At 43.9% G+C, this 243,793-nt stretch overlaps 4 protein-coding genes across 13 annotated transcripts in view; 2 read left to right on the top strand and 2 right to left on the bottom strand.

Annotated features, from left to right (window-relative positions):
* Nucleotides 1-9,482: 9,482 nt before the first annotated feature.
* Nucleotides 9,483-181,115, bottom strand: LOC118388456 (rap1 GTPase-activating protein 1-like). 8 transcript variants are annotated; one of them, XM_052526763.1, is made up of 24 exons: nucleotides 116,644-116,796; nucleotides 109,723-109,758; nucleotides 89,551-89,644; nucleotides 64,036-64,083; nucleotides 63,637-63,675; nucleotides 63,259-63,444; nucleotides 62,364-62,467; nucleotides 60,953-61,031; nucleotides 60,745-60,798; nucleotides 60,420-60,503; nucleotides 60,042-60,142; nucleotides 59,567-59,696; nucleotides 51,406-51,561; nucleotides 50,705-50,776; nucleotides 50,516-50,602; nucleotides 50,066-50,206; nucleotides 48,957-49,076; nucleotides 46,303-46,412; nucleotides 40,813-40,929; nucleotides 40,454-40,589; nucleotides 40,198-40,309; nucleotides 40,001-40,101; nucleotides 39,716-39,763; nucleotides 36,866-39,584 (listed from the first exon to the last, which is right to left on the bottom strand). In XM_052526763.1, exons 1-23 carry the CDS (start codon nucleotides 116,685-116,687, stop codon nucleotides 39,755-39,757), a joined length of 2,160 nt encoding a protein of 719 aa, XP_052382723.1. In that variant the 5' UTR covers nucleotides 116,688-116,796; the 3' UTR covers nucleotides 36,866-39,584; nucleotides 39,716-39,754. The 8 variants fall into 8 exon arrangements, with proteins under 8 accessions (XP_052382728.1, XP_052382723.1, XP_052382726.1 ...); XM_052526766.1 differs by lacking the exons at nucleotides 39,716-39,763; nucleotides 116,644-116,796 and adding an exon at nucleotides 180,837-181,115; XM_052526762.1 differs by lacking the exon at nucleotides 39,716-39,763 and having other exon boundaries at nucleotides 40,454-40,571; nucleotides 116,644-116,797.
* On the top strand, nucleotides 19,344-37,398 carry LOC118388455 (protein-arginine deiminase type-2-like). Of its 2 annotated transcripts, none has more exons than XM_052526769.1 (16): nucleotides 19,344-19,553; nucleotides 24,243-24,411; nucleotides 25,077-25,146; nucleotides 25,316-25,377; nucleotides 25,781-25,898; nucleotides 26,324-26,476; nucleotides 26,632-26,822; nucleotides 26,930-27,033; nucleotides 27,148-27,259; nucleotides 27,499-27,606; nucleotides 27,713-27,864; nucleotides 28,056-28,203; nucleotides 28,451-28,544; nucleotides 35,977-36,056; nucleotides 36,166-36,294; nucleotides 36,524-37,398. In XM_052526769.1, exons 1-16 carry the CDS (start codon nucleotides 19,375-19,377, stop codon nucleotides 36,755-36,757), a joined length of 2,103 nt encoding a protein of 700 aa, XP_052382729.1. In that variant the 5' UTR covers nucleotides 19,344-19,374; the 3' UTR covers nucleotides 36,758-37,398. The 2 variants fall into 2 exon arrangements, with proteins under 2 accessions (XP_052382729.1, XP_052382730.1); XM_052526770.1 differs by lacking the exon at nucleotides 19,344-19,553 and adding an exon at nucleotides 23,408-24,142.
* A 33,704-nt stretch (nucleotides 181,116-214,819) lies between the features above and the next one.
* LOC118388453 (solute carrier family 2, facilitated glucose transporter member 1-like) overlaps nucleotides 214,820-243,793 on the bottom strand; it is a 74,731-nt gene continuing 45,757 nt past the window's right edge. The window contains exons 1-10 of one of the 2 annotated variants that reach the window (XM_035777558.2): nucleotides 233,916-234,334; nucleotides 226,252-226,347; nucleotides 220,803-220,963; nucleotides 220,257-220,497; nucleotides 219,963-220,125; nucleotides 219,539-219,726; nucleotides 219,023-219,127; nucleotides 218,824-218,925; nucleotides 218,460-218,663; nucleotides 214,820-217,607 (exon numbers count right to left, since the gene is read on the bottom strand). In XM_035777558.2, coding sequence (XP_035633451.1) covers nucleotides 217,407-217,607; nucleotides 218,460-218,663; nucleotides 218,824-218,925; nucleotides 219,023-219,127; nucleotides 219,539-219,726; nucleotides 219,963-220,125; nucleotides 220,257-220,497; nucleotides 220,803-220,963; nucleotides 226,252-226,347; nucleotides 233,916-233,933 — 1,479 coding nt within the window. In that variant the 5' untranslated portion in view covers nucleotides 233,934-234,334 and the 3' untranslated portion in view covers nucleotides 214,820-217,406. Of the gene's footprint in view, nucleotides 217,608-218,459; nucleotides 218,664-218,823; nucleotides 218,926-219,022; nucleotides 219,128-219,538; nucleotides 219,727-219,962; nucleotides 220,126-220,256; nucleotides 220,498-220,802; nucleotides 220,964-226,251; nucleotides 226,348-233,915; nucleotides 234,335-243,793 lie in introns of those variants that run through there. The other variant, XM_035777557.2, reaches the window with a different exon arrangement.
* Nucleotides 233,565-243,793, top strand: part of LOC118388452 (polyhomeotic-like protein 2) — a 95,221-nt gene continuing 84,992 nt past the window's right edge. The window contains exon 1 of the mRNA XM_035777555.2: nucleotides 233,565-233,622. The gene's annotated coding sequence lies outside the window, so the exon portion shown is untranslated. The remainder of the gene's footprint in view (nucleotides 233,623-243,793) is intronic.

Below are 243,793 nucleotides of genomic sequence, written 5' to 3'. Positions count from 1 at the left end.
TTCTTGCCACAGCTCACATTGATGTGCCATCCTGGATGAGCTGCACTACCTGAGCCACTTGTGTGGGTTGTAGACTCCGTCTCATGCTATCACTAGAGTGAAAGCACCGCCAGCATTCAAAAGTGACCAAAACACTAGCCAGGAAGCATAGGAACTGAGAAGTGGTCTGTGACCTGCAGAACCACTCCTTTATTGGGGGTGTCTTGCTAATTGCCTATAATTTCCACCTGTTGTCTATTCCATTTGCACAACAGCATGTGGAATTTATTTTCAAGCAGTGTTGCTTCCTAAGTGGACAGTTTGATTTCACAGAAGTGTGATTGACTTGTAGTTACATTATGTTGTTTAAGTGTTCCCTTTATTTTTTTGAGCAGTGTATATAGTCGTCGGCTATATCAGCCACGACTTACTGTTCTTTGTGCAGCTTCAAATGTCGAACAAAGTTGGAAATTGTTGCGCCTCCGTCTGTAACTTTCTTCCCGCATGTTTGCAAATTACAATCCATTTTTTGTTGATACATCATCTTTCCAAAGGCTCCATCTGAATTTACCCGCTGACGTTCCTCTGCACTGCCACGCACAACATTTTCTCAGCTGGTACAATTTGATTGGCTGCTGTCCGATTCAAACTGTAATCCATTAAATGAAGAGTTGATGAGCTGCACACTTTTTTAAATAGCATCCTTTTTCATATTTGGGATGGGGAGGTTTATATCAAGTCAGGTCGAGTCATAAGGCTGAAGTCCAAGTCAAGTCACGAGTCATTGGTGTTAAAGTCAAGTTGCAAGTCATCATATTTGTGACTCGAGTCTGACTCACCTCTGACAGGGAGTACACTGTAAGAACGGCCCATGTTCTGAATTCTGTCGCTGTACATTTCAAAAGTGCTGAACAAATAGTTATTGACTACGTCCATCGTCGCTCGCTCATTAATGTCTTAATCGAAATGATAGATTTCCTCTTATACGCTTGTCGTCCCCTTATGCCATAGTTTGTACATCTCAACTGTCAGTAGAAACCACAGTTGTTTAAGCAAGTCAGCCATATCAGCTATGTTTTTTAAAGGCAGTAAATGAGGCTGAATTAACTGTTTCGCTAACAGACAAGGCTCCGCTGATAGCCAGGTGTAGCTGTGGTACGGTGCAGGGACTGCTGTTGGGACTCTGCTGTTGGGACAGCTTTATGTAGGCCCGAACAGTTTGTGGCCACCGTTTGTCACCGTAATAGTGCATTAATGTATCGTTTAGTATTGTGTTGTGTATTGGCTTTGCTGGCATGCATCCCACTTTTTTATTTTGCCCCACCAAGATCTACATGCTAAAATCGCCACTGCTGTATGTAAGCAGAATGAAATCTGTCTTCCAATGTACACAGCTAGTACAGTGAACGAGCAGAGATGTTACAGAGGATCTGATTATTAAATTAGTAAAACCGATCTCAACGATGATGACTTATCCTGTGACCGCTCTGTCTTGTCTCGGCTCTCCGCCTCTTTGAGCGCTAGCCCTTTGCACCCCTCAGGCTCCTGGGGCCGTGCAGGTGCTGTCAGGGGGGGTAGACAATGGGCCATCATAACAAACAAACTCAACTTTTGGTATTTTAAGACATTGTGTCAAGCCCTGATCTGTTTCACCTGTTCCTGTTCCTGTTCCTGTGATTGTCTCCACCCCCTCCAGGTGTCGCTGATTTTCCCCAGGTTGTGTTTCCTGTCTCTCTGTGCCAGTTCGTCTTGTAAGTCAACCAGCGTTTTTCCTGTTCTCCTGCTTTTTGCTATTCTCCTTTTTCTAGTCCTCCCGGTTTTGACCCTTGCCTGTTTCTGGACTCTGTACCCGCCTGCCTGACCATTCTGCCTGCCTTGACCACGAGCCTGTCTGCCACTCTGTACCTCCTGGACTCTGATCTGGTTTTGACCTTTTGCTGTCCACGACCATTCCCTTGCCTACTCCTTTTGGATTAATAAACATTGTAAGACTCCAACCATCTGCCTCCTCTGTCTGCATCTGGGTCTCCCCTTGTGTCATGATAGTACCAACTGGCCATGACAGACCCAGCAGACTTGGACCAGCTCCGCCACACTGTCTCCCTGCAGGGAGCCACCAATGGGAGACATGAGGAGTTGTTACAGGGTCTTTTGGAAGGGCTCAGTTCCTTGATGGAACGCCACGACCATGGGTTAACTTCTTCGGGCTAGGGGGCAGTATTCAGAGGTTTGGATGAATGAGGTGCCCAAAGTATACTGCCTGTTACTCAGGCCCACAAGCTAGGCTATTGAATAGAATACACTCTAAAGTTTCCAAAACTGTTAAAATAATGAGTATAACAGAACTGATATAGCTGGCAAAGACCCGAGGAGAATCCAACCATTTTTTTTGGGGGGGGAGGTGACACCATTTAAAATGCCTGTCTATGGGGAAATCAATGGAGTACCTCCCAGATTGCAGTTCCTAGGGCTTCCAGTAGATGTCAACAGTCTTTAGAAAGAGTTTCAGGATTGTTTTTTGAAAAATGAGCTAGAATTTGTAGCTTTTCTAAGTGGCTCCCATTTTGGCTGTAGTTTTGTGGCGCGCGTGGATGAGGTGGTGCACTTCGTTATTTATCTCCGGTAATGAGCATACTATTCTCTGTCTTAAATTTGATCATTTATTTACATATTAGGGTACCTGAGGATTGATTAGAATCTCTGTTTGACTTGTTTGGACGAAGTTTATTGGTAACCTTTGGGGTTCATTCGTATGCACTTTGAACGAGGAAAACCGGTGGATTACGGAGTCAAGCGTGCCAAATTGGGGATATAAAGAAGGACTTTATAAAACAAAATTACCATTTGTGATGTAGCTGGGACCCTTTGGATTGCAAACAGAGGAAGATCTTGAAATGTAAGTAATTTATTTTATTGCTATTTCTGACTTTCGTGATGCCTCTGCTTGCTTGAAAATGTTTGTTATGCTTTTGTATGCGGGGCGTTGTCCTCAGATAATCACATGGTATGCTTTCACCGTAACTACACCACCTTGGGGTCGGTTCTATTCTCTGTCCGGACCAAAGACAAAAACTATGGAGGAGTACATAGAGGAGTCTCTGGCCACTGGGGCCGTCCGTCCGTCTGCATCTCCTGCCGGCGCAGGGTTTTTCTTTGTGGAAAAGAAGGACAAGACCCTGCGTCCTTGCATTGACTACCGGGAACATAATGACATTACTTTAAAAAATAGTTATCCCCTACCTCTCCTCTCCTCGGCGTTTGAACTCCTCCATGGAGCCACCATGTTGGACCTTCGGAATGCCTACCACCTGGTTCGGATTTGCGAGGGGGATGAGTGGAAGACAGCCTTCAACACAGCCAGTGGACATTATGAGTACCAGGTCATGCCATTTGGCCTCACAAACGACCCCGCTGTTTTCCAGGCTTAGGTCAATGATTCTTAGAGAAAGGCTAAACCAGTTAGTGTTCGTGTACCTTGACAATATCCGGTTCTTTTCCCAATCTGCACAGGAACATGTTCTTCATGTCAGACAGGTCCTTCAGTGCCTCTTGGAGAACAAACTTTTCACGAAAGCCCAGAAGTATGAGTTCCACCATTCTACAATCACCTTTCTGGGATCTGGGGGCAATGTTCAGATGGATCCTCGAAAGGTGAAAGCAGTGGTGGATTGGCCTCAACCAACGTCCAGGGTACAGTTGCAATGGTTTCTTGGTTTTGCAAACTTATACCGCCTTTTCATTCGGGACTACAACACCCTGGCGGCCCCCTTCTCGGCACTCACCTCGCCCAAGGTACTGTTCAAATGGTCTCCAGCTGTCGACAAAGCCTTTGTGGACCTGAAGCATCGGTTCACAACAGCTCCCATTCTCATCCATCCGGACCCCTCGCGTCAATTTGTGGTGGAAGTTGATGCTTCGGATGTTGGAGTGGGAGCCATCCTGTCCCAGCGATCTGCCCAGAACCAAAAGCTTCGTCCCTGTGCCTTCCTGTCCCATCGTCTCAATCCTGCAGTGAGGAACTATGATGTAGGCAATCAAGAACTCCTGGCAGTTAAGATGGCGTTGGAAGAGTGGAGACACTGGCTGCAAGGAGCAGAACAGCCATTCTTAGTCTGGACCGACCATAAAAACTTGGAATATCTCTGTACAGCCAAGCGCCTCAACTCCAGGCAAGCCCAGTGGGTCCTCTTGTTTACTAGATTCAACTTCACCATTTCCTACCGACCAGGATAAAAAAATGTGAAACCTGACGCTCTCTCCCGCCTATACAGTTCCTTTGCCATACCCTCGACCTCCAAAACCATTCACCCTACCTCATGCCTTGCTGCCACTGTGGATTGGGGTATTGAGAACCTGGTTTGCGAGGTGCAATGTCCCTAACCCATTCTGGTCCTGGGTCCTGGAATGGGCTCATTCCTCCAGGCTGACCTGTCATCCAGGGTCCCGTCGTACACTAGCCTTCCTCCGACAATGTTTCTGGTGGCCCACAATGTTTCCTGTCATCCCTGCCTTCGTCGCCGCATGCACAGTGTGTTCTCAGAAAAAGACTCTACGGCAAGCTCCTTCTGGCCTCCTTCAGCCAGTCCCTCATCGTCCCTGGTCTCACAAATCTCTGGTCTTTGTCACTGGGCTCCCTCTGTCTGATGGCAACACTGTCATTCTGAAGGTAGTCGATTGGTTCTCCAAGGCCACCTATTTCATCCCTCTCCCCAAACTAGCTTCTGCCCAGCTTATGAGGCAGCATGTCTTCCGGATCGATGGGCTCCCGGTAGACATGGTCTCCAATCGGGGTCCTCAGTTCTCGTCTCAGTTCTGGAAGGCATTCTGCACCCTTATGGGGTCGTCGGAGAGCCTGTCATCTGGATTCCATCCCCAAACCAATGGTCAGTCGGAGCGAACCAACCAAGATCTGGAAACCACCTTGAGATGCCTGGTCTCAACCAACCCCACTACCTGGAGCCGTCAACTGGTCTGGGTGGAGTATGCTTGGAACACCCTTCCCTGTTCTGCCACGGGACTCTCCTCTTTCGAGTGCTCCATGGGGTATCAGCCTCCACTCTTCCCTGAACAAGAGCAGGAGGTCAGCGTACCCTCAGCCCAGATGTTTGTCCGCCGCTGTCGACGTACCTGGAGAGGAGCCAGGGCGACTATTCTCAAGACCAACTCCAGGTATCGCCGACAAGCGGACCGTTGCAGGACCTCAGCTCCCCACTATCGCATTGGGCAGAGGGTATGGCTTTCCACTCGGGACCTGTCCCTGCGGTTAGAGTCCCATAAACTGTCTCCCAGGTTCATTGGTCCTTTTTCCATCTCCAGAGTCCTGAGTTCCACTGCTGTCAGTCTTGGGTTACTCCGTACCTTCCGTATCCGCTCAACTTTCCATTTGTCCAGAATTAAGCCTGTGTCTCACTGTCCTTTGTCTTCTGTTTCCAGCCCCCCGAGTAATTAGCCAGGCAGCGTATACAGTGAGATGCCTCCTGAAGGTTCGACCACGGGGCAGGGGTTTCCAGTACCCAGTTGACTGGGAGGTTTTTGACCCGGAGGAGAGGTGCTGGGTTCCTGCTAAAGACATCTTGGACACGGCCCTCATCGCCGATTTCCACCGCCGACACCCCGGTCAACCAGGTATGTGCCCAGATACGATGCCAGGTGGCGTCCCGGGGTGGGGTACTGTCACGCTCTGATCTGTTTCACCTGTTCCTGTGATTGTCTCCATCCCTTCCAGGTGTCACTGATTTTCCCCAGTGTATTTATCCCTGTGTTTCTTGTCTCTCTGTGACTGTTTGTCTTGTATGTTTTTTCCAAGTCAACCAGCATTTTTATTGAAACAACTCACATGGAGAGCTGATTTGGCGGGTGGCACTAGTACTGCTCACACTATCCTCTACCCAAGAGACGTACGCAAATGAGTCCCTCTTGTGTGGTGTTCCAGAAAAGGACAGGCTCTCCTGTAACAAACAAAAACACAACAGAAATGGTCAGGATCTTTAGCTTTTTGTTCATGTGATGGTGTGTTGTATGCTAGTGATTGAGGGTCAAAAAAGAGGGGTACCAGTCCTGTGTCGTACTCCTTGATGCCCTTGTTATTGTGTTCCTCCACCACGCCGGCGAAGCTGCTGCCATTGGACAAGGAGCGGGACAGGTCCTGGGCCTCAGGGATAGACAGGGCCCTGCAACACATGGCCAAGCTAGACACCTGGGTCACTCTGAAGAGGGCACGACAAAGCCTATACCCCTCAGGAAACTAAAAAGATTTGGCATGGGTCCTGAGATCCTCAGAAGATTCTACAGCTGCAACATCGAGAGCATAATGACTGGTTGCATCACTGCCTGGTACGGCAATTGCTCAGCCTCTGACATCAAGACCCTACAGAGGGCAGTGCGTACGGCCCAGTACATCACTAAGCTAAGCTGCCTGCCATCCAGGGCCTCTACACCAGGTGGTGTCAGAGAAAGGCCCTAAAAGTTGTCAATGACCCCAGCCACCCCAGTCATAGACTGTTCTCTCTACTACCGCATGGCAAGCGGTACCGGAGTGCCAAGTCTAGGACAAAAAAGGCTTCTCAACAGTTTTTACCCCCAAGCCATAAGGCTCCTGAACAGGTAATCAAATGGCTACCCGGACTATTTGCATTGTGTGCCCCCCCAACCCTTCTTTTTACGCTGCTGCTACTCTGTTTATCATATACGCATAGTCACTTTAACTATACATTCATGTACATACTACCTCAATTGGGCCGACCAACCAGTGCTCCCGCACATTGGCTAACCGGGCTATCTGCATTGTGTCCCACCCACCACCCGCCAACCCCTCCTTTACGCTACTGCTACTCTCTGTTCATCATATATGCAAAGTCACTTTATCTACATGTACATACTACCTCAAGCAGCCTGACTAACCGGTGTCTGTATGTAGCTTCGCTCATTTTATAGCCTCGCTACTGTATATCTTAAAACACACTGTTTTGCAATGGAGATTTACAGTAGCCTCAATAGCACTCTGTAAGGTAGCACTATGGTGTAGCCGGAGGACTGATAGCTTCCGTCCTCCTCTTGGTACACTGTCTTCGATACAAAACCTAGGAGGCTCTTCATTCTCAGCCCCTTCCATAGACTTACACAGTAATTATGACAACTTCCAGAGCACGTCCTCCAACCTATCAGAGCTCTTGCAGCATGATATGATGACATGTTGTCCAACCAATCAAAGGATCAGACAATCAGACAATCAGATCAATCTAGTACTGAAAGCAAAATCTAAAGCTAGCTACCACTGCAGTGCATAAAATGTGGTGAGTAGTTGACTCAAAAAAACAGAAAGACAATAGTTGAGCAGTTTTGAACAAATTCATTTAGTCAAAAATGAAGAAGAAGCAAGAGAAAGAGAGAGAGAGATTTAGCTTTTTTCCAATTTCAGTTTTACTTACTTAGCTCGCAAATGCAGCTGGCTAGTTTAGTTACTCAAACAACAGGCTCAAACAAAGGGATGCTATGCTAGCTAGCTGGCTATCATTATCCAACACAACACTGGAACTCTTCCAAGTCAAGGTAGGCTTTTGGTTTTATTAATTTATTGCCACTGGGGCCCGCTGGTGTAACTGCTTAATGACTATACACTGTAACGTTACTGCATGATTGTAGCAGGTTTACTAACGCATTTGTTCTATTTGCTATTTTGACTATGACGTTACTTTGGGTAATATGGGGACAATGATGTAGACTGTGTAGCTGTAATGACATGGTTTGGCTTGGAAAGTTTGTTTTCGCATGGTCACATACAGCTGATGTGTTGTTCATTGAAGTCCACAAACAAAGGGAAAAACTGAGACGAGGAGAGTGCATAGAGCGGAGGAGGAATATACTGTGGCTGCTATGTAAGTAAACTTTTCTATGTGTGATCAGGGGTGTATTTTAAGTCTTTACTGAAGACTCATCTCTTCAGTGGGTCATATGATTGAGTGTAGTCTGGCCCAGGAGTGTGAAGGTGAACGGAAAGGCTCTGGAGCAACGAACCTCCCTTGCTGTCTCTGCCTAGCCGGTTCCCCTCTTTCCATTGGGATTCTCTGCCTCTAACCCTATTACAGGGGCTGAGTCACTGGCTTACTAGGGCTCTTTCATATCGTCCCTAGGACTGGTGCGTCACTTGAGTGGGTTGAGTCACTGATGTGATCTTCCTGTCTGGGTTGGCGCCCCCCCCTTGGGTTGTGCCGTGGCGGAGATCTTTGTGGGCTATACTCGGCCTTGTCTCAGGATGGTAAGTTGGTATTTGAGGATAGCCCTCTAGTGGTGTGGGGGCAGTGCTTTGGCAAAGTGGGTGGGGTTATATCCTTCCTGTTTGGCCCTGTCCGGGGGTGTCATCGGATGGGGCCACAGTGTCTCCTGACCCCTCCTGTCTCAGCCTCCAGTATTTATGCTGCAGTAGTTTGTGTCGGGGGGCTAGGGTCAGTTTGTTATATCTGGAGTACTTCTCCTGTCCTATCCGGTGTCCTGTGTGAATTTTAAGTATGCTTTCTCTAATTTTCTCTTTCTCTCTTTCTTTCTCTCTCTCGGAGGACCTGAGCCCTCGGACCATGCCTCAGGACTACCTGAAATGATGACTCCTTACTGTCTCCAGTCCACCTGGCCGTGCTGCTGCTCCAGTTTCAACTGTTCTGCCTGTGATTATTATTACTTGACCATGCTGGTCATTTATGAACATTTGAACATCTTGGCCATGTTCTGTTATAATCTCCACCCAGCACAGCCAGAAGAGGACTGGCCACCCCACATAGCCTGGTTCCTCTCTAGGTTTCTTCCTAGGTTTTGCCCTTTCTAGGGAGTTTTTCCTAGCCACCGTGCTTCTACACCTGCATTGCTTGCTGTTTGGGGTTTTAGGCTGGGTTTCTGTACAGCACTTTGAGATATCAGCTGGTGTACAAAGGGCTATATAAATACATTTGATTTGATTTGATTCATTCCACCGATTCTGTTGAAAAACGTTTCTTAAACGGAACCAAATGAAACAGGGATAAAAATACCTGAATTTGTCCAACATGAACTCTTGTTTGCAAATGTTGGACTAATGATTACACCCTAGATAAGCTAGATGCAGGCAAGAGTGTGCAAGGTGGTATTGAATGTGTCAATGTCTGTCCATGTGTCACCACATTCACAAGCTAGGTTGCAGCAACCTCATGATGGATATAGGGGAAATTAGAGTCAGTGACAACTTAGGCGTCTTAGCTAATAACCAACTTTAGCTAAACACAACAATGCGTTTTGCAATTACTTTATCATGTTAGCTAGCCATACTCTAACCCTAACCTTAACATATCCCTAACCCTTAACCTATCCCTAACCTTAAACTACCCCTAACCCTAACCTTATCCTACTAGCTAACATTAGCCACTAATGTTAATGCAACAGCGACACTTCTGTAAAACGCAATGAGGTGACAGTTGACCGCCATGCAGAGTGACTTGTGGTATTGGACCATACTTCTGGTATGTTTCATTTCTCCATCTCTTTCTATGCTTTCTCTCTGACACCCCATTTTCCTCTTTCTTCTCCATGTATTCCTCCTCTCACCTCCTCTCCTGCACCTCCTGGATGTTCTCAATCCCGATGGCGCTGCTCCGTCTGGCACTGAAGGGCCCAGACTTCTTCCTGGTGGGGCTCTTCCCAGGAATGATCAGAGACTGGGGAGGAGTGGCAAGGTTAGTCAGCCACAATACTATATTCCTCTAGCATGACTTATATAGTAAAAGACAGAGGCTACTGTAGGGCTATAACACACGACTCGGTTTGTTTTACATTCAGTGAAAACGTGAACTCCATTCAAATAGGCATTTGTTGAATGGCATTTGTTGAATGTCATTGAGATTCTGCAGCACAATGACTCAAATGCCTTCCGTATTTGATACTTGCTATCTACAACAGATGAGAAACATTATGGGGGAACTAAAATGAAGTGAAAGTGGCTTGTTGGTGAAAAACTATTTGAGCATGTTGTATGAGTGAAAGAGAGGAATTGAGACACAAAGGAAGGTAATAAACCAGTAATTATTCTCACAGACGTGTCTATTTTTGTGACGGATACTCTTCATAAAATCTTTTTAAATAAATTATAGCTTTCTTACAACCCAGTGGTTTTACACCGCACTTGACGGGTAGAAAATGATTGCATTATAAATGGCTATAAAAATATTGGTTTCAGCAAAAAGCAACGGTAATTGAATCTTACAAAGAAACTTAGAACCACAAAGTAAGCAAAGGAAATAGCTGAAGAAATAGCACATTTGAAGGGAGATTTGATACATTAACTTCTTCTGCTGTTCCTATCCCTAGGCACTGCTGCGACACCTACTGGGATTTTCCCTGGGACAAGTAATGACTGAACCACACAGGGGAGGGGGAAGCAGAGAAAGAGAAAGGGATACAGAGAAAGAGGATGAGAGTAGAAGATACAATAATACACCATTTAAATACACCATTTAAATAGCAAGGTACAAATTAGAATGTGAGTACACCATACAGAAGACAGGAGACATATTGAGCACATATTTAAAGGCCATTCACATTGAAAGCTGGACTAAAGTTAGAGACCACAGAGTGCGGAAGGAAATTTAATAAGATGTAGCATATGGGCAGAATAGCCCGTGTAGCTTGGTCTCACTCTTCTTTCCTTGTAATGACAATGAACAAACACAAGGAGGAGTTTGTCAAATCACAAAGTGGACCTGTTTAAATAGGTAGATGAGAAGTAGAGAGATGGAGAGGAGGGACTTGCACAATCCAAAGAGTTAGCATGTGAGAATGTAGGAAAAGGTCATTAGTAAACCAACAGTGAACCCACAGCTGTTTCTTTGGATTGCATGCCAGAGTACTTGCAACCTGTAAAATGACACAAAGTGGAGAAAGATGCATGCATTCACTTCTTATCTCGACAACTGCCTGCCATGTACAGCTCCATGCCAGACTGGCTTCCTGCAGCGCCCATTTAACACACATGACAGCACGGTAACAAGGGAGGGCAAGGTAACACTCATGACAGCAAGGTAACAGGGGAGTCATGACATGAAAATAAACACTACTGTAAAATAAACAGTGGTTCATTTGAAAATGGCATGGAAAAACTCATGGAAAATGGTAAACTATCTCTCACTGTCACAAGGAGGAAGAGAGGTATAATGTATCCAAATGACAACAGTCCATATGCCATCACTAAATTACATAACACTGACTAGCCTCTATAAATATTTATGAGGCAGGTAATAGGCAGGAACAAGCAGGACAGTTAGTTCCAGTCAGTTACTGATTGATATCTAATAAGGAATATGCAGGTTGCCTTGGGCCGAGTCTCTATGTATTGAAATAGGACGATTGAACAGGTTTATAGACTGTGAGGAGTCCAACTATCCCTCGCCTAACAGTAACTTGTATGTGACGTTGTCTGAGCAGGCATTCTCCACCTGCACCACCACATAGGCATGCAGGAAGTTGGAGGCTATCATGTCTGGCACAAAGGGTGTGTTTTCCTCCTGAAACAAGATGGCAACGATGTTGTTGCCTATGTGCCTCTTCCTCTGCAGCTGCAAACACAAGAGCACAAACAACATTGTCACCATTACGGACATAAACTTTAACACTACATTTAGGTCAGCCAAGAATACCAATATACACTGAACAAAAATATAAACGCAACATGTAAAGTGTTGGTCCCATGTTTGATGAGCTGAAATAAAAGATCTCAGAAATGTTCCATATGCACAAAAAGCTTATTTCTCTCTAAACTTGAGCATACATTTATTTTTCGGCCTATATCAAGATAATCCATCCACCTGACAGGTGTGGGATATCAAGAAGCTGATTAAACAGCATGATCATTACACAGGTGCATCATGTGCTGTGGACAATAAAAGGCCACTCTAAAATGTGCAGTTTTGTCACATAACAGAATGCCTCAGAAGTTTTGAGGGAGCGTGCAATTGGCTTGCTGACTGCAGGAATGTCCACCAGATTTGTTGCCAGATAATTTAGTGTTTGTTTCTCTACCATAAGTTGTCTCCAACATTGTTTTAGAGGATTTGTCAGTACGTCCAAACGGCCTCACAACCACGGACCACGTTTATGGCGTTGTGTGGGTGAGCGGTTTGCTGATGTCAATGTTGTGAACACAGTGCCCCATAGTGGCAGTGGGGTTATTGTTTGGGCAGGCATAAGCTACACATACACATCAAGGTGTACGAAAGTGTGTTCCAGTTCCCTTCAATATCCAGGAACTTCGCACAGCCATTGCAGAGGAGAGGGGCACAATTCCACAGGCCACAATCAACAGCCTGGTCAACTCTATGTGAAGGAAATGTGTTACGCTGCATGATGCATATGGTGATCACACCAGATACTGACTGATTTTCTGATCAACGCTCCTACATGTTTGTTTTTGTTTTTCTACCAACAGATGCGTATCTGTATTCCCAGGCATGCAAAATCGATAGATTAGGGTCTAATGAATTTATTTAAATGTACAGATTTTCTTATGAACTGTAACTCAGTAAAGTCTTTGAAAATGTACCATGTTGCATCTCTATTTTTGTTCAGTAGAGATGTATTAATTAGGCCAATACTCCACTAAATGCATAGTTTACTACAGAAATTATTTGTGATTACTAATTGTAAATATGAAACATCTCTCGACAAGCACGTTTCATAAAACAGTGGCAGTCATGTGATGCATATTGAAAGGCATAGGGTGGCCTATAACCCATTCAGTGATTGGAGACTGAAAAAGACAGGACCTTTTTCCCTGTACTGTGATTATAGACCTCTGCAGCTTAGCTTCCTGCTCCCTAACATGTGTTGACTCACTGATCAGTCACCAGTTTCCATGTTATTCTGCACACCATTGTCAACATGGGGAATTATTCTACACAGCAGGACCACATGACACCTGTCGATGAATGACATTTACTGCAGGGCAAAGTACTGTCATAAAATAGCACAGATCATATTGATTGTATGAATAAAACATTAAGGCAAATATTTATTTTCAGGACATGGATATTTCTTCTCTTATTAGATGCTGAATTGCTTTATAGTCTGTCACGCCCTGATCTGTTTCACCTGGCTTTGTGATTGTCTCCACGCCCCTCCAGGTGACGCCCATCTTCCCCATTATCCCCTGTGTATTTATACCTGTGTTCTCTGTTTGTCTGTTGCCAGTTCGTCTTGTTTGTCAAGCTTACCAGCGTTTGTCCTGTCAACCCCTGTCTTTTCCCAGCCTCTCTTTTTCTCACCTTCCTGGTTTTTGACCCTTGCCTGTCCTGAACCCGCCCTCCTGACCACTCCACCTGCTCCTGACCCTGCCTGCCATCCTGTACCTTTGCCCCTATCTGGATTTCCGACCTCTGCCTGACCTGACCCCAAACCTGCCTGCCGTCCTGTACCTTTGCCTCTGTTGTTGTAATAAACATTGTGACTTCGACACGGTCTGCATCTGGGTCTTACCTTATCCTGATATAGTCATGTATTTTGGAGTTTTACACATGATAACAATAAACCATTTGTTTCAAGCTCTGAAGAAATAAGGAAGAGTTGTTATTGTCATAGAGGCTTTATCTATTTAATAATCTCATAAAAAAATTAAGTGAGAGACTCTGGACTGATCACCTTACAAGGCATATGTAAGGCTCAAACAAGCATTTTTTATACAGTGGTAGAATTATGCTGAGCAGCGTTCTTGTGTTGCATGGTTGGTCTGGCTCATGGGCCAGTAGGCGCTCTTGATGTTGACATTCAATAATGAACTCAACACAGGCTCAATGCCAGGTCAGCCTCAGCTTTAGACTGCAAGTTGTTTTCCTTCCTCTTCCTCTCAACACATTGTGTCCATTCATCTTTGCCTTTATGTTGTTGGTGTCACAGTGAATCTCTGATCGTCTTAGCCTACAAGGGTATCTCCTGTGTCTTTACGTGTGTCTGTCTGTCCACGTAGCTCAGATCTTCTGCTCATTCATCTCTTGAGAATAAGAGTCTCATTGGGATGGTTCCCCCAGTGGGGCAGGTGAGGTAGCTGAGGTCATTCAAAGCAGCAGGAGAAAGCATCAAGCCACCAAACTGTGTCCTCAAATGAGAAACTACATGTTGTTGCAACTTGTCATGAGAAATATCCCTTTTAGGTCAAAGCAGACAGGTTCACTGAGCACACCAACAGGAGAAAAGAATAACAGTGAAAATAATAACAGTTTTGTTCATGGTGGCTAGCCCTTGGGGATTTTCCCCCTCAGATTTTACAAACCGGTACTGATTATACAGTGATGTTTCTTGATTGAAAGGAAGTAGATATACTATACATCCAAACTAGCTACTGACAGACATAATGACAGACAGGACAGAGCCTGACTGAGCTAGTCACCTGCTGGGAGTCTCCCTCTGTGTATGGCAGCTTGGTGGACACGTGGAACATGATCTCCTTGTTGTGAAAGTTAGTGTGGACAGACTCTGTTCCTGTCTGGTCGTGGGTGACGTCCAGTCCTCCTCTGATCCTGTAGAACCAGAGTGTGAACCAGACCGTTACATCACCAACAGCAGTAGCCCAGGTCGTCTCAGACTCAGTGCAACCAGCCAGCACATCCACACCACTCTGTCTCATCCATCATAGAGTGAATGCCAAGGGCAGTTATCCCCTTCCACTCAATCATGATGTCCATATCACTCAGAATATTATATTGCTCTAAATCGAGAGAATCAGAGCAGATCTACCATAATAAACAAGGCTTTATACTTCTGAAGTGTCATCATTCAGGGAGTCATGTCAAAGTCAATTGTAATCGAGAGACATGACCAGTGTTTCATCTGCCATGTCAATACCATTCTAAGGCCACGCTTACCCTTTAAAGTAATGGAGCTCAATCTTGTCCCCCAGAAACTCCAAGAACTCCACAAAAGCAGGACTCTCAAGCTATTTGGGAACAGCGACCTCTTCAGTGGTCTGCAGGGAGAAATACAAAGCCGTGGAGAGGAAGTATTACATCGAATCTCAAAAGGAAATCAATCGGGCCTCCACTGATTTCCACAGGAGGAAGCAAAGCAAATCCTCTTTGTTAGGGAAGGAGGGAGAAGCTCACACACCTAAACACTGTGAATGGCTAAACTGGCTAAACTCTGAGAATGGCTAAGCTGGAGTCATATGATGACCAGGAAGTAGCACAGTCATAATAATACTCCAAATATGGGAATAACCAACTGTTATAAATGTATATGACTTTATATGATTTTACCACCACAGGCTATATACCACTCACCTGGCCAAACTTCTGATAAATGACTCCAAGCTTGAAATTGATGCTGATGACATGCTCATCAACGGTAACAATGAGTCTTTAGGCCTTTACCAAATATAGGACAAAACACACATCACGACAAGAGTGACACCACAACAGTAGTTGTGAGAGAGTATTAGTTAAAGAGAGACCTAAGACAACAACACAGCATGATAGCAATACCACATGACAACAACATGGTAGCAACACACAACATGGTACAACCATTATTGGGCACTGACAACAGCACAAAGGCCTTCTTAGGGCTAGGCCCCTTTTTTCTCCACTTCCTGCCTGAATGATGTGCCCAAAGTAAACTTCCTGTAGCTCAGGCCCTGAAGTCAGGATATACATATAATTGGTATGATTGGAAAGAAAAAACTTTGACGTTTGTAGAAATGTTAAAATAATGTAGGAGAATATAACACAATAGATATGGTAGGAGAAAATCCAAAGAAAAAACAACCATCCTCTTAGAAATGCAAGAGAAAGATCATATTGAAAATCGGATGCAATTCCTATGGCTTCCACCGGGTGTCAGCAATCTATGTTCAAGGTTTCCGGCTTGTAACTTTAAAAACGAATAAGAAATAACAGTTTTAGTAGAGGGACAGTCTTGTGTTTGCACTTGCCATGAAGACATTACGCACCTGCTAAAATCGGTTTCCTATTGAACATACTTTTTCCGAAAGAAATATAAAAGTTTTGTTACATTTTAGGGCATCTGAGGAGTCAATGGAAACGTATTTTGACTTGTTGAAACAAACTTTAGGGGTAGATTTTCAAATTCCTTTCTCTGCAAGTTGAACGAGTGGATTAATCAAAATTGATGGTGCCAACTAAACTGACTTTTTGGGATATTAAAGAATGATTTTATCATGGCACTAAATGTTATAGCTGGGACCCTTTGGATGACAAATCAGAGGATGATTTTCAAAAAGTAAATGAATATTTAATCGTTATATGTGAATGTATGAAACCTGTACAGGTGGAAAAATATGTTGATGTGGGGCACTGCCCTCAAACAATCGCATTGCATGTTTTTCGTTGTAATAGCTACTGTAAATCGGACAGTGCAGTTAGATTAACAAGAATTTAATCTTTCATCTGATACAAGACACTTATACGTACCTAAATGTTTAAAATCCATAATTGTTATGATTATTTATATTGCACACCCTCCAGTTTCACTGGATGTTGTCCCGCTAGTGTGACACAGATACATTTTGATTTACCTTTATTTCACTAGGCATGTCAGTTAACAACAAATTCTTATTTTCAATGACGGCCTAGGAACTGTGGGTTAACTGCCTGTTCAGGGGCAGAACGACAGATTTGTACCTTGTCAGCTCGGGGGGTTGAACCTGCAACCTTCTGCTTACTTGTCCAACACCCTAACCACTAGGCTACCCTGCCGCCCCTTAAGAAGAGACAACAATACATCACACGAAGCAGCCACAACTGTCAGTCAGAGTGTCAATGATTGAGTCTTGAATGAAGAGGTGGAGATAAAAACTGTCCAGTTTGTGTGTTTTTTGCAGCTTGTTGCAGTCGCTAGCTGCAGTGAACTGAAAAGAGAAGTGACCCAGGGATGTGTGTACTTTGGGGACCTTTAACTGAATTTGACTGGAGGTACGAATGTTGTATGTGGAGGATGAGGGCTGCAGTAGGTATATCAGGTAGGGGGGAGTGAGGCCTACGAGGGTTTTATAAATAAGCATCAACCAGTGGGTCTTGCGATGGGTATACAGAGATGACCAGTTTACAGAGGAGTATAGAACGCAGTGATGTGTCCTATGAGGAGCATTGGTGGCAAATCTGATGGCCGAATGGTAAAGAACATCTAGCCACTTCAAGAGCACCCTTACCTGACGATCTATAAATCACGTCTCCATAATATAGCATGGGTCGGCTGGTCATCTGAATCAGATTTTGGCAGCTGGGGTGAAATAGGAACGATTACGATAGAGGAAACCAATTCTAGATTTAACCTTAGCCTGCAGCTTTTATATGTGCTGAGAGAAGGACCATTTAGCCTTACTCCCAAGTACTTGTATGAGGTCACTACCTCAAGCTATAAACCTTCAGAGGTAGTAATCACACCGGTGGCGAGAGGGGCATTCTTCTTACCAAACCACATGCCATTTGTTTGGAGGTGTTCAGAACAAGGTTATAAGGGCAGAGAAATCTTGTTGGACACTAAGAAAGCTTTGTTGTAGAGCGTTTAGCACAAAATCCGGAGAGGGTCCAGTTTATAAGACTGTATCATCAGCATATAAATGGATGAGAGCGCTTCCTATTGCCTGAGCTATGTTGTTGATGTAAATAGAGAAGAGCTTGGGGCCTAGGATCGAGCCATGGGGTACTCCCTTGGTGACAGGCAGTGGCTGAGACAGCAGATGTTCTGACTTTATACACTGCGCTTTTTGAGAGAGGTAGTTAGCAAACCAGGTCAAAGACCCCTCAGAGACGCCAATACTCCTCAGCCGGCCCACAAGAATGGAATGGTCTACCTTATCAAAAACTTTGGCCTAGTCAGTGAAAGTAGCAGCACAACATTGCTTAGAATCAAGGGCAATGGTGACGTCATTTAGGACCTTTAAGGTTGCAGTGACACATCGATAACCTGAGCCAAAACCAGATTGCATACCAGAGAGAATATTATAGACATCAAGAAAGCAGATTATTGACAACACTTTTGATAAACAGGGCAAAATAGAAATGGGCCTATAACAGTTAAGATCAGCTTGATCCTTTAAATAAAGGATGCACCATGCCAAGCAATGGGACCCTCCCTAGAGGGAGGTCATAATTGGGTATTGTGTAAAAAGGTCAGAGATAGGCTTGGCAATGATAGGGGGTGCAACCTTAAAAAAGAAAGGATCCCAAATGTTTTTTTTTGGGGTCAATTGAAGGACCTCCTTTAGCACCTCAGACTCAGTGACTACCTGCATGGAGAAACTTTGTAGCGGGCAGGGGGAAAAGAGGCAGGAGCATTGGGGCTAGAGGCATTAGAAGGGGTGGGAGATGAGGAAATGTTGGACGGGCAATGAGGCATGGCTGACTTAATGAAGTGGTGATTAAAGAGCTCTGCCATGTGCTCTTTATCAGTAACAACCACATCATCTAGATTAAGGGACATGGGCAGCTGTGAGGAGGAGGTTTTATTCTCCAGGTCTTAAACCATTTCCCAGAACATCTTGGGGTTAGACCCACAGAGAGAGATCTGCTCCTTAAAGTAACTAACTTTGGCCTTCTGGATAGAATGAGTGCACTTATTTCTCATTTGCCTGAATGAGAGCCAGTCAGCCTGAGTATGCATGTGCCGAGCCTTTCGCCAAATGAGGCATGAGGCAGGAAAATTATGTGGATATATTGAAGCAACATCTCAAGACATCAGTCAGGAATTTAAAGCTTGGTCGCAGATGGGTTTTCCAAATGGACAATGACTCCAAGCATACTTCCAAAGTTGTGGAAAAATGGCTTAGGGACAACAAAGTCAAGCTATTGGAGTGGCCATCACATTTGTGGGCAGAACTGAAAAAGCATGTGCGAGCAAGTTTGACCCATGTTAAACAATTTAATACCAAATACTAATTGAGTGTATGTAAACTTCTGACCCACTGGGAATGTGATGAAAGATGTAAAAGCTGAAATAAATAATTCTCTCCGCTATTATTCTGACATTTCACATTTTTAAAATAAAGTGGAGATCCTAACTGAGCTAAGAAAGGGAATGTTTACTAGGATAAAATGTCAGGAATTGTGAAAACCTGAGTTTAAATGTATTTAATTACGGTGGATGTAAACTTCCGACATCAACTGTTTTTATGTGATTCAAATATGGCCTTCAACATGACAATCAGTGTGACAACAAAATGTATACTGCAGGCTTAGTTTAGGCCTATGCCTACATTATCCTGTTGCTATTCAAGTGCTGACGGCAATGCAAGTTGGCACATGTTTGGTTTGCTGGGTAATTGCAGCCTCTTCTGCCTCAGGAACACACCGCAGGAACACACCCCCTTAACAATAGGGCCTACCCTCCACCGCCATATCTCATTTCATCTGCTCCTCTGCAATATACTGTATCACCATGGATGTTTCACAGGAACAAGTTTCTATGACCAGGCACCCTAATCTTCTTCAGCACCTTAATAAGAGAAAAGCAACCGACATGCCAATACCGTATCAACAGACATTTCGTCTCGACATTGAGAAAACTTTGAGGGCTCTTTATGTTGTTGGCACGGTGTTGAAAGTGAACCTAAACAGGTGAGTGTGTGTATCTGTGCTAGGCTACTGCACCAATAGATGTCTCCAGGTGGTAGTAAACTGTTGTTGGCTACATTGTCGCCTAAAACACGGTAAAGTGTATGGCAATGTATAGTTTCACCAGTTATATACTGCTATATAAACTATTTGAGGATTATCGCTCAGTAGCCTACCCAAATTTTGCCTGTTCTGCGAACATACATTTTTAGGTTGTAGGGAGGTTCAGAGAATGTTTTTCTATGGTTCCCTAAATGTTTTTCTGCAAGGTTTTATTAACATTCAGATAACTGAAATTCTAGGTTAATTGAAGGTATTAAATAAGTTATGATAACATGTTTCAATAAAACTGCTATCTTAATTTGGGTTAACTGTTTTGAACTACGAGCACAGATAGCTCCAAAGCTGTTCATTTTAGTCTATTCAAACAGACCCTAATTTCAAAGAAAACGAGCACTTATTAAGATCAGGTGTGGCCAATTAGTGGGCATGGCCAACACACCTGAACACACTTAACAATATAGAGGATATATATTGTCTTGTTGATGCTGAGTGTATATGTTTTAAATCAAATTCTTACAACATTCTTTATACGTCAATGTTTTCTGGTGTTTTTTATGGAAAGTTGTCTTAATGTTCTGAGAAGATTACTTTAAATAAAACAATGAGGAAACATGCAGAAAAACCTATGCTGAAGTACTGGAAGTCCCACAGAAAAATGTTATTTCTTGATGTCCTCTGATCAAGTTGAGAACATTACTTTAAATAGAACCATGAGGAAAGCTGTAGGAAATGTTATGGGAAGGTTGTATCCAAAATAACCATAGGACAACCACGCTCTGACCAAGCTCTAAGAAACATGCGGCAAGATGACAAGATGGAGCCGACAGAGGGTCGCCTTGCTTCTAGTCCTTAGGAACCTATGCAGTATTTTGTTTATTTATGTATTATTTCTTACATTGTTAGGCCAGAAAATTTGAAGTGTTATTACATACAGCCGGGAAGAACTATTGGATGTCAGAGCAATGTCAACTTACCAACCTCACGACCAGGAATACAACTTTCCCGAAGTGGATCCTTTGTTCGCATCACCACCCAGGGCATATGATCTGATCCCAGATGCCGACCAAAAACAATGTCGCCTCCAGAAGAGGTAGCCGGAGCAGCCTCATGGTCAGACTTCGTTGTGCACACCACCCACTGCTTCCGAGTATATTACTCGCCAATATCCAGTCTCTAGATAACAAGGTAGACTAAATTAGGGCAAGAGTTGCTTTCCAGAGAGACATATGGAATTGTAACATACTCTGTTTCACGGAAACATGGCTCTCCCGGGATATGTTGTCAAAGTCAGTACAGCCATCAGGATTCTTTATGTGTAGCGCCGACAGAAATATCTCTCTGGGAAGAGGAATGGCGAGAGTGTAGTTTTCATGATTAACGACTCATGATGTAATCATAATAACATACAGGAACTCAAGTCATTTTGTTCACCTGATCTAGAATTCCTCACAATCAAATGCTGACCATATTATTTCCCAAGAGAATTCTTGTTGGTTATTGTCACCCCCCTCAAGCCGATACCAGGATGGCCCTCAAGGAACTTCACTGGACTCTATGCAAACTGGAAACCATATATCCTGAGGCTGCATGTATTGTAGCTGGGGATTATAACAAAGCAAATTTGAGAACAAGGCTACCTAAACTCTATCAGCATATTGATTGTTGCACTCGTGCGGGCAATACACTTGATCACGGCTACTCTAACTTCCGCAATGCATACAAGGCCCCCCTCCCTCCCTCCCTTCAGCAAATCTGACCACGACTCCATTTAGCTCCTCCCATCCTATAGGTAGAAACAGGATGTACCCGTGACGAGAACTATTCAACGCTGGTTTGGCCAATCGGAATCCACGCTTCAAGATTGTTCTGATCATGCAGACTGGGAAATGTTCCCAGGAAGCCTCAGAGAATAATATTGATTTATAAGCTGATTCTGTGAGTGAGTTTATAAGGAAGTGCATTGGAGATCTTGTACCCACTATGACTATTAAAACCTACCCTAACCAGAAACTGTGGGTAGATAGCAGCATTAGCACAAAACTGAAAGAGCGAACCACAGCATTTAACCATGGAAAGATGACTGTGAATATGGCCGAATACAAACAGTGTAGTTATTCCCTCCGCAAGGCAATCTAACAGGCGTCTTCGATGGCTCAGACACGAGACTTATGTGACAGGGTCTACACGCAATCCTGGACTACAAATAGAATACCAGCTAAGTCACGGACACCGACGTCTTTCTTCCAGACAAACTAAACACCTTCTTTGCCTGCTTTGAGGATAATACAGTGCCACCGACGTGGCCCCCTACCAAGGACTGCAGGCCCTCCCTCGTCTTCTCCATGGCCGACATGAGTAAGACGTTTAAACGTGTTCACCTTCGCAAGACTGCCGGCCCAGATGACATCCCTAGCTGCGTCCTCCGAGCATGCGCAGACCAGCTGGCTGGTATGTTTACTGACATATTCCATCTCTCCCTATCCCAGTCCGCTTTCCCCACATGCTTCAAGATGGCCACCATTGTTCCTGTACCCAAGAAGTTAAATGTAACTGAACTAAATGACTATCGCCCCATAGCACTCACTTCTGTCATCATGAAATGCTTTTAGAGATTAGTCAAGGATCATATCACCTCCACCTTACCTGCCAGCCTAGACCAACTTCAATTTGCATACCGCCCCAATAGGTCCACAGACAATGCAATTGCCATCACACTGCACACTGCCCTATCCCATCTGAACAAGAGGAATACCTATGTAAGAATGCTATTCATTGACTACAGCTCAGCATTCAACACCATAATAACCTCCAAGCTCATTAATAAACTTGAGGCCCTAGGTCTCAACCTCGCCCTGTGCAATTGGATCCTGGACTTCCTGGTGGGCCGCCCCCAGGCGGTGAAGGTAGGAAACAACATCTCCACTTCGCTGATTGTTAGATTACGTGTTAGATATTACTGCACCGTCGGAACTAGAAGCACAAGTATTTCGCTACACTCGCGATAACATCTGCTAACCATGTGCATGTGACCAATAACATTTATTTTATTTTGATTTGAACATGTGGTTCTCAGAATATTATGCGCTAGCTGGATAGTTTGTCCCAGGTTTGGAGGCGCACAGTACTGAATTGCTTTATTTCTTTAAGTGAATTGATTATAATAATTGAATAGCTTTATAATCTTATTCCACTTGTAGTTCCTGCAGTGATAATATGTTTTTAAAAGACGGATTACATCCACTGACTATTTTGTTGTCATTTTACTTCTTGGATATTCCAACTGCAGAAGGATTTGGATGATCATGCCCCAAAATTGGGCTGAAATAACTGTGTGAATGGCATTTGTATTCAGAGGAGGAGTCAGACCTCATGTTCTCAGACTCTCATTTTTATCATTAAAAGCTGTCAATTCATATTACTTCATTGCAACTGAATTCAATGGGTTATAAGCAGTTATTATGGCCTATGATTTCCAAGTTAACATGATACAAAAAAGTGGTAAGCCCAACACAAAATCGCCAACCTGAAGAATTAAACATATTGTGGGACTATCTTGACTACGACTGCAGTTAGTTTATCAGACTCTCCACATGGTATGATTGCACAGCAGATACAGATGGTTTCACAGCATTGGTGTGTAACAACTTCCACTTCTTGTTAACTTCCACCTCTTTTTGCTATTGTTTAGAGTAGCCTAGGCTCTGTTGTTCGGGCGAATACTATCCCTCCCCCACAAACCTAATGTTCCTTTGGTGTGAACCACCTCCTGGGCTCTGTCATGGATCCCCCCTACTGCTGCTCATTCCGTTCACCAGCTCCGGAAGTCTACGTCACCGGCTTTCTAGGCGTCACTGAATTGGATTCATCACCACAAACCCCGGACTGTCTTGTCTCATTACGCACACCTGGTTCCCATTCCCCCTGATTAGTATGTTATATATGTGCCCTCTGTTCCCCATTGTCCTGGTTGATTATTGTCCCATATCCGTTCGTCTTGTGCTCTGCTGTATCCGCTTTCATGCCACGTGTTTTTGTGCAGTTGTTATTACGGGTCTCGTCCCGTGTATTATTTACAGGTTTGCACCTCATTCTATTGTTTGGGTTAAATCCCTGTGTTAGATATACGTTTGTTTCGGGCTTCGTCCCCGTCATTTTCATGACGTAAAAAACCCTATTACGTATTCCTGCGCCTGTCTCCTATCATTATACAGCCTGACAGGCTCAGTCTGGACTCCAGGTGTTAGGTTTTACAGCTAAGCCTAATGTTTAGAAACAAGTGTCATACTGAGTGTAACAACTCGGGATGTTGGTTGATACTTAGACATATATGTACAATCCTTTTTGCCAGTATTCTTGTGTAGGTTGATAGTCCAGTATTTCTCCCTCTTTGGTACTTTACTCATGTAGAAGACATCATACCTCTACCATTACTATAGCGATGTAGCTTTAGAACTAGCACTGCCACCTCTTGCTTCTGGAAATAGGGGATAATGAACTCCACTCACTGCTGGTGCTCCACTGCACTATAGGTACGTCCTCTTGTGTTTTCTCTGTTATTGCTATAGATTTGTATAAGAAAAGTATCAGGATGTGATGTGTAACTGTCACATGTATTTATTGTTCCCCAAGGAGTGCCCCTCCTACCTCCAAGTACTTCTCTGTGCAATGCAGTCCCAGAGTGCAGTACAGGATCACCCCACCCCCACCAGAGAGTGGGACCCTCCCCACCTCTCTCAATGGTAATACAATGCTTCTTATCACCATGGACACTGCCAGCGAAGTGGGAAATGATAGCAAGGTAAATAAAGTAGGCCACTCCCACAGCCATGATAGCTATACTCTTAGCACCTTTTTTCTATCTAAAACCTAAAGGGGCTATTTGGCTGTCCCCGAAGGGGAACCCTTTGAAAAGCCATTTTTGGTTCAAGGTAGAACCTTATTGGATTCCATTTAGAACCCTTTCCCCAGAGTTCTACATGGAACCCAAAAGAGTTCTACCTTGAAACAAAAGGGTTCTCATAAGGTGACCCTGGAACCCTTTTTTCTAAGAGTGTACCCTGATCTTATTCATCGAATCCTGAGGTGAATATTTCCACTTGGGACTTAACACGCTACAGTGAATTATGTTAATAAGAAAAACAAATCAAGTATTTGCTGCTCCTACGCCTCTTAAGAGTGGCATGCAAACCACACTGAAATAATGCAAATGTGGCCCTCTCAACCTGATACCAGAGAGATGTCAAACAGTGGAAAGTGATGTGGTTAATCACAGTGCCAGTTCTATTGATAAGGAATTGAAGGACACCTTTTGTCAGTTCCAAAATGGGCCAGTTGTTTAGAAATTATGTACTGTACATATCTGGACATGAATATATCATAGAAGACCCCATCAAAACACAACCACTGCTTAGTCACCAGTGTTCTAGATGTTTAACTTTGTAAACGTTGTCCTTTGTTGTGCAGCTATCAGTCATGTATTATGGAGAGAAGACGGAGGTGTTAGGGAAAGCTGTCGTTCACCTCACCGCTGTTGGTATGTTGTGTTATGCTTAGGACAGGAGAGCACACCCATATAAACTAACACCCTCCCCCACCTTCAAAGCATACCTTTGTGAATGTCATTTGTACATTTTGATATTTCACTTGAGACCCCAAAGCAGCTCATGAGCTTCAGTGACACCCAGGGCCTCTCTGTCTTGTAGAGATTTCTCTGGATGTAGATGCTGATCGAGATGGCCAGGTGGAGAGGAACAACCCCAACAAGGTGGGTTATGTCTGCTGGGTCCGTCCAGGCAGGTCTCTTTCAGCTGAGAGGTCACTATCTTTGTTTCTTAACACAGCAGGGTACATAAGGAGACGTTCTAACATGAATAGGCATTTCAGAAGACTAGTGTCCATGCTGTTTTCCAAAACACAAAGGAAGATTGCCAAGGCACTTCTAGCTAATTCTGTCAACTAACACAGGGCACAGCCTTCCACTGATATTAATAGGTACATCAAAATACTGTTCATACTATATCCCTGGAAGTGGGAACATTTTTTGAAGGTTGTGTTTTTCAGCTGTAAATCTAATCTAATCTAACCTCATGGAAACACATTGGGAAAAGCTCATTCGGGAGGGCAGTGTTAGTTCTTGTTTTTGAAAGACAGTGTTTATCTCTCTGCAGGGATCGTGGATGTGGGGGCCTAATGGCCATGGTGCCATCCTACTGGTCAACTGTGACTCAGAACACACCTATGGGAAGAGGCGGGACAGTGAGCGTGCTGAGGTCAGCAGGGTCTCAGGTATATAACAGCCAAGTCATCCTGACCCACTGAGCTGACTGGCTGACAGGGCTGCAGGCATTGCAATAAATCAACATTTTAAAGGCTGCAGGTCTGTGTTTTGTGTGTAGTCAGCAGAGGGGAGCAGTAGGGATGTGTGTATTTGTGTTAGCTAAACACAAACTGCCTGAGCTAGGGGTGTGTCTGGTGTGGTTTGATGGTTCCTTCACGACCACTATCCTTCTAGGATAAGTAGTTGTATTACACACTGTCATACCTATGTGTTTTTTAACCTTTATATAACTAGGCAAATCAGTTAAGAACATATTTTTATCTACAATGATGGTCTACCAAATCCTGGGAGCCACATTGAGATGAGGTCACATTGATTATGACATTGATGGGTTGACACTTGATGAACAATGTCAGTATTTGTGAAATGTCAGATCTGAAAGACATGTCCCCAATGGTGCTGCGGACCAGTGGCCCTGCCAAGCTCCCAGAGGGCTACAAGCTGACCATGCACATCTCACAGGGGGATGCAGAGAGTGTCAGGGTCTTCAGAACCAGCTCCACTGCAGGCATGCACCAAACACTGAGTGAGTCAAGGACATTTTGTCCAGTCAGATCTTTTATGTGTTCTTGTGGCTGTCCATGCATGTATAATGTGTATACAATAGGGTTTTAATGCTGCGTATGCATATAAATGGAGATACATTTGATCCTCATTATAAAACATGATTTACTGCTGCAGAAAACCTGTTCTACAAGAGCTTTGTGAAGGACTACCCACTGGTGCTGGGCAGTGAGGATTTGTCCAAGGAGGTCCCGTACCTCGGGGGAAACGCTGAGATTAATTTCTACGTCGAGGGCCTGAGATTCCCTGACAAAGACTTTGAGGGCCTCATCAGCATCAGCCTCAGCCTGCTGGAGCCCAGCTCTCAGGTACATTGTAACTATTTCACTGTTCCTAGTTTAAAACTTCAAAGGGTATATACTGTACCTCTGTCGTGGAATCTATCATTCATGTTTTTGTTCTGTTATTTTGCCAGGGCTTCCCTGAGACGCCCATATTTACAGACAGGGTGGTGTTCCGTGTGGCTCCCTGGATCATGACACCCAACACACTCAACCCTCTGGAGGTCTTTGTCTGCAGGTGAGAGATGATGATGATTGATGTTTGTTGTTGGAAATTGATGTTGATGGAAGAAATGATGGCGCTGTCTGTAAACTTATTCCGACAACTGTTTCTGTGCATTTGGTTACCCAGCACATCTGATAACTACCAGTTCCTAAAGGGAATGAGGAGGCTGGTGGAGAACAGTGGGTATAAGCTGAAGGTTTGTCATGAGTACATGAACAGAGGAGACCGCTGGATGCAGGTAAGCAGTGAGATTCAGCTCCTAGCCTATCATGCACTTTTGTGCATTTGAACTTTTTTCAATTCCAACCTTTTTTAAACACCATTTATTTCACATCCTTTTACATCAATGTAAATCATTGTCAGTCTTGTCTCTCGGTTTCAGCTAAAAGAAATCAGAACATAGACCAGTGTCTTTGTTTCTAACTGCATGAAAAATATAGAAATATAATAGACATGTAAAGAAGGTTTCTCTCTCAGGATGAGATAGAGTTTGGCTACATTGACTCTCCTCACCAACGTTTCCCTGTTGTGCTGGACTCCCCCCGAGACGGAGAACTACAGGATTTCCCTTATGATGTGCTACTGGTAAGAAAAGGCATTCACCACACCTGCTGTTAAAATGTTCTTATTTCCATACTGTGAGGGATGTGGTGGAACTCTTTCTCAACCTCTCTCTGCCTGGTGCCCTCAGGGCCCAGACTTTGGCTATGTGACAAGGACAGCATATAATGTGGAAGTGAGCAGCCTGGACTCGTTTGGTAACCTGGAAGTTAGCCCTCCAGTTATTGTAAATGGAAAAATCTACCCTCTGGGCAGGATCATAATTGGAGTGGCTTTCCCCACGTGAGTGTAACTTGCTTCAGTGGAAGAGTCTGGTTTTTAGATACCAATATTTGCCTTTATTCCAAAGTTGATTGACTTATTAAATAAAGTTGATGCTTCTTCCTTCTTTAAATCTCTTGCTAATGATTTATGAATATTTACAACAAAGAAATGGCTGTGAGCAGTGGTGATAAGGCTGTTTAACTTTTCAGGGCAACCAAGGGCCGCAACATGACCAAAGTAGTGCAAGACTTCCTTTGGGCACAGAAAGTCCAGGAGCCCATTGCACTGTTCTCTGATTGGCTTCTGGTTGGGCATGTGGATGAATTCATGACTTTTGTCCCAGCTCCTGACAAAAAGGTAAAACAATATTGTCAAGGAAAGTATAGTTGCCCGCTCCATTAGAACATGTGAGTAAATACACTGTTCTTTGATATAGAGTAGAAATGACGGCGAGCAAAGAATTGTTAATGCTGTCCATTTGCACAAAGTATTTAGACATGACGCAGGCTGTGGCTGCCATGTGGTTTATGTGATAATGTAAAGCTGTCAGGAAGTCAAATGAAGCGCACAGCCAATGTTGTCTTTGTCCTCCGTTTCTGTGTAGGGATTCCGACTGCTGCTCGCCAGCCCCGACGCAGGCTACAAACTATTCAGAGGCTTACAGAACGACGGGCATGGACAAGCCAAAATGTTTGACGGTAGGATTTCAGTTAAGGGTCTAATTTCAGTGTGTATCACCATAGTTACAACTGTATCAGTGGAGGCTCTTCAGAAGATGGTGTAGCGGTATTTATTAGAGAGGGGTAAAGAATGATTTTGTTCGGGCGCCAGGCAGGTATTAACCATGCCGAAAGGAAAAGAGTAGAATAGAGAGAGTACCAGACCCACACACATCAGCAGAAGAGACTGCCTAGAGTGTAGACTGTTTACCAGATAGCCAGTGGAGAGAAAAAAAGAATACACACAATATAAAACCCACATCACAGCACAGGGGTAACCCCAACAAGAATACTAATAATAATAATAATAATACTAATAATGGCAGAGCAATTTAACAGCAACTTCATACAAGAAAGAACCCAGTCATCAACAGGATTTGCAATATGTATTATCGTCCAGTGGAGGAGTGCAGAGGGTATGAATGTGGGGGGTGTTCATAGACACAACAAAGGCCTTAAAAATGTCCACAATCTTCTCGGCCACATGTCATTAGTACACCTCAATACAGTTCACATAACAATGCATAACTTGCAAGCAACCTCCCTTTTAACTAAAATGTCCACCCAAATACTTCTGGCAGGGCAAGAATAGTCCAGCTCTAATGAACTTCAATGGGAAGTGCATTGGAAAAATAGTCTGTTGCAGGTAAAGCACTGGAACGATGGAGGGAAGAGAAAAAGAGAAAGAACAAGAGAGATCTTAGCTGTGGTCTTCAGGTGTGCCAGTGTGCTGTCTGACTGTCTGATGGTTTGTATGTTAAAGCTTCGCAACAATGTTGCTACAAATACATGCGATTCATAACGGGCGAGGTCCCAAACGAAAACAACCACGACCTAGAGCGATTACACTGATGATTGAGTTAAATACTTTCTAAAATACACACTCTGAAAACAAACAAAACTTCTGCAGCACAGCCCACACAATCAAACTGTCGCGCCACCCAAGAGCTCCTCCCCAAAGAGCTGAATGAGCTCTCTTTATTTCCTCCTTCCTTACTGCTCATGCGCTCTTAAAGTGGCAGTGCACGGTGAAGGCACCGTGCAAATTTCGCCACAATTCCTCCCCCCATGAAAAAACAAGGCCTGTAGAAACAGAGAGGATGCAGGCTTTGACAGGTTCATGTTCCTGCTACACAAAACCAGGTAAGTTCTCACCCCAGTAGGTACAGAGCTCTTTGTAGATTCCTGATATGAACTGCGGACCTCTGTCAAGAGAGGATTTGGTCTGGAATCCCAAATCTGGTAAAGACCTCCCTTCTCAGAATTAGAGCAATGGCTGATGCAGTGGCTTTGCGGAGGGGAAACAACTCCACCCAGTGTGTGTAGTAGTCCACTACCACCAACAAAAATGTATTCCGTGTCCCCCTGGCTGGGAGGAAAAGGTCCCATGAGGTCAATTCCCAACATTTCAATTGGATGGTTCACCACGGTCTGCTGCATTTTCCCGGCAGGTCTGCCAATGTCGGGTTTGTATTTCTGGCAGACTTCACACTGCTGTACAAACTTCCGGGTATCAACCCACATGCCTGGCCAGTAAACCACCTCTTATAGTCTTCGATAAGTTTCCAAGATGGCCACTCATGGGATTTGCATACGCTTGGATTATCTGGTCACTCAATGTAGAGGGAATGAAGACGCCATAATGGGTACTGTGTATTCCATCTCCTCTTGGAGTATTTCGATACACTTTATCCTGAATTATGCTATACGTATCATTGAAGCGACTCTTGGAGTCTTCTTCAGACAGACTCTTGTGGATCGCCATGATGGCAGCATCCTTCTGCTGTGCTCTCCATACACTTTCATCATCCAGAGGAAAATAATCATCCAGACATTTAGCGGTAGTATAAGTACTGCACAAGGGAGGACAAACATTGGCAGTCTCTGTAATCCGAGAAAGGGCATCTGGTACAACGTTCAGTTTTCCTTTGCGATACTCAATGATGAAGTCAAACTTCTGCAGTCTGATAGACCAGTGAATGAGACAGCTGTTGGTCTTGCTTGATGCCAGAACCCACTGCAGAGCAGCATGGTCTGTGACAACGGTGAAGATCTTTGCCTCCAAGTAGTAGCTCCATTTCTCCAAAGCCCAGACCACAGCGAGGCACTCCCTTTCAGTAATTGAATAATTCCTCTCAGCAGAATTAAGGGTGCGACTTGCATAGGCAAGAACTTCTTCTGTTCCAAGTCCTGTTTGTTGAGCCATGACTGCTCCAAGTGCTGTTTGACTTGCATCCGTGTACACAATGAAATGAGCATTCAGGTTAGGATGTTCAAGCACTGGAGGAGTAATTAGACTGTTTGAGTGCTTTGGCATGCAGGGGTCCATTGGAATTTCACCTCTTAAGGTGGTTGAGGGGTTCGGCTACCTTTGAAAAGTCAGGCACAAACCTGTGGTACCATCCAGCCATACCCAGAAACCGCTGAACAGCCTCGAGGGATGTGGGAATTGGGAATTCCTGCACGGCTGCAACTTTGGCTGGATCTGCATGGATACCTTCAGCATTAACCACATGACCAAGGAACTTGAGTTCTGGCAGACAGAAACGACACTTCAAGTTCAAGGTCAAACCTGCAGCCTTTAGTCTGTCGAATACGGACTGCATGTCTTGCAGATAATCCGCGACAGAGGAGGAGTAGATTATGATGTCATCCAGATACACAAGACAATTTATACCCCTCAGATCTCCCAGGACAGTCTCCATCAACCTTTGGAAGGTTGCTGGAGCATTCTTCAAACCAAAAGACATGACTTTGAAGGAGTACAAACCAGCAAGGTTGACAAAGGCAGTCTTATCCTGACTAGCAGGATCCATTGACACCTGCCAATAGCCACTGTTCAGATCCAGATTACTAAAGATGGATGCTCCTGCCAGAGATTCCAGTATGTCATTTATGTTTGGTAGAGGGTAGGCATCACTTTCTGTTATGGCATTTGGCTTCCTGTAGTCCACACAGAATCGATATCCACCATCTTTCTTAGGAATCAGGACAACCGGAGAAGCCCATCCGGAAAAAGAAGGTTCCACAATTCCATTCTCCAACATGCCTTTGAGCTGTTCATTGAGAATTGGAAGTTTGGCGGGGGACAGCCTGTAGGGACGCTGCTTAATGGGGACCTCATGCTGGGTATAGATGTTGTGTTTGAAGACGGTTGTACGGCCGAGTGTAAGAGTACAGACCTCACTGTTCACGTCCAACATCTGGGAGAGCTGCCACCTTTCATCATCCGACAGACATGCCTGTTCCACTGCTTGTTTGATGTAGAAATTCGCATCAGGTTTGTTTTTGATCTCGGATAGAAGGGGGGTACGGCAGTAATCAGGGTAATAGTTGGGTTCTCAGACTTCACTGGTGGAACATGTTTTTGTCTTTGTCTCTTTATATTTTCTCTGACTTGACCTTGTCCGGACTCTGCATAATGTAGCAGGCTCAAGCCTGAAATCAGTGCATTATTAGGTTGAAATGGATGAGGCTGAGAATAGTCAGAGTGCAGCCGATAGGAGGGTTCGGACATCGAGATGGTCAGTCCACTGAAGAACAGGAAGTCTAGGCCAAGGACTACAGCAAATGTAAGGCTTGAATCTGCAAGAATAGCCACAGGAAGGTTAGTCTCACCATGCAGTTTTATTATTATGCTAATCCAGGCCATGGGGGTGGTAGGTTCTCCATTGGCCAAGTACAGTGGTCCCTCCTCCCATGTTCATAGCTCCTCATGAGGTAATGCCATGTTCTGCCACAGGGCCTCTTGTATCAGGGTGTAAGATGCCCCTGTGTCGATTATGGCCTTCCCTCTCCAGTTCTTAACAGTCAGAGGAACCAATAGTTGTTGTGGAATAGGAATAAGACCGCTAGCTGTGCTGTCTAAAGGCTTCATGGTGGGCTTTAAGGCAGACCCAATTGTATGCAAGCCACCACGTCTGTCTTGACTTTCAGTCTTCGGTCCTTTCTGACCTTTTCCTGAATCCTGACGCTGGACATAGAGCGGGCAAGAATCTGGAGGATGTTGGACTTTACACCTCCAACACATAACTGGACTTTTGTCCTGGATCTTGGGTACAAATATCTGAGACGGTTTAGCCCCAGGAGAGTTATGTGTATACTGGGATGAGGGAACAGGGTTTTTAGTTTGGAGGTGGTGCTTCCAGTCCTTCTCTAACTGAGTCCCAAGACGCACCAGATCATCCACGTTCTGCACACGTTCTCGAATTTGAATAGCAAGGCGGGGAACCATGTTCTTAAGGAGTTTGACCATCTCCTGCTCAGTAATGTCAGCCTTCCATCTCCTACATAGAACTCGATAAGAGAAGGCAAAGTCCCGTATTGGCTCTGCTTCACCCTGGACTCTGTAAATATTTCTGTCTCTGAACAATTTGTTGTTGGTTTTCCTCCATTTGACAGGCAAGGTAATCCAACCTCCTCTGCACATCTGTCTGATGAGCCTCCACACATTCACTGAGTTTGCGAATGGCATTCTCCTGCATTGTCAAACTATGATTGGTGTGTGTCCATTGATCCATTTGTCCAGTGATCAGAGAGACCTCTCCCAGTCTCTCTGGACAGGGTAACAGGAAGAGGTTGAGGGGAGGGTAATGGTGGAGATGTTATAGGTGAGCCAGAAGCCTGGGGATTAGGGGCAGTGCTATCCAACTCCATTAGTTCATAGAGTCCTTCCACAATGAAAGAATCCCGAACATGATTACCATCAGGTGTGTATGGGATTCCAACAAAATACATGATTCAACCTTGTGTGGATGGTGTCATGAGTGTTTCTCTTCAAGTCCCTGTTTGGGTGCCAATTCTGTAGCGGTATTTATTAGAGAGGGGTAAAGAATGATTTTGTTCGGGCGCCAGGCAGGTATTAACCATGCTGAAAGGAAAAGAGTAGAATAGAGAGAGTACCACTACCAGACCCACACACATCAGCAGAAGAGACTGCCTAGAGTGTAGCCTGTTTACCAGATAGCCAGTGGAGAGAAAAAAGAATACACACCATATAAAACCCACATCACAGCACAGGGGTAACCCCAACAAGAATACCTCATACAATAATAATAATACTAATAATGGCAGAGCAATTTAACAGCAACTTCATACAAGAAAGAAGCCAGTCATCAACAGAGGATTTGCAATATGTATTATCGTCCAGTGGAGGAGTGCAGAGGGTATGAATGTGGGGGGTGTTCATAGACACAACAAAGGCCTTAAAAATGTCCACAATCTTCTCGGCCACATGTCATTAGTACACCTCAATACAGTTCATATAACAATGCATAACTTGCAAGCAACCTCCCTTTTAACTAAAATGTCCACCCAAATACTTCTGGCAGGGAATAATAGTCCAGCTCTAATGAACTTGAAAATAGAGTCTGTTGCAGGGTAAAGCACTGGAACGATGGAGGGAAGAGAAAAAGAGAATGAGAACAAAAGAGATCTTAGCTGTGGTCTTCAGGTGTGCCAGTGTGCTGTCTGACTGTCCGATGGTTTGTTGGTTTGTATGTTAAAGCTTCAACAATGTTGCTACTAATCCATGCGATCCATAACGGGTGCGGTCCCAAACGAAAACAACCACGACCTAGAGCGATTACACTGATGATTGAGTTAAATACTTTCTAATCTACACACGCTGAAAACAAACAAAATCTCTGCAGCACAGCCCACACAATCAAACTGTCGCGCCACCCAAGAGCACCTCCCCAAAGAGCTGAATGAGCTCTCTTTATTTCCTCCTTCCTTACTGCTCATGCGCTCTTAAAGTGGCAGTGCACGGTGAAGGCTCCGTACAGATTTCACCACAATGGAGGACTATCCTCAGTGAATTTCATAAAAATGAAATTAATGAGAGCGAGAAGTAATTATAGCAATTAAAGGGATCATGCTGTTTGAATGTGGCTGCTCTGGAAAGTGAACTGTGCCTATAGAAAGTGAACTATGCTTAACGACATAGATTAGGAATCACTGGCCACTTTAAGGAAATGAAACACTAGCCACTTTAATAATGTCTCCTTATCTTGCATTACTCATCTCATGTGTAAACTGTACTCTCTCTATATTATTCTACGGTATCTTAGTCACTTTAGTTGTTTGTAAACATTGCATCACCCATCTCATATGTATATACTGTACTCTATACTATGCCACTGTAGGGGCGGCAGGTAGCCTAGTGGTTAGAACGTTGGACTAGTAACCGAAAGGTTACAAGATTGAATCCCTGAGCTGACAAGGTAAAAATCTGTCATTCTGCCCCTGAACAAGGCATCAGCATTTGGGTTTGATTATAGGCTCCAGATACTCTACTAGTCTGAAGAAGGCCAGTTGTATTGCTTCTTCAATCAGAACAACAGTTTTCAGCTGTGCTAACATAATTGCAAAATGGTTTTCTAATGATCAGTTGGCCTTTTAAAATGATCAACTTTGATTAGCTAACACAACGTGCCATTGGAACACAGGAGTGATGGTTGCTGATAATGGACCTCTGTACGCCTATATAGCTATTCCATAAAGAAATCGGCCGTTTCCAAGTACAATAGTAATTTACAACAATGTCTACACCATATTTCTGATCAATTTGATGTTATTTTAATGGACAAAAAAAAATGCTTTTCCTTCAAAAACAAGGACATTTCTAAGTGACCCCACACATTTGAACAGAGGTGTATATATTGTCTTAAACCATTCTTTACTTAGATTTATCTGTATTTTGGGTATATGTTATGAAACTGTTAGATATTACTGCGCTGTCGGAGCTAGAAGCACAAGTATTTCACTACACCCGCAATAACATCTGCTAAACAAATGTATGTGACCAATACAATATTTAGGCAAGTCAGTTAAGAACAAATTCTTACATTCAAAGACAACCTACCCCAGCCAAACCCTGACAATGCTGGGCCAATTGTGCACCGCCCTATGGGACTCCCAATCACAGCCAGATGTGATGAAGCCTGGATTTGAGCCAGGGACTGCAGTGATACCTCTTGCACTTAGATGCAGTGCCTTAGACCGCAGCTCCACTCGGGAACCCAAAATTTGATTTGATTTGTATGTGATCAGAGGTGTATTCATTCTGTTGAAAAGCTTTACTGAAACGGAATGAAATGGGGATAAACATGCCTGAATTTGTCTAATATAAACTCTTGTTTGCAACTGTTGGACTAATGATTACACCCTAGATCAGCTAGATACTGGCAGTATTGAATGTGCCAATGTCTGTCACCTTGATTACTCACAAAATTCTCTTTACCTGTGCATCTACGTTCATAGGCAAAGTTGTAACAACCTCGTTGGGTATAGGGAACGTTTGAGTATCAAGTAGCCTTAACCGATCAATGTTACATTGAGCTGGGTGAATGGAATACATAATACTGTGTGTGTTACTAATTAACACCCACTTCCTTCTCGATCCTAACAGGTCTTGGAGCAGAAGAAGAGATTACAGTAGATGAGATATTGAGTGATGACAAACTCAGAGCAGAAAACAACTATGTCCAGGTGAGGAAAACTAAACGCCAGATGAACTAGTTACTCAGAGAGGCTAGCAGAGCATTGCAGTGCTTGGTGAAATAACCATGTAGACGTTGTGACTGCTGTCGTCCCACAGAGCTGTATAGACTGGAACAGGGATGTCCTTAAGAGGGAGCTGGGTTTAGACGACGATGATATCATTGATCTGCCCATCCTTTTCCATGTGATGGAGGAGAACAGGGCAGTGGCCTATTACCCAGACATGGTGAGCAGACGCAAATTCTACACTAGAACACCTCCAAACCAAAAGTACTTCCTATTTTATTTGTTATACATTTTACATTACATAATGGCAAAACTCAAAAATGCTGCCAAATCATTTTAGACATTTTGTGATGATTTTCTACATGTGATTAGGAAGTATGCTAAAATCATCTACTACCCAAGTAGCGCAAGAAGCAAATCCTAATTGAGGCATATGTCTCTACCTCCAGGTGAACATGGTTGTGTTGGGGAAGAACCTGGGCATCCCTAAACCATTTGGGCCCAAGGTGGATGGCCGCTGTGCCCTGGAGGCAGAGATGACCTCCCTCATGGAGGGCCTGGGACTCCGCTGCACATACATTGATGACTTTGCCTCCTACCACAAACTGCTGGGAGAGGTTCACTGTGGCTCTAACGTTCGCAGGGAACCCTTCTCCTTCAAGTGGTGGAACCTGGAGATGTGAGGGATTTGGGGCAAGGAATGGTTGTAGTTAGAGGGAATAAGGCTTGACGTAAACAGCAGCAACATTCGCCAGCAGCAGTCATCTTCAAACAACAACAGTAGTCCTTCGTACTGTATTACCCCTTTGTCTTTATTAAACATGTATTTGCCTTTTTTTACAAAAGGATGAAAAGCTATATTTATATACAAGACTTTACAACGTATACAAGGGCTTAAGGAGATTATCAACGAGAACAGAAATACAATCATCTGAATTAAGCACATTGTAGGCTGAATCTGTTTGGATTGGCTGGGTGCTCAATCTAAGTGTCTTGCATTTACATGTACAAACACAGGTACAGATGAACAGGACCACAGATAAATGTGTATAATCTGAAGCCACCCGAGGGTGTGATCCAACTATTCAAGCATTTCTGAAGACTTGTGAGTTTTAATACATTTATTTTAAGCTTTGAGATGAAAATTGTGTTTGATATATTTTGAGTTTCAGTGCCTGGAATACACACTGACTCCAAAGGCTCTCTTAAGCTGATGAAAGGTTACTTTCTCATCTTTCCAATCACATTTCAATTACCGGTAATAGTTTTTTGTTGAATCATAATCTTCAGAATGGTGTTTAATAATAAATACATGTCAAACTAACTGTATTTTGATGTAGTGTTCCTTACCTACAGAGATCCTTTAGATTCAACTGAAAGATTTCCAAAGGAGTCTAAAAGGTTTATGCATTAATGCCACAACTGACAAAGTGCAACTAAATTCAACTGACAAAGTGCAACTAAATTCAACTGACAAAGTGCAACTTCATTCATTTAATTGAAATAAAAAGTAATGGAAACTATGCCTTCATACCAGGTCTTTTCATTATATAAATCTGAGATGAGGGAAAATCTCTAATCAGGAAATGTAAAACAATACACAAGATACCCAGGTTCCATTCATTGAGAGCAGATGTCTACAAATGAATACATGTATCTGTTTAGTTTTACATTCAAACCAGTTGGTGATAGATTCCAGTAGGCGATATCCACCATGGGATAGATTCCATATATGAAGGGGGATACCCTCCTACAAAGCAGCTTACTTAACAATCATTTAAAAGGCAACTTCAAGACTTGTCACAAGTCAGATTTTCAAATGATCAGCAATTAATTGAAAATGTAGTGCCGGTTTCCACATTACACTTGTATCGCCATATTTCTCTATCGAAACCGATTTGAAGAAATAATGACTCTTTATCTGTCTGCTTCTCTAGAGAAGTTGGACTGGTTTTTAAGAAACAATCTATTTCCTGCGTGGTACTGTACAGTTGACATGGTTTTGCAAGCAGATTTACACCATTCACCATGCATACACATCCAAACACATACTTTAAATCAAACTTTAGGTTTTAAAAAATAAACTGAAGACAGTAGTCACTGGACAATAGCTTGGCTTTGGAGGCTGTGTGCTTTGGTTAGGTCACCTTGGAGGAATGTCTGACTGTGTGGTACTATCTACAGTATGGGACAGTGATGAAGACTGCTGAGTAATTTAGTTTGGACACCAGACCTTATTGGTAATTCAATACTTCATGTTTTTGTCTCAGTTTATAGGGGCAATCTATTTTTTTACATTTCAATTAATTATATATACCCATTGATTCTTGAATATTACTTATAAATGCTTCATGCGCTTAGTTCAACTGTCGTACCCCATCAAAACCCCAAACATAAGCGTGTTTTACTCATTAGTTAGTAAACAAGGTAACTGTAAACAAACACTATAGCCTCAACATGGTTAAAAGTATAATTTTGCTATCATGGATGGTCAGTCCTTGCATCCATAGCTCTGTCTAGGAATTTTAGAGTGGTTACTTTTCGCCAACCCCATCACTCAGCTGGTTATCGATACAGTGGCGGGGTAAAGACTTTGTTATTGTTTGAACTGCAGATTACCCCTTTAAATGGCCTGAAATACATTGACTATAATTATGGGGTCAGTAAAATATTGTCCATTCAACATAAACTGTGAACTGCAATTGTACAGTTTGTCAGGGGAAATGAATAATGGAATCAAAACCAGCAGCAGCATGATGATAAAAGTACCTTCTATCAAAAACATGTAACATTTACTAAAAATCTCTAGTCAACATCCCCCATTACACTCTTAATTGACCATTAATAAAACACAAGGCTTGGTGTGACATCAAAGGATCCGGGACACCAAGAATAACAAATGTACAGCATCATGGTGGGATGTGAGGTTGATGGGAGCAATAATGTCAGTTCTTCCAACAATGACAACAGGACAACACCCTCTTATCGTCCTCATGCATTTCTCTTTAGCCTAATAGAAAACTTCCCCTAATGCATGATCAACGGATCTCCTGCAACACCAATCTGTCTAATGCTTAAGATCCTCCCCTCACTCCACCTTCAAACCAAAACAAAAACAATGCCATAGAGAGGACAAGGGAGAGTATACTATGAGTTACCACATGAACAGATTTAGGCTTCACAGAGCTCATGGAGCAGAAATATAAGCAGGCTAAGCGAGCCAACAGACAACAGCCGGAAGCGATACTGTCTGAGTGGCACTCATTTTGGGAATGGGTGCGGGCTGATCCTCTCCTTCACCCCTCTAGGCATGCTGGGAGTCAGCCACAAAGAGTTGGGATGAGGGAAGGCTGTAAGTGCATGTCCATGGACCTGGCTGTTCAGACTGGACTAGTTTACACCAGGTCTAGCTGTCTGTCCCAGCGACTAGCTCTGCTCCTCCTCTGCATCTGTGGTGGAACACACGTGCGCTTGCTTCATCTCCTGCAGGGGGTGCCTCTTATGGGAATGCTGTGGGAGGAGGAGGGACTGGGGTCAGATACCATCTTTACTACTACAGATCACACACAAACATCCAAATACAGACAGGGGTAACACATGGTCAGTAAGCTACATCTACTGAGTTGAGCAACTTCAGGTACCTGCTAATGGACATCCATGTACTGATCAATGGGGAGAGGCTAACAGTTCTGGACACAGACACAGAAAGAGAATGACAAGGTTAACAAATACCACAATTACTGAACAACAATGAAGAGGAAAAGTTTAGGGCATTTATACATTTATAAGCAGATTTATAAATGGTTATATATACCTGTATGTAAGCGGAATGAAATCTGTCTTCCAATGTACACAGCTAGTACAGTGAACGAGCAGAGATGTTACAGAGGATCTTATTATTATTAAATTAGTAAAACCGATCTCACCGATGATGACTTATCCTGTGACCGCTCTGTCTTGTCTCGGCTCTCCGCCTTCTTGAGCTCTTCCCCTTTGCCCCCCTCAGGCTGCTGGGACCGTGCAAGTGCTGTCAGGAAGGGGTAGACAATGGGCCATCATGACAAACAAACTCAACTTTTGGTACCTTATGGCAGTATTGAAAAGAATTCATGAAACAACTCACCTGGAGAGCTGCCCTGGCTGGTGGCACTAGTACTGCTCACACTATCCTCTACCCAGGAGACGTACGCAAATGAGTCTCTCTTGTGTGGTGTTCCAGAAAAGGACAGGCTCTCCTGCAACAAACAAAAGCACAACAGAAATTGTCAGGATCTTTAGCTTTTCGTTCATTTTGAGTGTGTCATTATTATATTGACATGACCTCTATGTGATGTGTGCTGTATGCTAGGGATTGATGGTCGAAAAAGAGGGGCACCTACCAGTCCTGTGTCATACTCTTCGATGCCCTCGTTATCGTGTTCCTCCACCACGCTGGCGAAGCTGCTGGCGTTGGACGAGGAGCGGGACAGATCTTGGGCCTCAGGGATAGAAGGGGCCCTGCAACACATGGCCAAACTACACACCAGGGTTACTCTGACGACTCTAGCACGCACGCACGCACGCACGCACACACACACACACACACACACACACACACACACACACACACACACACACACACACACACACACACACACACACACACACACACACACACACACACACACACACACACACACACACACACACACGTTCTTCAGCATGGGCTTGACAGCACTATTAAGTACTGTCTATTCACCTGTTCTTTGTTGTGGGCATCTCTGGTGAGCTCTGATTAGATGAGTTCTCTGATTTGGGGTCCTGGGAGATGTGTCCACTGTCTGGAGTCCTCTGTGTGCTGGGGGACACTTCCCGACTGAGATTGGAGGGTATAGAGAGGTATCAGTATGGGCTCATAGACATTACTGCTAATCAGTGGAGGCTCCTCAGAGGAGGAAGTGGAGGACCATCCTCTTCTATGTATTTCATAAAAGTAAAAATGATAAAACACTGAAAAGTTATGCTTTTTAGATTAAACTACACTACATATATTCATATCACCAAATAATTGATTAAAACACAATGTTTTGCAATGAAGGCTTACAGTACTGTGTAAGGTAGTAAGTACCATGGTGTAGCCATACGACAACTAGCTTCCGTCATCCTCTTGGTACATTGATTTCAATAGAACACCTAGGAAGGAGGCTCTTGGTTCTCACCCCCTTCCATAGACTTACACAGTAATTAGGACTACCTCCAACCTATCATAGCTCTTGCAGCATGAACTGACATGTTGTCCAACCAATCAAAGGATCAGACAAGGAATCTAGTACTGAAAGCATAAGCTACAGCTAGCTAGCACTGCAGTACATAAAATGTGGTGTGTAGTTGACTCAAAGAGAGAGAAAGACAATAGTTTAACCATTTTGAACAAATGCATTTCTTCAAAAATGAAGGAGAAGCAAGAGAGAGAGAGAGACTTTTTTTTCACTTTCACTTACTTCGCTAGCAAATGCCTGTGGCCAGTTTAGTTACTCAAACACCCGGCTCAAACAAAGGGATGCTATGCTAGCTAGCTGGCTATGACTATCCAACACAACACTTGAACTCTTCCAAGTCAAGGTAAGGTTGTCAAGGTTTTATTCAAGGTTTTATTCATTTATTGCCACCGGGGCCTGATGGTGTAACTGCTTACTGACTATACACTAACATTACTGCATGATTGTAGCAGGTTTACTAATGCACTAGTTCTATTAGCTATGTTGACTAGGATGTTACTTTAGCTAATATGGGGACAACAATGTAGTATGTGTGTAGTGGTTATGAAATGGTTTGGCTTGGAAAGGTTTTTCCGCCTGGTCACATACAGCTGATGTGTTGTTCATTGAAGTCCACACACAGAATGAAAAGGTGAGACGAGGAGAGTGCATAGAGGCAAGAAGGAATACAACGAGGCTGCTATGAAAGTGAACTGTGTTTATGCGTGATCAGGGGTGAATTCATTCTGCCGATTCTGTTGAAAAACGTTTATTTTAAATGGGGGATAAAAATACCTATCAGAGCCCTTGCACCATGAAGTGACATGTTGTCCAACCAATCAAAGAGAATCAGTCTAGTACTGAAAGCATAAGCTTCAGCTAGCTAGCAGTGCAGGGCAAAAAATGTGGTGAGTATTTGTCTGGGTTATGATATGAAGGTTTGGCTTGGTATTATTTTTTTGCCCGGTCACAGACAGCTGATGTGTTGTGCACTGAAGTCCACAAGCTAAGGGAAAATGTGAGATGAGGAGAGTGCGTAGCTGCGAGAAGAAATTAGACATTGATCAAAAGGATCATGCTGTTTCTATGTGGCTGCTAGGAAAGTGAACTGTGTTTGTGTGTGATCAGGGGTGTATTCATTCTGTCGAACAACTTTACTTAAACGGGATAAACATTCCTGAATAATTCTAATAGAAAAACTTGTTTGCAACTGTTGGACTAATGATTACACCCTAGATAAGCTAGATGCAGACAAGAGTGTGCAAGGCGGTATTGAATGTGTCACTGTCTGTCCGTCCATGTGTCACTGTCTGTCATCTCACTTTTTCTTCCGACCTGTGTTTTAAACGTTCATTCATGTAGCAACCTCATGATTGATTTTGGGAAAATTAGAGTATCATGTGGTAGCCTAAACCTATCGATGTTACTGTCACGCCCTAACCGTAGAGATCCTTTTATTCTCTATGTTTGTTTGGTTAGGGTGTGACTCGGGTGGGAAAGTCAACAACCCACTACAAACGGACCAAGCAGCGTGGCCAGGAGGAGCAGACAGAGTGGACAATGGAAGACATTCTGGAAGGAAAGGGATCTTTGGTGTGGGAGGAGATCCTGGCTGGAAATAATCGCCTGCTTGGAAGCAGGTGGAAGCAGCGAGGAAGGCAGAGGCAGCTAGTAAAGGGGCCCAGTGTTACACAGGGTCACGGGCTGGCAAGGAAGACCCCAAGGCCACTCCAAAAAAATGTGTGGGGGGGGCACGCGGTGAGGTTGGCCGAGCTAACTCCCCGTGCTCACGGTAGGTAGGATGGTACTGGTCAGGCACCATGTTATGCGGTGAAGCGCATGGTGTCTACAGTGCGCATTCACAGCCCGGTGCTGTAATATTCCAGCTCCTCGCATTGGCCGGGCTAGAGTGGGCATCCAGCCAGGACGGTTGGTGCCGGATGAGCACTCCTGGCCTCCAGTATGTCTCTTCGGCCCAGGATATCCTGCGTCGGCTCTGCGCACTGTGTCTCCAGTTCGTCTGCACAGCCCAGTGCGTCCTGTGTTAGCACCCCACATTTGCCGGGCGAAAGTAACCATCCAGCCAGGACTGGTTGTGCCGGCTCTACACTTGAGACCTCCAGTGCGCCTCCACGGCCCAGTGTATCCGGTGCCTGCTCCACGCACCAGGCTTCCAGTGCATCTCCCCAGTCTGGTGAGACCTGTTCCGGTTCCACATACCAGGCCTCCAGTATGTCTCCCCAGCCTGGTTTTTTTATTTTTTTATTTTTTTATTTCACCTTTATTTAACCAGGTAGGCTAGTTGAGAACAAGTTCTCATTTGCAACTGCGACCTGGCCAAGATAAAGCATAGCAGTGTGAACAGACAACACAGAGTTACACATGGAGTAAACAATTAGCAAGTCAATAACACAGTAGAAAAAAATGGGCAGTCTATATACAATGTGTGCAAAAGGCATGAGGAGGTAGGCGAATAATACAATTTTGCAGATTAACACTGGAGTGATAAATGATCAGATGGGCATGTACAGGTAGAGATATTGGTGTGCAAAAGAGCAGAAAAGTAAATAAATAAAAACTGTATAAAAACAGTATGGGAATGAGGTAGGTGAAAAAGGGTGAGCTATTTACCTATAGACTATGTACAGCTGCAGCGATCGGTTAGCTGCTCGGATAGCTGATGTTTGAAGTTGGAGAGGGAGATAAAAGTCTCCAACTTCAGCGATTTTTGCAATTCGTTCCAGTCACAGGCAGCAGAGTACTGGAACGAAAGGCGGCCAAATGAGGTGTTGGCTTTAGGGATGATCAGTGAGATACACCTGCTGGAGCGCGTGCTACGGATGGGTGTTGCCATCGTGACCAGTGAACTGAGATAAGGCGGAGCTTTACCTAGCATGGACTTGTAGATGACCTGGAGCCAGTGGGTCTGGCGACGAATATGTAGTGAGGGCCAGCCGACTAGAGCATACAAGTCGCAGTGGTGGGTGGTATAAGGTGCTTTAGTGACAAAACGGATGGCACTGTGGTAGACTGCATCCAGTTTGCTGAGTAGAGTGTTGGAAGCCATTTTGTAGATGACATCGCCGAAGTCGAGGATCGGTAGGATAGTCAGTTTTACTAGGGTAAGCTTGGCAGCGTGAGTGAAGGAGGCTTTGTTGCGGAATAGAAAGCCGACTCTGGATTTGATTTTTGATTGGAGATGTTTGATGTGAGTCTGGAAGGAGAGTTTGCAGTCTAGCCAGACACCTAGGTACTTATAGATGTCCACATATTCAAGGTTGGAACCATCCAGGGTGGTGATGCTAGTCGGGCATGCGGGTGCAGGCAGCGATCGGTTGAAAAGCATGCATTTGGTTTTACTCGCGTTTAAGAGCAGTTGGAGGCCACGGAAGGAGTGCTGTATGGCATTGAAGCTCGTTTGGAGGTTGGATAGCACAGTGTCCAATGACGGGCCGAAAGTATATAGAATGGTGTCGTCTGCGTAGAGGTGGATCAGGGAATCGCCCGCAGCAAGAGCAACATCATGGTAAGCCCTGTGGCAGCTCCAAGCACCAGGCTTCCAGTACGTCTCCTCAGTCCGGTGAGACCTGTTCCGGCTCCACATTCGAAGCCTCCAGTGATTAACCATGGCACGAAGCCTCCAGTGATCCATGGCACAAAGCCTCCAGTGATGATCCACGGCACGAAGCCTCCAGTGATGATCCATTGCACAAAGCCTCCAGTGATGATCCATGGCACGGAGCCTCCAGTGATGATCCATGGCACAGAGCCTCCAGTGATGATCCATGGCACAGAGCCTCCATTGATGATCCATGGCCCAGAGCCTGCAGTGAGGATTCATGGCACGAAGCCTCCAGTGAGGATCCATGGCACGAAGCCTCCAGCGTTGATCTGTGGTCCGGAGCCTCCAGCGACGATCCCCGGTCCGGAGCCTCCAGCGACCGTCCCCAGTCCAGGGCCTGCGGCGAGGGTCCCCAGTCCGGGGTCGGAGCCGCCACCAAATATAGATGCCCACCAGGACCCTCCCCTATAGTGTCAGGTTTACGGCCGGAGTCCGCACCTTTGGGGGATAGGGTACTGTCACGCCCCTGACCGTAGAGATCATTATATTGTCTATGTTTGTTTGGTCAGGGTGTGACTGGGGTGGGAAAGTCTAAGCTTCCTGGTTCTTTGTTTTTCGCCGGGTATGATTCTCAATCAGGGACAGCTGTCTATCGTTGTCTCTGATTGGGAATCATAATTAGGCAGCCTTTTTTCCTTTTCTCTTTTCTCATTGGTGGTTGTTTTCTTTGTTAGTGGCAGGTATAGCCTTACAGAGCTTCACGTTCGTTTTGTTGTTTATTGTTTTGTTGGCGACATTTAAAAATAAAAGAATGTACGCTTACCATGCTGCACCTTGGTCAGGTAATTTCCTTGATGACGATCTTGACAGTTACATTGAACTGGGTGAATGGAATATGAATGACAGTCACCTAAACATGCTGTAATAGAAATAAGCCGTGCTCATAAACGACACTGACCGCCACTGCCGCTATAATGCATATCAGTTTATCGATGGGAAGAGTCAAACACCAACATGTCTCTCCAGTCACCTGGCATATCTTTGAATGCCTCATCTCTTTACCCCAAAGGTTGTGTGTTCGAATTGCGTCGGTGACAACTTTAGCGTCTTAGCTAATAACCAACTTTAGCTAAACACAACAATGCATTTTGCAAGTACTTTAGCATGTTAGCTAGCCATACTCTAACCCTAACCTTAACATATCCCTAACCCTTAACCTATCCCTAACCTTAATCTACAATTAACCTGCTGGCTAACATTAGTATGTGTCGCCATGTTATTAACACAATGGCGACACAGTTGACCACCATTCAGAGTGACTTGGGGCATTGGACCGTACTTCTGGTATGTTTCATTTCTCCATCTCTTTCTATGCTTTCTCTCTGACACCCCATTTTCCTCTTTCTTCTCCATGTATTCCTCCTCTCACCTCCTCTCCTGCACCTCCTGGATGTTCTCAATCCCGATGGCGCTGCTCCGTCTGGCACTGAAGGGCCCAGACTTCTTCCTGGTGGGGCTCTTCCCAGGAATGATCAGAGACTGGGGAGGTGTGGCAAGGTTAGTCAGCCACAATACTATATTCCTCTAGCATGACTTATATAGTAAAAGACAGAGGCTACTGTAGGGCTATAACACACGACTCGGTTTGTTTTACATTCAGTGAAAATGTGAACTCCATTCAAATAGGCATTTGTTGAATGGCATTTGTTGAATGTCATTGAGATTCTACAGCACAATGACTCAAATGCCTTCAGTATTTGATACTTGCTATCTACAACACATGAGAACTAAAATGAAGTGACAGTGACTTGTTGGTGAAAGACTATTTGAGCTACTCCATCATGTTGTATGAGTGAAAGAGAGGAATTTATATACAAAGGTAATAAACCAGTAATTATTTTCACAGACCTTTCCACTTTTGTGACGGATACTCTTCATAAAATCTTATTACTTAAATTTGAGCTTTCTTTACAACCCAGTGGTTTTACCCCACACTTGAGATATAGAAAAGGCTTGCTTTATAAATGGCTATAAAAATATTGGTTTCAGCAGAAAGCAACAGTAATTGAGTCATGCAAAGAGACATAGAACTACACAAGTAAGCGAAGAAAAGAGCAGAGAAATAGCACATTAGAAGGGAGATTTATACATGAACCTCTTCTATTGTTCCTATCCCTATGGCACTGCCGCGACGTCCATGATATCTACTGGGACTTTTCCCTGGGACAAGTAATGACTGAACCACACAGGGGAGGAGGAAGCAGAGAAAGAGAAAGGGATAAAGAGAAAGAGAAAGAGGATGAGAGTAGAAGATACAATAATACCCCACAACATTTCATGCAGCAGGTACCATTTGAACAGCAAGGTGCAAATTAGAATGTGAGCTCACAGTACACCATAAGACACAGAAGACAGGAGACATATTTAGAATGTGAGCTCACAGTACACCATAAGACACAGAAGACAATAGACATATTTAGAATGTGAGCTCACAGTACACCATAAGACACAGAAGACAGGAGACATATTTAGAATGTGAGCTCACAGTACACCATAAGACACAGAAGACAGGAGACATATTTAGAATGTGAGCTCACAGTACACCATAAGACACAGAAGACAATAGACATATTTAGAATGTGAGCTCACAGTACACCATAAGACACAGAAGACAGGAGACATATTTAGAATGTGAGCTCACAGTACACCATAAGACACAGAAGACAGGAGACATATTTAGAATGTGAGCTCACAGTACACCATAAGACACAGAAGACAGGAGACATATTTAGCACATATTGAAAGGCCATTCATATTGAAAGGCCATTCACATTGAAAGACCGTTCATATTGAAAGGCCATTCACATTGAAAAGCCATTCACATTGAAAGCTGGACTAAAGTTAGAGACCACAGAGTGCGGAAGGAAATTTAATAAGATGTAGCATATGGGCAGAATAGCCCGTGTAGCTTGGTCTCACTCTTCTTTCCTTGTAATGACAATGAACAAACACAAGGAGGAGTTTGTCAAATCACAAAGTGGACCTGTTTAAATAGGTAGATGAGAAGTAGAGAGATGGAAAGAAGGGACTGGCACAATCCAAAGGGCAGATTTACTTTTTGGAATGTAGGAAAAAGTCATTAGTAAATCCAATAGTGAATCCACAGCTGTTTCTTTGAATTGCATGCCAGAGTACTTGCAACCTGTAAAGTGACACAAAGTGGGAAAAGATGCATGCATACACTTCTTATCTCGACAACTGCCTGCCATGTACAGCTCCATGCCAGACTGGCTTCCTGCAGCGCCCATTTAACACACATGACAGCATGGTAACAAGGGAGGGCAAGGTAACACTCATGACACCAAGGTAACAAGGGAGGGACTCTGGGTAGTCTGACAGCTAAACTCATCTCTTCGCAAATGACTCTCAGGTTGCCAGAGAAAGCAAATCAAGCCTCACAATCTTATGAGACGCAAAAGTCCACAAAGTCTATGAAGTGGCACAAAGGGTTAAAGGTTCTTTGAGATCATTCACATAAAATCAACTTCCCAAAAAGCACACCACCACCTTCTTATAGCCTCAACAGATCTGTGAGCAGATTATACCATCATACCAAGTCCAGTTACATCTAACATCTCTGATCATCTAACAACTGGATTTAACTATATGAAATGAATATGATTTATGGTGGAGCATGGCTTTGTATGACATGGAAGACACATTTCAGATGAATGTATTCAGTTGTACAACTGACTAGGTATCCCCCTTTCCCATTCTCATGACATGAAAATAAACACTACTGTAAAAGAAACAGTGGTTCATTTGAAAATGCCATGGAATAAGTTATGGAAAAAGGCAAACTATGGTGATGACTGATATGAGGGTACCATATATGAAACACTGTGTTTAATCAAGGGATTTGAGCACAGGTAAGTGCAGGTGGCCAATGACTATCCCACAGTGGAGAGAGGATAGTGTATGTAGTAGTTATTGGGTGTTGTTAGAGGAGGGTCCGTGTCTACTACAGGGGAGTCAGTAGACAGGCCCACGTGGGCCTCTGGTAATACCAAAAGGGTTACTTACTATCCCTGGGGTTTTGGGGGTCTCGGTAAAGCTGCTACTGAGACTAGTGGAGACAGTGTGTGGCTTCTTGTTACTGAGGCCCATGGCATCCATAGACTGGCTTCTGCTGCGGATCACCCGCTACAGAGTACAGAGAGAGATGAGGAGACACGATCGGTGAGTGTGTATGGACCCTAAACCTCACCTCAACCACACTAACCCTGAATTCTAATGATAACCTGTGATTGAGATTGTGCAGGACCGTATGTGAACACTTGAGAGCAGTGTAGATCAGTGAGAGGGAAAGAGTCTAAAAGAGAGAACATGTCTTTTAGTGGAAGAGAGGAGACAGTTCCAGTACTTCACACTGACAGGTAGGTTTGAATGAAGTCTGAGGGTGGGTATTCAGAGGAGAGTGCATAATAATCCTGTAATGTCTTTCAAGTGTTCAGTAGACTCATCCATGAATGATGTGCAGGGCTGGAGAGAGACTGACAGAGAGTAAGAGAGATGCAGAGAAAGAAAGAGAGTGGAAAAGACACAGGGAGAGAGAGAGTGAGACAGAGAATAAGAGAGAGGCACAGACAGAAAGAAAGTGGGAGGGACAGAGAGAGACAGAGAAAAGAGAGCAAGAAAAGAGAGAGAGAGAGAGAGAGATAGACAAGACAGAGCCAGAGAGGAAGAGAGCAGAGTGGCAAATGGGGAGCCATGCGGGCAGCCTCATCCGCTCCCTAATGAGAGGCCATTACAGTGTTCGTCAGAGACACACAATCACAGCTCCTCCACTGCCATGGCTCACTGCCCTGCCCAAGCTCCACCACCCTAATGGTCATTGATGGAGGACTTAGAGTCAGAGTGCTGGATGCACATTGACAGAGACGCTCCCAACTCTCTGATCCTCCTCTGGTCACGTGACACAGTGGGATACGATATGGCAATACCCAATCTTCAACAGCATCAGCGCACTTCCAGAGAGCAAAAACGCTTCCTTTTCTGTGCCTTATTTTTCATGCATGAATACCCAGAATCCCTTCCAGGAAATAAAGAAAGCATTTATTTTTCAATATTCAACCTCTCTCATGCAGGTCAAGTGCCCGATTAAGCTTGCACCTCGCATAGTAGGGGGTTACCTTAAAGGACTCAAAGAAGCCCCCTCCCCCCCCGGCCCCATTCTCCAGTTTGTCCTCGTCCCCTCCCAGGCCCATCATGGACTGGCTGTTGATGTGTAGCTCCTCATACAGGGTCTCCAACAGGGCCGACCGCGTGCGCTCCTGACAACAACACACACTCATCAGTCAGAGGATAGTGTCCTCAATAAAAATCAACACTCGTGCAGACAATTCTGCAGGCATTCAGTGTACAATACAGTTCAACACATGAATGCACACACAGAGACACAAACATGTGCCTTTACAGAGATACAAACAAAGGAACATGAGGAACGGCCATGATCCAGTCATTCCCCCTCACATACAACATCCACACAAACACAGACAGACGGTACGGTAAATGGTGCAGCGAGAGCAGCGTGACTCCGCCCCCACACTGCATAGCATGCCGTGGCACGCTCCTGCTCTCACCTCCAGTTTTGCAAACTTCTCAGCCTTGTAACAGGCATATTCCGCATTGATCAGCTTAGTGAACAGGAACTCATGGAACTCATGCCCCTAGAGAAGAAAGGGAGGGAGGAGGAAAGTCTGAATGAATATATGTTGTCCCTCTCATGGGCTCACCTAGTTTATCCATTATTTAGATTCATGACTTCTCACCTTTCTAAAGATGGCCGGGTCCGGTAGAGCGGGTCCAAAGAAAGGCACATCATCTCTCGCTGTCACAGACACCTGGAGGGGTAGAAGAGAGGTAGAATGTACCCAAATGACAACAGTCCATATGACACCACTAAATCTGTCACGCCCTGACCTTAGAGAGCTTTTTATGTCTCTATTTTGGTTTGGTCAGGGTGTGATTGTGGGTAGGCATTCTATGTTCTTTTTTCTATGTTTTGTATTTCTTTGTTATGGCCGGGTATGGTTCTCAATCAGGGACAGCTGACTATCGTTGTCTCTGATTGGGAACCATACAAAAAAGGTAGCTTTTTCCCACCTATGTTTTGTGGGTAGTTGTTTTCTGTTTTAGTGTTCTGCACCTGACAGGACTGTTTCAATTTCGTTTTGCACTGTATTATTTTTGCTTCAGTGTTCAGTTCAATAAAATCATGAACACTTACCACGCAGCGCTGTGGTCCGGTTTTTCCTCATCAGACGACGATGACCGTTACAAAATCACATAACACTGACTAGCCTCTATAAACATTTATGAGGCAGGTAATAGGCAGGAACAAGCAGGACAGTTAGTTCCAGTCAGTTACTGATTGATATCTAATAAGGAATATGCAGGTTGCCTTGGGCCGAGGACGATTGAACAGGTTTATAGACTGTGAGGAGTCCAACTATCCCTCGGCTAACAGTACCTTGTATGTGACATTGTCTGAGCAGGCATTCTCCACCTGCACCACCACATAGGCATGCAGGAAGTTGGAGGCTATCATGTCTGGCACAAAGGGTGTGTTTTCCTCCTGAAACAAGATGGCCACGATGTCGTTGCCTATGTGCCTCTTCCTCTGCAACTGCAAACACAACATTGTCACCATTATGGATATAAACTTTACCACTACATTTAAGTCAGCCAAGAACACTTATGTAGATTAATTAAATAGGTAAATACTTCACTAAATGCATAGTCTACTACAGAAACAATTTGTGATTACTAATTGTAAGTATGAAACATCTCTCGACAAGCACGTTTCATAAAACAGTGGCAGTCATGTGATGCATATTGAAAGGCATAGGGCGGCCTATAACCCATTCAGTGATTGGAGACTGAAAAAGACAGGACCTTTTTCCCTGTACTGTGATTATAGACCTCTGCAGCTTAGCTTCCTGCTCCCTAACATGTGTTGACTCACTGATCAGTCACCAGTTTCCATGTTATTCTGCACACCATTGTCAACATGGGGAATTATTCTACACAGCAGGACCACATGACACCTGTTGATGAATGACATTTACTGCAGGGCAAAGTACTGTCAAAAATTAGCACAGAGCATATTGATTGTATGAATAAAACATTAAGGCAAATATTTATTTTCAGGGCTTTGTGGATATTTACTCTCTTGTTAGCTGCTGAATTGCTTTATAGTTGTGTATTTTGCCACTGTGTTTTACACATGAAAACAATCCACCATTTTTTTCAAGCACTGAAGAAATAAGTAAGAGTTGTTATTGTCATAGAGGCTTTATCTATTTAATAATCTCCTAAAAAACTAAAGTGAGAGACTCAGGACTGATCACCTGACAAGGTCAAAGGCAGATGCACGGCTCAAACAAGCCATCTTATACAGTAGTATGATTATGTTGAGCAGGGTTCTTGTGTTGCTTGGATGGTCAGTGGGCAGTCTGAGGCCTGTTGTTGATGTTTGCACACACACACACACACACACACACACACACACACACACACACACACACACACACACACACACACACACACACACACACACACACACACACACACACACACACACACACACACACACACACACACACACACACACACACACACACACACACACGCGTGCGTTAGGGGCCAGATGGTACCAGAACATCCACTATGCATGAGAGCAGATGGACAGCGAGTGAGTAAAAGCTGCCATGTATAACCATGGTGAAACACAGACATTCTATAATGAACTCAACACAGGCTCAATGCCAGGTCAGCCTCAGCTTTAGACTGCTAGTTGTTTTCCTTCCTCTTCCTCTCAACACATTGTGTCCATTCATCTTTGCCTTTATGTCGTTGGTGTCACAGTGAATCTCTGATCGTCTTAGCCTACAAGGGTATCTTCTGTGTCTTTACGTGTGTCTGTCTCTCCAGCTCAGATCTCTCTCCAGCTCTCTAGCTCAGATCTTCTGCTCATTCATCTCTTGAGAATAAGAGTCTCATTGGGATGGTTCTCTCAGGGGGGCAGGTGAGGCTGCTGAGTTCATCGAAAGCAGCAGGAGAAAGCATGAAGCCAACAAACTGTGTTCTCAAATGAGAAACTACATGTTTCCCCATGTTTATCTTCATGTCATGGAAGTGGCAACTCGTCATGAGAAATATCCCCTTCAGGTCAAAGCAGACAGGTTCACTGAGCACACCAACAGGAGAAAATAATAACAGGTCTGTTCATGGTGGCGAACACTTGTGGATTTTTTACAAACCGGTACTGATTACCAGTGATGTTTAAAAAATATATATATATATTTTATTTATGAATTTTCAGTTTTACAAACAGACAGATAATGACAGCAAACAATACATTGAGAATACCCCCCACCCCTCAACTGAAAATAAATAAATACCAAAACTACAGAACACAACATTACTCTTAAGGAATTGGCACCCTGCTTCATTGATATTTGTACAGTATAAGGACAATGCTCGGCATTAGTGGATCAGGGCTGGTTGCAGGTTGTATGTTGTGTTTCCCATCATCATGTGAAAGATACGCGATAAAGGGCTGCCATATCTTAACACATGTATTAGATCTGCCAGAGATATCATGTTGAATCCTTTCTACCTGCAGCAAGCTGGTGACTTCAGCTAACCACGTTTTAAAAACAGGTACAGTCTCCTTATTCCAAATGTTTCTTTTTACAATAACCATGGCATATTGTAAAGTTTTTTGTTCCCCGTGGGTTGAAGTCGTTAGGTGCTGTGACCTGCCTAAAACAGCAGTATCAGGGACTGGTATGAGGTTGCAGCTGTATACTTCTGAGAAGAAAATATCCTGCCAGAATGTGTGTAGTTTGGTGCATGACCAAAAGAGATGACCCAGGGTACCCTCTGCAGATTTGCACTTAGGGCATATCGGAGAGGCCAAGGGGTAGAATGAGTGTAATTTGGTACAGGAATAGTGTAGTCTGTGAATCACTTTATATTGAACAAGTTGGTGTCAGGAGTTTATCGAGCACAAGTGAATATCTCAAAGGCAATCAGCCCAACAGTCGTCAGTAATTTCCAAACCAAGGTCTTCCTCCCAGGTCTCCTTCAAATGTTGTGTGGATACAGAGTAATGTGCTGTAAAGTGATCTTCAAATCTGGAGATCAAGCTCTTGTGCTTCTACACCTGCATTGCTTGCTGTTTAGGGTTTTAGGCTGGGTTTCTGTACAGCACTTTGAGATATCAGCTGATGTACGAAGGGCTATATAAATAAATTTAATTTGATTTGATTTGATTTGGAGCCAGGGGCGAGGTTCATGAAAATATACAGTTCGTGGGCAGGTGGAATTGCCTCAAAATGTGGTATATTTATGCAAACGCAGTTTCTTATCTGAAGATATCAGAACAAGTTCGATGAGGGGAGATTGTACATTTCCCTCAACTGTGCGAATGTAGCAAAAAATATGATTGATGTAAAGGTCTATAATAGTAGAAGTGCCCTTTCTCTTCCAGAATAAAACGTGTTGTCAGTTAGTGAGGGGGGGAAAGCATGGTCATGGCAAATAGGGGTACAGACAGAGGTCTCCGGGAGACCAAATGTTTTCCTTATTTGATACCAACTTTTTTTTGCAAAAAGTTATTGCCAGTAATACCTGTAGGGGATTTAGTTGATGAAAAGAGAAGTGCTGGAAGAGAGGTGTTGTGTATATCTTGCTCAATAGCGAGCCATGAAGGGGTGGAGGGATCTACCATGCCAGGGTATGCATCCTGCCAATAAACCAGTGCTCTAGCATTTGCTGCCCAGTAATAATGCTGAAAATTTGGCAGGCTCAGGCCACCTAATAATTTGGGCTTGATTATATGTTTTTTAGAGATATGGTGTACTCTGTATCCCCACACAAAAGGCAAGATAATCGAATCCAAGGATTTGAAAAAAGCTTTACTTAAAAATATAGGCAGATTCTGAAAGAGAAAGGAATCTGGGGAGTGTAACCATTTTAATAGCATTAACACGGCCCATCATAGATAGAGGCAACACTCTCCAGATCTCAATGTTGCGCTTCAACTTCTCTATCATGTCGAGTTAGTTCATTTCATAAATCAATTTTAAGGGTCCTTGGGGATGACAGCCCCTAAATATTACATTTTGTGCCCTGTGATTTTAACATGTATATTTTTAAGGAGGTCTGGGTTTAAGTCACCTTTAAGAGGCATGGATTCGCTTTTATCACAGCTTATAGTGTACCCAGAGAGTTCTCCAAGTGAAATGTTTGCGGTATCTGCAGTGGTCTTTGAGGGGTAGAGGTCTTGATAAAACTTTGTGAAACATGCATTAATTTATTTTGGGTCCGTAGTAACAGCTCCTGTACTAGATTTAATTATATGAATAGTTCTATTGGCTTGTATACCTCTCAGCTGCACGCCAGTAGTTTATCCGGTTAGTCACCCAACTCAAAGTGTTTTTGTTTCATCTTTAATAGCATTGTGTTTACTTGGTTAGAGAGAATAGTATTGTATTCATATTTGAGTTTTATGATGTCATTCAACTTGGAAGATAAGGGCGCTTCCATATAGTCTCTCTCAAGCACCGGGAGCTAGTCCTCAATTTCTAATAATCTTCTCTGCCTACATTTTTTCATGCTAGCCTCATATGGTATTATATGCCCACGAATAACAGCCTTAAGTGGAGTCGGATACATCTGCAGTATCATTCTGGGACATATAGTCCGTAATTAAATTGGCTGTTTGTTGGTGAAATGGTTCATCATTGAGTAATGTTAGATTAAAGCACCAACTGAATTGAGGCTTTGTTCTGCTGAAATCCATTTGTAATAAAACGAGACTGTGATCGGAAATTATTATATTATTCTACTTGGTAGAGGTGACGTTAGATGTCAATTTAGAGTTTGTTCAAAACTAGTCAATTATTGTGTATGATTTATGCACATGTGAGAAGAAAGAATCATCCTTATCCGTAGGCTGCTGTAATCTCCACATATCGACGAGGTTCATTGTTCTAATTAAATTATTCAAGACAGTAGTGGAATTCAGTGAAGTGGTAGGACGAGCGGAAGCCTATCCATATAAGGGTCCAAAATGCAGTTAAAATCTCCACCTGTAATTAAATGTGTGGTTGATACATCTGGTAAGAGATTGAAGACATTCCGAAAGAACCCTGGTTTCGGTGCATAAAGATTTACAAATGTTACATGTTGTGATAGAATGTGGCCATAATACTAGGGGTCGCTTATAGTTGAAATGTGTTTGAATGGGATAGTTTTTCGAAATAATATCGCTACACCTCTAGCCTTGGATTAAAAAGTTGATTGATAAATACCCAACTACATTTTAATCTCCATTGTTCTGTATGTTTTAAGTGAGTTTCTTGCAGAAACATAATATCCCCAGATAAAGATTTCAAATGGGAAAAAACCTCCTCTTTACAATTTTGTTGTCAAACCTCGTACATTTCACGAAAGAAGGCTAATGTCGCCACATCATGGAGAAGTAGTAGAGTTATCCGTAGCCATAAGAAATATTTATTTGGTCCTCAAATACATTAGAATTGTAGCAGTAGGGTTGGCGCAACACATAAAGAGCAAAGGACAAATGAAAAACACAAAAAAACATTCTTCACCTCCCTCCCCCATAAACACTGTGGAACTGTTGGACACTACAGGGGGACATACAGTTGAAGTCGGAAGTTTACATACACTTAGGTTGGAGTCATTAAAACTAGTTTTTCAACCACTCCACAAATTTGTTGTGAACAAACTATAGTTTTGGCAAGTCGGTTAGGACATGTACTTTGTGCATGACACAAGTCATTTTTCCAACAATGGTTTCCAGACAGATTATTGCACTTGTATTTCACTGTGTCACAATTCCAGTGGGTCAGAAGTTTACATACACTAAGTTGACTGTGCCTTTAAACAGCTTGGAAAATTCCAGAAAATTATGTCATGGCTTTAGAAGCTTCTGAAAGGCTAATTGACATCATTTGAGTCAATTGGAGGTGTCCTGCGGATCTATTTCAAGGCCTACCTTCAAACTCAGTGCCTCTTTGCTTGACTTCATGGGAAAATCAAAAGAAATCAGGCAAGACCTCAGGGAAAAAAATTGTAGACCTCCACTAGTGTGGTTCATCCTTTCCATACGCCTGAAGGTACCACATTCATCTGTACAAACAATAGTACGCAAGTATAAACACCATGGGACCAAGCAGCCGACATACCGCTCAGGAAGGAGACGCGTTCTGTCTCCTAGAGATGAACATACTTTGGTGTGAAAAGTGCAAATCAATCCCAGAACAACAGCAAAGGACCTTGTGAAGATGCTGGAGGAATCAGTTACAAAAGTACCTATATCCACAGTAAAACTAGTCCTATATCAACATATTTATTTTTCCTTTATTTAACTAGGCAAGTCAGTTAACAACAAATTCTTATTTTCAATGACAGCCTAGGAATAGTGTGTTAACTGCCTGTTCAGGGGTAGAACGACAGATTTGTACCTTGTGAGCTCGGGGATTTGAACTTGCAAACTTCTGGTTACTAGTCCAATGCTCTAAACACTAGGCTACCCTGTCACCCCTGAAAGACTGCCCAGCAAGGAAGAAGCCACTGCTCCAAAACCGCCATAAAAAAGCCAGGCTATGGTTTGCAACTGCACATGGGGACAAAGATCGTACTTTTTGGAGAAATGTCCTCTCGTCTGATGAAACAGAAATAGAACTGTTTGGCCATAATGACCATCATTATGTTTGGAGGAAAAAGGGGGATTCTTGCAAGCTGAAGAACACCATCACAAAAGTGAAGCACAGAGGTGGCAGCATCATGTTACAGTTCACAAAATAGATGGCATCATGAGACAGGACAATTATGTGGATATATTGAAGCAATATCTCAAGACATCAGCCAGGAAGTTAAAGCTTGGTCGCAAATGGGTCTTCCAAATGGACAACGACCCCAAGCATACTACCAAAGTTGTGGCAAAACAGCTTAAGGACAACAAAGTCAAGGTATTGGAGTGGCAATCACAAAGCCCTGACCTCAATCCCATAGAAAATTTGTGGGCAGAACTGAAAAAGTGTGTGCGAGCAAGGAGGCCTACAAACCTGCCTCAGTTACACCAGCCGTCAGGAGGAATGGGCCAAAATTCACCCAACTTATTGAGGAAGCATGTGGAAGGCTACCAGAAATATTTGACCCAAATTAAACAAGTTGAAGGCAATGCTACCAAATACTAATTGAGTGTATGTAAACTTCTGACTCACTGGGAATGTGATGAAATAAATCAATCATTCTCTCTACTATTATTCTGTCATTTCACATTCTTAAAATAAAGTGGTGATCCTAACTGAACTAAGACAGGGAATTTTTACTATGATTAAATGTAAGGAATTGTGAAAAACTGAGTTTAAATGCATTTGGCTAAGGTGTATGTAAACTTCCGACTTCAACTGTAGGCTTGCTAACCAATTCATAATGAAACTAAATTAGCCTTCCTTCAGGTGGTCCGACTGGCACCCCTTACCCTGAGGTCTATAACAATTGCTCTTATAAAATAACTGAATTGAGCAAAACAATATCGTCAATATGTCCCTACTGGAACAGGGAAATCAGTTTTACTATCACAACGCTGTCATATCTGAAAACAGTGGGGTAATCAGCCCTACCGATCACGGTGAACAACGTTGGTGGCTATAGTAGTAATCCTGTCAAGGAAAGACTGCATCCTGTGGTTTTTCGAACACCTTCTCTACCGTACCATGGGTAAGAATCAGCCGAGCAGGAAAGAGGAGGCCGTGTCTGATTCCCGCATCTCTGAGTTTCTTCCTAGCTCCATGAAAGTCCTGGCGCTGGTTACCTCAGCAGTGTAGTCTGGATATATGCTAACCCGAGCTCCGTTGAAGGACAGGGGGAATTGCTGGCGGGACAGGCACCGAATATTTTCCTTCTCGGGGTCGTTGTGTATTTTGGCAATCATGACACGGGGCCGTGTAGCGGAGAGCAAACCGATGCGGTATAAATTCTGCCACGAACTGTGTTGGTCTGCCTTTCTCAATTTTTTCTTCCAAGCCTGTGATTTTGATATTCAAACGTCTTGAACGTCCTTCAAGGTCAATTAGCTTGAGTTTCATAGTTTTGTTTGCTGTTAGTAGCTCTTCATACTGTCCCTCGAGGGTGGCAATGTGTTTCTTGTGGTCACCTGCGCTTCCTTCCAGATCAATAATGCGGGTTGTATGTTCAGCCAGGGAGGCTTGCACCGATTGCAAGGATGAGTTGAGATGATTAAATTGAGTGTTCATGTCCTCTTCCATTTTTTTGATAGCTCCTAATATAATAGTCGGTGAGGGCTCTGAGTCAGGGTTAGCCATGCATTAGTTTCCCTTTGGCCGCGTTTCTCATGGAGTTGCTCATTGTAGCTGTTTGGTCGGGCAAAAGTAATAGCTTTGTGTATATTTGAAATTTAAGCAAAAGTGAGGATGAGGTAGTCAGAGAAGCGTCTACTCCATGTGGTGCTCACTAGTGCCCCCTGTTCCCCAGTGATGTTTCTTGATTGAAAGGAAGTAGATATACTATACATCCAAACTAGCTACTGACAGACATAATGACAGACAGGACAGAGCCTGACAGCTAGTTACCTGCTGAGAGTCTCCCTCTGTATATGGCAGCTTGGTGGACACGTGGAACATGATCTCCTTGTTGTGAAAGTTAGTGTAGACAGACTCTGTTCCTGTCTGGCCGTGGGTGACGTCCAGTCCTCCTCTGAACCTGCAGAACCAGAGCGTGAACCAGACCGTTACATCACCAACAGCAGTAGCCCAGGTCGTCTCAGACTCAGTGCAACCAGCCAGTGCATCCACACCACTCTGTCTCATCCATCATAGAGTGAATGCCAAGGGCAGTTATCCCCTTCCACTCAATCATGATTTCCATATCACTCAGAATATTATATTGCTCTAAATCGAGAGAATCAGAGCAGATCTACCATAATAAACAAGGCTTTAGACTTCTGAAGTGTCATCATTCAGGGAGTCATGTCAAAGTCAATTGTAATCGAGCGACATGACCAGTCTTTCATCTGCCATGTCAATACCATTCTAAGGCCACGCTTACCCTTTAAAGTCATGGAGCTCAATCTTGTCCCCCAGAAACTCCAAGAACTCCACAAAAGCAGAACTCTCGTCGCTGTTCCCAAATAGCTCCTCTTCAGTGGTCTGCAGGGAGAAATACAAGGCTGTGAAGAAGTATTACATCTGAGCTCAACAGGAAATCAGTCAGGCCTCCTTTGGAGGAAGGACAGCAAATCCTCTTAGTTTGGGAAGGAGGGAGAAGCTCACACACCTAAACTCTCCTGAGAATGGCTAAACTGGAGACTTATGATGACCAGGAAGTAGCACAGTCATAATAATACTCCAAATATGGGAATAACCAACTGTTATAAATGTATATGACTTTATATGATTTTACCACCACAGGCTATATACCACTCACCTGGCCAAACTTCTGATAAATGACTCCAAACTTGAAATTGTTGCTGATGACATGCTCATCAAAGGTGACAATGAGCCTTGAAGCCTGGGAAAAATGAGAATTGTACATTCAGCAGAGTCAAGGTGAAGGGGACTTGCAATGTAAAGCGGTGAGGGGGAACATAAACACACTGTAGTTGAGAAATAAAACATTAAAACAGCAATAAATGCTCCTTGTTGGACCATACTATTATTGTATTGTAAAATAGTTATAGTTAGCTACTCCATTGTAAATGTACAGAGCTGACCAGGTAACTAAATAATTTCAAGATGAATACAGAGCCTACCTTTGGGTAGAGGACTGGGTAAAATCTGTCCACATTTACCTCTTCAAACACCAGCTGCAAAATAAAAAAGTACTTTAAACTTTTCCTCCCGCCATTGCAACTTTATACAATAACTTCATTTCAACTTCACATCCAGTAAATCCCTTTCCAACCATTCTCCACCGGGCTGGAGCATTAACATCTCCTTCTGGACTGTCCGTCATCCTACCTTGGCCATCTGGACCACGTTGGGGAACTCAGTCAGGCAGGAGATAGGAATCACATCATGGTGAGTTTTTAATTTGGTCCTAAAAGACAAATTGATGGAACAGTCACATATATATTCACCATTCTTTCTTTAGAGATAGGATTCTCATGTCAACACTTTGGTTCCATTTTTTAAAAAATCCTTCCCGTTTTGTTGACATCCCTGTTGATGCAAATGTGATGCAAAACCAATGTGGATAATCTTTCTAAGGATGCTGCGGAGACACAATAGTGATTTGCATAGCCAGCCTTGCCACAGTCAACTATGAGCAACACAACCTGTTCACACCTGCTGTCTTTTCAGTGACAGCACAGCAGGCACATGAACCGACATACCTAGGTACTCTCTGGCATACACCCCCTTCAAACTGAGCACACTAACTAACAAAACAACCACTACAGCTGGAGTGCACTCTCTAGGGTTGTAAAATTCATTCACAGCTTTTATGGAATGTTACTACTCTATCATTAGTGTTATAACGTGGTGGAATTGATAATTTCACAGTGAGCGAGCATGTTGGGTAGAGGTGCGTGTGTTTGTGTTAGCACAGTGCACAGGTGGGCCTGGCCATTGTTTAAGGCTAGAGTGCTGCCATGCTGAGCTAAATGAACCTCTCCCTGAACACATACTGTAGTAGGGGATAGAAATGTGGACACGACTGCTTAACAAACACTATTAGAGGCTGAAGCAGACATATGTCCTCTGCTCTGGGTCAGGTGTTATTGAAAAGCGCCTGCAGTCCTTTAATGGCTGTATTGTCCTGGAACAGTGTGAAGAGCGCCTGAGAGGAGGCCACAATGAAAGAAGAGAGAGGGAGAGAGAGAGAGAACAATGAGAGAGAGAGAGAGAGAGAGAGAGAGAGAGAGAGAGAGAGAGATAGAACAATGAGAGAGAGAGAGAGATAGAGAGAACAATGAGAGAGAGAGATAGAGATAGAGAGAGAGAGAGAGAGAGAGAGATAGAACAATGAGAGAGAGAGAGAGATAGAGAGAACAATGAGAGAGAGAGAGAGAGATAGAGAGAGAGAGAGAGAGAGAGAGAGAGAGGGGGGCACGTGGGGAGAGAGATAGAGAGAGTGGTGAAGACAGAAGAGAATGGGGGAGAAGGGCAGTGGGAAATAGAGAAATTAAATTAGAGAAGAGACAAATAGTGTGTAGCACAGAAGGCTGGTGATGGAGGACTTCTCATAATTATCCCTGGAATAGTGTGTGCAAGGAATGTATCAAAATGTTTTTTTTTTTAACCAGTCCATCTATTATTTTCCATGCATTACTATGAGCCTGTCCTCCCCCAATTAAGGTGCCACCAGCCACCTGTGGTGTGTAGAGAGAAAGAGGAGGCAGGGGAGAGATAAAGATAATATGAATGGTACCTTAGCAGCAAGCAGAGATGCTCCTGGTCCCCGATGACATCATACTTCATGGAGAAGACCAGGTGGCCCAGGCCGATGTCCATGGAGTAGTAATTAAAGTGTTCCTATAGAGACATCACCAGAAGGTACACTCAGATAACAAATAATCCACACTTCAGGCAATGTTCATTATTCCTCTTACTGGCCCAGTCCCCCTCAGCCTAGTCCCCCTCAGCCTAGTCCCCCTCAGCCTAGTCCCCCTCAGCCTAGTTCCCCTCAGCCTAGTTCCCCTCAGCCTAGTTCCCCTCAGCCTAGTCCCCCTCAGCCTAGTCCCCCTCAGCCTAGTTCCCCTCAGCCTAGTCCCCCTCAGCCTAGTTCCCCTCAGCCTAGTCCCCCTCAGCCTAGTTCCCCTCAGCCTAGTTCCCCTCAGCCTAGTTCCCCTCAGCCTAGTCCCCCTCAGCCTAGTTCCCCTCAGCCTAGTCCCCCTCAGCCTAGTTCCCCTCAGCCTAGTCCCCCTCAGCCTAGTCCCCCTCAGCCTAGTTCCCCTCAGCCTAGTCCCCCTCAGCCTAGTCCCCCTCAGACAAGTTCCCCTCAGCCTAGTCCCCCTCAGCCTAGTTCCCCTCAGCCTAGTCCCCCTCAGCTCGACTGCTCAAAGAGAAAAGCTCCTCCAGCTAACTCAACAGTGGTACATACAGACAATACTTTCATTTGTTATAAACACAGTCCCCTGCCAGGAGAATGAATGGACTGAGCCTCAGCCTGTGATGTAAGCCTGTGATGTAAGCATTTTGAGGGACTCTCAGCTAGCAAAGAAATATACTATTCTATTCTATTTCAATCTACTTCAATTTCAGCTGGAATGAAATCTCCAGAAAAAATGTAGGGAGCAGAATGGTGCTTATCAGATTATGCTCACCTTGCCCATGAACTGTTTCCTGTAGATCTTGGCCATGCTGTTGGTCTCCAGCTTGATGTGGGAGGAAGCACAGGACTTCTGCTCAGGCTCAGGTGTGGCACTGGGTTTGTGATTGGTCCCCTCGATCCAGTAGCCCCCGAACTGAGGCAGCAGGATTAGGGGGAAGGGGCTCCTACGACCCAGGACCTGATTCCAACCAAGATGATGAAGTTAATAAAGTTAAATGAAAATAAACACAATTACATGGGATTCCATTCAATAGCAGATAAAGGGCAACCACACTTTGGGTTCATTCAGATTGTTTATGATGTATCAAAGAGCTCTTTGGTTTTTATCATACACAGCTATGTATGTGAGTCAGTTTTAGATTGTTTGTACCTCGTGAACGCTGGGGTAAGGGATATAGTCCTCCTCTGTCTGCAAGAAAACCACATGTCATAATAATGCACAACATTTTTTGTAGTGACCACCACAATAAACACAACAATGTATTCACATCCTTATTGTCCACTAATTGTGACACTCAGAGCTTTGGCGAGCATCCCTTTAAACGGACACAGACTGCCGACCCGCCGAGGATATGCTACACAATCCAGCGTTCCAACACTGCAGTAGTCTGGCTGTGTGATAAGATTGATGAGGTTGGGGTTCTAATTTGAGCGGTGTGTGTCTGAAAGCCTGTCTGACGGGAGACAAGGAGAGGTTCAAGGCTCTGCCATAATGGAGCCTTTGTCCACAGGGAGTCTGTGGAGAAATGTGAGGATGGACTAGACTCACTTTGAGGGGTGGAGGGAAGGTGCATCTCTGCTCGTCCATTCTGCTGCCCTGTGGAGGGAAATAGAGGCATGCCAGGGGCCAGGTGATATACACAGCACACACACACACTCACACAGCTGCACAGAAATAACATAGACTTCAAAACAATAATAATATTCAAGAGCATAATGTTTTAAATGTTTCTCTAAACCAATCTTGGCATTACAGGTACATAGGAAAAGAGAAAAATAGGAAGATTTCAGATTAAGGACAATACATTGCTTCAACATATCAACTAAACATAGCATGATGATATAGCAAAGGGAGAGAGAATTCAAATGTCAGTGGAAGAAAAAAGATAGGGTAGTAACTGAAGCAGAGGAGTGAGTGTGTGAGAGACAGAGGACAGCAGAGAAGGCGTCACCAACAACCAGGCCCAGACCACACACATCATTGAGTCAATCAGAGGGAGTAAACCCACTGAAACAGAACAGTTTACACCATCGTCATTAGGCATGGGAGTCCGAGGCTTCATCCCTGGATGTTTTTGGTCCAGCCTGAAACCTTTATTTTAAATTTCAGTCTGATATGAGTTTCCATAACCACATATCACTTTCACTATGCGGTATTAAAAAATAAATAAATACAGACATTTTAATGACAAAAATAAACAATGCAATATACAGTGCCTTGCGAAAGTATTCGGCCCCCTTCAACTTTGCGACCTTTTGCCACATTTCAGGCTTCAAACATAAAGATATAAAACTGTATTTTTTTGTGAAGAATCAACAACAAGTGGGACACAATCATGAAGTGGAACGACATTTATTGGATATTTCAAACTTTTTTAACAAATCAAAAACTGAAACATTGGGCGTGCAAAATTATTCAACCCCCTTACGTTAATACTTTGTAGCGCCACCTTTTGCTGCGATTACAGCTGTAAGTCGCTTGGGGTATGTCTCTATCAGTTTTGCACATCGAGAGACTGAAATGTTTTCCATTCCTCCTTGCAAAACAGCTCGAGCTCAGTGAGGTTGGATGGAGAGCATTTGTGAACAGCAGTTTTCAGTTCTTTCCACAGATTCTCGATTGGATTCAGGTCTGGACTTTGACTTGGCCATTCTAACACCTGGATATGTTTATTTTTGAACCATTCCATTGTAGATTTTGCTTTATGTTTTGGATCATTGTCTTGTTGGAAGACAAATCTCCGTCCCAGTCTCAGGTCTTTTGCAGACTCAATCAGGTTTTGTTCCAGAATGGTCCTGTATTTGGCTCCATCCATCTTCCCATCAATTTTAACCATCTTCCCTGTCCCTGCTGAAGAAAAGCAGGCCCAAACCATGATGCTGCCACCACCATGTTTGACAGTGGGGATGGTGTGTTCAGGGTGATGAGCTGTGTTGCTTTTACGCCAAACATAACGTTTTGCATTGTTGCCAAAAATTAAATTTTGGTTTCATCTGACCAGAGCACCTTCTTCCACATGTTTGGTGTGTCTCCCAGGTGGCTTGTGGCAAACTTTAAACAACACTTTTTATGTATATCTTTAAGAAATGGCTTTCTTCTTGCCACTCTTCCATAAAGGCCAGATTTGTGCAATATACGACTGATTGTTGTCCTATGGACAGAGTGTCCCACCTCAGCTGTAGATCTCTGCAGTTCATCCAGAGTGATCATGGGCCTCTTGGCTGCATCTCTGATCAGTCTTCTCCTTGTATGAGCTGAAAGTTTAGAGGGACGGCCAGGTCTTGGTAGATTTGCAGTGGTCTGATACTCCTTCCATTTCAATATTATCGCTTGCACAGTGCTCCTTGGGATGTTTAAAGCTTGGGAAATCTTTTTGTATCCAAATCCGGCTTTAAACTTCTTCACAACAGTATCTCGGACCTGCCTGGTGTGTTCCTTGTTCTTCATGATGCTCTCTGCGCTTTTAACGGACCTCTGAGACTATCACAGTGCAGGTGCATTTATACGGAGACTTGATTACACACAGGTGGATTGTATTTATCATCATTAGTCATTTAGGTCAACATTGGATCATTTAGAGATCCTCACTGAACTTCTGGAGAGAGTTTGCTGCACTGAAAGTAAAGGGGCTGAATAAATTTGCACGCCCAACTTTTCAGTTTTTATTTGTTAAAAAAGATTGAAATATCCAATAAATGTCGTTCCACTTCATGATTGTGTCCCACTTGTTGTTGATTCTTCACATAAAAATACAGTTTTATATCTTTCTGTTTGAAGCCTGAAATGTGGCAAAAGGTCGCAAAGTTCAAGGGGGCCGAATACTTTCGCAAGGCACTGTAGATGTGCAAGGCAGTAGCAGGCACTGCAAGAAGTCCCTGGAGTGATGCGGTGACTGCTGTGATTGGTAGAGATTTCACAACTTTACTACAACATTATATTTAACCCAGTTTAAAAATAGCAACGTTGAGGAAGTAGAATTGACCAAATGAATTGAATTATAGAGGTCTAATGATCTATTCCATTCAACATGCTTGGCTCATGTCTGTTATTTCCAATATATTTGTAGGTTATGTAACTATTTGTAAGAAAAATGGCCAATTATTAAATAGGTGACATTATTTAATTGAGCTTTTATTTTTATTGCAATTTCTATTCACTTAGCTACTTACTTTTTCTAATGTTGAAGCTTTGTCAAGAGGTTAACTTGCAGGTCAGAATTTCATTGCACTGTGTTCTTTATTAATTAATTATTTATTTCAGCTTATATTTCTTTCATCACATTCCCAGTGGGTCAGAAGTTTACATACACTCAATTAGTATTTGGTAGCATTGCCTTTAAATTGTTTAACTTGGGTCAAACGTAGCCTTCCACAAGCTTCCCACAATATGTTTGGTGAATTTGGCCCATTCCTCCTAACAGAGGAGGCTTCCTTGATCGCACACACCTTTTCAGTTCTGCCCACAAATGTTCTATAGGATTGAGGTCAAGGCTTTGTGATGGCCATTCCAATACCTTGGCTTTGTTGTCCTTTTGCCACAACCTTGGAAATATGCTTGGTGTCATTGTCCATTTGGAAGACCCATTTGTGACCAAGCTTTAACTTCCTGACTGATGTCTTGAGATGTTGCTTCAATATATCCATAAAATTTTCCTGCCATCTACTTTGTAAAGTGCACCAGTCCATCCTGCAGCCACGCACGCACACAACATGATGCTGACACCCCCGTGCTTCACTTTTGGGATTGTTCTTCAGCTTGCAAGCTTCCCCCTTTTTCCTCCAAACATAACGATGGTCATTATGGCCAAACAGTTCTATTTTTGTTTCATCAGACCAGAGGACATTTCTCCAAAAAGTACGATCTTGGTTCCCATGTGCAGTTGCAAACCGTAGTCTGGATTTTTTACGGCGGTTTTGGAGCAGTGGCTTCTTTCTTGCTCAGCAGCCTTTCAGGTTATGTCGATATAGGACTCGTTTTACTGTGGATATAGATACTTTTGTAACTGTTTCCTCCAGCATCTTCACAAGGTCCTTTGCTGTTGTTCCCCTGATGTCAAGCAAAGAGGCACTGAGTTTGAAGGTAGGCCTTGAAATAGATCCACAGGTACACCTCCAATTGATTTATGTCAATTAGCCTTTCAGAAGCTTCTAAAGCCATGACATAATTTTCTGGAATTGTCCAAGCTGTTTAAAGGCACAGTCAACTTAGTGTATGTAAACTTCTGACCCACTGGAATTGTGATACAGTGAAATACAAGTGCAATAATCTGTCTGGAAATAATTGTTGGAAAAATGACTTGTGTCATGCACAAAGTACATGTCCTAACCGACTTGCCAAAACTATAGTTTGTTAACAAGAAATTTGTGAAGTGGTTGAATAACTAGTTTTAATGACTCCAACCTAAGTGTATGTAAATTTCCGACTTCAACTGTACATCATGTGTATATGACAAATAAACGAACTGGGACTTAGAAGGGAAGGGGGAGGGCAGCCATAAAGAGAGGGGCCAGCTTTGTGGTTATTTGTGATTGTAGGTGAACAAAACATTGAAACTACATCGGCCCTTAAGTTATGTGTCCACAAATGTTATGTCATCTAAATATCTCACATTAGGTGGTAGAAACTGACAAAGGACTACAGGACAATTTTTCGGGCTCGTGTCTCTTAATATTCATGTAGCCTAGGGGCTATGTAGCTCCTTATATGTTTGTGGACACATTTTTCTTTACAGTTTAGTTGCCCTGGTCGTGTCAGTATACAGTAACTTTCAAAAAGCGGCTGCCCCTAAAAACCAACTTGTCATTTAGAAAACAGCCAATGTGGCACCAATATGAGTCAGAAACCTTTATTCTACTGTCAATATTTACTTCAAAAAGTCAGTCTCATCCAAAACGGAGTTTTGTGAGACTTGTGATCGTGATTGCATCACAACATAAATAAAGGTTGGGTTTGTTTCAATCCTGCCCACATGCCCACAGCTGGCAGCACACAAGTAATCATACATTTGAAGTGCAGCTGCACGCGACCCGATCGTAATGCCTGTTGTAAATTTGAGTTGACTTCGGATATCCCGATGGGCTAGTTAGGGACCATTGGTAAATTACGAAATGTACATGGGACATTATGTTACAATTCCAATAGCTCCAAATTTTTATGACTTAAACCCTCAAACCAACCATAAATTGTTGAAATGCATATACAAATATTGAAACATTTAATAAGAAAGCTAAAAGGTGTGCAACATGAAAATGGTATAATTTACATTGTGTAAATGTATTGACGGTGTCTATCTAGCCCCGGAGATAGGCTATCCTAAGCCTGAGTCAAATTCAGGTTGCACATCAGCTGGCTCAAGCTAATTGGCTAAATTATTTGGCTAACTCTTCCCAACAGCGAACACACACATCAAACCACACCACGAAACAAACATTTGAATTCAGTCATGGCCGCTAGCATTTCTTAATTAACCAAATCTAAAAAAGGCCAAATCAGGAAGTGTAGTCACCCTTAAAAACTAACTAAAGACATGTTGCACCTTTACCTTGCTACATTTCAGATGAGCCATGGAGGAAGACAGATAAGAACCACAGGCCAGTGGAGCACTTAGAACAGTAGCAGCCAGGGGCAAATGGTAGGAAAGAGGATAATTTAAGTGACTCGGACACAGGCACAAAACAAGTTAAGCTACCCCAGTATCCCCTTGAATATTTTGAATTGCAAAACTAAGGAGACACACCAGACAAGACAGATACAGCAACAGAAGTGTAGGATATGATGGAGAGAGACACACCAGACAAGACACAGAGACAGCAACAGAAGTGTAGGATATGATGGAGAGAGACACACCAGACAAGACAGAGACAGCAACAGAAGTGTAGGATATGATGGAGAGAGACACCAGACAAGACACAGAGACAGCAACAGAAGTGTAGGATATGATGGAGAGAGACACCAGACAAGACACAGAGACAGCAACAGAAGAATAGGTGTTGGAGAGAGACACCGGAAGAACAGAACAGGCCATAACAGAAGAGGATAGACACAGGAGACAGTAACAAACAAGAACCTGAGACAGCAACATACAAGACACAGACACCAACAGACAAGAAGCAGAGAAGGTGACAGAAGAGGGCAGATGGAGAGAGAACAAGGTAGGTTGAGCACACGTAAGAATGTATCACTTGAAGTTGCTCTATAGATTTTATTTAGTTTGATTTATTTACAGGAATAATAACAGGTGAAATGCAGACAGTGAAAAGTTAAACATGGTTTACAAAGAATTTGCAGGTGAGGTGAAAAAGCCTGTGAAATTACTATTAAAACAATTATTTACTTTCACACTTTTTACAACTGGGACAGGACGAGAGAGGAGGGTAGACAAGAGAAAGCAACATAGAATACTAAGAGACAGCAACATAAGAGAGCAACAAGAGAGACAGCAACAGACGACACAGGAAAGGCTATGGAGAGGAGGGGTGAGCACACAGTAGACTGTATCACTTAAAGCTGCTCTATGGATTCTAATTACTAAACAGTGTGTGTGTTTAAACATTTGACCAACTGGGGGACATTTTGTTAGTCCTCACAAGGTCAAATGTTATTTCTAGGGGGTTTATGGTTAGAATTAGTGTTAGAATTAGATTTAGGGTTAGGGTTAGGAGCTAGGGTTCATTTTATTGTTAGGAGCTAGGGTTAGGTTTAGGGTTAAGGTTAGGTTTTTGGGTTAGGGTTAAGGTATGGGTTAGGGTTAGGGTTTAGGGAAAATAGGGTGTGTGTGTGTGTGTGTGTGTGTGTGTGTGTGTGTGTGTGTGTGTGTGTGTGTGTGTGTGTGTGTGTGTGTGGACATGCTTAACCAGAAGTACCCACAAGAATAGTAAACAGAAAACTAATTGAAACTACAAAGAAGACAAAGCAGTGAGTAAAGTATACAGCAGAGATCTCAGACAACTTACAGTACCTGCATCCTCTCGATCATTGCAAATAGGTCTGATGTCTGAGGGAGAGAGAGACAGATCGAAGAAGGAGAGCGGTTTACTGGTTGGTGAAATATGCTGGGCTCTACAGTCTTCTTCACATGAGATTTTTATTGTGTTCATCCCAACACATTTGTGGAAGTGGAGCTGGGAGTGTAGTTGATCCAAGCCCTCTTTACATTACAACCAGCCTCTGACTGCTTGCTCCTTGGCATCAATGTGTTGTGCTTCTTTCCCAGGCCAGTCACACCCCCCGAGCACACCATCACCCTCACTGAGGCTCCATTTACGACTCACTGAATCGCTCCTAACGAAAACAATTGCCTGGAAACAATGATATTCTCCTCTGAAGGAGCAGGCAGGGTGAAGCCCAGTGCCTCTAAAGGCGGAGAGGGAATATTAAGGTTGCAAACAGCCACTAACCACCTTAACACACAGTCTCAGGCAGAGAGCTAACTCTGTACACTCAGGATGTATTGATGCGTGACTGTAACACACTTAGCCCATTAGATCAACACAGAATGGGGAGAGGAGATATTAGTCTGAAAATGAAAACAAATGAGATGCATGGGTTTACAAACTGGTTCTAATAGTACCCTCCATCTGTCATCTCTGTTGATTTCTAATCAATAGTAGTCTACTGTAATATATGCCATTTAGCAGACGCTTTTATCCAAAGCGACTTACAGTCATGTGTGCATACATTCTACGTATGGGTGGTCCCGGGAGTCGAACCCACTACCCTGGCGTTACAAGCGCCATGCTCTACCAACTGTGCTACTGTACAAGTCCTACAGGAAGTGAGCCAAAGATACATAACTTCCATACTCCTTTAACCAAAAATCAACACAAGTGCTGTAGCCTCATTACAAACTCCATTCACTATCAGCTCCCATTAACGGCATAATCAATTTTATCCCAGATAAAGTAGTGGCAGCCTAGCGGTTGAGACTATTGGACCAGTAACTGAAAGATCGCTGGTTCAAATCCCTGAGCTGACTCGGTGAAAAATATGTCATTGTGCCGTTGAGCAAGGCACTTAACCCTACTAATATCTCTGGATAAGAGCATCTGCTAAATGACTCAAATGTAAAAATATGAGAACTCATGAAGAGAAAGGATACCCGCTGTCAAGCAGTTGAACTCTACTGAGGCCTGAGGATCTACTCTATTCAAGACACTCACTCATATAAAGTAAGAGAAGGAATACCCACAGCCAGGCAGCTGTTCTCCACAATGCCCGCTATCCTGATGCTGGGCAGTTCCATCCTGACCACAACGCATGGACTAGGGAAGTTAGCAATTAAAGACTCTGTGCTATTGGGTGAGATAGCCAATGACAGCCCAGTGAGGCACTCTCTGTACCATGTAACACAAGTGGACTGGGGTGTCAAGCTAATGTTTCCACATGACAACATGAATTTACTACGGGTACACCGAAATCTACTGTTTGGGCACATTCACACATACTGACCAACACTGGCTTGTTTTAATAACCCATGGTTCACCGTGTGAACAAACAGTGTCATATGATACGCTGGCCGATCCTGCTGCTGCCTTGAAAGCAAACGAGTGCAAACTAACACGGTCAGTGAGGATCAGAACCAAAAACAGAAATATTACTGTTTTCCAAACACAAATATTCACCTCACCAACTCCTTTATCAAAAATGTGAGTGCAGTAGTAACCTACACATGTGGGGTGACTGAACTCTCTGCCAGAGACAAATTGAGGGGTACCATTGAGAGGTACTGCCATGGTAACGAGTAAAAGTGATGGGACTGGAAACAGCGGTAAAGACTGACCCTGATCTAATGATCTCCTTTCCTAGACTCTCCACTGTCACTGTGGCTACTGGAAACAGAGTCCTACCAAAACCAATCTCTGTCCACTTGAGAAATTACACATTAATATAGGTGATAAGACTAACAGTAAGAGACACAGCTCTGCCTTCAAGTAACGTACAGCTGTTCTGACTGCAACAGAGTAATGGTGAACAGATGTGGATTTACAACACTACACTGTAAGATACCTAAGATCACAGTTATCTGCACTACATTATATCTTACTCATATACAACAGTAAGAATGAATACTTACATCACTGTGTCCTCTCCTCTGGCCCCATGTAATAACCGAAGGACTGAGGAACACATGGCCACTCTTAGTCATCCTGAAGTCACTCATAACTCCAAAACTCCGACTCCAAAAACAGAGTATGGGTATATTTGTTTCTGTGTGTATATTGACCAGAGGAGTGTCAGAGGTCTAACTACTACTGTCACGTTACACTCTGTATTCTACTGCCCCTAAATACAAGACAAGAACTGCTGCGTCTCAGGTCTCTTAACAGGTCTGCATGCCCATTAGAATGCATGGGTTTGTATAGGTCTGTATGTAGTATATCTGTGTGAGCATGTGCCTGACTGTAAAGATCCTCATCCCTCCCTTCCTCTTCTCACACACTCTGTCTGTTTTCAAGGAAGAGCGTTTCTCCACCTCCTCTCTCGCTTTGTGGACTTCTCTTTTTTACCCTTTCATATGGTAAGCATATTGTTCTCTCCCTCTCTCTCTCTCTCTCTCTCTCTCTCTCTCTCTCTCTCTCTCTCTCTCTCTCTCTCTCTCTCTCTCTCTCTCTCTCTCTCTCTTTTCTCTCTCTCTCTTTATCTCTCTCTCTCTCTCTCTCTCTCTCTCTCTCTCTCTCTCTCTCTCTCTCTCTCTCTCTCTCTCTCTCTCTCTCTCTCTCTCTCTCTCTCTCTCTCTCTCTCTCTCTCTCTCTCTCTCTCTCTCTCTCTCTCTCTCTCTCTCTCTCTCTCTCTCTCTCTCTCTCTCTCTCTCTCTCTCTCTCTCTCTCAGAGTAGTCTGTGCTCAAAGCCTTTACACTGCAGAAGTAAAGTAAGTCAACCTTTAAGTCTGAATAACGTGTATAAACTGCTCTGTAAAGACCTTGATGTTACAGGAAGACCCTCCTTGTTCCTTTATTGACACAGCACATCTCTTCAGGGGCCTTTATTGACCCTGTGAAAGTTTTCATGGGCCGGGTCTGAGAGGAGTCAGCAGGCTGCAGGAGCCCAGAGAGGGTCTGCTGACAAAGCCAGGTCCAGGGTCTGAGATCAGGGTCTCATCATCTCATCTTTTCAACTTTCAGAACAGAAAGAAGGGTAGTCATTGTGTAGTATGTTGGATGACATGTTTTAATAAGAGGAAGAGAAGAAAGAGTGAGAGGGAGGATAGGGGAAGAGTAGTTGTATTATTATGTAAAGTGTACACTGTGGAACTCCTCATCTCGGAGGTACTCTCCCACTATCACATGTCCAACCAATACTGCCCTATTTCATACCACAGGGAAACACATTTCAGGAACCTCTTAATGAAAACAGATTGGACTCATTTTATAATGGTCTTCATTTATACAATGAGAAACACTTATCAGTTCTTCCACCAAAATTGATTTCAGCAGAGAGAAATCAATGGGCAAAACACTCGAGCAGGGAGAGATCTGAGGTTCTGTGATGAGGAGGCTACACAGTGCCTTCGGAAATTATTCAGACTCATTTACTTTTTCCACAGTTACAGCCTTATTCTCAAATGGATCAAATAAAATTGTCCGCAATCTACACACAATACCCCATCATGACAAAGCAAAAACAGATTTTTAGAAATGTATTCAGACCATTGCAGTGAGACTCAAAATTGACCTCAGGTGCATCCTGTTTCCATTGATCATCCTTGAGATGTTTATACAACTTGATTAGAGTCCACCTGTGGTAAATTCAATGGATTGGATATGATTTGGAAAGGCATACACCTGTCTATATAAAGTTCTCACAGTTGACAGTGCATGTATACTCAAGATGGCGTAGCTGTCACACGTCTTTGTCCTCGTCTTGTCGTGTCCCATGTATATATCTTTTAATATATTTCTAAACCTCAACTTCAAAATACTCTCCTGCAACCCGCCTCACCCAATGTGGTGTGGATCTGCATTTTCTAAAGTATTTTTCTTTACTTCTGAACCGGAACCCCAACAGAAGCTAGCCAGCTAACTAGCTACTAGCTAGTAGTCAGCTAACCACTGCTAGCGGTCATCAGCTAACCTTTAGCTAGGAAAACTCTCGCCAGTTTGCACAACACAATTCAAACCTGAACATACCGGACTTATTTTCTCTCCATATCACCGGATTCCAACCGCAAGTTCTGAACCTTTTCACCTGGATCATCGCAGCTAGCTATCTGCCTATCCTGGAGCTAGCCCATGCTAGGGCCATCTCCCAGCTAGCTGAAGAGGTCCATCAGCCACTCCTGGATAACATTAAATATTTAACCAATTGACCTGGACCCCTTTTCCTGCCGGTCTGGAGACCTGCCGATCCTTCACGACTGGACTACCGACGTAATCCGCCCGAGGGGGTTCTTCACCTGGCTACTACATTGCGACGACCCCTGAATGCCCATCTAGAGCATATCAGACTGTTAGCTGAATAGGTCCATCGGCCAATTTCTTGGGCCACTATAACTATTTTGCCAATTGGCCTGGACCCCTTTTACTACACGGAGCACTGCTTATTCATCACGACTGGACTACCAACGTAACAGCACGGGGAGGTTCCGCATGAGGAGGCTATAACAGACTTCCTCCGTCATGACGTCCCTCTTAAGGCCCTTCTGCTAGCTTGCATGCCCCGGCCCGCGAGCTGTCTGAATCACTGTGTCTCTAGCCAGCCTAACTACACACTGGACTCCTATATATATGCCATTTAGCAGACGCTTTTATCCAAAGCGACTTACAGTCATGTGTGCATACATTCTACGTATGGGTGGTCCCGGGAACCGAACCCACTACCCTGGCGTTACAAGCGCCATGCTCTACCAACTGAGCTACAGAACCACTATGATCACTCGGCTACGCATGCCTCTCACTAATGTCAATATGCCTTGTCCATTGCTGTTCTGGTTAGTGATTATTGTATTATTTCACTGTAGAGCCTCTAGCCCTGCTCAATATGCCTTAGCTAACCCTTTAGTTCCACCTCCACACATGCGGTGACATCACCTGGTTTAAATGATGTTTCTAGAGACAATATCTCTTTCATCATCACTCAATGCCTAGGTTTACCTCCACTGTATTCACATCCTACCATACCTTCGTCTGTACATTATGCCTTGAATCTATTCTATCGCGCCCAGAAACCTGCTCCTTCTACTCCCTGTTCCGAACCCTACTAGACGGCCAGTTCTTATAGCCTTTAGCCATACCCTTATCCTACTCCTCCGTTCCTCTGGTGATGTAGAGGTTAATCCAGGCCCTGCAATATTTAGCTCCACTCCCATTCCCCAGGCGCTCTCATTTGTTGACTTATGTAACCATATATGCCTTGGTTTCATGCATGTTAATATTAGAAGCATCCTCCCTAAGTTTGTTTTAGTCACTGCTTTAGCACACTCTGCCAACCAGGATGTCCTAGCCATGTCTGAATCCTGGCTTAGGAAGACAAAAACCCTGAAATTTCCATCCTAACTTTAACATTTTCCGACAAGATAGAACTGCCAAAGGGGGCTGAGTTGAAATCTACTGCAGAGATAGCCTGCAGAGTTCTGTCTTACTATCCAGGTCTGTACCCAAACAATTCGAGCTTCTACTTTTAAAAATCCACCTTTCCAGAAACAAGTCTCTCACCGTTGCCGCTTGCTATAGACCCCCCTCATCCCCCAGCTGTGCCCTGGACACCAAATATGAATTGATTGCCCCCCATCTATCTTCAGAGCTTGTGCTGCTAGGTGACCTAAACTGGGATATGCTTAACACTCCGGCCATCCTACAATCTAAGTTTGTTGCTGCCCTCAATCTCACACAAATTATCAATAAACCTACCAGGTACAACCCAAAATCCGTAAACACGGGCACCCTCATAGATATCATCCTAACCAACTTGCCCTCCAAATATACCTCTGCTGTCTTCAACCAAGATCTCAGCGATCACTGCCTCATTGCCTTCGTCCGTAATGGGTCTGCGGTCAAACGACCACCCCTCATCACTGTCAAACGCTTCCTAAAACACTTCACCGAGCAGGCCTTTCTAATCGACCTTGCCCGGGTATCATGGAAGGATATTGACCTCATCCCGTCAGTAGAGAATGCCTCGTTATTCTTTAAAAGTGCCTTCCTCACCATCTAAAATAAGCATGCCCCATTCAAAAAATGTAGAACCGGGAACAGATATAGCCCTTGGTTCTCTCCAGATCTGACTGCCCTTGACCAGCACAAAAACATCCTGTGGCGTTCTGCATTAGCATCGAATAGCCCCCTTTTCAGGGAAGTTAGAAACCAATATACACAGGCAGTTAGGAAAGCTAAGGCTAGCTTTTTCAAGCAGGAATTTGCATCCTGTAGCACAAACTCAAAAATGTCCTGGGACACTGTAGTCCTTGGAGAATAAGAGCACCTCCTCCCAGCTGCCCACTGCTCTGAGGCTAGGAAACACTGTCACCACCAATAAATCCATAACATTTTTGAGAATTTCAATAAGCATTTCTCTACGGCTGGCCATGCTTTCCACCTGGCTACCCCTACCCCGGTCAACAGTCCTACACCCCCCACACCAACTCGCCCAAGCCTCCCCCATTTCGCCTTCACCCAAATCCAGATAGCTGATGTTCTGAAAGAGCTGCAAAATCTAGACCCCTACAAATCAGCTGGGCTAGACAATCTGGACCCTCTCTTTCTAAAAATGATCTGCTGAAATTGTTGCAACCCCTATTACTAGCCTGTTCAACCTCTTTTTCATATCGTCTGCGATTCCCAAAGATTGGAAAGCAGCCGCGGTCATCCCCCTCTTCAAAGGGGGAGACACACTAGACCCAAACTGTTACAGACTATCCTATCCTGCCTTTCTAAGGTCTTCGAAAGCCAAGTTAACAAACAGATTACTGACCATTTTGGATCCCACCGTACCTTCTCCGCTATGCAATCTGGTTTCTCGCCTGGTTCACCAACTACTTCTCTGATAGAGTTCAGTGTGTCAAATCGGAGGGCCTGTTGTCCGGACCTCTGGCAGTCTCTATGGGGGTGCAACAGGGTTCAATTCTCGGGCCGACTCTCTACTTTGTATACGTCAATGATGTCGCTCTTGCTGCTGGTGATTCTCTGATCCTCCTCTACGCAGACGACACCATTCTGTATACTTCTGGCCCTTCTTTGGACACTGTGTTAACTAACCTCCAGACGAGCTTCAATGCCATACAACTCCCATTCCGTGGCCTCCAGCTGCTCTTAAATGCTAGTGAAACTAAATGCATGCTCTTCAACTGATCGCTGCCCACACCTGCCCGCCCGTCCAGCATCACAACTCTGGATGGTTCTGACTTAGAATATGTGGACAAATATGTGGACAATTAGACTGTAAACTCTCCTTCCAGACTCACATTAAGCATCTCCAATCCAAAATGAAATCTAGAATTGGCTTCCTATTTTGCAACAAAGCATCCTTCACTCATGCTGCCAAACATACCCTTGTAAAACTGACCATCCTACCGATCCTCGACTTCGGCGATGTCATTTACAAAATAGCCTCCAACACTCTACTCAACAAATTGGATGCAGTCTATCACAGTGCCATCCGTTTTGTCACCAAAGCCCCATATACTACCGACCACTGCGACATGTATGTTCTCGTTGGCTGGCCCTCGCTTCATACTCATCGCCAAACCCACTGGCTGGAGTGATTGACGTGCAGAAGATGAATGTGCCTGAAGGTCATCTACAAGCCTCTGCTAGGTAAAGCCCCGCCTTATCTCAGCTCAATGGTCACCAAAAAAGCACTCACCCGTAGCATGCGCTTCAGAAGGTATATTTCACTGGTCACCCCCAAAGTCAATTCCTCAGTTTGGCTGCCTTTCCTTCCAGTTCTCTGCTGCCAATGACTGGAACAAACTGCAAAAATCAATGAAGCTGGAGACTCATATCTCCCTCACTAACTTTAAGCACCAGCTGTCAGAGCAGCTCACATATCACTGCACCTGTACATAGCCCATCTGTAAATAGCCCATCCAACTACCTCATCCCCATACTGTATTTATTTATTTATCTTGCGCCTTTGCACCCCAGTATCTCTACTTGCACATTCATCTTCTGCACGTCAATCACTCCAGTGTTTAACAGCTATATTGTAATTAATTTGCCACCATGGCCTATTTATTGCCTTACCTACCTTATCTAACCTCATTTGCACACAATGTATATATATTTTTTTTGACTATATTATTGACTGTATGTTTGTTTATTCCATGTGTAACTCAGTGTTGTCTTACGTGTCGAACTGCTTTGCTTTATCTTGGCCAGGTCGCAGTTGTAAATGAGAACTTGTTTTCAACTAGCCTACCTGGTTAAATAAAGATGAAATAAATAAATAAAGGAAACCTGGCACCATCCCTACGGTGAAGCATGATGGTGGCAGCATCATGCTGTGGGGATGTTTTTCAGAGGGAGGGACTGGGAGATTAGTCAAGATCGAGGCAAAGATGAACAGAGCAAAGTACAGAGAGATCCTTGATGAAAACCTTCTCCAGACCTCTCAGGACCTCAGACTGTGGCAAAAGTTTACCTTCCAACAGGACAACAACCCTAAGCACACAGCCAAGACAATGCAGGAGTGGCTTTTGGAAAATTCTCTGAATGTCCTTGAGTGGCCCAGCCAGATTCCGGACTTGAACCCGATCTAACATCTCTGGAGAGACATGAAAATAGCTGTGCAACAAAGATTCCCATCCAGCCTGACACCTTGAGAGGATCTGCAGAGAAGAATGTGAGAAACTCCCCAAATACAGGTGTGCCAATCTTGTAGCGTCATACCCAAGAAGACTCGATGCTGTAATCGCTGACAAATGAGGTCTGAATACTTTAAGGCACTGTATTTATGCCACTTTAAACTTATAATACAGATTGATGTCCTTTGTTAAATAAAATGGAGGCTTTACTGTAAAGGAACTTCTGTTGTGTGAAGAGCTTTGAGTGAAGTGTACATTTACAAAAATGGCAGCAGACTAAGTTGGATTTTGTAGGAGAACACACATAACCAAACCTTTGTTCAGCATCAATATCCTAAAGAAGGTCAATCCTGTTGATATTGCAATGATGTGTACAAATGTTTGAGGTGTTGGGAAACAGCAAAGGCTACAGGGTGACATACAGCAAACATTTGATATTGAAACACACTGAGACAACAAATCTGTATTACCATTTAAAGTAGCCTACACACAAACGCAATGACATGGGTAGACTGAGTCATGCTAGCTATGTGGTCAAAGCCATGCTTCCCATTGACATCCATGCACAATGTGAAAATTTGACCTAAGATTAAGTTACGATTCTCCACACTCCACTGTGTTGGGAAGTGAAATACCCTGCATAGGTAATGTTAAAATGAAGTAGAAACTACTCAAATCTCAGCTCGCTGTCTGTCTACTGCACAATGTAGCTTAAAATGGAAACCATGTATTCACAGAGAGAAGGGATTTGGGCAAATTAATAATAGAGAAGTAATAACCAGACAGCATAGTGAACAGATCACAGCACTCTTTCTCAAGCCCCACCATCATATTGAGACTCCAAGTACACGTTACCTTAATTTCCTTTTACGAGTCCTTTAATTTAAACACTCCAGGTTAGTGCTCTAGAATAGATGCAATAACGAGCCTCTCTCCCACTGAATCATTTTTGCTGCCTCCCTGGCCTGGGGGCCCAAAGCTATGCATATTTTATATGTATTAATTACCAGATCTGGTCTGTTTGAGTGGCATGACACTCCCCAGACCCTAAATAAAACAGCTTGGTGGAGCTCAGTGAGAAGGTGCCTCACGGTCCAAGGCCTAGATTAATTGGGTTAAGGTTTGAATCAGGGTTATGGGAAGGGTTAAATCAAAATTCTACAGTTGTCCCCGACATGACTCAAACGCACAACCTTTGGATTGCTAGACGGTCGCAGTATACGCCTAAACATCCTCTGCGACCAACCTCACTACTTTTCTTTCTGTCTAAAGTAACTAGAATATTAGTAGGTATCATATGTCTTGGAGGTGCTTAGAAATATGTACAATACCAGGCTGGAGGGAGAGACAGTCGCTGAGGCTTATCTGATATCAATTAATTATCGAGCACTGTCGTGTCTGACTATGATTAAATTATATGACATGCTATTTTATGAAATCGATTAATTGATTACGTGATTGAATGAAACCATGCAACAATTATACAATTAATAACCTGGGGCACCACGGAAGCATTCATTTATATAGAGCGGTTATCTCCCGAATCCACTCTCTTAAAGATCTGAAGATCTTTTATATCAAAAGCAGTCAATTATTAATCGTCACCTCGATCGGTCTCATTCTGATTGTCGTAAGTACTTGGTTATCTTTATTTTTATTTTTTTTCACCTTTATTTAACCAGGTAGGCTAGTTGAGAACAAGTTCTCATGTGCAACTGCGACCTGGCCATGATAAAGCATAGCAGTGTGAACAGACACATGGAGTAAACAATTAACAAGTCAATAACACAGTAGAAAAAAAGGGGAGTCTATATACAATGTGTGCAAAAGGCATGAGGAGGTAGGCGAATAATTACAATTTTGCAGATTAACACTGGAGTGATAAATGATCAGATGGTCATGTACAGGTAGAGATATTGGTGTGCAAAAGAGCAGAAAAGTAAATAAATAAAAACAGTGTGGGGATGAGGTAGGTGAAAATGGGTGGTCTATTTACCAATAGACTATGTACAGCTGCAGCGATCGGTTAGCTGCTCAGATAGCTGTTTGAAGTTGGTGAGGGAGATAAAAGTCTCCAACTTCAGCGATTTTTGCAATTCGTTCCAGTCACAGGCAGCAGAGTACTGGAACGAAAGGCGGCCAAATGAGGTGTTGGCTTTAGGGATGATCAGTGAGATACACCTGCTGGAGCGCGTGCTACGGATGGGTGTTGCCATCGTGACCAGTGAACTGAGATAAGGCGGAGCTTTACCTAGCATGGACTTGTAGATGACCTGGAGCCAGTGGGTCTGGCGACGAATATGTAGCGAATGCCAGCCGACTAGAGCATACAAGTGGTGGGTGGTATAAGGTGCTTTAGTGACAAAACGGATGGTACTGTGATAAACTGCATCCAGTTTGCTGAGTAGAGTGTTGGAAGCAATTTTGTAGATGACATCGCCGAAGTCGAGGATCGGTAGGATAGTCAGTTTTACTAGGGTAAGCTTGGCGGCGTGAGTGAAGGAGGCTTTGTTGCGGAATAGAAAGCCGACTCTTGATTTGATTTTCGATTGGAGATGTTTGATATCCTGTTAAGTCTACCCCCAACTTTTTCAAACATTCTGTTAAAAATCGCGCAACATTTCAGCGCCCTGCTACTCATGCCAGGAATATAGTATATGCATATGATTAGTATGTGTGGATAGCAAACACTCAGACGTTTCTAAAACTGGTTAAATAACGGCTGTGACTATAACATAACGTGCGTTTCATCGAAAAGCGCAGGAAAATCTGATCACTGAAAACTGGAAAATATATCAATGCGCCACTTGAATGTATTGTTGAACAGAAACCAAATTACCTGGAGCCGAGGTTGTAATACGTACAGCTTCCACACGATGTCAACAGTCTTGTCATTTGCCTAGGATTTTTTTCTTGGTCAAATGGACAAGAGACAGCTCATTTCTTCCGGTCTCCGACCGGATATTTTGGTTGAGATTTACCCGGACATTATTTCAAGACGTACAGCTATAGAATATACATCGCCTCGTGATCAATTTGATCGATTATTAACGTTTACTAATACCTAAAGTTGCATTACAAAATTATTTCGAAGTGTTTTGTGAAAGTTTATCGTCAACTTTTTTAATTTAAAAAAATGACATTGCGTTATAAAACAGTGTTTTTTTCCTTGATCACACAGTCTTCATAGATCGATATCTAGGCTATATATGGACCGATTTAATTAAAAAAAAGACCCAATAGTGATGTTTATGGGACATCTAGGAGTGCCAACAAAGACGATGGTCAAAGATAATGAATGTTTTATATTTTATTTCTGCATTTTGTGTAGCGCCGACTATGCTAATTATTTTGTTTACGTCCCCTGCGGGTCTTTAGGGGTGTTGCATGCTATCAGATAATAGCTTCTCATGCTTTCGCCGAAAATCATGTTAAAAATCTGACTTGTTGGCTGGATTCACAACGAGTGCAGCTTTAATTCAGTACCCCAAATGTGTGTTTTAATGAACGTTTGAGTTTTAACGAGTGCTATTAGCATTTAGCGTAGTGCATTTGCATTTCCAGATGTCTAGATGGGACGCATGCGTCCGGGGTCGACTCAAGAGGATATGAGTCTGGAAGGAGAGTTTGCAGTCTAGCCAGACACCTAGGTACTTCTAGATGTCCACATATTCAAGGTCGGAACCATCCAGGGTGGTGATGCTAGTCGGGCATGCGGGTGCAGGCAGCGATCGGTTGAAAAGCATGCATTTGGTTTTACTAGCGTTTAAGAGCAGTTGGAGGCCACGGAAGGAGTGTTGTATGGCATTGAAGCTCATTTGGAGGTTAGATAGCACAGTGTCCAATGACGGGCCGAAAGTATATAGAATGGTGTCGCCTGCGTAGAGGTGGATCAGGGAATCGCCCGCAGCAAGAGCAACATCATTGATATATACAGAGAAAAGAGTCGGCCCGAGAATTGAACCCTGTGGCACCCCCATAGAGACTGCCAGAGGACCGGAGAGAATGCCCTCCGATTTGACACACTGAATTCTGTCTGCAAAGTAATTGGTGAACTAGGCAAGACAGTCATCTGAAAAACCGAGGCTACTGAGTCTGCCGATAAGAATATGGTGATTGACAGAGTAGAAAGCCTTGGCAAGGTCGATGAAGACAGCTGCACAGTACTGTCTTTTATCGATGGCGGTTATGATATCGTTTAGTACCTTGAGTGTGGCTGAGGTGCACCCGTGACCGGCTCGGACACCAGATTGCACAGCGGAGAAGGTACGGTGGGATTCGAGATGGTCAGTGACCAGTTTGTTGACTTGGCTTTCGAAGACCTTAGATAGGCAGGGCAGGATGTATATAGGTCTGTAACAGTTTGGGTCCAGGGTGTCTCCCCCTTTGAAGAGGGGGATGACTGCGGCAGCTTTCCAATCCTTGGGGATCTCAGATGATATGAAAGAGAGGTTGAACAGGCTGGTAATAGGGGTTGCGACAATGGCGGCGGATAGTTTCAGAAATAGAGGGTGCAGATTGTCAAGCCCAGCTGATTTATACGGGTCCAGGTTTTGCAGCTCTTTCAGAACTTCTGCTATCTGGATTTGGGTAAAGGAGAACCTGGAGAGGCTTGGGCGAGGAGCTGCGGGGGGGGGGCGGAGCTGTTGGTCGAGATTCGAGTAGCCAGGCGGAAGGCATGGCCAGCCGTTGAGAAATGCTTGTTGAAGTTTTCGATAATCATGGATTTATCGGTGGTGACCGTGTTACCTAGCCTCAGTGCAGTGGGCAGCTGGGAGGAGGTGCTCTTGTTCTCCATGGACTTCACAGTGTCCCAGAACTTTTTGGAGTTGGAGCTACAGGATGCAAACTTCTGCCTGAAGAAGCTGGCCTTAGCTTTCCTGACTGACTGCGTGTATTGGTTCCTGACTTCCCTGAAAAGTTGCATATCGCGGGGACTATTCGATGCTATTGCAGTCCGCCACAGGATGTTTTTGTGCTGGTCGAGGGCAGTCAGGTCTGGAGTGAACCAAGGGCTGTATCTGTTCTTAGTTCTGCATTTTTTGAACGGAGCATGCTTATCTAAAATGGTGAGGAAGTTACTTTTAAAGAATGACCAGGCATCCTCAACTGACGGGATGAGGTCAATCTCCTTCCAGGATACCCGGGCCAGGTCGATTAGAAAGGCCTGCTCACAGAAGTGTTTTGGGAGCGTTTGACAGTGATGAGGGGTGGTCGTTTGACTGCGGCTCCGTAGCGGATACAGGCAATGGGGCAGTGATCGCTGAGATCCTGGTTGAAGACAGCGGAGGTGTATTTGGAGGGCCAGTTGGTCAGGATGACGTCTATGAGGGTGCCCTTGCTTACAGAGTTAGGGACCTGGTGGGTTCCTTGATGATTTGTGTGAGATTGAGGGCATCTCGCTTAGATTGTAGGACTGCCGGGGTGTTAAGCATATCCCAGTTTAGGTCACCTAACAGAACAAACTCTGAAGCTAGATGGGGGGCGATCAATTCACAAATGGTGTCCAGGGCCCTGCTGGGAGCTGAGGGGGGTCGGTAGCAGGTGGCAACAGTGAGAGACTTATTTCTGGAGAGAGTAATTTTCAAAATTAGTAGTTCGAACTGTTTGGGTATGGACCTGGAAAGTATGACATTACTTTGCAGGCTATCTCTGCAGTAGACTGCAACTCCTCCCCCTTTGGCAGTTCTATCTTGACATGGATGTTATAGTTGGGTATGGAAATCTCTGGATTTTTGGTGGCCTTCCTGAGCCAGGATTCAGACACGGCAAGGACATCAGGGTTAGCAGAGTGTGCTAAAGCAGTGAGTAAAACAAACTTAGGGAGGAGGCTTCTGATGTTGACATGCATGAAACCAAGGCTTTTTCGATCACAGAAGTCAACAAATGAGGATGCCTGGGGACATGCAGGGCCTGGGTTTACCTCCACATCACCCGCGGAACAGAGTAGGAGTAGTATGAGGGTGCGGCTAAAGGCTATCAAAACTGGTCGCCGAGAGCGTTGGGGACAGAGAATAAGAGGAGCAGGTTTCTGGGCATGGTAGAATATATTCAGGGCATAATGCGCAGACAGGGGTATGGTGGGGTGCGGGTACAGCGGAGGTAAGCCCAGGCACTGGGTGATGATGAGAGAGGTTGTATCTCTGGACATGCTGGTTGTAATGGGTGAGGTCACCGCATGTGTGGGAGGTGGGACAAAGAAGGTATCAGGGGTATGAAGAGTGGAACTAGGGGCTCCATTGTGAACTAAAACAATGATAACTAACCTGAGCAACAGTATACAAGGCATATTGACATTTGAGAGAGACATACAGCGAGGCATACAGTAATCACAGGTGTTGAATTGGGAAAGCTAGCTAAAACAGTAGGTGAGACAACAACAGCTAATCAGCTAGCACAACAACAGCAGGTAAAATGGCGTTGACTAGGCAACGGGGCCGACAGATAAAACAAACAAGCAGAATGGAGTACCGTGATTAATGGACAGTCCAGCGTGCATCAGCTATGTAGCCAAGTGATCAGTGTCAAGGGGGCAGCGGTGGATGGGGCAGGGAAGCTGGACTGGTGAGTGTTATCCAGGGTAAAAAACTAACAATGACTAAATAGCTTGTAGCTAGTTAGCTGGTTAGCTTCTGCGGGTTCTTGAGTGTGTTCTAAAAATTAAAAATAATAGCGATTCCATATCACATTGGGTGAGGCAGGTTTCCGGAAGGTATAAACAAATAAAAAATCGGAAAGAGATAGAAAGTACATATGGGTCCAGTGAGTGTTTGGGACGCGGTGATGCAGACGGTTAGCAGGCCTGTGCTAACAAGCTAACAGTTAGCAGGCCGGGGTAAACAAGGTAGCAGTTAGCGGACCAGGGCTAAACAAGCTAGCAGTTAGCAGGCCGAATTAGCAAGCAAGGAGATAGCAAGGGCTAGAGAGTTAGCCTTTGGGGGACGTCGCGATGGGGTGAGTCTGTTTATTCCTCTTCATGCGGTGACATAGATAGACCGGTCGTGGGCCCGGGTATTGTAGCCCAGGAGTATGCTACGGTGGTAAGCACAGGTGCTCTGGCCTAGCTGGGCTAGCTTCAAGCTAAGTGAGTGGAAACGCTAGCCCGGAGTAATCATCCGGGGTTGCGGTTTAGCTAGATAGCTAGTTGTGAAGATCCAGCTGAAAAATGTTCCGTTTGCGGTGGGAATCCGGGGATAAAAAATAAATAGGTCCGTTATGCTCTGGTTAGCGTTGCGTTGTTCGAACTGGCGAGAGCTTTCCTAGCTAAAGGTTAGCTGATGACCGGTTAGCTGAAGACCGCTAGCATAGCTGGTGGTTAGCTGGCTAGCTTCAGTTGAGGGGTTCCGGTTCCGAAGTAAATATAAATTTTTTAGGAAAAAGTAGCTACATTGGGTGAGGTGGGTTGCAGGAGAGTATTTGGAAGCTTAGGTTTAGCAAAATGTTTTAAAGATATGCGAAGAAAAATATGTAAAAACGAAAAAGAAACGATATATACAAGGGACACGATACGACAGGACGACTTACTGCTACGCCATCTTGGATTTCTGCACGAACCCTTGCTAATAGGTTAAATCAGCAATACACAAATTGTCTTATTTATTTACAAATACCTAAATAATCACACAGAATTACATATATATTTATATGCACAGGATAGATCACACATCAATTACTAATCATGTCATGAAAAGCCCCTAGCGGGCTAACCCGATATGACGGCTGGTTACACAAAGGAAGGGGGTTGGGTTTGAATGAAAGAGCGGGAAGACTGAGGGACAAAGGGATTGAATCTCTATCGGACCTTGAGAAGCTATGCTACAGTAAATACAGAGTCTTACGCATTCTAATAACCACCCATTCGGAAGAGGAAAATGCAAGATATATATATATTTACTCTGAGCTGCGCCTTGATAGATGGGTCAAAGATGGAAGACTGGTTTACACAGCAGAGATCGCCATTGTCCTTTGAAGAATCTTTCTGGTCGTTGTGTTGTAGAGCGGATAAGTTAAAATACCCTGTCGTTCTTCTGAGATTGTCTGTCCTTTTCTAGGCCACGTATGTTTACAGCTGCAGCTGATAACTCAACGTCTAGAAGGTATCACTTCTTCTTTAGTGAATAAACGTTCAAAGATCATACCAAGTTGCCTTAATCAGCTCGCGCTGTACTCTAGTCGAAATTCACCATTCCAGTGTGGTGATCGTCACCTCCATGTTGAAATTCACACTTTTAAAGCTTAGGGCAGCAGTCTTAACATTTATGGAACTAATTGTTCATTTTGTTCGGTTGTAGTTGAAATGAGCCCTTTTAAACGTATGGACACCAGTCCTCACATCATCGGTAACAAGGTTTGACTTGCGTCACTGGGCTTTTGTACTGGGGGGAGAAGGGCATGTTTCATAGTTCTCAACCAATGTCTGTTCACTTGGGCATGGCCACTGAGTGGGCCTACGTTTTACTATGAAACAATTATCTTATTTAGGGGGCTAAAATTACATTTAATCTTTTCACAAATAGTTTGATATTTAAACATTTAAATTGCACAACAATTCCATGTGAATCTGATAACTAGAATGTATAGACTTTCCAAGATACAATTTATGTCATCCTATCATCAGATAAAGACAGACAACAACTGATCAGACATCATATTCTTTAAGTACCAACGGACATTTTCAACTGGTTGAGAAAGGGAAATATTGTTCTTTCCTCAACCTTTTGATGGTGCCATACTTTCACTGAGGTAACACAGGGCTTTCCAAGAGTCCATTCTGTAGAGTGAAGAGAAAAGGGGGGAAGGTATTTATGGGATGGTCATAAATCTCACCCAACAGGGCAACTTTATGACAGCACTTACTCTGACCCTATTGACCACAAATCAATGACTACGATCACTATAAGGCTGTTGCATAAAAGGACTTGACACTTTCAGCTATTCCAAACTATTTCAGACGATTTCAAACCCATAGTATAATGGAAGGGACCTGACAAACTGGGCTGAGGAAGATGGACCTGATTCCCTGGTCTATTCCATCACCACTATAACTCATAGCCCCCATCACAGCTTTCATCTCGCCCCACCACTCCAACACCAGATACCTGAATTTCCCATCCTCTACCTGTGGTGAGACCTGCCAATGTTTTGGCCACACCAACCTACCGTCCACTCCTCTCCAATTATGTCCTCTGAGAAAATCCATCATTCATCATGGCCGTCAGCGTCAGGCTCCTGCATGACCTTCCTCTGGCCAGCAGTGGTAGAGCACAACATTTACACTACAGCATCTGCTCTGGTATGGTCTGCTCTGCTCTCCACACACCCTTTCATCAGAGGGATTGACTGATGCAGTGGGCAGCCGTGTCTCCAGGACCACCACCACCACCACCACCAGAGAAAAATCTGCAGGCTGAGGTACTAAGGCACTAAGCCACAGCACGCAGCAGTGAAAATATGCCTAGATACTACAGCAATACAGTCTGGACCAAAGGTATTTATTTACCTGATACAGCTACATTGATGAAGAACTCCATGATTTATAGTCTGCTGAATTTGTTCATATATTACAAGATAATGCATAATGCATTATATCATTGACAGCTTCTTGACAAGGACATTCACCTATAAATGTGTGCATTAGTGCAGATTTAATCATTGAATATTCCTCATGTCCAAACGAATCACATCACCTGGGTTCGTAGATCAGCATAAATGAATTCCCATGAGCCAAAACCACAGAGAGTGATTCAGTCATCTGAGTGAGTGACAGCAGGTTTACAGAGGTTGAGGATGGACCACCAGTGTCTAGACCACTGAATCTCTCTTTGCCTCACTCTAACACTCCAATTCCCCCGAGTTCCATAATGTAAGGGGTAGATGTGGGTTTTTGAGACACAGATATTCTTTAGGAGACCCTATGTACCTGTGATGAGCTGGGACCCAAGAATCAAAACAATTTGCTAAATATTATTAGGTTGTTCTATATATTATTTTATCTAAAAGTAGTAGATCATAGGCCCTTGATAATTACTTTGATTTTGCCTTGCTCAAGGGTACATCGACAGATTTTCTTTTCACCTTGTTGGATGGGGGATTAGAACTAGCAACCTTCCAGTAACAAACGCTCTAACCGCTAGGCTACCTGCCACCCCTGTCTGATTGGTGACGCCATTCACCTGCACACAGAGTAGGGCAATAGAACAACACAGGGAGGAGTGGGGCTGAATAGAAAAGAGGAAAGAAAAAGACAGCAAGAGAGAGACTTGTGAAAATAGTTGAGAGGTCAAGATTGAGCTGACAGGGTGCAGTTGGGGCTTGGACCCCGCTCCTACCTTTGATAACGAGCGAGCGCGATATGGAGGATGGGAGTGTGACAGCAAGGGCTCTAGTGTGTCAGAGATACGAGATATCCTTCCATCCTGTTTGCTGTGAATCACAAAGAAAAAGTTTGAGTTATTGACATATATTATGACATTATGGGTTACTGTTAGGGTTAGGGTCGATTACATTGGAAAAACCATGTTTGGTTGGTTTTGAGTTGAACATCTCCGGTAGAGATCAGAGAAACGGTAGTGTAAATTCTGGCAATCACGGAGGTGCGAGATTGGACCTCACAACATTAAAGAGAGGAGCACACTGTAGATGATGTGACTGAGCTGACTGTCTTTCCAGTCTGTCCCCAGTAAATACTTGGGATTAACCCATAATTGTCTTTCTGTCATGCTCGACTGGCCTAGAGTGTTGTCTCCTGAGCCTGTGAAGTGGTGAGGACAGGCTATAACTAGGGCTGTCAGGCAACTGGAATGTCTGAACCATTGAAATAGAATTTGAAATTACTGGGTTGTTCTTTGGTTTGAACAACACAGAGTGAAAAGGGACATGATCCCTCCCTCCCTCTGTCTGATCATGTTTTCTCTGGTGACAAGATCTTATTAGCAGCCTGGGCAGAGCTGTATGATTGAGTCAAAACATGTTACTTCACACAACATCTCACAAAGCAGTCAACTGCTGGATCGACTGGCAGTCAGGCTTTTAACGGCCCATATTAAATAAATGGAAGAGCCTTCTACACACAGAACCTTGAACAGAGGGCACCACGCTGAGGCTTGAAGCAGGAGGCATTCTATTAAGGAGTAAGGCTTGGCACAACAACCTGGCTGGCAGGGAAGGTGAGCTGCTGAGAATATGTAAATCTCTCTCTCTCACATACGCACACACAGGTATGCACGCACACATACACATGCATACTTTCAATCACATGGCACAGGGGGTGGTTTGTAGCTCTACTCAGCTGACGGCTTCCCTCCCCATTAACCCTTCAGAAACCGTCAGTGCACACCACTGAACATCACTGACAACACACTGTTGACCTGGAGCAGACACTCCTTTAACAGCATTATTTCATATCTTCTATATGAAAACATTGCACAATCATGTCGGAGAGCTCAATTCAAATGCTTTTCTTAACCAAAGCATGGCACATCATAATATTGACCCACTACAAAGCAGGGCCCTGCAGTGCTTATTCCATCCTACAACAGTACGACACATTGGCATCTGGTAGTAGGCTGGTTTAGATGGCGGCTGGGTAAAGCAGGCACTACACAGGGAGGGATCAGAAGGTTCAGCCTGACAACTGGTCACCTCACCCCAGGAACACACACAGCCTGCTTAATGGATCGGATTACGGAGGCAGAATGTGTGTGTGTGTGTGTGTCTGTGTGTGTGTGTGTGTGTGTGTGTGTGTGTGTGTGTGTGTGTGTGTGTGTGTGTGTGTGTGTGTGTGTGTGTGTGTGTGTGTGTGTGTGTGTGTGTGTGTGTGTGTGTGTGTGTGTGTGTGTTTGGGTGTCCCACACCGTGGAAACTTCTAGTCAAGGAGAACATTTTAAACCTGAAAAGCCTTCCTCCACACAGTACTGCTGGGTCATGGGCTCTGATAAGATGATGCAAATGAGCTCTCTCTACTCCTCTGATGGGTGTGTATACCTGGAAATACAAATGAGCTGGACTGGTTTGCATATATTGCAACAAAATGGAATGACAAATGCATTTCTCTAGTCCCTGAGCGGCAAAGAAAGAGTGAGAGAGTGAGAGAGTAAGAGAGCATGTTTGCACCAAGACAATAGCTCAATATCCTCAGTAAGGTGTTCCCTGTTTGGTATAATCCATACCAGTCCAAATGTATCAACACATCCCCTGCAGAAGATTGAAAGGGTTGCAATGTGGAGGGCAAACATTCACTAATTATTGGTGCAATCAACAGATCGATACTATGGTTCAAGATGCAGTAAAAATCCAATTTGATCTAGTGTTTAACTTCAGCAGCAAACCAAGTCTGTTGAGGAGGGCTTATATTATACAGTATCATATCAACATGTACTTAATGAGGTATAGTATCAATGCAGGGGTCTGGGACATAGTCCCTAATAAAGCTTCATGAAGACATTGAGTATTTAATGCGTCACTGACTGTTATCTCATCAGGACTGCACAACAAAATCTCCAAAGAAAACACCATATCTGGCCATAACTGCAGCAACAGAGATATGGCATGGCTGGCCCTTTTAATTAGGGCAAGTGGGGCCGTAAATTATGGCTTGTGGGGCTGTCTGTGGTGCAGTCTGCAGATTATGGAGTGTGTTGCCATTTTAATTATGGCATATTTTTCAGTATGTTAACTGACATATGTCAGCTGTCAGTGAATCCAAAACTAACCTTGACAGTTAAGTTTTGGTATAATTTCTGAGTGGTTAAGCTGAATGTTTGGGATAGGGTTAACCTTGACGATTAAGTTTAGGTATCCATTGGTTAAGGTTTGGGTTAAGGGTTAAAACAGAAAATAAAGATGACAAAACACGTACCTAGTGCTGGGATTGAACTTGCGATCCTCTGAGCCGTAGCTCACGGTTTGAGCCCGTCCTCAACCCCACCCAGAACACCCTAGCTCGTCGTGAACCTACTGGATGGCCATAGGCGCTTGCGTTGCCTGTAATGACGGTAGGAAATTGCAATGGAAATAAAATGACACCCCATGCCGTTATTTCAATATGCCTAAATACGTCATAATCCACCAGAGTTTGGCCTGGGATTGCAAACATAGCCAAGAGACATAAAACCATGAATCCAAGCACTATCAGATTCCTGGATCAACATCAAGTATACAAACACCCCTCTATTACACCAACATACTCAGTAATCACCTGTATTCTTATAGCTAACATCTAGCATAATGGTCCCGTCTTTCTATTCCACTGCCCAAACCCACCTGTCCTCTACCCACACACACTGATAGTTACCGGAGCTTAACCGGCCAGTCCAGCCAGACAGAACACAGACAGACAGCAGGCTATCTAATCAACCACAGCAGCTAATGCACAATAAAAGCAGAGTTACTTACTCTAGGCACCAGTGTGAGCAGAGCGAGTGGAGTGCAGAGGCAGGTCCAGCATGGGATGCAGAGATCAGTGGACGATCAGCACTGCTCTATGCAGCAGAACCTAGCCAGGAAAGTGCTGGATACAACTATGTTCTCTCCCTCTCGCTGTCTCCGTCTCTCACAGGATCTTAGTTTCTACCTCTCCTCTCATTTTACTTAATTGCTTCAGAGTGGTCTTTTGCTATCGCTCACCTCCAAATGTCTTCCCCTCTTTCTCTCTTTCCTTCTCTCCCTCTACTTCTCTGTCTGATTCAGTGTTAGAGCTCTAACACCTGCTGTTAGATCGCAGCCTCTCCTGTCAGATGATGCTATGGAAAGCTCCCCTCTCTCCCCCTCCCTTCCTCATTACTCTCTCTCCCTCTCCCTCTCCCTCTCTCTCCTTCTCTCACATGTACACACACACACACACCGCATGGACATGAGTGAGCAGAGTGCAGTGGGCGTATGGACATGAGTGAGATTCATGATGCGAAGTGCTAAGAAGGACATTATCTACCATACAAGATATCAAATCACTCATTCCCCATTATCTACCTCATCCCTCTGACAATAATTATCCCATCCAGCACATGCTCCATTTGACTCTGTAGCGGACAGCTGAAAAGCGCAAAAAAATATCTAATCTCTAACATAGATTATGGATTCACATATGGAGATTAAAATAGCATAATAGGCCAGAAGACCCTGTCAGCTATTAACCATTGATTCTGCTGAGATTCTGTCTTTCATAGAGGACAATTAAAATAAAACACAGTCAAATGCATCTGTAAATAACATAATCTTCAAACGATGTCTACCAGAACCAGAAGTCTATCTCATTCCCCATTGAGCCAGACTTCAGTCTCTTTCCACCTCCCCTATGAGTATTTACCAGATATGCTGCACCTTATGGAGGATTGTGTCAGAGAAGCTCCCTCTCCTGGTTCCAAGGCCCATGCTACCTGCTCCTGTCCTCCTGCTCTGAGGCATGTTCTCTGGCTGCTGCCTGCTTGCAGCTCTACACTGGAAGAGGGTTCCACCTGGACCTACCTGGACCGCGCAGGCTCAGCTAGACAAAGGACCAGGGTGGATGCCCATTGGTGAGGAAACTAAAGGCCATTGCTTCCTCCCGGTCCACACCCAGCTCAGAGTTTAGTGGTCCACACCCAGCTCAGAGTTTAGTCTTACAGGCCTGCCCAGAGCTCCCTAAAGCACATTGTTTGGGTGTGGTTCCACACCAGTCTCAATAGACACACAAAACCATTTTGTCTTAGTTTTTCACAGCCAGTAGTTTCCCCCTGTCTATCTCCCAGGTGAACTACTTTGGAACTCACACAGGGAAGATCATTTTACCTCTGATAACCTTTCCCCTCATGAGAGGGCAACCAGACCGAGATCCAGGCAGCCTGGAAGGGTCTGATGAGGTGCGTGGCATGTGAGGCTAGAAATATATCTCAATCTGGGCCTCTCCAATTGGCAAAGCTGACAATAGGATGAGCAGGGTATCATTGTTCCCAAACAGAGTGAGAATGAGGGAGTCAAACCAGGTCATAGGGAGTCAGTATCCTAAATCACTCTCATTGTCAGCCCAGACAAAGATCAATGTATTTGAGAAATACTTGGAAAAAGAATGCTCTTTGGCCTGTGCTAATTAAAGGGATCCTCCATAATCTCTCTCACACTTCCTCCCCATTCATTCATTCATTCACTCCCTCTCTCTCTCTCTCTCTCCCTCCCCATTCACTCCCTCTCTCACTGTCTTTTCAGCCCCTGCAGTCATCTGTGGAGCCAGCTAGGCTAAATTTCACATTTACACACTGTCATACTGCAGATACTTCACTCCGTGCTGAGAGACTAGCAATCCCTATGTGGGAGGAGGCACAGATACTATATTGAGTGTGTGTGTGACAGAGAGAGGTAAGGAGAGGGGCAATGGCCTCCTCACTGAGTGTGACTGAAGGAGTAACTTTATCACTTTTTTATTAGTAAGTAACTCCTGTCTGGTCTGTCCTGGGGCTGTGGGATTCATCGTTCCCTCTGAGTCTGCTGAGACTAGGAGGACTACACATGGCTGGACACACATCAAATGAGAACCCTGTCAACCCTGCTTTCCACCTCTGCTTCTCATAATTCAATTGTGTTTGGAACTCTAACTCCATTGATTTTGTTAGTCCTGTGCTGGAAACAGTGTGGTGTGAGACAACACGGCAGCCCGGCAGACAGACAGGCAAGGCCATGGCCCCTGTCCCCAGTCCCCTGAAGCCCAACCTGATGATGGAATACAGGCAGGCAGCAGCCTCGTAGTTCATTCCCAGTGTCAGCACCAGTCACCCTGACCACTGGGGATGGAGGTTAGCTCCTCTGCTCCCTAATGAGCTCCGGCCCAACCCAGGTCATCCTTTGTCCCTGTGCTTCAGTGTACTGTACTGCTCTGGTCATGGTCCGATGGGAGCCCAGCACAGCTGTGGCTTTTGCTCTGCTGACAAGGTGACTAATTAGGTGATTACAGTCATTAAGAGGATGGCCAGTGATCTCAGCATGTGCTCCAGGTGGACATCAGTGGCTGACTGAAGTGCATTCAACTCCAAAAGCAACAAAAAGCAAAGCGAGCCATACTCAAGGCTAGCCATGACAATACCACCAGTTGAAAGCAGCAGAGTTAAATATAGAAATTGTGTTCAAAACAAATGTTAGAGATGTATCTGAACCACTCAGGTATTGTTATGCTGATGCATCTAGCCACACAATCCCCAAAGCACTGTGATCACATACACGTTTAGCAGATGTTATTGTGGGTGTAACGAAATGCTTGTGTTTCTAGTGCAGTAATATCTAACAATTTCACAACAATACACACAGATCTAAGTAAAGGAATGGGATTAAGACTATAGAAATATATGGACGAGCAATGTCAGAGTGGCTTAGACTAAGATACAGTAGAATAGAATACAGTATATACATATGAGATGAGTAATGCAAAATATGTACACATTATTAAAGTGACTAGTGTTTAATTTATTAAAGTGGCAAGTGATTTCAAGTCTGCCTGTTCACCCCGCTATCATCCAGAAGGCGAGGTCAGTACAGGTGCATCAAAGCTGGAACCAAGAGACTGAAAACAGCTTCTACCTCAATGCCATCAGACTGTTAAACACCCATCACTAACATTGAGTGGCTGCTGCCAACATACTGACTCAAATCTCTAGCCACTTTACTAATTAAAAATTGGATGTAATAAATGTATCACTAGCCAGTCACTTTAAACAACGCCACTTTAAATAATGTTTACATACCCTACATTACTCATCTAATATGTATATACTATACTCTATGCGATCTATTGCATCTTGCCTATGCCGCACGGCCATCGCTCATCCATATATTTATATGTACATATTATTATTCATTCCTTTACACTTGTGTGTATAAGGTAGTTGTTGTGAAATTGTTACATGACTTGTTAGATATTACTGCACGGTCGGAACTAGAAGCACAAGCATTTCGCTACACTCCATTAACATCTGCTAGCCATGTGTATCTGACTAATAAAATGGTATTTTATTTAATTTGACCATGACAGTTTACAATCTAGTGTTACTCCAAGCAGTTTAGTAATCTCAACTTGCTCAATTTCCACATTATTTATTACAAGATTTAGTTTAGGGTTCAGTGAGTGTTTTGTTCCAAATACAACACTTTAAGTTTTAGAAGTATTTCGGGCTAATGTATTCCTTGCCACCCACTCTGAAACTAACTGCAGCTCTTTGTTGAGTGTTGCAGTCATTTCAGTCGCTGTAATAGCTGGCGTGTATAGTGTTGAGTCATACGCATACATAAAAACTCTGGCTTTACTCAAAGTAAAGCAAGCATGTCGATAGTAAAAATTTAAAAAATCAAGGGGCCTAAACAGCTACCCTGGGGAATTCCTGATTCTAACTGGATTATATTTGATAAGCTTCCATTAAAGAACACCCTCTGTGTTCTGTTAGACAAGTAACTCTTTATCCACATTATAGCAAGAGCTGTAAAGCCATAACATATAAGTTTTTCCAGCAGCAGACAATGATCAATAATGTCAAAAGCTGCACTGAATTCTAACAAGACAGCCCCCACAATCATTTGATCATCAATTTCTCTCAGCCAATCATCAGTCATTTGTGTAAGTGCTGTGCTTGTTGAGTGTCCTTCCCTGTAAGAATACTGAAATTCTGTTGTCAATTTGTTTACTGTAAAATAGCATTGTATCTGATCAAACACATTTTTTTCCCAGAGGTTTAGGTTAGCTTTACTATTCTTAGGTAGCAGAATTACTTTAGCTTCCCTCCAGGCCTGAGGGCACACGCTCTCTATGTCACGACTCCTACCGAAGGTGGCTCCCCTTCCCGTTCGGGTGGCGCTCGGCGGTCGTCGTCACCGACCTACTAGCTGCCACTGATTCTTTCCTCCCCCTCCTTGTCTGTTTATTGGTTACACCTGTTGTTAATTTGGTTATTAGTTGGGCTTTATTAGCCAACCGGCCCGCCTGCTCTTTGTGCGGGATTGTTCTATGTGTACTTGTCGTGCCCGCATGTATGTCACGGCTGTTTCGTGTACGTGAGCTGTTTTTTGGATACAGTTTAGTTTCCCTGTGGTTTTGGGTATTTGTGTTGAGTGGCATCTGCTTTTTCACTTGGTCGGTGTATTAAAGACGTGCCTACTCTGAACTCTCCGTCTCCTGCGTCTGACTCCTTCCTCCACTACACCCCCGGACATTACACTCTAGTAGGCTTAAATTGAAGATGTGGCAAATAGGAGTGGCAATATTGTCTGCTATTATCCTCAGTAAGTTTCCATCTAGATTGTCAGACCCTGGTGGCTTGTCATTGTTGATAGACAACAATAATTTTTTCACCTCTTCCACACTGACTTCACGGAATTCAAATGTACAATTCTTGTCTTTCATAATTTGGTCCGATATACTTGGATGTGTAGTGACAGCGTTTGTTACTGGCATGTCATCCCTAAGTTTGCTTATCTTGCCAATGAAAAAGTCACTAAAGTAGTTTGCAATATCAGTGGGCTTTGTGATGAATGAGCCCTCTGATTCAATAAATGAAGGAGCCGAGTTGGCTTTTTAAAAAAAAAATTAAATTAAGGTGCCCCAAAGTTTTTTACTATCATTCTTATATAATACATTTTTGTTTCATAGTGTGTATTATTTAGTTTAGTCACATGGTTTCTTAAATTGTAGTAGGTTTGCCAATCAGTTGGGCTGCCAGACTTAATTGCCATACTTTTGCCTCATCCCTCTCAATCATATTTTTTTTTATTCCTCATCAATTCAAGGGGTTTTAACAGTTTTTACATTCATTTTCTTAATGGCTGCATGCTTATTAGTAACAGGAATAAGTTTCATAAATGTGTCAAGTGCAGCGTCTGGTTGCTCTGCATTACACACCACAGACCAGCAAATATTAATTACATCATCAACATATGAATCACTACACAACTTATTGTATGACCTCTTATACACTATATTAGGCCCAGCCTTTGGAACTTTGGTTTTCCTAGATATTGCTATTATATTGTGATCACTGCATCCTATGGATTTGGATACTGCTTTAAAGCAAATATCTGCAGCATGAGTAAAAATGTGATCAATACATGTTGATGGTTTAATTCCTGGGCTGTTTGTAACTACCCTGGTAGGTTGACTGACAACCTGATCCAGGTTGCAGGCACTGGTTACAGTTTGAAGTTTTTGCCTGAGTGGGCAGCTTGATGAAAGCCAGTCAATATTTAAATCACCCAGAAAATATACTTCCCTGTTGATATCACATACATTAGCATGTCACGCCCTGACCATGTCACGCCCTAACCATAGAGAGCCCTCTGGGTTCTAGGGGGTGTTCTAGTCTTTAATTTCTATGTTGGTGTGAGTATAGTTCCCAATTGGAGGCAGCTGATGATCGTTGCCTCGAATTGGGGATCATACTTGGTGTAGCCCTTTCCCACCTGCGTGGTGGGATATTGTTTTGTTTTGGATTAGTGCTATGTGCGCTACGAACTGCACGTTTATTTATTCTTTGTTGTTTTTTTGAAGGGTCACTTTAATAAATATGACGAACTCTACTCACGCTGCGCCTTGGTCCGCTCATTATGTATACGACGAACGTGACAGAATATCCCACCACTACAGGACCAAGCAGCGTGCCATGGAGGAAAAGGAGAGCTGGACATGTGAGGAAATAATGAGTGGATGCGAGACCCTTATAGGAGTATAGGAGAACAGCGTTGACGCCGGGGTCCGCGGCCACAGAAACCCCAAGATCTTTTTTGGGGGGGGCACAAGGGGCGGTCGGTTGAGCCGAGGAGAGAGCCAGAGACCGTCGGGGAGTCGATGGAGCTGTTGGAGGAGGGAGATCGGAGATGTTGGTTAGGTAGGTGTATTCTGCAACACATTCGGCCTGAAGAGCACCTCCTCAGCCCAGTACGTCCTGTGCCGGCTCCCTGCACTCGCCCTGAAGAGCGTGTCATCAGTCCGGTGAAACCTGTGCCGGCTCCACGCACCAGGACTCCGGTGCGCCTTCCCAGCCAGGTACGTCCTGGGCTGGCTCCCCGCACTTGCCCTGAAGAGTGTGTCACCAGCCCTGACTCCTCTGCGCCGGTGCCCAGTCCAGACACGGCGTCCAGTCCCGCTCCATGGCCGGAGCCTTCCTCTGCGCTGGTGCCCAGTCCAGGCACAGCGTCCTGCTCCAGGGCCTGAGCCTTCCTCTGTGCTAGTGCTCAGTCCAGGCTCAGCATCCAGTCCCACTCCAGGGTCTGAGCCTTCCTCTCTCCTTCCTCTTCAGCCCAGCCTCATGGCTGGATCCGCGGTCTGAGCGGGTGCTACGTCCCGCACCAGCGCTGTCACTGACGCTAGTTTCCCACCCTAGTTTCCCACCCCACCCTTCCCCATCCAGGTTCAGGTTTTGCCGTTGGGGTCAGGGTGTGACTAGGGAGTGTTCTAGTCTTTAATTTCTATGTTGGTGTGACTATGGTTCCCAATTGGAGGCAGCTGATGATCGTTGCCTGTAATTGGGGATCATACTTGGTGTGGCCCTCTCCCACGTGTGTGGTGGGATATTGTTTTGTTTTGGATTAGTGCTATGTGCGCTACGGACTGCACGTTCGTTTATTCTTTGTTGTTTTTTTGAAGGTTCACTTTAATACATATGTGGAACTCTACTCACGCTGTGCCTTGGTCCGCTTATTATGTATACGACAAATGTGACATAGCAAGCATTTCACACATGCTATCCAGATACTGACTGTTAGCACTTGGTGGTCTATAGCAGCTTCCCACAAGAATGGGCTTTAGGTGAGGCAGATGAACCTGTAGCCATATTACTTCAACAGTATTTAACATTAGATCGTCTCTAAGCTTTACAGGAATGTGGTTCTGAATATAGACAGCAACACCGCCTCCGTTGGCATTTCTGTCTTTTCGGTAGATGTTTTAACCATGTATTGCTACCACTGTATTATCTTTACATGAATGTGGTTCTTCCTCTGCGCCAATGCCCAGTCCGGTGCCCAGTGAGTTTCAGAGATAGTCAGAATATGAATGTCATCTGTTACAAGCAAGTTATTGACTTCATGGACCATGTTATTAGGCTACATATATTAATATGGGCTATTGTTCTTGATTGTTTTTAATGCTTCACTGGGAAGCTTATCAGAGGTAGACTTACTCATGTTAATTACATTGGAGCTGATAGGGCAGGGTGAGCTGCATAACGTGGTCTTCCTACTATTGCACACCGCCTCAGTGCTAACAGTGTAACTCTGGTTTATAGGCTCATGATTACTGCTTACAGCTGTAGGATAAACAGATGTATTCGGTGCAATTAGGGGTACATAAATTCATTTAATTACATTGTGTTTGCCAATGCCCCTAAGATCATGTACATTTGATGCAGCATTGTCCTTGATGATCTTTTTGGCCTTCCTGTGACATCGGGTGCTGTAGGTGTCCTGGAAGCCAGGTAGTTTGCCCCAGGTGATGTGTTGGGCAGACCGCACCACCCTCTGGAGAGCCCTGTGTTTGCAGGCGGTGGAGTTGCCATACTAGGCGGTCATACAGCCCGACAGGATGCTCTCAATTGTGCATCTGTAAAAGTTTGTGAGGGTTTTAGGTGCCAAGCCAAATTTCTTCAGCCTCCTGAGGGTGGACCATTTCAGCTTGTCAGTGATGTGTACGCCGAGGAACTTGAAGCATTCCACCTTCTCCACTGCGGTCTCATCAATGTGGATAGGGGAGTGCTCCCTCTGCTGTTTCCTAAAGTCCACGATCATCTCCTTTTTGTTGATGCTGAGTGAGAGGTCATTTTCTTGGCACAACACTCCCAGAGCCCTCATCTCCTCCTTGGAGGCTGTCTCGTCATTGTTGGTAATCAAGCCTACTACTGTTGTGTCATCTGCAAACTTGATGGAGTTGGAGGTGTGTGTGGCCACGCAGTCATGGGTGAACAGTGAGTACAGGAGGGGGCTGAGCATGCACCCTTGTGGGGCCCCAGTGTTAAGGATTAGTGAAGTGGAGGTGTTGTTTCCTACCTTCACCACCTGGAGGCGGCCCATCAGGAAGTCCAGGACCCAGTTGCACAGGGCGGGGTTCAGACCCAGGGCCTCGAGCTTAATGATGAGCTTGGAGGGTACTATGGTATTGAATGCTGAGCTATCGTCAATGAACAACATTTTACATAGGTATATTCCTCTTGTCCAGATGGGATAGGGCAGTGTGCAGTGAGATGGCGATTGCATCGTCTATAGATCTATTTGGCGGTAAGCAAATTGAAGTGGGTCTAGGTTGTTAGGTAAGGTACAGGTGATATGATCTTTGACTAGCCTCTCAAAGCACTTCATGATGACAGAAGTGAGTGCTACGGGGCGATAGTCATTTAGCTCAGTAACCTCTGCTTTCTTGTGTACAGGAACAATTGTGGCCACCTTGAAGCATGTGGGGACTGCAGACTGGGATAGGGAGAGATTGAAAATGACCAGCCAGCTGGTCTGCGTATGCTCTGAGGACGTGGATAGGGATGTCGTATGGGCCGGCACCCTTGCTAGGGTTAACACGCTTAAATGTCTTACTCACGTCGGCTATGGAGAAAGAGAGTCCAGGGTCCTTGGAATCAGGCCAGTCACCTTGGTTAAATGTGATGGTTTGCGCTTTCAGTTTTGCGTGAACCCTGCCAAATACCCACGGTTTCTGGTTAGGGTAGGTTTTAATAGTCACAGTGGGTACAACATCTACTATACACTTCCTGATAAACTCAGTCACCGTATCAGTATATTCGTCAATGTTATTCTCAGAGTCTATGCCAGTCCGAGTGATCAAAACAATATTGAAGTGTGGATTCCGATTGGTCAGACCTGCGTTGAATAGTCCTTAGCACAGGTACTTCCTGTTTGAGTTTCTGCCTATAGGAAGGGAGGAGCAAAATGGAGTTGTGATCAGATTTGCCGAAGGGAGGGCGGGGGAGGGCCTTGTAGGCATCCCACAAGTTGGAGTAGCAGTGGTCGAGTGTTTTACTGTAGCAGCGCGAGTACTGCAGTCAATATGTTGATAGGACTTTGGTAGCATTTTCCTCAAATTTGCTTTGTTAAAATCCCCAACTACAATAATTGCAGCCTCAGGATATGTGGTTTCCAGTTTGGGGCCATCGTGGTATCGGCTTGAGGGGGAATATACATGGCTGTGACTATAACCGAAGATAAATCTCTTGGGAGGTAACACGGTCGGCATTTGATTGTGAGGTATTCTAGGTCGGGTGAACAAAAATGACTTGAGTCCCTGTATGTTATCACAATAACACCATGAGTAGTTAATCATGAAACATACACCCCCTTGCTTCTTCTTCTCAGAGAGATATGTCTGCGCGATAAACTGAGAAACCAACTGGCTGTATGGACTCAGACAGTATATCCCGAGAGAGCCATGTTTCCGTGAAACAGTATGTTACAATCCCTGATGTCTCTCAGGAAGGAAATTCTCGCCCTCAGCTCTTCAACTTTATTATCCAGAGACTGAACATTAGCGAGTAATATACTCGGATGTGGTGGGTGTTGTGCGCACCTCCCGGGTGGGACTAGAAGTCCATTATGAGCACCTCTTCTCCGCCGGCGATGTTTTGGGTCAGCCTCTGGAATCAGTTCAATTGTCCTGGGTGGTACGAACAAAGGAAAGTTGTATTCCTGGTCGTAATGCTGGTAATGCTGATGAGTTACCGCCCCTTTGATATCCAAAGTTCTTTCCGGGCTGTATGTAATAACACAAAAACATTTCTGGCCTAATAATGTAAGAAATATTACATAAAAAAACGAAATACTGCAAAGTTGCTTAGGTGCTAGAGGCTCGTATGCCCTCTCTATCGACGCCAGATCCTTGACAATACCAGACCAGATCCATGACATTCTCCTTGTATCGTCACTGAGGCAGCCTACTGTCATGACATTGGCCTGGGGGTAGGTTTATGACAGTCATAAATACCTCTTCCTCCCTTTTTCCTCTCTCAACCCGACTGCTGTTACATTTGCAAAACCCTTGGTTAACATAGTGATTCTGGGAACATCAGAAGGTGGGGGGAAATTAACTATATAAATTGAACATATGCGGTGGTACTTAATGAATATGATGTCAGTTCGGTTGTCATCTGAGACATTCTCATCAATGAAGATGACATAAACTCTACAGTGGAAAGTCTACACATCAGAGTTATCGGATTCACATGGAATTGTTGTTCAATTTAAATGTTTGAATATGAAATTATTTGTGATGGGATGAAATGTGATTTTAGCTTCTAAAATGTGAGATTTGGGTTTTCATAAGGTAGGGCTCTGCTCAATCAGTGGCCCACCCCTGTGAAGGGACATGGGCTATAAAACTTTTCAAACACGCCCTCCTCTAACCTTCCTATATAAAGCCTTGACGACAATATAACCATCTGTTCCAAGGATGTGAGGACAACGGTCTGATGTCAGAATGGTTCAGTTAATAACTACAGAACGAAGCCAACATCAGCGTGAGCTTTGGTTGCGAATGGTATGAACTTTGAACTCTTATTCACTTCAGAAGTGATACCTCCTAGCCGTTGAGTTAGCAACAGCAGCTGCAAATGCAGGTTAGGAAGGAACAGACAGAGTATCCCATCTACCACACAACAACGTTTCTACAACGTATCCAATTGACCACCAGAGACATTCTTCAAAGGACAAAGGACTTGGTTTGGCAACACGGCTTTCCATCTACCACCAACCTACTGAAGCGCAGCTCAGAGTAAATATTTATTGCATTTTCCTTTTCCAAATGGGCGGTAATTTAGAATGCATAAGATACTGTATTTACGATAGCACAGCTTCGCCCTTTGTTCCTCAGTCTTCACGCTCTTTCACTCAAACCCAGCACCTTTTCTTTTGTGTAACCAGCTGTCATATCTGTTCCGCCCGCTAGGGACGTTTTCCTTTATGACGTAATTTGTAATCAAATGATGATGTAATTATGTGTATGTGTATGTGTAATTCTGTGTGATTAGTTAGGTATTTAGAAAATAAATAATTAAACCCAATGTTGTATTGCTGATTCAAATTGTTAGCCAGGGTTCGTGCAGATAACCAGGAATTTACAACTTTCAGATGAGACTGAATTAAGATGACGATTAATATTGACTGCGATTGATGTAAAATATTAATATCTCTTTAAGAGTTTATTCTATAAACTCTTAAAGACAGAGTTAACTCTATAAATATTATTTCGTGGTGCCCCGACTCTCTAGTTAATTACATTTACATGATTAGCTCAATCAGGTCATATTAATTACGGAGAAATTATTTTATAGAATAGCATGTCATATCACTTAATCCGGCATAGCCAAAGACACTACACTACACACTTGAATTCACCCGGCGGACGCTACTCTGGCCAATTCCCTGTGCTCATACTTAACCAATTCTATCGACCCTTGATTAGATGAGAATTACCTCCAGACTATAGGGAAGGCCTACAACTGCAAGGGACATTACTCCCTCAATGAGTCTCATCTTATTGATTAATAGCATGAATATATGGACCCTGAGTGGAGACCCTCTTGACAGATGAACTAGATCACAGTTTAGTGAATGCACTCTCAAATGCAAATGCAGAAAGCTAGATGCTGCAAATCAGCAAGCCTCTATGGCGGGAGTGATGGGAGAGGAAGGAAGGGGTAGAAGGGAGTGAGGGAGGGATGGGGTGAAGAGGACAGGACACACTGAGGCGCGAAAGAGTTTCCTCTTCAATCCACTCAACTAGACGCTCAAGGGAGGCATTTGTTAGTGCTATGTGTTGTCGCTGAGAAGCATTAACCTACATGATTAGATGGTATTCACAGCCCCATGCATTATCATGTCATCAGATATGAGGGGAAACTGGAGAGGGAATGTGATGAATTGGCATTGAGTCATTAAAAAGAATGGGAAGGGAAAGTGCACATCGCTTTAGACCGCTCCCTCCCTATGTCATTCTTCAACACATAATCTTCCTAAATGATGATGATGCACGTAGATGATGATTTAAAGGTAAGTGTTCTGGTGGAGACAAATGATCCTTGACTAGTAATGTGGGTGCTGGTGATTGGGGAGTTTCTCCCTATGGTATCTACAGTAACCTATATAACTATAACAGGGCCCATTGGGGAAATCAAGTTGGTCATATTTTATTTAAAACCTGCAGCTGTCCGGTATTGTGGGGATGGGATTGGCACACCAGTTGAACAGGGCACGATTGGTGCGATTATCAAAAGGGGCGGATGTGTGTGTGTGTGCCTCCCCCTCCAGCTGCCTGCTGTCTAGCATGCATTAAACAGAACAGGTGCTTAGACAAGAAGTGTAAAGACTTCTGCTGAACAAATTTTGTTCATTGTTGCGTTAGAGGTCTGTATTTTCTACAACCTCCACCAGAGTCACCTCGTGGTAATGGAGGTCATACAATCAAATGGGGTTTATCTAACTAGCCTAGACACCACTCTGTCTGGGTCACCACTCAAACTGAATGCTCAGTGAATACTCAGCTTTCTCGACTGTCCTCATGAGGCCTAAGAGTACATGCTCAGTGATTTACAGTACCCCCAAAATAACCAGACCCCATTCCGATGTATAATCCGAAACACTCAAGTAATCAGGATCTTAAGCACTCCCAATAGCAATTGAATACGTGAGTTCCACCCTCACCTTCTTTCTGTGTCATTAGAGATGACAAGAGGACGACAAGGACCAGTTTGAAAGGTAAGACACACTGACACTGGTGCCCAGATCCACAATTGTTCTCTCTGGGTTCAGCTTTCCCCTCAAGACCTGCTGCCTGCATTCTTGCATTTGGGCGGATGGCAGCCATTACAGAGGAACTCAGGAGTAAGACATCCTGGTAATGAGGTCCTACTTCAGCTCCCCCTCCTCATCACTCACCATCATTTATGACTTCATGACACAGCGCTCTGGGGCCTGAACGGGAACAGGGCGTCGGCAGCAGTCAGAGGAGATACCCATGGGGTTCACTGACTCGCACACACACACACGCATACATGCATACTCACACACACATGCCCACACCACCTCATGAACACTCTCTAACCCTCACACAATCAAATTGTTATACACACACAAACGGGGTACTTTACCATGGTTTATATCTGAGTTATGTCCTTGGGGAATTGTTATTTCCAAAAGCAAGAAAAAAATGACTAACACAAAAAAATGTAATTCAGAAGAGTCTGTATGGTTATATATTCAGCATGGCAGTGAAGAAGATGTACAACTATTTCACTGCAAGAAGAACATTATGTTCATGATTGATCATTAACCAATAGAGGGCACTTGGCAGACATACGCTGAGGGATAAAAAAACAACACAACCTACATGGACGGAGTTTACTATGTAGTGTGTGTCAAGTTACCATTATCACTGCTAACCATAAGAGGAAAAACAGCACACACACACACACACACACACACACACACACACACACACACACACACACACACACACACACACACACACACACACACACACACACACACACACACACACACACACACACACACACACACACACTGCCGGCTGCTGAGAGAAAGGATGACTGAGGCTCTGATGGATTTAAGAGGGATGCGACAGCATACTGTGTCTGTTTTAAACCTGCTCTGGTAAATCTGAGTATCAAGTTGCTATTCTTATTCAGTGACAACTTTCAGTCCTTTATAATGGACATGGAGTCAGTCTGGGACATCCTTCCTATGACTTCTTAGTAAGTCATACATGGCCAGCCTTCCTAAATGATTTATAGCAGTGATGAATGCATTTAATAAATACAGAAGAATGTTTGTCTTATTTCTCAAAAATACAACTTTCTCACATACAAACCCAAAAAGGGCTTTTCATGACTATGGGTTTCTTATCTGCCTGCGGGTAGAGGCTGATATAATCAAACATAATGAGTGAGTTCAGCGAGAGCACTGTTCAGAGCAGCACTGTTCAGAGCAGAACTGTTCAGAGCAGGACTGTTCAGAGCGGCACTGTTCAGAGCGGCACTGTTCAGAGCGGGACTGCTCAGAGCAGGACTGTTCAGAGCAGGACTGTTCAGAGCGGCACTGTTCAGAGCGGCACTGTTCAGAGCGGCACTGTTCAGAGCAGCACTGTTCAGAGCAGGACTGTTCAGAGCGGCACTGTTCAGAGCAGCACTGTTCAGAGCAGGACTGTTCAGAGCGGCACTGTTCAGAGCGGCACTGTTCAGAGCAGGACTGTTCAGAGCAGGACTGTTCAGAGCGGGACTGTTCAGAGCGGCACTGTTCAGAGCGGGACTGTTCAGAGCGGCACTGTTCAGAGCGGCACTGTTCAGAGCGGGACTGTTCAGAGCGGCACTGTTCAGAGCGGGACTGTTCAGAGCGGCACTGTTCAGAGCGGGACTGTTCAGAGCGGCACTGTTCAGAGCGGGACTGTTCAGAGCGGCACTGTTCAGAGCGGCACTGTTCAGAGCGGGACTGTTCAGAGCGGCACTGTTCAGAGCGGCACTGTTCAGAGCAGGACTGTTCAGAGCAGGACTGTTCAGAGCAGGACTGTTCAGAGCGGCACTGTTCAGAGCGGCACTGTTCAGAGCGGCACTGTTCAGAGCAGGACTGTTCAGAGCGGCACTGTTCAGAGCGGCACTGTTCAGAGCGGGAATGTTCAGAGCAGCACTGTTCAGAGCAGGACTGTTCAGAGCAGCACTGTTCAGAGCAGCACTGTTCAGAGCAGGACTGTTCAGAGCGGCACTGTTCAGAGCAGCACTGTTCAGAGCAGGACTGTTCAGAGCAGGACTGTTCAGAGCAGGACTGTTCAGAGCGGCACTGTTCAGAGCGGCACTGTTCAGAGCGGCACTGTTCAGAGCAGGACTGTTCAGAGCGGCACTGTTCAGAGCGGCACTGTTCAGAGCGGGAATGTTCAGAGCAGCACTGTTCAGAGCAGGACTGTTCAGAGCAGCACTGTTCAGAGCAGCACTGTTCAGAGCAGGACTGTTCAGAGCAGGACTGTTCAGAGCGGCACTGTTCAGAGCAGCACTGTTCAGAGCAGGACTGTTCAGAGCGGCACTGTTCAGAGCAGCACTGTTCAGAGCAGGACTGTTCAGAGCGGCACTGTTCAGAGCGGCACTGTTCAGAGCAGCACTGTTCAGAGCAGGACTGTTCAGAGCGGCACTGTTCAGAGCGGCACTGTTCAGAGCGGCACTGTTCAGAGCGGCACTGTTCAGAGCGGCACTGTTCAGAGCGGCACTGTTCAGAGCAGGACTGTTCAGAGCAGGACTGTTCAGAGCGGCACTGTTCAGAGCGGCACTGTTCAGAGCGGCACTGTTCAGAGCAGCACTGTTCAGAGCAGGACTGTTCAGAGCAGGACTGTTCAGAGCAGCACTGTTCAGAGCAGGACTGTTCAGAGCGGGACTGTTCAGAGCGGGACTGTTCAGAGCGGGACTGTTCAGAGCGGCACTGTTCAGAGCGGCACTGTTCAGAGCGGGACTGTTCAGAGCGGGACTGTTCAGAGCGGCACTGTTCAGAGCGGGACTGTTCAGAGCGGCACTGTTCAGAGCGGCACTGTTCGGAGCGGGACTGTTCAGAGCGGCACTGTTCAGAGCGGCACTGTTCAGAGCGGCACTGTTCAGAGGCTAGAAGCCATTCCCTTCCTTTGGTGTCCCGCTATATTAGCATGCGCTACAGACATGTTTGGAACACAGTGCAGAATGATCCCCCACATCCCCTCTTAATTAAATTCAGCAGCAATACGGACCCAATGTTACCCTCTGATGGTCTTTCATCCTGCACCTCTATTGACCCTGGTCACATCCCCCCATCTTCACCCCTCTCCCTCTCTCTTTTCAGCGTATTATAAGCCCTTTCCAAAGCTCTTATAAGATTGCTTTACACAGAGATATTACATTTCAGATTATAATGTGCTGTGTCAAAGGTAATCTATTTCATGCTTAAACACTGCTTGGCCAAAAACTGTACAGACAGTGGTAGAGTGGCCTAGATACATTAGGGTCCGGTGACACAATAAGCACTCCCAATCTCTTACTACTCTCTAGTACTATGTTAAATCACTCATGTTTCACCCTGTGGCAGTGGTAAAATAAGAATTTATCTGTAATCAGACTGGGTTGTGAGTGTGTCTGTTTGTACCTGTGAAAAGGACATGTTTGAGACACACACACAGCTCCTTGCCCGCCCTACGCCACCCTGGCAAAAGGAAAGATGTCTGATAAGTGCAGGCCTTCTTTCCAAACGCTCCATTTCTCTAGCACCCTCTCCATCTGTTACCTTGCCTGTATTTACAGGGAACACATCTTTCTCTCATGCTGCCAAGGATGGAATATTACATTGCCCTCCTCAATATTAATTATGTTACCAGATGGCCTGATCCACAGCCATGACATTAGGCTTCCTCAGTGCCATATATGTTACTGCCTGGTGTAGCAGTTTACTGAAGGAATCCCAATTGTGGCTACAACAGCAGTATGGCACATTGAGCATAGACATAATTGGGGGGGAATAAACTCACGGGACTGTTCAGAACTCACCATAGACTTCTGGTCCTGGAGAAGGTCTTGTCGACACTAGACAGAGAAAGAACAAAGAGAGATATCAGATCAGGCTTCTTGTCTCCCACCATCTTCACTGGTCTGGTTTAATCAATGGGTTCCACTGAGTGTCAAGTCATACCAGACTAAGGAAGAGTCTAGAACAATGCCATAACCATATGACTGACTCAGTTGGTAGAGCGTGGCGCTTGCAATGCCAGGATTGTGGGTTCCATTCCCATGTGGGACTAGTATGAAGATGTATGCACTCACTACTACACTCTGGTTAAGAGCATCTGCTAAATGACTCAAATGTAAACAGAGTTTCATCTAAAAAGGTGAAAGCATCAGGGATTTTGGCTGAGGACTAATTTGGCTGAAAATAATATCTACGACATTCACATGCCTGTAAAAATCATAATTTAGAACGAGAATTTAATCGTAGTCTGTATTTAAAACAGCATCAACCTCCATGAACCCATGGCACCAGATTAATGGGTCAATAATTTCATCTCCCTCTGCCTGACTACCAGCCGATGGGCACACTCTCAGGTTGAGGCTGGCACCATCTCCTAGGTGAGTAGGCAGTCTGGCTGAGGTGCCAGTCAGACAGTCAGAAACCATTGTCGTGCCCAAGATATGAGAAAAGCCACAGCGGATAGGATGACGAGAATCATAGAATTAGAAAATAGAATACTAGAATGGACATGAACCTTCTTATGATAGGATAAAGGTCAGCCATTTTGGTCAGGTGGTGGATCAACCATGGTTTTCCTGTGCTGTGATAAGATATTGTGTAAATCAATGAGTTTGAAGAATTTATCTGCACTGCATGTTTGCTAGCTAACTAGCCAGCCAGTTTTAGAGGAATTATTCAAATTAAATGCCAATATGCCAACAGAAAATGCAGTCAATCCACAGCCATACACTGGCTGAAATCAATTGATGATGGGACTTAGACAAGATTTAAATGCAACTAGTACTGATATTGTATCATATAATAGCACTCACATCTTTCCAAGAAAACATTGAGACATGCATGCCTAGCTTCCAATATGTTTTTTTTTACAATTCTGGTCTGTTTACATGTATTTTAGAGGCTATTCATACAGAAAATGTGTATAAACTGTATTTATAATGATATGACAATATTTTAGGTTGACAATAATTATATTACACAATTTCTGATATATCACATGCTTTTTATTTTCCTGCATAGGTAAAATCAGGATTTTGTCTCTACGGCCATTCATTCCAATTAGACTAGTTTGGATTTCTCCCTGGCCACAATGGCTGTCACCAACCCATTCTGAAACTTAAAGGGTATATGACATAGCCCCTCTAGTAATTTAATAGGATCTCTATGGATGAGATAGATAGAGAAACAGCCCATTTTATTCTCTTGGCCATTTTCCATGGAATTGTTTTTGGTGTTTGCACAGAGAGAGATTGTGGTTCAAATTCTGACTACATTTACCATGCTGCATACAAATCAAACCGGGCAAACGCTCTGCCTGGATCAATCACAGGAGCCGTCATGGAGTAAATGCTGAATAAATGCTTAATACGGTCAATCAATCAACTGCTAATCACCACTTATCCCTGCCCCCCTGAATCCTAAGCCAATCAAACAAATGTCTGTCATTCATAGGAAATCAAACTCAAACAAAAGCCATCCATCAGAAAGTATCAGAGAGAGAGAGAGAGAGATGAAATAAAAGGTACATGTAGCCTTCACACACCCCATCAACAGGAGATTAGTCTTTAGAACACAACAGGTATTCTAGGTTAATATAGGATGGCACAGCAGATTGAATATGCTTTTGTACCGAAGTCATACAATCTGCTGGGCATAACTAGCATACTGCTGCAGACCTCATCAATGCTGACTAGGTGACATTGGATGGATGACATTCATCTACCCTACCTTTCTCCCTCTCTTTTCATACAGGCCCTATCAGGTTGATGAATGAGACAAGCGACGGCCCCTGAAGCAGTTCAGATTTTCCAATGCATAGCCAGTGACCCAACGTGCATCCTAATAGCATACTTTAAGCTCAGCATGGTTTAATATTATCTCCCTTATCTAATCTATTCTGAGGGCATTTTCTACAATTTAAAGTGATCCATTCATGCCTTGTTTGACTTCTAGGGGATATTAGCAGCAGAGATTAGATGAATCCCTGTCCTGAGGACAGGACAGTGCAAAGGGATCACTGACGTTACTACTCCAACCAAGGAGCATGAATTGAGGAGCAAACTGAAGTCGACAGGATATTCATCAACACTTGGAGGACAATGAAATTAAATAAAAAGGCATCTTTATTGTTAAAAGTAGAACCAACACATTTTGGCTTCTGGCCTTCTTAAGGCTTTTAGGACAGGTCAGGCAGGAGGAGTGGTGAAACATGCTTTAGATGTATGGGTGCATCTTGCAGTAGAATGGCTGTGCCACTGGATGGCTCAGTAGAGCTGAAGGTTCAGTCTGGAACAGGAGTTTTTTTGCACATTAATTGGGGAGGATGGGCTCATAGTAATGGCTGGAACGGAATAAATTGAATGGTATCAAATACATCAACAACATGGTTTCTATGTGGTTGATACCATTCCATTCCAGCCATTATTATGAGCCGTCCTCCCCTCAGCAGCCTCCTGTGGTCTGTAGAGAAGAGTGATAGGTTCCCTCAGGACCTCCTCTTTGTCTCTACATGGCTGAAGATACAGTATGAGGAACTACAGCTAAGGAGATGAGGAACTACCTATAGACCGACTACCTGTTTTATAAGATAGGTAACGTGAAAAATGCAACATTTTGCTTAACAATCCAAAAACCAGAACCAACTGTTAAACTCTCTCGCAAGATGAATTTATAGTTGTGTTTATACAAACAAGTAGTCCCACCTCATTGTTACAGTATGACATTCTGCACAACTTGAAAGCTGTTGTAAGACAACAGGAAACGGCCATTCACGTTCTGCTTGTGTTTGACTGTTAGCAATAACAAATATCAGGCTGTCACTCAGGAGTCGCTCTCTGCTCCTCTTTCTGCTGACTGAGGGGAAATCTCTGTTTTGGTGTTAACGGTACACAGTGGAAAACACTCCTGCACAAAAACAATGTCACAACCAGGCGGCCAGCATAACAATAATAATAATAATAATAATAATACAGATCATGGTATCAAACCAACCATAAGAATATAAAACATGTATTTTTATCTTATCAAATAAATGTCAGTAACATAATTAGGAAGTTATATCTAAAGACTACTGAATCTAGGGGTTTGTCAAGGGAATCATACTGTCTTGCATGACGCCTTTATCTTTCGCCGTGGACCTATAGGCTATGTGTGTGTGTGTGTGTGTGTGTGTGTGTGTGTGTGTGTGTGTGTGTGTGTGTGTGTGTGTGTGTGTGTGTGTGTGTGTGTGTGTGTGTGTGTGTGTGTGTGTGTGTGTGTGTGTGTGTGTGTGTGTGAGTGCGTGCGTGCGTGCGTGCGTGTCAATATGCACTCTCATGTCTGACTGCTATATACACGGAAAAATATAAACACAACATACTATATTGTACAATGTTACAATAACACACACTTTTTGGGGGGGTTTCCTCTTAGAATGTACAATATTTATAAATTGCTTATATGGAAATAAAAAGTAGAAGGAAAATACATTTTTAGGTACAGTAACACAAAGATAGGAGCATTTCTGTCATTTAATATATGATAGTCAGCTATGCATACAAAAAGGACAATGTCACCTTTACCCTCTTTATGTTGGGATAGGGAGAGGAAAAGAAAAATCAAAAGATAATGAGACCCCCCCAACTCCTTCCCTCCTAGGGTTGTACTACTCCCTCCCTACCTATCTCCGTAGCTCCCTTATGTCCCAGGGTTGTACTACCCCATCTCCCTCCCTCTCTTCCTACCTACCTCCCTCCCTACCTGCCTCCCTTCCTCCCAGGGATGCACTACTCCAGGGTTGTTCTAGCTCATGGCTAAACTGAAGGTTGAAATGTCCTTTGTTACATTTTCAGGGCCTTCTTCCTCTCAAGAATTTCTCTTGATACTAAAAGCTAATGTTCCTTTTGAAAAATGAACAAATAAATGCATACAGTCAAAGAAAACTAATAGAAAACCATGTCCAGCCTGAACACTCAAGTATGTACAGTGTACAGTGCATTCGGAAAGTATTCAGACCCCTTGACTTTTTCCACATTTTGTTACGTTACAGCCTTATTCTAAAATGGATTAAATTGATTTTTTCCCTCATCAATCTGCAGCCCTCCACCAATCAGGCCTTTACGGTAGTGTGGCCAGACGAAGCCCCTCAGTAAAAAGCACATGACAGCCCGCTTGAGTTTACCAAAAGGCACCTAAAGGACTCTCAGACCATGAGAAACAAGATTCTCTGGTCTGATGAAACCAAGATTGTACTATTTGGCCTGAATACCAAGCGACATATCTGGAGGAAACCTGGCACCATCCCAACGGTGAAGCATGGCGGTGGCAGCATCATGCTATGCAGTTGTTTTTCAGCAGCAGGGACTGGGAGATTAGTCACGATCGAGGGAAAGATTAATGGAGAAATGTACAGAGAGATCCTTGATGAAAACCTGCTCCAGAGCGCTCAGGACTTCAGACTGGGGTGAAGGTTCACCTTCCAACAGGACAACGACCCTAAGCACACAGCCAAGACAACGCAGGAGTGGCTTCGGGACAAGTCTCTGAATGTCTTGAGTAGCCCAGCCAGAGCCCGATCGAACATCTCTGGAGACGCCAGTTTACACTGCATCACGCACTCCTGCATCACGCACTCCTGCCATCCATCACGCACACCTGCCTTCCCTCGTCACACGCATCAACATTATTGGACTCACCTGGACTCACTTATCTCCTTTTTATTTCCCTCCTATATTTGTCAGTTCCCTTCTCTGTTCCCCACTGCTGGATTAATAGTTTTTTGTCAGTATTACTTTTGCTGATGCTGTTCCTGTCTGGTGCCATGTCCGTTATTATTAAATGTTTTACTCCCCGTACCTGCTTCGTCTCTCCAGCGTCATCCATGTGACAAAACTCAAGGGGTCCGAATACTTTCCGAATGCACTGTACAGTAATGTCAGCATGGCTTTTCACCATGCCTTCTATACAGTATTCCTTATTCTTCCCTGAGGCCCACACCTTCTATAAGGTGCAGTATAGTATTTTGAACCACGTGACTGATCTGAACAGTGTTGTTGTGTTTTATTTCTTCATATGGACAAAGGCTCTATGTATTAGTGTTCTCGCCCTATGTATTATTCTCCCCCAATGTCCTGAGTACCTCTTGGCACAGTTTGATTTACATGCTCAGGGAGGCTGTGTATGGAAAGATGCATGCGGTTATAAAGATGTGACAAAAAAACAAATTCAAGGAATAAAATCTCCATTAACAGGGGGACAAGCTCCATTTCTCAGAGTGCAGATGGCGGTCAGTGGGACTATCTAATGTGCTCCACTACTCAGAGCTGTATGTGTGTGTGTGCGTGTCTCTGTGTGTGTGTACACATGCATGTGAATGGTGGTTCCTCCCCCACTTCTATAGCCGCGTAAACCTGACGCACAAAAATATATAAGAATCTCACTCTATCCATGGAATTCACTTCAGTGCCAACCACAGCATTTAGAGCCTGAACAATCGGTTGATGCTTGGCTGGAGGGTGGGCGATTGTGTTAAACTTTGAATCAAACTGTGTCCATGGAACTCCACACACACTGTACTGTACTATTCACACAGGGCCTAAGGGTCAGCCAAAGGCTTAGTTTGTACTCTGAGTCTCATGAGTGAAATGTTTTCCTGCATGTAGCTGTCAGTGCCCAGGGCCAGGGCAACATAATGATGGAAGTTAAGAGTTATTTCAGTGCCAAGGGGTTTCGATGCAGCTAGTCTACACAACATCATACATCCTTGAATGCACATCATTTCTGTGCTAAAGTGTGTAATTCACAGTAAAAACTCACTAACCAACATTCATACCATTATAATGCATTGATGTAAGCCACATCTAGCTAAACTCTTCATATGCCACCCACCGACCACAAAAACACAATTAATTGTAACAGATCTGTCAATGTGTCTTTTACACAGAGACCGTACACTATATAGAGATTATTATTTATTTATTTTTATATATTTTTGGGGTACTTTTTTTACCCCTTCTCCCCAATTGGTAGTTAGTCTTGTCTTGAATGAGATGCAATGGCTTAGACCGCAGCGCCACTCGGGAGGCCCCATATAGACTGGTTTAACAACATCCCTTGAACTCTTGTCCTCATCAATGCAACACATTCCCAGCAGTATCTAATAGTACCCTGAATCAAACCTAAAACCTATGGTGAACCTATGTCTCGCAGGCACACAAATAAACATACACACACCCACTATGCCGAACTTTCCGGTGCTGAGAATAAAAACAATAAAACTCACTGGTTGGTCATAAATGAACGACATTACTCTCCAACACACATTACTATTGTAATTTAAGAGGTAATGATCACAGTGGTAAATGTGTGTTGGAGAATATTTCATCATTGCCCCTCTATTTCTATCTCCAACTCAACTCCTGTTTCATTGAGCTCATTATGAAATCACTTCAGTAACTTTCAGAGCTAATCATAGATGTTAACGAGCTGTAGTTCAGAGCAGACACTGTTGTCTGACCTTGGTATCTTTCTCTCAACTGCTAGTCTGCTCAATATCTAAAGCATTATACCCCAGGTGATCTCATTAGATCTCAGGCCTAATTCTTCAGTGATGGAGTTAATTCCATACCAGGTATTGCTATCTATAACACCTCCCCATTACTATCCCCCACCAAGGCTATTTCTAGCCTGCCGAGCGACACACATAAGTAAATGTTATCTGTTGTCCGAATGGCTTTCATCCTTACCCTCCATATGCTCCGAAAGTGAAGCTCCTCTTTCTCTGTGACATCCTACTTGCTTGGGCTGCTGATGCTTTCTGGGGAGAATGTCCACATCAGTGGAGTTCACAGCAAGTGAGCAATGGGAGCACTCATACCTCTCCCCTCCCTCCTTCCCTCGCTCTCCCTCCCTCCCTCCTTACCTCCTCTCTGTTATACTCTTTAAACTCTCTAGGCTGACAGAGGCTGTGTGTTCTACAAGACTACATTTCTGTCAATAAGCATCACTGCCTGCCACCTCCCTCTCTCCTTTCTTCCTTTCACCCTCACTTTTCTCCTCCGCTCCCTCAGTAAGTCATATCTCCCTCAGACTAAGAGAAAGGTGCGTCCAACCATTCCGTTGCCCTGGTAACGAGCAGGTGCCCCTCTCTCCCTCACTTAGACTAAATTCATTTCTATGCACTCACATGTCCTCAATTCCCATCCTCATCCTAAAAAGAGGTGAATTCTTGTTTCATCTTAAAACCTCAGTCATATTATCACTAGAATAGAATATGCAATATGTTCAATAGAATATGCCCTTTACTCAAGTAGTCTTAATATTGTACAAGGGAAAACATGTGTATTCATTAGTAGCAGCAGCCAGATTCAAGGCTCTGACAGGTTGAATAGTGGAAGAAAATGACTTGCACTGAACTTGTGGTAATCAGCTCACCCCTACTGGAAATTGGAATCCCATTAATTTTTCCTACCCAACAGTCAAGTTAGACAAGTCTACATAAAAAATAACCCAGCAAACTAAACGGTTAAGGAGGTCAAACCCAAACAAATAGCATTGCATCTCACATAGAAATGTGGATTGTATAGAAAGCTGGCTACGGGTGTGGTGCAGGTGGAGTATCTGCTGACAAGAGTGGGTCCTAAGCCTGTCCTAAGGTCAACCAAGGATAAAGGGATGGATCACCCCACAGATTCCTCTTCTCCCTTCCTCTGCTCTGCCCTCTATATAAGTAGATTCCCCTCTAGCCTGCCTGCTGTCCTGTGGTCAGAGCATATTTTCCAGGAGTGTCCTGTCCAGGAGTACAGAGCAACCTCTGTTCTCCTTCCATCAGCTGTGGTGTTGGGGTGCCCTGGTGCCCATTGAACCTCCTCTTATTCAACTAGGCCAGAATGGACGGTGGCCAGATGTTGGCTCTTAATCAAATCACAAACACGCACAGCATAGGACTGTTCTGCCCGCACCTGTCTGCTCCCCTCCACTCCCATCCGCTCGCCTGCCTGACCCTTGTTTGCTCTCGCCATTGAGTGGAGATTGGTCAGACAACCTCCACAGCAGATATGTCTGTAGGATGTGCCTTCGCATCTGTTAGGCCACAGAAGAATGGGATGTGGACTCCACTTTCATACTTCAGTCATCTCTATATAAAGTGGGCTGAGGTCATAAATGAAGAAAACCCAGGCTCTCTGTGGGATTAAAGTTAGCGATGTTAGAACCTCTTTCATTTGGCAACTGATTATCCAGCGTAATGGTTTATGGATCATATTTTCAAGATGAATGATAAAGATCCCATGATGTTCCTCTGGGGGAATATGTTTCATGTCTACTCTTGAACAAGCAATGAGCGATACTGTATACTGAGTCAAACCAGGTGAAATCTTAAGGACAAGCCTGCACTTTGTTCCAGCTAACCAACTACAGTGTGCTGTCTGGGCGCTGTGTGTGATAGCCATAGCAACTGAAATGTAATTTCTCCAACAGAATGAAAGCAGGATCCTCTGGATCTGTACTGCAGTCTCCTAACTCCTCGTCAATGTTACAAGGTAATGCACTTTGAAGAGTTATTTTGACTATTGCTTTTCTCCTCCAGAGATGACCAATGCCCCTCTCCAAAAACAATTACCCAGAGTAATGTGTGTGGGGCAGGTGAAAAGGGACGGGTACGTTAGCATAATTAGTCTGTCCACCAGTCTCAAAATGCCACGGTGCTGCTTGTGCTCCTATTAAAATGGGTCAGACGCAACTTTGAGATGGTCTCAGACGGCAACAAGTGCAGCACAGTAATGAGCGACTGCCCTCAGAGATGGGGTTGAGTACACCCTGAGACGCCACTCTGTTTTTTTACTGTTTTTTTGTAAGGGTTGGTAGGCCTATACAATAACATGTTTCTCTACCATCTGACAGAGGTGACTTACAGAACCATTAACTATAAAAAAAAATAAAGAGTCCCACACGCCATATATAAACTCCCAGTAATTTATTGGGGAAATCACCAACCCTTCAGCATCACCGTACCCTCTTCAGGGTGATGTCACCCTACTTGAACCAGGTTATGTGCGACTCTATTTTTATAGTTTATTCGCCGTTAGTCAGCACCTCCACACAAAATCCTTTTTCTGGGTGTGTGCCCGCTCATGTTTGTTTGTTTTACTTTCAGAACCATAACATCACATATAAATATTACTGTATAGACAGTCACTAAGAATTTATCTCAGCACTATTTCTTCAAAATGAAAAAGTATGCCTCGTCTAATAGAGGTCCGCAGGGCTAACAACCCATTACATGAATGTCATGTCAACTTTGTGTTCTCCACCCTCTCCACCACTGATTGACATATCACAGTTCCACACTGTTGTTTTGTGGCCCAGTATACCTTGTGCCGCACACCATCCCATCCCACCTGATAAATCAGTCAGAAGCCTTCAGCACCAATTAAATGAGGAAAAATTGGAAGAGGAAGAGACATAGAGACACAGACAGGGAGATAGCAGGAGTGTGAGAGCACCTTTCCTTGGAAGAAAAAGGGATGAATGAATTTGGGTTGGGTCAAAAATACTGTTAACCAACCATGTGTATTGTATGGTATATTGCACTTTTTTTCTATTTGGTCTAAATCAGAATTCATACAATGTGTACCCTGTACTATTATAGTCCTTTACTTTAAGTGTCACGATCGTCGTGGTAATAATACTCGGACGCAGCGTACGTAGAATTCCACATGTTTATTAATTGAAAGTCACAAAAACAATAAAGAGCAACGAAATGTGACGTTCTGTAGCGCTCACAGGCATCAACACAAAAACAAGATCCCACAAAAACCAGTGGGGAAATTGACTGCCTAAATATGATCCCCAATCAGAGACAACGATAAACAGCTGCCTCTGATTGGGAACCATACCAGGCCAACATAGAAATAAATGCACTAGATCACCCACCCTAGTCACACCCCAACCTAACCAAAATAGAGAATAAAAAGACTCTCTATGGTCAGGGCGTGATATTAAGTTTAATACTACTACTAAATCACAATGAATTGAAAAGTAATAACAGTCAAGGAGTAGCGGACTAATGCAGTCCTCTTAGAGCACCCCCCCCTGATCAGAAGAGGAACTACTTTCCATTTCAGTTGTGCAATGGAGTGGATCGTATCAGGGGCTATTTGCAAAGCTGTGTGAGCCAGATAAGTTTGAATTTCATGCATGATGTGATGCGTCATTTGCAAACTACAGTTCTTTGTTTGAGTATGAGCAAAAGGATCTTTCGAGAAATTCCAAGACCGCAATTTCTTTAGGAGGATTTGCAGATGCTACAGTATCAGAGGCCCCTATACACCCAGAATATATCAACAGAGGGGAATTAGAATAACAAGGAGAGGAAAGACCTCTCCAGAAACCTTTCCCATTCATTATCTGACCAAGCCAGAGATTAAAATGATATTAAAATAATATATTTTTTATTCCAGCCAGGACCTGTACACTCATTAGAGGAGTATTATAATTATGGAAGGATGCAGCGAAAGCCAGTGTTCCATAAATTAATGAAACAAATGAGATTCTGCCTGCCTCAAATTGCAAAACACAGATAAATATACAGACATTTTGTAACCCAGTCATCAAACAGACTGCTTTTTTAATAAGGCTATTATTGTCCAGCCTCGCCTAGTCCACTGAATGTCGTGAATTCCACAAATGTCTTCTCTGGGACTGCTAGAGAAAAGTATGTATGCATATTACAACATAAATCATTGGGTTGGTGAGAACAGAGAGAGAGGTGGAGCGAGAGAGCGAAAGAAAGAATGAGCGAAAGAGAAAGTGAGAGAGGGGAGAGGGGAGATGAAAAGAGAGAGAGAGAGATAAAAGGGTTGGTACTGTATGTAATTAGATGGTAGAGGGATTTAAAAAATGAGGTTACTGCTGGATAGAGAAGGACATTCTTGACTTTGCCGTGTGAGGAGAAAAAAAGGATGAGGAAGGGGTTCAGGCTCAGTGTATGAGAGAGTTGAATATCACATGAGCGGCAGGTAGCCTAGCGGTTAAGAGCGTTGGGCCAGTAACCCGAAAGGTCGCTAGTTTGAATCCCTGAACCGAATAGGTGAACAATCTGTCAATGTGCCCCTGAGCAAGGTACTTAATCCTAATTGCTACAGGTACTTAACCCTAATTGCTACAGGGTCACCGTTAATGGCTAGCCGTGGCCACACTCTCCAAGCGTGTTTCAGGGGGAGTGGGATATGCAAAAAAACGAATTTCCAATTCACACACTTGTACATGTGTGAAATAGGACAAATGTAAGTGCCCACCTAATTATTGTTACATAGGCACAATTCAAGCCTGGAAAATGTGGTTGGAAATAAGGATCCATTCACCTTTATTCTCCACACCTACATTGATCAGATTTACAACTGTGAGGTGGGAGGCAGATGAGAGGAGATAAAGAAGATATATGAAGACACAAATCCTGTGGAACTGGAAGTATGGCAACACTACTGAGAGACATGGAGAAAATCCCTGCCTGCCTGTGTGTCTCAACTGGACCAACCCACATACTGTACACACTACAGGACAACACATCTACACCACATGCAACACATTTTCAGAGGGGAATACTGAGAGGCAGAGGCCTCTAGGAGAAACAAAAGAGAGGTGGAGAAGGAGGGATAGAAAAGACCAAAGCTGAACAATCTTTCAGCTCAACTAGAAGGAGAGCACCCACAGACCAAAGGCATGGGTTAATGACTCTGCAGACACATACTGGGAGGGACATAGATTTGAGACCTACTTTGATTTATCCAGAGGAGAGGGACAGACACAGAGAGGGACAGACAGAGTGGGGATGTCTCATCACACTACTTTATTAAAATAACACAGGCCTGCCTACTAGCTCTCACCACCATTAATAAATCAAATATATTTTTACAACCTTGAGTTGGTCATAGCTACTGTAACAGCATCATATACATTTTGAAAATCATAATGAAAAAGCAATCAAAAACAGAACTTCCACAAAATCCCAACTGAATCCCTGGATACTAGCAATAGTGGCAATCAGACCACATGGAAAAGGAGAGGTTGAAAATACTACTGCTTCAAAAGGACTGATCTCACTGGGAGCTTTTGGAAGAATGCCAGGTGCGGTTTCCCGGCAACAAGCCACTCTGGGGTTTACTCAACAATGGGCTCTATTGTTTCTTCGGCTCGAGTGTTTCAGCACCATGGACAGCAGCAGGAGCTTGGAAAGGGGCCAGAGTAGAGTAAAGGAAACATACAGTACACATACACTCTTTAATTCACAAACACAAGCAATTTCAAATAAGCACAAATTAGTGGGAGGAAATATCTGAGTATTTTCCAGATCATGAACCTGATGCTTTTCAATGCCAGCTGTATTGCTGAGGGTATGGACAGTACTGTAAAGGAATGGCCCCTGTGTGCAGTGTGATCCCTGTATCCCCCCCCCCATCCATAAAACATGGGCAATGACTGCATTAAGCCTGAAAACATACAATATTTATTTAACTAGGCAAGTCAGTTAAGAACAAATTCTTATTTACAATGACAGTCTAAGAACAGTGAGTTAACTGCCTTGTTTAGGGGAAGAATGACAGATTTGTACCTTGACAGCTCGGGGATTTGATCTAACAACCTTTCAGTTAATGGCCCAACGCTCTAACCACTATGCTACCTGCCGCCCCTCCATTACTCTGACTGCAGTCTTCTTTTCAGTATACAGTACGGTATGTACAAACATCCCTGATAGTATCATGAACCACTGCGTTTCAGACCACATTCTCTGAATATTCAACAAGTGAGTCCTGGCGATGAGAGAGAGAGATCATCAAACTCATTTGAAAATGCAAAGACGAGTTGGCATAAAATGTCAGAAAAACATGCACCATCCATACGAAATGTAATACAGCACAATTCCATTTCGGGCCCAGAAAGCTGACTTCATAAACATTTTTCTTTGTGCTTATTTCCAAAAAAATAATCACACACATTCCATTACTCTGACAGCAGTTTTCCTTTCACTATACGGTACAGTACATACAGTGGCTTGCAAAAGTATTCACCCCTTGGCATTTTTCCTATTTTGTTGACTGACAACCTGGATTTAAAATGTATTTTTGGGGGGTTTGTATCATTTGATTTACACAACATGCCTATCACTTTGAAGATGCAAAATATGTTTTATTTTGAAACAAACAAGAAATAAGACAAAAAAATGGAAAAACTTGAGCTTGCATAACAGCTGCAAGTCTCTTGGGGTATGTCTCTATTGTCACGGCCGTTGAAAGAAGTGGACCAAGGGGCAGCGTGGTGAGCGTACATTTTCCTTTTATTTTAAAAATGACGCCAACAAAACAACAAACGAAAAAAAAACAACCGTGAAGCTTACAGGACAAAATGCCACAAACAAAGTTAACTACCCACCACGAAAGGAGGGAAAAGGGCTACCTAAGTATGGGTCCCAATCAGAGACAACGATAGACAGCTGTCCCTGTTTGAGAACCATACCCGGCCAAAACATAGAATGCCCACCCGAAATCACACCCTGACCAAACCAAATAGAGACATAAAAAGTCTCTCTAAGGTCAGGGCGTGACATCTATAAGCTTGGCACATGTAGCCACTTGGATTTTTGCCCATCCTTTAAGGCAAAACTGCTCCAGCTCCTTCAAGTTGGAAGGGTTCCACTGGTGTACAGCAATCTTTAAGTCATACCACAGATTCTCAATTGGATTGAGGTCTGGGCTTTGACTAGGCAATTCATACACATTTAAATATTTCCCCTTAAACCACTCAAGTGTTGCTTTAGCAGTATGCTTAGGGTCATTGTCCTGCTGGAAGGTGAACCTCTGTCTTAGTCTCAAATCTCTGGAAGACTGAAACAGGTTTCCCTCAAGAATTTCCCTGTATTTAGTGTCATCCATCATTCCTTCAATCCTGACCAGTTTCCCAGTCCCTGCCGATGAAAAACATCTCCACAGCATGATGCTGCCACCACCACGCTTCACTGTGGGAATGGTGTTCTCTGGGTGATGTGAGGTGTTGGGTTTGCGCCAGACATAGCGTTTTCCTTGATGGCCAAAAAGCTCAATTTTTGTCTCATCTGACCAGAGAACCTTCTTCCATATGTTTGGAGAGTCTCCCACATAACTTTTTGCAAACACCAAATGTGTTTGCTTATTTTTTTCTTTAAGCAATGGCTTTTGTTCTTTAAGCAATGGCTTTTGTTCTGGCTTACTCTTCCGTATAGCCCAGCTCTGTGGAGTGCACAGCTTAAAGTGGTGCTATAGACAGATACTCCAATCTCCGCTATGGAGGTTTGCTGCTCCTTCAGGGTTATCTTTGGTCTCTTTGTTGCCTCTCTGATTAAAGGTCTCCTTGCCTGGTCAGTGAGTTTTGGTGGGCGGCCCTCTCTTGGCAGGTTTGTTGTGGTGCCATATTCTTACCATTGTTAATAATGGATTTAATGGTGCTCTGTGGAATGTTCAAAGTTTCTGATATTTTTCCATAACCCAATCCTGATCTACACTTCTCCACAACTTTGTCCCTGACCTGTTTGGAGAGCTCCTTGGTATTCATGGTGCCGCTTGCTTGGCGTTGCAGACTCTGGGGGCTTTCAGATCATGTGAGAGATCATGTGACACTTAGATTGCACACAGGTGGACTTTATTTAACTAATTATGTTACTTCTGAAGGCAATTGTTTGCGCCAGAACTTATTTAGGGGCTTCATAGCAAAGGGTGTGAATACATATGCAAGCAAAACCTTTCCGGTTTTTATTTTTTATAATTTTTTAAAATAAGTATTTTTTTTTATTTCACTTCACCAATTTAGACTATTTTGTGTACGTCCATTACATGAAATCAAAATACAAATCCATTTAAATTACAGGTTGTAATTCAACAAAATAGGAAAAACGCCAAAGGGGATGAATACTTTTGCAAGGCACTGAAGTACTGTATAATCCATTAGGGAATGGGTTGGAGAACAGTGTCTGTGAAAGCTATAAATAGTTTTGGAGAATGAGGGGGCGACTAAAGCAGAGTGACAGAGGTGTGGGTGAACAGCAACATCCCATTTAAACATAATAGTATTCTGCTCAGGGATGGAAAACTGCCTCTCCCCCAGTCCACACCAAACCAAACCCAATCACCATGGGTGTGTTGGGAATGATGGATGACCTGAGGCGCTGGGAGATGCTGAGGGTAAAATACGAGTTTGTATTTGACTCCATGGCATCTAAGCTTGTAGAAATCCAACTCATCCACACAGTGATTTGGCCCCTTGATAATTGAGCGGTATTTCTACCACGGTCTAATGAAAACTAAAAAGCAAAGTGTTTTTTGAATGGAGCTTGATGTTTTAATGCAGTGTAAAGTAGTGACTTGAGACTTGAACACTTTTCTAAGACCCATTAAAGCTGTAGTAAATGTTGTTGTTTTTTAAATCACACAGCAGTGCTGGTTTTACAACCAGCTGGATACGACAAACTAAACCGTAGCATTGGAAATAAAATTCCCTATTCCTTTAGTATGGTAGAAAAGAGCTACATAATGGTGAATAATCACATTGAATCAATTCATAAGTCCACTGTCTAAAACTGCTTTTTACATGCCTTAAAGAGGAATTGGAATGGAATTTTAATATGTTGCTTTAGAAACTGCATTATTAGTGTTGTCTTGTATGATTGATTTAATAAACCATATTCTGTAGCGATATTTTCTGATGGAAATCCGGCTAGTTGCTATTAGGTCCATGATTTGGAATCTTGGTCCTAGGTTGGTTATACCCAGAGCCATATACATGGTCAGGGAGTTGGTCAACCATGGTTTGCCAGTGTTGTGATAAGATAGTGTAAAATAATTCATTAAAATAATTTATCTGCACTGTATGTTTTTTGTGGGTTTTTTAAAATATCTGAAACATACAATATACTTGCAGTGAAGCCGCTCAACAACTACATCATACCAGTCATCCAACAGACTCCCAATCAGAGTGACACACAGAAGCATTCAGGGTCAATGTCCTGCTCAAGGGCACGTTGACAGATCTCCCACCAGGCCAAAAAAAGTGAACCCGAACCCTCCCCCCACAGTTCCCCAATAGCTGTCCCTCAACAATTCGAGACTCCTCCCACAGTCCCCCCAAGAAGAAAATAAATAAATAAAAGAATACAGTTCATTCCATTCCCCCAAGAACCCCCCCAATGCAACAACCAAGAGAATGAACTAAAGAGAAAAAGAAAAAGACAGAAGAAAACATTAAACAACAATGCAACATTTTTTTTACAAAAATAATAATACATTTAAAACAAAGGACATAAAGGGCAACTAAAATCATATCAGCAATGCCAACTGTATACAGTTGAAGTTGGAAGTTTACATACACTTGGGTTGGAGTCATTAAAACTCGTCTTTCAACCACTACAAAAATATCTTGTTAACAAACTATAGTTTTGGCAAGTTGGTTAGGACATCTACTTTGTGCATGACACACGTCATTTTTCCAACAATTGTTTACAGACAGATTATTTCACTTCTAACTAATTGTATTACAATTCCAGTGGGTCAGAAGTTGACATACACTAAGTTGACTGTGCCTTTAAACAGCTTGGAAAATTCCAGAAAATGATGTCATGGCTTTAGAAGCTTCTCATTTGAGTCAATTGGAGGTGTACCTGTGGATGTATTTCAAGGCCTACCTTCAAACGCAGTGCCTCTTTGCTTGACATCATGGGAAAATCAAAAGAAATCAGCCAAGACCTCAGAAAAAAAATTGTAGACCTCCACAAGTCTGGTTCATCCTTGGGAGCAATTTCCAAACGCCTGATGGTACCACGTTCATCTGTACAAACAATAGTACGCATGTATAAACACCATGAGACCACGCAGCTGACATACCGCTCAGGAATGAGACAAGCTCTGTATCTTAGAGATGAATGTACTTCGGTGCGAAAAGTGCAAATCAATCCCAGAACAACAGCAAAGAACCTTGTGAAGATGTTGGAGGAAACAGGTACAAAAGTATCTATATCCACAGTAAAACGAGTCCTATATCGACATAACCTGAAAGGCCGCTCAGCAAGGAAGAAGCCTCTGCTCCAAAACCGCCATAAAAAAAGTCAGACTACGGTTTACAACTGTACATGAGGACAAAGATCGTACTTTTAGAGTCAATTGTAGGGTCAATTTTAGATCAACGCTATGCATATTCAGACATTCCTGAACCTGAGACCAGAAACAGGTTACCTGAGGGCAATACCAAAATAAATGGTCTATTGATTCTGTATCCTCACAAAAAAATCTGCAGAGCTTCGATGATTTTATGCCCCAAATATTCAACATTTTGTTGGTGGCAAGAATTCTATATAATAATTTTAGTTGAAAAGCACGAAGTCTTGAATCTTGCGTTGTTTTATATATCAACTCATACACCTGTTCCATGGAATCTGTACATCAAAAACCTCTTCCCAACTATTTTGCAATCTGTATGGCACAGTTGTCAACATCCTGGTCCTCAAATTAAACTGGTATACTTTCCTATTTATGCTATTTTTATTTCTCCTCCAGTTTTGATCCTTTTTTATTTCTCCTGCCTCCTCCAGTTTTGATCCTTTATATTGGGCAGACAGACCAGTTCCCTGCCACCTCCTCCCCAGTTTTGATCCTGGGCAGACAGACCAGCCACCTGCCTCCTCCAGTTTTGATCCTTTATATTGGGCAGACAGACCAGTTCCCTACCTCCTCCCGCTGCCACCTGCCTCCTCCAGTTTTGATCCTTTATATTGGGCAGACAGACCAGTTCCCTACCTCCTCCCGCTGCCACCTGCCTCCTCCAGTTTTGATCCTTTATATTGGGCAGACAGACCAGTTCCCTACCTCCTCCCGCTGCCACCTGCCTCCTCCAGTTTTGATCCTTTATATTGGGCAGACAGACCAGTTCCCTACCTCCTCCCGCTGCCACCTGCCTCCTACATTGTTGGGGTAATGCTGTAATCAATTGGTTATAGTCTTGGAATGAGCAGACCTTCTCGTACAATTCTGATAACACCATGAAGGACATAACTCATAACATAACTCTAAGAACAAAATACCTTTTTCAAAAATCTTTCCTATAAATACAGGTATTTCATCAACCAGCACATTTGAGTTCAGCCATAATATTTGTTCTATCTTTTCAGGGGGATGGAATTGAAATTGTAGCCAGCTCTGCAATACTTGTTTGAAAAAGAGAGATACTTCAATTAATTGAAAATGAGACATGGCAATCTGCACAAAGGCAAAGAGGATAAAGGCAAACAATGCTTTTCTTAGTAATCTACTTGAGAACCATTTAGGGTTCAAATTAAACTTTTGAATAAGTGAAGATTTTAGAGAGAGGCTTAGTGCTTTTATATTTGATCTCATCCCACTCAATTCATATTCATAATATACATAGGCATGTTTTATTTTGTCTGGTTTAGTGTCCCAGATAAAGCTAAATATTTTGCTCATATCAGGTGTAGGCCACGCCATAAGTAAGTGAGTAAACTGAGATATGACTAAGGAGTTAATCAGGGCAATTGTTTTTCTTTTTTTCTCTCCCAAAAATACACAGGTATTTATCTCTCCATGGTTGCAGGATCTGGTCTATTTTTACAAGTTTTCTGATCAAATTCATTGTGGTGAGCTTATTTATATATGTTGTGATATGAATACCAAGTATGTCTACTTCACCATCAGCCCATTTTCTAGGTAAACTGCAGGGTAATGTTAAAGTTGTATTTTTCAATAAGGCGTCCCGCTAGCGGAACAACTTCGGGTGACGCTGAAGGACGCGACCGAGAGGTCAGTGGGGTGACGCACAGTTGGCCTAGCATGGTCCGGGTTAGGGAGGGCTTGGCCGGTAGTGATATCCTTGTCTCATCGCACACTAGTGACTCCTGTGGCGGGCCGGGCTCAGTGCACACTAACCAGGTCGCTAGGTGCACAGTGTTTCCTCCGACACATTGGTGCGGCTGGCTTCCGGGTTGGATGCGCACTGTGTTAAGAAGCAGTGCGGCTTGGTTGGGTGTGTTTCGGAGGATGCATGGCTTTCGACCTTCGTCTCTCCCGAACCCGTATGGGAGTTGTAGCGATGAGACAAGATAGTAACTACTAAAAATTGAATACCACGAAAAGGGGGTAAAATTTAAAAAAAAATAATAATAATAATTAAAAGCAGAGTGTGTGTGTGTTCCTAACCTTGCAAACAGACAAAAAAAGCTGTAAATGGATCAAGGGTTCACCAATTACGGCCTTGGCGGGCTTGGCAACTGTAACAGGGCGTGATGTGTAATGCAATGTCCCATGAAACGTGTCCAGAACATATTGTATATTGTGAGATCATGGCAACCGTAAGAGAATGTTCTAACTGGTCCTTCTGTAGCTCAGTTGGTAGAGCATGGCGCTTGTAACGCCAGAGTAGTGGGTTTGATTCCCGGGACCACCCATACGTAGAATGTATGCACACATGACTGTAAGTCGCTTTGGATAAAGCATCTGCGAAATGGCATATATTATATTATTATTTAACTTTAACACCAAAATATACTAAAAAAGTTTTTTTGCTAACATAGATAGAATGTTCATTCCCCTAACTAATGGAAAACTCGACGCTCAAACATTACGGGTAACATTGTAAAAATGCTATCTCTTCCCTAGAGTTTTTAGCTGGGCAGGGAAACGGAAGACCTATTGCTCCTATAAATAGAACAATCATACAGCCTGGTTGGAGTTCTGAGTATAGCCCATTCTCTGAAACTCCTGAGAAGACAGGCATGGCAGGTCAGTGTACTCATTGCAGTTGAAAATACAGGAGGCCTTATAGTACTATAGAACATCACACAGGCAAAGCTCCTGCTGCCTCTGGGCAGATGAAACACTCACATCAAAACACAACTATCCATCCCTCTCCAAATGGATTCAGTACTGAGATGCGTGACAGACAGCAGGGACTAAAGCCATGCATACTCCTCTTGCTGCTGCCTCCATGCTGGGGCAATAATCTGAGCCCATGGAGTCACCAGACTGGCCAGCCCCATTTCAAACGCCACAGGACATAACCTTGAGCCGTCCTCACTGCTGCTTCTGCCGCTCACATCAAGAGCAGGAAATAGAGCAGCAAGTGTGCCTGTTCCTGGCCAACAGACAAAGCTGACAAACTTTTAAATCACAAAGAAAACGTAAACATCTTAATAAACACCTTACTGTGATGGGCCCATTTCAGGATTTGGTGTATTCCACTATCAGCATCATCAGTGTCGGAATAATTTTATCTTGCCTAAAATAATTGGTTGACTACACACTAAACAGCATAGTGCTTTTAATGTTTCTACACAAGTAAACTGAATTGAACTGTCAGCTGTTTGCATCATGAAAATCAATTATTCCTAAAGTGCTAGGCAAATTAGCAGGTGGTTTCATTGTGTGTGTTAATGGGAATGCACATGGTCAGTTAACATCACAGGTTAATGCCAGAGCAAAGCCACAATGACAATTCTCACGTTGGGCCCGGATACTTGATATGGAAGGTAACAACATAAATAGTTACAACATAAATAGTAAAAAACACACTGTGCATGAAAATCTGTACATAATTAATATACTGTAGCATGAAAACAAAACTATATGTACATTATATAGGCTACATTGTGTGTATCTGCATAGGCTCTGGAGTGATGTACAAGCCAACCCATGAAAACTAGTATGCCTTTCAATCTCTGGAGCCTCTGAAGATTCTAATTCTTAAAAAAATGTGATTCCCATCCATATAGTATCAGGGGCTCCTGAGGTCTGTTTCACACCTGTGAGAAAGAATTATAGATACTGTATGCAGTCTGTAAATTGAGCTGTACTTCGATAATGCAGACACAGTTGAGACTAGTCAAATCTAAATCAGGTAAAAGAAGGATTTTTGAGACAATTGAGGCATTTTTTAAAACCTTTATATTATCAGGAAGTCATAATGATACCAATGTCTCTTTTACAGTTGAGCCCTGAATTACATAAATTACAGAAAATACACAAATAAAAATACAAAATGCAAGAAAGAAAAACATGGTCATAAAAAACAAACAAGTTCATCAGTAATGAGGTTATCAATTATATACATGTGTTCTCTGTTTGTCTGTTTCCAGTTTGTCTTGCCTAGCCTACCAGTGGGTACTCTTGTTTTTCCTCTAGTCCCTGATTTTGACCATTCTGCCTGCCCTGAGTCTGCCTGCAGTTCTGTACCTTGTGACACTTACCTGGACTACTGAACTCTGGCTGCCTGCCGTTCTGTACCTTTCGGACTCTGCTATGGATTACTGACCTCTGCCTGCCCTTGACCTGTCATTTGCCTGCCCCCTGTTTTTGTAAACGTTTGTTACTTCGAACTGTCTGCATCTCGGTCTTCTCCTAAGCCTTGATCATTTTGAAGATTGTTCCACAAACAAGGTGCAAGAAAAGTAAAAGCTGATTTATCTAACTTAGAGACAAAAGGAATTTCCAGAGTTAGCCATCCCTGAGACCGGTCATGGTAACTCATTTGTCTAGTTTAGTAAAGATGTTAGGTATAGTGGGACTTTTTGTGCAAGGGCTTTATAAATTAAAATAAGGCGATGTTTGTTTATTTATTTTTATTTCACCTTTATTTAACCAGGTGGGGCAGTTGAGAACAAGTTCTCATTTACAACTGCGACCTGGCCAAGATAAAGCAAAGCAGTGCGACAAAAACAACACAGAGTTACACATACACAAAAGTACAGTCAATAACACAATAGAAAATATATGTACAGTGTGTGCAAATGTAGAAGATTAGGGAGGTAAGGGAATAAATAGGCCACAGGCCATGGAGGCGAAATAATTACAATTTAGCATTAACACTGGAGTGATAGATGTGCAGATGATGATGTGCAAGTGGAGATACTGGGGTGCAAAAGAGCAAAAAGATAACAATATGGGGATGAGGTAGTTGGGTGTGCTATTTACAGATTGGCTGCGTACAGGTATAGTGATCTGTAGGCTGCTGTCATGATCGTTTTATGGAATGTACCAAGGTGCAGCGTGGTGAGCATACGTTTTTCTTTATTTACAAATGTCGCTAACAAAACAATAGCGTTAGCTCCGCCAACCTCCCCGTGTGCTCCCCCCCAAGAAAAATATTTGGGGAGTGGCTTCTCGGGCTTCCGTCAATGACTTGCCTCCTCATATCGTCGCCCTTCCTCCTTCGCTGCCTTTATCTCCCCCTTTGGACGGTGATATTCTCCAGCCTGCCTCCAGGGTCCTTTACCATCCAGGATCTCCTCCCATGTCCATGAGTCCCTTTCTCCATGCTGCTTGGTCCTTTGGTGGTGGGTAGTTCTGTCACGATCGTCGTATGGAATGGAGCAAGGTGCAGCGTGGTGAGCGTACATTTTTCTTAATTTGCAAATGTCGCCAACAAAACAATATACAACAAAAACTAACGTGAAGCTCCGTAAGGCTATACATGCACAAACAAAGACAACTACCCACAACTACCAAAAGGAAAAAAGGCTGCCTAAGTATGATTCCCAATCAGAGACAATAATAGACAGCTGTCCCTAATTGAGAACCATACCTGGCCAAAACATGGAAAAAAACAACATAGAATGCCCACCCCAAATCACACACTGACCAAACCAAATAGAGAAATAAAACGGCTCTCTAAGGTCAGGGCGTGACAGCTGATGCTTAAAGTTAGAGAGGGATTTGTTCCGGTCATTGGCAATAGAGAACTGGAAGGAAAGGCGGCCAAAGGAAGTGTTGGCTTTGGGATGACCAGTGAAATATACCTGCTGGAGCGCGTGCGAGGGGTAGGTGTTGCTATGGTGACCAGTGAGCTGGTCACCATAGCAACGAATATGGCGACGAATATGTAGCGAGGGCCAGCAAACGAGAGCATACAGGTCGCAGTGATAGGTGGTATATGGGGCTTTGGTGACGAAATGGATGGCACTGTGATAGACTACATCCAGATTACTGAGTAGAGTGTTGGAGGCTATTTGGTAAATGACATCGCCGAGGTGAAGGATTGGTAGGATAGTCCATTTTACAAGGGGATGTTTGGCAGCATGAGTGAAGGAGGCTTTGTTGCGAAATAGGAAGCTGAGAAAAAAAAGAAAAAAAAGAGTCGGCCCAAGAATTGAACCCTATGGCACCCCCATAGAGACTGGCAGAGGTCCGGACAACAGGCCCTCCGATTTGACACACTGAACTCTATCTGAGAAGTAGTTGGTGAACCAGGCGAGGCAGTCATTTGAGAAACCAAGGCTATTGAGTCTGCCGATAAGAATGATGATTGATTGATGAGTGATTGACAGAGTCGAAAGCCTTGGCCAGGTCGATGAAGACGGCTGCACAGTACTGTCTTTTATCAATGACAGTTATGATATCGTTTAGGACCTTGAGCGTGGCTGAGGTGCATCCATGACCAGCTCGGAAACCAGATTGCATAGCGGAGAAGGTACGGTGGGATTCAAAATGGTCGGTGATCTGTTTGTTAACTTGGCTTTCGAAGATTTTAGAAAGGCAGGGCAGGATGGATATAGGTCTATAAGAGTTTGGGTCTAGGGATGACCGCGGCAGCTTTCCAATCTTTGGGGATCTCAGACGATACGAAAGAGAGGTTGAACAGGCTAGTAATAGGGGTTACAACAATTTCGGCAGATAGTTTTAGAAAGAGAAAGAGATTTGCAGCTCTTTCAGAACATCAGCTGTCTGGATTTGAGTGAAGGAGAAGCGGGTGGGGCTTGGGTAGCTTTGCTGCAGGGGTGCAGAGCTGTTGGCCAGGGTAGGGGTAGCCAGGTGGAAAGCATGGTCAGCCATAGAAAAATGCTTATTGAAATGATCGATTATCGTAGATTTATCGGTAGTGACAATGTTTCCTAGCCTCGGTGCAGTGGGCAGCTAGGAGGAGGCGCTCTTATTCTCCATGAACTTTACAGTGTCCCACAACTTTTTGGAATTAGTGCTACAGGATGCCGTGTATCAACCTACGTAACATCAAAGAGGGCCAACCAACTTTCTGGTAGAGAAGGCAGTGATGAAGGCAGTGATGAAGGCAGTGATGAGTACTAAAATTGTTGCCTGTAATAAAGTGCGGTGCATCCAACGGCTTAAATGAATTGGCATCTGCATTCATATAGATGATGTCGCCATAGTCTAGGACCGGTAGGAATGTCGACTGAATAATCTGCTTTCTACTATTTAGCGAGAGGCAGGACCTATTTATTTCCATAGAATAAGCCATTTTTTTCTCAGCTTCTTAACTCATCAATATGCTTTTTAAAGGACAACTCTTCATCGATCCAGATGCCAAGATATTTGTAAGCAGGGACACAATCAATATGGACACAATCCAAATGACATATGCTTAAAATCATCAGAGTTATTTTTATGCACTCTAGAGACAACATATACATAATTTTAACTGCATTCAATACTCATTTCAGGTCAACATTTTTCTGTAATACAATGAAGGCAGGTTGTAGTTCAGATGGAGCCTGGTCAACTGTGGGAGCAATATCATATACAACATCATCATCGGCATACAAGTGCAGATAAACAAATTACAGTCGATATTGTTAACGTCAACAGTAAAAAGTACAGGACTCAGAATCAACCCCGGCGGGACACCTTTCATAATATCCAGGAAATTGAATTTAACACCATCAGTAGACACACATTTAGTTCTATCTGTCAAATAATTTTTACCAGTGTAACCAGTTACATGCAGCCTGTTCTATGCCAATTGAGGAAAGACTCAATTGGTCAAAAGCCTTTGACAGGTCAATGAAGAGTGCAGCACAATGTTGCCTTTTATCCATAAAGTTAACCACATGATTCATAAATAGGGATGCAGCAGCGATTATGCTATGACCTGATCTAACACCCGACTGATTTAGAATACCTTTCAAAGATAAGATCTTAACTGAGAATTAATCAAGGATTCAAATATTTGAGCTAGGCAAGAAATGTAGAAATAGGGCGATAATTATTTAGGTAACCACCTTTGTGAAGTAGGAGTACATGGGCTGCCTTCCTTATGGGTTAATGTTTCAGCAAATCAGGGGGCCAGAGAGCTGGATCCAGCATATCAGCCCCAGTGATTTTTTAAAACATAAATCTTAAGCAAGGCATCTAGCACATCACATATAGTAAATTGTTGAAATTAAAACATAGATTCAATAGAAGTTGACAGGTTAACCGTCGAGTCAGCTAGAGGCTTTCACATGGTAGAGCAGTCAATTGACTGACCAGGGTCAAGTAAACCACAGTTTCACTTGAATAAAAAGCCTGCCGAGATAAAATGATGACTAAAAGCATCACTTATCCCATTCTTCTCAGTTATGATGCCAGAGCCCGACAGAACTTTCTTGTGCAGGGAAGAAGAGGAAATTGTACACTTCAGTGCATTTACTGTTTTCCAACATGTAGAAGGATCATCAGTCAGAGATAGCACTTAATGTAGCTTGATTTAGCTTCCTTAATCGAGATAGTACATCTGTTTCTCATGGATGGATGGACATTGTGTGTGTGTGCCTTTCCGAGGGTGAATGGGCAAGACAAAAGATTTAAGTGCCTTTAAACAGGGTATGGTAGCAGGAGCCAGGCGCACCGGTTTGAATGTGTCAAGAACTGCAATGCTGCTAGGTTTTTCACCCTCAACAGTTTCCATGTGTATCAAGAATGGTCCACCACGCAAAGGACATTCAGCCAACTTGACACAACTGTGGGAAGCATTGGAGTCAAGATGGGCCAGCATCCCTGTGGAACGCTTTCAACACCTTGTAGTCCATGCCCCGATGAATTGAGGCTGTTCCGAGGGCAAAGGGGGGTGCAACTCAATATTAGGAAGGTGTTCCCAATGTTTTGTACCCTCAGTATATTTTCTGCAGAGATGAGTTTATTGAATCTTATTATTCTGTATTTAAAACAGACAGTCACGTGTTGAACAAGTAATAAACAATGTACTCAGACCACTATTATTATGAATAGACCACCATCATCAGTCATCCTGTAATCTGTCAGCCTACATGTAATTAGTGGGAAATAATGTAGGTAATTAGTTTGTCTCTTATCAGGATGGAGGTCTGGGCTAGCTGCACTCATTTACTCCTAGGCAATGAGGAGCTGGAGGGGGAGACCAAGGACAATCACAAAATCGATTAAGTCAAGGGTGATGGGGGAAAAATGTGGAGAACTTTGAATGTCATAATGGGTAGGATGCCTCTTTTGTTAAATCAGAGGGTATTTTTATTATGAAACCACGTGACATTGCAAATTACTTAAATCAATATTTTGACGTGCTAAGTGGACAAATTGAGAAATGCCATGAGTCCAACTGATGGCTCTCTGTCATATACACTTATAAAAGGCTGAATAATGAATGAGAGGCATTGCAAGTTAGAATTTTAACAAGTAGAAAAAGAAGAGGTTGAAAGGATGCTGTTGTCTCTTTCCGATGATAAGTTACCAGAAACAGATCATCTTGATGGCAAACTGCTTAGAGCTACAGCCAACCACATATCCACCCCAATTTGTCATATTTTTTATTCAGTATGGGCCATTCTACTGCCAATGTTTGTCTATGGAGATTGCAAGTCTGTGTGGTCAATTTGTAAACAACTGTTAGCAACAGGTGTGGCTGAAATAGCCGAATCCACTCATTTGAAGGGGTGTCCACATACTATTGGCCATGCAGTGTAGGTTCTTGATGTGTGGCCTGTGCCCAAAAGTCTGGAACGAGTTAAAGGCTATTCCACTCATTTGTAACCTGATATCACCAAGCCAATAGATGGTGGTGCTGTTATGTGTATCTGAGTGTGATACTATATTGTACCAGCGAGCAAAGTTACACATTACTTACTATGCACTGAATGGAGCTGTATGCATGTTACCAAGTGATGCTTAAGCAAAGACTTTCTAATTAACATTACCTTGGTCTTGTATAGAACTAATAGCACTCAAAACATGGTGTCAGAAGTCAGAACCAAATAGGTTCCGGACAAAAAGGAAGCAAAAGTCTGCATTGCAGCTCTGCTAACTGTGATGGGAAAGGAATGTCATCCGGCATTTGTATATGCCAGAAGCAGAGAGAACAGAGAGAACTGACCCGGTAAAAATGATAGAGGCGCTACAGAAACACTTTGAGCCTTCCAGGAACGTGATCTAGGAGAGGTATATGTTTAATGCTTGTCAACAAAGTCAATGTGAACCACAGAGCAGTACATTGCAAATCTGAGAAAGCTAGCAGACACGTGAATATGGCGCATTACGAGAGGAACTAGTCCGTGACAGGCTTGTCATAGGCACTAAAGATATAGCTGCGCGAGCGTGCTTGCTCAGAGAACCGAACCTCACTGAACTAAGCTGTTGACATGTGTCGTTCAAGTGAACAAGCACAAAGGCATATCAGGAAAATTGATGGAGGTGAACCAGAGACTGTACATTATACCTCCCGATGAGCAACGTTCAGAATCAAAACGACAATATGGTCGTAAACAGAGCGTTTACAGGGGATAATAACAAACATAGAATGCTAAACGAAGTACCCAGTCATTACTACGGTTCAGTACATGCCAAAGCCAAATGCCCAGCATACGGTGTCACCTGTAAAGCATGTGGGAAATGAAACCACTTTGCCAAAGTTTATAAACAAGCACAACACAAACCTCAACTCAATCTAGTAGAGGAAGAGAATGAGTCAGATGACCAAACAACAGATGCAATGTGGTACATCTCAAAGGTTCATTCTGTGGAAAGTAAAGCAAAGAAATGGTTGATTAACCTTAAGCTAACTCCACTCAGTGATGAGCCATTGACATATGACCCCAGCCATACAATTAAATGTCAGCTAGACACAGGATTAACAGTGAATGTCATAAACTATGGGGACCTACAGCAAGTCATGTAAGACAGCAATCCAGTTCTCCTACCCAGCAAAGCTCCACTCAAGCTATATGACGGCACACTGATAAAGCCAACAGGAGAATGCAATCTCAAAGCAGATCATGATGGAAAAATTTTTCATATCAAATTTCAGGTCATGGAGACATCCCAGGTTTCTTTGCTGTCAGCTGACAAATGTGAAAGACTCAGCCTACTACATGAGAAATGCAGCCATGTGTTACATTACGTTGACACCCCAAGCACCACATCCACTGAGGTCATCATGACAACTGAGGAGATCATCTCCAAGTAGAAGGACGTGTTCGATGGGCTCGGCTGCCTTCCTGGAGAACTACACCTTGAAGTAGACAATGCAGCCCGGCCTGTGCAGCAGCTACCAAGACAGATACCTATTTCACTGAAGGAAAGCATCACCAAGGCCATACATTCAATGGACAATGCAGACATTATCACAAGCCTACACCGGGGATCAGCAACATGGTTGTCATTGAAAAACCTGATAAGCTAAGAATATGCATGGACTCCAGTGTACTCAACAAAGCCTTACTGAGATCGCACTTCCAGATGCCCACAATAGAAGTGATTCTACCAGAGATATCCAACGCAAAGATATTCTCAGTACTCGATGCCAAAGATGGATATTGGCAAGTCAAACTTGATTACGTGAGCAGCTATCTAACAACTTTCCGTAGGCAGATATAGATGGCCGAGAATGCCATTTCGAATCAAGCCAGCAGCTGAAGTATACCAGCGCAGAAACTGAGAAGCACTACAGGGACTAAAAGGAGTGAGTGTGATCGCGGATGACATTCTATTCTATGGATGTGGTGACACACACGAAAAGGTGATGGTAGATCATGACAGAAAACTTACAGCTCTCCTGCAGAGAGCAAGAGATGTCAACAGACTGACTGACAAGGACATTGACTGGACATGGCTACCACAGCATGACGCAGCAGTTGAGACTATCAATCAGTTAGTCACACAACACCCAGTGCTCAAATACTACGACTTGAATGAAGAAGTCACACTGCAGTGTGATGCCAGAGAGACAGATTTGGGCACAGCCCTGCTACAGAAAGGACAACCTGTTGCATTTGCCTCCAGAACATTGACTCAGACAGAGCAAAGATATTCACAGATTGAGAAAGAATGTCTCTCCATTGTTTTTTCATGTGACAAGTTAGACCAGTATCTGCATGACAGAGAGTTAATCACAATACACTGCTACCACAAACAGCTTAAGATGATCTTCAAGAAATCCCTACTCACAGCGCCCAAGCGACTGCAGAGAATGTTGATAAGGCTAAAAAGATACCAACTCCATGTGTAATACAAACAAGGCAAAGAACTACATGTAGCTGACTTCCTGTCCAGAACAGCTCAATCAACCACAGAGCACAGACAAATGCAAACACCAGCCACGGTCTACGCTATGTGTCTAGCCACAACTGACCTGGAACAGATGGATCACAGCAGTGATGACAAGATCTCAACTAAGACAATGGAGTCAAACAAAGCACAATGTTCCCAGGACGCACTGTTTCAGGCTCTGTACGCACAAATCAACAACGGCTGGCCTGGAACCAAACAGGCTGTGAGTCACGCACTGAAAGATTTATGGACGTACGAAGAGGAGCTCACCACAGAAAATGAACTGATATTTACAGGTTCTTCATCCTGGACATGTTACACGCTGAGACTTTCTACACAAAATATACTCTGGCCACTCAGGCATAGAGGCCTGTCTCAGAAAGGCATGTGATGCTGTTTTCTGGCCGAGGATTACAGAGGATGTAAAGATCTTTATCAGCAAATATGCCACCTGTAACTCCATCCAGAAGAGACAACAAAAGCAGACACTCATCCCCCACTAAATCCCTCCCCTCCCATCCCATGGTCCAAGATCCGGATGGACTTACTCACAGTCAACAAAAGCAACTACCTCATCTTGGTCGATTATTACTCAGACTACTGGGAGCTCACTAGCTGAATGACACCACATCAGACACCATCATTGAATGCTGCAAAAAGCAGTTCAGCAGACATAGCGTTGCCACACTGTTGTTTCTGATAATGGCCTCCCCTCCTGGAATGGACTTTCAAAAATGTGCTGATGAGTGCGATCTTAAACATGTGACGTCATCACCGTATCACAGCCAAAGAAATGGAAAAGCAGAATCAGAGCTGAAAATTTGTGAAAATCATGTCCAGACGCACACGCATGATCCTACCCACCATGAAAAAAACTCTAACCCCAAGTGGTACAAAATGTCATTCCAAGAAAACAAGCAAAAGGGCTGACAGCAAAACACCACTGACACACATGCCTGTGACATGCCCAACATCATTCACTAACAGTAAGGGTTATTTTCCACCCCAACAACTCAGCCAGCAATTGGACGCTGGGAATATGCACTTATGAACTCAGTGACCAGTCGTGTGAGGTACTTGCGAATGGTACAAAGTACAGCAGAAACAGAAAAGACATTTGTGCAGTGACTGAACAACTCAGGATCCTCCCGAACGACCAATAAACATACACGGATGAGGATGACTGGGGACCATGGAATGAACCTGCCATCCAAGCAGGTGGTGAACAACAGGCTGCTGATATGGAAGCAGCCCCACTTCCTGAAAATATAACTCCGAGACACACCAGAACCAGGGCAAATATCAGGCCGCCCGTGAGATACTCCAGAGACTATTTAATCTTAAAGGTTGTAAATTGTTGGTATTTGTTTTGTAAGTGGGAAGAGGGTAGTCTGCTTATTGACTTTAAAGGCGATGCTCATTGAAGGTACTTGAATAAGAACACAGTTATGTGTTTTTTGGTAACATTGTAATGTTTTCACTGGCAAGGGTCTAACCCCAGTTCTCCTGTTTGAGTCAAGGAGCAGTAATCTTCAAAAGCTGAAAAATTGGGCGTGCAAAATTATTCAGCCCATTTACTTTCAGTGCAGCAAACACGCCCAATTTTTCAGTTTTTGATTTGTTAAAAAAGTTTGAAATATCCAATAAATGTCGTTCCACTTCATGATTGTGTCCCACTTGTTGTTGATTCTTCACAAAAAAATACAGTTTTATATCTTTATGTTTGAAGCCTGAAATGTGGCAAAAGGTCGCAAAGTTCAAGGGGGCCGAATACTTTCGCAAGGCACTGTATGTTGTTTAAAGGAAGGTGATACAAGATGTCGCCAAAGCCAATAGATGCCGCTGCTGTTATCTGTATCTGAGTGTGATACTATATAGTACTAGCAAGCCAAGTTAGGCATTACTTACTGTGCACTGAATGGAGCTGTATGCATGTTACCGAGGGATGCTGAAGTAAAGCCTTTCTCATCAAACTTACCTTGGTCTTGTATAGAACAAATAGCACACAAAACATAATTCAAGACAAAAGATTCCGCCTTCACTAGTTCTAATAGTTGTCCTATACTGCCTGTGTTAAAGAAATTATTCAAAAAAATTGTATCTGTAGAAATCCAGGATTTAAAAAAAAAATGTAATGATCCAGCATTAACACCCTTTGTTTTCTTTATTGTTTTGGTTAGGTGAGGGTGTGACATGGGTGATGTATGTGTTTTTGTACTGTCTAGGGGTTTTGTAGGTTTATGGGGTTGGTTATCATCTAGGTGTTTATATATGTCTATGGTTGCCTAGATTGGTTCTCAATTAGAGGCAGGTGTTTATTGTTGTCTCTGATTGGGAACCATATTTAGGCAGCCATCTTCTTTGGATATTTCGTGGGTTAATGTTTATGTCGAGCTGTCTGTGTATGCACATTTATACTGTAGTATAGCTTCACGTTCGTTTTGTTGTTTTGCAGTTTGTTTAGTGTCCGTCTTTATTAAAATATATAACATGTAGTCTAATCACGCTGCGCTTTGGTCTCATCTTTACGACGAACGTGACAGAATAAGCCACCATAAAAGGACCAAGCAGCGTGATAAGGAGGAACAACGCTTTGTGGAATCGAGGACTCGGGATGAAATACTGGACGGTAAAACATCCTGGACCTGGGAGGAGGTAATGGCAGGGGACAAGACCCTGCCATGGAAGCAGGTGGAGAGAGCACAGGAGGAACGGTGACGGTATATGGGTACAAGGCTAGTACGGAAGCCGAGAGGCAGCCCAATAATTTTTTGGGAGGAGGCACACGAGAAGTTTGGCTAAGTCAGGTAGGAGACCTGAGCCAACTCCTCGTGCTTACCACGGCGGGCGTCGTACTGGTCAGGAACCGTGTTATGCGGTGGAGCGCACGGTGTCCCCAGTACGCGTGCTTAGCCCGGTGCGCTACATCCCAGCTCCCCGCATCTGCCGGGCTAGGGTGAGGATCCAGCCAGGGCGGATGGTGCCAGCTCTGCTCTCCAGACAGCCAGTGTGTCTCCTTGGGCCAGGATATCCTGCGCAGACGTGCCGTGCTAGAGTCACCATCCAGCGTCTTCACAGTCCGGTGTATCCAGTACCACCAGTGCCAACACCACTCACCAGAGTGGAGCTGGAGCTGCCAGAGCCGTCAGTCAACCAGGAGCTGCCAGAGCCGTCAGTCAACCAGGAGCTGCCAGAGCCGTCAGTCAACCAGGAGCTGCCAGAGCCGTCAGTCAACCACGAGCTGACAGAGCCGTCAGTCGGCCAGGACCCGCCAGAGCCGTCAGCCGGCCAGGAGCCGCCAGAGCCGTCAGCCGGCCAGGACCCGCCAGAGCCGTCAGCCGGCCAGGACCCGCCAGAGCCGTCAGCCGTCCAGGAGCCGCCAGAGCCGCCAGTCGGCCAGGAGCCGCCAGAGCCGCCAGTCGGCCAGGAGCCGTCAGCCGGCCAGGAGCCGCCAGAGCCGTCAGCCGGCCAGGACCTGCCAGAGCCGTCAGCCGGCCAGGAGCCGCCAGAGCCGGCAGCCGGCCAGGACCTGCCAGAGACGTCAGCCGGCCAGGACCTGCCAGAGCCGTCAGCCAGCCAGGAGCTGCCAGAGCCGTCAGCCAGTCCGGAGCTGCCCCTCAGTCCGGAGCTGCCCCTCAGTCCGGAGCTGCCCCTCAGTCCGGAGCTGCCCCTCAGTCCGGAGCTGCCCCTCAGTCCGGAGCTGCCCCTTAGTCCGGAGCTGCTCCTCAGTCCGAAGCTGCCCCTCAGTCCTGCTCCTCAGACCAGTGGCGCCCTCTACGATGATCTTCTGTCCGGGGCCCGCTCCTGAGGCGCCACCTACGTGGGCCAAGACTGAGATAGAGCGGGGTCGACATCCCGCACCCGAGCCGCCGCGGTGAAAGAGGCCCACCCGGACCCTCCCCTTTAGATTAGGTTTCTGTGGGAGGGGTACTGTCACGCCCTGACCTGAGTATTCTTTGTTTTCTTTATATATTTTGGTTAGGTCAGGGTGTGATGAGGGTGGTATGTGTGTTTTTGTCCCATCTAGGGTGTTCACTGTCTAGGGGTTTTGTAGATTTATGGGGTTTGTTTACCATCTAGGTGTTTATGTAGGTCTATGGATGCCTAGATTGGTTCTCAATTAGAGGCAGGTATTTATCGTTGTCTCTGATTGGGAACCATATTTAGGCAGCCATATTCTTTGGGTATTTTGTGGGTTATTGTCTATGTCTAGTTGCCTGTGTTTGCACTTTTGTATCTTAGCGTCACGTTCGTTTTGTTATTTTGTATATTTTATTTGCTGTCTATCTTTATTAAAAGTATTATGTATTCTAACCACGCTGCGCTTTGGTCTACTCCATACGACGATCGTGACATCATGAGATAGGAGTTACATAGTTCAGAATACACAAGATCAAGCACACACAGAACAACCGTTTTTACATTTTTTTTATTTTGAAAGTCATCTTTCATTGACAAGATATAAGTGAATTATTGATTCCCAGAGCTGGAAACACATCAGATGGCTTCAACAAAGTGAATTATATCAGAAAAAAATGGTATTGATAGACCTAACAACTCAAAATGGGCAGCAGTTTTAGTAAGTGGTGTCAGGTGTGGTCACGGGACGTTTCCTGGCCAGGCAGCAATAGTTTGTATTATAAAAGGTTCTAGGCCTTGTTTTGTCCCACTCAGGTCAACTGCATATCCCTGGAAAACTTATCTAATTGGCTGCAAGACTGTCAAGGTGCCATAGTAGCCAATCTCCTGTGTAATGGATGCCTACAGAGCGTGAAATAGTCACTCGGTGGACATTCGATGTTGCTATTAAGTCACCAGATAATAACTAAGACCCAGACGCAGGTTTGAAGGTAAGACCCAGATGCAGACTGTGTCGAAGTAACAATGTTTATTATAGCAGCAGGGCAGGCAAACGACAGGTCAAGGCAGGCAGGGGTCGATAATCCATAGTAGTGGGGAAAAGGTACAAGACGGCAGGCAGCTCAGGCAGGCGGGCTCAGAGACAGGACAAGTGAGGGTCAAAGCCAGGAGGGCTAAAAAAAGAGAGACTGGGGAAAAGCAGGAGCTGAGACAAAACACTGGTTGACTTGACAACAAGACGAACTGGCAACAGACAAACAGAAAACACATATGTATAAATACACAGGGGATAATTGGGAAGATGGGTGACACCTGAAGGGTGGTGGAGACAATCACAAAGACAGGTGAAACCGATCAGGGTGTGAATGATACCCCCCATGTAGCTATAGCTCAAATGACCAAATTGAAGCTTACTTTGCTTTTTGGTGAAAATGTAAAATGTATAATAAACATTTTAACTCTTGGAGCTGGTGATCAATAACGGTAGGTCACAGGCAGACAAATAAGATATCCTCATAATCTCTGGAGTTCCAGCTTTCTGTGTGTATCAAAATATTCCGTGTTTAATTTGTTTATGCTTCACAACGCTAACCGGAATGTAGGTAGCAGCCATCTTGAAATGAGGTCATCGGCTCAGCCTGCCTTTATTTATTAGTATGCCCATATATGGTAGTAAGTCACACAAAAGATTTGCAGGCACCAATCAACAGCCAAGATACTCAGGTTTCCGCAGACACCCAGCTTTTACAGATAGGGGATACCATTCTCATACCAGACTGAATTAAAACATTAAAACATCTAATATTACATTTAAAACCTGTTTGGGATAGGGGGCAGCATTTTCATGTTTGGATGAAAAGCGTGCCCAGAGTAAACTACCTGCTACTCAGGTATGCATATTATTAGTAGATTTGAATAGAAAACACTCTGAAGATGTCTGTGAGGATAACAGAACTCATATGGCAGGCGAAAACTTGAGAAAAATCCAACCAGGAAGTGGGAAATCTGAGGTTTGTAGTTTTTCAACTCATTGCCTATCCAATATACAGTGTCTATGGAATCAAAATACATTTCCTAAGGCTTCCACTAGATGTCAACAGTCTTTAGAACCTTGTTTGATGCTTCTACTGTGAAGGAGGGGAGAATGGGAGCTGAATGAGTCGGAGGACTGCCAGAGTGGCATGAGCTGATCACGCATTCACGTGAGAGTTAGCTTGCGTTCCATTGCAATTCTACAGACAAAGGAGTTGGAACATTATTGAAGATTTATGATAAAAACATCCTAAAGATTGATTCTATACTTCGTTTGACATGTTTCTACGAACGGTAATATGACTTTTCTTCTGAACTTTTGCCTGGACTTGCCTGCGCTTGGTGAGTTTGGATTTGTGACAAACTAACAAAAGGAGATATTTGGACATAAATGATGGACTTTATCGAACAAATCAAACATTTATTGTGGAACTGGGATTCCTGGAAGTGCATTCTGATGAAGATCATCAAAGTTAAGTGAATATTTATAATGCTATTTCTGACTTCTGTTGACTCCAACATCGCGGATATCTGTATGGCTTGTTTTGTTATCTGAGCATTGTACTCAGATTATTACATGGCTTGCTCTTTTGTTAAATGTTTTTGAAATCTGACACAGCGGTTGCATTAAGGAGAGGTATATCTCTAATTCTGTGCATAACACTTGTATCTTATATTAATGAGTGTCATCTGATGAAGATCATCAAAAGTTAGTGATTCATTTTATCTCTATTTCTGCTTTTTGTGACTCCTCTCTTTTGCTGGAAAATGGATGTATGTGTTTTTGTAACTAGGCTCTGACCTAACATAATCATATGTTGTGCTTTTGCTGTAAAGCCTTTTTGAAATCGGACACGATGGGTAGATTAACAAGAACTTAAGATTTAATTTGGTGTATTGCACTTGTGAATGTATGAAAGTTATATATTTATAAAAAAATATTTTTAAATTTTGCGCGCTGCCTTTTCAGAAGAATGTTGTCGAGGGGTTCCGCTAGCCATAAAAGAGGTTTAAGCAGACTAACTTTCTCTGCTTATCTTCCATCATGATCAGACATCATTTTCCATGGTGTAGTTTGAGAGGACGTGTTCATATTAAGAATTGGTCTGCCAATGTATCTGCACCTCTCCACACAGTTTCAGCAGCACATAACTAGCCCACTTCCTCGGGATGCTAAATTACATGGCAGTATTGGATTTCTTTCTAAGCCAGAGGCAAGAGAAATGGCAGTGAAATACAGGGTTTACAGAGGCTGACAATGACTTTTCCTTTTAGAAATCTATACATCAGCAACCTCATATAATACACTGCCAAAGGATACAGAGATAAGAATGAATACCCTTATACTGTGGTAAAGAAAACAGGGATTGGGAGAGTCGGACAGAATTATTCACACGATCAAAAGCATGGAGGTTGTAGTTGTGTGCCAATAGAAAGGCCACAGCAAACTGACCCTCATTCTAGCTGAAGTTCCGAAAAAGCAGAGAACAAAGACAAGCTGGGAAAGATGCTCAAACTTCAAGGCAGCCTCACATCTCAGAGTACATGTTCACCGCCAGATGTCTTTGTATAATACCATGACACATTCCACAAAAATAATTCCACAAAAATAGTTGATTATAAAACCTCACCTACACAAAACTCCTTGGACAACAGAACCCACACACATCCATGTGATGATGAGAGCTGTGATCCTACATCTGCAGGCTACAGAGAAATATCTTCAAGCTGAGAAGAGGAGGAGAACATTACTGTTATCTCACATCCAACAAACTCCACAGAGACTGGGATGAGTGTGAAATGATGTGAACAGATTAACTGATATATGCTGAGAGCATGGGCAATTTTACAGTGTTATCCTAACTGTGGTAAAATACATGATAGGACTTGACATTACATGTGCGGTAAACATTGTTCCAATAAACTGGTTTTGGCTGCTCAGAAACTATTTTTATACTCAATTAGTAAATATGAAACTGTTAAAAGTGAATGGGTAGAACTATCTAGATTCTTCAGAATGGTAGCATACATAATTGTGTACTCAATCTCCAATGGATGAGTATTCCCATATTTGAATAATTCAACCTGTTCAGTTGAGACATGAATCTAATAATGCTTTGTAAGGAATCTCTAATGATACGCTTCGGCAGAATCTCCCCAAGGACTGACACAAATACAAAGTAAAATACAAAAGCAGACAGATGGAATTGAGAATAGCAAGGGCAGATGCCCCTGTGAGCTGCAGGCATTGGAGACATTTGGAAAAAGAGAGGCAGAAACAAAGCGAGAAATGCCAGGGAAGACACAAACATGGATATGTTGGGAGTACATTGCAGTAGCTAGTAAAGAATGGAACAAATTTTAAATATTCAGCAAGAAACACCACAGGGTGCCAATGAATATAATGATAGTGCAGGCAAAAACATACTGTATACTGAACAAAAATATAAACGCAACATGCAACATTTCCAAAGATTTTACTGGGTTACAGTCAGGAAATCAGTTACTTGAAATAAATTCATTAGGCCCTAATCTATGGATTTCACATGACTGGGAATACAGATATGCATCTGTTAAAAAATGTAGGGGTGTGGATCAGAAAACCAGTCAGTCTCTGGTGTGACCACTATTTTCCTCATGCAGCACCACACATCTCCTTCGCATAGACATTGGAAGCAACTTATGGTAGAGAAATTAACATTCAGTTCTCTGACAACAGCTCTGGTGGACATTCCTGCAGTCAGCATGCCAGTTGCAGGCTCCCACAAAACTTGGGACATCTGTGGCATGGTGATGTGTAACAAAACTGCAAATTGTGGGGTGGCCTTTTATTGTCCCCAGCACAAGGTGCACCTGTGTAGTGATCATACTGTTTAATCAGCTTATTGATATGCCACACCTGTCAGGTGGATCAATTATTTTTGCAAATGCTCAATGACAGGGAGTAAACAAATTTGTGTACAAAATTTGATGGGAATGAGCTTTTTGTGCATATGGAACATTTCTGAGATCTTTTATTTCAGCTCATGAAACATAGGACCAACACTTTACACGTTGCGTTAATATTTTTCTTCAGTGTAAAACATACAGATAATTATTATCGCGTAGTCAGATTTTCCCAGCGGAGCTCTAGGGAATGCACGGTAAGCAGATGAGATTTAACTATAGCTGTGATCCAGAATTGTATCTTCTCTTGTGGGGCATATCACCAGTTGTTCATAGTTAGGTAACTCGTGGGACAAATTGGAGTGGTTAAAATCTCCCAGCACGATTGTTGTGGGTTCGGGGTGAGATCTTTCCACTGTGGAAATGTGATGTGCTAGTTCGCCGATGACATTGCTGGCATTAGCTTGTGGTGGGATGTAAACACCAGTTAGCACAATTGAAGCAAATTCCCTTGGGAGAGATAATGGCTTACAAATTATAGTTAGGGGAAGCATAATTGATGTAGTATTTTGTGTAGTTGGTACACTAGCGCTGATTAATCATGAAGCAGATACCACCACCTTCTGATTTTAGAGACAACTGGATTGACCTGTCGGCTCGGTGGATGGTAAAATCCGGGGGGGATACGGCAGTCTGGAACAGATTGGTCCAGCCATGTCTCAGTAAGGCATTCCCCTTCATTTCTCTTAGTTCAGATCAAATGCAGGAGTCAAACATTTTATTCCTAAGTGATTGGATGTTCGATATTAACAAGCCAGCGAGAGGGGGCCAGTAGGGCCGTCTCCTGAACCTCGACAGTATGCAAGCTCGCCTTCCATGTCCGGCTGTATTCCCACATGTAGACGGTGACTGCCCACGTTGTTAGTCAGTAATTCCATACGATTTCTCCCTGATGTTTAGAAGTTCCAAATTACTATATTTGTGTAAACATGTAGACCTTCGGATGAATAACACTGACAAGAGAATGAAAAAATCCAACACAAGAACTCATATGGGTCAACATGAAACTACAGCCTGGCCTGAAGTCAAAACAAGTAATGTACATGGTAAAGACAAGAAACAACAATACAAGAAACTCAGTAGCCTGCCTGGAGTCTTTACCATGTAAAAATAGATTGAGTCAAAACAGAGAGAAAACAAAACTTTTCTAGTCGTAAAGAGCACGAAGAGGCCTACTACTGTGGTCAAACATAGGGGTGTGTCTGTGTGTAAGTACGTACAGTACATGGTTGAGAAGTGAGCCTGCCCTCTGTGAGTAGTGTTGGAATGAGCTTGCATTCTGTGCGTAGTGTTGTAGTGAGCCTGCAGTGCAGACAGCACTAACCCATCATTAAGGTAATTGTATCCTGCACTCCTTGCTCCCTGGGGAGCTGCAAAACAATTTAGATTATCTCCTTGACATTTCACTTCAACATGTGCTCTGCATGTGCTGTGTGCATGCCTCCCAATGTGCCAGTGTAGCAGGATCTTCTCTCTCTCTCTGTGTGTGTGTGTGTGTGTGTGTGTGTGTGTGTGTGTGTGTGTGTGTGTGTGTGTGTGTGTGTGTGTGTGTGTGTGTGTGTGTGTGTGTGTGTGTGTGTGTGTGTGTGTGTGTGTGTGTGTGTGTGTGTGTGTGTGTGTGTGTGTGTGTGTGTGTGCGTACTGGGAGTGTGTCAGGATAAAAGTGCATTTCAAACACCGGAGTGTTCAGACCGTTACGTAATGACCAATGTCACAGCAGCAAGCAGTATGAAAGAGAAACAGGGGAAGCCGAGATGTGTTTGACATTTGATGGCGTGGAATGCAGACAAACAGGTCATCATCTGTTCGTCACAAGAGTGACTCATTGCAGAGAGCTCCACCTAACCTTTCCTCTTCCTCCTGACGTCGTCATCATGCTGAAGGCAAGCTTCACAGGAGTGTCTAGTCCATAGAGATAGGTAGAGAACTCTAGTTCCCAAAATCCTGTTTTAGCACAGGCAGTGACATTTAGGACATTCACCATTTTGAAATATTCAACTGGGTGGGACTTCCTGTGGGTTAAGGAAGGATCACATAATTCCACCCAGGTCACCAGGAGGAATAAACCAATAAATTATACTTATACAAACGTTCCATAACTGCAGATGGCAGTAAATTGCCAACCTTGTCTTTATGCTTGTTCAAAGAACACACTCCTGGTGGCAGTATGCACCCTTTCAGTTTGTTTGCCATTTAGTAGACTGAATATACTACTTTAAAATGGAGAAGTCCTCAATGGCACTGCCCGTGCTCTCACAGACGCCATAATGGGACAGATACAATGATATGATGTCTATGGTCTTGACCTTGACGGCACTCTGCAGTATCCACAACCTTATTCCACTCCAACCAATAGGCCACGGATACACAACTGTGACATTTAGAGGAAATGACATTTACACCACTGAGATCTTCAACTTACTTTGCTGATTGACTGATTTGACTGTCCAATAATCACTCTTCTGTCCATAAGACTAGTAGATTACAGAAAGCACAGAGTGGTGCCTTGCTGGGCCCTCAATTTGCTATAAGTGCTCACACATACAAAACAGTGATGTTGAATTGGAAAAGATCATGTTGCAGGGAAGCACCCCAAGAAACCAACCATTAGCTCTCTAAGTCTTCCTGGCCTTTAAGTGATTTGTGATAGGGTGTTGGTGATAAATCCATCTGTGGTCTAGATAATGAAAGAGGTGGCAGTACCAGCCAAGGTACCCATGTATACTGTCTAAGTAATGGTGGAGGTGGCACTGCCAAGATGCCCACTGGGACCTGGGGCAGATAATGACTCTTATACTGGGCTCATCCTTCCTTCCTGACCTTTCAGAGTTACCATCTGTCTTCCAATACCCTTTCTCCAAGAGGTAAACACAAGGCTAGTCTATCCAGATGACTAAATCTCCTGATCCATCACAGAGGACTTAACTTATTAAACCCTAGTCACTGGTACATGTTGAAGATCATGACATCAAAAGAAAGTACTGTACACCAGGACAACCTGCCACTGAGTGGTTCTAGTTATTGCGCAAAAGGGGTGGGTCAATAGAGCAAAGCGGTCCAATTTCACCCTCAAATGATATGGCATTGGTTGATCCATCTTCAGATTAGTGAAGCAAAGCCATAGTACAGGACTTCCAACCATACACACTTAACAGGACAGACCACTAGACGACTGTATTCACTAGACTACTGTATTGAGCCCTACATGGTAGAGCGAACATGTTGAACCATGTACAGTTGTGGGTGGTGGCTTCCTCCTCCCCAGCAAAAAGCACCATGCTCCTACTGTTGGTCATGTTATAATTTAAATTCACCCTCAGCACCACATACTGTACCTCCCTTTCAGATGTTCTATGCACATTTGAATGGGGAGAAAAATGTATCACTCAGGGACACTGTATAGAACATAAATGGGAGGTAATTATCATCAAACACATCTGTCATTCCCCATCTTACACACCCTAGCATGCAATCAGTATACATTAAATGTGGATAGTTGGATGTGATTTAAAATACTGAAATCGGAGTCAAGTGTTCACCATCCTTGTTATCTATTGAGCACACACATCCATACTATACTAAAGGGAATCCCTGCTAGGACACAAAATAGTAGATATTTGTAGATAGAGGGTGCTCTTTGGTAAAGGTGTTATTTGTTCATAAAAAAAACAAGGTGGGGGCCTCCTGGGTGGCGCAGTGGTCTAGGGCACTGCATCACAGCGCTAGCTGTGCCACCAGAGACCCTGGGTTTGCGCCCAGGCCCTGTCGCAACCAGCTGCAACCAGGAGGCTTGTGGGGCGAAGCACAATTGGCCTAGCGCTGTCCGGGTTAGGGAGGGCTTGGCCGGTAGGGATATCCTTGCCTCATCGCACACCAGTGACTCCTGTGGCGGGCCGAGCGCAGTGCACACCAACCAAGGTCGCCAGGTGCATGGTGTCTCCACCGACACATTGGTGCAGCTGGCTTCCAGGTTGGATGCGCACTGTGTTAAGAACCAATCAGAACTGACACCGATCATAAAATATCTACTTTCAAGCGGTTTTGTGTATTCATCTCGGAACATTTGGAGAATGCTGCACAGCAACAGAGGCTGCTGAAATATTACTCCATTCAGATGCCACTGCCTCATAGAACACAACTAGAATGAGGAGAGATAGGAGAAGAAAAAAAGCAGTGGCCTTGGGTGTGTCATCGTCAGGTCCAGACTGAGCCTTGTGTCGAATCCACTCACAGCAGGTTAGCTTTGCTTCCTAGTGGCTCCAGGCTTAAGCTATTAAACTGATGAATCATTGCTCTCCATGTTCCACCGATGACCTCACTGACCCCCCAACTCCTCCGAACAATTATTCTCATAAATTCATATCTGCTGAGTCTCCTCTTGTCAACGCCTTCCCCAGACCGTTCTGGGGTTACTGTCCGTTGGCAAACAAGTTGGTCTTATGTTCCAACAACATCTACAGTAGCCAATTTCATATTCTGGACACACAGTAAACAGTAAACACAGCGAATTAATCAAACTCACACTAACATCAGGGGGACACTTTGACAAAGTGTTTTATAATGGTGGAGAGCACAAGACAGAAATATAATAACATTTTCAGGATTATTTTGATAACCTACTCTGTCTCTGCCACAGTGTGTGCTGTTACCTAAAGGACAATGTATTTCATGTTTCTATTCAATGTAATGGTAAAGCAATCAAAGAGCAAATCTGTGGCAGAAGGCTTGTCTCAGAGAATCTATATAACAACTGGCAGGCATGCAGTACACATGCAAACAAATCAGATACACAGAGAGGAGGAATGAAGAATTTGGTCTGGAGCTGCTGTCTCATTCTGGCAATAATCAGAGCCATTGTGTGATAAGGCATATAACAAGCTGCTCCCTGGAATGCTGAACGTAGTTTCCGCTCCTCTTGAAGGCAGAGTGCGACAGTCAGTATGTCTTACTTTTCCTCTCGCCATCATAACAGATGCAGAATCAGAATCACCGCCCCAACGAGTTTATTTTTTACAGCAAAGGCTGCAGCAAAAGCAAACTCCTTTGTCAGTGACTCTTTCGTCCATTCGCGCGCCCGCATGCTCGCCATTGTCTAGGGAACAACGCGCGTGCATTGGTGGCGCCATGGGGAACCTCCTTTAAACCTGTTTGAAGGCTCGTATATAGCCTATTGGTTTACTAATGCCGTAAAAAAAATATATATTGTAATATTGAATATTGAACATTGTATATGAATGTATTCATGTGAGCAGAATATTGTATATAGATGCATTCGGCAGCGTAGCCTAGTGGTTAGAGCGTTGGACTAGTAACCGGAAGGTTGCGAGTTCAAACCCCTGAGCTGACAAGGTACAAATCTGTTGTTCTGCCCCTGAACAGGCAGTTAACCCACTGTTCCCAGGCCGTCATTGAAAATAAGAATGTGTTCTTAACTGACTTGCCTGGTTAAATAAAGGTAAAATTAAAAATTAAAAAAATCATATGGGCAGAATATAGTATATACATTTGTTCATATGGGCAGAATATTGTATATCAATATGGGCATAATATTGTATATCAATTCGATCATATGGGCAGAATATTGAATATAAATTTGTTCATATGGGGAGAATATTGTACAAAATAAATAAATAAAATTGTACTGCATTCGTTGCCTTCCTTTTAGACAAAATAAATAAAACAGGGTCATGCAAATAACTTGAAAAATGTTATCCATAAACCATTAAATCATACATTTAAAAAAAACGTGTACATATAAAGAATCACCAATAGCCTATGTAAAGTCTGTATAAATAGGCTACCAGCTGCATTTTCTCGATATTTTCACGTTGGCATGAAGAGATTCATGAGACAGGCGCAGGAATGCGTAATAGGGTTTTTTATTCAGCCAGAATTATGGCGTGCCGTGTAAAGGCGCCGGGACGAAGACCAAACAAACACGTACACAAAACACGGGGTTGAAACCCAAACAAAAGAGCGAGGGGTTCCTCCACACGCACACAATGATTAACACACGGTACGAGAACCGTAATCATCTGTGCAATCCACAAGGGCACGAAAGCCCAAAACACACAGCACAGGTACTCACACGTACCAACATACATAGTAACAATAATCGACAGATAACGGAAACCAAAGGCCACACTTACACAAGTACAAATCGGTGGGAATTGGGGACAGGTGTGCGTGATGAAAGTTCCGGAGGGCTCCGTGACAGCTATGAGGAGCGGCACCGTAGCCTAGTGGTTGGCGCGTTGGACTAGAAACCGAAAAGTTGCAAGTTTGAATCCCCGAGCTGACAAGGTACACATCTTTCGTTCTACCCCTGAACCCACTGTTCCTAGGCCGTCAAAGGAAAAAAATGTTGTTCTTATCTAACTTGCCTAGTAAAATGGAGAGGAGAGGGAAAAATGACTGACCTGGACTGCACATAGGAAGGAAAGTGTCCAGATAACTGTGAGCTGATTGACCAGTAGGCTAGGTGTGATTTTTTTACACGCTTAACCCATCAACCAATCACCTTATTGCCATCAGCAGGATGAAAGTATTGCTGAGTCTATGAGATGGTCCAGTATTAACAGCAGCACCGCTTTATCAAATGTTCATATTGATATTTTATATTACGCCGTGAACAGTTTTTAATGGTCACACAACTCCAATAATTACGATTGCACAATCGAATGTTTCTAACCAAAAGGCTATGTGTAGGCTAATATACCTATTTGTTGGGTGTGCATTTCGTATCTAGCTGTTTAGCTAGGCCAAGTGATATTGTCGAACAACATCAGCTGATCCAGGAAATATTTTTCTGAATGACAGTCAAGTGACAAACAGCTGTCGTGATAGACCTATAGCACATGATTAAAATACAGACAGTCCGGGAAAACAGTGTTCAGAAGAATGTTTTGGATGTCTTGTTTGTTGCTACGGTGAAGAGAGTTGTGATCCACGTTGGGTCCAATACAATACCCCTTTATTTATGTTGATTATTAGCTATTGACTGGTTGATTTAGAGCATGGTCTAGAAGATTTAACAAATACAGCATCAAGGTAATGAGTTCATGTTTTTATATGTTTCTGTGTGTGGGATTGTACACTGAGTCTAGGCTACTGTGTCCTTTTCGCGAACACCCAAGGTATTTCCTTTCTATTATTCAAAAGATTTAATGACAACAAATGAGTAGCCTAGCGGGCTTATAAACAAAATGACTCTGTGAATTTGAATGATGTAAATAATGATAATGATGATGGTGAGAGCACAGTAACAGATGGATTCCGATCCCTTTCATCATAGAGGCTATTCTTACTTTGTGTCTATAAAATCACATTGTTTCCATTTCTATTGTCATGTGGCAAAGAGTCTTCTTAAAATGAATCCACCAAATGTCAGCCTTTTACCAGATCTGAATATTTTGGCATTAACTGTTTCACTTCATAAATTACACGCAGCTTAGTAGCTTCCACAAAAAGTTTTGCTCACAAAGCAACATGTAAGCCTGAAATTATGCTGCTACAGAGTTAGACAATAACAGACAGACAAACAGACAGAAAATATGAACAATGTGGATGTGGCACGGCTTGCAAACTATCGTGGATTACAAAGGGAAACTCGGGCTGCGAGCTGCCCAGTGACATGTGCCTACCAGACAAACTAAATGCTTTCTATGCTCTGCTTTGAGGCAAGCAATACTGAACCATTCACGAGAGCACCAGCTGTTCTGAACGACTGTGATCACGCTCTCCAGTCTGTAATACCTACATGTTTCAAGCAGATCATTATAGCCCCCGTTCCCAAGAATGCCATGGTAACATTTCTAAATGATTATCGGCCCGTAGCACTCACATATGTAGCAATGAATTGCTTTGAAAGGCTGGCCATGGCTCACACCAACATCACCATCCCAGACACCCTGGGCCCACTCCAATTTGTATACCGCAATAGATCCACAATGTAATGACGCAATCGCTATTGCACTACACACTGCCCTTTCCCACCTGGACAAGAGGAACAGGGATGGCAGGGGCGGCAAGAGGCCTAGCGGTTAAGAGCATTGGACCAGTAATCGAAAGGTCATTGGTCCGAACCCCCGAGTCAGCAAGTGCATAATCTGCCGTTCTGCTCTTGAGCAAGACCCCCAACAACAACTGCTCCCGTGGATGTAGTTTAAGGAAGCCACCCACACCTCTCTGATTCAGAGGCATGCAACTGACTAGGTATCCCCACACAACACTTATGTGAGAATGATGTTCATTGACTACAGCTCAGCATTTAACACCATAGCGCCTTTCAAGCTAATCACTAAGCTAAGGAGCCTGGGACTGAACACCTACACCTCCCTCAGGAACTGAGATGGGATGCCCCCAGGTGGTGAGGGTAAGCAACAACACATCCGCCACGTGGACTACAGGAAACAAGAGGCCCGAGCACGCCCCCATCCACATCAACGGGGACTGTACAGGAGCAGGTCAAGAGCTTTATGTTCCTCGGTGTCCAGATCACTAAGGATCTATCATGGTTCAAACACACCAACACAGTCGTGAAGAGGGCATGACAACACCTATTCCCCCCTCAAGAGGCTGAAAATATTTGGCATGGGCCCTCAGATCCTGAAAAAGTTCTACAGCAGCACCATTGAGAGCATATTGACTGGCTGCATCACCGCTTGGTATGGCAGCTGCTTGGCATCCCGACTGCACAGCGCTACAGAAGGTAGTGTGTACAGCCCAGTACATCACTGGGGCCAGGCTCCCTGCCATCCAGGACCTCTATAGCAGGCAATGTCAGAGGAAGGCCCTAAAAATGTTCAATGACTCCAGCCACCCAGGTCATAGACTGTTCTCTATGCTACTGCATGGTAAGTCTGGAACCAACAGGATCCTGAACACCTTTCTTGCCCCAAGCTATAACACTGCTAAATAGTTAACCAAATAGCTACCCGGACTATCTGCATAGACCCTTTTTGCACTAACTTTTTTGACTGATCACATAAGCTGCGGCTACTGGTTATTATGTGTACATTTATTCCGAGTTATATGTACATATCTACTTCAATTACCTCGTACATCTGCACATCGACTCGGTACTGGTACCCCGTGTATATTGCCAAGTTATCGTTACTCAATGTGTATTTGTTATTACTTATTATTACATGTTTTTCTTTTCTATTATTACTCTATTTTCTTTCTCTTTACATTGTTGGGGAAGTGCCCGTGAGTAAGCATTTCACTGTTAGTCTACACCTGTTGTTTACAAAGCATATGACAAATACAATTTTATTTCGACATATTTACCGCACCAAATCAGTATTATAAAAAAATAAAGAAAATACAGTGGCCTTCATAAATGCGTCTCCATATTTGCTACAATATATGATCTCTGAATATGAAATCTCTAGAGAGCAACAATAATTTGAGAACCAATTATGGAATCCTCAGATCTATTTGAACGAATTAAGCTTGCATTTCCACATACCATTGCAGTGACAATAGGGACTCATTTTACATACAAAATGAGAATAAATCAGCTCGTATACTGTTGAATATTTATGTTCTCATAAATGTTTTCCGCATCCTCTGCATACTGCACAACATGTAATTGTATTATTGACTTCATTTTAAATGGATCTTTATTGACGTCAACAACAAAAAATGACAGATACAACTTCCATATCAATACACAGTCAATAAATATCACTGCCACTGTGTGGGTTACACTGAGAACATAATTAAAATGATGGACTACCTTTTACATGGAGTACATTAAGCATCTGAATCAGTTGTATGCTAGTGTTATTGTAGGCCTTTTTTTGCAGAGAAGGCAGTAATGCTGTAGTAATAATACACTGCAAAATAATAAAATGCTATATTTGAAGCATGCAAAAGTGCAACCGCTGAGAGGTTCAATCTAGGGCCAAATTGACAAATTCTCTCAGGTCAACTTTGCACCCGTGCAAGGCTGAGAAAATTCTGTTTTATTGATTTTCATAACATCTGACGATAACCCCAAAACCATTAAAAAAATATACATGAACACATAAAACAGTACGATAAATTACCATTATATCAAAGTCATTAGTTGCACCACACATGAAGCCACCTTCCTCTTAAAAACGGCACAATCAAGAGTGTGAGCTGTCAGTCATTTACCTGTGGCCAATGACACTGGTCCCTGCAGCGCTGTTGCTGAGGACAGATGGATGAGTCCATCACGGTGGACAAGACAATTTGCCATAGAATTAAACCTATATGCTACATTTCTGTGTCAATGGAGTGCAGGGATACAATGGATTTCCCACTGTGTAAAAAAGCCATCGATCCCCCCCTCAGCACCAACAGGAGACACTCTAAAGGAATCAATAGAAAGGTCATTAACCGCTGGTTAGAAGCCACTGGTTTCCTTTATTTAGCTTTTTTGTTAATTTTCGTTTTGTTTTCATAAGGCTTGGAGCAACAGTGAAGTGGGCAGGGCAGTACAGATTTCTTCTTTTACATCTGCAAGCAGAGTCTGAACATCAGACAGGATGGCATTGTCTCCCTCAATCCGTGCAATGGCTACTGCTATAGGTTCCAAAAGTTTCAGGCAAAAGTTTTCAGCTCATCTGCAATGTGGTCCCTTGTGTCGGTGCTCTTGCAGAATACTGGTTGAGGAGTGGAGATGATGTAGTTAATTATTCCTTATCCACGAACATTCGACCACCCATCAGAGGTGATTGCAATACAGTCTTCTATCTCTATGATTTGCTTGACCTTCACTTGAACTCTGTTGAACTCTGCATCCAGCAAATTAGTAGATAAAGCATGTCTGGTTGGAGGGGTGTATGCTGGGCGAAAAACACTCAGAAATCTCTTCAATACACGTTGCCTGTTAGCATCAGAGGTGAACCAGTTGCATACACATCTCGAACAAGACATTCATCAGCATTTCTCTGACTACGTTCCTCAAATGAGACCAAAAAACTTCTGATTCAAGGAGGACCATGAGCTGTTGCTATCGATAAGGTGTCTAATGCATCATTTTCACCTCGAATAGGAGTAGAGAGACTTTTGTCAGAGGTCGCTTGTTGTGAGCGATGACAGAACTTTATGCACTTGGCCAGATGATTCTGCATGTTTGTTGCATTCTTCATACACGATTTGGCACATTATTTGCAAATGTACACAGCTTTTCTTTCTACATTAGCTGCAGTGAAATGTCTCCACACATCAGATAGTGCCTGTGGCATTTTCCTGTAAATATTAGTTTTAAAAAACAAATACAATTCCATGTATAGATAAATCGTTAAGCTGTTAGATTAAACAAGTCCTTTGTAAGTTAAATGTTTTAAATAACATGTATGGAACAGGGGAATTTACACTCCTCAGTTAGCAGGCTCAAGCAAGCTAAAAACCCACATGGTAGCAAAAACTAACTAGCAGAAAAGTTAGAAATTATTTAAACACATTTTGCTGTAGGCTACTATTTACTCGTTATCACAAAATCATGTATGTCATATAAAATATATTCATCCCACCCAGTATCGTAATCAAAACTTACCAGAAAGCATGTAGTCCTTGGCTCAGACAGTGTAGTAGTGTGGGCTCAATAGCATCTCATTAGAGTGCAAGATCTTGAGAATCAGCTGGACATGTGATGGAAGAATGCACTGTGCATGCAGAGGGTTGCAATTCCATTGAATTGGGGATAGTTTAACCGAAGAAAGAGAGACCTAAAATTGCCTTATGTGTATCCCACAAAAAAGGCTCACTGTTATAAGCTAACGTTTTTGATGAATTTAAGCAAATTTCCACAAATTCCACGACTTAACCTTCCATGGAAGATTACCAGAAAACATCCGTACATTTCCCAGAAAGTTTCCGACCCTTTGCCACTCTAGATGCTGCTGTTGGATACCCAATCTAGAACAAATATAGTCAATATAGCTACACTGACCAACTGGAGATTGTCACGCCCTGGTCAAAGTATTTTGTATTTATCTTTATGTATTGGGTCAGGCCAGGGTGTGGCATGGGTTTTTGTATGTGGGTGTGTATATATTGGGATTGTAGCTAGTGGGGTGATCTAGCTAAGTCTATGGCTGTCTGGAGTGGTTCTCAATCAGAGGCAGGTGTTTATCGTTGTTTTTTAAAATTTGATTTATTTCACCTTTATTTAACCAGGTAGGCAAGTTGAGAACAAGTTCTCATTTACAATTGCGACCTGGCCAAGATAAAGCAAAGCAGTTCGACAGATACAACGACACAGAGTTACACATGGAGTAAAACAAACATACAGTCAATAATACAGTATAAACAAGTCTTTATACAATGTGAGCAAAAAAGGTGAGAAGGGAGGTAAAGGCAAAAAAGGCCATGGTGGCAAAGTAAATACAATATAGCAAGTAAAACACTGGAGTTGTAGTTTTGCAATGGAAGAATGTGCAAAGTAGAAATAAAAAATAATGGGGTGCAAAGGAGCAAAATAAATAAATAAATTAAATACAGTTGGGAAAGAGGTAGTTGTTTGGGCTAAATTATAGGTGGGCTATGTACAGGTGCAGTAATCTGTAAGATGCTCTGACAGTTGGTGCTTAAAGCTAGTGAGGGAGATAAGTGTTTCCAGTTTCAGAGATTTTTGTAGTTCGTTCCAGTTATTGGCAGCAGAGAACTGGAAGGAGAGGCGGCCAAAGAAATAATTGGTTTTGGGGGTGACTAGAGAGATATACCTGCTGGAGCGTGTGCTACAGGTGGGAGATGCTATGGTGACCAGCGAGCTGAGTTAAGGGGGGACTTTACCTAGCAGAGTCTTGTAGATGACATGGAGCCAGTGGGTTTGGTGACGAGTATGAAGAGAGGGCCAGCCAACGAGAGCGTACAGGTCGCAATGGTGGGTAGTATATGGGGCTTTGGTGACAAAACGGATTGCACTGTGATAGACTGCATCCAATTTGTTGAGTAGGGTATTGGAGGCTATTTTGTAAATGATATCGCCAAAGTCGAGGATTGGTAGGATGGTCAGTTTTACAAGGGTATGTTTGGCAGCATGAGTGAAGGATGCTTTGTTGCGAAATAGGAAGCCAATTCTAGATTTAACTTTGGATTGGAGATGTTTGATATGGGTCTGGAAGGAGAGTTTACAGTCTAACCAGACACCTAAGTATTTGTAGTTGTCCACGTATTCTAAGTCAGAGCCGTCCAGAATAGTGATGTTGGACAGGCGGGTAGGTGCAGGTAGCGATCGGTTGAAGAGCATGCATTTAGTTTTACTTGTATTTAAGAGCAATTGGAGGCCACGGAAGGAGAGTTGTATGGCATTGAAGCTTGCCTGGAGGGTTGTTAACACAGTGTCCAAAGAAGGGCCGGAAGTATACAGAATGGTGTCGTCTGCGTAGAGGTGGATCAGGGACTCACCAGCAGCAAGAGCGACCTCATTGATGTATACAGAGAAGAGAGTCGGTCCAAGAATTGAACCCTGTGGCACCCCCATAGAGACTGCCAGAGGTCCGGACAGCAGACCCCCCGATTTGACACACTGAACTCTATCAGAGAAGTAGTTGGTGAACCAGGCAAGGCAATCATTTGAGAAACCAAGGCTGTCGAGTCTGCCGATGAGGATGTGGTGGTTGACAGAGTCGAAAGCCTTGGCCAGATCAATGAATACGGCTGCACAGTAATGTTTCTTATCGATGGGGTTAAGATATCGTTTAGGACCTTGAGCGTGGCTGAGGTGCACCCATGACCAGCTCTGAAACCAGATTGCATAGCAGAGAAGGTATGGTGAGATTCGAAATGGTCGGTAATCTGTTTGTTGACTTGGCTTTCGAAGACCTTAGAAAGGCATGGTAGGATAGATATAGGTCTGTAACAGTTTGGGTCAAGAGTGTCCCCCTTTGAAGAGGGGGATGACCGCAGCTGCTTTCCAATCTTTGGGAATCTCAGACGACACAAAAGAGAGGTTGAACAGGCTAGTAATAGGGGTGGCAACAATTTCGGCAGATAATTTTAGAAAGAAAGGGTCCAGATTGTCTAGCACGGCTGATTTGTAGGGGTCCAGATTTTTCAGCTCTTTCAGAACATCAGCTGAATGGATTTGGGAGAAGGAGAAATGGGGAAGGCTTGGACGAGTTGCTGTTGGGGGTGCAGTGCTGTTGACTGGGGTAGGAGTAGCCAGGTGGAAAGCATGGCCAGCCGTGTAAAAAATGCTTATTGAAATTCTCAATTATGGTGGATTTATCAGTGGTGACAGTGTTTCCTATCTTCAGTGCAGTGGGCAGCTGTGAGGAGGTGTTCTTATTCTCAATGGACTTTACAGTGTCCCAGAACTTTTTTGAGTTAGTGTTGCAGGAAGAAAATTTCTGCTTGAAAAAGCTAGCCTTGGCTTTTCTAACTGCCTGTGTATCACGATTTCTAGCTTCCCTGAACAGCAGCATATCACGGGGGCTGTTCGATGCTAATGCAGAACGCCATAGGATGTTTTTGTGTTTGTTAAGGGCAGTCAGGTCTGGGGAGAACCAAGGGCTATATATGTTCCTGGTTCTAAATTTCTTGAATGGGGCGTGTTTATTTAAGATGGTTAGGAAGGCATTTAAAAAAAATATCCAGGCATCCTCTACTGACGGGATGAGATCAATATCCTTCCAGGATACCCCGGCCAGGTCGATTAGAAAGGCCTGCTCGCTGAAGTGTTTCAGGGAGCGTTTTACAGTGATGAGTGGAGGTCGTTTGACCGCTGACCCATTACGGATGCAGGCAATGAGGCAGTGATCGCTGAGATCTTGGTTGAAGACAGCAGAGGTGTATTTAGAGGGGAAGTTGGTTAGGATGATATCTAACCTGGTAGGTTCATTGATAATTTGAGTGAGATTGAGGGCATCAAGTTTAGATTGTAGGATGGCTGGGGTGTTAAGCATGTTCCAGTTTAGGTCGCCTAGCAGCACGAGCTCTGAAGATAGATGGGGGGCAATCAGTTCACATATGGTGTCCAGAGCACAGCTGGGGGCAGAGGGTGGTCTATAGCAGGCGGCAACGGTGAGAGACTTGTTTTTAGAGAGGTGGATTGTTAAAATTAGAAGTTCAAATTGTTTGGGTACAGACCTGGATAGTAGGACAGAACTCTGCAGGCTATCTTTGCAGTAGATTGCAACACCGCCCCCTTTGGCAGTTCTATCTTGTCTGAAAATGTTGTAATTTGGAATTAAAATTTCAGAATTTTTGGTGGTCTTCCTAAGCCAGGATTCAGACGCAGCTAGAACATCCGGGTTGGCAGAGTGTGCTAAAGCAGTGAATAGAACAAACTTAGGGAGGAGGCTTCTAATGTTAACATGCATGAAACCAAGGCTATTACGGTTACAGAAGTCATCAAAAGAGAGCGCCTGGGGAATAGGAGTGGAGCTAGGCACTGCAGGGCCTGGATTCACCTCTACATCGCCAGAGGAACATAGGAGGAGAAGAATAAGGGTACGGCTAAAAGCAATAAGAATTGGTTGTTTAGAACGTCTGGAACAGAGAGTAAAAGGAGGTTTCTGGGGGCAATAAAATAGCATCAAGGTATAATGTACAGACAAAAGTATGGTAGGATGTGAATACAGTGGAGGTAAACCTAGGTATTGAGTGATGAAGAGAGAGATATTGTCTCTAGAAACATAATTGAAACCAGGAGATGTCATTGCATGTGTGGGTGGTGGAACTAATAAATTGGATAAGGTATAGTGAGCAGGACTAGAGGCTCTACAGTGAAATAAGCCAATAAACACTAACCAGAACAGCAATGGACAAGACATATTGACATTAAGGAGAGGCATCCTTAGTCGAGTGATCAAAAGAGTCCAGTGAGTGGAGTGGTTGGTTTGGGGGTCACGGCGATTTAGACAGCTAGCCAGGACATCGGTAGCAAGCTAGCATAGTCTGTTGTTAGCCACCTCTTGCGTTCCGTCAGTAGATTAGTGGGGTTCCGTGTGGTAGAGGGGATTAGTCCAAATCACACAACAACAAAAAAATAAAAAATAAAAAAATAGAAAAAACAGAAAAAATAAAATAAAAATAAAAAATAGATAGATTTGATTGTCCTTAAAAAAATAAATACGTTTGTTTGATTTTGATGGCACCTGAGTTCAACAGGCAGGAGCCACAGGAGAGATGGACATCATAGGACCCTGGGCTCAGCCGTCCTGAGGCGCTGGTGCGTGTTCAGCCCCAAAAATGTCGGCTCGGTGAGAGTCAGGAGTGGTGCCAGCCTCACGCGGTGTTGGACCAGGCTGTGAAGGAGTTAATGGGGAAATTGGAGGAGAGAGAAATGAGGAGTTGCTCCTGTGCACATCACTAGCCATGCAGGTGCGTGTTAGTCGGCCTGCCAGCCTCACGCACCAGGCCAGCACTGCTGCACTCATGTGCCAGATCTCTCAAGATCTACGCCTTCACGGTCTAGCCCATCCTGTGCCACCTCCACACCCCAGCCCTCCGGTAGCAGCTCCCCGCACCAGGCTTCCTGTGCGTGTCCTTGGTTCAGTTCCACCAGTGCCAGCACCACGCATCAGGCCTACAGTGCGCCTCGCCTCTCCAGCGCTGTCGGAGTCTCCCGCCTGTCTAGCGCTATCAGAGCCTTCCTCCTCTCCAGCGCTGCCGGAGTCTCCTGTCTGTTCAGCGCAGCCAGAGCCTTTCTCCTCTCCTGCGCTGCTGGAGTCTCCTGTCTGTTCAGCGCAGCCAGAGCTGTCAGCCTGCATGGAGCAGCCAGAGCTGCCAGCCTGCATGGAGCAGCCAGAGCTGCCAGCCTCCATGGAGCAGCCAGAGCTGCCAGTCTACATGGCGCAGCCAGAGCTGTCAGTCTGCATGGAGCAGCCAGAGCTGTCAGTCTGCAAGGAGCTGCCAGTCTGCAAGGTGCTGCCAGCCTGCATGGAGCGGCCAGAGCTGCCAGCCTGCATGGAGCAGTCAGAGCTGTCAGTCTGCATGGAGCAGCCAGAGCTGTCAGCATGCATGGAGCAGCCAGAGCTGTCAGCCTGCATGGAGCAGCCAGAGCTGCCAGTCTACATGGAGCAGCCAGAGCTGTCAGTCTGCATGGAGCAGCCAGAGCTGTCAGTCTGCAAGGAGCTGCCAGTCTGCAAGGTGCTGCCAGCCTGCATGGAGCAGCCAGAGCTGCCAGTCTGCAAGGAGCTGCCAGTCTGCAAGGAGCTGCCAGTCTGCAAGGAGCTGCCAGTCTGTAAGGAGCTGTCAGTCTGCAAGGAGCAGCCAGAGCTGTCAGTCTGCATGAAGCAGCTGTCAGTCTGCATGAGCTTCCTCTCACTCCTGAGCTACCTCTCACTCCCGAGCTTTCTCTCACTCCCGAGCTTTCTCTCACTCCCGAGCTTTCCCTCAGTCCCGAGCTGCCTCAGTCCCGATCTGTTCCTCAGTCCAGTGGGGTTCTGAGTGAGGACTACTAGACCATGGTCGGCGGCGAGGGTGGACTATCCAGGGACGCGAGGAGAGGGGACTAAGACATTGACTGAGTGGGGTCCACGTCCCGCGCCGGAGCCGCCACCATGGACAGACGCCCACCCGGACCCTCCCTATTGTTTTGAGGTGCGTTCGGGAGTCCGCACCTTAGGGGGGTTCTGTCACGCCCTGGTCGAAGTATTTTGTATTTATCTTTATGTATTGGGTCAGGCCAGGGTGTGGCATGGGTTTTTGTATGTGGGTGTGTATATATTGGGATTGTAGCTAGTGGGGTGATCTAGCAAAGTCTATGGCTGTCTGGAGTGGTTCTCAATCAGAGGCAGGTGTTTATCGTTGTCTGTGATTGGGAACCATATTTAGGCATTCATATTATTTGAGTTTGTCGTGGGTGATTGTCCTTAGCGTCTTTGTTCCTGTCGCTGTGTTAGTTGACAAGTATAGGCTGTTTCGGTTTTCGTTACGTTTATTGTTTTGTAGTGTTTGTGTTATTTCGTGTTTACGTTTGTTTGATTAAACATGGATAGCAATCTACACGCTGCGTTTTGGTCCGACTCTCCTTCACCACACCTAGAAAACCGTTACAGAGATATTAGTGTTGGAGTGTTCAACTGGGGTGTTAAACATAATGGGTGAATAGTGATTAAAATTCAGAAGGGATATAAAACTATTTAAACTTCCAACAACATTACTAACAACTGACAGATTATTTTAAAAAGTATTCATGTTAATATACTGGTAGACAGTCAGTCAGGTCCTGAGTTTTCATCATTCTTTTTTTTGTAATATCATGATTGCTTTTCAATTTCAATGTCTGCATAGAAAACAAAAAGCAAAACGTACAAGATTTATTTAACCTAAAATAAAAAATATCCACAGATTAACAGGGAATCGCAAATGGACTTTTCTTACTTATACATGCAGTGTATGTAAATGTAAAAATCCATCAGGAAACAACTCAGACAGAGTTTCATTGGTGCATACATCCCATAATCGAGGGGGCAAATAATGCGTCATGAGGAAAGGATGCTGATGATGCTATAGGGACTCATTTTACATACAAAATTAGAATAAATCAGCTCGTATACTGTTGAATATTTATGTTTATGTTCTCATAAATGTTTTCCGCATCCTCTGCATATTGAACAACATGTAATTGTATTATTGACTCCATTTTAAATGGATCTTTATTGACGTCAACAACAAAAAATGACAGATACAACTTCCATATCAATACACAGTCAATAAATATCACTGCCACTGTGTGGGTTACACTGAGAACATAATTAAAATGATGGACTACCTTTTACATGGAGTACATTAAGCATCTGAATCAGTTGTATGCTAGTGTTATTGTAGGCCTTTTTTTGCAGAGAAGGCAGTAATGCTGTAGTAATAATACACTGCAAAATAATAAAATGCTATATTTGAAGCATGCAAAAGTGCAACCGCTGAGAGGTTCAATCTAGGGCCAAATTGACAAATTCTCTCAGGTCAACTTTGCACCCGTGCAAGGCTGAGAAAATTCTGTTTTATTGATTTTCATAACATCTGACGATAACCCCAAAACCATTACAAAAATATACATGAACACATAAAACAGTACTATAACTTACCATTATATCAAAGTCATTAGTTGCACCACACATGAAGCCACCTTCCTCTTAAAAAAGGCACAATCAAGAGTGTGAGCTGTCAGTCATTTACCTGTGGCCAATGACACTGGTCCCTGCAGCGCTGTTGCTGAGGACAGATGGATGAGTCCATCACGGTGGACAAGACAATTTGCCATAGAATTAAACCTATATGCTACATTTCTGTGTCAATGGAGTGCAAGGATACAATGGATTTCCCACTGTGTAAAAAAGCCATCGATCCCCCCTCAGCACCAACAGGAGACACTCTAAAGGAATCAATAGAAAGGTCATTAACCGCTGCTTAGAAGCCACTGGTTTCCTTTATTTAGCTTTTTTTGTTAATTTTCGTTTTGTTTTCATAAGGCTTGGAGCAACAGTGAAGTGGGCAGGGCAGTACAGATTTCTTTGCTTACATCTGCAAGCAGAGTCTGAACGTCAGACAGGATGGCATTGTCTCCCTCAATCCGTGCAATGGCTACTGCTATAGGCTGATGATGCTAGCCCTACTGGCACTCCAACCATCAAAAACATCTTTATATAGCTCTGCCCCTCTATCTTACAATCAACCCTTTTTGGAATTGTCAAAAGATAAGGCAATCAACATATTTTGTTATGGTGACAGCTCTTTTGGTACTGTAGCTCCAGAAATGAGTCATTCCGTTCTTACTTGAAAACATTATTTTTAGGCCTTCACTGATTACAGCATTAATTTGATCGACACCCCAGGGATAAGAAACACAATTTTAGTAACATCCCAGTCATTCACTTGGGTGTAACTCTATTACAGTAGGTACCTATGTAATTACATTTGCAGGCTTGCCCTAAAGTCACTAAAGAAACTCGAAAAATACTAATTTGGTCATATTTTCCATGACAAATCAAACTGGAATGGTGACTATGTCATATCCAGAAAATTTGAGAAAATAGATTAATATGAAACAAACCGCTTTTAAAGGACATTGGGACTTGGAGTTTTCCCCAGGTTTTCCTCAATATCGTGACTGTTAGGAATCTGAGTCTGAGGCACAAAGATGTCGCACGGCTGGAGGAAAACTCTGACACCTGCAAGGAGAGATGCCGTTTGCTTACTGAATTTGGTCCTTCAGCAAGCACTGTGTAACGCCGCTGTTCTCAGACGCCTCTGCTTAAAATATCCTCATAGCCACAAGGCCCAGTCAAATAAATGTGTCCTTGTCCCAAACTATTAGACTTTCCTGGAGGTAGCACATTTAGAATAAACTTCATTAATTGACCCACTTAAGCAGGAGCCTACCGATGGGTATTTCTTGGAGGTGTTTTGTATTTTTGTCTTGAGTGGTTATATACTGTTTGTGCACCCTCAGCAAGGAACCCAGATTCTGCGTCTGCATAGAGTGTTGAGTAGGTCACAATGTTTTATGGTTAATCATGAGTTCACAGTAATTTCATTTTACATAGAAGAATAAAGACACACTCTTAGAAAAAAGGGTCTATCCCATAGGAGAACCCTTTGAAGAACCCTTTTTGGTTCCAGTTAGAACCCCTTTTTTTAAGAGTGCAGGCTAAGATGAAGTACATGTTCCAGCATATAGAAAGAGGGCTGCATGAGTGCCAGCTCGGGTGTTTCAAAAGATGAACCGGATACTTCAAGGAGATGAAATCTTAATTTATATATTTGCTTCATATATTTGCAGACTTATTTCAGGAACAGTTCTGGCTGATACTAATGAGGGACGCTCGGATGGCTCCAAGTGTCCTTATATTTGCCAGCAGATCTGGATGACTTTAATTTACTTAATTGCATAGAAAACTGCTGGAGGGAGGGAGCGTTGTAGTTTTCCAAAGAACTTTATGACAACATCTTATTATGGAAAAAAAGAGCAACGATGACATCATCACCAATGACAACAGTCTCTGGTCCTGAACTACACCAGGGCAAGGCCTCATGCTTACATCATCAAGTGGAATTTGCAAAAACAAACCAAAAACTTAACTAGGCCAAAAGTGGACTACAAGCATTGGCCAGTGGCAAAATTCACCCATCAGTAGATTCCCAACCTGACAGCTCAAAATAATGGTATTTTTCTGTTTTATTCCTGTGAAGTGTAGAGACCCATTACATTTATAAGGTCAGTCTAGAAGGAAACAATCAGAAAATAGCTTTAGGACCCTGCACTCCATAGCATCCAAGCAGCTGTCAGTTTCTCCTCACAGAGAGGAGGGAGCAATGCAAGCTCAGTCATAAGCAACAGGGGCAAGCTATGGTGATGTAAAGGCTGGGCTATAGTAAACATTTTTCTCTCAATATAAAATAACTAACTCCATGAATTTCTAGAGAGTGCATTATTTTTTAAACGTTAATAGTTAACAACCTTCATTAGGATGAAGACACAAATACATTGCACAAGCAATCAAACCCATACTGTGTCAACTGTTCATTTGTTAACTATTTCTGCTGAGAGAGACAGAAAATAGTCTGCCTGCTCGCCCCGGCTCCTCCAGAGCGGGCAGCACTGAGTCCAACTGGCAATTATATACCAAACAGATAAGAGTCAGAGTCTTGCTCACCAGGTTATAAGCAATCTGTAGATAAAACCACTGGATAGGACAGGTATTACTAATGCGCCTAGGTTTGGAGGGGTGGCAGATAGTCTAGTGGTTAAGAGGGTTCGGCCAGTAACTGAAATGTCGCTGGTTCGAATCCCAAGCCAACTAGGTGAAAAATGTATCGATGTGCCCTTGAGCAAGGAACTTAACCCAAATTGCTCATGTAAGTCGCTCTGGATAAGAGTGTCTGCTAAATGATTCAAATCTAAAATGCTTCCAGATTAGTGCTTTTCTGGGTAATATTACAAACTTGGGGAGGTCTTTAACTTTCAAAATGGTCCATTATGCACTATATGAGTGGTCAAATGTGCTGGATCTCGTAAGACAGACATTCCTAATTCACAGGAGAGACGTTTGAAAAAGGGGGTGAAGAGGTGCCGCAGTTCCCAGTTGGACGACGCCTTTGGGGTGACACAACCGTAATAAAAATTAGTCCCTTGAGAGGGCAAGAACAATATACTGTATATGTAAGCAGAAGTGCAGTATTATCATAAAGAGACGTATACTACGGAGGAGGAATGGGGGGGAAGAGAGGCAGAGGAGGTTGAATAGAGGGAGGGAGGAAGGAAGATTGTGAGCTTGAATCGGTTAAAAATGGCAGGAAAAGGGGAGATGGTTTGTTAATAATAATAATAAAATGTAAAATCCCCATTTTGGGGACCCTATTATATATTTTTTTAATTCAGTTCAGTTTAGTATGAGAATGGTAGCACCTATCTGCAAAAGCAGAGTGTCTGCGGAAAGCTGAGTATCTTGGCTATTGATTGGTGCCTTCAAATCGTTGGTATGACTTTCTACCATATGGGCATACGAATTTATAAGGGCAGGTCGAGCCAACGACCTCATTTCAAGATGGCTGCTAACTACATTCCTGTTAGCGTTGTGAAGCATAAACAAAATAAACACGGAATGCGTTGATACAAACCGAAAGCTGGGACTCCACAGATCATGAGGATATCTTATTTGACTTCCTGTGACCTACCGTTATTGATCACCAGCCCCGTTAGTCAAAATGTTTACTTTACACAACGTTTTCACCAAACAGCAAACATCTTACAAGGTAAGCTTTGATTTGGTCTGTGTTTGAGCTATAGCTACATGGGGGGTATCAAATTAATCCCTAGGTTGGTATCCCCTGTATGTCTCACGACACCACCGCAATGCTTGAGAGAGGTTGGTGTTGCAGAAATTTAACACATATGAACCTTAATATTTAGGCACATCCAGTGTGCAAAAACAGTGGTTCTAAAGATGTCGCTGACAGACATGGCAGCTCTGCTTCTAGCTCCTAAGCAACTTTACAGTATTTTATTTTTTGTGTTTTATTTCTTACACAATTAGTCCAGAATGTTTTTTGTGTTATTACATACAGCCGGAAATAACTTCTGGATGTCAGAGCGGCATTACGACCAGGAATATAACTTTCCCGAATTGGATATTTTTTTCTCACCCCCCAGGGAAATGAGGCTGCTCAAAGACGCAGCCGGTGGAGAAGAGGTATTCGTAGTGGACTTCTAATCCGACGCAGGAGGAGGAAACAACATCCACCGCTTCAAAGTATGTTACTCGCTAATGTTCAGTCTCTGGACCATAAAGTGGACGAGCTCAGGGTGAGGATCCCCTTCCAGAAAGACATCAAGGACTGTAACATACTCTGTTTCATGGAATCATGGCTCCTCCGGATATACTGTCCCTGTCCATAAAGCCAGCTGGGTTCTCAGTACATTGCACAGACATGAATAAAGAACTCTCTTCCTATAGGCAGAAACTCAAACAGGAAGTACATGTGCTAAGGTCTATTCAACACTGGTCTGACCAATCAGATTCCATGCTTCAAGATTGTTTTTATCACACAGACTGGGATATGTTCCAGGTAACCTTGGATAATAACATTGAGTTCATCAGGAAGTGTATACGGGATGGTGTTCCCACTGTGACTATTAAAACCTACCCAAACTAGAAACTGTGGATAGATGGCAGCATTCGTGCTAAACTGAAACAACCACATTTAACCATGGCAAGGTGACTGGAAATATGGTTGAATACAAACAGTGTAGTTATTCCCTCTATTCCCTCTTAAAGGCAATCAAAAATGGAAAATGTCAGTACAGAGACAAAGTGGAATCGCAATTCAATGGCTCAGACATGAGACGTATGTGGCAGTGTCTACAGACAATCATGGTTTACAAAGGGAAAACCAGCCACGTCGCAGACACCCAGGCATCATCCCTAGCCACGTCCACAGATCATATGCAGACCAGCTGGCTGGAGTGTTTATGGACATATTCAATCTCTCTCTATTGCTTCAAAATGTCCACCATTGTTCCTGTACCCAAGAAAGCAAAGGTAACTGAACTAAATGACTATCGCCCCGTAGCACTCAAATCTGTCATCATGAAGTGCTTTGAGAGGCTAGTTAAGGACCATATCACCTCTACTTTACCTGACACCCTAGACCCAGTTAAATTTGCTTGCCACACCAATAGATCCACAGATGATGCAATTACCATTGCACTGCATACTGCCCTATCCCACCTGGACAAGAAGAATACCTATGTAAGAATGCTGTGCATTGACTACAGCTCAGCCTTCAACACCATATTACCCTCCAAGCTCTTCATCAAGCTCGGGGCCCTGGGTCTGAACTCTGCCTTGTGCAACTGGGTTCTGGACTTCCTGATGGGTCACCCCCAGGTGGTGAAGGTAGGAAACAACACCTCCACTTCACTGATCCTCAACACAGGGGCCCCACAAGGGTACGTACTCAGCCCCCTCCTGAACTCCCTGTTCACCCATGACTGCATGGCCCCACACACCTCCAACTCAATCATCAAGTTTGCAGATGACACAACATAGTAGGTCTGATTACCAACAATGACGATAGCCTACAGGGAGGAGGTGAGGGCCCTGGCGGAGTGGTGCCAGGAAAATAACTCAACGTCAACTCAGAGTCAACAAAATGAAGAAGCTGATCGTGGACTTCAGGAAAAAGCAGAGGGAGCACGCCCCTATCCACATTGATGGGACCGCAGTGGAGAAGGTGGAAAGCTTCAAGTTCCTCGGCGTACACATCACTGAAGATCTGAAATGGTCCACCCATACAGACAGTGTGGTGAACAAGGCTCAACAGTGCCTCTTCAACCTCAGGAGGCTGAAGAAATTTGTCTTGGCCCCTAAGACACTCACAAACTTTTGCAGATGCACAATTGAGAGCATCCTGTCAGGCTGTATCACCGATTGGTACGGCAACTGCACCAGAAGTTCAGTGAGGATCTCTGAATGATCCAATGTTGACCTAAATGACTAATGATGATAAATACAATCCACCTGTGTGTAATCAAGTCTCTGTATAAATGCACCTGCACTGTGATAGTCTCAGAGGTCCGTTAAAAGCGCAGAGAGCATCATGAAGAACAAGGAACACACCAGGCAGGTCCGAGATACTGTTGTGAAGAAGTTTAAAGCCGGATTTGGATACAAAAAGATTTCCCAAGCTTTAAACATCCCAAGGAGCACTGTGCAAGCGATAATATTGAAATGGAAGGAGTATCAGACCACTGCAAATCTACCAAGACCTGGCCGTCCCTCTAAACTTTCAGCTCATACAAGGAGAAGACTGATCAGAGATGCAGCCAAGAGGCCCATGATCACTCTGGATGAACTGCAGAAATCTACAGCTGAGGTGGGAGACTCTGTCCATAGGACAACAATCAGTCGTATATTGCACAAATCTGGCCTTTATGGAAGAGTGGCAAGAAGAAAGCCATTTCTTAAAGATATCCATAAAAAGTGTTGTTTAAAGTTTGCCACAAGCCACCTGGGAGACACACCAAACATGTGGAAGAAGGTGCTCTGGTCAGATGAAACCAAAATGTAATTTTTGGCAACAATGCAAAACGTTATGTTTGGCGTAAAAGCAACACAGCTCATCACCCTGAACACACCATCCCCACTGTCAAACATGGTGGTGGCAGCATCATGGTTTGGGCCTGCTTTTCTTCAGCAGGGACAGGGAAGATGGTTAAAAATGATGGGAAGATGGATGGAGCCAAATACAGGACCATTCTGGAAGAAAACCTGATGGAGTCTGCAAAAGACCTGAGACTGGGACGGAGATTTGTCTTCCAACAAGACAATGATCCAAAACATAAAGCAAAATCTACAATGGAATGGTTCAAAAATAAACATATGCAGGTGTTAGAATGGCCAAGTCAAAGTCCAGACCTGAATCCAATCGAGAATCTGTGGAATGAACTGAAAACTGCTGTTCACAAATGCTCTCCATCCAACCTCACTGAGCTCGAGCTGTTTTGCAAGGAGGAATGGGAAAAAAATTCAGTCTCTCGATGTGCAAAACTGATAGAGACATACCCCAAGCGACTTACAGCTGTAATCGCAGCAAAAGGTGGCGCTACAAAGTATTAACTTAAGGGGGCTGAATAATTTTGCACGCCCATTTTTTCAGTTTTTGATTTGTTAAAAAAGTTTGAAATATCCAATAAATGTCGTTCCACTTCATGATTGTGTCCCACTTGTTGTTGATTCTTCACAAAAGAAATACAGTTTTATATCTTTATGTTTGAAGCCTGAAATGTGGCAAAAAGTCGCAAAGTTCAAGGGGGCCGAATACTTTCGCAAGGCACTGTATATAGACATAATCATTGGTCATTTTAATAATGGAACACTAGTTACATTAACAATGTTTACATACTGCTCTACTCATTTAATATGTATATAAGAATAATTATCGTTTAATTACCATAGTGAATTATTTTACTGTTTCTTTATGTGTCAATTAATCCCTTAAGGGATGGGTTGCCAATTGGCGATTTCACAGGAAAATAAAATGTCATTCATTCATTCATTAAGTTAATTCAAATGTCATTAATTGATAGATACTGTATTCTATTCTACTGTATTTTAGTGAATGCCACTCCGACATTGCGCGTCCTAATATTTATCATATTTCTTAATTCCATTATTTTACTTTTAGATTTGTGTGTATAGTTGTGAAATGTTAGATATTACTGCACTAAGGTCACACGTTCTGACCTTAAAAATTTTATTATGTCTTTGTTTTAGTATGGTCAGGGCGTGAGTTGGGTGGGTTGTCTATGTTCCTTTTTCTATGTTTTGGGATTTCTGTGTTTGGCCTGGTATGGTTCTCAATCAGAGGCAGCTGTTTATCGTTGTCCCTGATTGAGAACCATATTTAGCCTGGTTTCACTTTTGAGTTGTGGGTGAATATTTTCTGTTTAGTGTGTGTTGCACCTGACGGAGCTGTTTCGTTTGTTCTCTTTTGTTACTTTGTATTTAGTGTACAGTTTAATAAAAGGATGAACACTTACCACGCTGAGCATTGGACTGACATTTCTTACTCCTCGTCAGAGAAGGACGAAGACGAACGTTACACTAGGAATACAAGAATTTCACACCTGCAATAAAATCTGGTAAATATGTGTATGCGCCCAATAAAATTGGATTTGATTTGGACACTTTGGAGAGGTTGAAAGGACACTTGAATGTACCCTGGATACCACATAACACCACCACAATGTTTGAGTGAGGTTGATATGATAGAAATTGTGTTTTTATACTGAACAAATAGCATTTAGGAATTGCAAATATGTAATAGCACTGGAATGGTCTAATGCAGGGAAACTTAAATCAGTTTTACCAAATTTCTATCAGCATGTTAATTGTGCAAACAGAGGGAAAATAACTCTGGACCACCCATACTCCACACACAGAGATGCATACAAAGCTCTCCCTTGCCCTCCATTTGGTAAATCCGACCACAACTCTATCCTCCTGATTCCTGCTTACAAGCAACAATGAAAGCAGGAAGCACCAGTGACTCAGTCTATAAATAAAATGGTCAGATGAAGCAGATGCTAAGCTACAGGACTGTTTTGCTAGCAGAGACTGAAATATGTTCCGGGATTCCTCCAATGGCATTGAGGAGTGCACCACATATGTCACTGGCTTCATCAATAAGTGCATTAATGACATCATCCCCACAATGACCCTACTACGTACATACCCCAACCAGAAGCCATGGATTACAGGCAGCATCCACACAGAGATAAATGCTAAAGCTGCCGCTTTCAAGGAGCGGGACTCTAACCCGGAAGCTTATAAGATATCCCGTTATGCCCTCCGACAAACCATCAAACAGGCAAAGCGTCAATACAGGACTAAGATTGAGTCGTACTACACTGGCTGTGACGCTCATCGGATGTGGCTGGGCCTGCAAACCATTACAGTCTACAAAGGGAAGCACAGCCGAGAGCTGCCCAGTGACACGAGTCTACCAGATGAGCTAAAATACTTCTATGCCTGCTTCGAGGCAAATAACACTGAAACAGGCATGAGAGCACCAACTGTAGAGGAAGACTGTGATTACACTCTCTGCAGCCGATGTGACATTCAATATTCACACGGCCGCAGGGACAGTACCAGGATGTGTACTGCGAGCCTGCGCTGACCAAACAGCAAGTGTCACTGACATTTTCAACCTCTCCCTGTCCGAGTCTGTAATACCAACATGTTTCAAGCAGACCACCATAGTGCCTGTGCCCAAAAACACTAAGGTAACCTGCCTGAATGACTACCGACCCGTACCACTCATGTCTGTAGCCATAAAGTGCTTTGAAAGGCTGGTCATGGCTCACATCAACACCAAAATTCCAGAAACCCTAGACCCACTCCAATTTGCATGACGCACAAACAGATCCACAGATGATGCAATCTCTATTGCCCTCAACACTGCCCTTTCCCACCAGGACAAAAGGAACACCTATGTGAGAATGCTATTCATTGACTACAGCACAGCGTTCAACACCAAAGTGCCCCTTAAAGCTCATCAATAAGTTAAGGACCCTGGGACGAAACACCTCCCTCTGCAACTTGATCCTGGACTTCCTGACGGGCCGCGCCCAGGTGGTAAGGGTAGGTAAAAACACCTCCGCCACGCTGATCCTCAACACAGGGGCCCCTCATGGGTGGGTGCTCAGCCCCCTCCTGTACTCCCTGTTCATTCATGACTGCACGGCCAGGCATGACTCCAACACCATCATTAAATTTGCTGATGACACAAAAGTGATAGGCCTGATCACAGACAACAACGAGACAGCCTATAGGGAGGAGGTCAGAGACCTGGCTGGGTGGTGCCAGGACAACAACCTCTCCCTCAACGTGATCAAGACCAAGGAGATGATTGTGGACTACAGGAAAAAGAGGACCGAGCATGCCCCCATTCTCATCGACGGGGCTGCAGTGGAGCAGGTTGAGAGCTTCAAGTTCCTTGGTGTCCACATCACCAACAAACTAACATGGTCCAAGCACACCATGACAGTCGTGAAGCAGGCACGACAAAACTCTATTCCCCCTCAGAAGACTGAAAAGATTTGGCATGGGTCCTCAGATCCTCAAAAGGTTCTACAGCTGCACCATCGAGAGCATCCTGACTGGTTGCATCACTGCCTGGTATGGCAACTGCTCGGCCTCCGACCGCAAGGTACTACAGTGGGTAGTGCGAACGGCCCAGTACATCCTGCCCTCCAGGACCTCTATACCAGACGGTGTCAGAGGAAGGCCCTAAAATATTGTCAAAGACTCCAGCCACCTTATTCATAGGTTGTTCTCCCTGCTCCCACGCGGCAAGCGGTACCGGAGTGCCAAGTCTAGGTCCAAGAGGCTTCTAAACAGCTTCTACCCCCAAGCCATACGACTCCTGAACATCTAGTCAAATTGCTATCCAGACTATTCGCATTGCCCCCCCCCCGTCCCCCCCGTCCCCTCTCCACACCACTGCCACTCTCTGTTGTCATCTATGCATAGTCACTTGAATTAACTCTACCTACATGTACATACTACCTCAACTAACCGGTTCCCCTGCACATTGACTCTGTATTAGCACCCACCTGTATATATTTTTTAATTTTTTTTATTGCTGCTCTTTAATTACTTGTTACTTTCATCGCTTATTCTTATCCGTATTTTTTTCAACTGCACTGTCCGTTAGGGGCTCGTAAGTAAGCATTTCACTGTAAGGTTGTATTCGGCGCATGTGACTAATACAATTGTTTTATTTTTTTTATTTACAGACATATGCCACTTTGGAGAGGTTTAGTGACACTTGGAAACGTCCTGTATCCACACCTGACACCACTTACAAAAACAACTGCCCATTTCTAGTTGTTAGGTCTATCAATCACATTTTTTATCTGATATTGTTCACATGTTGTGGAAGCCATCTGGTGTGTTTCCAGCTCTAGTCATCAATAATTCACTTATAGCTTGTCAATGAAAGACGACTTTCAAAACAAAAAATATATCATTTGTGTGCTTGATCTTGTGTATTCTGAACTATGTAACTCATAACTATCTTCTGATCATTTCCTCATAATCTCGTAGATGTCTTCTTTCCAAATATACCAAGTTTTTGCATGTCAGAATCATGTAATTACACATGAATAGCAGTTACTTTTGGGTATGTCTATTTAGGGGGAAATCTAAATGTTGCCATTACATTTAAGAGGTTTTTAAGGAATTTCTTTACAAAGTGTAAGCAGAGTGAGCTGTACGCCGGATCGAAGACAGGAGGAGAAATGGAAGTGAGGGAGGGCGATGTATCGGAGGGGGTAGGTGTGGTGAAGTTCTCGGAGTCCGAGGTCAGGATAAAGATGAGTCTCTTATGGTAGGAGTGACTTTTTAGAAAAAAAAGCCATTTGTGGTTTCAGGGTGGGTGAAAACAGAGTTGAGTGCTGTGGAATCGGTGAAGGTAACCAGAAGTGGTCTTGTGATAATTGTGTGTGCTTCTCCTGGTAAGAGGGAGCAGGTGCTCAATGTTAAACAAATGGGAACAAGACATGTGAATTGTTTTGCTCCAAGAAAAGCGAGCCATTGAAAGGGGTGATTACTGGGCTGGTGGTAAATGTGAAAGTTGACCAACTGAAGAGGAAGATTCACAGTGTTTGTGATGCTCGTCATTTGGTGCAACGCAGACAGGGTGGCATGAGTGGTGAAACAGAAGAGTCGTCTGTTCTTTTGAGTTGATGGAGACAAATGATGGAGACAAACAAAACATGTATGATTCTTGGAATATTGATCATTGTCATTGTGAACTGGATTGACATGATATAACGTCCCAAGAGAGCTGAGCAGACGAAACGCAAATGACATAGGACCTTTTTTACTTAATCAAAGGAATTCCAGTCTGCTGTGAAGCATCCATGTATTTGGACAAATAAGAGTCTAAAGTTAGCTTCATGTACAGATATGATTTGTATCTCATGTTGTTATAAAGTTATTTGCATTGCTAGTTAAAGCCTTCTGTTAGCTAGCCAACATGCAACTTAGCTAGCTAGCGTTAGTTGCTTGATATCTAACGCCAGCTAACGTTATAAATTGTATATCATTTTGTCAGAAATCCGTTTGCATTGCTAGTTGAAGCCTACTGTTGGTTAGCTTTACCTGCAGATTAATACTGCATCATTTCATGCATGTTGCCTAGCTAGCTAAGTGTATGACAAACTGTATGGATTGCTGGCTTGCTACATTAGCCAGATGTGTAATGCCGGGGGTGTAGTGGAGGAAGAAGTCAGGCGCAGGAAACAGAGTTCAGGGTAGCGAATACTTTTTAATTCACCACAGCGGTGAAAACGACACCACCCAAACAAATGCCCCAAAACACGGGGAACTAAACAGTCCAGAAAAACCACACATACACGGACAACCGTGACTTAAAGGCGTGCACAATAGTACACAGAAAATAATCCCGCACACCCAGCAGGCGGGCCGGCTGGATAATAAAACCCAACCAATTAACCTAACTAAACACAGGTGTAACTAATAAACAGACATGGGGAAAAAAGGATCAGTGGCAGCTAGTAGGCCGGTGACGACGACCACCGAGCGCCACCCGAACAGGAATGGGAGCTACCTTCGGTAGGAGTCGTGACAAGATGATTAGGCTCCATGAACCATAAATTTAGCCAGGTGTGTCTGGGGGTGATTACGGCCATCACATGGTTTATGAACATGTGAACAGGTCTAGACAATAGAGACACATCCACTTAGCTAGATGTGTCTGGGATGTAGTTTGATTTCATTTTATATATAATTTGTTTACCAGAGACAATGTGAAGAACAACATGTTAGGATATAGGCCATGGACTAGATAGTGTATTTTTTACCTGGAGATGTCATTTACTGTAGACTACTACTTTCACTGCTTGTTTACTACATTACTTTAATCACTCACAGTGAATACTTAAAGAGATGGGTGGGGTTAAGGCTTAAGAGGGTGTGAATGATGCTGAATGGGTGTACTCGAAAAAGATAAAGAAGTAGTAAAGATAAAGAAGTATGTTAGAATAAAGCTTTATTTCCTGTGGTCATGTTTTGCCAATGTGCATTCATCCTGACATGAACACAGAGGGACGCGAAGAAGAAATCACTTTGATAACGCTGACCTAAACCCAAAGGGTTTTGAAATGGGTTGAATGTAACTGGAAATGGAGTCTTTATCCTTGTTCGGGATAGGGCCTTGTAGGGATATTTGGAAATAAAATCAAATGTATTTCTCTACTGTAGTTGTCATCATAGTAAGGTAATAGGTATATAACTAGAGACCATGGACTGTATAACATTTGCATAATAAGGTGCTGTGTGACACCTGATATGTGGGCTTTATTTTATTCTTATTATATCTACCTGGTGAAAGTCCTACATACAAATATATAAACTTGTCAGTTTCATTAGGACTCAAAGAGGGAAATCATTTCTTCAACTTGAAACCAGGTATGAAACTGTGTAGGCTGCTACATCAAAAATAAAGGAGTTTACCACTCCTGTTGCAGGTGAAGAGGCGCTCAATAAAAATAAGACTGGACTGCTCTCTAGTTACTACAACCCGAGAAGTGAGCAAGATATAGCGTGCTACTATGTACATCAACAGAGCAGGTTATGATCAGTGACCTGACTATTGCCGTTGTTTAGTCAGATCTAACCTAATTTAAGCATACTATAGAAGGCAAATAAGATGGTCGAACCTTGCGCTTTACGGGACTCGATAATTAGAGAAAGAAAACAAATACTACAACCATAATATGGTGAAAATACAACGTGCAGACTCTTCTTCTCTAAAGAATTACGGTATCTTACCTTTTGGTGGAGCCGGTGCCTCTATTGCTGAATCGGGTCCTGGATGCTGGCGCACGACTAACCACAATACACTTGAACTCGTTGAAGGAAGGATGCTTGCATTCCTTTGAAATACGAGCAGTTCATCGATGTTTCTTCACGTCTTAAGCGTTTGGGTAGGGTAGCTTGCAATGTTTAATTGTGTCAGTTCTTCCCATTCAGAAAGCCTGAGAACAGAGCAGTGTGATGTTGGACCAATCCGCTCTCGACGTATCAGCACAGATCAGCTACACTGAGCACTCTTTTTCCTAAAATGTCACAGGACCAATCCCCACAGACCACTCAATACCTAATGTTCGATACACGCCAAATAGTAACCCCAGGCAGCTAAACAAGTCCATCACAACAATGGAATAATGAAGACCATCATATTCTATTATAAAACAATATCTGTTTTTCTTGTCCAATCTCATTGACCAGCATTCACTGCTGTGGAAGATTTAATGTGTCTGTAAGCTTATTAAGCCTTTTAATGTTTTCTCACTGTTGAAAATAAAACATCTATGTTGATTAATTTATTGGTTATTATGTTTATGAGGACACAGGCTACCTCCTGATAATCATTATTCTCCTTGACAGAATAGCAGTAGGAAGGGACAGATAACATTCTTATTTTCCATTTAAAAGAAGGCTGCACTGTTTCCATACTTTCCTGAACAGCCTAGGCCAGCAGTCTGACAACCATTGGTCCATGGGGATACTGGCACTGTTTTGATCTGACTTCTATTCCCTATTCAGTAGGTGAGGAATACGTCTCATCATGTGTAGACTCCCAACTGTATTTCCCAACTCCCCTCCTAGAGTACTTTCAACAGTACACATTTGTATTGTAGCCTCAGACAAGCACACCTGATTAAACTTCAAGTAATCATCAGGCCCTCAATGAGCTGAATCAGCTATGTTTATCCGGAGCTACAGCAAAAATGTGTGTTTTCTGGGGTACTCGAGGACCGGAGTTGAGAACCACTAGTGTAGACTGCTGGACAGGACATGTGCAGGGTAATCTACAGTTGCAGACTTGTATTCCCTCCTCCAATCCTATGCTTGGTTTTATACATTTCTGTTCTTTTACATCCCTGTCCTTCAAAGGCTCATCCATCTTCCTCTCTCCCACTCTCCCTGTCAATCACATATAAGAACAGTGCTGATGTACTTCCCTGGCTGCGTTACGACTTAACCCAAACAGGGTCATTGTTTTAGCCATGGACCATGTCAGTATATGAAGCCCTGCAACAAGGGAATAACAGTATCCATCCATAAAATACACCCAAAATATTACTCCCTGTAAAATCTTAGATAAAAGTGTACCAAAAGGGTTCTGATCCGTTGTTACAGAAACAGGAATCTTGATGTGAATCTTGGAATTGTTTCATATGATAGGCACACTAAAAAACTGTTCTAGAAAATATTCATGAAATGTATATGTCATTTTTGCTTTTCATAGAGAGATGTAGTATGTTACTGGTGAACATTAAACAAAAACAAGCAGATATAAAAGTCCCATATCCACAGCCACATTTTTATTTATTTATTTATTTTTATTTCACCTTTATTTAACCAGGTAGGCAAGTTGAGAACAAGTTCTCATTTACAATTGCGACCTGGCAAAGATAAAGCAAAGCAGTTCGACACATACAACGACACAGAGTTACACATGGAGTAAAACAATCATACAGTCAATAATACAGTATAAACAAGTCTATATACAAAGTGTGCAAATGAGGTGAGATAAGGGAAGTAAAGGCAAAAAAAAGGTCATGGTGGCAAAGTAAATACGACATAGCAAGTAAAACACTGGAATGGTAGATTTGCAGTGGAAGAATGTGCAAAGTAGAAATAAAAATAATGGGGTACAAAGGAGCGAAATAAATACAATAAATACAGTAGGGAAAGAGGTAGATGTTTGGGCTAAATTATAGGTGGGCTATGTACAGGTGCAGTAATCTGTGAGCTGCTCTGACAGTTGGTGCTTAAAGCTAGTGAGGGAGATAAGTGTTTCCAGTTTCAGAGATTTTTGTAGTTCGTTCCAGTCATTGGCAGCAGAGAACTGGAAGAAGAGGCGGCCAAAGAAAGAATTGGTTTTGGGGGTGACCAGAGAGATATACCTGCTGGAGCGCGTGCTACAGGTGGGTGATGCTATGGTGACCAGCGAGCTGAGATAAGGGGGGACTTTACCTAGCAGGGTCTTGTAGATGACATGGAGCCAGTGGGTTTGGCGACGATTATGAAGCGAGGGCCAGCCAACGAGAGCGTACAGATCGCAATGGTGGGTAGTATATGGGGCTTTGGTGACCAATCGGATTGCACTGTGATAGACTGCATACAATTTGTTGAGTAGGTTATTGGAAGCTATTTTGTAAATGACATCGCCGAAGTCGAGGATTGGTAGGATGGTCAGTTTTACAAGGATATGTTTGGCAGCATGAGTGAAGGATGATTTGTTGCGAAATAGGAAGCCAATTCTAGATTTAACTTTGGATTGGAGATGTTTGATGTGGGTCTGGAAGGAGAGTTTACAGTCTAACCAGACACCTAGGTATTTGTAGTTGTCCACGTATTCTAAGTCAGAGCCATCCAGAGTAGTGATGTTGGTCAGGCGGGCAGGTGCAGGCAGCGATCGGTTGAAGAGCATACATTTAGTTTTACTTGTATTTAAGAGCAATTGGAGACCACGGAAGGAGAGTTGTATGGCATTGAAGCTTGCCTGGAGGGTTGTTAACACAGTGTCCAAAGAAGGGCCAGAAGTATACAGAATGGTGTCGTCTGCGTAGAGGTGGATCAGAGACTCACCAGCAGCAAGAGCGACATCATTGATGTATACAGAGAAGAGAGTCAGTCCAAGAATTGAGCCCTGTGGCACCCCCATAGAGACTGCCAGAGGTCCGGACAGCAGACCCTCCGATTTGATACACTGAACTCTATCAGAGAAGTAGTTGGTGAACCAGGCGAGGCAATCATTTGAGGAACCAAGGCTGTCGAGTCTGCCGATGAGGATGTGGTGATTGACAGATCGAAAGCATTGGCCAGATCAATGAATACGGCTGCACAGTAATGTTTCTTATCGATGGGGGTTAAGATATCGTTTAGGACCTTGAGCGTGGCTGAGGTGCGCCCATGACCAGCTCTGAAACCAGATTGCATAGCAGAGAAGGTATGGTGAGATTCGAAATGGTCGGTAATCTGTTTGTTGACTTGTTCTTTCGAAGACCTTAGAAAGGCAGGGTAGGATAGATATAGGTCTGTAGCGGTTTGGGTCAAGAGTGTCCCCCCATTTGAAGAGGGGGATGACCACAGCTGCTTTCCAATCTTTGGGAATCTCAGACGACACGAAAGAGAGGTTGAACAGGCTAGTAATAGGGGTGGCAACAATTTTGGCAGATAATTTTAGAAAGAAAGGGTCCAGATTGTCTAGCCCGGCTGATTTGTAGGGGTCCAGATTTTGCAGCTCTTTCAGAACATCAGCTGACTGGATTTGGGAGAAGGAGAAATGGGGAGGGCTTGGGCGAGTTGCTGGGGGGGTGCAGTGCTGTTGACCGAGGTAGGAGTAGCCAGGTGGAAAGCATGGCCAGCCGTAGAAAAATTATTATTGAAATTCTCAATTATAGTGGATTTATCAGTGGTGACAGTGTTTCCTATCTTCAGTGCAGTGGGCAGCTGGGAGGAGGTGTTCTTATTCTCCATGGACTTTACAGTGTCCCAGAACTTTTTTGAGTTAGTGTTGCAGGAAGCAAATTTCTGCTTGAAAAAGCTAGCCTTGGCTTTTCTAACTGCCTGTGTATAATGGTTTCTAGCTTCCCTGAAAAGCTGCATATCACGGGGGCTGTTCGATGCTAATGCAGAACGCCATAGGATGTTTTTGTGTTGGTTAAGGGCAGTCAGGTCTGGGGAGAACCAAGGGCTATATCTGTTCCTGGTTCTAAATTTCTTGAATGGGGCATGCTTATTTAAGATGGTTAGGAAGTCATTTAAAAAAAAAACAGGCATCCTCTACTGACGGGATGAGATCAATATCCTTCCAGGATACCCCAGCCAGGTCGATTAGAAAGGCCTGCTCGCTGAAGTGTTTCAGGGAGCGTTTGACAGTGATGAGTGGAGGTCGTTTCACCGCTGACCCATTACGGATGCAGGCAATGAGGCAGTGATCGCTGAGATCTTGGTTGAAGACAGCAGAGGTGTATTTAGAGGGCCAGTTGGTTAGGATGATATCTATGAGGGTGCCCGTGTTTAAGGCTTTGGGAAGGTACCTGGTAGGTTTATTGATAATTTGTGTGAGATTGAGGCATCAAGCTTAGATTCTGGGATGGCTGAGGTGTTAAGCATGTTCCAGTTTAGGTCGCCTAGCAGCACGAGCTCTGAAGATAGATGGGGGGCAATCAGTTCACATATGGTGTCCAGAGCACAGCTGGGGGCAGAGGGTGGTCTATAGCAGGTGGCAACAGTGAGAGACTTGTTTTTGGAGAGGTGGATTTTTAAAAGTAGAAGTTCAAATAGTTTGGGTACAGACCTGGATAGTAGGACAGAACTCTGCAGACTATCTTTGCAGTAGATTGCAACACCGCCCACTTTGGCAGTTCTATCTTGTCTGAAAATGTTGTAGTTTGTGATGAAAATGTCAGAATTGTTGGTGGTCTTCCTAAGCCAGGATTCAGACACAGCTAGAACATCCGGGTTGGCAGAGTGTGCTAAAGCAGTGAATAAAACAAACTTAGGGAGGAGGCTTCTAATGTTAACATGCATGAAACCAAGGCTATTACGGTTACAGAAGTCATCAAAAGAGAGCGCCTGGGGAATAGGAGTGGAGCTAGGCACTGCAGGGCCTGGATTCACCTCTACATTGCCAGAGGAACAGAGGAGGAGTAGGATAAGGGTACAGCTAAAAGCAATAAGAATTGGTCGACCAGAACATCTGGAACAGAGAGTAAAAGGAGGTTTCTGGGGGCAATAAAATAGCTTCAAGGTATAATGTACAGACAAAGGTATGGAAGGATGTGAATACAGTGGAGGTAAACCTAGGTATTGAGTGATGATGAGAGAGATATTGTCTCTAGAAACATAATTGAAACCAGGAGATGTCATCGCATGTGTGGGTGGTGGAACTAATAGGTTGGATAAGGTATAGTGAGCAGGACTAGAGGCTCTACAGTGAAATAAGCCAATAAACACTAACCAGAACAGCAATGGACAAGGCATATTGACTTTAAGGATAGGCATGCTTAGTCGAGTGATCAAAAGGATCCAGTGAGTAGTGAGGTTGGTTGGGGCCACGGCAATTTAGACAGCTACCTAGCATAGGATGGAGGTCGGTTATTAGCCACCTCGTGCATTTCCGTAGGTAGGATTAGTGGGGTTCCGTGTGGTAGAGGGGATGAATCCAATTCGCAAAAAAAACAACAACAATAGATATAGTTATAGAGGTCCAAGAAAAAATAAAATAAAATAAAAAATAAATAAATAAATTGTCCGATAGGTCTATTCCAACGGTTAGCGGACCGCAGATGGGAGTTCAGGTAACGTCGCGACGGAGGAGCCAGCCGGATAACTCCCTCGGGTAGATACCGTCGGTAGTCCAGCTGTGAAGGCCCGGTGGGGCTCTGCGTTGGCAGTAAAACGGGTCCGGATAGGTGATTGTAGCCCAGGAGTGACTGATGGAACTCTTCAGCTGGCTAGCTCCGGAATAATTGATGTTTGCTCCGGAATCGACGAAAGCTGATAGTCACACGGATAGCAGCTAGTTAGCTGCAAGATCCAGGTATAAATGTCCAGAGTTAGCGGTTGAAATCCGGGGACATAGAGAGAAGAAATAGGTCCTGTATGTTCTGGTTCGAGCCGCGCCGTACAAAACAGGCGATAGATTTTCGAGCTAAAGGATAGCTGATGACCACAAACCGTGGTTAGCTGAATACTAACGATTAGCCAGTAAAGAAGCTAACTAACTTCTGATTAGCTCCAGGCTAGCTTCAGGCTAGCTTCTGGCTAGCTTCTGGATTAGCTTCTGGCTAGCTTCTGGTTAGCTTCTGGTTAGCTTCTATGGAGGATTACAGATTTGAGGTAAATAATACCTTATTTTTTATATATATAAATTGGTGAGGCGGGTTGCAGGAAGGTGTTTTGAAGATTTATGGAAAATAAAAAATATATATAAAAAGGTATGCGAAGAAAGTTGTAAATATATATATATATATATATATATATATATATATATATACGGGACACAACAAGACGAGGACAAAAGACGTCTGAACTGCTATGCCATCTTGGAGCTAATTAATGCTCTATAAATTACTCAAGACCTTTAATTCATTTTCCAGTGTCTTGAATAAGGACATGTATATCATTATATGAATGGAAGTCTTTAGGCGTAATCACGCTGCACCTTAGCCCAGGGTCAGCCTAGCCTGGGGCTAAGATAGCCTGGGGCTAAGATAGCCTGGGGCTAAGAACAATGCAGTGTGAAAAGGCCTTTTGGGACAGATGTACGGCTAAAAGTAGAACAGATTCCTACATCTAATATGAGGGCCTTTGAGTGACTCACCATTGAGTTCCTTTGTAATTTTTCTTTCAAAATATAAGCAAGGTTAAAGGCCATTAAAGCACTTTGGAGTTGGCAAAATAGAAAAATGTTGAGCCTATTATTAAATCATTTGCTGTGGTCTCTCTCCGGTACGACCAAGGCCGCCCATTACATGACTCAAGTTATTAGCTCCCAAAAAGCGGAGAGGCAAATCCCCCGTTGACTGTCTTCTCAACTGTAATGTATACATAAAATCCTCCAGCAACGGAACCTTCCCACTGGGCACATGACGTCAATTCAACATCTATTCCACGTTGCTACAATTAAATTATGTGGAAACAACGTTGATGCAACCAGTGTGTGCCCAGTGGGTTTCTTCATGCTATGGCATCAATTAGTATAAGGTTTACTGGCAATTTAATGGAAAGCAAATTATTTTGAGCAGCCAGCTGCTTGCCCTGTGTGGTTCCTCTTCTGTCACTGAAAAGGCCTGGAAGGGTGCTTACACCCGCACCACTTGCTCGGAAATGACTGCACAAGTCAATGTGCAAAACACCAATGGTGGAAAAAGTACTCAGTTGTCATACTTAAAAGTAAAGATACCAATAGAAAATGACTGAAGTAAAATCAAAAGTCATCCAGTAAAGTACTTCTGGAAAAAAAGTATAAAAGCATCTAGTTTTAAATGTACTTAAGTAGAGTGGTAGAAAAAGTAGTCCATTTTCATACTTGAGTAAAAGTACAAAGTAAAAGTAAATGCTTTACATCAAATTCTTTATATTAAGCAAACAAGACCACATACTTTTTAGTTTTTATTTATTTATGGACAAACAGGGGCACACTCCAACACTCATAATTTCCAAACCCAGTAATTATGTATAGTGAGTCCGACAGATCAGAGGCAGTAGGGAGTACAACATGTTATATTGATATGTGTGTGAATCTGAGCATAATTCTGTCCTGCATTTGAAATGTAACTAGTACTTTTTGGTGTCAGGGAAAATGTATGAGAGTAAAAAGTACATATTTTCTTTTAGAATGTAGTAGAGTAAAAGTAAAAATAGAAAAAATATTTATAAATAGTAAAGTAAAGTACACATAGCCCAAAAACTACTTTAAAGTATTTTTTTACTTAAGTACTTCAGACCACTGTAAAGCACACTCTCGGCTTTCTGAAATCCCTTTCATTCCGGGGCTGAGTCTAGAAGGCCATACAAAGCTACTTACTCTGTTCAGAATTAACTTTTTTATCTAAAAGTGAAGTGGTGAAGGACTACCCTCTCGGCTGATCCTCCTGACTTTAAAAACTCTGTAAAAGTGTATATTTGATGTAGGTCCAGCTTGGTGAGGCAAGATGTGGCCTTAAAATCCATCCAGAGCAGAGCCTGCTGTGCAAATTCTATTTCTTTCTTTCTCTGGCCCACCTTCCCACTCTCTCTCTCTTTGTTTCTCTTTTGCTCTCTCTCTTTCTCCCTCTAGGAATCAGGCTATTGGCCCAATCAGTCCTCCCACACAGCAATGGATTTTGGCTTGAGATATGGCACTGATCATCAACGATCATGTCAAATCAATATATACACAGATTAAACATTTGCAGCTCTTCTCAGGAACTAACCTTTTTCTTTGCTTTTGAAAACTACAATAACAAATCGAATTGATCCAGCTTTCTAAAATAAATATACAATTGATTTGTTTGGATGATGCTATTTTTCCACAATAACTAAAGAGACCACAGAGTATTTAGTCTTCTGTCCAGACCAAAGACTGAGAAGCGCATGAAAGAATATGGTAAAAAAAAGGTCGACCTCCATCCACAAATATAACCTTTGACCCTTCAAAAAAACTCTACCATCTGCTGCACAGCAAGGCCACTGGACTGTGATGACTGCTGTGCCATAATAAGTGGCTGCTGTGCAATAATAGCAACACTGCTGTCTGCATCAGCAGAGAGAGTCTGGGAGGCGGACGTGCCGCGTCAGGCTCATCAGCACTTGAGAGACCTGGCTGCAGATACACTAAGACAACTTAGATCCAAATGCAAACCATTTAATTTATATATTTTGTCTAGGTAAAGATGGCGGGTATCTCGTAGAACTAATATCTTGGTTAACCTCCTATATGGGGGCTTCAACCAAATTATGCCCAACAGCTGTCTAATGGATGGGATATTGAAACCCATAGGACTGAAGCCAGTGCTATTCTCCAAAATTACATGGAAAGGCCCATTTCTTGTTCAAAACAAATACATTTTCCTCATATGATTGTTATTCCCTTTGTTATTGCCCTTTTTGTTATTGGATTGTTTTTTGTCTTGGGAAATTCAATTTCAGAAATCAAAGCTTGACATTCAGAACACAAATGGTGATTATAAATTAATGTCATATTGAAAGTTGTTTCCAAGGGAAAAACTCATTACATTTCCATATAAAAATGTTTCTATCTGTAAACTTTGATTGCTTACAACATGAAAGAAGTCATTACATTTGAAACGCATTCAGCCACTATTGGAGAGTCTGACTGGCATTGTGATGTACAGTACCCCAATGTATTGTATTACTGTACCATGCTCTTGATGTGCATTTCAGGGGTAGAGACAGAACACACAGTCTGCCAGTCTGTCAGGAGAAGTGGATCAAGGCTGCCTGATTCATGTAGACTCATTATTCATGTCCTGCCTGGCTACAGTGGAGAAATATGCAGAGAAATGTCATCATCATCTGCCAAGGAATTAGCTGCATTGTCATCCCATTTAGAACCATGGCTTCTGAAACAGGAGGTACACTACATTACTAAAGGTATGTGGACACTGCTCGTCAAATATCTCATTCCAAAATCATGGGCATTAATATGGAGTTGGTCCCCCCTTTGCTGCTATAACATCTTCTAGGAAGGCTTTCCACTAGATGTTGGAACATTTCTTCTATTCAGCCCCATAAGCATTAGTGAGGTCGGGTACTGATGTTGGGCAATTAGGTTTGGGTCCCAGTCGGAATTCCAATTCATCCCAAAGGTGTTCAATGGGGTTGAGGTCAGGGCTCTGTGCAGGCCAGTCAAGTTCTTCCACATCGATCAAACCATTTCTGTATGGACCTCGCTTTGTGCACAGGGGCATTGTCATACTGAAACAGGAAAGGGCCTTTCCCAAACTGTTGCCACAAAGTTGGAAGAACACAATCATCTAGAATGTCATCATTGTATGCTGTAGTGTTAAGATTTCCCTTCACTGGAACTAAGGGGTCTAGCCCGAACCATGAAAACTGCCCCAGACCATTATTCCTCCTCCACCAAACTTTACAGTTGGCACTAGACATTAGGGCAAGTAGCATACTCCTCGCATCCGCCATACACCGATTCCCGATGAACAGTTATTGTGCTGACGTTGCTTCCCGGAGGCAGTTTGGAACTGTACTGAATGTTGAAACCGAGCACAGACGATTTTTATGCGCTACGCGCTTCTGTACTCAGCGGTCCTGTTCTGTGAGCTTGTATGGCCTACCACTTTGCGGCTGAGCCGTTGTTGCTCCTAGACGTTTCCCCTTCACAATAAAAGCACTTAAAGTTGACCTTGGCAGCTATAACAGGGCAGAAATTTGACAAACTCACTTGTTGGAAAGGTGGCATCCTGTGACGGTGCCACGTTGAATGTCACTGAGCTCTTTAGTAAGGCCAATCTACTACCAATGTTTGTCTATGGAGATTGCATGGCTGCGTGCTCAATTTTTTTACACGTGTCAGCAATCGGTGTGGCTGAAATAGCCAAATACACTAATTTGAAAGGGTGTCCAAATACTTTGTATATATAGTGTAAGGTGAGGCATTCTTTGTGCACTGGCCTCTAAAACAAGTTATTTGAGTTTTGATTAGGAGAGGGCATCTCGCCTACTTTATTACACACACTCTTGTGAGAATGCCAAGTGTGCAAAGCTGTCAAGGCAAAGGGTGGATACTTGCTGTAAAGTATTCAGTATTTCATCCCCACATTCGAAGGGGCTGATAATAATAATGTCTTTCCACTCCATACCTCCAACTCCATACTGGGGTAATTAAGTTAACACTCTCACTGACCTAATTCACCACTCTGATGTTCATGAGTCCTATCTGATTATGTGGAATAATAGCCTTTACCTCCAACACAATGATCTGAGCATGAGTCACGCTCTCTTTCCAAGTCTCAGGCATCAGTAGCTAGTACTCTCCTGCTGAACTATCGCAGAACATTATGTCCCATCAGGAACATGGTACAGTATTAATAGGTTCCCTTCCAAACAATGTTTTCTATGAGTCAGGCTGTGCTTACATATCAGAGAGGGTTGTGAGGAGGCGTTCAATCATGCCTGCTTTTGTGGTAGGTTCTGGGAATTTTTTTTTGCTGACTTGATGATGATAACTTCCACAGTATCACATTTGAGGTAAGACCCAAATGCAGACAGTGTAGAAGTAACAAGAGTCTATTACAACCACAGGGGCAGGCAAACGACAGGTCAAGGCAGGCAGAGGTCAGTAATCCAGAAAGGGTGTAATGGGTCCAGAACGGCAGGCAGTCTCAGGGTCAGGGCAGGCAGGGGTCAATAATTCAGAACTCTGGGGTAAGGTACAAAACGACAGGTAGTCTCAGGGTCAGGGCATGCAGAACAGTCAAAACCAGGTAAGACTAGAAAACAGGAGCAGGAAACCAGGCAGGAGCAGGGAAACAAACACTGGTAGGTTTTACAAACAAAACGAACTGGCAACAGACAAACAGAGAACACAGGTATAAATACACAGGGGATAATGGGGAAGATGGGCGACACCTGGAGGAGGGTGGAGACAAACACAAAGACAGGTGAAACAGATCATGGCATGACACAGTGCTTTCTTTGTAGTTACTTTTCCCTTAGGTATATCTGTGATGATGCAACTGTGCAGTATGTTATCAGTGAAGGACTAATATTAAACAGCACGATGCCTGGGCCAAAGCATTCTTTTATAATAATCATCAACATCAATATAATTTATGTTTACAACAGACTCTTGTTATTTTTGACAATGTTCACGTTTATGAACAGGCTGAGAATATCACATAGGAGTGAGAAAGCTCCAGCCAGCGTGTCTCCTAAAAGTTTGTGATCGCTTTTTTTGTTGCCTGGGAAGACCTTAGGAAAGAAAGATGAATTATACTGTTGGAATGAGATACTTCTAACAAAAAATCTTTATAATTTACTTTATCATTTACATCAACTCTCTCCACTCCCCCCCACCCCCAAGGATAGTTTGCTGTGTGTAACTGTCGATGGCTGTAGATTACGGTTGTTTTTTTCTAAGATGTCCTCTCTAGGGCTGGAGGAGAGCATTTCAAATCCTCTGGGCAGGGAAGAACTGGGAGAGGAGAGGCTGGCTGCATGTTCCATTGAGCGGGGGATCAATACGTTCCTAGTTTAATCGGTGACCTTGTGTAATCAGCTAGCATATTAGTGGTGGGCGCCCCTGGGCAAAGAGCCTCACTGACTGGTGCACCCCATGATTGCAGGCATGCCCATGAAGAGAGAGTGGGGTGTGTAATTGTACTTTCTAAGGGTTGAGGTACAAGGGGTATTTGTCCTCAGTCAAGAACAGGTGAAATTTGGTCAATGGTTTGGTTGGTAGGTGACTGTGCTGTATATACAGTATGTTTGTATTTGTGGGAGAGAATTCATTGTGGACATAGTCCTCTACCTAGTCTTGTACAACATTTAACTTTTTAGTAATTTAGAAGACACTCTTATCCAGTGCAACTTGCAAGAGAAATTAGGGTTAAGTGCCTTGCTCAATGACAGATTGTCAAATTTTGGGGAATTGAACCACCAACCTTTCGTTACTGGCCCAACGCTCTCAACCGCTAGGCTACCTGCCACCAATATATCACAATATTTAACATTATCTTGGTTCAGATCAAAATGCACGGACAACCTGGTAGCCAGTAGTGACATGAGTGTGTTCATCATCAGTGCACTTGAACTGCTACACTATGCATGAAATACACTTTTGACATGTCTGTAAGGATTCATCAAACAAAGCTGATATTTTCTTTCTAATCATTTATCACATGGCAGAAGGCGTTCTATTGACCCCACTGGTCAGACAAGGTCAGACAATAGAGAAACTACCTAGCAAGAGCATAGCTGCATAGATACACTCATTGAAATGCAACATCCCTACCTCTCCCACCTACTGTGGTCATATCAGCCTTTTCCAGCATCCTACACCATCACTTCACCATCACCATGCAGCTCCATTCCTCCTACCTCCTGAGGCCTTTCTAACCTGTATCCACAACCAGGTGGAAGCAGCCCAGCAGGAGCTCCAAACCAGAGAAGTACAAAACCAATCCGCAGTGGTTAGTCACTCCAATGTATACATAGCTCATTGACAGGAAATTTTCAATTACTGGGAGAACTCTGATTATTTATCTATGTAAGCATTCTTATTAATGGGCCAGTGTGAGATGCACCATGCACCACACATTTAGCTGGGCTTATGCTCTTTTTCTTCAGGTAGCTGGCATATTTTGTGCGTTGAGCCCTCTGAAAATGTGAGCAGTGATAATTGTATAATTACACATAAAAACTCGTCCTATGTAATTACAGTCACTGTACGCCAGAGATGAGATTGTCTTTGGAGTCAAATTGTCGCTGATACCACCCCTGTGTGTTTTCCTTTCTAATTTGTGTGCGTTGCACTGCAACATCCTGAAAACCTCTCGCCCATAGGTGTGCTGTGCACTATGCTGAATGTCCTTCTACATCATGACTGAGCTGAGGCTCAGAGTGAATCCTGGTTGTCATGGTGACTGAGTTAGTTCCTGTCCTGGTGGTTGCTGGGTGCTGGGTTCAGGGATAATATCCCCCAGACAGGTCACCTTGGGTCTGCCACAGGCCAAGAGAAAGAGAGAAAGAGAGAAAGAGAGAAAGAGAGAAAGAGAGAGAGAGAGAGAGAGAGCTGGGTGAGCTGTCCTGTACTACAAGCTCAATATGGCTCCTGTGGGACAGAAAACCTCCTCTCTGTTGCAGGCCTGGTGAATTATGGATGCCTTCCTCCCTGCAGCAGACCCACACAGCATGGTGTTATGACTGTAACCAGCTTAATCTCTCTCTCCACCTCCTGTGTGGCGCAGCTGTTCAAGAGACGGCATCTCAATGCTAGAGATGTCACTACAGACCCTAGTTCGATTCCAGGCTGTATCACAACCGGCTGTGATTGGGAGTCCCATAGGGCGACGACCAATTGGCCCAGCGTTGTTTGGCTCGGCTAGGCTGTTATTGTAAATAAGAATTTCTTCTTTAACTGACTTGTCTTGTTAAATAAAGGTTTAAAAAAATATATTAAAAATAAACACCTTACTAAACCTTCAGCCAAGCATTTCTGGGGTGGCAGGCTAGCCTAGTGGTTAGAGCATTGGACTAGTAACCAGAAGTTTGCAAGTTCAAACTCCCGAGCTGGCAAGGTACAAATCTTTTGTTCTACCCCTGAACAGGCAGCTAACCCACTGTTCCTAGGCCATCATTGAAAATAAGAGTTTGTTCTTAACTGACTTGCCTAGTTAAATAAGTTTATGTATTCTGTGCAGATATTTGTATATGCACAGAAACATGATATCATAATATCTCCAAAAATCCAGACCCATTCATTGAAATGAAGTTATTAGCACCATGAAAGTGGGCCAGCAGATGTTAGTAATTTGCCTTCCTAATAGGTATATTACTTTAACGTACCTTTGACAGAATTACAGATACTATTTAGAGCACGTTTAGATCACTTTTGTGCTCTCATGCTAATTAGTACAATTCATTACAATATGATGCTAATACAGTACTATGAAATAATTAGCACACACAAAATTAGCAAGCATGCATGCACACACAAACACATGTTCACTCTAAGCATTCAGGAGCACGCGCACGCGCGCGCGCGCACACACACACACACACACACACACACACACACACACACACACACACACACACACACACACACACACACACACACACACACACACACACACACACACACACACACACACACACACACACACACACACACATTAAACCACGAGTGACCAATCTTACATTTCTATCTTTCCTGGCCTGGGTGTGAAAAGAGGGCTCTAAATTGTTCTGACCTTAAAATATTGAAGGGAAAATAATATGCTTCAGGGACCACTTGTTCTCTGTGTAGCTTTTTTCTCTCTCTTACCCTCCTCTTAAATGTCAAATGTGCTTCTCACTTAATGGTCTGCAAAACAATACCACCATATATACCATCTCAATGTTTGGAATGATAATGGGGATGTGGTATACTGCTCATTGACATTCATGACGGTCCTAGCCAGAGCGCCATCTAATTAAGACATTCAAACAGCCTTCAGGGTAACTCAAAAAGAGTTTTATTCAGTGACTTGTATGAGACACAACTGTCAAGGGGAAATGGATGCTTCATAAACAACAGGCAAATTTAATTCTTTATGTCTCAGCAACCATGCTATCAAAAATACTTGATACTTTCCCCATCTTGCATCACAGTGCTGTACAGGAGATATCTGGGTTAGAAATAATTTTAGGAGAGAATGCTACCTTTCTCAGCCCTGGTTTCTAATACCATGGTGTCTGGCCTTACATCTTTCTATGTTTTCGACAGTTTTCACTTGAATGGGAATCATGGTCACATTAATTCAGTGCCACCTTCCCACCCTTTGTCTGTGGTTACCCTTTCGAACCCAGGACTCAAATCCCAGCACTGGGGACATGAGAATATCCCCTGCTGTGCTTTCAACATATAATAAGGTCCTCTATTATGTTCCCCATAGAGCTCTCTCCTCCCCCATGTCCTCCTTATTCCTCACTCAGCTCCTCAGCATCCACCCACTGCTGCCCTGCTTGCTGCTGCCCTGCTTGCTGCTACTGTCCTACTGCTGCCCTGCTTGCTGTTGCTGTCCTACTGCTGCCCTGCTGCTGCCCTGTTTGCTGCTGCTGCCCTGCTTGCTGCTACTGTCCTACTGCTGCCCTGTTTGCTGCTGCTGTCTTACTGCTGCCCTGCTGCTGCCCTGTTTGCTGCTGCTGCCCTGCTTGCTGCTGCTGTCCTACTGCTGCCCTGCTGCTGCCCTGTTTGCTGCTGCTGCCCTGCTTGCTGCTGCTGTCCTACTGCTGCCCTGCTGCTGCCCTGTTTGCTGCTGCTGCCCTGTTTGCTGCTGCTGTCCTACTGCTGCCCTGCTGCTGCCCTGTTTGCTGCTGCTGCCCTGCTTGCTGCTGCTGTCCTACTGCTGCCCTGCTGCTGCCCTGATTGCTCCTGCCCTGTTTGCTGCTGCTGTCCTACTGCTGCCCTGCTGCTGCCCTGTTTGCTGCTGCTGCCTTGCTTGCTGCTGCTGTCCTACTGCTGTCCTGCTTGCTGCTGCTGTCCTGCTTGCTGCTGCTGACCTACTACTGCCCTGTTTGCTGCTGCTGTCCTGCTTGCTGCTGCTGTCCTACTACTGCCCTGCTTGCTGCTGCTGTCCTACTACTGCCCTGCTTGCTGCTGCTGTCCTACTACTGCCCTGCTTGCTGCTGCTGTCCTGCTTGCTGCTGCTGTCCTACTACTGCCCTGCTTGCTGCTGCTGTCCTCCTACTGCCCTGCTTGCTGCTGCTGTCCTGCTTGCTGCTGCTGTCCTACTACTGTCCTGTTTGCTGCTGCTTCTGTCCTGCTTGCTGCTGCTCTCCTACTACTGCCCTGCCTGCTGCTGCTGTCCTACTACTGCCCTGCTTGCTGCTGTCCTGCTTGCTGCTGCTGTCCTGCTTGCTGCTGTTGTCCTACTACTGCCCTGTTTGCTGCTGCTGTCCTGCTTGCTGCTGCTGTCCTACTACTGCCCTGCTTGCTGCTGCTGTCCTACTACTGTCCTGTTTGCTGCTGCTGTCCTGCTTGCTGCTGCTGTCCTACTACTGCCCTGCTTGCTGCTGCTGTCCTGCTTGCTGCTGCTGTCCTACTACTGCCCTGCTTGCTGCTGCTGTCCTCCTTGCTGCTGCTGTCCTACTACTGTCCTGTTTGCTGCTTGCTGCTGCTGTCCTGCTTGCTGCTGCTGTCCTGCTTGCTGCTGCTGTCCTACTACTGCCCTGCTTGCTGCTGCTGTCCTACTACTGTCCTGTTTGCTGCTGCTTCTGTCCTGCTTGCTGCTGCTGTCCTGCTTGCTGCTGCTGTCCTGCTTGTTGTTGCTGTCCTACTACTGCCCTGCTTGCTGCTGCTGTCCTACTACTGTCCTGTTTGCTGCTGCTTCTGTCCTGCTTGCTGCTGCCGTCCTGCTTGCTGCTGCTGTCCTGCTTGTTGTTGCTGTCCTACTACTGCCCTGCTTGCTGCTGCTGTCCTGCTTGCTGCTGCTGTCCTGCTTGCTGCAGCTGTCCTACTACTGCCCTGCTTGCTGCTGCTGTCCTACTACTGTCCTGTTTTCTGCTGCTTCTGTCCTGCTTGCTGCTGCTGTCCTGCTTCCTGCTGCTGTCCTGCTTGCTGCTGCTGCCCTGCTTGCTGCTGCTGTCCTACTACTGTCCTGCTTGCTGCTGCTGCCCTGCTTGCTGCTGCTGTCCTACTGCTGTCCTGCTTGCTGCTGCTGTCCTACTACTGCCCTGTTTGCTGCTGCTATCCTGCTTGCTGCTGCTGTCCTGCTTGCTGCTGCTGTCCTACTACTGCCCTGCTTGCTGCTGCTGTCCTGCTTGCTGCTGCTGTCCTACTACTGCCCTGCTTGCTGCTGCTGTCCTACTAATGACCTGCATGCTGCTGCTGTCCTGCTTGCTGCTGCTGCCCTGCTTGCTGCTGCGGTCCTGCTTGGTGCTGCTGTCCTACTACTGTCCTGTTTGCTGCTGCTTCTGTCCTGCTTGCTGCTGCTGTCCTGCTTGCTGCTGCTGTCCTACTACTGCCCTGTTTGCTGCTGCTGTCCTGCTTGCTGCTGCTGTCCTACTAATGCCCTGCTTGCTGCTGCTGTCCTGCTTGCTGCTGCTGTCCTACTAATGCCCTGCTTGCTGCTGCTGTCCTGCTTGCTGCTGCTGTCCTACTACTGTCCTGTTTGCTGCTGCTTCTGTCCTGCTTGCTGCTGCTGTCCTACTACTGCCCTGCTTGCTGCTGCTGTACTACTGCCCTTTTGCTGCTGTCCTGCTTGCTGCTGCTGTCCTGCTTGCTGCTGCTGTCCTACTACTGCCCTGTTTGCTGCTGCTGTCCTGCTTGCTGCTGCTGTCCTACTACTGCCCTGTTTGCTGCTACTGTCCTGCTTGCTGCTGCTGTCCTACTACTGCACTGCTTGCTGCTGTGCTTGCTGCTGCTGTCCTACTGCTGCCCTGCTGCTGCTGTCCTACTACTGTCCTGCTTGCTGCTGCTGTCCTACTACTGTCCTGTTTGCTGCTGTCCTGCTTGCTGCTGCTGTCCTACTGCTGTCCTGCTTCCTGCTACTGTCCTGTTTGCTGCTGCTGTCCTGCTTGCTGTCCTGCCCTTGCTGCTGCTGTCCTACTACTGTCCTGCTTGCTGCTGTCCTGCTTGCTGCTGCTGTCCTACTGCTGTCCTGCTTGCTGCTGCTGTCCTGCTTGCTGCTGCTGTCCTGCTTGCTGCTGCTGTCCTGCTTGCTGCTGCTGTCCTACTACTGCCCTGCTTGCTGCTGCTGTCCTACTACTGCACTGCTTGCTGCTGTCCTGCTTGCTGCTGCTGTCCTACTGCTGTCCTGCTTGCTGCTGCTGTCCTGCTTGCTGCTGTTGTCCTGCTTGCTTCTGCTGTCCTGCTTGCTGCTGCTGTCCTACTACTGTCCTGCTTGCTGCTGTCCTGCTTGCTGCTGCTGTCCTACTGCTGTCCTGCTTGCTGCTGCTGTCCTGCTTGCTGCTGCTGTCCTGCTTGCTGCTGCTGTCCTACTACTGCCCTGCTTGCTGCTGCTGTCCTACTACTGCCACTGCTTGCTGCTGTCCTGCTTGCTGCTGCTGTCCTACTGCTGTCCTGCTTGCTGCTGCTGTCCTGCTTGCTGCTGCTGTCCTGCTTGCTGCTGCTGTCCTGCTTGCTGCTGCTGTCCTACTACTGTCCTGTTTGCTGCTGCTGTCCTGCTTGCTGCTGCTGTCCTACTACTGCCCTGCTTGCTGCTGCTGTCCTGCTTGCTGCTGCTGCCCTGCTTGCTGCTGCTGTCCTACTACTGTCCTGTTTGCTGCTTGCTGCTGCTGTCCTGCTTGCTGCTGATGTCCTGCTTGCTGCTGCTGTCCTACTACTGTTTGCTGTCCTGCTTGCTGCAGCTGTCCTGCTTGCTGCTGCTGCCCTGCTTGCTGCTGCTGTCCTGCTTGCTGCTGCTGTCCTACTACTGCCCTGTTTGCTGCTGCTGTCCTGCTTGCTGTCCTACTACTCCTGCTGTCCTACTACTGCCCTGCTTGCTGCTGTCCTGCTTGCTGCTGCTGTCCTACTACTGCCCTGCTTGCTGCTGCTGTCCTACTACTGTCCTGCTTGCTGCTGCTGTCCTACTACTGTCCTGTTTGCTGCTTGCTGCTGCTGTCCTGCTTGCTGCTGCTGTCCTGCTTGCTGCTGCTGTCCTACTACTGCCCTGCTTGCTTCTGCTGTCCTGCTTGCTGCTGCTGTCCTGCTTGCTGCTGCTGTCCTACTACTGCCCTGTTTGCTGCTGCTGTCCTGCTTGCTGCTGCTGTCCTACTACTGCCCTGCTTGCACCTGCTATCCTGCTTGCTGCTGCTGTCCTACTACTGCCCTGCTTGCTGCTGCTGTCCTGCTTGCTGCTGCTGTCCTACTACTGTCCTGTTTGCTGCTGCTTCTGTCCTGCTTGCTGCTGCTGTCCTACTACTGCCCTGCTTGCTGCTGCTGTCCTACTACTGCCCTGCTTGCTGCTGTCCTGCTTGCTGCTGCTGTCCTGCTTGCTGCTGCTGTCCTACTACTGCCCTGCTTGCTGCTGCTGTCCTGCTTGCTGCTGCTGTCCTACTACTGCCCTGTTTGCTGCTACTGTCCTGCTTGCTGCTGCTGTCCTACTACTGCCCTGCTTGCTGCTGCTGTCCTACTACTGCACTGCTTGCTGCTGTCCTGCTTGCTGCTGCTGTCCTACTGCTGTCCTGCTTGCTGCTGCTGTCCTACTACTGCCCTGCTTGCTGCTGCTGTCCTACTACTGCACTGCTTGCTGCTGTCCTGCTTGCTGCTGCTGTCCTACTGCTGTCCTGCTTGCTGCTGCTGTCCTGCTTGCTGCTGCTGTCCTTCTTGCTGCTGCTGTCCTACTACTGTCCTGCTTGCTGCTGTCCTGCTTGCTGCTGCTGTCCTACTGCTGTCCTGCTTGCTGCTGCTGTCCTGCTTGCTGCTGCTGTCCTGCTTGCTGCTGCTGTCCTACTACTGCCCTGCTTGCTGCTGCTGTCCTACTACTGCACTGCTTGCTGCTGTCCTGCTTGCTGCTGCTGTCCTACTGCTGTCCTGCTTGCTGCTGCTGTCCTGCTTGCTGCTGCTGTCCTGCTTGCTTCTGCTGTCCTGCTTGCTGCTGCTGTCCTACTACTGTCCTGCTTGCTGCTGTCCTGCTTGCTGCTGCTGTCCTACTGCTGTCCTGCTTGCTGCTGCTGTCCTGCTTGCTGCTGCTGTCCTGCTTGCTGCTGTCCTACTACTGCCCTGCTTGCTGCTGCTGTCCTACTACTGCACTGCTTGCTGCTGTCCTGCTTGCTGCTGCTGTCCTACTGCTGTCCTGCTTGCTGCTGCTGTCCTGCTTGCTGCTGCTGTCCTGCTTGCTGCTGCTGTCCTGCTTGCTGCTGCTGTCCTACTACTGTCCTGTTTGCTGCTGCTGTCCTGCTTGCTGCTGCTGTCCTACTACTGCCCTGCTTGCTGCTGCTGTCCTGCTTGCTGCTGCTGCCCTGCTTGCTGCTGCTGTCCTACTACTGTCCTGTTTGCTGCTTGCTGCTGCTGTCCTGCTTGCTGCTGATGTCCTGCTTGCTGCTGCTGTCCTACTACTGCCCTGCTTGCTGCAGCTGTCCTGCTTGCTGCTGCTGCCCTGCTTGCTGCTGCTGTCCTGCTTGCTGCTGCTGTCCTACTACTGCCCTGTTTGCTGCTGCTGTCCTGCTTGCTGCTGCTGTCCTACTACTGCCCTGCTTGCTGCTGTCCTGCTTGCTGCTGCTGTCCTACTACTGCCCTGCTTGCTGCTGCTGTCCTACTACTGCCCTGCTTGCTGCTGCTGTCCTGCTTGCTGCTGCTGTCCTACTACTGCCCTGTTTGCTTCTGCTGTACTGCTTGCTGCTGCTGTCCTACTACTGCCCTGCTTGCTGCTGTCCTGCTTGCTGCTGCTGTCCTACTACTGCCCTGCTTGCTGCTGCTGTCCTGCTTGCTGCTGCTGTCCTGCTTGCTGCTGCTGCCCTGCTTGCTGCTGCTGTCCTGCTTGCTGCTGCTGTCCTACTACTGCCCTGTTTGCTGCTGCTGTACTGCTTGCTGCTGCTGTCCTACTACTGCCCTGCTTGCTGCTGTCCTGCTTGCTGCTGCTGTCCTACTACTGCCCTGCTTGCTGCTGCTGTCCTGCTTGCTGCTGCTGTCCTGCTTGCTGCTGCTGCCCTGCTTGCTGCTGCTGTCCTACTACTGTCCTGCTTGCTGCTGCTGTCCTACTACTGTCCTGTTTGCTGCTTGCTGCTGCTGTCCTGCTTGCTGCTGCTGTCCTGCTTGCTGCTGCTGTCCTACTACTGCCCTGCTTGCTGCTGCTGTCCTGCTTGCTGCTGCTGTCCTGCTTGCTGTTGCTGTCCTACTACTGCCCTGTTTGCTGCTGCTGTCCTGCTTGCTGCTGCTGTCCTACTACTGCCCTGCTTGCACCTGCTATCCTGCTTGCTGCTGCTGTCCTACTACTGTCCTGTTTGCTGCTGCTTCTGTCCTGCTTGCTGCTGCTGTCCTGCTTGCTGCTGCTCTCCTACTACCACCCTGCTTGCTGCTGTTGTCCTGCTTGCTGCTGCTGTCCTACTACTGCCCTGCTTGCTGCTGTCCTGCTTGCTGCTGCTGTCCTGCTTGCTGCTGCTGTCCTACTACTGCCCTGCTTGCTGCTGTCCTGCTTGCTGCTGCTGTCCTGCTTGCTGCTGCTGTCCTACTACTGCCCTGCTTGCTGCTGTCCTGCTTGCTGCTGCTGTCCTGCTTGCTGCTGCTGTCCTACTACTGCCCTGCTTGCTGCTGTCCTGCTTGCTGCTGCTGTCCTGCTTGCTGCTGCTGTCCTACTACTGCCCTGCTTGCTGCTGTCCTGCTTGCTGCTGCTGTCCTGCTTGCTGCTGCTGTCCTGCTTGCTGCTGCTGTCCTACTACTGCCCTGCTTGCTGCTGTCCTGCTTGCTGCTGCTGTCCTGCTTGCTGCTGCTGTCCTGCTTGCTGCTGCTGTCCTACTACTGCCCTGCTTGCTGCTGTCCTGCTTGCTGCTGCTGTCCTGCTTGCTGCTGCTGTCCTACTACTGCCCTGATTGCTGCTGTCCTGCTTGCTGCTGCTGTCCTGCTTGCTGCTGCTGTCCTACTACTGCCCTGCTTGCTGCTGTCCTGCTTGCTGCTGCTGTCCTGCTTGCTGCTGCTGTCCTGCTTGCTGCTGCTGTCCTACTACTGCCCTGCTTGCTGCTGTCCTGCTTGCTGCTGCTGTCCTGCTTGCTGCTGCTGTGCTGCTTGCTGCTGCTGTCCTGCTTGCTCCTGCTGTCCTACTACTGCCCTGTTTGCTGCTGCTGTCCTGCTTGCTGCTGCTGTCCTACTACTGCCCTGTTTGCTGCTGCTGTCCTACTACTGCCCTGCTTGCTGCTGCTGTCCTGCTTGCTCCTGCTGTCCTACTACTGCCCTGTTTGCTGCTGCTGTCCTGTTTGCTGCTGCTGTTCTTGTCACGTTCTGACCTTTATTTCCTTTGTTTTGTCATTATTTAGTATGGTCAGGGCGTGAGTTGGGGTGGGCAGTCTATGTTTGTTTTTCTATGATTTGGATATTTCTATGTTTCGGCCTAGTATGGTTCTCAATCAGAGGAAGGTGTCATTAGTTGTCTCTGATTGAGAATCATACTTAGGTAGCCTGGGTTTCACTGTGTGTTTGTGGGTGATTGTTCCTGTCTGTGTTGATTGCTTGTTTCAGCACAGTTCGCATTAGTTTCACGGTTGTTATTTCGTTTATTGTTTTTGTATAGGGTTTCAGTGTTCAGTGTTTTCTTTATTAAAATGAATGCCGCATTTTGGTCCTCCGATCCATCTCGCCTCTCCTCTTCAGATGAAGAGGAGGACGACCGTGACAGTCCTACTACTGTCCTGTTTGCTGCTGCTGTCCTGCACCAGTAGCCTTGTTGTGTGCTCCATGGGGCTTTCTCTCTTTTTCTCTCTCAAGATTTATGTCATTGTTGATTGCTGAGATTGTGTCACTCCCTGGCATCATTCAGAATTTCAAACTAGATTGTAAAAGCTGATGTATGATGTCTACAGACCCAATGGAAGAAACAACTAAAAATAAAAATAGAATAAGAACTCATTTTAATGAACTCCCTGCAAAGCACAGTTGCCTGTATTACATTCTAAAACCAAATAACATGTGTTCTGACATCAGTAAGCCATTTGGAGGGCAGAGAGAGAGAGAGAGAGAGGGAGAGGGAGGGAGAGGGAGGGAGAGAGAGAGAGAGAGAGAGAGAGAGAGAGAGAGAGAGAGAGAGAGAGAGAGAGAGAGAGAGAGAGAGAGAGAGAGAGAGAGAAACCCAAGGAATGGATGGTTCTTTACTAGATTCACCCAAGCATGGGGATGGCTTCCGGGCCTCTGGGAATTACAGGATTTGCATAACTGTGGCCTTGATGACATGCCGATGCTGTAATTGCTATCAGGAGGGAGACGTGTTGTTAATTAATGCAACCCATTTAATGTGAATGATATACAGTAAACGAGGCTAGAGATGGCTAAAGGTATTCTCCTCCCCTTCCAGGTGTCATACCTCTGTGATTCCTGTGACTGACTCTCTTCGATAACAAACTCTAAGCATCTGTCAAGGATCTAACACATATATCTTAGAGAGGAGAGGTAGGCATAGTACGGTCTGTTATCAAAGAGACTCTTTACAGTTTAGTTTTTTTCCTGGCAAATTATAATAATTCCTCTGATTCCTCTGAATCATTGGATATCAAACGGAGAATGTCAAATTTAGCTGACATGGTTGGTCAGAGCTGTCTGTTGGGCTGAGAGTCAAACTGTGGGTTTCATTTGAATTTCAACCTCATCTAACTGCATGTGATTTCAAGTGCACATTAGAAAGTATAATGTATTTGAACACATCCAATCTTGTTCAAAGAAACAATAATATGAGTCATCATGGTAGTACATTTTCTTCAGATGAGGAAATGATAGAACACTGTAGACTGCAGAGAGAAGAATGCACGTATACGCACACTGACACACATACGCGCGTAACAGAGTTCAGAACGTACCGTAAACTCTCGCAGATGGAACTTTTTTGGGTGGCTCAAACCTTTGGAAGGTTGTCAAGGAGGGCAGTAACGTGTGTTAGCAAAGCCGAGGTCCCGAATTCCAGCCAGGTATGAGTCGAATCAGGGGGAAGTGATACTCGCTAAACAAGCAACGCAACGTCGGGTACACACACAATGCCCCCTATTTTGAGATTACTCTGGTTGCTGTCACACCTTTATACAGTATAGGTCACTTTTCACCTCAAACAGATTTACATCAGCATCATCTGTGAGGGTTTAATTGAAATATGATCCAACTTTCGTGTTCAGCATTATATTGTGGTACATCATTTTTCCATGAATCAGGTAAAAAATATACAGCAGTCATTCATGTGGCTGTAGGCAGCCGGCCAGTGGGGAGCATCTCTCATGGCATGACAGGGGGTGCACATGAATGGCATGATCACCAGGGGCTCGAGCTAATGAACACACCACAGGAGCAATAACAATAACAAAAACAATGGGAGGGCACAGCTACAGGACTCTAAACAGGGGAGAATGGGATTATGTATATTTGTGTGTGTGTGTGTATGTGTGTATGTGTGTGTGCGTGTACGTGCGTGTGTGATATGTATATGTGTTTGTGCTTCACTGCAAGGGCCGTATTCTGACCTTGACTTAATTCCCTAACAATTCCACCACCTTTACACGTGAGGAAGACATGAATAAGCTCTAGTGAACCTACCAATTCCAAGTGGAAAAAGCCTTATTTTTTTCCGATAGAAATAATACTATTTTCCATGCAATGTAATTTACAACTTGTTAAGAGCTATTGATAAGATCTAGGTAAATGAGTAATCTGTTTGGCTAAGGGAATTGTAAATATAAATTACACTTGTTTTAGATCTATTTTACCTTATAATCGCTGGAGACAAATGTGAAACCAGTCATATGGCAGCAAACAGGAGCATATCAACATATCAACTTTCCAACAGTAAAGTTGATGAAATACTGTGCCTTTAAGCAGATTCTAAATTGTATGGCTTTTTAACTTGCAGGGATGTATAGTGGACCAAAGCACAGCGTGATATGTGTTCATGATTTTATTAATCAAAGAAACACTCAAACAAAAATAATAAAACAAAAAGCGAAACCTGAACCTATAGAGGAGGGTCTGGGTGGGCATTTCTCTGCGGTGGCGGCTCTGGTGAGGGACTTTGCCCCCGGTCCACCTCTGGGGACCCTCGCCGCCGACCCCGGACTGGGGACCCTTGTAGAGAGCCCCAGACTGGAGGACGCCGCTGGAAGCTCCGGACCGAAGGGTGCCTCTGGACTGAAGGGCGCCTCTGGACTGAAGGGCGCCTCTGGACTGAAGGGCGCCTCTGGACTGAAGGGCGCCTCTGGACCGAAGGGCGCCTCTGGACCGAAGGGCGCCTCTGGACCGAAGGGCGCCTCTGGACTGAAGGGCGCCTCTGGACCGAAGGGCGCCTCTGGACTGAAGGGTGCCTCTGGACCGAAGGGCGCCTCTGGACTGAAGGGCACCTCTGGACTGAAGGGCGCCTCTGGACTGAAGGGCGCCTCTGGACCGAAGTGCGCCTCTGGACTGAAGGGCGCCTCTGGACCGAAGGGCGCCTCTGGACCGAAGGGCGCCTCTGGACCGAAAGGCGCCTCTGGACTGAAGGGCGCCTCTGGACTGAAGGGCGCCTCTGGACCGAAGGGCACCTCTGGACCGAAGGGCGCCTCTGGACCGAAGGGCGCCTCTGGACCGAAGGGCGCCTCTGGACCGAAGGGCACCTCTGGATGCTCTGGACTGAAGGGCGCCTCTGGACTGAAGGGCGACACTCAAGGCTCTGGACTGGAGGGCGTCGCTGGAGGCTCTGGACTGGAGGGCGACTCTGGAGGGAGGAGACGCAGAGACGCGTGGGGCTGCCACAGGGCCCACCAGGAGGAGGCCTGGTGCGTGGAGGAGGCACCAGATGAACTGGGCTGTGGGGGAGCACTGGAGCTCTGGTGCGCAGTCTTGGCACCACTCCTCCAGGCTGAATGCCCACTTTAGCCCGGGACCCTCCAGAGTGCAGGCACAGGTCGAACCGGGCTGTGGGGGAGCACTGGAGATCTGGTGCTTACCACTTGCACCTCTCCCTTAAGCTCAATGCCCACTTTCGCCCGGCACGGGCGGAGCGCAGACATAGGGCGAACTGAACCCTCCCAGCTCTCCGGAGACACAGTCCGCAGAGCCGGCGCAGGATACCCTGGGCCGAAACGACGCACCGGAGACCAAACGCGCTGAGCTGGCACAATCCGCCCTGTCTGGATGCCCACTCTCGCATGGCACTTGCGGAGGGCTGGCATGTTGCGCTACGGGCTATGAGCGTGCACTGGAGACACCGTGCGCTTCACCGCATAACACGGTGCCTGACCAGTACCACGCTGCTTCCTGTAAGCACGGGGAGTTGGCTCAGGTCTCTCGCCTGACTCCGCCAATCTCCCCGTGTGCCCCCCTCCCAAAAAATTGGGGGCTGCCTCTCGTGCCTGCTGCGCTGCCTTGCCTCATATCGCCGCCTCTCAGCTTTAGCTGCTTCCAGTTCTTCTTGCAGGTGGCGATATTCTCCAGCCTGTCTCCAGGGTCCCTGTCCGTCCAATATCTCCTCCCATGTCCAGGAGTCCTGAACCCTCTGCTCCCTGTTACCACGCTGCTTGGTACGTTTGTGGTGGGTAGTTCTGTAAACCTCGTCGTCGTAAGGAATAGTGGGCCAAAGCACAGCGTGATAAGTGTTCATGATTTTATTCATCAAAGAAACACTCAAATAAAAATAACAAGATGAAAAGCGAACAGTTCCGTCAGGTAACAGAGACTAAACAGAAAATAACTACCCACAAAACCCATGTGGGAAAAAGCTACTTAAGTATGGTTCCCAATCAGAGACAACAATAGACAGCTGTCCCTGATTGAGAACCATACCCGGCCAAAACAAAGAAATACAAAACATAGAAAAAGGACATAGAATGCCCACCCAAATCACACCCTGACCAAACCAAAATAGAGACATTAAAAGCTCTCTACGGTCAGGGCGTGACACTCTGTTTCCTATTTGTATCATATTAAATATTAGCAACAAGCATTAACGACCGTCAGTAGGCCTATAAACAAAAATGTTCAACTGCCAATTTACTGTTAGTTCCCTTCCGTTTGTATAGCTGACATTATCACTCATTGTTTTGTTCACCTTCATTTGCTTCCTCTGTAAACGGCATTGCATCCGTGTGGTTGTTGCAGAGGATCATTAGTGGTTGTTTCTGGGCATCATTAGTAACAGTTGATAATATAAAAAAGATATGTAGGCTAATTAAATCGTTATGGAGCAGAGAGCAGACCAAGCTGTAACAATTTGAACCTGACTCTTGCCGCAATACTTAGCCCTGTCATTACAGTTCCATTGTTAGTGCAGGCAAAAAGTATGTATATATACAGTGTGTGCAAATGAGGTAAGATAAGGGAGGTAAGACAATAAAATAGGCCATAGTGGCGAGGTAATTACGATATGGCAATTAAACACTGGAGTGATAGATGCGCAGAAGATGAATGTGCAAGTAGACATACTAGGGTCCAAAGGAGCAGTTTGTTCCTGTCATTGGCAGCAGAGAACTGGAAGGAAAAGCGGCCAAAGGAGGAATTGGCTTTGGGGGTGACCAGTGAAATATACCTGCTGGAGCGCATGCTGCGGGGTGGTTGCTGCTAGAGTGACCAGTGAACTGAGATAAGGCGGGGCTTTACCTAGCAAAGACTTAAAGATGACCTGGAGCCAGTGGGTTTGGCGACGAGTATGAAGCAAGGGCCAGCCAACGAGGGCATACAGGTCGCAGTGGTGGGTAGTATATGGAGCTTTGGTGACAAAACGGATGGCACTGTGATAGACTGCATCCAATTTGTTGAGTAGAGTGTTGGAGGCTATTTTGTAAATGACATCGCCGAAGTCGAGGATTGGTAGGATGGTCAGTTTTACGAGGGTATGTTTGGCAGCATGAGTGAAGGATGCTGTTGCGAAATAGGAAACCAATCTAGATTTAATTTTGGATTGGAGATGCTTAATGTGGGTCTGGAAGGAGAGTTTACAGTCTAACCAGACACCTAGGTGTTTGTAGTTGTCCACATACTCTAGGTCAGAACCGCCCAGAGTAGTGGACGGGCGGGCGGGTGCGGGCAGTAATCGGGTGAAGAGCATGCATTTAGTTTTACTTGCATTTAAGAGCAGTTGGAGGCCACGGAAGGAGAGTTGTATGGCATTGAAGCTCGTCTGGAGGTTAGTTAGCACAGTGTCCAAAGAAGGGCCAGAGGTATACAGAATGGTGTCGTCTGCGTAGAGGTGGATCAGATAATCACCAGCAGCAAGAGCGACATCATTAATGTATACAGAGAAGAGAGTCTGCCCGAGATTTGAACCCTGTGGCACCCCAATAGAGACTGCCAGAGGTCCGGACAACAGGCCCTCCGATTTGACACACTGAACTCTATCAGAGAAGTAGTTGGTGAACCAGGCGAGGCAGTCATTTGAGAAACCAAGGCTGTTGAGTCTGCCGATAAGAATGTGGTGATTGACAGAGTCGAAAGCTTTGGCCAGGTCGATGAATACGGCTGCACATTATTGTCTCATATCGATGGCAGTTATGATATTGTTTAGGACCTTGAGCGTGGCTGAGGTGCATCCATGACCAGCTCGGAAGCCAGATTGCATAGCGGAGAAGGTACGGTGGGATTCAAAATGGTCGGTCATCTGTTTGTTAACTTAGCTTTCGAAGACCTTAGATAGGCAGGGTAGGATAGATATACTGTAGGTCTGTAGCAGTTTGGGTCTAGAATGTCTCCCCCTTTGAAGAGGGAGATGACCACGGCAGCTTTCCAATCTTTGGGGATCTCAAACGATATGAAAGAGAGGTTGAACAGGCTAGTAATAGGGATTGCAACAATTTCGATCATTTTAGAAAGAGAAGGTCCAGATTGTCTAGCCTGGCTGATTTGTAGGGGTCCAGATTTTGCAGCTCTTTCAGAACATCAGCTGTCTGGATTTGGGTGAAGGAGAAATGGGGAGGCTTGGGCGAGTTGCTGTGGGTGGGTGCAGGGCAGTTGACCTGGCTAGGGGTAGCCAGGGGAAAGCATGGCCAGCTGTAGAAAAATGCTTATTGAAATTCTCAATTATCGTAGATGTATTGGTGATGACAGTGTTTCCTAGCCTCAGTGCAGTGGGCAGCTGGAAGGAAGTGCTCTTATTCTCCATAAACTTTACAGTGTCCCAGAACTTTTTTGAGTTTGTGCTACAGGATGCTTTTTTCGGTTTGAAAAACCTAGACTTAGCTTTCCTAACTGCTTGTGTATATTGGTTCTTAACTATCCTGAAAAGTTGCATATCATGGGGGCTATTTGATGCTAATGCAGTACGCCACAGGATGTTTTTGTGCTGGTCAAGGGCAGTCAGGTCTGAAGAGAACCAAGGTCTATATCTGTTCCTGGTTCTAAATGTTTTGAATGGGGCATGCTTATTTAAAATGGTGGGGAAGGCACCTTTAAAGAATAACCAGGCATCCTCTGCTGATGGGATAAGTTCAATATCCTTCCAGGATACCCGAGCCAGGTAGATTAGAAAAGCGTTTGACAGTGATGAGGGGTGGTCGTTTGACCGCAGACCCATTACGGATGCAGGCAATGAGGCAGTGAAGACAGCAGAGGTGTATTTGGAGGGCAAGTTGGTTAGGATGATATCTATGACGGTGCCCGTGTTTACGGATTTGGGGTTGTACCTGGTAGGTTCATTGATCATTTGTGTGAGATTGAGGGCATCAAGCTTTAGATTGTAGGATGGCCGGGGTGTTAAGCATGTTCCAGTTTAGATCACCTAGCAGCACAAGCTCTGAAGATAGATGGGGGGCAATTAATTCACCAATGGTGTCCAGGGCACAGCTGAGGGCAGAGGGTGGTCTATATCAACCATAGTACTGTAGGCTACACAGATACAAAGGTGTATCATTGGTCGACCTTGTGTTTATGTAAATAGGTCCCAGCTTCAAACACCATGCTGGAAAGTGCATGAGTTTGTAGCTACAATAGAGAAACATGGCAGCTGGAATAGGCTTGCCTCCAATCTACAAACGATCTACACTGTATGTTGGGGGACATGATGCGCAGTGCTACAGATATCAAAACATCCCATGAAAAATGTAAGCCCAAGGATAATTTTCACCGTCCCAAATAACGTGGAATATCTCAAGACGGGAGATACAAGGAAGATACTCTCTCTCTCTCTGGCTGACATTACGATTTGGCAGTAAAGTGGAAATATCATACTTTCTGTAGGTGTTTCAGTGGCCTATGAAGCAAATTTGAGCCCTCTACCTTAACCTTCAGCTGTGTTACCTAGTAAGATCTCAGCTATTGATTAACAGCTAACTCCAGCTCATACAAATCTATCATAATCTCCATTACCTATGTGAGGTTATGTGGAGGATGATATTGACATAGTCTGTGCAGTTATGTAGTGGACAAAAGATGATTGAGACCTATGAATACCCAAATATCAAAGGGGATATGCATTAATTGTATCTATAAATGGACCTTTACAGTACAACACACATTTTTAAAAAGTAAATAGGAATGACCCAATGTGTGATTGGGGTTGGGATGACTTTCATGTCGTACAAGGTATGAATAACAAATCCTAGCTGGAGCACTGAGAAGAGGAGGCCGTGCCAACAACAATTAGGCCTGCCTGGAAAAGGAGACAATCTATGGCAGATGCAGCCCATGCCTGTTAATAGAGGTCAATTGATCTTTTCCCTCTTTCTCTGTGAGCTGTATGCCCCTCTTCTCTCCACACACCAATCAATAACAGCATAGGCCTATCAGCATCCCATTTGCATTTAATGGCAAATGTGCCTTTGAGCTAGTTAATCTTATACATGTTAGGAAACCCTTTAATGTGCTTTATGTAACTGTGTGTGTGTGTGTGTGGGGGGGCTGACCGGGTGAATCCAGGTTAAATCCACTTCAGTCAGCGTAGATGATTTGAGACATAGATTGTGTATATGTGCTATTCAGTGGGTGAATGGGAAAAACAAAGTATTTAAGTGATTTTGAATGGGGTATGCCGCTTGCTTGGTGGTGCCCCTTGCTTAGTGATGTTGCAGACTCAGTTGAAGTCAGAAGTTTACATACACCTTAGCCAAATACATTTAAACTCAGTTCTTCACAATTCCTGACATTTAATCTCAGTAAGAATTCTCTGTTTTAGCTCAATTGGGATCACCACTTTATTTTAAGAATGTGAAATGTCAGAATAATAGTAGAGAGAATGATTTATTGCAGCTTTCATCACATTCCCAGTGGGTCAGAAGTTTACATACACTCAATTAGTATTTGGTAGCATTGCCTTTAAATTGATTAACTTGGTTCAAATGTTTTGGGTAGCCTTCCACAAGCTTCCCACAATAAGTTGGGTTGAATGTTGGCCCATTCCTCCTGACAGATCTGGTGTAACTGAGTCAGGATTGTAGGCCTCCTTGCTCGCTCATGCTTTTTCAGTTCTGCCCACACATTTTCTATTGGATTGAGGTCAGGGCTTTGTGATGGCCACTCCAATATCTTGACTTTGTTGTCCTTAAGCCATTGTGCCACAACTTTGGATGTATGCTTGGGGTCATTGTCCATTTGGAAGACCTATTTTGGACCAAGCTTTAACCTCCTAACTGATGTCTTGAGATGTTGCTTCAATATATCCACATAATTTTCCTTTCTCAAGATGCCATCTATTTTGTGAAGTGCACCAGTCCCTCCTGCAGCAAAGCACCCCCACATCATGATGCTGCCACCCCCATGCTTCATGGTTGGGATGGTGTTCTTCGGCTTGCAAGCCTCCCCCTTTTTCCTCCAAATATAACGATGGTCGTTATGGCCAAACAGTTCTATTTTTGTTTGATCAGACCAAAGGACATTTCTCCAAAAAGTATGATCTTTGTCCCCATGTGCAGTTTGCAAACCGTAGTCTGGCTGGTTTTGGAGCAGTGGCTTCTTCCTGGCTGAGTGGCCTTTCAGGTTATGTCGATATAGGACTCGTTTTACTGTGGATAGCGATACTTTTGTGACTGTTTCCTCCAGCATCTTCACAAGGTCCTTTTCTGTTGTTCTGGGATTGACTTGCACTTTTCGCACCAAAGTGCGTTCATCTCTAGGAGACAGAACGCGTCTCCTTCATGAGCGGTATGACAGCTCCGTGGTCCCATGGTGTTTATACTTGCGTACTATTGTTTGTACAGATGAGCGTGGTACCTTCAGGCATTTGGAAATTGCTCCCAAGGATAAACCAGACTTGTGGAGGTCTACAATTTGTTTTCGGAGGTCTTGGCTGATTTCTTTTGATTTTCCCATGATGTCAAGCAAAGAGGCACTGAGTTTGAAGGTAGGCCTTGAAATACATCCACAGGTACACCTCCAATTGACTCAAATGATGTCAATTAGCAGAAGCTTCTAAAGCCATGACATAATTTTCTGGAATTTTCCAAGCTGTTTAAAGGCACAGTCAACTTAGTCTATGTAAACTTCTGACCCACTAGAATTGTGATACCATTTTTGGAAAAATTACTTGTGTCATGCACACAGTAGATGTCCTCACTGACTTGCCAAAACTATAGTTTGTTAACAAGAAATTTGTAGAGTGGTTGAAAAATGAGTTTTAATGACTCCAACCTACGTGTATGTAAACTTCTGACTTCAACTGTATATATATACTGAGATCATGTGACAGATCATGTGACACTTAGATTGCACACAGGTGGATTTTATTTAACTAATTATGTGACTTCTGAAGGTAATTGTTTGCACCAGATCTTATTTCGGGGTGAATACATATGCACACATCAATTTTCCATTTAATTTTAAAAAAATATTTTGAAACAAATCATTGTTTTCATTTCACTTCACCAATATGGACTATTTTGTATATGTCCATTACATGAAATCCAAATAAAAATCTATTTAAATTACAGGTTGTAATGCAACAAAATAGGAAAAACGCTAAGGGGGATGAATACTTTTGCAAAGCACTGTATCAGATAAAAAGGTGCACTGAACGTTTCAAATCCAGCATTATGAATAAACCATGAAAGAGCATGAGACTCCATGGCCATAAAGTCCCAATCGTATGGTGAGTGAATTCATCGGTTAGATAGGGGTCATTCAGAGTATACTGGCTTGTGTGGTCCCCATGAGAGAGAGAGAGAGAGAGAGAGAGAGAGAGAGAGAGAGAGAGAGAGAGAGAGAGAGAGAGAGAGAGAGAGAGAGAGAGAGAGAGAGACAGGAGTGGGGGGCAGCCCGGGGAGAGAGCTGGTCTTGGGGGGAGAGAGTTTGGATTCAATTGTCCTGGGATCAGACTGTCTCTGACCTTGTGATCTTCAAAGTTTCCTTTGAAGCAGGGAGAACCACCTCATCTGGCCACTTACCCAGACATACACACTCACTGATGCAAATTCACGCTCACACACACATGCGTACGCACACACGTCTACAATTTAATAATATATAATAATATATGCCATTTAGCAGACGCTTTTATCCAAAGCGACTTACAGTCATGTGTGCATACATTCTACGTATGGGTGGTCCCGGGAATCAAACCCACTACCCTGGCATTACAAGCGCCATGCTCTACCAACTGAGCTACAGAAGGACCACGAAAGATACATTTTTTCGCCATGCTCTACCAACTGAGCTACAGAAGGACCACAAAAGATACATTTTTATTTACCTGGCAACAGCATGGTGGCATTTATAAATCAGTAAAATATTATACAAGGGGTATGTCTAATTTTGGATTTGATTGGTTAAAACTGCATTCCAGCCGGAGTCTATTCCACAAGTTACCACCGGCTAAATCTATGATGGTTAGATTAAATGCCTATTTACTCTGTTCCAGCTGACTGCGCAATCCACTGTCTCATCAGCCCAGCCAGGCAAATCAATTATTAGAAAAGTAGAAGGCGTTTAGAGCATCTGCAGTCATTGATTACAATCTGAAATTAATTGTTGTGAAAATAAGGAACCCAGCTAATTGACGTTTTCCTGTATGCTTGTTTTATTGAGTCAAACATCCAACCACACATCTTACAAAAGAAAATAAAACCATCAGGACATTGACACCATGGCACACTGTTTTACAGAAGATCATTCTGTTAGAGGTTCATTTTCACCCAACATATAAACATGTGCTTTTACAAAAAACTTAAATGCATACTGTTTACTAAAATGTGTAGAAAATAAAAACAACACTAATAAATTAGGCATCTAATAAATAGTATATATCATTCAATGGTTCATGTACAAAGCTGAAGTAAGATTGTGTTAATAGTTATCTCATACGATATTTCTTCAGACAGGAAATCAGACAAAATAAAGGCAGGTGTGTAGATGCACAACTACCGAAACTAGTCATATTCCTCTATAAGTAGTAACTAACATAAGATATTTTATACATTTGGGTCCTTTACTATTTGTTGTATTTACATTATAAGTATTGTGGCCTTTTCAGACAATTATTCTGTGCAGTGATGGATTTCTACAACTCTTTTATGCATATATTCTGTGTTAATAAATGTGTTTATAAAATGCCCAAATATAATTGTCAAACTATACACACAAAGTACACTGCATTTGATTTCAGTCCGTAAGTGCATCTTTTGCTCTCCATCACAAGGTTGGAGTTCAATCAGGCATATCTAAAGGACAGTCAAGTCTTGGTGCCTACATTGATCCTGCCATTTGATGATTTAGGGAGACTTACAGTCAATGAGTTTGCGGGTGTCTAACCGACACATTGTTGGTGGAGAAGAGAAAGAGTCCCATATAATTTGAAAGACACAAACTATATATTTGCATGGATTTGAACACACAAACTCAACATGGAATGACTACAATGGATATTGCTTGTGGAGTTCTGTTCGGGTCAAGGTGCATTACTAAAACTATTTAGACCACTTCCAAAACGTATTCAACGGGCCAGATTAGCTTATATTTGATTATAAAACATATTCTACCAACCTTATGACCTCAAATAACATAGATCTGTGAATGTAGAGATGTACTAGTTAAACAACAACAATGATATCATGTAATCCAACAGTAGCTCTTCAGTCTCTTATTAGTAACATAAGGTTCCATATTTGGTAAAAACATTTTGAGCCAAACTCGAACTACAATTACGGAAGATTTTCAGTAACAAAACAGCCAATATTGGGATGATAAAGTGCTGCTAAAAAGAAAACTTTCCTCAAAAACGTTTTATTAGAGAATAGAAAACATCTTACAGTGGCACAGCAGTCAAAGACAGGAGCCGCTTACATCAATAGATGCTGTTGGCTATATCAGCTGACTATACAGGATTGTCAGCTATGCGTCACAAAACTAAGTTGAACAAGGTTAGCAGCAGTGCTGAACTATGCCAAAGGCATTGTGGAGTTACAATAAAGAAAAGCACCCAAAAAGAAAGTCACCACTTTTCAAGGAACATGGAGCATTAGCTGGGAGTTTGACCCCGAAGGGTGTAAAAGCACTTTCAGGATGAAGCAGACCTTGGTAAGGCTGGAAGCCACATTACATTTGGTTACTGTTTGAAAGGCAGCCTCCTTTTCTGTCAAAGGCACAAGATCAGAGAACAACGTACAGTCTTGTGAACTGCTAGAAGGCTCTACTGGGAGTGTATTCCTTGTATGATTTTGGACCAGGCGTTTAAACTCAAAGTTGTGAGGGACTTCAGTTACGTTTTAGAGGTGGGGGGGTTGTAAGTCAGATTTGGGTATATTTTACATCTATATTAGTCTGCAGTGATGTGGGCTGATGTTGCTTTTCAACTGAGTATAGTTTGCTATACAAAAAGAGTAGAAATGTCTCAAATAGTCCCATGATTTCATAGTGTAAAATTCATGCTCATGGGTATTGCTTGGGAATTAAATATAAAATGTATGCATACAGTAACTTATAACAGCTGGCTCATTTGTAACTGTGTCTTTTAACTAAGACATAAACATACAAAATTATCTTTATGATTTTATTTAGTTTTCCTTAAGAAATCCATTTGTAAAAAATGATTAAAAGCCTATCCGGACAGAGATTAAAAGTGAGTTGGTAAAAACATATTTACATGGCATGCAATTTCTTGAGGGTATTCAATGAAAATAATTGAGACCTGCATAAGAGGCAGAAGCATGGATATCTAAACTGACAAAATGAGAAAGATAACAGACAAAGGAAGAAAAATAAAGTAAAAGTAACACAGGATTTCACTGTTTTCTGATATAAAATTTGAAGTTAATTGAAAAGACCACCTTTTCCTTCTATCTACCATGCCAACCCACCCCCTTACACCCAGATTCCTGCCCCCACCAAGGTTTTGTTGTGATGAGAAGAGAAGGAGCGCTTGAGACTTTGAGACAGAGGATCGAGCAGGAGGTGAGGGGCATCTGTTCTCTGTTTGGTGAATATACCTGAAATGTGAATGCAGCCAGTGTGTCAGTTTAGTAGTCAGTTTGCACACATCAGTGAGTCGGCTACTCTGGTCCCCTCATGTTGGGGTGGTGAAGGAGGGTTCATAGCCAGGCCTCAGCAGGGGGTGTGGGACGAGAGGAGAGGGGAGGGATAGGTGCTCAGAGCTGAGAGTCAGCCCCCAGGCTGTTGAGCTCCTCCGGTGAGTGCTTCTCTCCCCCAGTGCCAGCCGACTGGCGGAACCCGGCAGAGATCTCGTCAAATGTCCGGCCCTTGGTCTCAGGCACCTTGAAGTAGGTGAAGATGAAGAAGCTGAGCAGCAGTATAGTGAAGATGACAAAGACATAAGGGCCACACAACTCCTGTAGGGAGAGACGGAGAAAAGAAGGAGAGAACATTGAAGATCATGTTCATTAAGCAGTGGGCTCCAAACAAACACGTCTTCAAACTAACAGTTCACATACAGTATATCAAGATTAGGGATGCAAAGAGTGGGTATATTACTGGAAACTTTCTAAGTTTACCAGTAAACTACTAGAATGTTGGTATCTTTCAAGGATTTTATGTCATCTGTAATTGTCTGTAATTATCCCTGGCCCTTGGTGCGACCTTATCATATGTAAAATATATATGAAATAATTAAATAAAATTATTTTAAAATAAACATTAGAATGACAAAGCTGTAAAACATGATCCTAAATTATCTTCAACTTACTGAATACCATTGATGTTTAATATGAGGGTTTCAGCAAATATCCTTTATTAATTCTTAATACACTTCTATTTATTTTACTAAGTCAACATTTATTAGTTGTCAGTGCAGCAAACTGGTGGCAGCTGTGAACAGAATAAATGTTTGGAAGAGTTGCAGAGTTAATGGAAAATAATGCCAATGTTGATTAGATGCTTTTTTCCTTAATTAGGTTATGTTCTCTTGAACCATATGGTTTATGGACTGGAAACTCATGGACAATATGGACACAGATATAACAAATTCATACTATATATGATTATTTTTTTTTTAATTATTAAAGTATAAATTACAACATTTACGATAGATTGCTATACATTTTCTGTTAATTACCAAAATGAATGAAGATTCCAGTAACTTTCGTTAAATACCAGTAGCTTTGCAACCCTAATCGAGATGAGTATGCAGACAACATCTACCATGATGAGCATCAGTGACTAACAAGGCTGTGCTCAGTGCTTACCTCTACATACTGGAAGGCCATGCCCACTATGAAGTTGGCGGTCCAGTTAGAGAAGCCAGCCACAGCGAAGGCCGAGGGCCGGGGTCCTTGGGAGAACAGCTCAGCCACGATGAACCAGGGGATGGGACCCGGGCCAATCTCAAAGAATGCCACAAAGGCAAAGATGGCCACGATGCTCACGTAGGACATCCACGGCAGCTGTTCCTGATGGAGGACAAACAGACAGCAGGGGGTTAAACTACTGGTATTCATTCAACATATTATATTTACAAGGACGTGTATCAATAAACCAAGTGTTTTTCCTCATTCATTCCGTATGAGAGCTGCTAGCCTTATGTGAAGTAGCTGTAGTTAGTCTACGTACCAGCAGAGCCAGAGCGACGGTCATCAGAACGGCAGCGCCTGCCATTCCTATCAGCCCCAGCAAGTGGAGAGACCTGCGTCCGGCGCGCTCCACCACAAACAACTGGGAGGAGAGAGGGTTGAGTTACACTGTCCAACCCCTAATGCGGTACATCATGTGCACCATAAATGACACATACACATCTGCCACAGTTACTCACCGACACCACAGTGAAGGCTGTGTTGACCACACCGGCACCAATTGTAGCATAAACAGGCTGAGCAACTCCGGCCTTCTCAAAGATACGGGTAGAGTAGTAGAAAACCTGCAGGACACCAACAGCACAGTTTAGAGTTGCAAAATAGGTAGTATACTGTATGTCAGGGATCATCAACTAGATTCAGCCGAGGGCCATTTTTTCTTGAGCAGATGGTCAGTGGGCTGGAACAAAATCACAAATAATTTGTAGACTACAAATTGACTGCAAGAAGCCCAAACAGATATAATATTTGACAAAAACATAATCACTTCAAACCAGTTGTATACGATCACGTGTCTCTCTATTATGCGTGGGAAGACTTGGGAACAAACTTGGAGCTGATTTCCTGGTGTTATTGTAGTTTTCTATGTTGAACAATAACAAATAAAAAACCTGGGGGGCTAAATAAAACCACCAAATCAGGGGAACCCTGCTGTATGTGTTTGGGGTGAGAAGTGTGTATGAGGGGTGACTCACAGCGTTGATGCCAGACAGCTGCTGGGAGAGCTGAAGCATGATAGCGATGAAGATGGGCTGGCGGTAGAGTGGCGAACGGAACAGCTCTAGGATGGTCACCTTCTTCTCCCTCATCATCTGCCTGGCCTCCTCCTTCATCTCCTGCATGTCTGCACTCACGTCTGTGGTCCCACGCAGCTTCTTCAGGACTGACAGAGACAGAGCGAGAATGGAGGTTACATTACAGTCTGCTAGGGCTGGGTCACTCCATACCAGATCAATTTAGGCAATTCGAGGGATGAATTTAAATTAAACACATTTATTGAAACATGGCCCTTATTTGAGATCATTTTCAAACTCATTCAAACTGACAGAACTGACATTGGCTGAACTGATGACATCAAGTGTATGAATGTGTGTTTGTGTATAAATGTACTCTACTCACCAGTCTTGGCCTTGTTCTCTTCGTTACGGTTGATGAGGAGGAAGCGGGGGCTCTCGGGGCAGAAGGGCAGCAGTGCACACTGCACTAGGGCTGGGATGAAGGTGAAGCCCAGCAGGAAGGGCCACAGAGATGCGTTCCCCATTAAGGCCTCCATGCCAAACACCTGAACCACAACACATAGTTAGACCACCATCAGATTATCATATAGCACAGCTCTCAAAGAGATTCCTTTGGAAAAGCATACAAATCATCCATTATTCTCCATCCGACATCCCTGTGCCCATTGGCACTGACCTGTGCCATCAGGATGCCTGTGACGATGCCCAGCTGGTGGAGGGTGCCCAGGGCTCCTCGGAGGGCAGTGGGGGCCACCTCACCCACGTACATCGGCACAAAGCCAGTGGAGAGGCCGGAGTAGAGGCCCACCACGAAGCGCCCGATGATCAGCATCTCCCACGAGCCACCCATCTTAGAGAAGCCCATGAGAGCAGCGGAGACAAAGGCCAGCACGTTGGCCATGAGCATGGAGTTCCTCCTGTAGACACCACAGAAATAGTAATGTCAATTATAGTCCACTTACTTACAGACATAATATATAATATAATAATAATAATATGTAGCTCAGTTGGTAGAGCATGGCGCTTGTAACGCCAGGGTAGTGGGTTCGATTCCCGGGACCACCCATACGTAGAATGTATGCACACATGACTGTAAGTCGCTTTGGATAAAAGCGTCTGCTAAATGGCATATATTATTACTTACAGACATTTACATATCACACATGTAATATCATCTCACATAACACAGTTGTAAATAAACATTGTGAAGTGTCGTATTTACCTGCCAAAGCGGTTAACGAACAGGCCCACGGAGAAGGAGCCAAAGATGCCGCCGACAGAGAAGATGGCGACGGAGATGGACCACAGGGTGGTGAGGGAGGTCTTGGTGATGGGCTCCTGGTACCGGTCGAACCATGTTTCGTTGAGGAACCTCTCAATAACCTAGCAGAGCAGGGGAGAAAACAACACAAGCTCACAACACTGCCATAGACAGAAATCACAGTCAAATGTACCATAGACATACAGTAATGTAAGAGACAGTAAAAAAAGGTGTTTCCTTGTCCTCATTGCCATTGGCCAGCTGGCTGCTGTTTGATGTATGGCCAGTAGATGGAGGTAGAGGATTGTATTTCAGGTTTTCCAGCAACAAGGTCGTTTGTGGGAGAGCGAGGTGTCAGGTTTCAGCCCCTTCCCCCACAGTGACTCAGTGTTGATAAACATACATATGTCTGATCAGCTTGTGCTGGAAGTTAAGTGGTACAGGCTGGGAGGAATGTCCCCCTCCCCCCATGTCTCTGCCGTGGCACACTGACAACTGTCATATGTCTAGGACTCCCTCTACCTCTATCTAGCACTTCTAGTACTCGGCACTGAGCCCTGCCCCCTCCTGTCCTCCTCTCCCAAATATCACTGCTGGCTCCTGTCATGTGCTTTACTGATAGATTATACAATATACCCTTTACCAATACTTATATAATGCTGAGTGATTGATATAGAACTGTTAATGTATTTTATAGGGCAGGAGAGGTAAGCTGGGTATGCTGTTCAAGATATGGTATAGCCCAACACTGTCAATATTGTTCCATAAAATAAACATTCTTACAGATAGAGAATGGCAAGTCTACCTTTCATTTCTTATTCTTGAATTCTCTGAATAGGCTTGTGTCTGACTCAAAACCTAGCACGCACCTGGCCACAATGAAAAAAGCTGTCCATTCATGACCGGTGACCCTGTACTGATTAAAGCATTACTGTCTCTGTGGACTCCTGGCCTGGCAATGCGGAGGCATTCAGGTCCGTCTGTCTGTGCTACAAGGGGCCCAATTTGGAGCCGGCAGGCAGGGTGGAGAAGCAGACCAGGGCACTTGAGAGACACCTAATCTAATCAGTGCTACAGTCTTTAGAGCGGAAGAGCTGCATCACATCGGAGAGAGAGATGGAGATTTGGGCTGGGGGTTATTAAGGGTCTCCATATACACGGAGTGGACAAAACATTAGGAACACCTGCTCTTTCCATGACATAGACTAAACAGGTGAATCCAAGTGAAAGCTATGATCCCTTATTCAGTCAGTCTAGATCAGTGGTCACCAACCTTTTCTGAGTCAAGATCACTTTTGCAGTCAAAAAGCAAGCTGAGATCTACTGCTCAGATTTTGTTTTTTACATTAACCTCACACAAACATTTTTGTAGGAATGATGTTTGGGAAGTAGGCCAAACACATTATCACAGCATATTGGCTATATCATTGGCCTGACAATATTGTTAATCAGACCATATCATATTTTAAAACTTGAGCTTTGATAACAAAATAGATCAGTTGGTTTAGCACTTGTGAGGCACTGTGGAGCATGAATTGAAATAATTCGCTTTTTTATTTTACTGGACTGATGCTCAACGAGGTCAAATTACGACATCAGGGATCTTCAGGTCGAAAAGTCAGAGCTCTAGAAAGATGCCCGAGTTTCCGACTGACTTGGAATTCCCAACCGCCTCTCACGGTCCCTGCTCTCTCATTCCTTTCTTCTATTGAGACTGACCAGAGAAAGGGGACACCGTCTTCCATCTGATCGCGAAACTCGAGTCGCACCGCATCTGCCTCATGCACAAATTCATGTTGTTCCTATGACCAGAGAAATTGAAATATTCCTTAAAATTAAAAATCGACACAAGCTGCTAATAATAATAAAACGCAGGGCTATCGATACTTGGCTACTCATTCATCGCAGCTGCAGCCCGAGCGGAAGTACGGAGAAGCTCGTTTTGTAATAGTGTAGAATAGTGACATCAGCTGTCAGAGCAGCTTACTGATCATTGCACCTGTACACAGACCATCTATAAATAGCCCACCCAACTACCTCATCCCCATATTGTTTTATTTTTTTCTCCTTTGCACTCCAGTATCTCTACTTGCATCATCTTCTGCACATCTATCACCCCAGTGTTAACGCTAAATTGTAATTATTTCACCACTATGGCCTATTTGTTGCCTTACCTCCCTAATCTTACTACATTTGCACACACTGTATATAGATTTTTCTATTGTGTTATTGACTGTACGTTTGTTTATCCCATGTGTAACTCTGTGTTGTTGTTTGTGTCGCACTGCTTTGCTTTATCTTGGCCAGGTCGCAGTTGTAAATGAGAACTTGTTCTCAACTGGCCTACCTGGTTAAATAAAGGTGAAATAAAAAAACAGTGACAGTGCTGAATATAAACTTAAACATGAACTCACTCATAAAAACAGCATCTCTTTGCCGTATTCGTTGACAGTCTCTCTGTGGTCATGGTTTTAAAAATGATTCAATCTAAAGTAGGCTAGCAGCCTATTAAACTTGGCTGTGGCCAGGGTCATGGAAGCTTTGTAGCCACGGTGATTTGAGCTATCCGATTGGGCAGTGCAGTAGGTGCACTCGATTTAGTAACAGATTTTCCAGTCCGCCGGGTAGTCGGAGTTTGTCTCATGGGAACACTTTGCTTACCCGGTGTGGCAACAGCTCAACATGACTTTAAAAAAGGAGTGCAAGCCTTTATTGTTCGTTGGATTTTCTACAGAAATATTTGGTGATCGACTAGGAATGCCTTGAAGATCGACCATTGGCGACCACTGGTCTAGATGAAGAGGAGGAGGCAGGTTAAAGAAGGATTTTTAAGCATTAAGACACTTGAAATATGGATTGTGTATGTGTGCCATTCAGAGGGTAAATGGGCAAGACAAAATATTTAAGGGCCTTTGAACAGTGTATGGTAGTAGTGTGTCTAGAACTGCAACGCTGCTGGGTTTTTCATGCTCAACAGTTTCCCGTGTGTACCAAGAATGGTCCACCACCCAAAGGACATTCAGCCAACTTGACACAACTGTGGGAAGCATTGGAGTCAACACTTTTGACACCTTGTAGAGTCCATGCCCTGACGAATTGAGGCTGTTCTGAGGGCAAAAGGGGGTGCAACTCAATATTAGGAAGGTGTTCCTAATGTTTTATACACTCAGTAATTAGTCATGCTGTTATCACATTTATCATGGATCTCAAATCAAATGAAAGTTTATTGGTCATGTGCACAGGATACAGGGTGTAAAATGGTACAGTGAAATGTTCTGGATGTGTCTCTATGTTCAGCAATACTACTGTTTCTGTGAATACTTCCCTGCACTCTGTATGTTGCTTCTAAACAGCTGTGGCATTGTGTGGTATTACTGAGCATGTGTCAGTGTGCGTATGTGTGTGTATATACGTAACTGGGACCTCAGCTGAGACTGAGGATGGGAAGGGAGGTCAGGTTTACACTGGCCCAGTGTCTGAATGACAGCAAACCTCTACATATCCATGTCCTCTACATGTATGTTTGTTGTACTCCATGTGTTGTTGTATGTGTCGAACTGCTTTGCTTTATCTTGGCCAGGTCGCAATTGTAAATGAGAACTTGTTCTCAACTTGCCTACCTGGTTAAATAAAGGTGAAATAAAAATCAAATAAATAAAAATATCCACCCCCTTCTCACCACTGCCCCCCTTGACCACTCTTACAGGAGGGCACCCCACCTCTACACCTCAGCTGGGCTTATACTTAGAACTAGATCATCTGGTCCTACAATCACATTTTAATTATTCACCGCTGGGGGGTTTAACCAATCAGAATGTCTACCGGTCTGTAATAAACAGGTATCAAAGTATTATTTTCGTCCCTATTGTGTACAGATGTAGGATCTTAATTTGATCACTCTTTTGTTGCTGAGAATTTTCCTGAACATCAGGAATTGCACACTTGTAGTGTATTTGAGTTTTAAAAAGGCTTCTAAAGTTTGTCTTTGTCACCTTGAAATTTCAGACTTGATTTGTTATTTATTATTATTATTATATTATTATTATTATATATTATTTGCCTTTACAAAAAAATTATAAATTCCTACAAAAATGTCCATTATAATCCACACAATAATTCACATTTCCTGTTCCTGTATGATTATTTTTCTGCTGTAGCAAACTTGGCTCAAATTAAGATCCTTCATCTGTAGCCTACTATTCTATTCACAAAACAGTGCTGGCTCCCAAACATCAATTGAAGCGCTTGGTAGGTATGACAGGTAGGTACTGACAGACAAATGAATGTGTGTGATGGAGCAATAAGTGGTCTCCTGAGAAAGGAACATCAGGACAAGAGACAGCAGACCACCATAATTGGCAAAGACTCCAGCCACCCTAGTCATAGACTGTTCTCTTTGCTACCACATGGCAAGCGGTACCGGAGCGCCAAGTCTAGGTCCAAGATGCTTCTAAACAGCTTTTTCCCCAAGCTGTAAGACTCCTGACAATCTAGTCAAATGGCTACCATGACTACTTGTATTGACCACCACCACCACCACCACCACCACCACCACCACTCTCTGTTGTCATCTACGCACAATAACTTTAATTAACTCTATCTACATGTACATATTACCTCAACTAACCGGTGCCCCTGCACATTGACTCTGTACCAGCACCCACCTGTAGAAATGGTTATTTTTTACTGCTGATCTTTAATTACTTGTTACTTTTATCTCTTGTTCTTATCCGTATTTTTTTAAACTGCACTGTCGGTTAGGGGCTGGTAAGTAAGCATTTCACTGCAAGGTCTACTACACCTGTTGTATTCGGCACATGTGACTAATCAAATGTTATTTTATTTGAAACTGAAAGATTATGACCCACAAGACAAGATATTGTGAGTTTTCAGTAAACAAAACCATTTTGTAGATTTAGCAGCTATAGTACAAAACTGTTCAAGGGATCCACTTTCACGAGTAATGTGAAGGAGTAGGGTCAAAGAAACACATTTTGTTTAAGTAAATGGAAAATAACTTAACATTTGTTTTTGGAGACACGTCTCACTGAGAGCTCCTAAATGATGTTCCCTTTAGTGCAGTGAGTAGCGCTCTCCTGGCTGTCACCTCACTTACAATCTGAGCCCCTTCGGGGCATGAAAACAGTCCTTTGCACATCACAGAGGCCCTTTAATGGAGAGTGCCTTGGACGAGATACTTGAGATATTATTAGCTCCCCTTTTTTCACGTGTTGCGGGGAACATCTTGACTGGCCAAGGCAGACACAGCGGCAGTCTCATCTGGGAAAAGGTGTTGGGGAAGATTCGACCACGGTGTCACTTGGATAAATATAGATAAGCCTTCCCCATCCAATTCCCATAAGACACATCAGCCCCACCTCCCCACCCAATCTTGTTCCCGTGGACTCACCTTCTGAGGGGCGTTGATGACACCCGTGTTGTAACCAAACTGCAGCGAGCCAATCACTGCTGTTCCCACCGTCAGCATCAACTGGAAGGTCACTTGCTGCATATAGACAGGAGAGAAAGTCTGTTAGAAATCCCCTCTCTCCAAATGTCTGTACTGTATCAGAGCATGAAAAGAGCAGCTTGGAGGTACTTGGAGTTGATAGACGTATTGTCTTAAGAATACAAATCTCTAGGCTAAGCTATCCTGTTGTTGCCATTCCATATAGCCAAGGCCTAGGCTAGACAGGCCGTAAGGCATATTTTGGTGAGAACCTCCTTGGCACACTATACTGTAAAGGTTAATCAATTTAGTTGTACAATATCCATTGATTTTATCTTGTTCAACTAGTTTGACAAGTAATCACTATCAACACCCTGAAGACGGCATACAAAACATATTGATTGTCCCGTCATGACTCGTGTCATTTGTGTGGACCTCCTGTGTTGTTGATTAACTGCAAACCGATCTAAGGATTTTGGGCCTGGTAATGCTTTAGTTTCTAAATATTTTTTTTTCCTCCCCCGAAATGTAAAAGAACTTGCCTAACTTGAGCTGCAGTTTCTATAGAATGGGCTAGTGTCCTACATTGCGCAATAGGTGATTGTACTGCCCCAAATGTGTGTGGTAGTGACATAACTTGCAAGAAGGCAACCTAGCCTCAGGCCAAGCACAGAGAACGGGGAATTCATCCTAAATCAGTCCACCTCAGGTGGTTGATTGTCGGTCTAAATATTTGTGCATTAGGACCATGTGTCCACACCCAGCCCTCTCAGGAGAGGGGTGATCTAGCCTCAGTCATTGTCTGTGTTCCTGTTATTTCTAAAATTGTTTGATTGGCATAATCCCAGTGGAGCCACAAGGAAGGCAGATATTTTCCTCTTGCCATCAAGTTAACACACATACAGTACATACACACATATTAGGCGAGCCATTATGCAGTGTGTCTGTGGTGTATTGTCTGTATTGTAGGCATATTGGGATTTCGTTTTTTGTTGGTTACAATCGTGTGGAGAAGAGCTATACAATCGTATGTGAGCTACTGGTACTGGGAGTTTTCCTCTGTTTAGGAGTTGTCTGTATCTGTGGTGATGTTTTGATAGTGACATGGCTGTTCTGACATAAGATTTAGCCTTAATGCTTTACACCAGTTGCTATGGCAGCTGAGATCCTCTTTCGTACTCATGTTGTGACTGATTCTAAACTTAAAGCCAGTGTAGTTATGACAAGGTCCTAAATGTCTGTAAAATGTGAGGGAAAGTGAACCATCCCAAAATGTATTTCTGCAAGGGTAAATATACAGTAGGCTCTGACACATTGTCACAAAAAGCACTCAACTAGATAAACTTTCATGATAGCCTATATGTGCTTCCTATTCATGAGATAAACTAGGCCTCCCAGGAAGATCAAATCAAATCAAAGTTTATTTGTCACATGCGCCGAATACAACAGGTGTAAACCTTACAGTGAAATGCTTATTTACAGGCTCTAACCAATAGTCCCCCCAAAAAAGGCTATATACAGACACCTGTTAGTCAGGCTTATAGAGGTAGTATGTACCTGTAGGTATCGTTAAAGTGACTGCATATATGATGAACAGAGAGTAGCAGAAGCGTAAAAGACTATCTACATTTTAGTACTTCAGCAGACGCTCTTATGCAGAGCAACTTAAGTTAGGCTCCCGAGTGGCGCAGCGGTCTAAGACACTGCACCTCAGTGCTAGAAGTGTAATTCCAGACCCTGGTTTGATCGCAGTATCACAACCGGCCGTGATCGGGAGTCCCATAAGGTGGCTCACAATTGGCCAGGCGTCGTCCAGGTTAGGGGAGGGTTTGGCTGGGGTAGGCCGTCATTTTAAAATATGAATTTGTTCTTAACTGACTTGCCAGGTTAAATAAAATAGTGAGCATACATTTTCATACTGGTCCCTCGTGGGAATCAAACCCACAACACTGCAAGAGCCATGCTCTACTGTACCAACTGAGTTACACAGCCATATCTGACATGGGATTATCTTACAGGGAAATTTTATTTAAGTATCCTCTTTTTAAAAAATGCTGCTTTATAGGGCACTAATGAACAAGGTCTACCTCACCTAAAATATCTGTTGAGAACAAGTGCTCAAGGCTATTCTAAACAAAAGGGAAGGCATTCCATTTCTGTTCATTCTGAGATTCTTGAAGAGGGTGGGAGCTACAAAGTGGGCTGTGTTTGGAAACACTCACTACACAGCAAGCTTAGTATAGCTCAGTAATAGAGACCTAAACAAGGGCAGGTCTGAAAGTGAGGTGGGGTAAGTGTAAGTCTGAAAAAGTAGCAGCTTAACCAATAAAGTTCCACACAAGCAATGAGTCGCAAGGGTTCAACTTCTCCATGGCTGGGTTGTTATAACCAGCCCTGGCACAGGATGTAAATACACACCATCAGGGTAGATCTTGTGTTGTATGGTTTGCTATCAGAAAACATTCCACTCTATTCTTTCTGAAAGGGGATGGCCACGTATCATTCACCTTGAAAACGATGAAGTCACGCCCTCCAGCTCTGAGATGGTTATCACAGCCTTAAATACTACACTGGCCCTTTAAACAAACACCATTGTTATAAAACAGCTGCTGCCACCAGCCAAGTTTACATTCCTCCCAAAGATAAACTTCCATGCAAATCAATCTCCTCCTTCTCAGGAGTGAGTCTGTAAATTTTAACCCAGTCACAGTGAGTGGGCTGTAGTATTGGTGACAGTTGCTTTAGGCCTAGTTAGCACAAAAGTGATTATTTCTCACTATTTAAATTAGTACTAACACAAAAAGATAAATGTCTCAATTGTAGCCTATAATTTTATTCACATCTACCTCGGATCAATAAAAATGTAATATTCAGATGTAAAATGGAACAAAAAAACAACAACAATCTCTCTCCAAATATATTATTATAGTGCATTTTTACGTTTCAGACCTGCCTCATCTAGCTAAATGCATCAACAGTAAAATCTCTTTACATTGATGTATGAGATAGTCTGGGCTTGAGCAAACATCTAAAGTGATCATAAGGCCTGTTCCTTGAGCAACAGTTTACTCAACACAGTTCATGGGTTATATTGGAGGTCGTTAGGTCAATTAAAATCGACTTTATGTGATCAACAAGCAGTCCAACAAGGAAACATGGTATACTGCCCTGACGAATGACGATGGTGAGCAGGGATGGGCCAGAGTTGTATAACAGAGGTATGTGGAATTGTGAGAGTCAATTCCAATTAGGTACAATGTAAGAATTCAGAACCCTTTTTCACATCATATCAGCACTTTGTCAGGTGACCAAAGCCTTAAAACTGACCTCACTGGTTTTGGGAGGATGTCTGGTGAAACATAATTACTTCCTGCTGTGAAATGTTTACAGCCACATCTTCCCTGTAAGTGACAACAATTGTATAATGCATTAGTCATCCAGTTCCAGGGTATTGTATAACCTTTCTCTAGTCCCCCTCTTCAAACACCTCAGCCTCTGCTAAAAGTACCGCTGGGAAACACTGTATCATATTGATTAGCAAGGCCATGCTACAGTGACAGTCTGTAAGTGACAACAGTACATACAGATATAATGTGAATCACCCTCAGGTGCTGTAAGGTTAAGGGCCTCTAATCTAAACATCTGAGGTTAACGATAGGCCTAGTTCTGTTCAGAAAGCAGAAGCCATGGCTGGCTGTGCCACAGCTCCCAGTTCCCCACATCCTCACCTCGCCTATGGCTCTCAATGATGGCTATGCCGCCAGCCTCACGTCCCTGCAAACGTCACCTCCTTGACAGCCTCGGGTTTCACAGGGGAACCTAATATCACTCCCTCATCCTCCTCCCTAACCTGACTCACAGCACAGGACAGCACAGAGCCTCTCCTGTGTATCCTGACTGCCTCCCTTAGTCATTCACTGAGTGACGAGTTCACAGGAACAAGTCTATGGTCCATAACATGGTCTAAAACAAAGAGGTCAATGGATTGACTGCAGTTGAAAATTAGGGGGATGGCAAAAACTGGCACATTTACAGTAACGTGGATGAATTAATATGGACTGTACCTGTCAAACGAAATGTAATAAAGTAAAGACTGTCAGATACAAACAAAACGTTTCCATACACGTGTATTTCTGATCCATCCAATTTCCCACTGATATCTGGTGTAAGTGTTTGTTCACACCTGACACAATCTCAGATACAGTATAGCTCTATGGAGAACAAGCTAATGAGCCTGTACAGTACACTACAGCTTTACAGATTTAACCAAACTCTCCTTCACATGAAAAGCGATTAGCAGAGGTCAGTAGTGTGCACAATGCCTTCCACTTTTTTTGAGGAAATGAATTAGGCCCTACGTTTCTGCCTGTTTCAATTACAGCATTCACAGATCTCTTAATCCCATCTTTTATATAAAAAGTATTTAGGCCTCATTAGAACACACTGACACTTACATTGAAAGGGCATACTGAAGGGGCTGTCATGCAGAGGGAAATAAAGTGAGTGGAGGAAGCCAGTGGATTGAGTGGAATTAAGTTTTTAGAAGGAAGGAACTGAATGCCGGCTTTGGGTTTAATCAAAAGCCAGAACTGTCCACTCAGTTAAAAATCGAATTGCTTCTAAAAGTTATTGTCACGCCCTGGTCGAAGTATTTTGTGTTTATCTTTATGTATTGGGTCAGGCCAGGGTGTTGCATGGGGTTTTTGTATTGTGGTGTGTTTTGTCTTGGGGTTTTGGTGTGTATATATTGGGATTGTAGCTAGTGGGGTGATCTAGCAAATTCTATGGCTGTCTGGAGTGGTTCTCAATCAGAGGCAGGTGTTTATCGTTGTCTCTGATTGGGAACCATATTTAGGCAGCCATATTCTTTGAGTTTGTCGTGGGTGATTGTCCTTAGTGTCTTTGTTCCTGTCTGTGTTAGTTTTCACTAGTATAGGCTGTTTCGGTTTTCGTTACGTTCTTTGTTTTGTAGTGTTTGTATTTTAGATTCGTGTTACGTTTTTTTGTTCATTAAACATGGATCGCAATCTACACGCTGCGTTTTGGTCCGACTCTCCTTCACCACACCTAGAAAACCGTTACAGAATCACCCACCTGTGATAACATGGACTCTTACCGATGTGATTAAATTTTGTCGCCCCTTACTGAAACAAGCAAGGTGTTGGAACAATCGGTGAAAAGATTGGGCTTGGAACCTCTTACCCTGGCAATTTGACTGGTGAACTCCTGGGTACACTCACAATGGATGCCTGGTATTGTGTTGCAATAATTTCCATGGTATGTAGCATGTAAATTCAAATGATGTTAACTGATGCAACGGAATGTATTTTTTGTGATGTCAGTTGAGTTGAATCAACAAATCACAGCACATATTGATGGGTACACTTCCTGTTTTACTCTAGGTTGAAGATGACAAAGGTGAAGACAATGGGATTCTAATATCCAATAACTCTTTGCAACAACGGGACCAGCTATGCTAGTTAGCAACGGTGCTGGTCCCAGATTTGTGACAACATAGTCTTAACCTGTAACGGCGTTCTTCGTTTGTCGAAAGAGAGTCGGACCAAAATGCGGCGTGGTAGTTACTCATGTTCTTTAATAAAACTCTGACGATACATGAAATAACTGTATATAAATACAAAAAACAACAAACGGAACGTGAAACCTAATTACAGCCTATCTGGTGAACACTACACAGAGACAGGAACAATCACCCACAAAATACACATTAAAACCCCGGCTACCTAAATATGGTTCCCAATCAGAGACAACGAGAATCACCTGACTCTGATTGAGAACCGCCTCAGGCAGCCAAACCTATGCTACACACCCCTAATCAACCACAATCAACAAGGCCTACAAAAAAAACCAATAAGACAACACAATAAACCAAACCAAACAAATAATTAAGGAAAACACAAAATACTATGACCAAGGCGTGACATAACCGGTATATTTTCGACCTAGCTTTTACTTTTTGCTTTTACTTCCTGCTTTGCTACCATGGTTACACTCACGATGGCCACCAGTCCACTCATTATGCCATCATTGATTTGAATGAGGATGCCTGTTCTTCTATTCAATTTTTTTTTTATGGCAGCACATGTAGTCAGGAGTGGAGGAAAGGAGAAAATGTGCTATTCGAATTGTTATTACGGAGACCACGGCCATTTTGTTGGCCAATTACAGTCATCCAAAATTCCATGAACGTCACAGCCATATGTAAAATGCAATACAATGATTTCCTTGGAAAGCTCTAGACTGGCAATGAGGACATTTATCCTAGAGCCAAAACGTAGCCTGCTTTACCTTGCAGACATACAGTTTGAACCAGAATATCATTGACAAATGCTTATTACAATGTTATGCACACAGGACTGAACCATGGCTGGGGACAGCTCATTGGTATTTTGGCTTTTGACATATAGCCAGATATCCGCCACACCCTATGTCACCAACCCCTGGTTCTACCCACATGCTGACTGCCTCCTCCCTGTCCAGCTGTGCTGCACAAACTCAGGGATCATAAGCACAAGCCAGAGTGTGATGCCCAACCACGAGATGCTGATTATAAACCAGTAGACATGCTCAGTGTGGTATTAGCCTGGACACACGCTCAAAGCTCAAGCTGTCTGACAAAAGCTAAACACTGGCCTAATGGGAATGGCTGGAAAGGGGTCATTTTAATTGTGTTCCAGCTGAGCGCCAGGAAATCAAACGTCTATGCCTAACCATAAAAGGGGTTACAGACAAATAACAATAAACATGTTTACCATTTCAACCAGAAGTAAACTCTAAGTGAGGGCTGGGGGAAGTGACTTTAAAGTTGTCAGGGGAGTAGCTAACCACACAGCATCAGCAGTCAGTGGTAAGGCAGCCATATCAGAGACCAGATGAGTCACGTCTCACTCTCTTCCTTTTACTATTGTAAAACAACAATAAGCAAATGTTACATAAAATGCCATGTGAAAATGAACAAAAATGAAACGAAGACCTCATATGCTGTGATAAAACAGATCATCTTTAATAATCTTTAGACTTTAATGTGCTGCCTTCCTGTGAGTAATGCCATCATGCTCTTCATTGAGCTAATTTTAATTCACTACTTTATAAATGGATTACTACACCAGATTCAGTCATGATGTCAACAGGGGGGATAGGGTTTACAATTGGCCAGGACGCAGGTAGTTTGTAATGTATGGAGGGGGATTATGAATAGCCAATTAGCGGCCATGAATTTAGTAGGCCTACCCCACGATCTGACTTAATGCAATCGCGCGTGTGCTGCATTTTCCCCAGCAGCCGCATATCCGACTGCGTCCAAAGATGATGGTGAGCAGCACAGCACACACGTTTTACGTTTCAATTGAATAAAACAATTGCTTGATGTGCTAGCTAGTGTAACTTCTTTAAAAAATACGTAGTATTCGGAACCCATTGACATTAACACAGCTATGCAGTTTGAGAGTCTCAAACTAACCTAATCAGTTTTCAATATTACTGGGAAGCTAGCTTAGCTACCCCCTCTCTCTTTCTCTCAGAGAGACACAAACACATACACAGTTTTATATATTGGTTTCTACGAATACTGCCAACTAGTCGTTAGCCTCATACAATTAGCCTACCTTGCTGCCTGAATCCATTGCCGCAGTATGGCTTGTCGATATTATTGCTGGCAATCTTGAAATGTCGAGAATATAGTTTGGGTAACTTCCGCGGCAATTTTTTTTACTCAGACGAGTGGTCTCATTTTTAAGATGATAATGATATAATATGTCATAAACAATAGTATCTTCTTTGTTCTTCTTCTTTGTTTTCAGCGTAATTATTTGATTCCAAATTGTCCTCAGTTCATCGTGTTTATTCCCCTAGTGTAATTTCTGTCGTAAGCTCAAAACTTCAGATTCATCATGCCCCAAAGTTTTCTTGGGTTGTTGAAGTAGTTCGTTCTTCGAGTACAGACTGTCTACTCTTTGGGGAAATAAACCGGTGAATATATTTCCTACAGCCCGTCTAGAGTGATTGGCTGACGCAAGAGTTTTTTTCGGCCTCAATGTGAGTTGAGTTCAGCCTCAATTTGTAAGGAGGAGGCCCGTTTCTATCCCTGAGCTTCTATTGGTTTATACTTGCACCCCTATGACGACGTTAAGACATGTAACTCTGAAAAGTGTCACTTAGTTTTGTTCAAGTACTAGGTCGGATAGTTAGTTATGTGTTAAGCACATCGTCCTCGATGTATTTAATTGAAATGATACATTTTGATTACAATTTGGTGGAGGCGAGAGCAAAGTATTATATTGTAATAACATGGTTATATAGCCTACTGATCAGACGCTTGCAGCAGGGGGCGCAAATGTACTCACCATTGCTGATAGTTTGAGGTCATGGCAGGAAATGACACTGGCATGCACCACCTTTTCATCCCACTTGCAACCCCCAAGTAGGCTATAAGTAAGCAATACCGTGACCTTGCCAACCAAGGGTAGAATTTCTATACTTCATAGGTCTACTTGCTCCTAGTACTTTATCCCAACAATACTAAAAGAGAAGAGATAGTAGTAGCCTAGTAATACATTTGAATGATCCATGACAACACTCATTTTTAGGCACACAAAAAAAACATCCAGTCTAGAGGTCGAGCGATTAATTAGGGCTGATTTCAAGTTTTCATAACAATCAGTAATCAGACTTTTTATTTCAGACTAAATAGATTATATTTATGTATTATATGAAGTTAAAATAAATTGGTTCATTGTTCATTCAGTATTGTTGTATTGTTCATTCAGTATTGTCATTATTACAAATATATGTAATAATCGGCATCAATTTTTTTTTTTTGGGGGGGGGTCCTCCAATAATCGGTATCGGCGTTGAAAAATCATAATCGGTCGACCTCTAATCCAGTCAGTCATCCTTTATTTCTCAGCACCTTACTGTATCCATGCGTGTTCAGTCCTTCATAAACAATGTTTCAAACATCCAACATCTGTGATCTTTGACCAAAGCTGGTAATGTGACATTGGTACCCTCTATTCAAAACCATAAATTGTGATGGAGATGTTTGTTATTAAAGGTGTGTAAAAACAAATATTTTCATGTGAATAAATGAAACTGCGTAATACCTTTTGTTTGAGATGGCGGGGAAGGGTCCGGTCAGAGTGCATGCAAAAAATTAGGAAAATAATCATTACTCCAGAAAGGAAAATGTGTGTGTTTATACAGTGCAAATGAAAGAGTCGGGAACAGGAGAACAAATATATAAAAATTGAAGAAATGTGTTCCCTTTTTATATAATCTATTCCCTTTGAAACCACGGGAAAACAATAACAGGCAAATACTGAGACAAAGGCCGGTGAGTGTGTCATATGGACTGACCTGGCCTAAAGCAACAGGCTGAGGAACAGAGGTAGAGGAAGACCAACATGGTATTTCACATTGTCTGTGGGTTTGTCATGTCTGAATAATCATGAGGCAATGTACATTTACATTTACATTTAAGTCATTTAGCAGACGCTCTTATCCAGAGCGACTTACAAATTGGTGCATTCACCTTATGACATCCAGTGGAACAGCCACTTTACAATAGTGCATCTAAATCTTTTAAGGGGGGTGAGAAGGATTACTTTATCCTATCCTAGGTATTCCTTAAAGAGGTGGGGTTTCAGGTGTCTCCGGAAGGTGGTGATTGACTCCGCTGTCCTGGCGTCGTGAGGGAGTTTGTTCCACCATTGGGGAGCCAGAGCAGCGAACAGTTTTGACTGGGCTGAGCGGGAACTGTACTTCCTCAGTGGTAGGGAGGCGAGCAAGCCAGAGGTGGATGAACGCAGCGCCCTTGTTTGGGTGTAGGGCCTGATCAGAGCCTGGAGGTACTGAGGTGCCGTTCCCCTCACAGCTCCGTAGGCAAGCACCATGGTCTTGTAGCGGATGCGAGCTTCAACTGGAAGCCAGTGGAGAGAGCGGAGGAGCGGGGTGACGTGAGAGAACTTGGGAAGGTTGAACACCAGACGGGCTGCGGCGTTCTGGATGAGTTGTAGGGGTTTAATGGCACAGGCAGGGAGCCCAGCCAACAGCGAGTTGCAGTAATCCAGACGGGAGATGACAAATGCCTGGATTAGGACCTGCGCCGCTTCCTGTGTGAGGCAGGGTTACTCTGCGGATGTTGTAGAGCATGAACCTACAGGAACGGGCCACCGCCTTGATGTTAGTTGAGAACGACAGGGTGTTGTCCAGGATCACGCCAAGGTTCTTAGCGCTCTGGGAGGAGGACACAATGGAGTTGTCAACCGTGATGGCGAGATCATGGAACGGGCAATCCTTCCCGGGAGGAAGAGCAGCTCCGTCTTGCCGAGGTTCAGCTTGAGGTGGTGATCCGTCATCCACACTGATATGTCTGCCAGACATGCAGAATGCGATTCGCCACCTGGTTATCAGAAGGGGGAAAGGAGAAGATTAATTGTGTGTCGTCTGCATAGCAATGATAGGAGAGACCATGTGAGGTTATGACAGAGCCAAGTGACTTGGTGTATAGCGAGAATAGGAGAGGGCCTAGAACAGAGCCCTGGGGGACACCAGTGGTGAGAGCGCGTGGTGAGGAGACAGATTCTCGCCACGCCACCTGGTAGGAGCGACCTGTCAGGTAGGACGCAATCCAAGCGTGGGCCCGGAGATGCCCAACTCGGAGAGGGTGGAGAGGAGGATCTGATGGTTGTATCGAAGGCAGCCGATAGGTCTAGAAGGATGAGAGCAGAGGAGAGAGAGTTAGCTTTAGCAGTGCGGAGCGCCTCCGTGATACAGAGAAGAGCAGTCTCAGTTGAATGACTAGTCTTGAAACCTGACTGATTTGGATCAAGAAGGTCATTCTGAGAGAGATAGCGGGAGAGCTGGCCAAGGACGGCACGTTCAAGAGTTTTGGAGAGAAAAGAAAGAAGGGATACTGGTCTGTAGTTGTTGACATCGGAGGGATCGAGTGTAGGTTTTTTCAGAAGGGGTGCAACTCTCGCTCTCTTGAAGACGGCGGTCAGGGATGAGTTGATGAGCGAGGTGAGGTAAGGGAGAAGGTCTCCGGAAATGGTCTGGAGAAGAGAGGAGGGGATAGGGTCGAGCGGGCAGGTTGTTGGGCGGCCGGCCGTCACAAGACGCGAGATTTCATCTGGAGAGAGAGGGGAGAAAGAGGTCAGAGCACAGGGTAGGGCAGTGTGAGCAGAACCAGCGGTGTCGTTTGACTTAGCAAACGAGGATCGGATGTCGTCGACCTTCTTTTCAAACTGGTTGACGAAGTCATCTGCAGAGAGTAAGGTTTATTTGTAAGATTGAAAATTGTCACTCAAAACTAGTTCAACTGGTTACACAAAAAATGGACTAGTTCTTTGCTGACAAAAACTTTGTGATGTAAACATCAGTAGTTACCAAGGCATGTTGTAGGAATGACTGATGAATGAAAAAATCATCAAAGCTTGTCAAAAGGTGTGATACACTTTCAGGGGTTATAATGCAGTTCTAGAACACCTGACTGTTGCTTGTTGCTGTTGAATGTCTTTGCATAGTATTACCTATGATTGATTGACCTGGCAGAACATGTGTTCCCAGTCAACTTACTTTGTAAAATAAATACATTAAAGAAAAATTTATATTCTTGAATCCACCAGACAATGCCATGTCTAGTGACGCTTGCCAAATTCATGGCTCTCCACAGCGGTTGTGGGAGGAGACTATGTAATGTCGTATTTATGAGGCTTGCAATCATTTCTGACCTTAAAAGTCCTGCCTTTAGTATGCTAGTGTTCAGGTCATGTTAGACTATAGTTGACCTTGTAAACAAGCATTGAGTCATCAAAGTGTCTTCCCTCTGTTTTTCTCTGAGCCTCATGGTCCACAGCAGATACAGGAGGTGGGGAGGAGGGAAAAGGTGTAGAGTCACTTCATTACAACATACACGATGCACCTATATATTTTGTTAGAGATGGCGGGGAGGTGTCTGGTCAAGGCACATTTAAATTAGAAAGAAAATAGAGTGGATGGGAAAAGGAAGGGAGACTGGGAAGGACTGACACATTTTAGGAACTGTGTTCTTTTCTGTCCTTTATGAAATTCCTTTGAAATCTAATGAAAACAATAACAAACAAAGAGGGGGTGTATACTCTGAGCGGGCCTGTATTGTGCACTAAATCAAAAGTAGAACATTACGTCATGGGATACGGTAACGACGTTCGTCTGTTGTAAGAAGAGAGTCAGACCGAAATGCAGCGTGTAGGTTACTCATGACTTTAATGAAAGTATCGCGGTACATGAAATAACTGATATAAGAAAACAACAACGAAACGTGAAACTAATTACAGCCTATCTGGTGACTACAACACAGAGACAGGAACAAACACCCACAAAATACAAAGCGCACTCAGGCTACCTAAATACGGTTCCCAATCCGAGACAACAAGAATCACCTGACTCCAATTGAGAATCGCCTTAGGCAGCCAAGCCTAACTAGACACACCCCTAATCATACACAATCCCAATTAATACAAACCCCAATACGAAACACAACATATAAACCCATGCCACACCCTGGCCTACCCAAACATATACCAAAAACACAAAATATAATGACCAAGGCGTGACAGATACATTATAATAACATGGTAACATGGTAAGAGTATGCTAACACATTCCAATATTACATTCCCAGGTATCCTTTATTGAATTGTTGCTGTTTAATTATTGAACATGGTACCTGTGGGAAGAATGTGTGAAACTCCTGACCTGACGCATAGCTTATGGGGTGAAATAAATCAATACAGTTATATATTGGGATATTATTTTTGATGATATATCATATTGTATAGTTTTGACAATATTTCAATATTATTTTTGCACTAGTTGGCTGTACCTGCACCAAAACAGTATTTTTTTTCTTCATAGCTTGTTCCCCATCTTAACATAGGGAGCCAATTTGTTTTCAGCACTTTTATATCCATAATTGATCAAAACTAATTTTCTCATGTCTCTTTCTTGTACCACTGCTGTAGACATAACGTGAGCAATGTTTGGAACATCAAATCGCAATACATATAGAATCGTGAGACTCGCAATGCATATCGTATCGGCACCTAACTATCATTATAATATTGTGAGGTCACTGGCAATTCCCAGCCCGAATAGCTTAGCTTGTCCCTACCTCATCCATAGGTTTTCACAGCTTATAGCTTTGCGTTTCCCCAGAACACAAATCTGGAGGGATAATTTACAGATGAGCCAAATCCAATTACTCCATTTACTACTAGGCCATAAAATACCTTTGCCGGGCCTGTGGGCTCATGCATGTACTCCTAAGCCTCATTCACCAGCTTCTTTGTCTCAGTAATGCTTTGGTCCTTGCTATCTGGAATCCTTGGGATGTCCAACACAGACAACACCCCATTGAAGTTGACATTTAAAATGGTTACGGTAACGGTTAAGGTTACGGTTAGGTAAGGGTTATGGTGAAGGTTATGGTAAGGGTTAGGGTTTGGGGTAGGAAAGTCCCAAGAACCTGGATTGCACAAACCCTAATGCTTTGCTCAATAGTTGCTCTCATCAGAGATTATTTCATTAAGCTCTTAAGCTCAATCCTATTCCATCACTATTTTCTTAAAAACGAGGACGCCTAGAGTTGTGGTTACATTTTGCATAAATTCCCAGCACATTTTGGACCTAATATAAGGAAAGGCCTGGAAGGCGAATCATGGTCATCCATCCCCATGCACATGAGCACTGGATAAGAACTAGCCTATTAGTTACCTGAAGCAGGCTGTCAAAAATGAAGGCCACACAATGTCTAGAACCTTTGAGTGTTTGTTCGCCCTTTCTTTCCATGTCTAGTCCATGTCCTATTAAAAGGCCCATCTACAGTTGTTGTAACATCTAACCTTTATTCATTGACTGGAATGGAATATTGTTATGTTACAATTCAAATGGAGCTCATTCAGATGATTCACTGTTTTCCTCAGGGAGAAGGAGGGCTACTGAGAGCTAGTTTTGATTCGAGAATTTGTATCAGCGGAAATACGACAATAGAAAGCATCTTACGCCTTCAATCCATGACAGACAAAGAAGCGCACCTTGCATCTTTGCTGGGTCTTTTCCTCCAACTGAGCAGGCAGACGCTGTCTGGAGACATGCATGAGCTTGGGCTTGGGCCTGGGGAACACAAACACTTCAAACGGCCTCTTTCTTTATGGAGCCACAATGCTCTACGTCAGCGGCACCTTCATTTCCGTCCACTGCCTGGGTGTCTGTCTGCACATACTGTCAGAACCTGAGCTGCCCTCAAGATCTGCACCCATTGGCCCTGTTTCTTTCTGTCCAGGAGAGCCTTCACACATTTTTCCTGTGTGACTGCAAATTCTGAATGCAAACATGGATGTCCTTTTCTCAAAAGGAGCGCAACTCTGTGGCTTCTCGAAGTGTATGCAACGTTTGGCGTGGCGTTCTTTTATATTTTCATCTAAACGGCATTTTAAAATGTGTACCTGATACTGCAAAGCATTTCCCCCAAGGGGACAATAAAGTCAGTAAAAGAATGCTTGGAAGTCTGCTGCAAGCTAACAAATTGGTTGGCAGGAGTGAGAGAAGAGAGACCCAAGACTTGAGCGTGAGACTGTAGTAGAGGACACAGACCCTTTTAGAAGATTACTGACCTTCTATTAGACATTGGTTTATATCACTAGTGGGATAGTAACATACCTGGTCTGTAGTTGAATGGGCTCATTTGGCTCAGTAACACAATGTTTGGTGTGCCAAGGCCACTCACTGAACTGCCATCCATCTTTTTAGTCACTTAGATGGTACTTGGCCAGCTGGCACCCTCGCCAAAGCCCGCCAATGATCATCCACTTCATTGCACATTACTGTCTGGTCAAAGACTTTTTGGAAACGTCTATCACTCAAGCCAGTATCATGTGGGCCACCCTCACTGCCCAGAACTGACTTGTCATCTCTTTAGGCTCCCTGTCCCCACCATTTCTTTCCCAATCAATGGGACAGTACTGGTCAGCTGGTGCCCTTTGCTAAGCATTGCCCGCATGTTACTCCGAAACATCCCACTGGGCACAGACGTCAGTTCAACATCTAGTTTTTATTGACATTTGGTTGAGTTGTCAACTAATGTGAATTCAACGTGAAATATACAAAACATGTCACCATGTAATTGGATTTAGGTTAAAAGTTGGGTGATAAAAAAAAAAACATATCTTACAGTGATTACTTTTTTCAAATCCAATCAGTTTTCCACGTTGATTCAAAGTCTTTACATTTTATCTTTTGGTTGAAATTAAGTGGAAACGTTAATTCAACCAGTTTTTGCCCAGTGGGATATCTCTTCCATTGACTCACTTTTTCTTTGTAAACTCCTCATTTGAAAGAAACTGATGAAGGCCCATAATAACTCCCATTCTGTCTGCTGAATCTGGGCCCCCACTATTATCTTTGCTAAATTTCACAACCTCCTATGCACGACAGCAGTGACAAAGATACCGATGTCCTCTAGACAGAAGAGCTTGAGCATCTCATTATGCAGATTGCTTTATTGGGCCACTAACCTTTCTTAGCAAGGAATGTGTCAAAGGTGTTTCTGAAAACCAGACAGGACTGCTCCTGCTTAGAAACCTATCCTACAATCTGGCATCAATATTCAAGCCTCCTATAGAGAAAGATGATGTAACTCAGAAGTTGTACTTCACTGAGAGAGTTTGGTTCACAAAATCTGTGTAGCAACATTTGTCATGTAGAGAGAAATTAGAGAAGGTTCAATTGACCAAGGAAGTGGCCAAACAATTAACAGCCTGTTGTTGTAGAAGAGAGTATATAAGATGGATCAAATAGGTTAGTACAGTATGTATCAATTTAATCAATAGTTATTCACCATTTGCCCAGTGACCCCTTGAACCCTGCCTTAGCTGACAATGTTTTCATGTTTTCACAGCTTTTAGCATACACTGTATAAATTAAAACACACCTCTCCAATGGCTTTGCTGACCTTAAGTATCTGGTCTTCTCAGCAGCACCATAACAATTGGGCCTCTGTTATTAAGGCTAAAGCTGTGGCATGTTAATCTAGTGCCATGGAGATTGTTGGCACTCCAATGCTTAGAACTGTGGCCCACTTCCAACAATTCTTTCCCAGCTAATGAGCTAATAATGGATAGCATTGGAAATTCCCAATTAGGGGATAGGGTATACCTAGCCAGTTGTACAACTGAATGCCTTCAACTGAAATGTGTCTTCCGCATTTAACCAAGCCCCTCTGAATCAGAGAGGTGCGGGGGGCTGCCTTAATCGACATCGCACGTCTTCGGCACCCGGGAACAGTGGGTTAACTGCCTTGCTTGGGGGCAGAACAACAGATTTTTACTTTGTCAGCTCGGGGATTTGACCCAGCAACCTTTCTGTTACTGGCCCAATGCTCTAACCACTAGGCTTATTAGCTCAATGGTTGCATGTTTGAGTTATTCTATAATGATGAGGAATTATTCAATTGTTATCCTCCTCTGTATGATGAAACTGGTCTGTAAGGACATCCCTTTGTTAAGATGGTAACACACCGCCAGCTTTAAGGGGAACTATACTGATGGAATCTCCACTCTTCATTGGTAGGTAATGGACATTGCAAACTCGTTTAGGCTAATTGGTTTTCGTGACTACTTACATCTAAGTCCTATGTTAGCCCTGTGTTGGCAACCTCCTAAGATAGTGAATCTGACCTACAAAAAAGTATGACTGTATTTGTAATTGAAGTAATGCAGTGCAGTCTATGAGAAGAGATCAGGGAGAAAGCTTGTGCATTATAAAACACCATGAAAAAATGTTTCACTTTGATCATTAGTGCCAAGGCAATGGGTTATGACGTAATAGACCTGATCCTGTTTCTTGTCAACACCCTCATTTGAGACGGGAAATGCAATGTCTTCCTCATGGTACTCTGTCAGGATCAAAGGTGTCCACTTGATGGTTTGCTGAACAACGTGATGTTAAGTGATATTTTCACAGATGAAGGAAGTTATGCAGACAACTGCAATAAAAGGAGCAGGGTGTGCATGTTTTATTAGTGCCTTTTGCGTCCTTTTCATATTTGAAGTATACATTTTATTTTTGGCATTTTTCTGGTGTTTTGTGGTGGAAAACTGAAGTCATTTTAATTTAACCTCTTCAGATTGGAAAACGTATTTTTTAATATGTGCTCTTGATGACAGAATGTTATATTTTTTTACCAAATGACACTTCTAAAAAGGTGCAGAAACAACCTATTTGGGAGTTCACTGGAAGTGAATCTTATTGTATAGATACTGTACATTTAATCACCAGTGCCATGGGCTCTGGCACAACCTAGGCTAATGTCTGTTTGCATCAATTCACCTTATAAAGCAGTGAAAGAGGTCCAAGAATGCAGGACTATCATGCAAAAATATTTACTCAACTATGACAATATACAGCTGACCTTCCATTACCACCAATCTAATGACGTAGTTACTAC

The sequence above is a fragment of the Oncorhynchus keta genome, chromosome 10 (assembly GCF_023373465.1).
Source record: "Oncorhynchus keta strain PuntledgeMale-10-30-2019 chromosome 10, Oket_V2, whole genome shotgun sequence".
Taxonomy (NCBI): domain Eukaryota; kingdom Metazoa; phylum Chordata; class Actinopteri; order Salmoniformes; family Salmonidae; genus Oncorhynchus; species Oncorhynchus keta.
This window is presented reverse-complemented; position numbering and strand designations above follow the sequence as displayed.

What these genes read in the sequence shown, in the direction of transcription:
- LOC118388455 (XM_052526769.1), top strand. Translation starts at nt 19,375, where the DNA reads ATGGATGTTTCACAGGAACAAGTTTCTATGACCAGGCACCCTAATCTT. An exon ending in CGTTCACCTCACCGCTGTTG is followed by an intron (nt 25,147 to 25,315) that starts GTATGTTGTGTT and finishes TCTGTCTTGTAG; the next exon opens with AGATTTCTCTGGATGTAGAT. An exon ending in TGGCCTATTACCCAGACATG is followed by an intron (nt 36,295 to 36,523) that starts GTGAGCAGACGC and finishes CTCTACCTCCAG; the next exon opens with GTGAACATGGTTGTGTTGGG.
- LOC118388456 (XM_052526761.1), bottom strand. Translation starts at nt 116,687, where the DNA reads ATGTCACAGAGAAAGAGGAGCTTCACTTTCGGAGCATATGGAGG. An exon ending in CAGAGGGAGACTCTCAGCAG is followed by an intron (nt 51,562 to 59,566) that starts GTAACTAGCTGT and finishes TTGTGTTTGCAG; the next exon opens with TTGCAGAGGAAGAGGCACAT. An exon ending in ACCCGGCCATCTTTAGAAAG is followed by an intron (nt 50,603 to 50,704) that starts GTGAGAAGTCAT and finishes TTTCTTCTCTAG; the next exon opens with GGGCATGAGTTCCATGAGTT.